Source organism: Pectinophora gossypiella, chromosome 27 (assembly GCF_024362695.1).
Source record: "Pectinophora gossypiella chromosome 27, ilPecGoss1.1, whole genome shotgun sequence".
Taxonomy (NCBI): Eukaryota; Metazoa; Arthropoda; class Insecta; order Lepidoptera; family Gelechiidae; genus Pectinophora; species Pectinophora gossypiella.
Window position 1 is genome coordinate 4,592,738 of NC_065430.1, and position 285,534 is coordinate 4,878,271.

Below are 285,534 nucleotides of genomic sequence, written 5' to 3' on the forward strand. Positions count from 1 at the left end.
CACTCGACCGCAACCTTACGACCCACGGAGCTCCGCGGTAGTATATTAAAAGGTTGTGGTGGACCCAACTAGTTGGCCACCTAGCTCAATACCTAATGCAGTCTTCAAACAGTCGTGAAACGCGATATCGAAGTTTACACAGCAAGACGCATATATACAACTTCCAACCGTTGGATCGTGGATCCCTAGTCACACTACCAACTTGTGGCTAGCGGGGTACTATGCTCTGTTCGGTACCCCGAAAACATCCTTTGGCGGCAGCACACCCGTTGTGAGGTGGAGTACCAACCTCATCAATCTTGGTGTCAGGGTTACTATTGAGCCGCCAAAGGCCCCTGACATGGCTCATGTAACGACTACTTACTTACAGCAGTAAGTAGTAACCGGGACCAACGGCTTAACGTGCTTTCCACCTAGGGTTGCCATCTCTAAAATTTGGAAAACAGGACGAGACGCGTGAAAACCCCGGATTTTGGAGTCCGAAAGCCGGACATATCAACAAGATCTTTTAAACATATTCAATGTAATAAAAACAGTTGAAAATCTCATAAATCACCTTTTTTGTCATTCATTATTTTAACAAAACAGAATCATATTACAATTTGTTACAAATTGTTTATATAAATCACCTTTTTTAATTCTTGAAATAAGAAAATTAAACCTTATTCAAATATTAAACAAAATTATATAAATATACTTGGTTCGTCGGTTGATAGTGGTGTGCGTGTGAGCATAGTGCGTGTTCGCGGGCGGCGCAATTTTTTTTTTAATTTGCTTCTATGCTGTTCTGGGAGCAAATAAAAAACATAGAACACGTTCAGCTGCTTGTCTTCCCGGGCATGTCGTAAAAACCGACAGAGGGATTGTGTCCTCTAACATGATGGACTAATGTTATGGGCGATAGGCTGATCCCTTATCACCATACGGTTCATCATATCCAGCTTACGACATCGTATCAACAGTGGCTGCAAGTTGTCTTTGATTACTTGTGGCTCTGACCACCCCATTAGGGATAACGGGCGTGAGTTTATGTATGTATGTATGTATTTTTTTAAACCCGGTTTACAAATGGAACCTTCCCCGGACTCCCCCCGGATGCCCCTCTAAACTACAAACAACACTACAAATCCGGGGAAACCAGGACGGATGGCAATCCTACTTCCACCTCACAACCCAGACGATAGAAGAAGAAATGTAGTAATAATTAAATCAGGTGCATTAATAAGGATAGATGTAATACCTCTCTAAGAAAACTCCGTAAGTATATACAGGGTGTAACGGAAGGGGGGTATCAAGCCGAAAGGGGACAAAACTATACCTTATGTAGGTCTTCTCTGCAAAATTTCAGTTAAAAAAAAACACTTTTGATATTTTTTTCAATTTCAGTTAAAAAAAATATTTTAATATTTCCAGCATGTAAAAAACGCGGCACAGCACTATTGAGGTCACTGTTCTTAATCCACTCAAATACACTCAAAACTTGCATTGGCACTACACAATCTCCTAGCGCGTCCTGGTCGCCTGGTACTCGTGGCGCTCGCACGGCCGCGATAGGTACGAAATTCGAGCGGGCGCGCGGCGGCTTTGGCGGCATCGTCAAAAGGAGTCGGCGGCCGATTGAAACAATCCGAGCCGGCGGCGCGTCGGCGACTGTAACAAACAATAATGACACTAAAGCATCTAATAATTGGAGTCATTTTGCTTTGACAACTATTCTCACATAATTTTATTAAAATTGAAAATTACCTACTTGTTTAGGTAGGGTATTTAATTTAATAGTAAATAGGTAACAAAAGTGTGAATGTGTGGGTAAGTAGGTAGGTAGGTAATTAATAATTAGACTTACGTTTTACAAGAAAGGTTCGAAATGTCGTCCTCCCCGTTCGATGCACAGACCTGCTCGCCTGTAGGTAGATGCCCTGGTATTGCGCAGCATCTCCGGCGTCACCGTTCGGAATGCTTCAATGATGCGCTGCTGCATCTGCTCCCTTGAGGTGCACTCGACGGCATAGACGATGCTCTTTATGTACCCCCATAAAAAAAAGTCTAAGGGTGTGAGGTCTGGAGATCGCGGAGGCCACGCAACACGGCCTCCTCGCCCTATCCATAGGGGGAAGCGAGCGTCAATGTGTCTTCGGACGTCAATGGCAAAGTGTGCCGGAGCTCCGTCGTGCTGGAAGACCAGTTCGTTGCCCATGACAATGTTGACATAGGTGGTCAATGGCATCGTAGCTTGTAGGAGCTCGTCCAGATCGTTCTCCAGAAACGTCAGATAATTGACGCCGTTCAGGTGTTGATCCAGAAAGTGTGGACCCATAAGCACATCTCCAACAATACCAGCCCAAACATTTATCCTCCATTGGTGTTGGAACGACGACTGGGAGGACAGGTGGGGGTTGGTGTGCGACCAGTAATGTTCATTATGAACATTACTAATCCCCCCTCTTACAAATGATGCTTCATCTGTCCACAACACTTTCGAAGAAAAGTCTGGTGAGCTTTCCACTTGAGCTCGGTACCATTCGCAGAATGCCACACGAGGTAAATAGTCAGCAGGAATTAGCTCCTGCGTACGTTGTATGTGATAAGGATGCTGGCGATCTAGGTTCATCACTCGCCACACTTGCATATGGTTCGCAGCCCCTAATGCCAGGGCAGCGTGACGCGTGCTAGTCCTTGGGTTGGCTGCAAAATGGTCCAGTACGGCTTCTTCAAACTCCGGATCACGGGTCGCCGAGCGGCCAGTGTCTGATGACGCGTGGAAGGAGCCCGTTAAATGCAGGCGGTTAACCATTCGCCTGAAGCAGCGCAATGAAGGCAGTTGCCTGGCTTCATCAGCTGGTCTACCTTCTATGAATCGCTGACGATACAAGTCCCGTGCTTCACTCAAGTTGCCATCGCTGGCACCCACACACATCATCATTTCGTAATAAACTCCATTACTCAAAGACATCTCGAACTATCACTGATCACAGTTATCAAAACAAATCAAAATTTCGAACTTCACTCCGCAGATAGTAAACAAGCACTGGCAAATAATTTGACAGTTTACTTTCGTGTGCATGTTTCTATCTCTTTCGAATCCTAGTATCCTGGTACTTAAGGGTATGTTATTTCTTTGTGCGCAATAAAATATTTTTATGGTACCTATTGTTTGAATGAATGAATGTTTTGTATTTTATGAAAGTAGGTACTTATTTTAAGATTACTTTGAACCTAGAAAAGTAAAAAAGTAGTTTATCTAATAAGAATCACCCGCGCTCACTCTCTGGCACTAACACAGAATTGCCACGTTTCTTCGCAAATATCCCGCGCAATAGCAGAAGGCGATATTAATCTGTCGATAATAAGACATACTATCACTTGTACCTGCCCTTATCCCTAATGGGGTGGGCAGAGTCACAAGAACATCCCATTAGCGGTACGAGCATGATAATTATTTATGTACCTATGTTATGATTACTTGTGGCTCTGTCTGCCCCATAAGAGATAAAGGCGTGATATGTATGGACGTGACGTATGTTCGGTACGGGCATGTAGCGATACATACGAGCGTGTATTGGTAAGTGAAATTCCGCAGTCTCTGCCTACTCCAATGGGAAAAAGGCGTGATGTTATTGTTCACTGTTGGACAATACGACTACAATTTAGAAAGGAAAAAAAATACTTACAAAAAAAAATATTTTTTATCATGGTTAATGATAACTTTCCCTTAACAGCACCGCCATTTTGAATTTTGGGTGCACTAGTGTTTGCCGATCAATGAATGACTATCGATAAAATCTATCCCGACCGAGAGTCGATCGATAGCAAGTCGACTATCGGTCAAAAAGTTAACAGAAACATTATCGATTAAGTGCAATACAATCGATATTATCGTTGCGGATTAATAACAAACTATCGATAATTTTGCCCTCAGTCAATAGTATTGCTACACTCCGATAGTATGGCTATTTTGAGTGGGTTGATTGTCTAAACTGAATTTCAATCACTCAAAAGTTCATAAATTTAGATTTTTTGAAAAGTTACATTTTTTATTTCTACCAATCAAAATCGTAGTTGAAAATGATTGTGATCGATAATCGATACTGAACTATCGATAGTTTGAAACACTAGCGTGCCTTTTTCTATTCGCGAGCCCTGGCCTCCTGGTACAGGGTATAAATCCCATTAACTGTCCCAATGCAATTTGCAATTCCGTGCTTCGGAAGGCACGGTTGGTCCCGGTGACGTTATGTGTTTTTAATTCCTTGTACGCAATAAAGTATTATTGTATTGTACGAAAGTACTTATTTTAAGATTACTTTTACCATGTCATAGTAAAAGTAGTTATGTTAGGTAGGTACTTTACTTGAGAAATTAATTTTGTCTTTACTATGTTGTAAACGTAACATTAATGTCTCGTTAATAAGATACACAATCACTTGCAGCTGCTCGTATCCCTAATGGGGTGGGCAGAGCCATAAGTAATCAGAACATACTAACATAATATCACGCCCGTATCACTAAGGGGTAGGCAGTCACAACGGTACTTGAGAAATTTATTTTGCTTTTACTATGTTATAAATCCCCAAGGAATTCTAACAAGCCTCTGACGTTGCCGGCCGCCTTAGGGAGGCACCCCGTCTGGCCAAGGTGCCGGACTCGGTAGTTGGCGGCTCCTTCACACTCCAGTAGCACATGGGCCGCTGTCTCGTCCATGCAGGTTCTGCACAGGGGCTTGTCGGTGACACCTAGTGTAAACAGATGTTTGTTGATATCACCGTGACCACACAGCTACACCTGCTACCTGCAGCTGTTACCTGTATTAGTGGAGACCTCTTCACATTTAGAATTCTTTTGGAGAGACAACTATTGATGTTGGGTAGTGCCATCTTAGCCTGCCTTCATTTATTTACGGTGGTTCATAGTCTGGTGTGTTTGTTCATTCCCAAATACCCTAATACCGAACTAGCTTTATTTGCGGATGATACAGCCATCTATTCTTCGTGCCGTGGTCGAGTTATGATGACCGGAATTCTCCAACGCGCCAATGCCTTGGGCAAGTAGTTTCGCAAATGGAGAATCAAGGTAAACCCGGAGAAAAGTGCAGCGGTGTACTTTTCAAAGGGCTATTATAATACGTCACGGTCACGCTGTCAACTTAAGTCTCTGAAAGTATTCTAATGAAACTGTCCCGTACCTAGCTAGCCATGAACGCATTCGCCGCTAGCGTGATGCCCATTTGACCTGGATGACGGTGTTAAGGGAGCCTGATATTACGTAATCATAAAATAAAGCATACTACACAAGGAGACGAGATGCATTGTAAAGTACATTTCTTTATCAACTATTAATGTAGGTAATCGACTACATTTTTGGACAAAACTTGTACAACAAAGTGACTCTGCCCACCTCAGTAGCGCAGTAAGTGTGATATTAGATATGTGTAATTACTTGTAGCTCTGTCTGGTCCATTAGGGATAAAGCCGTGATTTATGTATGTTCACATCTTGTTCTATCCTATTGGTTGTGAGGTGGATAACCAACCTCGTCAATCCTGGTGCGAGGGTTATTATTGAGCCGCCAAATGCCCCTGACATGGCTCATGTAACGACTACTTATTACATCAGTAAGCAGTAACCGGGACCAAAGCCCATTGTTTTTTTAACTATTGTGTCTGGAAATCTTGGCCTCACAAGGATGAAACAAAACAATTTAAAAAATATTGATTAATATGGCCATCACTGGCACGTTTACCCTTTACTAGGGCAGGCATAAATAAAAGAGGTGGTAGCTGTTCACTCAAAAGTTAAATACCTTGAACAGCTGATTGCTACGTAGTGTTGTGCAAATTTGAATTTATTACATGAAGACCTGGAATTCAATTGCTCATAACTAATGCAAATATGAATTTAGGCGGCCAATACTCTCGCATGTGATTTGTAGATAGTGACAGAGTAGGCACACTTCGGGTTGATACCCCCGTTCCGTTACACCCTGTATATTGTTTTAAAATATTTATTACTCTAAGTATTTGCTACAAACAGGTTCCCATGTTGTCGCTTGAGATGCCTTCGCAGCGAATCCTTCGATTTGAACCGCCCTTCACAGTAGCTACAAGCAAACAACCTGGAGAAGACATCATTCATTATTCGTAGTCAAATCGAATTACTTAAAAAACTACTACTTACTTTTACTTTTTACCTTTACTTTTTTTTAATAGACATTGATGCTAATTCCTGCAGACGTTATCTAATTTTATTTTAAGTTATACTTGTCATTTTCTTATCCGCCAAAATGGAAAGGGACGGATGATTGACAGCTCTTAATTTTATAAAGAATGAGTAAAGGAATGAATAACCCGGCCGAATCAAAAAGGTCTCGCTGGTATGCAAACCGTTTGATGTGTGCTGTCAACATAATTCTATCGGATTATTAACCAATGAAAAATTTTGAGACGGTTGTTTTAGATTTGTGCCCAAAATTGACGTGTGTTCCACAACTTTTATGCTTGTCGATTACCCGTCCCTTTCCTTTTCGGCGGATAAGAAAATGACGGGTATAACTTAAAATTAAATTAGGAGGTATCTGCAGGAATCGGGGGCAATGTATTATAAATTGGGGTAGTCAGAGGTACTCCAATGAACTAAGTACCCACCTCACCGAGTTTTCTGTTAGTCTGTAATATACAGGGTGTCATAACAAAAACTTGTAAACTAATAAAAAAATAAAGTTTCCGAATTTTACAGGGTGTTAGTAGAAAAAAAAAGTCTACTTGGGCAGTTGTTTTTCTTGGTGCAAATTCTTGTCGGTGCAAATAACAGAAATTTAAAACAAAAATGACAAATAATTAGAAGCCCTCATTGTAAATCGAACAACGCGAAAAGTCGTTAAACTATTACGAAGTTTAACGACTGTTCGCGTTGTTCGATTTACATTGCGGCGCAGCATAAACTCTAAAATCTTATTACACATTTCCGACAAGATAAACCCCCCCAGTAGATTTTTTTTAGTTTCGTTACGATGTCACTTACACCCCGTATAGACAATGTGGTGCCACTAACCTGACGTCCTGATGTGTCCGTTCATGCCTCCTCTGGTCGCAGGAGGTAAAAAAACTCATCCCGCAATAAATACAAGAGTAATTACGTTCCTTTACATGAACACCTCTTATGTGCGTTCTCAAATTGACATCGCTAAGGAAGGATTTCCCGCACTGCGCACAATCACTTAACTGCCTCTTAGCCCCGTGCTCCTTTATCTTATGTTCATTCAACATATACGTGTAACGGAAAGTTTTATTGCAAAGAAGGCAGTAACGCTTGGCCTGGCTGGAATTATGCACTTTTCTCATGTGTTTTACTCTAGAATATGTGTTGGTGAAAGTATCAAGGCATATGGAACATTTTTTCTCTCTGTGTATGGAGTTCACGTGCATTCTGAGGCTCAAACGGTTGATGTAAGAAACGCCGCAGATTTCGCAAACGTGGTTCGTGTAGTGAGTGTTCATGTGAATCGATAATCTGAAGTAAGTGTTGAATTTCTGTTCGCACAACACGCAGTTGAAACCGTTTTCTAACCTGAAATCAATAAAATCACTACATAGTATAAAAGAAAGTCGCTTTTTCTGTCCCTATATCCCTATGTACGCTTAAACCTTTAAAACTACGCAACGGATTTTGATGCGTTTTTTTAATAGATAGAGTGATTTAAGAGGAAGGTTTATATGTATAATAACATCCATTAAATAGTGGAGAAATACTGTCATCTTTGAGGTTTTTAATGTGATGTCCTAAATAATTTAAATTTTTCCTCATCATTGCACCCGAGCGAAGCCGGGGCGGGTCGCTAGTCTCTTAAATAAACTCATCATCATCCTCCTGTGACGGCCTCTGTTGGACAGTTGTTGAGCTATGTGCTCACGATCCGAAGGTCACGGGTTCGATTCCCGGTGGGGACAAAATTAAATCACAAAAATCACTTTGTGATCCCTAGTTTGGTTAGGACATTACAGGCTGATCACCTGATTGTCCAAAAGTAAGATGATCCGTGCTTCGGAAGGCACGTTAAGCCGTTGGTCCCGGTTACTACTTACTGAAACAAATAAAAGTATAAGTAAGTAGTAGTGTAGTATTTGTTATGTTATGTTATGTTATAAAAGAGAAGGTGCAGGTCGTGTCGTATCAGGAGGTAAAAGAAGAAGGGAGGAATGGTGATTACTCCACCGACAAGAGCGCAGCTCTTAAATAAAGAGAGAGAGTGTGTGTGTGTGTAATCTTACCTGTAAGGTATTAACAAATGCTCCGAATCAGAAAACTCAACGTTATGCATTTCCATCAAATGTTTTCTCAACTCTGCCAAATCTTTGAGGGGTTGCGAACAATTCTTGCAAATTAAATTAGATATATCGACATTTTTGTACGACATTCCTTGCAATCTATTAATGCACATCTTCAAATACGAAGGGTTAGAGTGGCTTGTCGAATGCTCGCGTAACTCAGTAATGTTTAAATACGAGTTCTTGCAGTAGAAACAGCGGAATTTGGTCTTTAAAGACTCGAAGAGACATAGGTTAGAGTTGTTTATGAGTTTTAAAGAGTTTTCTTTCAAGTTGAGTTGTGTTAGAGATTTAATTCGCTTTCTTTTCTGCGTCTCTTTTTGCTCATCTGAAAAAGAAAGACTGTTGAAAGTCATTTATTTATTTAATAATTTATTGTACACAGGATTCCACCAACCCGCAGTGGAGCAGCGTGGTGGAGTATGCTCCATACCCCCTCCGGTTGATTGAGGGGAGGCCTCTACCCAGCAGTGGGACGTGTATAAGCTGTTTATGTTTTATGTATATACACAGGATAATTTATTGCACACAGGATTCCACCAACCCGCAGTGGAGCAGCGTGGTGGAGTATGCTCCATACCCCCTCCGGTTGATTGAGGGGAGGCCTGTGCTCAGCAGTGGGACGTGTATAAGCTGTTTATGTTTTATGTATATACACAGGATAATTTATTGCACACAGGATTCCATCAACCCGCAGTGGAGCAGCGTGGTGGAGTATGCTCCATACCCCCTCCGGTTGATTGAGGGGAGGCCTGTGCCCAGCAGTGGGACGTATATAGGCTGTTTATGTTTTATGTATATACACAGGATAACACAGAAACATAATATGACAACATTAGTACAGACAAAACGCACAACTTATTTCTAACAGAAATTTCTTCCTGTAGGCCTGTGAGTGAAAGATTAACGAGGAGATGGCAGATAGTGTGTACAAACATACAATAACACATACATAAAAATAAGCACAAGAAAAAAAAACAGTCAAAAGAAAAAACAGTCTATGGTGATTTAGCCAACGAAATCACCATAGACTGTTTTTTTTTTATGTACCATTGACATAAAAATATACCCGTATAACAGTAAGTATGAAACTGAAAAAAATTTAAATAAACACAAAAATTTTCATGAATCTGAATCATCCCCCTCAGTATTCGTTACGGTGTCACTAACACCCACACCTTCTTGTATAGCTACCTGTACGTACTTGGACGGGGTGTAAGTGACATCTTAACGAATACTGAGAGGGACGATTCAGCTCATTATTCTGAGTTTATTTATGTTAGTGAGATCTGTTTTCCGCATTCAGACTCTAAGATGGCCTATTATGCGTGTAATTGTTGACTACGTAAGCCAACCTATCTCTGTTGTTAACACCAACCAACCAACAACCTATGTCTATTAATAAACTGCCTATACGTCCCACTGCTGGGCACAGGCCTCCCCTCAATCAACCGGAGGGGGTATGGAGCATACTCCACCACGCTGCTCCACTGCGGGTTGGTGGAGGTCTCTATGTCTATTATTCTGAGTTAATATCAAGTGTAATTTTCCATCGCTAAAGAGGCCTGTACCCAGCAGCGGGACATATATACACTTTTTGTTACATAATTAATATTTTACCTTTATTAGCTTTAACAACTCCCTTGCTTTTACTAGTCAATGATATTCCCTTCTGTAGACTCTTTGGTACACTTTTCTTAAACAATTCATTTTCTTGTGATTTTACTATTGTATCATCTTCAGGCTCCATTTTAATTACGAACACATCACCTGAAAATTAATATCACTTAATAGTAATATTTATTGCACATAAATAAATATACAGGGTGTTGGTGACATTGTAATGAATACTTAGGGGGATACTGAGAGGACAAGTGGAATTTTCCGCAAATGTATGGAACAAAATAATTTTATTTCTCTCACTAGCTTGGAACTTAAAATACAATATCCCATAAAAAAACAAAAATTTTTACATATTAGAAGTTGCCTGAACTTAAAAAAAACACAATTACATTGAAATAATCACAGTATTATCATGATGTATTTAAATTACCATCATCATCACCATCTTCCTGCCATCCGATCTCACCACCGCTGTGATCATCAACCACTACGTCAGCTAAATCGTCATCAAAGTCACCAGTGATATGATCAATGAAGTCATCTTTGTAATCTATTAGTTTGGATAGGAGTTCTGTGCCTGAAAGTGGATAAAAAAAATAAAATTCATTATTAAAAATATCTTGTTCCTGGGGCAGTTTGCCTCATTTCTAGGGGCAAAGTTTGGTAATTCGGGCAAGGGTAGGATCGTTCCTGGGGCAAAGATTGCCTCATTTTTGGGGCAAAAATTGCCTAATTTTCGGGGCAAAAATTGTCATTTATGGGGCTAATATTAGGTCATTCATGGGGCAAATTTTGGTCACTCTAGGGGCAAAGGTTGCCTCATTTTTGGGGCAAAGTTTGCCTATTTCTTGGGGCAAAGGTTGGGTCATCCTTGGGGCAAATGTTGGTCATTCTAGTGGCAAAGGTTGCCTCAATTTTGGGGCAAAGGTTGGGTCATTCATAGGGCAAATGTTGGTCTTTTGGGGTTAATCAGAGTACATTTATAGAGAATAAAAAGTCATACCACTACAAACTCCATTACTGATGGTGTTCCTGCTTAAGGCCCGCTCCGCTTGCTCCACCTGTCTCCGGAAGGCAGTGGCATCTCTCAGCCGCACAATGCAGTCCTCGCAGATCAGACGTGAATGGTCTTCTTGGTATGATATCTGAAAAAATCAAGTCTTAAGATTTGTTTTTTCTTAGGTTGTGGCTTTGAACGGCTTGCACATTTGCCACAGACAAAGATGGAAAAATTAAGAGGAATAAAATGGAACGGAATTTAAAAAAGAAATAGGTTTGTATGTTATTCTTTTTTTTTGATATTTTTCTTTACTAGTTAAAGAGACGACCACGATGTACATAACCAAAGAGAATACATACATGGCATATACTTATTTGCGTAGCTTATTTGTATATAATTTTTAACTTTAACAATTTTTTTTTTCGAGACATTTGCTTACTGAAAAATTCTTTTAGAAAGCACGCTTACTACACAGACATCGAATTGATCTTCCAATATTATATTATAGACTTTGTACGGTATTTGTCAGACAACAAAACACTTACATTTAAATTAAAAGTATCCATTAACATTTCACAATATACCTCCTTCCTTCCTTCATATACATATTCGTTAGAAATGTCCTTATAACAAGCCTCTGAAAGGCAACATCGACAAACATTATTAGTTTTCATGTTTTCAGGCATATTTCAAAGCAATTTTACATAAGTTTCTAATTTAAAACTCAAATTATTGCACAAAATCCGATAAACAAAACATTGATTTCACATTCCTTGTCACTTTGGTTTTCTCAAAAGTTTTTGAACGAAATTTCGCTTTTTTAGCGGTTAGTGGAAAAGTAAAAAAAGATAGAATGCTTTTTAAAGTATGAAATATTGTCTTTTCTCTTTAATTCATATTGTCCCTAATTAAATAATAAAAGCGCATTGAGAATAAACGCGTTTCATTAGTAAAAAAAAACTATTAGACGAGGATAGACAAAACAATTTTGCTCGAGATAAAAAGAGATACCTATTACACGACGGTAATAATTTAATCAAGAACAAAGTTGAATTTAATGCCAAAGGAACTGCATTTTTTTTAAATCCTTATTATGGCAGTTTTAGGAAAAGTCTTTGCTTGTAAAACCGGTAAATATAAAAAAGAAAATGTCACAAAGCTCCGATTCTGCTTCGCATCTGCTTATATTTTCTTAATTCGATATAAATATTTGATATACATCAATACTTTAATGTGAAGTCCTAAGCTTATTTTTGTCAAAAACAGCAATGTACATAATTTTATTTGACAATAACGCAGCAACGCAGCATACTGTGTTTTTCTTATAGGAATAATTGTCCAACAATCAAATAATTTTGTTTGTGTTTTATCGTATTTTAAATGATTTTAATTAAAATATTAACAGAAAATAATTTCTAGATCAATACACATTCTTATAAAATGGATTCTACGACTAGAAACAGAATAAATAACAGTCAATTAGCCAATATATGTTGCTGTTGCTTGACCGATGGTTGTTACAAAAATATTTCGACAGATTATTACTTTTCCGGTTTAAAAGAAGTTTACGAGGACATGCTAAAGGATACCTTTAATCTGCAGGTTTGTATTTAAACGTACATCCGGCTTATAATCACGGGCGTGTCATAAAAAATCATCTGGAAGAAATTGCTGTGTACCAATAAGGCAATGGATTGTACTTGTTTTTCCATTTTCTGTTTTTAAAGTATTATTTCTTCTGTATTTTTTCCTAATGAAATAATGTAAATCTGAAAATTGAATACTAAAAAAGAAATTTTTCTTAAAAATACACTTCTCATCAAAAAAATCGAAACACTTCCGTTTTCATTGTTTCTGTCCGAATTTAACACAAAAAAGAATTCATACGATGAAAAAAAATACATAAATGTATAGCTGGCAGTTTGGCCATTACAGTAATAAGCGAAAATTCTAAATTCAAAATTAGAATTTCATTTGTTTATCTTATAAACGAAATGAATCACTGTTTTGAGACAAATGTGTGTTTAGGGTTGGAGTACATATAGCGTTTAAAAACTAAAAATTGGCGCCTATCCTTAAACTTTTTGTTTTTTATTTCAATACTGTGACTTTGGGACGTCTGAAAAAAGGTTTTTTTTCTAAAACGTATGGATACTTCGCCCACAGAAGCCGCCCAAGTTGTGGCATTGCTGGATTCTGGCCTTAGTCAGCGTGTTGTGGCTGCAAGACTGCATCTAAGCCTGTCATCTGTTCATAGAGTCTATAAACGTTATCGGGAGACTGGTTTGTTCACGCGCCGTTCAGGATCTGGCAGGAATCGGGTCACTTCTGAGCAAGATGATCGATTTATTGTAACAACTTCTTTAAGAAATCGACGCCTTAACGCTTTTCAACTGCAGCAGCGGCTTCGTGTTGTACGAAGGGTGGCTGTAAGTGACTCTACAATTAGAAGAAGGTTGAAGGATCGTGGACTGGTACCGCATAAGCCAGCAAATGGGCCGAAATTAACTGCAGACCATCGAAGAGCGCGCCTTAACTTTGCACGTGAGCACCTAAATTGGTCATACCTACAGTGGAGCAAAGTTCTCTTTTCTGATGAGTGTAAAATTATGCTGTATGGTAACGACGGAAGGAACAAGGTCTACAGAAGAGACGGAGAACGCTATGCACAATGCTGCATTGAAGAAAAGGTCAGCTATGGTGGCGGTTCGTGGACGGTTTGGGGAGGAATCAGCGCCGACGGTAAGACAGAGCTTGCTTTCGTGTCTGGGCCACGTCTGCCTGCACTAAACTGTCATCGGTACGTCGAAGAGTGTCTCGAGCCTCATGTGATGCCCTATGCACATTTTATTGGCAACGGCTTCATATTCATGCACGACAATGCTAGGGCTCACACCGCGGGCGTCGTACGAGATTATCTTAACGAAGTCGATATCTCTATTATGGAATGGCCAGCAAGAAGCCCGGACATGAATCCCATTGAACATCTGTGGGATGAATTAAAGAGACGAATTCGAGCAAGAGATCCTGCCCCAGAAACACTTAGCCAGCTGCAAGATGCAATCCAAGAGGAATGGGACAATATACCACAGCATGTGATCGTGACTCTCATCCGATCGATGAAGAACCGTATGGAAGCAGTAATTAGAGCTCGGGGAGGGAATACAAGTTATTAAATAAACGTTTTTTAGCTTTTTTTTTTCATTTACGTGTGTTGTTTTATCCATTTCCTTTATACTCCATACGGAATAAAAGTGACTCATTTAACAAAATACGAAACCTATGAAAAATTCATTTAAATTTAGAACATTAACATTAAGATTTGATAAGCTCATATTACTCACTATTAAACGACATTTAACATTTATTCCTAAATGTACACATTTTTCTGATAATCCTGACAAAACGTAAACTTGCAAGGTGTTTCGATTTTTTTGATGAGAAGTGTATTTTTCTTTCTTTTTTCACAGATAAATATAGAAAACAGAGTAGCAAGTCGGTTGATCTGTGATGATTGCATCAGGAAGCTCCGAGAGGCGAGTGCTTTCAAAGACATGGTGCTGCAGTCCCTCGAGACACTCGGCCAGTACATGGATAGACTGAAAAATGGTAAATAAAAAACCCTGACATCAGGTTGACGAGGTTGGTCATTGATCTCACAACCCACACATTTCTTGAATAAAAATAACAACTTTTGTTGAGTTACGGTTCAGGCTGGTAAGCATTAATTACAAAGTCTGTGGAAAATCTAAAATAATTACAAAAAATAATCAAATAAGATAATAAAAAATAAGAAAGAATAATATTAATTATTAACCTTTGTTATTACTTAAGTACCTACGTAGTTTAATGTGGATCCATAACTAGTTAAATAAATAATATATACCGGGTGTTAGTGATTCAGACCATGATTCTGACTCTCTGAACTCAAAATAATGAGCTGAATCATCCTCTTCAGTAATCGTTAAGCTGTCACTTACACCCCATACAAGTTATTACTTCATCACCAGCCCATTAACGTCCCCATTGCTGGGGCATGGGCCTCTCCTATGGATGGATAGGGAGATCGGGCCTTAAACCACCACACGGGCCCAGTGCGGATTGGTGGTTACTAACGACTGTTAATGCAGCCGGGACCAACGGCTTAACGTGCCTTCCGAAGCACGGAAGAGCTCGAGATGAAAACTTTTTTTTTGTGGTCACCCATCCTATGACGGGCCTTTGCGAAAGTTGCTTAACTTCAACAATCGCAGACCGAGCGCGTTTACCGCTGCGCCACTGAGCTCCTCAAACAAATTATTACTTAACTACAAGTACACCCCATACAAGTTATTACTTAAAATAAAATAAAAACTTACATACCTACTTATTTTCATTTATACAATACCTCTCTTCTTCTAATCCTTTTATCCTCTGTTGGAATGTAGTAGGCGTGATATTTTGTTTTTTCTTTTTTTTTTACTATATTCCGATTTAAAATTGAGTATGTAAGCTAATTAAAGATTTATTCCAAACTTTATGCTGTTAAACAAGAAATAAACATATTTTTTTAATATTTAAAATATAATGAGACTATTTTAAGTTTACGCGGTTATTATCATAATTAAAGCACATAATAACGGGTTCTTACCGCGTTTAAATGTGGATATGAGACTCCCGATATTTCGACACTGTTGCAAGTGCCATGATCACGGGATGACCGATGAGATTGGAGTGGAGTAGGTAGATCCATGTCTCAGTCCTCAGAGTCTCATATCCCCATTGAAACGAGGTAAGAACCCGTTAATGGCCCCGATTCCTGCAGACACCGCCTAATTTTATTTTAAGTTATATCCGTCATTTTCATATCCGTCGAAAAGGAAAGGGACTCTTAATTTTAGGAAGAATGAGTAAATGAATGAATAACCCGGGCGAATCAAAAGGTACCTCGCTGGTATGCAATCCGTTTGACGTGCTGTCTACTTAACTGTGACGGGTTATTAACGGATGTAAAATTTTTAGACGGTTGGTTTAGATTTGTGCTTAAAATTGACGTGTGTTCCATTAATTTTATGCTTGTCGATTACCCGTCCCTTTCCTTTTCGGCGGATAAGAAAATGACAGATATAACTTAAAATAAAATTAGATGGTATTTACAGGAATTAGCACCATTATGTACTTTAATTATAATGAGACTATTTTCTCCTTTCAGAAACAAAAATGGAGGAACTTCCGGAACCCGAAATAAAATCAGAAGAAATAAAAGTAGAAAAGCTTCAAGTTGTGGGGACAGACGTGAGGTGTGATGATCAGAATTATGATAATGATGCAAATGACACCAGTATGGATGATGATGGTGAGTTTAGTTCATCACAGAGCAAATCTTTTATTTTTCTTTTTTTTTATGGTCAGAAACATTAATAGATTTATTTTTGTTTCAAACTAGTCAAATCAGTTACTTTTTACTAAACATCAAAACATAGAATTACTATGGAATTTGTATGAAAAGCAACCTGTGGCGTCATAGAAAAACGCGATAAAATGTCGGACTTATTATTACTTTTTTTTTAATAGAAAAAAGAAAATTTTTTGTTAGTTTTCAGATCTGTCTTTATTTACTATATTACTATGTGTGATGTTATATTATGTTCTCGTTTTAGCGTTTTTTAAATAAGAGTAATTTTTGTATTTTTTTTTTGTTTAGTAAAAAAAGAATTACAAGAAGTTTTTTATATTTACAGAAGCCTTAGCCAATATAAAATCAGAGTTAAACAGAACAGACAAAGTAATTTTGTCAGCCAAAAGACGAAGGAAACAGTTACGAGAGAGAAATGTAAGAAAAAGGGCGAAAATCAAGGAAAATGGCGGACCAGGTAAACATTTTTGTTTTTAAAAGTTTGTTTATTTGGGCTATGCAAATGCCTTCCTTTCATTCATCCTTCCACCCTTCACGGATTTCAGCAAACTGCCACAAACAAATCTGTCCTGTATCCAGATCGTCGCGCCATTTTGTCTTTTTCGTTTTTATGTTTTATTTTTCTCTATCTTTACTTACAGACAATTTTTATTTATTGAATATAAGTGATGCATAAAAAAAGAGTCAAATACACAAAAAAGAGTCTAGTACATATGTGCATAAATAAAGGCATGCTCGTAATCAAAGCCATTTCTTTTTCAGGAGATATAAAAGACAAAAGCAAAACAGAAAAAGACTGGCTAAAAATCGCAGAGCGGCGCGGCAACGGACCTCTTTTGAGAGAAAACTCTCTAAAACTCCTTGCTAACTCCACTATATGTGTATTTCAATGGAACAAGAGCAGATATCGCTGTTTTTGCTGCAAAGAACCATTCTCAGACATGAACCTTCTAAGAGAACACACACACTCGCAACACTCACTCGAAAACATTGAGAAAAAGATCATTGTACAACAAAATCGCTTAGTCAAAGTCGAAATTTCAGTTCTTTATTGCAAAATTTGCGGAAATCAAATGGATAATTTGACTAATTTAAGAAATCATTTACGAAGCCACAATATAAAGTTTGAATTAGACGAAGATTTGCTAGTGCCTTTTAAGATTGGAGTTGGCAACTTGCAGTGTCAGATATGCGCGCAAAACTTCACAATGTTCAGGTTATTAAATATGCACATGAACAAGCACTATCAGAAACAAGTCTGCCATATTTGTGGCGCGGGATTTTCGAATTTAGTTTTTTTAAATTTGCACAAAACAAGATCGCATCGGCCGTTGGCCTGCAAGGAGTGTGACTTAGTTTTTAAAAATAAAATCGACAAAAAAGACCACGACGTGAAAGTTCACAATTTAAAAATAGAAAAGAAATTAAGGTTTCCCTGTCCATACTGCCAAGATAGATTTTCCCAAGAGAATTTTCGCGTTCAACATCTAGTCGAAAAACATGGGATGTTGCGGCCTGAACACAAATGTGGAATGTGTTCAAAAGTGTTCATTACGAAAAGTTTGTGCAATAATCATGTGAAAAATGTGCATTTGAAGGAGAAAAATCACGAATGCGACGTGTGCCATCATTTTTTTTACACAAAATCCGACGTTTCGAGGCACAGAGTCACCCATACTGGCGAAAAATTATCCTGTTCTTTGTGCAATAATCTATTTGCTTCGAAAGACTCTTTGCGGCGACACATGAAACGAACTCACGTTGGGTCTCAATGACTTCACAAAATAACTATTTTTCTAAGGACATACTGTTGTTTTACTTTAATCACGCCTGAAAACGCTGTTTGGGTAGGCAGAGTAGATACCCAATGGCCCCAATTCCTGCAGACACCTCCTAATTTTATTTTAAGTTATACCTGTCATTTTCTTATCCGCCGAAAGGAAAGGGACGGATGATTGTCAACAAGTTAATTTTAAAACGAATGAATAACCCGGGCGAATAAAATAGGTGAGATCGCTGGTATTGTATTTCGTTTGACGTGCTGTCCACTTAACTCTGTCGGGTTATTGGCTGATGTAAAATTTTTAGACGGTTGTTTTAGATTTCTGCTTAAAATCGACGTGTATTCCATTAATTTTATGCCTGTCGATTACCCGTCCCTTTCTTTTCCAATGGATAAGAAAATGACAAGTATCATTTAAAATAAAATTAGATGGCGTCTGCAGGAATTAGCATCATTGTACTACTTATCGATAGTAAAGTTAACCTTGAAAAAAAAACATCTTAAAAGAAATCAAAGACATACAGATACACATCTTAAAAAACAAAATAATATACAATGTGTTAAATAATAATAAAATACCTACTTAACTAATTGTAGGTTGATATTCGGATCAGGGTTAAAATTTGCGCATAAAAAAGTAAGTGCGCAATGCAAACAAATGTCAAATAGCAATATTGCTTTTTTAGATGAAAATTGCTTTGGTGTGGCCATTTTAACCCCTCAGATACGTTAAAATGTTGCTTTTCATTATTTTGATAGTAACTAGTAATTACATTCTTTTTGATTACATTCTCTTTGGCAATCATTGACAAGACAGTTATTTTAAAAATATTGCGGTTGAAATAATAAATATCATAATGTTTAAAGATTCAAAGCATGTAGAGCTACCCCAAGCAAATGCGTGTGACGATAATGATAGTATAAAACGGGTTCGCCCTGCTATGAAACATGTTTCAGGTAAGTTTAGTTTTAAGTAGACAATTCCATAACAAGAAACAAACAACAAGAAACATTAACTTAATGCATCTAAAGATTCGCATGTTGCTCGGAAGCAACACACGTTGCTTGGATGCAACACATATTGCTCGGATGTGTAATATAATATTAATAGTATTTATATTTCTTAGATGAATTGCTTCGATGTGGCCATTTTAACCCCCTTGATTATAAATCATCGACGTTCCAGAATTCGCCGACATATTAAGCAAAGACTTCGACGTTCTGCCTCTGTTTGAACGCACTGTATTTGAGCAAACGTATCTGACGCACTATTCTATGAAGAACAACAAGTATTTAAGATGTCGCTGGCATAAGTTTAGATTCACTTATAATGAAAAGGACACTGTACCATTTGAGTTCCCTACTTCCAGGTAAATCAGCAGCCTGTAGATAGATAGATAAAGTATTTCATCATTCCATTAACGTCCCCACTGCTGGGGCACGGGCCTTCCCTATGGATGGATAGGGAGATCGGGCCTTAAACCATCACGCGGGCCCAGTGCGGATTGATGGTTATTAACGACTGCTAATGCAGCCGGGACCAACGGCTTAACGTGCCTTCCGAAGCACGGAGGAGCTCGAGATGAAAATGATGGAGTGTCAACGCCCGAAGGACGTAGTAAGTAACTCTGACGGGTAATCAGTTCGCGACAAAACACTTCAGAACACCCACACCAACCCCGCAGGCGTGGTCGACGATTACCCTCATTCAGCGCTTATCGCTGTCGGCCCTCTTGGGTCAACTCATTCTTTTAAAAATATGAATCACAATAAGACGATGCCCTGAGCCGAGGTTCGCGCGCAACTGGACACTTCTTCTACCGTGTGGGTTGTGAGTTGAATTACCAACCTCATCAACCCTGGTGTCAGGGTTATAATTGAGCCGCCAAAGGCCCCTGACACGGCTCACATAACGACTACTTACATCAGTAAGTAGTAACTGGGATCACCGACTTAACGTGTCTTCCGAAACGCGAATCATCTTACTTTTTGGACAAACAGGTGATCAGCAATGTCCTAAGGAAACTGGGGATAACAAAGTGATTTTTGTGAAATGTCCCCACCGGGATTCGAACCCGGACCTCCACGGAGGCCGTAAGACAAAATTAAATTGCAGAGACCATCACTTCCACAACTGCAATACGAAGCATTTTCCAAGGGATTCCACGTTTAGGATAACGAATGCTAAGTACAAAATGAGGATTGGACCGGGTATAGACGAGCTGGGACAACTGCCAATACCTAACGATCTGTTCCTGGGTAGAGGACGACCAACTGTAAGGAAGATGCCTAAACAGTACACGGATGAAGAAAGACAAGGGCGAGAAGATTAAGGATTCTACCACATCTGGTGGCTATAGCATGATATTACGCGCGTTTAAACACGCTATGGCATCCTTACGCGCCCTTAAGCATCCTTACGGGCGCTTAAGCATCCTTACGCGCGCTTAAGCATCCTTACGCGCGCTTAAGTACACTATAGTATCCTTACGCGCGCTTAAGTACGCTACAGCATCCCTTACGCGCTCTATAGCATCCTTACGCGCGCTTAAGCATCCTTACGCGCGCTTAAGCATCCTTAGACGCGGTTAAGCATCCTAACGCGCGCTTAAGTACGCTATAGCATCCTTTCGCGCGCTATAGCATCCTTACGCGCGCTATAGCATGCTTACTTGCTTGAGTGATTGTTTGATATTATAGTTCGAAGTGGATTTTAAGTTTCATGTTGCTTTAAGATAGCATAAGTAAGTAATTAATTCTTAAATTATTTAAATAATAAACTTTCACGTTGCCGTAAATAGTCAACTAGTTTTTTTTTTACGAAACACCTACCTGCTACCTACGGAAGCAAGAGAAGTGTGTCAGGATCGAATCGAATATTTAAATAACTAAATGTCCTTACCAGCGATCAAACGTTTTCTGGTTTGAAGACGTTCTGGTTTCTTTTCTTCTTGTGTTTTTTACAAGGAGGTACTTTTCACTAGTCACTAGACCGGGTCGGTCGCGATTGATACAATGTAACTGAGAGAAAGAATAATCGAATAAGACCAAAGTAACTTTATGGAAAACAAGGTAGAAAAAACTTTACGTCAATGCAATCTACCCAATTTTTTTTTAATGAGAATGAGGATAAAAACAGCCTGTTTATCCCACCAGGTGTCACTATTGATTGATTTTGCTATGGAGAACTGTTAAAACTTAGGAACACTCAACATGCTGTGAGCTTAGCACCGTAAGCACGCGACTCTTTCTCGCCACGACAGAGATCATCTGTCTCTTTCTGTGCAGTACTGTGAGAGAGTGACGGGTGACATATGTCGAGGCGAGAAAGAGTCGCGCTCTTACGGTGCTATGCCCGCTGCTGTCTACATTTGAGTTTCTCGTTTTTATCATTTTCACAAAATACCTGGTAGAATACACATCTACCCTAACCACCGCAGATGTAAGCAAGACTCTTTGGCAAAACTAGTCAAATCCAATGTTTACTTTTGATTATTATTGAAGTTTTTTTAATAAAACTATCAATAAATGAATGATTAAACTTTATTATACGAAAAATAAACAAAATTGAACAGCCTACGTCTAAATCTTACATTTTCAAACAATATTGGTAAACTGTTAAACTATTGAGGATTGATAAACCACGGGTTTGAGATTAAACTGTAAAAACAATATGGCGATTATAACAAGTGAGTGTTACCATAAATAAATACGTTTCAAACTGAAAAAAGTAAGTTAAAAAACAGTAATCTAAAGATTTTAAGTTTTTTATTGATATTTAATACAATTCTAATTACATAATTGACTTTTAAAAAGCAATTTTACATGGCATTTAGTGGAGTATAATGATTTTTGATAGACTACACACTTATTCTACTAGTGTCCGTGTACTAACACTTAATATTTGTATTTTTTTACTGAATAAGAAATAAATCCAAAAATCAATTTGTACTGAAATAATCAAAAATTAAATGTTCATTTCAGATAAGTCACGATCGCAATTTTGATTTATATTTTTATAAAGAAAACGATAAAATTATCGTAACGAATTACCGCCAAAACCAAATCAAAATGGCCGACCGCAACTGTCAAATCAAAGTCACAGCGCGGGAATTTTGTACTGGAGTTTTTTAAATGGAATTAACTTTTTAATTTTATGACTACGCGGCAAAGGCGTTTAGATGTCGATGCCCATGAGTTTCTTGTCAAAGATGAACTCGCCAAGAGACGCGTGGCGGTCGAGCATCTTCTTGAGCGTGGAAGCCTTGCCGGCGAGGTCGCGTTGGCCCTTGTATTGCTCTTCCAAGAACTCTCCGGTCAGGTAATCGACAAGCTGTTGAAGAAAGAGTTAAGTATTATTTATAAGCTTTCCTTTAAGGAGGAGTGACAGGTATAACTTAAAATAAAATTAGGAAGTTTGGTGTTTTCAGGAAACATTCACTGCCATTATACAGGGTGTTAGTGACATCGTAACGAAAACTTTGAGGGATGATTGAGACCATGATTATGAGATGATATCAAGTGGAATTTTCCGTCGCAAAAGTATGGAACAGAAAATAACTTAAAAAAAAACAAAAATTTTCATGAATTTTCCGACTGAAAATTCCACTTGATTTCAACTCAGAATCATGGTCTGAATCATCCCCCTCAGTATTCGTTACGGTGTCACTAACACCCATACCTACTTGTATGGCTACAGTATGTACTTGTGCGGGGTGTAAGTGACATCGTAACGAATACTGAGGGGGATGATTCAGCTGATTATTCTGAGTTAATATCAAGTGGAATTTTTCATCACAAAAGTATAGAATTGAAAATAATTAAAAAACACTAAAAAAAAATCATGAATTTTGCGACGGAAAATTCTACTTGATATGAACTCAGAATCATGGTCTGAATCATCCCCCTCAGTATTCGTTACGATGTCACTAACACCCTGTATAAGTGTCCTAGTATGGCTTTGTAATAGACTACTATGGGCGCCATCCCACTTGCGTCAGACAGAGTACTGTGGGACGGAAGGCAAGAGGGAAACCACTGCCCTATTTTTCCCCAAAAAGTGGCCGACAAGAACGTGGCTCTTAAATTGATGATAATGACAAAGAAGGTAGGTTATAATTTAATACTTCGATCTATTATTTGGGCGCCTGGGAAACTTGCCCCTAATTTTTCCGCATTTTAATTTTGAATATGGAAGTATTTATTTTCGCAATATTTTAGCTCGTCAGCCGATTTACTTATGACTGATTTGCGCCCAAATGGGCACCCTCAGGCATGTTGTCTTAAATTGTCAGGCCAAGTAGTTAATGCCATCAAAAACGTGGAGTGATTTGACTACTTAGAAATCTCCGATTGTCTGAAAGCAAGACCATCCATTCTTCGGAAGAATAGGATAGAATAGAAATTGTTTACTATAAAAGGACGCCACACAAAGACAAGACAATAAATTCATTTAAAAAATTTCAAAAAACAATTATAAAAGCATAGAGGATGTTCATTAGAATGATCATAAGGCGGTGGTGGACGTCCTGAGATAAAAGGGCCTGTCAGCACAAGTCGCGGCGTGAACCACGACGCTGATGTTATGTGGACCCTGCTGGGTGAGGCACGAAGACACGTTAATCCGTTGGTCCTGGTTCTTACTCAGTGATTTGTACCAGTCAGGGGACTTTAACGGTTCAATAATAACCCTGACACCAGGGTTGGTGAGGTTGGTAATCCACCTCACAACCCACACGATATAAGTATAAGAATCGTCACTTACGTGGTAATCATTGAACTCAGCATCATCCTCACAGGCCGCGATGACATTGCGGATGCTGTTGGTGACCTCGGTCTCCATCTTCAGAGCGTGCTGCAGGGCATCCACTCCGTTCTCCCAGGCCTTGCGCTGTGGCGGCTGGAAGAAGACGGGAGATGGTCAAGAATCGTTCATTTTCAATGGGGGAGGGGTGCTCATGAGCTGCATAACGACCTCAGTGGTCCAGTGGTTGAGCGTTGGGCTCACGATCCGGAGGTCCCGGGTTGAAATCCCGGTAGGGACATACCACAATCACTTTGTGATCCCTAGTTTGGTTAGGACATTATCACCTGATTGTCCAAAAAGTAAGATGATCCGTGCTACTTACTGATGTAAGTAAGTAGTCCTTATATGAGCCATGTCAGGAGCCTTTGGCGGCTCAATAATACCCCTGACATCAGGGTTAATGAGGATGGTACTCCATACGGTAGAAGAAGAAGATTTATACCCAAAAACAAAGATAAAAGATGCGTAATGTCTGTTAAGGTTAAACGAAGGGAAATTTGTACAGCGCCATCCATATTGCCAACCCATATTATATTATTATGACAACTTACCCTGATAGCAACTAGAGATGAAACATCAGAAGTGAGCTCTCCCCTCATCAGGAGGTATTCGATCAGCTTCATTGCATGCTCCCGTTCCTCAGAGCCGGCTTCAAAGAACATTTTCGCGAATCCTGGTCTGTTCACCTGGAAAGAATGATTAGTTAGTTAAGGCGAGCTGTGAGGCTCTCATACATAGTAGAAGCCGTACACTTGGGGGCCACATAATGGACCCCCAGGAAGTCATGAGCTTTCTCCCAAAAAGACGTTGGATCTATTCGAACGGATCGGTCTAGAGGAGGATATTTAAATGTAGGGATTTAAGGTCACAATAGATCTGTCAAGGTCGCAGTGACCTCGCGGGCTGCATTCGGTCCGGCCCTCACAACTTTCAAATAATAATAATAGTTAAGGCGAAGTCCGTGGATGTCCCGCACCGTAAGCTCGTGACTCTTTCTCGCCGCGACAGAGATCGTCTGTCTCTTTCTGTGCAGTAATGTGAGAGAGTGACGGGTGACGCAAGTCAAGGCGAGAAAGTCGCACGCTTACGGTGCTAAGCCCGTAGGTATGCTCAATCCTATGACAAGCCGCCATTGCTAGCCCATTGATGACGTAAGTGTTACCATTCAATTGGTATCTCCAACATTCCAAGGACGTAAATTTTATTATAGAAAATTAAGTAAATTACTGATTAATGTATTTAATTAGTACCTATTACTTGTCATATATACAAAAATCATTAAAACTGTACGTAAATATTTTACAAAAAGTACAAAATTTCCTTGCATAGTAAATTAAAAACATTGGTTGTGGGTAATTTATTTTATGAGAAATGGCATCGCAGGGTCGGATGAAGTCAGCTGGGCTAACCTTGAAATTATAGCTGTCAGTTTTGAGCATATCTGGAGGGTTAAAATGGCCACATCGAAGCAATTCATCTAAGAAAGCAATATTGCTATTTGACATTTGTTTGCATTGCGCACTTATTTTTGTATGCGCAAATGTCAAATTGAAATATTGCTTTTTTAGATGAATTGCTCCGATGTGGCGTTTTTAACCACCCTGGTTTTCTTATAAGTACAAAAAAAAAACAGGCGTAGCGTAGTGGGGGCGGCAGGGGCGGCCTGCCCCGGGCGACACTTTTTAGGGGGCGGCAAAATTTCACAATCTATAATATATATAAAAATGAAACCCGTTTTCCGTTGTCACGACATAACATAAAAACGGCTTAACCGATTTGGCTGTTTTTTTTTTTTGTAGTTTACTAATAATCTGTACAAGGTTCTTACGGAAAAAAATATTAAGAAAATCTCTCAGAAAGATTGAAAAATATACATTTAATTTTGCATATTTTAAAAAACTCGCGTAACGAATATAAACGTCACTCAATTTAAAATAAAAAAATCGGTGGTAATTTGTAAATAGGCGCGGGAAGCCGCTGGATGCGGTCAGCGCAGGACCGATCGTCGTGGAGATCCTTGGGGGAGGCCTATGCCCAGCAGTGGGCGTCGTACGGCTGATGATGATGATTGTAAATTGAAATATCTAAATGAAAGGGCGGCAAAATTGTCTTCCGCCCCGGGCGGCCGACACCTACGCTACGCCGCTGAAATAAATACTTACTCCATCTCTAGAGAAATGCGCGCCCATAGCCAAGTACTGCAGAGATGCGTTCACTTCCATCTGAATCTGCGACCGCATGGCGCCGCGGCAGCGCCCGTGCATCGTAACCCATTCCTTAGGAATGTTTACTGGATTCACGTGACCTGGAGACACGATATTGCTGGGTTAGTTCCTTTGGTAAAAAACGACCTTCGTGGTCTAGCGGTTGAGCGCTAGGCTGACGATCCGGGGGTCCCGGGTTCGATTCCCGGTGGGGACATATCACAAAAATTACTTTGTGGTCCCTAGTTAGGACATTACTAGCTGATCACATGATTGTCCGAAAGTAAGATGATCCGTGCTTCGGAAGACACGTTAAGCAGTTGTTCCCGGTTACTAATTACAGATGTAAGTGAATAGTCGTTATATGAGCCATGTCAGGGGCCTTTGGCGGCTCAATAGTAACCCTGATACCAGGGTTGATGAGGTTGGTACTTCACCTCACAACCCACACGATAGAAGAAGTTCCTTTGGTTTTACAATGGAAATAAGTGAAGAGTAGGGAAGAAAGAAAACCAAAATTCTTACACTCTTATTCTAAGATGTTAACTCCAACTTTCCTCGACTCCGTCCTTATTTGAGGCGACCTTAAGGAAGACCTCGAACTCAGCTCAAAATCGATATTTTCAGACGGCGCCTAAACCTTAACTCGAGGTTACTCCAGTAAGGCATGACGTCATTATTTTCGTATTATTATGTTGGCAGTATGACATGCTCGACTCCAGTGAGTAAAGTCCTCGAGTCGAGGACGTAAGTCATCATAAAATACCAAAATGCTCAGCTGAAGCCGATTCGAGTGGGGGAAGTTTCGAGTGAACATTTAGAATACGGGTGTTAGTACAGTCACGAGGAATATCATGTACCCACTTTAGAACCCTGTCGGCCTATCACATTTGACATTTAATGAGACTTACGGTTTAATTCGTCAAAAAAGTTAATGTGACATGGTTGCAAAGTGTATACATATTAGTACTCGTGACCGTACTAGATTAGTAGTCTATCTATTAGATCTGGCAAGGTGATGCTAAAAAAACCTTTAAGTACTTAAAGAAGTTGCAATTTCTTAGTAAGAGTACCTAACCCTTCACAAATTAAACCTATAAAAAAAAATTCGCGCCAAGCAAGACACGATGTTGCCATTTTTTTTCCAGTCCAAAGTAGTTAGTTCTCTTTTACTATTATTACATTATTGTTATTAAAGCAATAGTATTAATTACAGGTACTTATTCTTCTTTTTTACTGCTGTGTAGGCCAAAAACGTAGTAAGTATTATATCAAGGCTATGATAAAAAATCAAAGAAGTTACTTTACTACCGGTAGTCTGTTGTATTATTTCTTATTCTATGTTTTTTCCTTTTGCTCATTTAAGGGACAGGCTAAGATCGCAAGACCATGCTGCCTAGTCTTTAGTACATTTTCTTTGCTTTAATAATTTTCTTTCAATATAATATTCTTCCGAAGTAAATTTCGTTTGTCAAATCCATAATCTTATTCTATGCTACCGGTCTCACGTTGTACGATTTGTCACAAAAGAAGTTTTTAAACAATACGCTTTTCCGGTAAATTAAACTATAATAGCTATTCGATCAATGCCATCCATTGTATAAAACATTTGTAGGTGATCAATATTTTTTTTGTGTAAGTACAAGAAAAAACAGTCGGTTAAAAATAGTTCAAGATGTCTCGTGAGAACCTGGGCACTGCCAATACCATTAATTATTTATTACGCGCCTGAATTTACGAGTATGAACTCGGAATAATTAATTAATTTAAAGAGTGTGTACCCATTTTTATAAAATTATAACGAAAGAAAAAAACTTTCGAAGTACAATCGAACGCACAAGTGTTATGGTACGAACTTATTATTATGTAAATAATAAAAATTATTATTTCGATAATCGTAGTAGTAACAGTAAACCAGCTTATTGCATGCAATAAAATTAATTTGGATTATTAATTATCTTGAACATGAATCAGGACAATCGGTTATTAAAATTGATTGATATCTAAAGTACATGTTAACATGTTTTATCTTCTTATTGAGATAAGTACGTAATTATAATGCATGTCTTACGATAGCACGTGGAAAAGTCCATTTACCTATATATTTCTTATTGATCTATTGTATATTGTTAGGACACTTTACGACTCTGTCGCACTAACATATTTGACATTTAGTGAGACTTACAGTTCAATATGTCAAAAAAGTTAATGTGACATGGTACCAAAGTATACATATTAATGCTCGTGACCGTACTTAGTAACGAAACAACTATGTGTGTTATGACGTCATTTTGTGTTCCAAGTTCCGGTATTTCAAAGCCGTTATCAATTTTATGACGCCATATTACACACAAATCAATTACCTATTGTGTTTCTATGCGTCACATATTTTATTTATAATAAATAATAATTACTTTTATTAGACAAAGTCTTTATTGTCAGTATAATTTTCTTGTTTAACGTAAGCATAAATAATAACGTAAGAATGACGTAATGAAGGACTTTTCATTCAATGTTCCACAAACACACGATAGATGGCGTTGTTATTTCTTCGTTTAAACTTCGAATTTCATGGATAACAGACATCATGCATCTTTTGTCTTTGTTTTTGAGTCTAAATGATCATTATATTACATTCTTTTGTTGCTAGATATGAAAGTCGTAATAAATCCTTTTAAAGGTTAATAGGTAGAATGTTTAGTGGTAACTTGCAACACAAAACCTCAACCTCGAAGCAATTAAATGTGTGACGTGCTAGCTTACTGTTGATACACCGTCCGACATATTGTTTCTGGATGTATACTGATAACGACCATCCGGCCCTCAGCGCTCCCCATTTGTCCGGCCAAGTAGGTAATGCCATTTGCGACAAAAACCTACAATAAGGCAAGTCAAAAAAAAAACACTGATATCGACCTCCGCAGTCTAGTGGCCTGTTCCTGGGGTCGATTCCCAGTGGGGACATGATAAACAAAATAAAAACAAATATTCATTCGTGAGATTGCCTCTAGTTTGCTCAAAAATAGACTTATTAACATCCAGTTTTTATTGTTCAAGTTTGCATTTCTCCATAAAATGTGTTCAGGCGTGGCCGGGTCGAGCGGTTATCCATGATTAGTCAGAATAAAGTACCTATATGTCTTTAATTTCGTAGAAACAAGGCAATGGCATTTGTACATCCTGCCAGACATTAACATTCAGTCGTAAATAGACATTATCGCATGTCATATTAGATGATGGATCTCCTACACGCAGCATGATTATTGATTACTTAATCTTTTTCTTTGTTTCAACACATTTTTCATTGTTGCTACTTGGTTTTTTTTTTTTATAACGATAGACAGAAGAATGGAGTCACAAATGCAATACGATACAAAAACTCTTTATTAAATAAAAAAAAAACTAAACTAAAAAAAAAACTTTTAATAAACTTTATTATTATTTGTATGTCGTTTCCATATCTCGGTTCTATGAATTCCCGGACTTTTAGAAGGCGTGCGTGGGGCCGAAGCCAACACCTAAAGGCCCCTTAAAGAGAATTTAATCTAAACTAAATGTGGTGTGACTAAATTATTATTATTATTAAGATATCGATCTTTTCCAGGAAACCTTTAGGTATAGAAAATGAATTTAATACAAGCGTAGAGGTATAAACGATATTAAAAGCAATACATAATCATAACTACAGTAACCAGGGGGGTTATAAAGGCCAAATCGAAGCAACATTGTTTTCTTAGATGAATTGCTTCGATGTGGCCATTTTAACCCCCAGAAGCCAACCTGCAGTCACTTTAGATAGAATGGATATATGATGCATTAGGGCTTCCAACTCCGGAATTTCGGAGTTTCGTACGATGTTTTCCGATATTTCAACTCTGTAGTTTGGAGGAGCTCGGTGGCGCAGCGGTAAACGCGCTCGGTCTGCGATTGTTGAAGTTAAGCAACTTTCGCAAAGGCCGGTCATAGGATGGGTGACCACAAAAAAAAGTTTTCATCTCGAGCTCCTCCGTGCTTCGGAAGGCACGTTAAGCCGTTGGTCCCGGCTGCATTAGCAGTCGTTAATAACCATCAATCCGCACTGGGCCCGCGTGATGGTTTAAGGCCCGATCTCCCTATCCATCCATTGGGAAGGCCCGTGCCTCAGCAGTGGGGACGTTAATGGGCTGATGATGATGAGTTCGGAATTACCTAATCCTAAATTACTGTAACATAACATAACATAACAAATACTTTATTGCACAAACAGGAAAAAACAAAATACAAAACAAAAGAGAAATAGAATTAGTACAATAGGCGGCCTTATTGCTAAGTAGCAATCTCTTCCAGGCAACCTTTAAGTATAGGAGATATTGAATATTAGGTAATATAGCGGGATAGTGCAGCATGGGAATACTTGTGCATATAAAAAATAAATACACTTTTGACTACATAAACTACATAATAATAATACACATAATTATAATTGTTATAATAAATAAATATCACTACTTAAACTACTACATATACTATGGAAGAAAAGGAGTAGATAGATTATGAAGATGAAGAGGAAATAGAGGTAAGGAAATGCGCCTTGACTTGCCGTTTAAAGGACTCCAATGACGAAGCTCTCCTAATGCTTTCAGGCAGAGAATTCCACAATCGGACAGCTTGCACCGTGAAAGACTTGGAGTAGAAAGTTGAGGAATGGGAAGGAATATTTAGAGACAGATTGTTGGATGAACGGAGGTTGCGGGTAAGAGTGGAAGAATGAAAGACGAAGCGATCTTTAAGATAGCAAGGAGATTTAGGGTTAAAAAGGACGGAATATAGAAGGAACAGGATATGGCAGTCTCTCCGACGATAAATCGGTAACCACCCAAGCCTCGCACGGTAGTCGGAAACATGATCAAACTTCCGCAGGCCAAAAATAAATCTTATGCATAGGTTTTGTAATCGTTCAAGTTTTGCAACTAGTTCCACAGAGAGATCCGGGTAACAAACGTCCGCGTAATCTAAAATAGGCAGGACGAGACACTGTGCTAGAGTGATCTTGGTTTTGGTCGGCAAGAGGTTTTTTAGACGCTTTAGCGACCCGTACGCGGCAAACACCTTCCTGCTAACTTCCGTCACCTGAGGTTTCCAGGAGAAACACTCGTCAAAGATAATGCCCAGATTCTTAACAGTATGGCTATACGGAACATGTACACCGTCAAACGTTATAGGGGGCAAAGTATTAAAGTCAATTCTAGACACGAACCAGCGACTTCCAATTATAATGGTCTGAGTCTTGGTAGGATTGACCTTTAGGCCATAAGAGTGGCTCCAGTCTGCGATGCACTTTAGATTTTTGTTGGTCACCTGTATTGCATCAGAGAGATCACACAAAGGAGCCTGAGTATAGATTTGAAGATCGTCTGCATACAAATGATAGGGAGAAGATAGTGGAAGAGTAATTGAATTTATGAAAATAGCAAACAGGAGTGGAGACAACACGCCACCCTGCGGTACACCAGCAGAAGTGTCGCACCACGTAGAGAAGGTGTCTTCAATACGTATGCGCTGCCGGCGCCCATACAGGTAACTACGAAACCAGTCAACAACTGTTGGAGATACGTTAAGTGAAGTCAACATTGCCAACAAGATATCATAATCAACAGTATTGAACGCATTGCTAAACTAACTAATAACTAGTCCCCCGCGCTTAATTTAGCAAAGAATGATTGATCATCATCTCCCTAGCGTTATCCCATTTTGACAGGGTCCGCTTACCTAACCTGAAGATTTGACAGGTCCGGTTTTTTACAAAAGCGACTGCCTGTCTGACCTTCCAACCCGCGAAGGGAAAATCAGCCCACTACAGTTTACGTTAGGTTAGGTTAGCGAAAAATTATTACTAATGATTTTGGATGATTGTTTTAAATGATTATGATTATAATTTCTAATATAATTGTTCTAACACATAGCAACTGTATGTCAATGGTCAATAAAATCAGTCTTATGTTTAGTGTCAGAGTAATATAGAACCAACTGCATTGCTCATGAATAAAGTACATAAGTACAGTCATGAGCAATATCATGTACCCACTTTAGAACCCTGTCGCACTATCATATGTGACATTTAATGAGACTTACAGTTTAATTTGTCAAAAAAGTTAATGTGACATGGTTTCAAAGTGTATATGTCGTGGCCATATCGTAAAATTGATCATTTCATGATGTTATCGACCATTTCATGAAATGGTCATATTTCATGAAATAGCCAACTTAAGTTGACCTGACCATATCGTTGAAACGTCAACGTTTAATGATATATCAATCAACGTTTGGCCATATCGTTAATGTAGGCGGTGTTCATGTTATGTGGTGTAATAAAAATGCAAATAGTCGATAAATTTCTTAGGATGAAAATTATGTACATATTCGATATGGGAAATTGAACAATTACATTGATTCATTGATTATAATATCAATCAAGTTTTAAATATAATCGACACCAGCGCCACTACCGGTGGATAATGTTACTAATTTTACGATATGATTGCCAAAGTTTGGCCATATCATGATGTGGCCAACGAATGATATTCTATTTCATGAAATATGACCATTTCATGAAATGATCGAGCACATCATGAAATGATCAATTCTATGATCTGGCCACGACATACATATTAGTACTCGTGACCGTACAAAGTTGCTCTATAGATAAATTCTGATCTCGAGTCTCGACTATGTTTCAATAACATTATTGCTATCTAAGTGATTTATAGCTAGTTAGGTGACATGCCACGTACATTGTAGTGTTTATCAAAGATTTCTTCGTATATATAGACACATAGGACATGAGTAGGTATGTCATATAAATATGTTATATTAGGCAGACATTTTGTAGTCAGAGACGTTTTATCTATAATATTTGATACGTGTCTGGATAAACGTTCTTTAGATAAGATCTCAAACACTCATGTAAATAAGTTATCAACAGTTCAATAATACACAGAAGCTGTCAAGTCATAGAACTTCAATGACAAGGGCTTCAATGCCTCTTAGTTTTTACTAAATGACCAATTTAACGGACGGTAAAAACAAGTTTCCTCTCTATTTGGTTGTCTTTATGAGCTTCTAATTTCATTGTAAAATCAAAGAACAAAAGTGCAGTCACTGAGCCTAGCGAATTAATTGTAAACAGTGGTGGAATTATGAACCATTAGTTGTCATAATTATAAAATTTATGTTTTTGTAGGTGTTTTTGGTCTATTACAGAAACCACATGTAACCAGGTCTTAAGTGCAACTAGTTCATTTATTACCTACTTTGCAAGAAACTGATTGAACTTTCGCATCTTATCGTACCTAAATATTTAGCGATTCACTAAGCGACACCACTGTTCTCCTGTGGTTCATCGGCTTGTTTCTACGCAGAGCTCCGATTCGAACCGAGGTACTTGACTTATAGCAATGACTTATTAATTTGTCCAATGTGCAGTTTTCACTAACACAGTTGGCTCGACCATTAGACCGCGATACGGCTGACCACCTGATACATTAGTCTAACAGAAAGCTTGGTGAGGTGTGGTACTTAGTTCATCTTACGATGGATGTATGGATGCAACTCTGACTACCCCAATTGGGATATAGTCGTGGGGTTTTGTGATTGTACTAAGCCTTAATCCAGTACGAAAAGAATTTGATTTTTTTTGAATTTGATTTGATTTTTTTTGAATTTGATTTGATTTTTTTTTCATTTCGATTTTTTTGAGTGTGAGTGTTTTGTAGTAGTATGTGTTTGTGAGTTTGTTGTGTGAGTTTTTCCTAGTAACTAACTCATGTTATAATTAGAATAAAAATATATATGAAACAACAAAAAACTCAACAAAGTGCCAGAAATTAAGAGTGACAGATAAATCATGACTCATTCAAATGTTATTGGCAAACAAAGTGAATTTTGTTGTTTGGCCTTGTTGAAGAGTCGAGGCAATATTAGTAGGTAATAAACGACCTGTATTAACCATCAACCAACTATCAGCATGCTCAAGACAGGTCAAGAGTATGCATGCATGAAGAAAAGAACGTCTAGGTCTTTCCCCCGGCTATACAGGTTGTGAGAAAAGAGTACTCTAACCCGACATTCATGAAGAAAAGAACGTCTAGGGCCGTGGGAATACCTATACTATGAATAGTATACCCTCTGCCTACCCGTTCAGGAACACACGCGCGATGTTGTGTGTAACAATTATATATTCAAAAATATATTCAAATTACCACCTTGGTATTGGTTACTAGCAATGTTACAATCATAATTGAAATGAAAATATTATGCATTAGAATTTCAGTATACTCGTATGAAGTACTTACTTATTAAACGAAACAAATGATTGAACATTGTTATTTGAATAATTTTACCACCATTTTGTATTTTATGTGTTCTCGCAAATAAATTGATTTGATTTGATTTGATGACGGAACCGAAAGAACAGGGTGTTAAAAATGCCACATCGAAGCAATTTATGTAAAAAAGCAATATTGCTATTGGACAATTTTATCACGATGCGAATGTTAGCATTCTTATAGTGGGGAGTTCCAGGCTTGACGTTCAAGTCTGCTTGACACTCGAGATCATAGTGTCATTGTGTGTGTTATCATAAATTTAACACACTTATTGTTGACCACTTGTTCATAATTTAACCATTATTATGCGACGTCGGGGACAGCTGACGTACACACGCAGGTCTCGGCTATTGACCCATTGATACACACATATATGAACATAATATAATCCAAATATCAAGCATATTTTTTTTATACATGCTTCTGTCTGCCATTCATCATCATCAGCCCATTAACGTCCCCACTGCTGGGGCACGGGCCTTCCCTACGGATGGATAGGGAGATCGGGCCTTAAACCATCACGCGGGCCCAGTGCGGATTGATGGTTATTAACGACCGCTAATGCAGCCGGGACCAACGGCCTAACGTGCCTTCCGAAGCACGGAGGAGCTCGAGATGAAAACTTTTTGTTGTGGTCACCCATCCTATGACCGGCCTTTGCGAAAGTTGCTTAACTTCAACAATCGAAGACCGAGCGCGTTAACCGCTGCGCCACCGAGCTCCTCCTGCCATTACATTATACTTATTTTGGAATAATTATGTACCCGAGCAATTAGAAAGTAGGTAAATATCGCGTTAAATTCAAATTCAAAATTCAAATTATTTATTTCAGATTAATATCCATAATTATAAGTATAAGTACATCAGATTATATTAGATAAATTAAAATTAAATTATATATAAAGTCAAATAAAATTAATATTATTAATAAAAATGAAATTACACGAAATAAAATAAAAATAAAGCTGTACACCGACTTCAAAAATAAGTGACAATTATAAATATTTAAATAGTAATAATGACTTTCTAAAATTATTAGGTAAGTATTAAGTTGACAATATTTAAATAATTATAGATAGATAAATAAATGTAGATACTGTTTTTTTCGTTTGTTTTTCTTTTTTTGAAGTCTGTTTATTTATTTTTTATTCTTTTTAAATTTGTTTTATTTTTGAACCGTACTTCAGCATAATACTATTCATTTTAATGAATGGATTTTGTCAAACCATTGACAATACTCTTCTTGGTTGATTGTTTTTGAATAGATTTTCAATTATAATAAAAAATTGATTTGTCAACAACAAATATTTTACTTTACCTCGTAAACCTCGTTTTATGTCAATGCTTTACCTATATGCCTGTTTTTTAAGTACCGGACAAGTACCTCTTATACACTTTTTAAATCATCTAGAAAATATATAATAGGCTACTTGACAACCTAGTCAAATGAAATACTTTTTACGAAACTTCAAAACGATAGTTTCCTACGCAGTTTGTATAGAAATACTGTCCTGTGACGTCATCAATAGAAGCGGTCAAACATCGTGCTCATTGTTACTTAATTCATTAATAAAATTCGAAAATAAGTAGAAAAGTAAAATAAGACTAATTTTTAGACAGGCTAATTTATCTTTTACCCAGTCAAATACCCAATTATGAGACCCAATAATGCGGACGTCACAGAATGTTGTCTGCCCGTTTATATTGCAATAAATTCAAACGTAACATCAATGAATCAAATTTTTTTTTTTTATTTATTATCATTATATCCTTAATCTAAATACATGGTTTGAATGATGCCGTAATTAAAGAAATACATTAACCTTTTCCGCAGTAATACTATGTAAATACTATTTAAATATAACGCGAAGACTAAAGAATACCTATTGTTTACGAAGGTTGGATTCTTTTGTTTAACGAAGTAATATTCTAAGGGTAAGCTTCCAATAATGGCCCCGATTCGGATAAGAAAATTACAGGTATAACAAAATAAAATTAGATGGCGTCTGCAGGAATTAGCACCTATGTTTTGTTTAGTTCATCATCATCATCATTATTTGTGTGCAATAATGTGTATTATTATTATTTGTATGTCGTTTCCATATCTCGGGCCTACGGAGTCCCGGACTATTATTATTATTATTATCAATTTAAGAGCCACGGTCTTGTCGGTGCAGCATTTTTCATGGCGACTTTTTTAAGGAAAAATAGGGCAGTGGTTTCCCTCTTGCCTCTTGTTTTGTTTAGTTAACTAAACTAAAAGAAAGTCAAATTAACTGTTCCTATTTTAAGATTTGTATATGTATATTTCCAGTGAACTATTGTATTGGGATGGGATAATCGTGTAAATATAGTTCTAGAACATTGATAAATTATAAATAAATAAATTATAACTTTGACCTTATGTACTGTAACAATTAAGGAAGTAGATAGGTGCATATACTTCCAAATAGTTGCGCGTTTCTTCATAAAATATTATTTCCTATTATTTTTAATGATTAGTAACCCAGATTTATTTCCTAATTTCTAGTACCTTCCCCTACCTACTTACTCTAATGTTAAATTTAAGTTTAACATAAGATATGGGTGAGCTACGGTGATAGGCAGCTGATGTATATAGAGATTTTTATTGTATTTTCACCAACAAGAACAAGACATAAGCAAGAAATAATACCAAGATACCAAAACGTTGTCAAATAAGAAGAAATATAAAAAAAAACCATGTAAAAAGACTATAAAGTCCGCGATGAGTTCGCAACAATATGACTGACCCTAGTTATTATTATCATTAATATAAACGCATTTAACTGTTGTAGAATAAAAAATGAATATAACAAAATAATAGTTTTTATGATTTTGTTTTTGTACAGTCATCGCCATTATTATTTGTGCTTATTATTAAGTGTCTACCTACCACTGCTTATTAAACAATTTCACATCCTTTTAAAAATAGAATGGTATAAAATAGGTAGGTGTTTTATTAAACAACGAAGTTCGAAAATCGAACCGGGTCACAAAAACATAACTAATTAACAACTTCACACCACTTGCAACTCACTTCAGTTTCATGTAAAGCTCATATTAGCATGCACATGAAAAGCTAAGGGATGACAACAAAGAATTTTAAGAACCTTGCAACCTCAGCTAATTGATAACCTATATAATATAATACAAATGAAAATGGTAACAAGATTAGTAAATAATCGAAAAATATACTTACATTGTGTAGCGAATGTCTGGGAACAGACGGCGAGGAGAGTCGCAATGGCGAAAAGGGCGACCTTCATTTTTCTACAATTAAAATCACAGATACTTTGACGAAAAAATTGTTAAGCAAAGATAGCTGTTAGAAACGTTGCGAGGAAGTCAGGCCTTTACACACACTGGTGCAGAAGGCTAAGACTTATCAGTAGGACTTGAACTATTCGCGTCGATCGCTCAAATTATACAAAAATAATGAAATGCGCAGCGATAAACCATCTCGTGTTTAGTTCGAGAATGACAGGCGACGCGCGAGCGGGACGGCCGATGTCACCCACCGGATTCCGTCGAGGTTTCGTGTTGCGAGTGTTTTGTGGAATTTTACTCGTTGAAAACGTTGCTTTTTCGACTTTTCTGATCAATTTTACTGCCTAACAACCATATCTTTACTATACAAAATCAATTAAATAAGCAATGAAACCATAAAAAGCCCAAATAAACTTAGGGTGATGACATAATGAGAAACTTCTCGAAACACAAAACCTCAACGAGCAGCTGATACGTCATACAAGGGTCGAGTGCGCGGGGAAGGGGACGGGTGTGATACCAAAAGGGGCGAGGTAACAGTGATACCAGCTACAGCAATTTACCCACTTATGAGTAATCAATAGAGTACTCAAAACTTTTCCAACAACACTTTTCTCTTAAATGAACGTTTTCAATTTAAAACATAAGATAATAAAAAGTTAATTAAAATTTTTACTTCGAAAATATTTCAACACAAAGGCGACTGTAGTAATTTCAAGGTAATTTTTTACCGTGTGTCTGGTATCCCCAATTTTGTCGCAGCCAACTTCACGTGATGATTAATGTTATTTATCACTGTGCCACCGCGCTATACTAATCGTTGGTAGGAAAAATCGCAAATTATTTGTTTTGTCCCGTTTGTGGACGAGCTCTTATCAAAAGCATCTAGCTCTTTGTGTCGATAGTTCGCCTTCTGCGCCAGTGTGTGTAAAGGCAGCACTTTCGACGAACATATTCGCGTCGTTTCCCTGTTCCATATTTAATACTTCGAGTCGCGTTTTCTTGGTGAGTGGCTTTTATTTTATTTCGTCAAAAATCAAACGTCATTCTTGGGATAGACAACCTCCTTTGTTTTGACATTTTGCTGCGAAATAACCTTACATAGGATAGGACCTTCGCAAGTATTTTTTTAATCTAAAGCGCAATTAAAGCTTTTTTATATTCTATATATTATCCTTCTCAATAATATATTGATAGTGACAATAGTAATAATAATTATTAATAAACAATCCGATATTATAACAATTAATAATTTTAATAATAATTGTGCACTTGATTGTACTTTTGTGTATAGGGTTTATAAGTACTTAGGTAAGTATTTTTTATCAACATTCAAAAATGTTATTTAGATAACATTTTATTAAAAGTTTTGTGATAAATAAGTTGTAATCCTATTGTAATCCAATGTATTAAGTATTTTAATTCAATTGGGTTATAAAATATAATACAATTTGAAAGGTATTAATCTCGGAAATCTATTTTTGTTGATTTATGATTTTACAATTGCATGGAGGTACTATAAAATACCTACTTGATTGATTTTCGCACGTTTTTTTGCCGTTTTTGTTTTCATACTCGTTATTTGCCTACTTATACTGCTTTGGAATTTGACCCTTTTCGTTAAATAGGTACCTAGTTACTCAATTATTATCGTAAACTTTTTTTATATAAGTATCTAGGCACTTAGGTATGTAGGTAGCCTATTACTTACCTACTTTTCTTTATTGATAACAATAGATTTTTTTCGCAGAATATTTTGATTCTCGGAGTTAATTTATTAAGTTTTGGTTTTTTTTTTAAATTGTTTACGTCCTTGGGAAAGGCAAAGGCAAAAAAACATGCAGCAATGGAGTAAATTAACATTTAAGATTTTTTGTGTTCCAAATTAATGTTGCCATTAAACAGTAAAAAAAAAAACTACTAAATTCATAAACACATTTTTGAATTAAATCTCTTTTTATAGAATACGAGAATGAAGCTGTTTATAGCTGTGTCGTGCCTCCTGGCTCTGTCTACTGTGAACGCTGCGGACACTTGCTACAAAGATGTCAACATGGATTGCTCGCAGGCGTCCTCCACTCTAGGTAAGCAAAATAATAATTATTTATTGAAAAAAAAGGCGTCGAGAAGTCAACTGTTAGTAATAATTTACTTACAGCTATATTAGTTACGAAGATATAATTAGAAGAGTGAAATATATAAACGAATAGATTGCAGTTAAAATACGCGAGAAGCCGTCGGCATCTGCAGATCGCGCGCGACGCGATATGCGATAAATACACTAATTTTATTGACGCATCTGCGGGCAGCATACTATGGGTTGTCATAGCAAAGACGGATTGTAGAAAATTACTTAGACGTTGAGGTATCCCATGACGGATATCGGATGTAGTGCGTAAGCGACCTTACAAATAGTTCTACGACCACTTCGGATCAGTCTTTCACTGACTCGGTTCGGATGTACCTTCTCAGAGCAAAAACACCCTAAACGGTGACCGAGTAACTAGATACTGGCTGTCCGGCTAAATCTGAGGATTCCGTTATTCGAAAGTGCACAGAAGCACAGAATCTTGAAAAAAATTACAAGACTCTTAAGTCTTTTTTCCGCAACACGAATGAGATACCAGAATGAAAATTCTTGAAGCTAGAGTGATAAATCTATAAAAATCACGCGTTTCGACAAATCTAGCCAATGAAGCGATATTGCTTGCTGCACGCAGGAAAAGCGGGACATGCAAAGCGGTATTTTTTATCTAAGTTTTTATGACACTACCACCATCGAATGCGTTGTCTCGCTACTAATCCTGTACGCAACAAGCTTACGGTTGCCGCTGAAATTTTCATACCAGCCTTTTTGTCGTAACTTGCATTGGATACCATTGGCTACTTTACCGGAGGACTTCCGTTCCATGACTGCCGCATATATGAGGCAGTACAGGACACGACCTTCAAATACTGAATAAGTTTTATTTCTTTCCATAGCACCATTATCAACTGAAGATGTTCACAACGGTGAGTCGTGTGAAATCTTATGGATTGATCCCTATTGAAGTTTTAATTATTTCTAACCAACTTTTCTATGCCCTGTGTAATGCTCCCTAGTTATTTGATCTAAATCGAATGTTCTTTATAAATGATTTCATCCTTAATAATCATGTATCTAAATAAATGCGTAATTAATTACAACAACATGTAGTTAATAATCGTAATTTTCTTCTGAAATCCCAAATGTGTACTTTAAATTTTTCCGTGGGATCTACGGGTTGGCTATTTTTAGTTAAATCTGGCTCGAAAGCAACCGGGCCCTGTCTTAATTTGGGCGTGCTACCTTATGTACTATTTTTTTATTCTGTTTACAAAAAAAAACCTATTAATGGCCAAATTAGTCATTCAAAGACTACGTCATGAATCCTAAATACCACTTTGTTTATCTAATCGAAAAATGATTTAAAAGTTTGGTAAAAAGTTTTATTTGAATTGAATTACCTTACAATTGGGTAGTTTCCTAGATCAAAGATAAATTATGAAATTCTGATCTGATTTCTATTATTTATTAATTTTAAATTTTAAAAAATAATAATTTATTACCCCCTCCGGTTGATTGAGCAGTGGGACGTATATAGGCAGATTATGTAATAATTTAATAATAAGTGCGACATTTTGTCACGTTTTTCTACGACATCACAAGTTGCATTTTCGTGTTTTGACGTTTAGTAAAAAGTAACTGATTTAACTAGTTGGAAACTACCCTACGCCCCGTAATTACGGCAGCCAAAATTATTAAATTGTATGTTAACAATAATTTATGTCTTTTTAAAGAAAGTTGCCGCGCCGAGAGTTTTTCGCAGCTTTTTCGACTATACCAGGTTGTGAGAAGCTGCAGTAGTTTTAGGCGGATGACACGTCCGTTATGTAAAAACATGAAAGTGTAAATACTTTAACCTAAAGATAAAGGTATTTTTGAATTTGAATTATTAACTAAATGTTTTGCAAAAAGAGTGTCAGGGGATAAAAGCCCGAGTGGGTCGTAACTTCTTGCAATTTCCGATAGAATCGAACGCTTCGTACAAATTTCACTACAGGTAATACAAAATCGTTTCATGCGGAAAGCCACGGGAGCTCCGTGGTTCCTTCGCAATGAAAATCTGCACATTGACCTAGGTCTGCCAACCATTGCCCAATGGCTCAAATTAGCTTCCAAACGTTTTTTCGATTCTGCTCCGCACCACCCAAATCCCCTGGTAGTTGCGGCTTCCGAGTACATTCCGCTTAGGGACGGTACTGAAAAGTATCGGCGTCCGAAGGACGTAATATACGATCCCGACGACCCGATTACTCTAGCCATAGAGGCAGCCAATCAGCTCGCGACACCAAACACTTCAGGTCCCCGATACCGACCCCGCCGGCGTGGTCGACGATTTCCCTCATTCAGCGCTTATCGCTATCGACCCGCTAGGGTCGATTAATTCTTTCAAATATTTTTCCTCTCAGACGACGCCCTGAGCCGAGGTTCGCGCCCAACTGGGCACCCTCAGGCCTGTTGTCTTAAACGTTGTACCGGGTGAGAGCCTTCAGCGCTCCCGTTTTTTGTCCGGCCAAGTAGTTAATGCCATCTGCGGCAAATCTACAATAAGTCACGTCAAAAAAAAAAAAAATTCACTGTTTGTTTTGACACTAAAGTAGGATGCCATTGGAGACCCAAAACTTTAATTTTTTTATCATTCTCCATCTCTGCGAATAGGACGCTGTCGCGTCGCTTACCGTGAGAACAATCAGGCCTAACTGCACCCAGAATGGCCGCGGAATTGCTATGCCATTTATGAAGCTCGAAGCCTGCTGTCCGGCAGATGTCCGGTAGAATTATTGTAGACGGAATTGAATAACCAATCGTCACCCACAGCCTTGCCCCGCTGTAACGCGTTGTACGGTGACTACGGCCGCCCCGGCAGCGTCGCCGGCGAGATGCAGGCCTACGCTAACCTCCACCTGGAGCGCTCGTACCAGTACCTCCTCTCCGCTGCCTACTTCAACAACTACCAGACCAACAGGGCTGGATTCTACAAGCTGTTCAAGAAACTCTCAGACGAGGCCTGGGAGAAGAGCATCGATATCATCAAGCATATCACTATGAGGGGTGAGTTGTGCCGTTTCTCTAGTGTCGCCTGGCACTCTTTAGCTGTAAAGAACGTGATGCAGTTTCTGACGAAAGGACGTTGATGTTGGTGATTACTAATTCTTTTAAGGGGCAATGTATACGTTTTTACAATAAGATTCCCATTGACATTCAGAATTTGCCTTTCAACTGCTTTAAGACAGTAGTTAAACAAAAACTTTACAAAAAAGGTTATTATAAAGTTAGTGATTATTTAGAAGATATGAATGCATGGGATTAACTGTCTGAGAACTGATATTAGGCAGCTAAATTACTCAATTGTATACCAATATTTTATGTTTATTTTTATTTTTTTAAAGAACGTCTAGGGCCCTGTGCCGAGGTTTTTCTTGCAGCTTCTTTTCCCCGGCTATACAGGTTGTGAGAAGCTGCAGTAGTTTTAGGCGGATGAGACGTTCGTTATGTAAAATTGACTATTCAAAGTGTAACTATGTGACCTACTGAATAAAGATATTTTTGAATTTGAATTTGACTCGACTATTCAAGTCATAGACAGTGGCGGCCCTAGCAAAATATTTAGGTGGTGGGGGACCTCACAGTCGCGCCCCAAAAATACAGTTTTTTCGATTAGTTTATGGTGGCCACTAAGACGTCTAATTCACAGGGCAGGTGTGCCCAATCCAGTTACTCCCCTGTAGATCCGGGGCTGGATCCCGTCTTTGTTGATTTTGACCCCCCCCCCTCCCCCCCCACCCCCTAAAACGGCGCCCAGTGCGCACCGCTCTAGGGACGCCACTGGTTATAGAGGCGAGCAATCAGTCGAGTCAAAGAGCCCACATTGAAGCAATGCTATTTGACAATAGCACATTTTTTTATACAGTGTGTAAGTGACATCGTACCGAATACCGAGGGGGATGATTCAGACCACTGTATCGTAATAATCATGTTCAATTTCGCACCACACTTTCAGGTCCTGCGCTAACCAATGCATATAACATAAACAGTCTATATACGTCCTGCTGGGCATAGGCCTCCCCTCAATCCACCGGCGGGGGTATGGAGCATACTCCACCACTCTGCTTCACTGCGGGTGGAGCTGTTTTACGGCTAATAGCCGGGACCAACAGACAACCAATGCAAATGACTAATAAAACAAACCCCGTAGGTGACGTGATGGACTTCGCCCGCCGCTCGGCCCACGACAGCGCGGCTGACCGCAACTTCACCGTAGAGCTGCATGAGCTGGAGTCTCTCGCTAAGGCATTGGACACGCAGAAGGAGATGGCCGAGCGCGCCTTCCACATCCACAAGGAGGCTACTAGGAACAATGAGAAACTGCACGATCCTGAGGTGAGATTACACTTTTTATACAAAATAACGACCCCCGTGGTCCAGTGGTTGAGCGTTGGGCTCACGATCTGGAGGTCTTAGGTTCGATTCCCGGTGGGGACATATAACAAAGATGACTTTGTGGTCCCTAGTTTGGTTAGGACATTACAGGCTGATCACCTGATTGTCCGAAAGTGAGATGATCCGTGTGGAAGGCACGTTAAGCCGTTGGTTCCGGTTACTACTTACAGATGTAAGTACTTAGTCGTTATACGAGCCATGTCAGGGGCCTTTGGCGGCTCAATAGTAACCCTGACACTAGTGTTGATGAGGTTGGTAATCCACCTCACAACCCATACGATAGAAGAAGAATTAAGTAATTAATTGTCAATGAAACAAGAAATACTCACAAAATTTAATTCCGAAAGTTTATCTTTGATAAGTCACATGTACTTAATTATCTTTCGTTGTAAATTATGTAAATCAGTCCATCAATGTATTCTTTAATGAAATAATAACATATATGACAGGTACAAACGGATAAAATAAGCACAATATGCGACCTTATTGCTAGACAGCAGTCCTATTTAGTGAGTCCTAAATACTTACTTGCTTCTATTCGCAGATCACACAATACCTGGAGGAAGAATTCATCGAGAACCAAGCCAAGACCATCCGCAACCTGGCTGGCCACACGACTGACCTCAAGAAGTTCATCACAGCCAACAACGGACAGGACCTGTCCCTTGCTCTGTACTTGTTCGACGAATATCTGCAGAAAACTGTCTAAATTATATTTAAAAAAATAAATATATATAAGTAGTTATTTTTAACTGGGTAACCCTGTGTTGAATGATCAACAATTTATGCGTCACTCGGTTTTGATAATCAGGACGATGAATATTTCGTCATTCAGACAGGGTTGACCAGTTAAAAATACTCTTAAGATAATTATTTAAATAGTTGCCATTTTCATACTATACTCATTAGTGTAACCCTCCACTAAAACTAAAAACTACCAATTTAGTAGCATTTCTTTTTTCTGGCAACACCGCCGGCGCCGCCATCTTGTGCGCTCGAATGAAAACAAGCCGAATTTGGCGCCAATTTACGTTATGTACAAAAAAATAGGCTGTTTACCACAAAATTATTGTGATCCTCTAAGTAAGATTTAAAATTGTATATTATAATGTAAGAAAAGATGTTTCGTATGTAGTAAGTATTGTATTTTCAGTTATTTTCAATAAATATTTTTCATTTACCCATCATTATTTGGTTATTTCAACTTCCTACCTTTCTAAACAAGTAGGTAATATTACTAGGTAGGTAGGTAATATGAATTTTTATTGTTCGTTCTAGAACCAAATAAATTAATATAATCGCCTCTGTCAAATTTTCAGGTTAGGTAAGCGAACCTTGTGAAACTGATAACGGGATAATGCTAGGGAGATGTTTTAGAAACAACGTAAGCCTACATAATTCGGTTTGTAGAATATCGTCGAAGTTCAACAAATTAAACAATAATGATGTGGACATCCACCACAATACCTTTAATCAATTCAAAAGTAAAATGCTGAAACTTATCCCACACCACAAATAATTTTATCTTCTTACCTATTTCTAAGTTTTATTATGCAATAGTTTTATTTTTCTTTCGTATCAAGTATTTAAAGAAAGTTTTCATGATTTATGTAAATATTTAAATTTTATTGCTATTTTTCTACATAACGATCGTCCCATCCGCCTAAAACTACTACAGCTTCTCACTGTACCGGGGAAAAGAAGCTGCAAAAACCTCGGCACAGGGCCTTAGCCTAGACGTAATTTGGCTGCCTAGTGGTGCTAATTCCTGTACACACCGTCTAATTTTATTTTAAGCTATACGGGTGATCGACAAGCATAAAATTTATGGGACACGTCAATTTTAAGCACAAATCTAAACCAACCATCTTAAAAATTTTACATTGGCCAATAACCCGACAGAATTAAGTTGACAGCACACGTTAAACGGGTTGCATACCAGCGAGATGCCCATTTTATTCTCCTGAGTAATTCATTTTAAAATTAACAGTTGTCAATCATCCATTTCCTTTTCGACGGATAAGAGGATGGCGGGTATAACTTAAAATAAAATTAAGAGATGTATGCAGGAATCGGGGCCAATATGAGTTCCCAGACAGTTAAGGAATATGACTACCTAATGCATTTCATCATAGATTGATTGACTTTATCAATTTATCACGTTGTGGGTAGCGATCCTGTTGTAAGTACGTGACCGATACAACGCCGTATCAACAGATAACACATATGCGTCTAGATTTTATCTCATAAATTGCCTACTTGCGTGTTAGAGGGCATTTAAACTGTACTATTTACTATGTAGATATTTTTATCTATGAACTGGGGACTCTGCACAGACGGCTTAAAAATGCAACATTGAAACAATGAGGGGCGCTGGGAACATTTTCAACAAATTCTCTTGGCCGCTTTTTTACAAATTTGACTAGCCAGATCCCTTTTAGCAACAAAATACCGAACAATCAGGCATTTTTCAAGGATGTCGTATCAGCTACGCACCTAGATTCAGTTTAGCGCGCAGGCCGACTGCAACTAGGTTTTATAGAACTATCTGTCCCGGGGGCATACAGGTTCGCAGAGGGGAACGCCTGCAAGCTACACCCCGTGTAGCTTTTTTTTGACGTGACTTATTGTAGATTTGCCGCAGTTGGCATTAACTACTTGGCCGGACAAATGGGGAGCGCTGAAAGCTCTCACCCGGTACAATGTTTAAGACAACAGCCCTGAGGGTGCATAGTTGAGCGCGAGCCTCGGCTTAGGGAAGAACATTTGAAAGACTTAATCGACTCTAGTGGGTCGATAGCGATAAGCGCTGAAAGAGGGAAATCGTCGACCACGCCGGCGGGGTCGGTATCGGGGTTCTGAAGGGTTTGATGTCGCGATGTGATGGCCGCCTCTATGGCTAAGTTGGAAAGGCCCTGACACGCATTTTGTATGAGAACCGCTGTCGCCGGCTCAACCCTACTCTCTTTTACTATTACTCCTGCAAACAGATGACTTCCTATACTTCCTATACTTAAAGGTTGCCTGGAAGAGATTGCTACTTAGCAATAAGGCCGCCTATTGTACTAATACTATTTCTCTTTTGATTTGTATTGTCTTTTTCCTGTTTGTGCAATAAAGTATTTGTTATGTTGTTATGACTACGATAGCTCTACTGCTTCTCAAATTCTAGGCTCGGGTTGTCGGGATCGTATATTACGTCCATCGATTTGTTACCCCCAAACTGCACTCATTCATTCGAATAAAACCCTCTTATTTATAGCGAGATACGTTTATTTCTTAACCTAACATTTTGTCGTAACTTCAGCCACATTTTTTTTACATTAGGGTAGTTTCCAAGTAGACAAACCAGTTTCAATTTTGTATGAAAATGCAACCTGTGACGTCATAGAAAAACGCGACAATATATCGCACTTATTATTACATTTTTCTTTATTAAAATTCTTTTTTTTTCACCTTTCGATTTGTCTTCATTTAGTAATCAAAATAGGCTAGTTTCTAACTAATCAAATCAGCTACTTTTTAAACGTCAAAACACGAAAATACTTTGAAGTTTGTATGAAAATGCTACCTGTGACGTCATAGAAAAACGCGACAAAATATCGCACTTATCTTTATTAAAATTGATAAATAAGTTGAATAGAAAAATTAAAATGTTTTTTGTCACAATTAAAACACATAATAACGGGTTCTTACCGCGTTTAAATCAGGGATATAAGACTCCCGATATTTCGATAGTCATCCCGTGATCATGGCACTTGCAACAGTGTCGAAATATCGGGAGTCTCATATCCCTGATTTAAACGCGGTAAAAACCCGTTATTATGTGTTTTAATTATGATAATCTAATTTTATTTTAAGTTACATCTGTCATTTTCTTATCCGCCGAAAAGGAAAGGGACGGGTAATCGACAAGCATAAAATTTGTGGAACACACGTCAATTTTAAGCACAAATCTAAAACAATCGTCTAAAAATTTTACATTGGGCAATAACCCGACAGAATTATGTTGACAGCACACGTCAAACGGTTTGCATACCAGCGAGATTATCTAGATCCTTTTTGATTCGCTCGGGTTATTCATTAATTAACTCGTTCTTCCTAAAATTAAGAGCTGTTAATCATCCGTCCCTTTCCTTTTCGGCGGATAAGAAAATGACAGGTATAACTTAAAGTAAAATAAGGAGCTGTCTGCAGGAATCGGGGCCAATAACCGCGTAAACTAAAAACAATGTTTTTGTCACTTTTAGATCTGTCTTTATTTAGTAATCAGGATTTCATAATTTATCTTTGACCTAGGAAACTACCCAATTCCTGTTTGTTGCTGGCAACACAAGTATAAAATAATAATATTTTTTTGGCATGGTAATATTGTACGAAATGAATGGCCGACAAGGAAAAATCTGGTGTTTTGCTGCAGACGAAACTAGAACCCTCGACCTCTCACCATCCAGTACACCTACAGTCCACATACACCAAGAGCTGGACACTGTTCACTCGTTGTCACTCGAGTCGGAGGCAGGGTCGGCCACTTCAACATTGAACTTGTACTCCTGGTCGGCGCCGAGATAAGCGTCCGACATGAAGTATAGTGTGTAGGTATGGCGGCCGGGTGCTCCGCAGACGAAGTCCAAGCGAACCTTGGCGCTGCGAGCGAGGGAAACCCGCTTGATCGACAGCAGCGAATTGGTCTTCGGATCCCCAATCACCACCCACCAGCCTTCCTCGCGTTTCTGTGAATGGAGAAAGTGTCATCAGGGGAACCCACATCAATAACGGCCTCCGTGGTCCAGTGGATGAGCGTTGGACTCACGATCCGGAGGTCCCGGGTTCGAATCCCGGTGGGGACAAATCACTTTGTGATCCCTAGTTTGGTTAGGACATTACAGGTTACGATCACCTGATTGTCCGAAAAGTAAAAAGATCCGTGCTTCGGAAGGCACGTTAAGCCGTTAGTCCCGGTTATTACTTACTGATGTAAGTACGTAGTCGATACATGAGTCATGTCAGGGGCCTATGGCGGCTCAGTAATAACCCTGACACCAGGGTTGATGGTGTTGGTAATCCACCTCACAATCCACACGATAGAAGAAGAAGAAGACCAGCCGGGTCTGCATGACAACCGCTCCGCGCGCGGCGCGAATTATATTGAGCGCTTCGACCAATAAACGGTACGAATGCGGCGCTTTCCCTGCAGGCATATTTATGTGTATTTATATATAATAAACAGCCTATATACGTCCCACTGCTGGGCGCAGGCCTCCCCTCAATCAACCGGAGGGGGTATGGAGCATACTCCACCACGCTGCTCCACTGCGGGTTGGTGGAGGTGTTTGGGCTAGTTGCCCGGGACCAACGGCTTAGCGTGCCCACTGCTCAACCATTCATCTTTTATATCTAGATTAATAAAAACCCAAACCCACTACACTGCAATTGTACAACTCTCTCCTCCCTCAGTTGCGTGAAAGAGATCGCAATTAGTCATAAGGCCACCTCTACCCGCCTTCGAATAAGTTTCTCCTGTGAATGTCTCGTAAATTTGGGTGTAATAAAGTGTTTTCGCAAAGGCCGGTCATAGGATGGGTGACCACAAAAAAAAAAAAAGATTTCATCTCGAGCTCCTCCGTGCTTCGGAAGGCACGTTAAGCCGTTGGTCCCGGCTGCATTAGCAGTCGTTAATAACCATCAATCCGCACTGGGCCCGCGTGATGGTTTAAGGCCCGATCTCCCTATCCATCCATAGGGAAGGCCCCAGCAGTGGGGACGTTAATGGGCTGGTGATGATGAAAGTGTTTTTTACCCGACTGCGGCGAAGCAAGAAGGAGGGTTATGTGTTTTTATTTTTATTATACAAACCTGCGGGAAGAACGGCGCGATGACAGGGCCGACGATATCGTCCTCTCTCTCTAGCGACACCTCCACCACTATAGGCTTGCCCGCGCGCAAGCGACGCTCATTCTTCACCTGATAAATACATACAAATAGTCATTACTTTTTACAACACCTACCACTGGATTCCACTATTGAAATATCGGGACACAGGAGGGACAAACAGTGTTGAAATATCGGGAGACTCATATTCTTACTTTAAACGCGGTAAGAACCTGTTATTGGTGCTAATTCCTGTAAATACCATCTAATTTTATTTAAGTTATATCTGTCATTTTCTTATCCGCCGAAAAGGAAAGGGACGGGTAATCGACAAGCATAAAATTTATGGAACACACGTCTATTTTAAGCACAAATCTAAACCAACCGTCTAAAAATTTTACATCACTCAATAACCTGACACGTTCATTTACTCATTCTTCCTAAAATTAAGAGCTGTGAATCATCCGTCCCTTTCCTTTTCGACGGATACGAAAATGACGGATATAACTTAAAATAAAATTAGGCGGTGTTTGCAGGAATCGGGGCCATTATGTGTTTTAATTAGTGAGACTTACAGTTCAATTTGTCAAATTACTGAATGTGACATGGTACCAAAGTGTATACATATAAGTGATGAGCCGGATCGTCAAAAATGTATATCCGCGGATACGGATCTGAATACGGATATTTAGTGTAAAGATCCGCGGATACGGATACGGATCTTTATTTTCTTGTTCGATATTATTCGATTGGTGTCAAAAAAAGATTAAAGTTTTAGATATTTCATTGTTATAAAAGTGATATTTTATCTTGCTTTCATTATAAAGATATATCTATCTAAATGTTTGCAATATAAAGGTGCCAAATATTTGATTTTAAGAAATAAAAGCAATCTGAATGGAATTTTATAGTTTTTAATTTAATAATTCTACTTAATCACCTGAAAAAGATCCGCGTGAAAAGTAACGGACACGGATACGGATACGGATTTTTCTTTTATCTCGGATATCCGCGGATATTCGGAACATCACTAATACATATTAATGCTCGTGACCGTACGATAACGTCAATGTGTAGTGTCTATGTAACGAGGTGTTTTGAAGTGTCCGGGGTGTGGTTATGCTGGATGCTCACCTCGTAAGCCAGCTCCACGTTGGGGTACCGGTTGCAGAAGCGCGCCACGTCGGCCATGTCAGTCGGCGACAGCTGCAGCAGCTTGGCTCGCGCGCTGTCTTCCAATTCCATCACGTCGAACACCGTCTCCACACCCTGAAACATAATATTTACGCTAGAAGCCGCGTGAGAGCCCCCAGCGCTCCCCATTTGTCCGGCCAAGTAGTTAATGCCATTTACGGCAAATCTACAATAAGTCACTTTAGCCCCGTCTTCTTCTTTCATCGTGTGGGTTGTGAGGTGGATTACCAACCTCATCAACCCTGGTGTGAGGGCTACTATTAAGCGGCGGCTCTTGGCGAAAGGCCCCTGACATGACTCATGTAACGATTAAGTACTACAGTGTCCATACATTCTCCATACCGTGCCCATACAATGTCCATACCATGCCTATACATTCACCACACGGTGTCTATACGATGTCCACACCGTGGCCATACACTGTCCATACCATGCTCATACATAGTCCATACTGTGCCCATACAATGTCCATACCGTGCCCATACAATGTCCATACCATGCTCATACATAGTCCATACTGTGCCCATACAATGACCATCCTGTGCTCATACAATGTCCATACTGAGCTCATACAATGTCCATACCATGCTCATACAATATCCATACTGAGCTCATACAATGTCCATACCATGCTCATACAATATCCATACTGTGCCCATACAATGTCCATACCGTGCCCATACAATGTCCATTCCGTGCCCATACATTCTCCATACCGAGCCCATACATTACCTTGTCGGCGCAGCGCTGCACCAGCTCGGGCGTGAAATGCGGCAGCTGGCGCAGATACGAGTCTTTGGCCCACATGGCCTGAGTGACCATCTGCGCGAGCTCCATGGCCGCCACGGCGGGGGACAGCCACCCCGAGGACGACACCACGTCCACACACGCCTGGATCAGCCGTATGGCCTGGGAAACGAAACAAATGAGTTGAAGAACAAGTTAAAGAACTTCTTCAGAGCCCGAGGACGCAGGTACGAAACCCGGCACGGTTTTCAATGGTTTTCTCCAACCCGTCAACGAAGCCTAAGTACATATTAACAAGGTAGATATTAACAAGGTAACAAGGTAGATATTAACAAGGTAACAAGGTAGATATTAACAAGGTAACAAGGTAGATATTAACAAGGTAACAAGGTAGATATTAACAAAGTAACAAGGTAGATATTAACAAGGTAACAAGGTAGATATTAAGAAGGTAACAAGGTAGATATTAACAAGGTAACACAGTTGTTAAGGTGTAAGACCATTGGACCACGGAGGTCGTTTATCGATGACGTCAAATCAAATCTAAGGGAGAAACTGACTGACTGACATATCAACACACAGCCTAAACGGCTAAACGTAGGCACTTGAAATTTGGAAGGGACGTAGCTTAGGTACCGCAGAGGTGCACTAAGAAAGGGATTCCCGAAGTTCCCACGGGAACGGGAATTAGCGGGAAAATCCTATTATATGAAAAATCTAAACCGCTTAAGTTAGACGCTTGAAATTTGACATGCACTCCCACATACACAAAGATCTCTTTTATATAACACGCCACGCGGACGAGGACACGGGCAAAAGCTAGTCAAATATACTTGCAAAAAAATTTCAAATAAAAAAAAACAATCAACTATACTTTTTTTTTCTTCTTTTTTATGACGTCGTGCTGATGTTGTGTTTTGTAATTAACTCCCAACGCAAAAACGACGGGGTGTTATAAGTTTGACGTGTCTGTGTAAATGTGTATGTGTCTGTCTGTGGCATCGTAGCTCCCAAACGGATGATCCGATTTTAATGCGTTTTTTTTGTTTGAAAGGTATATCAGTCGAGTGTTCTTAGCTATGTTTGGTGGAAATCGGTTCAGGTCTTCAAGGTCATCGGGTCGTTTGTTAGGTGTGATAGGAATGTTACACGCTCAGTTTGCTTGCAAGACATTAGTGTTTCAAATGTTAGATCCCACATAATCTGACATTTGAAACACTAATGTCTTCTGGAAGCACTGAGCTGGTCTGCTGTTAGCGTGCTTTCTTTCTGATGGGTGTTTTAAAATTTTTAATTTAATGTTAAAAGTAATGTTGCGTTACCTTAGTGAGCACGATGGCGGTGTCGGCCTGCAGCTCGGCGGGCAGCTGCGTGCGCGAGAGGTGCGCCTGCAGCAGCACGTGCGCCTTCACGTGAGGGTCGTTGTACTTCACCGCGCCCGTCGACGACGTCGGCTTGTGGGGTACCCTGTACGGTCATGAGCAATATAATGTACCCACTTTAGGACCCTGTCGCACTAACATATTGGACATTTAGTAAGACTTACATACATAACATAAACATAAACTGCCCATATACGTCCCACTGCTGGGCACAGGCCTCCCCTCAATCAACCCGAGGGGGTATGGAGCATACTCCACCACGCTGCTCCACTGCGGGTTGGTGGAGGTGTTTTCACGGCTAATAGCCGGGACCAACGGCTTAACGTGCCCTCCGAAGCACGGAATCATCTTACTTTTTCGGACAATCAGGTGACTAAGACTTACAGGGTGGTATTAATAAACTAATGTCAGAAAGAAAGAAAGTATTTATTATTAGAGGACACCACAATAACAATACAAACACAGTAGGGGAAAAAAATAATTACACAAAATCACAATTATTAACAAAAACGTAAAAGAAACAGAAAAATAATAATAAAATACAAAATATTGGTCGTAACAGTCATGTGGCGGTGGTGGACGTCCTCAATAAATGGAGCCATAGAGGCAGCCAATCAGCTCGCGACACCAAACACTTCAGGACCCCGATACCGACCCCGCCGGCGTGGGCGACGATTTCCCTCATTCAGCGCTTATCGCTATCGACCCACTAGGGTCGATTAATTCTTTCAAATATTTTTTTCTCTCAGACGACGCCCTGAGCCGAGGTTCGCGCCCAACTGGTCACCCTCAGGCCTGTTGTCTTAAACGTTGTACCGGGTGAGAGCCTTCAGCGCTCCCCATTTGTCCGGCCAAGTAGTTAATGCCATCTGCGGCAAATCTACAATAAATCACGTCAAAAAAAAAAAATCAATAAATGGACCTCGCTCAGCATAAGCCGCGGCGTGAGCCACGACGCTGGTATTCGCTGGTGGTGGGTTGGTGGTTGGTATTGGTTGGTTTTTGGTGGTTGGTATCTCAGCTGAGACTGCCCTCAAGATCATGCTCAAGTCTCTGTTTTTATATGAGAACTGTCACATTGACATGATCTTGAGAGCAGTCTCGAAGCTGAGATTAGTTTATTAATACCAGCCACAGATCAATTTGTCAAAAAAGTTAATGTGACATGGTACCAAAGTGTATACATATTAATGACCGCACGGTATCACATTAACATGACATGGACATGACAGACATCCGTTTTTCTAATTGTGTTGTGGTTTGCTATGATGTTATTGTCTTTTTCTTTGTGTGGCTCCCTTTTATAATAAACTATTTCTATTCTATTCTACAATAACATCATCATCATCCCTAGCATTATCCTGTTTCTCACAGGGTCCGCTTACCTAACCTGAATATTTGACAGGTCCGGTTTTTTACAGAAACGACTGCCTATCTGACCTTCCAACTCGCGAAGGGAAAACCAGCCCGACACAGAATACCACATAAAAAAATAAAAAAAAAACTGTTTTTTTTTGACGAGACTTATTGTAGATTTTCCGCAGATGGCATTAACTACTTGGCCGGACTAATGGGGAGCGCTGAAGGCTCTCACCCGGAAAGTGTTAAGTGTTAAAATATTCAGAGTGTTAGTGACATAGTAACGAAATCTTTGGGGGATGATTCAGACCATGATATTGAGTTAACATCAAGTGGAATTTCCTGTCGGAAAATTCTGGTTTTTTTTTTAAATGTATTTTCAGTTCCATACTTTTGCGACGGAAAATTCCACTTGATATCAACTCAGAACCATGGCCTGAATCATCCATCAAAGTTTTCGTTACGATGTCACTAACACCTTGTATAAGGATAAGCATACTAACTTGGCAGCCAGTGCCTTGATGATATTCTCCTCGCGATGTCTGATGCTCAGGTCTGAATACTCCGCGGCGCAGGATATGATCTCCAGAAGACCTCGGATCTTTGTCTTGCTGGTCAGCGAGAGGCTGAACAGCTCTGCGGGGTAGAAAGGCGTTTTAAATGTAGGGAAGTCTTCTTCTATCGTGTGGGCTGTGAGGTGGATTACCAACCCCATCAACCATGGTGTCAGAGTTATTACTGAGCCGCCAAAGGCCCCTGACACGACTCGTGTAACGACTACGTACTTACATCAGTAAGTGATAACCGGGACGAACGGCTTAACGTGCCTTCCGAAGCACGGATCATCTTACTTTCGGACAATCAGGTGATCAACCTGTAATGTCCTAACCAAACTAAGGATCACAAAGTGATTTTTTGTGATTTGTCCCCACCGGGATTCCACAACGCTCAACCACTGGACCACGGAGGTCGTTAAATCGAGTAGAATGTAGTAGAAATATTTACTCAGGTCTCACAGAATACCAGCGGCATAAGCTGAGTGAGAACCTTTTATACGGGACACCATCCACGACACATGGGTAAGCCGACATGACGACACATTTTAATTTAGGTATAAGTTTCTGTGTTCGTTTTCCATGTTTCTATATAGAAAATATTTCGCGTGTGCGTTGACTTCTGATGTGATGTCATTGTAATGTATATAGTTTTTTTTTTTATTATTTTATTTTTGTCATGTATGTTAAGTAATTTTAAGAGAAACTTTGTAACAGCTGTGGATTTTTCTGTTAATGTTACAATGTATATTTTTCAAAATAAATAAATTAAATATGTAATCCGTGTCTGTGGTGTCCTGAATAATAAATGTATCTTTCTTTCTTTCTTCTTTCTTTCTTTCAAATAGAAATAGAAGAAGATCTTTGATTTGGCTGTTTTTGTTTTTTTTTTGTGAATGAATAAAAACAGACAAATAATAAATGTTTCTTTCTTTCTTTCAAATAGAAATAGAAGAAGAAGATCTTCTCTAATCTATAAATACAGCCAAATCAAAGATCTTCTTCTTCTATTTCTATTTGAAAGAAAGAAAGAAAGAAAGATACATTTATCTTTGATTTGGCTGTTTTTGTTTTTTTTTGTGAATGAATAAAAACAGACAAATAATAAATGTTTCTTTCTTTCTTTCAAATAGAAATAGAAGAAGAAGATCTTCTCTAATCTATAAATACAGCCAAATCAAAGATCTTCTTCTTCTATTTCTATTTGAAAGAAAGAAAGAAAGAAAGAAACATTTATTATTCAGGACACCACAGACACGGATTACATATTTATTTATTTACTCACCTATGGTAGTGTAATTGATGTAGTAGTAGGAGGCAATAAATGTTTCTTTCTTGTTTCTTTCTTTCAAATAGAAATAGAAGAAGAAGATCTTTTATAATCCACCTTTGGTAACCAAAGGTGGTGGGTCACTGGGTGAAAAAATAAAAACACCCAAACCAAAGATAATAATAATAATAATAAAACACTTTATTGCACACAAATTCACAAAACATTTACACGATAAACTTATTCTAAGGTGGGCAAAGGCGGCCTTATCGCTAAGAGCGATCTCTTCCAGACAACCTTCGACAGAGGATATAGTACACATATAGTGCAAAGATCTTCTTCTTCTATTTCTATTTGAAAGAAAGAAAGAAAGAAAGAAAGAAAGAAAGAAAGAAAGAAACATTTATTATTCAGGACACCACAGACACGGATTACATATTTATTTATTTACTCACCTATGGTAGTGTAATTGATGTAGTAGTAGGACGCGATCATTCCAAGGTTGAGAGGCTGCACGTCCATGTCGTCCTCTATGGCGATACACTTGGACTGCTCCAGCTCCGTCAGCGTGGTCTCCACTAACTCCGAGAGGTGATCCGACAGGTGCCTGCCGGACATGGGTTAGGTTAGGTTAGAAGGTCTAAACCTTCTAGACCTTCAACATACACCGGACACTTCATACAAACCATGGTATAGGAAGACCTGGGGGGTTAAAATGGCCACATCGAAGCAATTTATTCAGTGAAAGAATATTTAAATTTAAAGTCACAACCGTTTATTTAAATTAAGGTTAATTGTTTTTTGTGTATTTAAAATATCTATTGTTAATTAATTTTTTTAAGACAGATTTATTAAAGATTAAATGTTCCTTTAATTATAAATTATTTAATATTAATATTCGCACGCTGTATGGTTGAGTGATGGACTTTTTTGATATAATTTATATTTAATATCTTTTGTACCACTCTAGAGCGAATAAATTTCATTTCATTTCATTTTCATTTCATTCATCTAATAGAGCAATATTGCTATTTGACATTTGCGCATACTGACAGCTAGCATTTTCAAGGTTAGCCCAGCTGACGTCATCTGACCATGCCGTTTTGTAAAAAATAAATTACCCACGTCCAATGTTTTTAATTTACTATGCAAGGAAATTTTTAACTTTTAGCAAAAGATTTACGTACAGTTTTAACGATTTTTGTATACGTGACAAATATTAGTAATTAAATACATTAGTAAAAAATAATCAAATATTCGAATCAGACGAAAGAACGTCGGCGTCCAATTTCAAAAATCGAACATGTAAACTAAAGTGATATAGAATAAAAACAACGGTCCGCGCGTAGCCTTCACGATTCAAATCTAAACTGTGGTCGAGGGGATATGAGGTAAACTTAGGTCAGACACTGCTGCAGGGGGGGGGATGCTTGCCTCTCACTTTGAAGTCACAGGTTCGAATCCAGCACAGGCCTAAACCAATGTATGTCGAATTTGTTTTCGAAATCATGTTTGGATCATAAATGATATCACGTGCTCAGCGGTGAAGGAAAACATCGTGAGGAAACGTGGTTATGGTTACTATTGAGCCGCTAAAGGCCCCTGACATGGCTCATGTAACGACTACTTACTTACAACAGTAAGTAGTAACCGGGACCAACGGCTCAACGTGCTTTTCGAAGCACGGATCATCTTACTTCTGAACAATCAGGTGATCAGCCTGTAATGTCCTAACCAAACTGGGGATCACAAAGTGATTTGTGCCCACCGGGATTCGAACCTGGGACTTCAGGATCGTGAGCCTAACGCTCAAATGACCACGGAAGCCGTTGATGATGTGATGGGAGATGATGGTGTCTCTCTCTCTCTCTCTCTATTTAAGAGCTGCGCTCTTGTCGGTGGAGTAACCGCCATTCCTCTCTTCTTCCCGCCAAAACCTTCACCTCCCAATACGACACGACCTGCACCTTCTCTTTTATTTGTTTCATAAATGTTATCCTAGGTCTACCCCTTCCTCTCTTCCCTTCAGTTTTTCCTTCTATAATGTTTGTTATAAATGAATCGTGTCGTATCAGGTGGCCAATCATATTTCCTCTCCGGTTCTCTATAGTCTTCAATACGGTTCTAAGTAAGTTCAAGATGATGGTGAGGCTAGAGAAAAGAAGAAAAAAATACTCTTGTGTAGGTTACCTGTGCGTGACCCCTTGCAGGTTGTAATAGTTGGGGTTCTGCGTGAGCCGCCGGTAGAGGAACGTCCAGGTGAGATAGTCGACTGCATCCTGCTTATTCTCTATGGTTTTCGTGACGATCTCCGCGTTCATGTGGTCGTGGAGACGGTGGTCGAGGTGGCTCTGTGGGTGACGTCGTAATTTATTATTTTTCATGTCCTGAATGACTGGATACTCGGCCTAGCAAATAGAACAGAGGTCGAGTAGCTATTTCGCCAAATAACTCGGCCGAGCGCTCGGCCGTGCGCTCGTCGTAATGTTCACACACCGAGTCCGTCCACTCGGTGAAAGAGAGAGCGACGAGTGAGCGAGAGAGAAGAGAGGATTGCGGAATGACAGGAAAATGGCGGACGGTTGTTTGAATAAGGGAAAAAGTATTTTTTTCAAAATTGGCTTACATAGTTAGCGCTTTTTGAACGTCAAAAATTAAATTACATATTATGTAACTAGCTGTAAAACTACTACCACATCAGAATCTGTAACGCTGAGGGAAAGACGTGGCCAGAAAACCTCCCAGCACCGGGCCCTACTCCTACTGTTTCATGTTTTCCTTTTTTTTAAATCCAGTTTGTATTACATAATTTATAAACTTAAATACAATGGTATTCCAATTGCAGTCGGTGGAAGGGAAGTGAAAAATAAAGAGTTTATGTGACTTTGCTGACTGTGCTGTTCACCACACCACCATTTCATGAAATGGTCGATCATTTCATGAAATGGTCAATTCTATGATCTGGCCACGACATATACACTTAATTAATGTACTTACCAATGACATGTAGCTTATGTTACCAATAAAGATTTGTATTTGTATAGTGACTGACCTCGAGCGGCAAGCAGTCGTTGAGCAGCTTGGTGAAGAATGTCTTGTGGTGCGCGACGCACATGAGCACGGCGACCGAGTGCTCGTCCTCGAGGGGGCGGCACGCGCGGCCCAGCATCTGCAGCACCGTCGTGATCGGGTACTGCTCGTACGAGTGCAGCTTGCCGTTGTAACTGCCGGACATGGCAAAGGTTGAAGGTTTGGCAAGCATCCAAATATAACTAGACGCTATACAATAGAGGAGCTCGGTGGCGCAGCGGTAAACGCGCTCGGTCTGCGATCGTTGAAGTTAAGGTGATACGTTTCAGTCAGCTAGGTAACGCTGCGTCAGCAGATGGCGTTACTTCTGCAGTTTTCGTATTTTTTTCCATTTATTCGTTTAGTGTTGAGTTCTGACCCAGTGAAATGTTAGGTGGCGAAATCTTACATACATTATCTTTAAGTTAAGCTACAATTTTGAAGTATTTACTGCAGATATCATATTGAAACATTGCATCAAAAGTTGGTGTCATTTCAATTTGTGTACAAACACGAAGCTGTCACACACACATGCGAACTAGGTTAGCTATTAAAAGAGATGCATAATTTGAAGTCTACTTCTAACTTCTAAATGGCGCATTTGGTAAAGCAGTCGCCGCCATTCTTAAGTTTCACGGTTCAAACCCAAGTGCATGTTTTAATTCTTTTTACTTTTTGTATTTTTTTTACAATTGAATTTGGCGAACCCGTCTATTTGTTACGGAATTTTCAAAAAGTATCACTTTTACCAATAATATTATAATTATACAATAATGTACTTTGCACTAAAGTACCTTCCGTAATTTCCGTATTTTTTATTTTGTAAAATTCTAACAGGCATTAATCGCATCAGTGAACATGCGGCTAACTAAAAAACTACTGAACGGATTTTCATACGGTTTTCACCAATGAGTAGAGTGATTCATGGGCGTGCTTTAGGGTATATAATTTATACAAGTATTTTTTTTTTTTATAAATTGGTTCAAAAAATGATGATGAATGTCAAACATAATTATCGTTACAAATATAGCCGACTTGGAGCTTTCGGCGAAAACACTGCCTGAGCCCATTGAGATATAACAAAACAACGTATGGTTGAATTGTTCCTTTTTTGTAGGTCTACCGAAAAGTCCACAATATGTCATAATAATTATATTGTGTATAAAAAATTGTGTATATGTATTGTATGATTTTACAAATAACGATCACAGTACAGTAATAATAAGGTAGATTTTTCCTAAATTGCGTCGGTTCAAACTTTGTCGCATCGCGTTTGAAAGATGTAATAGCGCTACAGGACGTCCCGCAAGCACGGCGCTGGTGTCGCAGTATCCGCATATAATTATTATGACTTGTCATTTAGTTCCAATAAAATCCGCGGGACTTCATACGTATGTCAGTGACAGCTGGTGATAGCATGCGGGACACTTAGCAGCTAATCGAATTCTATGTTGTTTTCGCGCCCAGTCCAGACGACTTGCAGCGCATTTCTGGACTTATATTTACGCGTGGTGTTTGTTGTTAGGTTAGTTAGTTCAGGTTAGGACGTCTTTTTTTAACGAGGACGTTAAAAAAAGACGAGGCTGGGACGTATTGAAGTAGTATTTCCATATATACGCGGCCTGAAATGGGCTGTTTCAGGGACCTGAACTGGTTGCTGTCGAACTTATTATCACGTTTTCTTGATTAAAATTCACAAATAAGTCAAATAGAAAAAAGAAAAAAGATTTTCGTTAGTTTTGGATCTGTCATGATGTCTGTGATGTTTGTTTATTATACATAAGAATTTCAAAATTTATCTTATTTTTTTCCTAAAGGGCAAGGCAAAGAGAACTATGCCTATACAGCCATGTCTTGTGTTTTTTTTCTTGATGATGATTAATGAAATGATGAAACCTAAGCCCCCACCCTCGGAGCAGACTCCTACTCCGAACCCCAAACGAAGTAAGCGGCTTGTTGGCGTAAAGCGAAAATAGATAGGTACACTTTGTTTATTGAATATTCCGATTTAATAATACTATCGGGAATGTTTTTCGACTAACTTAATGTGATCATTAACCACAAAACACCACTTCGTATTGATTATTTAGATTATTCAACGAAGAAATCAACCTTCCCGTTCCCGTTTCCACCAAAAAGTCCGCGGCAAAGAGAATATAAATAAATCTGTATGTTGGATTGAAAAACAATTAATTAAAAATGACTACTATCTAGGCCGGCAAATGCAACAACTTTTTTTTTGATTTGGTTTTCCCCGAAGGGTAAGGCAAAGGGAACTATGCCCATACAGCCATTTCATTTTATGTATTGATTTTTTATTATAATATATGTCCTCTTTTAAAACACGGTACTTACCCATTATTTAAAAATGTTTAAATAATATGCGTTAAAACAGAAATATTTTTCCAATATTCCTTTTCTCAGATTGTAGTATTTTTAGTTTTTTATTTATATTTATTCTCTTCATACAAAATCTCTTTATAAATTGTCACTGACATTCTATTACACTTGTCAAGTAGTCAAAGCCCTTAGAGAAAAAAAAAATATCACGCACACAAACTAACATTGACACCTCTACACGCTCAGCAAATACACTGTAATCTGCACCACTACAAATGTAGAATTGATCAAAATTGAGGGTCTGAAATATGGTACTTCTCGTATTCGGACCCTAAATTTTTGTTAGTTTGCGAAAATAATACACCAAAATATTACTATTTATCGGTTTTATAACAATATTCCTCTATCCGTTTTCCTGTAGCACTGCATCAACTTTTGTATGGAAAACGAATCACCTTAAACAACTTTCGCAAAGGCCGGTCATAGGATGGGTGACCACAAAAAAGCCTTTGCGAAAGTTGCTTAACTTCAGCAATCGCAGACCGAGCGCGTTTACCGCTGCGCCACCGAGCTCCTCCAAAAAGAAAAAAGGAAAAGCTTTATATAATAGAAAAAAAAAAACATATTTTTCTTTTTGAAAACGGTTGGTTACGTGACATTTTGTCAAGTGATGTCACATTTCGATAAACAAAGAATCTGTCAAACTACACATACACGTTAGTGATGTGATGAACTCCTTGCGGTCGAGATTTCCAGGAAATTCAGTCTTACGACTATATTCTGCTGTGAGCTGCATAGAACCCATGTTTTTTTTTTTCAAAAAGATATTGTATAACTATGCATTGTATAATTGTGTATTGTATTGTATAATTGTGTATCATATTGTATAATTGTGTATCATATTGTATAATTGTGTATCATATTGTATAATTGTGTACGGTGGTGCTCACGTGTGCGTGTCGGCGACGATGACGGTGTGCGTGTGCGCGGCGAAGGCCCAGGCGAGCTCGGCAGCCGCCACCACGAGCTGCGCGGCGCCAGACTCCAGCAGCTGCTGCACCACGCGCCGGTCGCCCGCCTCCACGCCCTCGTGTAGGTACGCCACGCCCGCCGCCAGCGTCTCCTTCAGCATCTGGTGGGGGACAAACTTACGTTACTAAACCAATATCGATCATGCGACTAGTGCTGAGTGAGCCCCTTTACCTCAGGACGTCCACCACCACCTTACGATCATTTCGACGAACATCCGTTCTGCTTTATATGTTATTGTTTTGTTGATGAAAAAAATTATATATGTTCTCGAGCGTGGCTCTTAAATTACTGATGTGATCTGCTTCCTTACATGATTCATGGAATTCGTATTTGTTAATATTACTACATTTATTTACTAGTTATACCTACACTAATAACTTTCTTTTTTGTTCTAACCTTAAGTATTTACGTATACATCTTTGCGATAACATTCGTATATGTACACTATTTCTATTAAAATAATTTGGTATTATATTATAATGTATTATATATTATAATGTTTGACAGCCTCCGTGGTCTAGTGGTTAGAGCGTTAGGCTCACAATCTGGAGGTCCGGGTTCAATTCCCGATGGGGACATTGTCGAAATCACTTTGTGAGACTGTCCTTTGTTTGGTAAGGACTTTTCAAGCTTGAATCACCTGATTGTCCGAAAAAGTAAGATGATTCCGTGCTTCGGAGGGCACGTTAAGCCGTTGGTCCCGGCTATTAGCCGTAAAAACACCTCCACCAACCCGCAGTGGAGCAGCGTGGTGGAGTATGCTCTATACCCCCTCCGGTTGATTGAGGGGAGGCCTGGGCCCAGCAGTGGGACGTATATAGGCAGTTTATGTTGTATGTACACCATTAACACATGTTTATGGAACACGATGTTCGTGCGTCACCCAACAGGTTCCACATAATATCAGCGTCGTGGTTCACGCCGCGACTTGTGCTGAGAGGCCCTTTTATCTCAGGACGTCCACCACCACTTTATGATCATTTCGACAAACATCTGTCTTGCTTTTTTGTAATTGTTTTAATGGAAATTTGATGTGAATTTGATGTGTCAATGATGCCCTTGAGCCGCGGCTAAAGCCAACAGGTCAGCGGCCAGCAGGCGGCTGTGTCGCCGCGAGGGCACGAACACAGCTTGCTATCATTCATTGACTCATTCATTCACTGACTTATTTATCCACCGACACACTAATTCCTTGACTCATTCATTCATTACCTCTCATTCATCATAGATTCATTCATTCATTCTCGTTATTCGATCTGCATGCTGGCTTAGGCAAGAGGGAATGCTATCATACATTGATAGATTCATTCATTCGTGTACTCGTCCATTCATTGTCTCACTCATCCATTGTTTCACTCATTCATTGACTCTCATTAACTGACTCATTCATTCTTATTTTTGTTTCTTCCTTGACTTCCTTATAAGACATGACGTTCGTTCGTTCGGCCTTTGATAGACAAGAATGAAGAATGCTACACCGACAAGAGCGTGGCTCTTGAATTAGTGATTCGATCTGCTTTCTAACCTTATCGTGTATCACTTGTTCACTGACTCATTCATCCACCGACACACTAATTCCTTGACTCATTCATCCACCGACACACTAATTCCTTGACTCATTCATTCACCGACACACTAATTCCTTGACTCATTCATTCATTGCCTCACTCATTTGATCTGCTTCCTTACCTTATCATGTATCTTGTCCAGGAAGGGCTGTATGAGGTCCGGCCTCGCGTGCAGGAACCTGGTGGGCCTCCCTTGAGCCGCGGCTAAAGCCAACAGGTCAGCGGCCAGTAGGCGGCTGTGTCGCCGCGAGGGCACGAACACGCAGCACGGCTTGGTGCCCGCGTAACGCACCACAGCGTTGTATATGGGCTTCGTCATCGCCGCCAGGCGGGACGCCGCGTGAGATATGTTGAAGCCCTGTCGAAGAGATCAACATTTCAAACTACCCGCATATACAGGGTGATAGTGACATCGTAACGGCCTCTGTGGTCCAGTGGTTGAGCGTTATATAAAATTGAGTAATTTGACTGCCTAATATCAGTTCTCAGACAGTTAATCCCATGCATTCATATCTTCTAAATAATAACAACTTTATAATAACCTTTTTTGCAAAGTTTCTGTCAATCTGCGGTAGTGGTAAATCAATCTTCTTCTATCGTGTGGATTGTGAGGTGAATTACCAACCCCATCAACCCTGGTGTCAGGGTTATTACTAAGCCGCCATAGGCCCCTGACATGACTCATGTAACGACTACGTACTTACATCAGTAAGTAATAACCGGGACCAACGGCTTAACGTGCCTTCCGTAGCACAGATCTTTTTACTTTTTGGAAAATCAGTTGATCAGCCTGTAATGTCCGAACTTTAAGAACAGAACAAACTAGAGATCACAAAGTGATTTTTGTGATTGGTCCCCACCGGGATTCGAACCCGGGACCTTCGGATCGTGAGCACAACGCTCAATTACTGGACCACGGAGGCCGTCAATGGCTGGTGTTCAATCTACGGTCTTCTTCTTTGCGAGTCGATGGCGATCGATACTAAATTTTTGCTGCCCAATAATTGGCCACGCTTACGGCATTGTCAGTGGCTTCGTAAAGGTCTTTAATAGTGCAGGTGTTAGGGCACTTAGGACAGCACAAAAGGTGAGCCATAGTTTGTGGTGATACTCCACACTCGCAATCAAATAATATCAAGTATTATAAGTAATGCATTATAATCTATGTAAGTATCATAGTGCCCGTGCTAAGCACGTGTCACGGCATTATGCTGAGGGAGATCCTTTTTTTATTTTGGGCGCCTCCATTGTGTATTTAATGTCTGTATTATTTGTCTTCTTGTCTTTGTTTTTTTTTTTATCTCCTGTAATGTAAGTTTGTAAATGTGGCGTCCAATATGGAAATAAATATTTTCTTTCTTTCTTTCAATCATCGCAACCCGGTAGTGGTAATTCTATGGGTATGACAGTCACCTGTATGTGCAGCTCGAGCGGCAGCGGGCGCACGCTGGGGTGGAAGTTGAAGGTGCAGTTGGCGGAGCACCCGAGCCACTGCGCCACGTCGCGGGCGTCCGCCAGCGGGAGCGACAGCGCCACTATGCGGATCTGGCGACCTGAACAACACAGTTTATTACCCATTGTTTTAAGTTTACGCGGTTATTGGTGCTAATTCCTGTAAATACCATCTAATTTTATTTTAAGTTATATCTGTCATTTTCTTATCCGCCGAAAAGGAAAGGGACGGGTAATCGACAAGCATAAAATTTATGGAACACACGTCAATTTTAAGCACAAATCTAAACCAACCGTCTAAAAATTTTACATCCGTCAATAACCCAACACAGTTAAGTCGACAGCACGTCAAACGGATTGCATACCAGTGACATACCTTTTTGATTCGCCCGGGTTATTCATTCATTTACTCATTCTTCCTAAAATTAAGAGCTGTGAATCATCCGTCCCTTTCCTTTTCGACGGATATGAAAATGACGGATATAACTTAAAATAAAATTAGGCGGTGTCTGCAGGAATCGGGGCCATTATCATAATTAAAACACAGTTCAGATGGTTCCGAACATTCCGATATCAAATACATAAACAAGCGGCAAAGAAAGAGGGTAGACAGATGTCTGCCCGTAGAAAATTATGGATCTACCTACTCCACTCCAATCCATAGCAATTTCGTGTTAATTGACGCTTAGTAAAAAGTAACCGATTTGACTAGTTGGAAACAAGGCTATTGGCCTTTGATAGACAAGAATGGAGCATGCTACACCGACGGAACTTAAGAGCACAGTTGGTAGAACACTTGCCTCTCATTTCGAGGTCGCAGCCTCGAATACAGCACAGGCCTAAACTAAAGAGTGTCGAATTTGTGTCGAATCATCATCATCATTATCAGCCGTACGACGCCCACTGCTGGGCATAGGCCTCCCCCAAGGATCTCCACGACGATCGGTCCTGCGCTGCCCGCGTCCAGCGGCTTCCCTCGTCCTTCACCAGATCGTCGGTCCACCTTGTAGCGGGCCTACGGTAACCCACTGAGCGTCGTCCGACACGTGGTCGCCATTCGAGAACCTTTCCGCCCCAGTGTCGAATCAGAATTTCATAATTTATCTTGAACCTAGTCATCATCATCATCAGCCCATTAGCGTCCCCACTGCTGGGGCACGGGCCTTCCCTATGGATGGATAGGGAGATCGGGCCTTAAACAATCACGCGGGCCCAGTGCGGATTAATGGTTATTAACAACTGCTAATGCAGCCGGGACCAACGGCTTAACGTGCCTTCCGAAGCACGGAGGATCTCGAGATGAAAACTACCTTACTTGAACCTAGTACACGACCCAATTAGTGATGATGATCTTCAATTCACTCACCAATCTGCGAGGCTATGTACCGCATCCGTGAGCAGACCACTTCCAGCACGGGTCCCTCCTCGCCGCCGAGCAGCTGCAGAGCGTCCACTATAAACAGGGACACGCTCTGCACAGACTTGCGTACCTTCCATCTGTTTGAAAACAAAACATAACCGGTCAAATAAGGTCTATACGGTCGGTCTATCTTGTTTGTGACAGTATAGATTTATGTTGCAAATGTAATAAATAAATTCAAAAATATTTAATTCATAAATGGCTTACAAAGTTAGCGCTTGTTGAACGTCAAAAATTAAATTACATATTATGTAACTAGCTGTAAAACTACTACCACATCGGAATGTGTAACGCTGAGGGAAAGACGTGGCCAGTAAACCTCCCAGCACAGGGCCCTAGTCCTACTGTTTCATGTTTTCCTTTCTTTTTTAAATCCAGTTTGTATTACATACATACATACATAAACTCACGCCCGTAATCCCTAATGGGGTGGGCAGAGCCACAAGTAATCAAAGACAACTACACACAATTACATAATTACCTAATTTATAAAATTAAATACAATGGTATTCCAATTACAAAAAAATTAAGAGAAGTGACCAGCGTACCTTCTGGAGAGCACGTCCCACTTCTCAGCGGTGGTGATGATGATCTGTCCCTTGTTCAGCAGCTTGTGGTCCGTCGCCGTCTCGCCAGTCAGCTGAACCACCTGCCAGTAACGTAGAACACAGCACACCGGGTGTTAGTGTAACGAAAACTTTAGAGGGATGATTCAGACCATAATTCTGAGATGATATCAACTGGAATTTTCCGTCGCAAAAGTATGGAATTGACAATGATTTAAAAAAAACATTTGCAACGGATAAATCCACTCGATATTAACTGAGAATCGTGGTATTCATATTCAATACTCAATATTCAACATTCATATTCAATATTCATATTCGATATTCATCAATATTCAATATTCATATTCAATATGCAATATTAAATATTCAATATGCAATATTCAATATTCAATATTCAATATTCAATATTCAATATTCAATATTCAATATTCAATATTCAATATTCAATATTCAATATTCAATATTCAATATTCAATATTCAATATTCAATATTCAATATTCAATATTCAATATTCAATATTCAATATTCAATATTCAATATTCAATATTCAATATTCAATATTCAATATTCAATATTCAATATTCAATATTCAATATTCAATATTCAATATTCAATATTCAATATTCAATATTCAATATTCAATATTCAATATTCAATATTCAATATTCAATATTCAATATTCAATATTCAATATTCAATATTCAATATTCAATATTCAATATTCAATATTCAATATTCAGTATTCATATTCAATATTTAATATTCAATGTACCTTCAAGTTGAACCGCGCGCCGAACTTGTGGTAGCAGTCGGCGAAGGCGATGTCGGCGAGCGCGTCCTTGGGCAGCAGGTAGACGGCGCGGCCGCCGCCGGCCGCCAGCAGCCGCAGCAGCGCCAGCTCGGCCAGCACCGACTTGCCCGACCCGCCCGGCGCGCCCACGAACACGTTGTCGTCAGAGTTGTATATCGCGTTGAACACCTGGGGCAAACATCAGATCAAATACTAATATTAATAACTTTCTTTTTTATTCTAACCTTAAGTATTTACGTATACATCTTTGCGATAATATTTGTCTATGTACACTCTAATTCTATTAAAATAAATTGGTATATATTATAATGTATACTTTTGAATTGAATTTGAATATATACACCATTAACACATGTTTATGGAATACGATGTTCGTGCGTCACCCAACAGGGTCCACATAATATCAGCGTCGTGGTTCACGCCGCGACTTGTGGTGAGTGAGGCCCTTTTATCTCAGGACGTCCACCACCACCTTATGGTCATTTCGACAAACATCAGTCTTGCTTTTTTGTAATTCTTTTAGTGGAAATTTGATATGATGTTGTTGTCTTTTTTTTTTGTGTGTGGCGTCCTTTTATAATAAACTTTTTCTATTCTATTCTATTCTAAATCAAATATGTAATAGAATAGAAATAGTTTATTATAAAAGGACGCCACACACAAAGACAAGACAATAACATCAATTAAAAATTTTCACAAACAATTACGTACGGTCTCGAGCATTAATGTGTATACACTTTGGTACCCTGTCAGATTAACTTTTTTGACAAATGAAACTGTAATTATAACTAATTGTCAAATATGTTAGTGCGACACGGTTCTAAAACGGGTACATGTTATGCTCATGACTGTACAAAAAGCATAGCAATATACTTTATTGCACAGAACTAAATTGCAACAATCAGACATACCACATGAATACAGCACAAATTGGGCAGCCTTATTACTCTAGAGCAATTTCTTCCAGGAAACCACTACCAGGAGACAAACATTTACAAACAACTTGGATACGGGATGGTGTAACAAGTAATAAATACTCTATACGTACGGTCACGAGCATTAATATGTATACACTTTGGTACCATGTCACATTAACTTTTTTGACATATTGAACTGTAAGTCTCACTAAATGTCAAATATGTTAGTGCGACAGAGTCCTAAAGTGGGTACATTATATTGCTCATGACTGTACATACTAAGGAGCTCGGTGGCGCAGCGGTAAACGCGCTCGGTCTTCGATTGTTGAAGTTAAGCAACATTCGCAAAGACCGGTCATAGGATGGGTGACCACAAAAAAAAAGTTTTCATCTCGAGCTCCTCCGTGCTTCGGAAGGCACGTTAAGCCGTTGGTCCCGGTTATTACGTACTGATGTAAGTACGTAGTCGTTACGTGAGTCATGTCAGGGGCCTTTGGCGGCTCAGTAATAACCCTGACACCAGGGTTGATGGGGTAGGTAATCCACCTCACAATTCACACGATAGAAGAAGATGTATGTATGTATTGAATTTAACAATAATTGTGCGTGCATACTGCAATGTTGGTACTTTGTTTATAATAATTCATCATCATCATCAGCCCATTAACGTCCCCACTGCTGGGGCACGGGCCTTCCCTATAGATGGATAGGGAGATCGGGCCTTAAACCATCACGCGGGCCCAGTGCGGATTGGTGGTTATTAACGACTGTTAATGCAGCCGGGACCAACGGCTTAACGTGCCTTCCGAAGCACGGAGGAGCCCGAGATGAAAACTTTTTTTTTATAATAATTATTAAATAAAAAACTTCAAAAACATCTCCACCAACCCGCAGTGGAGCAGCGTGGTGGAGTATGCTCCATAGCCCCTCCGGTTGATTGAGGGGAGGCCTGTGCCCAGCAGTGGGACGTATATAGGCAGTTTATGTATGTAATGTTATGTTATGCGTGCATACTGCAATGTAGGTACTTTGTTTATAATAATTATTAAATAAATATGTCGGTAGATATAAGATCACTATGTTGCCCCAGTACGGAATAAGCCATTGAACAATTCAAATTCAAATAATTTATTTTCAGACCATCATAACGTCCATAGAAAAAATAAATAATAATAAACAATAAATAAGTACAAAAATTGTTAAAAAATAAAAACTACAAATACATAAAAATTATAAACTTGAAATTAAAATTAAAAATCAAGATTAAAATTAACGTCACGATCAAAATTAAAATCATAATCAAAAAAAATAAATTAAAAATAAACACAAAATCAATATTAACTTAGATAGGAGAAATGAAAATCAAAATTATGAATAGAAACAAGATTTTTTTTTTCTCTAAGAAAATTGTTCCGTCTAAAACGTGCGCGAAGCCCCAACAACATGGACACCGACCCAGTGTTTAAGCACAGGGCCATCGACCCGATACGGCTGCTTATTATTTTTCTCACATACCTGCGTCTGAACGGGGTTGAACTGCGGGAAGACGTCATTGTAGAGCTCCTCGAACTTGGGGTTCCGCAGAGCGGATATCGGCAGCGGCTGCAGGTCCAGCAGCTCGGTGGGCGGCAGATTCTTCTCCGGCAGGATCAGGTGCCGGAACGACACCGGCAGCTGGGTCTCCGCTGCTATCCACCTGGAGGACGTGACATACAGGGTGTTGACCATGGTATAACTCCCGGCAAACTTCTTGAGCATCGAGTGTCGTAGTGGGGGAAAGTTCGCGCACGTACACTTCCGTACAAAAAAATGAACTTTTGATTATTTTCTTAACTTCATTAAAAATAACAATTATTATTTAATTATGTAAATAAAACTAAACTTATATTATTATAGTTTATTAAAACTTATAATTATATTTATTAAAAAACTAATCGTCAGGTAAGTATAATATTCCTTCCATGAGGTTGAAACCAGCAATACCAGAGCTAGTGCTAGGTTTTGGATCTGTAGACATAGACCTCGTGCTAGTAACTAATTCTTAAACTTAAATGAGCAATAACAAAAACGTGACAGTTTCACTGCACGCAAGTGTATTCGGGAGTCAAAGGGACGAAGACGAGAGTGCGCGGGGGAAGTATCGACTGATCTACCAATAGCAAAAGAGATCTAAAATTCGGTTGTGCGCAGTCAAGGACGATGGTCAAGAAGTTTGCCGGGACCTATATAAGAAGACCAGCGGACTTAGCACCGTAAGGGCTTTCAGTTTCAGATCCTCACCGCGCCCACGCCTTTCAACTACTACTCACTTGATCGTTTGCAAACAAACACGTCACGTTGCGTGTCACAGTAGATAAATAATTGAAAAAGTTTGTTAATTAACGATTGACTGTGTGTAGTACCTGATCAGTGATTGTTGACACATGTGATTGTTGAAATACTTTTTGATTAACAATTGTTTAACAGCCTCGGTGGTCTAGTGGTTAGAGCGTTAGGCTCACGATCTGGAGGTCCGGGTTCGATTCCCGATGGGGACATTGTCGAAATCACTTTGTGAGACTGTCCTTTGTTTGGTAAGGACTTTTCAGGCTTGAATCACCTGATTGTCCAAAAAAGTAAGATGATTCCGTGCTTCGGAGGGCACGTTAAGCCGTTGGTCCCGGGTATTAGCCGTAAAAACACCTCCACCAACCCGCAGTGGAGCACCGTGGTGGAGTATGCTCCATACCCCCTCCGGTTGATTGAGAGGAGGCCTATGCCCAGCAGTGGGACATATATAGGCAGTTTATGTTATGTAACAATTGTTTAAAGTATATCTACCTAAATATATTGCTTAAACAAATTATACTCGTTACTCGTTATCAAATAACAGAGTTATTCGGCCGAGTACGTGTATCAAAAAACCCGCCGAGTACGCAGAGTACCGAGTATCAAACGAGTAATTAAAACACATAATAACGGGTTCTTAACGCGTTTAAATGGCGCGTTTGCTTAAAACAATGTATCAAACGAGTACTCGTCCCTTCTCTATTAATTATGTTTTCTTACCTGTCCGAAACGACTCGCAAGAAGTACTGCGGCGGCAGGGGCTCGAATACAGGGACGAACAGTTTCACCTGAAAGGAAAGATAATTGGGTCGTGTACGGTGACGAGCATTAATATGTACACACTTTGGTACCATGTCACATTAACTTTTTTGACAAATCGAACTGTAAGTCTCACCAAATGTCAAATATGTTAGCGCGACAGAGTCCTAAAGTGGGTACATTATATTGCTCGTGACTGTACTAGGTTCACGATAAACTACAAATCAGTCGCTCATAGACGCTTGACTAATCCTCATAATGTCTTCATATCGTGTGTCAGGGTCATTACTGAGCCGCCAAAGGCCCCTGACATGGCTCATGTAACGATTACTCACTTACATCAGTAAATAGTAACCGGGACCAACGGCTTATCGTGCCTTCCGAAGCACGGATCGTCTTTTCGGACAATCAAGTAATCAGGCTGTAACGTCCTAACCAAACTAGGGATCACAAAGTGATTTTTGTGATTTGTCCCCGTCGGGATTCGAACCCGGCACCTCCGGATCGTGAGCACAACGCTCAACCACTGGACCACGGAAGCCGTTAGGGTGATGATGGTTACCTGATGCTCATCCTTGCAGTACTTCTGCTTGAGCAGGAAGTACTCATGGTGCAGCACCACCTCGGAGTCCACGTCCTCCACGAGGATCCAGAACGCCTCCGATTGTCCGTGTATCTGCAAACAAATGTCACAAAATAAATACAGGGTGTTCATTCATCTCAGGCCTTTACATCTTTATCAGACGATTCAAACCACGTTTCTGTGGCAGATTTTAAAATGGCTGTAAAGTCCGATGCGAGAGCGACAGTAGCGGCCGCACGACTGGCATTGTAGTTGAGGGTTGGCGCTCAATGAATTTGCCTTTCAACTGTTTTAAGACAGTAATTAAACAAAAACTTTACAAAAAAGGTTATTATAAAGTTAGTGATTATTTAGAAGATATGAATGCATGGGATTAACTGTCTGAGAACTGATATTAGGCAGCTAAATTACTCAATTGTATACCAATATTTTATGTTTATTTTTTTAAAGAACGTCTAGGGCCCTGTGCCGAGGTTTTTCTTGCAGTTTCTTTTCCCCGGCTATACAGATTGTGAGAAGCTGCAGTAGTTTTAGGCGGATGAGACGTTCGTTATGTAAAATTGACGATTCAAAGTGTAACTATGTTACCTACTGAATAAAGATATTTTTGAATTTGAATTTGAAGGTTCCTGTACTCACCTTCTCGTCCCAATGGAAGTCTGGCGTGATGGTGAGCTCGACGCGCAGCGTGGCGCGCGTGATGGGCTGGATGTGCGTGGCCAGCTCCAGCTTGGGGAACTGGTGCACGTACTTGTGGATCATCTTGCCCAGCTTGGGCGCGCGGACCAGCTCGCCTATCTCGTTGGGGCCCAGCTCGTACAGCTTCTCCCACGGGAAGTTCTTCTTCTCCAGTTTCTTTATTACCTGTGGCAAAGAACTTGTTATTGTTGCTGGCAACACACGTATAATACTAATAGACTACTTGTGAATGTTGTATGTTCACTGATACTGGGAAATGGGGAAAATTGTCTAGACAAAGGGATCTTGCTTCTGAACGGGTTTATTTCTTCTTATAATATAAGTCTATCGCCCTCTTACAGAATTATGAGGTATTAATATGCTAACAAGTGCGTATGCGCAGCGTTGTTGGTGGTTGCCTTCTCGTCTAGTTGTTAAGCAAGTAATACAGCGCAACGAGACTAGAGGGCGTTAGTAAAGTTCTATTTTTACTCTAAAGATGGCGCTGTCTGTTGACAACTTGACAACGTAGTCGAATAAGATACTTTTTACGAAACGTCAACACGAAGGTTTTCTTTGGAGTTTGTACGGAAATACTGTCCTGTGACGTCATCAATAAAAGCGGTCAAACGTCGTGCTCACGAAAAGTAAATTGAGATAATTAAAACACATAATAACGGGTTCTTACCGCGTTTAAATGGGGATATGAGACTCCCGATATTTCGACACTGTTGCAAGTGCCATGATCACGGGATGACTGATGAGATTGGAGTGGAGTAGGTAGATCCATAATTTTCTACGGGCAGACATATCTGTCTACCTTCTTTCTTTGCCGCTTGTTTATGTTTTTGATATCGGAATGTTCGGAACCATCTGAACTCGCACCAAACTCACTACGACAAACCGCACTCACTGTGTCCTCACGTTTTTTCACCACATTAGGCCGTTTCAAGCTTTTTACAACACCTACTACTGGATTCCACATGGTCGATAATTTGAACCCGTCTTCCCTGTTGAAATTTTATGTTTTCTGATTTCAATAGCCTCTTTTACGAGTCTGGGGATGTAATGACGTTCTGTCGATAATATTTGTGGATTGTTAAACTCGATCCAGTGGTTAGGGCCCGACTCCAGTACATGCTCAGCTATAGCAGATTTCTGCACGTCGTTTTTCTTCATGGCACTAATATGTTCTTTAATACGGCAAGAAATAGACCGTTTTGTTTGTCCGATGTACGAACTACCACAACTACAGTCTATTTTGTATACGCCGGGGCTCTCAAACGGAAAACAGTCTTTCGGGGAACGTAGACTCTGTGCGATTTTCTTTGAAGGGGTAAATATAGTTTTTATTAAATATTTATTCAAAATATTTCCTATCTTATCAGTAACTCCCTTCAGATATGGAAGAAAAGCTGGCTGACATTCAACCCTGGGTACGGTCGTCTTGACCTTTGGTTTTGCTCATATCCCCATTTAAACGCGGTAAGAACCCGTTATTATGTGTTTTAATTTTTATTATTATGATAATAACCGCGTAAACTTAAAACAATGTATAAGTAAATTGAGATTGATTTTTGATCATCTTAGAGTAGTTCCTATTTCTAGATTAACCATCCATAATAAATAAATAAATACATTCATAATTTATCTTTGTGATTACGGAGGAGCTCGGTGGCGCAGCGGTAAACGCGCTCGGTCTGCGATTGTTGAAGTTAAGCAACCTTCGCAAAGGCTGGTCATAGGATGAGTGACCACAAAAAAAAAGTTTTCATCTCGAGCTCCTCCGTGCTTCGGAAGGCACGTTAAGCCGTTGGTCCCGGCTGCATTAGCAGTCGTTAATAACCATCAATCCGCACTGGGCCCGCGTGATGGTTTAGGCCCGATCGCCCTATCCATCCATAGGGAAGGCCCGTGCCCCAGCAGTGGGGACGTTAATGAGCTGATGGTGATGATTACGGCAATGTTCGGGAATCGATCCCGGACCCACAGATCGTGAGCCTAAAGCTCTAACTACTAAATCACGGAGGTTGTTATAAAAAAAAATAACAGCACAGTAGAGAGTCCCACTTGAGTTATAAGTGTAGTGGTAGGAGGGTTAGGGTCGAGTTTTTCGGATCTGGCGTTTGGCGTCAAGATCTTCGAGACGGGTTCGTTCAAAGATTTCTAATCTTGATTCGACAGCAGATCGCCAGTCCGATCTCTGAGTGGCAAGCTTCTCCCACGACCAGACGTGCCAATAGCAGTCAGATGACGTTTCAAGACATCCCTGTAACGCAGGTATTGTCCTCCTGGTTAGGTAGATAGAAGAGTCACTATAGTTACCTCTTCAGGCATCTTCCGGAACTGTCTAAGCGGCGACATAGACTGCCACATGCGGCGATCCACCATCTTGCACAGCGCTAGAGTCTTGTCTACCAACTGCGCCCAACCTGACAACAGTCATCATTCAAAATCAATACAAATTAAAAAAAGTTTAAAAGGTTGTAGACTGGCTTACTAACATTGATCGACTGGTTCACTAACATTGGTCGACTGGCTCACTAACATTGGTTGACTGACTCACTAACATTGGTCGACTGGCTCACTAACATTGGTAGACTGGCTCACTTAACATTGGTCGACTATCTCACTAACATTAGTCGACTGGTTCACTAACATTGGTCGACTGGCTCACAAACATTGGTCGACTGCCTCACTAACATTGATCGACTATCTCACAAATATTGGTGAACTGGCTCACTAACATTGGTCGACTGGCTCACTAACATTGGTCCACTGGATCACTAACATTGTTCGTCTGGCTCACTAACATTGGTCGACTGGTGCACTAACATTGGTCGACTAGCTCATTAACATTGGTCGACTGGCTCACTAACATTGGCCGACTGGCTCGCTAACATTGGTCGACTAACCTCTATGCAGAACAATCTCGAATATGGCCCGCAGCAGTCTGCAGGCCGACTGCGTCACGTACACCATGTCCGCCATCAACGCGAACCCTTCCAGCTTCAGCTGAGATATGTACGCTTGGAGCAGCACGTTGATCTTCGCCGATGGCTCTTCTATGCTCTCCTTTATTGGTATCGGTACCTGACGGACAAAAAACAAACCACCCATGATGGCAGTGCTCGGAAAACGCGTGAGTTACAACGTAGTACCTGTTGGCAACACCAACATAGAACTTACATAACATAAACAGCCTATATACATCTCCTCTCAATCAACCGGAGGGGGTAAGGAGGATACTCCACCACGCTGCTCCACTGCGGGTTGGTGGAGGTGTTTTTACGGCTAATAGCCGGGACCAACGGATTAACATGCCCTCCGAAGCACGGAATCATCTTACTTTTTCGGACAATCAGGTGATTCAAGCCTGAAAAGTCCTTACCAAACAAAGGACAGTCTCACAAAGTGTTTTCGACAATGTCCCCATCGGGAATCGAACCCGGACCTCCAGATCGTGACCCTGCCACTAGTGGTCTAGTGATTAGAGCGGTAGGTATATAGACTGTTTAATATTATGTTTGATTTGTGCTATACGCCCATGCGGGGTGGGCAGCGACTCACCCGCTCCATCAGCTTGTGCAGCTCCAATTTCTCCTCCTCCCTGACGGCGATGTGTTTGAATTCAGCCGACAGAGAGAAGACTCTGAAAAATAAATAATAAATAGAAGAAATATGAAAAATAGTAAAAGCAGAGTGTATTTTTTTATTATTTTCAATTCTATACTTTTGCGATAGAAAATTCCACTTGATATTAACTCAGAATAATTCAAATTGTTGTATTGTTATTGTATGTTGTTGTTGTTTTCAAATTGTACTGTATTCATGTGTTATGACTGATTGTTAAAATTTAGTTCTATGCAATAAAACATATTTGATTTGATTTAATAATGAGCTAAATCATCCCTCTCAGTATTCGTTACGATGTCACTAACACCCTTTATTTTTTAAGTACTTATGTTGTTATGGATGGCGAACGTGCGCGAGGAATGGCGCCTACGAGGTGGTCTGACATCCTGAAGAAGACGGTGGTGGGCGGCGGCATACAGAGAGCGTACCGAGTGGAAAACCATAACCTGTAGTCGCGATCCTCAGCAGTGAGGGAACGACGAAGAGAGATGTTGCCAGCAACATAGTGTTAGTTACCTGAACAGCTCGATCTCCCCGAGGGTGGGCTTCAGCTGCTGGTTGTACGCCTGCATGGTCTCGTGCGTGCAGTAGTAGTGGGAAGCGATGCGGCCGAGTTCCGTCGGCTGGAAGTGCCCCGACTTACGCTCATACTTTATGAGACCAGCTCTGCCAACAGAAGATCGTGTTAGAGCACTGTTGGGACGGCCGGAGGTCCAGCGGTTGAGCGTCGTGCTCACGACCCGGAGGCCCCCGGTGGGGACGTATCACAAAAATCCCCTAGTTTGGTTAGGACATTACAACCACCCGATTATCATAGATAAACTTGTTGAAAGTCAATGTAACATTTTTGAATGTAATCTATGGTCCAGTGGTTGAGCGTTGGGCTCATGTTCCGAGGTCCGAGGTTCGAATCCCGGTGGAGACATATCACAAAAATCCCCTTGTAATCCCTAGTTTGGTTAGGACATTACAGGCTGATCACCTGATTGTCCTAAAGTAAGATGATCCGTGGTTTAGAAGGCACGTTAAGCCTTTAGTCCCGGTTATTACTTACTGATGTACGTTACAGCATATATTACATTGACCAAATTGGAGATGTCCTTAGAAAAGGTTCAGTACGATCTACTCTGACCCGGCGTGCAAGTACGTAGACATCGTAACGAATACTCGGGGGATGATTCAGAACATGACTCTGGGTTAATATCTTGAAAATAATTTAAAAAACCTAAAAAAAATCATGAATTTTGCGACGGAAAATTCGACTTGATATCAAGTCAGAATCATGGCCTGAATCATCCCCCAAAGTTTTCGTTACGATGTCACTTACACCCTGTATTTTTTTTTTTTTTGAAACCAAAAAGTGTCTTACTTGTCCAACAAGCTAGCAGCGGTGTGTACGAGGTCGGCGCGGTGCAACTCGAGCAGCGAGTCCTCTTGTAGCTGCTCAGGGGATATCCCGTACAGGGACGGCTGGCGCAGCATCCGTATATACAGGTACGTGTAGCCTGCAGGCAACAGATGATAATTACTTACCACCTTACACACAAAAAATAAACCAATAAATCTAAACTCTGGATCTGTGGGTATAACTTCTGGAATTTGGATACAGATTCCAAATTCCAGAGCACGATCTCCGAACTTGTGGAATCTGGACCCACGTTTTGGATTCTAGACTGTGAAAACCTGTCAATGACTCACCCAGCCAAGTGACCGCGTCTCTCACGCTCTCCACGCTGCAGAGCACGATCTGCGAACTTGTGGAATCTGGACCCACATTTTGGATTCTAGACTGTGAAAACCTGTCAATGACTCACCCAGCCAAGTGACCGCGTCTCTCACGCTCTGCACGCTGCCCAGCACGATCTCCGCGTTGAGCATGTCCGGCAGCTTGCTGATCAGCTGCGACTCTATTGGCAGCTGCTGGTTCAGGAGCGACAGGTAGTACTGCAGCTCCGAGTGGTTTGTAATCAGAATACCTGCACGAAGAAAATGTATTTTACACATAAAAAAAGCGGTCACTGACTTGCACAGGACCGGAAAGAATGAGAGACGGCAGGGGCATTGTATTACATGTAATGTTCGTCGTTACATGAGGGTCCTTTGCCGGCTCAATAATGACCCTGACACCAGGGTTGATGGGGTTGGTAATCCATCTCAAGACAACATGATAGAAGAACGTATGTACGTGTGTTGGACCCAACTAGTTGGCTAGCTAGTTCCGCCCACATACAACAGATAGCGCTACATTCGATAATGCAGTGTTGAAGCAGTCGTGAAACGCGATATCGAAGTTTACACAGCAAGTCGCATATGTAGTGGATGAATGTATTTACTTACACACTATATCTACTTATACCCGTATATACTTTAACTTATATTGTCAATGTGTCATACCTAATAAACGCAGTTCGTTACCAACCTCCGAGTTTGATTCATCTCCTAAATACCACCTCCACATGTGTGGTGGTATATATGTATATACAACTTCCAACATAAACACGTTTGGATCGTCGATCCCTAGTCACTCTACCGACATGTGGCTAGCGGAGTACTATGCTCAGTTCGGTACCCCGATAACATCCTTTGGCGGCAGCACACCCTCGCCGCCAAATACGTACCCTCTCCCTTAGTGTCGTACTGCGGGCGGCCGGCGCGGCCCAGCATCTGCAGCACGTCGAGCGCGCCCAGCTCGCTCCAGCGGCCCTTCTCCGGCGAGTAGACCTGCGTGCCCTTCACGATCACCGTGTGTGCCGGCAGGTTCACGCCCCAGGCCAATGTCGCCGTCGACACCAGTACCTGACGACAAAGGGGATTGTTAAATCAGCTGTTCCATTCAATATAACGAGAAACAACCTGCCGCCGCGCCGCAGCCGCCGCCCGCGCACACCTGGCGCGCGTCTCCTTCACTTGCCTTGGAGACGGATCGAAGGACGAACGCTACTCAAAATCATCATCATCATCAATTTAAGAGCCACGCTCTTGTCGGTGTAGCATTTTCCATTCCAGTCTATCAAAGGACAATTCCTTGACTTCCCTATAAGACACGACGTTAACCTTTTCTTTAATCTGTCCCATGTAAGCTCTTCTTGGTCTTCCCCTTCCTCTCTTTCCTTCTAGCTTTCCTTCTATGATGTTTTTAATGAATTCGTCGTGTCTTATTATTAGGTGGTACTCAAAATCAATATACCTATATCAAACACTTTATTGTATCTAAGGAACGAATATAAGTTTTAAAAATTAACAAATAAATCCGTCATTGTCTCGGCTACAACCCTTCATCAAGCTCATAGTTTCCCGGGGATATTAGAGATGTGAGCAGCCTCCGTGGTCTAGTAACAGCCTCCGTGGTCTAGTGGTTAGAGCGTTAGGCTCACGATCTGGAGGCTCGGGTTCGATTCCCGATGGGGACATTGTCGAAATCACTTTGTGAGACTGTCCTTTGTTTGGTAAGGACTTTTCAGGCTTGAATCACCTGATTGTCCGAAAAAGTAAGATGATTCCGTGCTTCGGAGGGCACGTTAAGCCGTTGGTCCCGGCTATTAGCCGTAAAAACACCTCCACCAACCCGCAGTAGAGCAGCGTGGTGGAGTATGGAGTATGCTCCATACCCCCTCCGGTTGATTGAGGAGAGGCCTGTGCCCAGCAGTGGGACGTATATAGGCAGTTTATGTTATTAGAGATGTGAATTGATTAGAATATGAAGAGTTAAAAAAAATATGTAAGCTGCTCCTACAAAAACAGAATAACAGCCCATCCTAATGTTCTGGCCGGTCATAGATGAGCACACACAACTAAGACTAAGAAGGAGGCTGCTGCAGGATCCAGCCAACTTAGGCCCAAAATAGGAAGCGACACTGGTCGCTTACCTAAAATGATACCTATACACCACAAGAAGTGCTTATTGTCCAAAGGTATATTGATAGATAGATTACGCGTAAAAGGGAGAAAGAGATGTACGGTCACGAGCATTAATATGTATACACTTTGGTACCATGTCACATTCACTTTTTTGACAAATTGAACTGTAAGTCTCACTAAACGTCAAATATGTTAGTGCGACAGAGTCCTAAAGTGGGTACATTATATTGCTCATGACTGTACTACAGATGTAACGGCCTCCGTGGTCCAGTGGTTGAGCGTTGGACTCACGATCCGGAGTCCCGGTGGGGACATATCACAAAAATCACTTTGTGATCCCTAGTTTGGTTAAAACATTACAGGCTGATCTCCTGAGTCTCCGAAAGTACGATGATCCGTGTTCCGGACGGCACGTTAAGCCGGTGGTCCCGGTTACTACTTACTGATGTAAGTATGTTCGTAACATGACCCATGTCAGGGGCCTTTGGCGGCTCAGTAATAACCCTGACACCAGGGTTAATGAGGTTGGTACTCCACCTCACAACCCACACGATAGAAGAGACCATGGTTGAAGAGATCTTCTCATGGAGTCTTATCGTCTCATGGATATGTTACCTGTATGTGTCTGTCAGCGAACAGGTCTTCGACGAGCGTGCGGTCGACACGAGACATGCCGGCGTGGTGGATGGCAAATCCGTACGGCAGCAGCTCTCGGAGTTCCGGGTTCTTCACCTGCTCGGCCTCTGTACGCAGCACTTCCATACTTGCCGAGCCTTCCCTGTGGATAATAGGTCGTTGAAGACATTTAGTGACACCGTAACGAATACTGTAGACGATTCTGCACATGATTCTGAGTTAGTCATCACTAATTTAAAAGCCACGCTCTTGTCGGTGTAGCATTCTCCATGATACTTTTCAGAGAAAAATAGGGCAGTGGTTTCCCTCTTGCCTTCCGCCCCGCAGTACTCTGTCTGACGCAAGTGGGATGGCGCCCAGATTAGGACTCCTGTCCTCCGCCTCTGAATAGTACTGACAGTTACTGCTGTCCTGTGTCAGGTTCCAGACCTACGGAGTATAACGTAGAACCCTTGCCCAGGGAAGACGGGTGAAGACCTCAACGGTTGCAGAGGTGATGATGGAAGCCATCGGTACAGCAATGCAGGACGGAAGGAGCTAGTCAAGGGGACTGTAACCTGGAACCTGACATCGAAGAAATTCATCTAAAAAGCAATATTGCAAATTGACATTTGCGCATGTAAAAGTAAGTGCGCCGTGCAAACAAATGTCAAATAGCAATATTGCTTTCTTAAATGAATTGCTCCGATGTGACCTTTTTAGACCCCCAAACAGCCGTAACGGTATAATAAATAAAGGCTACCTCAAAAACTGTCCCAGGGTGTCCTTCTCCAAACACATGTCGCGTATAGCACGCGCCGTCTTGCCGGTTTCCTTCCGTGAATGCACGAACACTAGAATCTGAAATTAAACAGCAGAACATACAGTTCAAAATTCTCTTTTTTACAATAAGATTCCCATTGACATTAAAAATTTGCCTTTCAACTGTTTAAAGACAGTAGTTAAACAGAAACTTAGCAATAAAGGTTATTATAAAGTTAGTGATTATTTAGAAGATATGAATGCATGGGATTAACTGTCTGAGAACTGATATTAGGCAGCTAAATTACTCAATTGCATACCAATATTTTATGTTTATTTTTATTTCTTTTAAAGAACGTCTAGGGCCCTGTGCCGAGGTTTTTCTTGCAGCTTCTTTTCCCCGGCTATACAGGTTGTGAGAAGCTGCAGTAGTCTTAGGCGGATGAGACGTTTGTTATGTAAAAAATTGACGATTCAAATTGTAACTACCTACTGTTACCTACTGAATAAAGATATTCTTGAATTTGAATTCAAATTCAACCTTCAAAAATATAGAATAGAGGCCGTCGTTATTATATGACAATGTGTTACCTGGTTCCTGCCAGCGTGTTCCATGGTCTTCTCGTAAACGATGTCGTTCATCACCTGAAATCTCTTGAGCGCCTTCTTCTCCGTCACGCCGATGTACTGCTGTTCCAGCGCTACCGGTCTACGGGCAAACATTTTATGTCATCATCATCATCAGCCCATTAACGTCCCCACTGCTGGGGCACGGGCCTTCCCTATGGATAGATAGGGAGATCGGGCTTTAAACCACGGGCACAGTGCGGATAAAGAAAAATCATGAATATTGCGACGGAAAATTCCTAGCTCAATAGTAACTCTGACACCAAGGTGAAAAGTTGGTACTCCACCTCACAACCCACACGATAGAAGAAGACCACTAGAGCTGTGGTAGCCCAGTCGGTGGAACGCTTGCGACAGAAAATTCCACTTGATATCTCAGAATCATGGTCTGAATCACCGCCCTTAGTATTCGTTACGATGTCACTAACACCCTGTATAGTTACCTGAATGAGTTATCGAAGTAGAAGAGTCCGTGTTCCGGACGTACTCTGAGGAAGGCGGCGACGTCCGTGTAGTTGGGTAGTGTGGCGGACAGACCAACCAGGCGGACCTGCAACAACATATTACACAATCAGAATTCTTCTTCTCTCGTGTGGGTTGTGAGGTGGATTACCAATCCCATCAACCCCGTTGTCAGGGTTATTTATTATTCGGCCGCGAAAGGCCCCTCACAAGACTCATGTAACGACTGAGTACTTACATCAGTAAATAGTAACCGGGACACATGACTTAACGTGCCTTCCGAAGCACGGATTATCTTACTTTCAGAACACACCTTGGGGTTGGTAATCCACCTCACAACCCACATGATAATAGAGAAGATGATAGGTTTTGGGTCTGCTCATAGTTCAGAGAAGACATTTGGTTTAAAGAAAACGATAGAAGAAGAGTTATCATACCTCCTCCTGCGTCTGTTCGACGGTGCGCAGCGTCCTCGCCACAAGCGCCTCCAGCACGGGCCCGCGCTCGTCATGCAGCAGGTGCACCTCGTCGATGATGATCAGACGCACCAGGTTCGTGAACGAACGCTCGCCACCTGGGGACACGAACTCAATGGATTATAAGAATAGAATAGAAATCATTTATTTTAGATATAAGTAGGTATTGGTACACAGTAGGAGTGACAAAGTAATTAAAAACTTATTTCTAAAAAGGGACGCCAGCTCAACAATATGTTGTGACACTCCGACATTGAGGGAGTGCCACAACGCTGATTTTCAGCTGTGCCCCAAAAACACAAAAAAAAATTATAAATGCTTAAATCTAGATAATAATCAGAACAAATTAAAATTAATGAACTGTGTTAATAAAGTGTGCATGTAGAGGGTGTATTTGCGTATGTTCGTTAAGAGATAAAACTTGAATGAATGTATTTCCCTGGCGTCATCCCGTTTCTCACAGGGTCCGCTAACCTGAAGATTCGACAGGACCGGTTTTTCACAGAAGCGACTGCCTCTCTGACCTTCCAACCCGCGAAGGGAAAACCAGCCCAATACAGGTTAAGTCACATACCTCCGAAAATGCATTTCCCACATTTTTCATGTAAATTTCGTAGTAATTTCGTGTTTTGACGTTTGGTAAAACTGATTAGTAGTACTGATTTGACTAGTTGGAAACTGGACTATTAACATATACTTATATCAGGTTAAGTTAGCGGACTCTGTGAGAAACGGTATAACGTTGGGGAGATGATGATGATGATGTCCTCGATGCGGCGCCACATTGCGACGTGTTTGCAAGTACGATTGAGTGTGTGATGCGTGACAGTAGGACAGTATTTGAACCACTTATGCCTGTTAGTTCTGTTATATAATATGTTTTATGTGTTTTATATATTATGTGGAAACTTGTTTGTAACGGTATGGATTTCTGTTATGTTGCAAATGTAATAAATGAATAAATAAATAAATGATGATGTTTTGTCGTTACTATCAACTGTTCTGATTGCAATTTCTCTTCATTGTTGTCATGTACGTGTGCTTTGAATATACGTTGTCCCTTTCTCTCTTATGTAATGTTACCTTTTCTGGTGATGATGTCCCACTTTTCCGGCGTGCACACGATCAGCTGCGTGGCCTCGATCTGCTCCCTCGTCAGCTGGTGGTCGCCCGTCAGCTCGGACACCTTCATGTTGTAACACGCGAGCCGCTTGCTGAAGTTGCCCACCTACGCCGTGCAATGAAAATTAAGTTACATTACAGGTACATTACAAGGTACATTTCAAGGTACCTTACAAGGTACATTAAAAAGTACAATCCAAAGTACATTACATATGCATTACACGTATATTACTAAGTATCTTACAAGGTACATTATAAAGTACATTACAAGTACATTACATGTGCATTACAAGTACATTACAAGGTACCTTACAAGATACATTACAAGGTACATTATAGAGTACATTACAAGGTACATTATAAAGTATATTACAAGTACATTACATGTGCATTACACGTAAATTACAAGGTACCTTACAAGATACATCAAAACAGTAACTCAAGTCAAAACTGACGATTCAATGTGTAACTTTGTTACCAATACCAACTGAATAAAGATATTATTTAAGTTTGAGTTTCGTGTGAAAAATGTATGGAGGAAAAATCTATGTGACATTCTAGAGTATTTTTTCTAGACAATTTTTTTCCTCTCGAGGCTCTCGATGCCCTGTACTGGAACGTGTATATGTAAATTACATTACACAGTACATTACAAAGTACATTACAAGGTACATTACAAGTTACATTACAGGTACATTACAAGTTACATAACAAGGTACAATGCACTCACCATCTCCTGTACCAGCGACCTCATTGGCGCGACGTATATCATCTTGAGGTCGTGCGCGTTCACGGTGCCGTCTTCGTTGACATGCTTGCCAACTTCCCTCAGTATACAGAGCAGCGCCACGTTGGTCTTCCCGGCGCCTGTCGGAGCGCAAACTAGCAGGTTCTCGTCTGTCTCCAAAGCCGCTTTCGATATGCGACTCTGTTGGTGAAACAAGAGAACAGAAATCAGATAATCGTGTGGATTGTGAGGTGAATTACCAACCCCATCAATCCTGCGGTCAGGGTTATTACTGAGCCGCCATACGCCTTTGACATGACTCATGTAACGACTACGTACGAAAGTAAGATGATCCGTGCTTCGGAAGGTACGTTTAGCCATTGGTCCCGATTACTACATACTGGGGGGTTAGGTAAAAAGGACACATCAAAGCAATTCATCTAGAAAAACAATATTGCTTTTTGACAAATGCTTCGGAAGGCACGTTAAGCCGTTGGTCCCGGTTACTTACCGATGTAAGTGTGTAGTCGTTATATGGGTCGTGTCAGGGGCCTTTGGCGGCTCAATAATAACCCTGACACCAGGGTAATCCACCTCACAACCCACACGATAGAAGAAGAACCAGGCTGGAAGCAGCACTATCTTCCATCAATGCCTTCCGTCTCACCTGTATCCGGTTCAGAGTCTTGAACCCCTCGAACGCCGGCTGCACGTACTTCGGCAGCTTCTCGATGGGCACCAGCGTCTCGTCGTCTTCAAACGGCTTCGGCTTCAGCGCCGGCACGTGGACCTCCTCGTAACCTGGCGAGGAAATTCATAATTAAAATTGGAGAATATCTTTATTCAATAGGTAACATAGTTACACGAACGTCACATCCGCCTAAAACTACTGCAGCTTCTCACAACTTGTACAGCCGGGGAAAAGAAGCTGCATGACGTTCGTTAGACGTTTTTTATATATCACATAATGAATCACACACCTTATTGCACACTCAAACACAGAACTGTGCGTGTGTGCGCGTGCGTACGTGTGTGCGTGCGTGAGTGCGTGCATGTGTGCGTGCGTGCGTGCGTGCGTGCGTGCGTGCGTGCGTATGTATGTGTGCGTGTCGTACCCTTCCTCTGCTTGCGGAAGGAGCCGGGCGGCAGCTGGCAGCGCTTGTTGGCCATGAAGTGGCTGCCGGCCGCGAACACCAGGTCACCCAGCTGCACCACGCGCCGCGCGCCGCCCACCTGGCCGCCCGCGGCGCCCACCTCTGCCTCCGACTTGTGGCGCTTGCGCGGCGCCTCCGATTGCGTCGCTGTCTGTACAAAAAAGAAAATAACTTTACTTCACATACATATTAATAGGCTGATTAGTAGTGGGCTGAACTGTAGGCTATCTCCGGGGTCCACAGATATGATGGTTAGCTGCGAATATAAAATTAGGCAGTCCCCGACCAAACAGCGACAGGATTAGCAGAACGTTGTGGGTAGCTCACTGAGACGGGCTAACCTATAAAATGCTACTTAGGTTCTATGACGATCTTGTGACGTAGCGAGTAGGCGCCGCTACTTCAAAAGCGCACCCCTGATGCCGGGCAGCAGCGGTATCAGTACTGGTTGGAGGCCGAGGAAATGGATTCTGGTAGGGCTCTAGCTAGAACATCACCGATTGAGAAATTGGTTGGTGTACCGCAGAACGGAAGGCGATTGGGGCAACCAAATCACTTTGTTAGCCATTCAGGAGTCCCTGCAGGAGTCCTTGCAGGAGTGCACTTACCTCGTCATCTCCCTTGCCGGTCTCCAGCTGCGCCAGTATCTTCTGCAGGTGTGGCTGGCGAGACATCTCATCCCTGATGGACTGCCGCTCACCATCCGACTGCGCTGACGCTAGCTTGATGCAGTACAGTACTGAAATACGAAAAGAAATACATTTTACCTCACGGAACTATGACCAAATAGAGGCTTTTCTAAAAATAGCACAATAAAAGGATAGGATATATACACATACACACGAGTTAGAGCCCCACTATGATGAGCGTCGGGCTCACGATCCGGAGGTCCCGGGTTCGAGTCCCGGTGGGGACATATCACAAAAATAACTTTGTGATCCCTAGAATGTAGGATGATCCGTGCTTCAGAAGGCACGTTAAGCCGTTGGTCCCGGTTACTACTTACTGATGTAAGTACGCAGTCGTTACATGAGCCTTGTCAGGGGCCTTTCGCGGCCGAATTATAAATAACCCTGACACCAGGGTTAATGGGGTTGGTAATCCACCTCACAATCCACACGAGAGAAGAAGAATTCTGATTGTGTAATATGTTGTTGCAGGTCCGCCTGGTTGGTCTGTCCGCCACACTACCCAACTACACGGACGTCGCCGCCTTCCTCAGAGTACGTCCGGAACACGGACTCTTCTACTTCGATAACTCATTCAGGTAACTATACAGGGTGTTAGTGACATCGTAACGAATACTGAGGGGAATGATTCAGACCATGATTCTGAGTTGATTTTGCGATGGAAAATTCCACTTGATATTAACTCAGAAACATGGTCTGAATCATCCCCCTCATAATTCACTCGACCACGGAGGCCTTTAAAGATAAATACTCACTGGTGTATCTGTACTTGTTGAGCACCTTTACGAATTCGAAGCAGTCGTACCCGAGCAGCAGCACCAGTCTGTTCTCCAGGTCCCTGTCGTCGGCCGCGTCTGCTAGCGCTCTGCAGACAAACAAAACAAGTACTCTACTTATATGTACTTTTTACACGATAAAATAATTCTTCTTCTTATCGTGTGGGTTGTGAGGTGGAGTGTAATACCAACGTCATCAAACCTGGTGAAGTTGTATTTACTGATGTAAGTGAGTAATCGTTACGGGCCTTCCTTATGGATGGATAGGGAGTTTGGGCCTTAAACCATCACGCGGGCCCAGTGCGGATTGACGGCCCGTAAATAAATAAATAAATGAGCCATGTCAAGGGCCTTTGGCGGCTCAATAATAACCCTGACACCAGAGTTGATGAGATTGGTAACTCACCTCACAACTCACACGATAGAAGAACAGATCTCCCTAGCGTTATCCTGTTTTACACGGGGTCCGCTTAACTAATCTGAAGATTTTAAAAGACTTAGGGATCAGCGATCTAACGGTGAAGTTGTATATATACGTCGCGCTGTGAAAACTTCGTTAGCGCGTTTCAGGCCTCGATAAGCGCCATCTATGTTGTACGGGCGGAATTAGCTAGTCAACTTGTTGAGTGTATACTTATTTTGTGACATTTGTGAAGTTCCTTATCGAACGCAATAAATTATATAGTAGTTTTCTAGGTCAAAGATAAATTATGAAATTCTGATTACTAAATACAGACAGATCAACAAAAAACGTTTTCTTTGATTTGAAAAATGTAAAGTGCGACATTTTGTCGCGTTTTTCTATGACGTCAAATGTTGCTTTTTCATACAAATTCCGTAGTAATTTCGTGTTTGGACGTTTAGTAAAAAGTAACTGATTTGACTAGTTGGACAACCTGGACACTAGCCTATTATGTGTGAGTACTCACTTGAGCACCTCGCTGGCCTTGGCCTGGCTGAGCATCGCGTCGGGGAAGTGTCGGGAGAGTCGACGCTGCAGCCAGTAAGCGTCGATGTCCATCGGGTGTAGGGTAGCGTCGCGCCGCTTCTGGGACTGTTCCTCTGAGAGCTGTTGGCAGAATACAACAATTTATGTTTATAATAATAATAATAATAATCATTTATTTTCAGATTTACAATCCATAGTTGTTAGTAAAAAATGCATTCTTAACCTATTGTTAGTAGAAGACACAAAATAAATTAACGATATTGATACATTATTTTAACGATTGCTAGATGTGTGCAATCGCATCCACCGCGCGAACATAGGCGCGTCCCACCTGCCGACCAGCACACCCAGGATACTGTTCGAACTCGTACACATTCGATTTAGGGTCGAGGCGCCTCTCTTCCTCATTATTGTATAGAAGCAGTCTATCCTCGCTTCAGCAAACATTAGAGAAGCGCTACAGAATCGCGGAAGTCCAAACAGTATCCTGAGCGCATCATTGTACTGCACACGTAGCGCGCTGAAGAAGAGCTCGGTGCCGCAGCGGTAAACGCGCTCGGTCTGCGATTGTTGAAGTTAAGCAACTTTCGCAAAGACCGGTCATAGGATGGGTGACCACAAAAAAAGTTTTCAAGTCGAGCTCCTTCGTGCTTCGGGGCACGTTAAGCCGTTGGCCCCGGCTGCATTAGCAGTCGTTAATAACCATCAATCCGCACTGGGCCCGCGTGGTGGTTTAAGGCCCGATCTCCCTATCCATCCATAGGGTAGGCCCGTGCCCCAGCAGCGGGGACGTTAATGGGCTGATGATGACGTAATTTCATTTTCGACGTTCAAAAAGCGCTAACTATGTAAGCCAATTTTGAAGCATAAATATTTTTGAATTTTTTTTTTCGTTTTTGAATTTACGAGTGCGTGCGTGTCCACGTGCGTGCGTGCCCGCGTGCGAACGTGCGTGCCAACGTAAGTGGTACCGTACAATGCGTGAATCTTTAACATACATACATACATAAACTCACGCCCGTAATCCCTAATGTGGTGGGCAGAGCCACAAGTAATCAAAGATAACTTGCAGCCACTGTTGATACGAAGTCCAAAGATGAATATGATGTACCTTATGGTGATAAGGGATCAGCCTATCGCCCATAACATTAGTCCATCATGTTAGAGGACACAATCCCTCTGTCGGTCTGTGAATCTTTATAAGTGAGTAAAATAAAAAGTCACCCAAACTGGTATACTCACGTTAGCATGTATGGCCCTCTTGCCCTCCCCGTCGCTGTCCTCATCGCCGCTGCTTTCCTTTTCCTTCTCATTGTCTGTGCCCTCGCCCTCTTCTTTGTCCTCCTCGCGGACCTACAACGACAATACAAAAAGTTTTTTACAATGCAGTCAAGAGCGAGTTGGACCCGTGCTCTCAGCATCTATACTAAAATGTAAATAATAAATAAATAAATTACCTACTTGGTGGGGTTGGGAAACTTTGTGTAACCCAAAACTTATATTTTTTCTATTAATTGGAACTGAATGTATTGAAAATAAAAAATAATAAAAAATAAACTATCATCCGTCCCTTCCCTTTTCGGCGGGAAAGAAAATTACTGATATAACCTAAAATACAACCAGGTGTCTGCAGGAATCAGCGCCAGTCGGCTTTCCCATCTACTCGGCTTTCCCGACCAATCGGCCTTCCCGACTAGTCAGCTTTACCGACTAGTCGGCTTTCCCATCTACTCGGCCTTCCCGACTAATCGGCCTTCCCGACTAGTCGGATTTCCCGACTAGTCGGCTTTCCCACCGACTCGGCTTTCCCGACTAATCGGCTTTCCCGACTAGTCTGCTTTCCTGACTAATCGGCTTTCCCGACTAGTCGGCTTTTCGAATTAGGTAGTCGGTTTACCCGACTAGTCGGTGCATCTAAATAGATTACCTCTCCGTAAGCGTCTTCATCGTCCTCCTCGGAGGACTCCTCAAACTGCACGTTTATGCCGTACGTCTCATCGATCTCGGAGTTTCCGTCCGCTGACGAGCTTATGTTGAAATCCGTTATCTTCTTGCCTGCGAGGTGAATACAATGGCTGGTTAATAATAAACTAGGGACTATTTATCCTGTATAACGGTTCCGAGTACGCGGCGGCTGAGGTGAAGGCGGGAGGGTCCGGCTTAGCAGTGAGCGCAGCCACCACCATTACCGTGTTGCTATGCACATCGGCCAGTAGGCATAAGTTTTATAGGTACAATTGTAACTATGTAGTTATCATATCACTTGCTTGCGCTCTGCGATACGTAGCCGAGACACCAACTGCATAAAATGTTTGTTTACCTATTGCTTACCCACAAGTTTTTGTTACCTACTTATCTATGTATAATGTAAGACGGATATCGTAGATACCTAGCATCGACACAAACCATGGTTTAACGATGCTAGTTAGCATAATCACTGTGTGTACTAAATTTTTGAAATAAATAAATAAATAATTTAGAATTAGATTTGTAGCAGAGTACAAACTCTGTACATACTGGCCTTTTGTTCTCGATTCTCATTCCATTCCATTCGCATTTCCTTTCTTTTTACTCTCTTTTGACTCACTGCATCCCCGACCTTCATAAAAACAACAAGTGTATTATACTGTTTAGGGCCGTGCCCTCTAATTCCTAAGTCTTGATTCTTTTGTGAAGTGTGTATATTGTGAACTATGTATATTCCTATCCTGTTTGTGAAGTGTTTTTAATAAACTGTATATATTCCTGCTTGCTTCTAATTTATCATCGTTATCACCAATCATTCCCTTACTCTGCCGGCACGTCGGGATACCATATCCTCACCACCCAGCGTGCCGCAGATTTATCCGCCGCAACCTACAGGGACAGGATCGAACATCACCAAAACCAACTTGCCCAAGTCTTAAGTGAGCCACTACAAACAAGACGTCTGAAGAGATCCTACACTTGGGATAACCTGTAGCAATCTACAGTAATCTACATGCTGGCATCCCAACAATGGGCGGGCATGCCTTACACGCCAATACTGCTTAGCAAAAAACTGCTTATGGTTGGAAAACCGATCGCAAGTTAGAGAGAAAAAAAATAATTAACAGCTGTCAATCATCCGTCCCTTTCCTTTTAGGCGGATAAGAAAATGACAGGTATAACTTAAATTGAGATGGTGTTTACAGGAATTAGCATCGAATCTTACCCAAATTGACAAGCAGTGCAAATCTCTCGTCGGGGATGGGACCCAACAGCAACTCTATCTCTTTCTTCTTCTCCAAGTCCTTCAGCCTGTCGTTCTTCAGGACTACTAGTACCTGCGGAAACAATGCAATATTGACTTCAAAGACAAATTTAAAATAAATAAATAAATAAATAAATAAAATCTTTATTCGTTTTAGACAATATTTTCTTTTAAATGCTAGTTGACCCAAGCCCCCCTTTAAACTGGGAAAGTCTGTGTTAGGAGGCTTGGCTCTTCCTTATCTTAACTTACTTAATTAGTGACTTATTATACCAAATATGTATGTATTATATCTATGTCTTTCCTTAATGTATATTTTTATCATTGTTTTATATTTTTATTTCTGTACTTAGGAGTGCAGATGGATGTGTGTGTGTGTGTGTGTGTGCATGTAGGCAATGTGTGCAGTGCATGCATACGTGTGCGCGCTTATGTATATTTACAATAAAATTAAATAGAATTCATTAACAAATAATACTAATTATTGACCGACGATCTGGTGAAGGTCGCGGGTAGCCGCTGGATGCGGGCAGCGCAGGACCGATCGTAGTGGAGATCCTTGGGGGAGGCCTATGCCCAACAGTGGGCGTCGTACGGCTGATGATGATGATGTATATATATATATATATGCATGCATGTACATATACACACCCGCACCCATACATATATATACATAAGTACAAGCGCACACATACACACACACACACACCCACACTACTCCAAAACAGAAACTAGTGTAACCAATGTATGACTGAAACATTTTATGCTTGGCATTGTAAAATCTTTTCAGTTTCATCATAGTTTTTCGATTTTAGTAGTTTAGTAGTTAGTATTTTACATTCCCGGTGTATCATTGAGTATATAGGTATGGACGAGTTTATTCCATTGTATATAAAAGCCGATAGCCAGTTGTACTGATGTCTAGCAAAAGTTGTGCGTACAATGGGTACATCTGCTACCAAATTAATTCGCCTCTTCTTTGTTTTATTGGGGTCGTATTCTAAGGTTGAGTGTTTTCTTAGTACAGAATTTAAAATATATAGTTGACGTACAGTAAGTAGGTTACATTCTGAATACAGTTGTTCAGTAGGGTACCTTTTATTTTTAAAATACATGAGCTTTATCAAAGCACGTTGAGTTCGCTCTAGGTGAAGAAACTGGGTTTTAGCAGCCCCACCCCACGCGGGGATGCAATACGTTAGTATGGATTGCGCCAGAGCAAAGTAGATTTCATTAAGAAGATTTCTTGTAGAGTTATGGTCACCCAAGGCCCGTCGTGGCACCACATACCTAAGCGATTTAAAAATGTAAGTTATTTTTCGAAGCCTGTTAATGACATGATCGATATGCGGGTACCAGGACAGACGTTGGTCGACCAGAACTCCCAGGTATTTCATCACACTAACTTTTTGAATCACAGGGCAGTTACAGTTATCAAGTTGACAGAATTTGTGTATTTTAATGTTAAAATCAATTGATGGCTGAGCATTTGCATATGTACTAAAACAGACGTAATTCGATTTAGTGGTATTTAAAGTAAGGAGATTGTAATCTAGCCATTGTGCCACAAGTGATAATCCATGTTCAGTATTTGACTTAACATCGTTCCAGGTTTTACCAGTGAACACTACAGCGGTGTCATCGGCGTACGCAAAGATGTTGGAGTTTGGTATATTGAGATTACACAGGTCGTTGATATATATTAAAAACAGAGTAGGCCCCAACACACTGCCCTGGGGAACTCCGTATGTCACCACTGACTCATCACTAACAATATCCCCAAGTTTCACTCGTTGTTTCCTATGAGATAGGTAATCTGTAAACAAGGATAAAGCCCTTTCCCTTATGCCAATCTTCTCTAATTTACGCACAAGGATAGGAACAGACACAGTGTCAAAAGCTTTTTTAAGGTCAAGGAAAGCTGCCAAACATTTATTAGACTTATCTATTTGGTCCACTACCACAGAAGTTAGAGCTAGTACCGCATCTTCTGTAGACCTACCCTGTCTAAAACCAAATTGTGACTGTGACAATATATTAAACCGAGTCAAGTAATTTAAAAGTCTTTTATTTAGGAGCTTTTCCACAATTTTTGAGATACCAGTTAGTACAGATATAGGTCTGTAGTTGCTGACTTCGTCTCTGTCCCCACCCTTGTGCACTGGTGTTATGATAGCTTGTTTGAGGACAGATGGAAAAACACCTTTCTCAAAACAAAGGTTGGCAAGATGCGTTATGACCGGTATAATTTCGTCTTTTGCATATTTTAGGAATGAGGTAGATACATTGTCCCAACCCGGGGCACTAGTAGATTTTAAATTGCATACAATATGATTTACTTCATCATTGTCGGTTGGTAGTAAAACAAAGGAGTGAGACAAGGCAGGGAGGTTTTGAATATACTTTTTGGATTCACCTGTAACACAGATTTCCTCAGCAAGATTCTTCCCAACATTAGCGAAAAAATTATTAATGAAATTGGCTGAAGCAAAGGGTGAACTTTTAATGTGCATTAAATCAGAATTGCAAGTACTGGTTTTACTGGTATACGTAATATTTTTTATGTTATTCCATAACAATTTTGTATTATTAATAGATTTGGCTAGTAATTCCCGTTCATAATTTCTTTTAAGTTTTTTTATCAAATTGTTACAATAATTTCTGTAGCGACGATAAGTGATTTTGAGTGTCTCATTAAATGGATCTTTACGAAGATTTTTCTGAAGATTATTCCTATTACGTATACAGCGAAGAATGCCATGGGTAATCCAGGGTTTCAAAATTATTTTCTTATTTGGAATCCGGGTGACAACAGTGCTAGCTAATATCGAGTCTAGTATTTGTTGTGTCAGATTTTCGATCACATATGATGGATCGTTATTGAGCAAGAGAGTACCGATATTTTTTGTCATCAAAAGTTGAAGAGCTTCTTCGAAGTTTACGGTCTTTTTGGATTTAATCACTTCTGAGCGGGTTTTGATTTTGGCTAAGGAAAGTAGTATAGTGTTATGGTCAGTAACAGTAGTGGACAAAATTGCAATAGTTGCATTGAATTTCCGTTTGTTAAGGCGAAGCATGAAATGGTCGAGGCAATTTTTATCTCTCGTTGGAATAGTATGACCTGATATAATTCCATGAGCAGAGAGAGCACCCAAGTAGCTAATCCTATTTCTATGTTCATGGTAGGGTTCATTCTGTTTCAGATGAATATTAATGTTGATGTCACCAGTGATGATAATATTATTTTTAGATTTATTCAGTTTGTCTAGATGTTCGCTTAGGCTCTCCACAAAACCGTCAGCATAGGTATGGGAGGGGGATCGGTATATACACAAAATTATGTTGTTCATAACCTCAAGTTGTAAGCAGGATGCCTGTGATAAATTTACTTCAGAAACTTTATGTTTTAAGTTACTTTTAATATATACCACAACTCCATCATTTTGGTTCAGGCAGCGCGTACTACAATATGAAGAGTAGTTATTGAGTTGCGGAATCTGTTTATTTACGTTAAGCCTACACTCACTTAAAACGATTATATCCGTGTCGAAAGTAAAACCAGAAAGGGTGAGCAAGAAGTCATCAAAATTTGCATAAATACTACGAATATTTTGGGATATTATAGTTAAGTCACTCTTGTTTACCTGCAAGTATTGTTTGAGTTCATTGCAGTCAGATTCTAACACACGCGCCACCTCAAAATTATCTATTTCATTTGCTGTGTGCAGGATGTCATCCATAATAATTACGAGTATGTGTTATAAGGGTGGCTATGAACGAGTAGTTGTATGTGAAAGGTAAAACGGATGATCCTAATGTAAAGTTAGTGTTTGTATGAGTGAACGCTTTGTAGTCGAAAACGCGTAACCGACGCGTTTGGCATGGCGGATAGTACCTTTTGGGCGCGGCGTTATACAGTGCGATATCGGAGGCGGCGTAAATTTGAATAATTGGAATTGAAGGTGGCTTAAAATCAACTTCGCAGTAATGTTGATGGATTATTAAGTATGTTGCATATTTGTGAGTATTAAAGTTAGTATGTAAAACAAAGGTGGATAATAAACAAATAATTCGTATATATAGGTAATAGGAGGTGTAAATATTATATTGAGTGTGTGTTGAATTGTGTGTAGAAGCTATATTTGCAAGTATATTGTGTGTCCCGTGTAAAGATATACAATCATCCATTTTAACTTCTTGTTTATACAGCCATAAGTACGCACAAACGAATGAATAACGAACTATTGTGTAATATAAACTCGAGGGAACATATTTTTCTAACATTTTGGTAGCTAAGCGAATACAGAATGCCATAAAATAATAAAGGTTAACAATACATAACGATCCAGGTAGTCAATTTTCCATAAGTAGGTGATGCACCTGATCAGCGTTCTTTATCATAATAATAGGGGTTTGCTCAGTCTTTCTGACATACACCTTTCCATATGCTGTCCAGCAGAAGCGGTAGTTTTTAGACTTAGCCAAATCACGGGCCAAAAAGTGCAAACGGGCTCCTCTTACTGTCAGATTTTCTGACAGAAAAACAGGGGTGTCTTCGTTTGTTTTCATACCCAGATGCTTAGCACATAGTTTGGTCTTGTTTTTTATGTTGTATGATTTGGCCATCCTTAGAAAGTCAGTCTTGAGGAGACCAGAGTTTGTTTCCACAATAATTGGCGTGTTTTTGTGATCAGGTTTTTTCCCTCTAACACGATAAATATCTTTGATATCCTTTATGGACATCTTGCAGTCGATAGTTTCGGAGAGGTGAGTAACCATCTCAATAAGGTCGTTTTTTGTCTCGTTATCTTTTTTAGGAACATTCTTAATCTCAAAGTTTGTCTTGCGGATTCCCAACTGCACATCCTCAAGTTTATCCTCAAGGTACGTTATGTATTCCCGATCTTCCCTAATTTTATTCTCCAGGTCCACTATTCTTTTATTAAATTCTTCATTTTGGGCCGCCAGGTTAGAAATTGAGGCGATTATACTTTGATTGGATTGGACGACATCCTTAAGTGTGGCTTTCAGTTCTTTAAGTTCACTCTTATGCGAATTGGAAATATAGGTCATGTATTTCCTCATTTCTTCCTTGAAGCTTTCGAATTCGCCAGATTGCTGGGTCCCGTTGTCAGGGTTCTCATGCATGCCTCGTCGTCTAGTCGTAACAAAGCTTGGATTTGGAGGCGTATCATCATCACCTGCAGAGAGGCAGATTGACATTTCCGGGTCTGGTGAATTTCCGCCCAACATCGTGTCTCGTAACGTAAGACAGTGGAACCAGTTACACAGCTATACGGAACAAATGTAGGTATGCCTTGTGACTTGCGCGTGCTTACTCAAAGCTACTCGGCGTGCATAAGCGTAGTACCCACCAAAGATTTGAAGTACTTGAGTGTGCGTGAAAACTGCTACACAGGATGTGTACGATGTGCTCACAGTCGAAGATTGAAGACACGCACTTCTTTAACTTATGCACTCCTAATTTTTAAGTTGATTTTTTGACAAATAATTGAATTTAAATGGTTTAAAAATACAGTGACGCGGATTCAGACACGTTTACTCGCAAGCGAGGTCCGAAGCGAAGAGGAAAAAATATCTATAAAAATATCTTTATTCAGTAGGTAACAGTCAATTTTTACATAACGAACGTCTGATCCGCCTAAAACTACTGCAGCTTCTCACAACCTGTATAGCCGGGGAAAAGAAGCTGCAATAAAAACCTCGGCAAAGAGCCCTAGACGTTCTTTAAAAAAAATCGTAGTTATACCCCTTATAATGTATCATGATTAAAATGAAAGCAGGACAGAGATATATCGCATCGCCTAGCGCGAAAGAGACGAGAGATATCTCGTAAAAACTGGGTCTTATACTAGGTTTAAGATAAATTATGAAATTCTGATAACTAAATAAAGACAGATCTAAAACTGTCGAAAAACATTTCCCTTTTTCTATTTAACTTATTTATGAATTTTAATCAAGAAAAACTGTGCTTTTTAATACAAATTCCACAGTAATTTCGTGTATGGATGTTTAGTAAAAGTAACTGATTTGACTAGTTGGAAACTAGCCTATTAGGTATTGAATGCAGTGATGTATGTTACTACAGTAACATTAGATTCGCAATGTGCGGCAAAAAGTGTTACCACTAGTTAGAATCCAGGGTCTTTATTTATGAATCGTTCACCTTCAACTCGCATACGAAAATATACAAGGTGTAAGCGACAATGTAACGAAAAATTTCGAAGGATGATTCAGAACATGATTCTGAGTTGATAACAAGTTTTCCCTCGCAAAAAGATAGAACTGAATAAAAAAAATACTAATATTTTCATGACTTTTCAGACAGGAAATTCCACTTGATATCAACTCAGCATCATCCCTCAGGATTTGTTATGGTATCACTAACACCCATATAAACTTTCGTATGGAGGATAGCTCTCTATGGATGTGAAATGTGGACGCTGACTCAGAAAGACAGAGAGAGACTCGAGGCCTTTGAAATATGGTGTTGGAGGAGGATGGAAAGAATAAGTTGGACTGAAAGAGTTACTCATGAGGAAGTGCTAGTAAGAGTAAGGGAAAAGAGGCAAGATGATTGGACACTTAATAAGACACAACGAATTTATTAAAAACATCATAGAAGGGAAGCTACAAGGAAAGAGAGGAAGGGAAAGACCAAGAAGAGCTTATGGAACAGATTAAAGAGAAGGCAAACTTCGTGTCTTATAAGGAAGTGAAGGAATTGGTCTTTGATAGACAAGAATGGAGAAAGCTACACCGACAAGAGCGAGGCTATTAAATTAGTGATGATGATGAACACCCATATGTACTTGTATGTGGTGTAAGTGACATTGCAACAAATATTGAGAGGGGTGATTCAGCGAATGGAATTTTCTTATTATTTTACCTGTGGAATTTTCTAACAGGAAAATCTACTTGATAACAAATCAGAATCATGATCTGAATCATCTTCCTTAGTACTTGTTATGATGTCACTAACACCCTGTACGTGTTAATAAAATTAAACTATACATATCTATATTTATCTGTTTACAAAACCTGTTTTATTTTTTTATTGTTTTTTTTTAATTCTTCAATTAGTCTATTCTTTAATGTCAATAACTGTTTTGTTTATGGTGTAAATAAATTTGTTATCCAGTACCTCATCACAAGCTCCGCACAGGATATCACGGGGTTGGTCACCGAGCGCACTCTGCATGAAGGACAGCAGCAGCTCGTAAGCGTGCCTGGTGTGCTGGGCTCGTGGCCTGTACAACACACCTGACGTGTCATCTGCCCATGCAGCACGGGAGGACTTCGACTTGGTCAGCTCGTATGTTGCTTCGTCACGCTTCTGTCGCCTGGATTAGGGATATGATTTTTATAAATTGCTACAATACACAGGATATTAATCATCATCATCATCAGCCAGAAATAGACATATGCCTCCTCCAAGGCTCATTACAATCATAGAATAATACTACATGTAGAATAGCATCTCTCTGCTCCCCATCAGCGGCTGTGCTCACCCTCCACGGTCTTACTTTAGTCTTCAATCGTAATCGTATGTCACACAAATGCGCGTGTAAGATAATGTCAATGTGTAGTGTCTGTGTCAAGCGAGATGTGTCGTATCAAGCGTCCGGGGTGTGCTTGTGTTCAAACTTAACACAAAACTAGCGTCCTAACCTCAAACCCAAATAAACAAACAGTTCTTACTTGGCCTTCCGCTCCTCAGCCTTATCAGGCTTGGTCCGCTGCGCGCGGTCACCCATGCGGGTGCCGCCGAGCTTCCCCGACAGCGAGAGCACCTCTCCAGTAGCCTCATCACGTCCACGACGCTCAATCAAGCGCACATCAGCTTGGAGTACGAGGTTAGAATTCTATGGGAAAAATAGGAAAAACAATGTGAACAGTCAATTCCATAAGTAAGTTAAGAAATTTACTGTATTTTTCACAGATTGGAAGTAAATTTTAGATAAAAATAAAAAGAGAATTCGCAATAAACTTTGCACAACATTACGAAATTTGAACTCGAATAAAAACACAAAACTTACAGCTTTATATTCGTACTGCAGCTGCCTAGCAGCAGCATCCGCCATGGTAAACTTTTATTTTATCACTAAACACAAGGATAACTCATTTATTTCCTGAAAATTGTTTTATATTTGTTAATAACAGATGAAAACGCGCAATAATAACATGCGAGGTTATGCCGACGCTGCCATTTTGTTTGAAACGTCAAAGCAAATCGATTTATGCTACAACCATATAACAATCGATTAATAGCAACCAAATAAAACTTTATTTACACCATAAACAAAACAGTTACAGAACAAAAATAAGAAACTAAACAGAAAAAAAAAAAACTAAAACAAATAAACAAAACTCAAAATTCAATAAATTATGTACAATTAACACTCAAACTAAACCTTAATCAAAAAAGCCTGCAACGAATCGATTAATTGATGCGATGCTCAATACAGCTCAACTCAACACAACACTACTCTTTAGGTTTGTTATGTTGGATAACTTGGAAAGTTGTCCAGGTGTTGCTTAACCAAAAAATAAATATATTTTTTTGTAAACTAGCTCTCCGCCCGCGACTCCTTCCGCGTAGTTATTTTAGCTTATTATTCCTACGCGTGCCTACAGATGAGCAATCTACCCGGTATTTAGTGAAAAATCCTAATTAAAAAAAATCCTAAATAAATAAAATCCAGTCTGCCCAAATAAATAGGAGTAAATGGGAATTTACACAAAATACTGGGTAAATTGTCCATATGTACGCGTAGTTTGTTTTAGGCTTCCGAACCACAAAAGAAGAGAACCCTTATAGGATCACTTTGTTTCCTGTGCTTTGCCCTGAGTCTTAAATATCTCCATACCAAATACTATTTAAATCGGTTCAGTAATTTTACTTTCTACAAACTTTACCTCATTTTAATATTAATGTAGATTTGGTTAGTCCTTAGTGCTTCCATGGTATACATTTTATTTTAACATCGGTTTAGCCTCGGATGCTATTACTACTAGGCCGGACAAATGTGGAGTACCCAGAGCTCTCAGCCGGTCCCAAACTGAATTTTATTTTGGCGTAAATCCGTAATCACAAACTAGCATTAAGTATCCCTTTTTTGCACTTATCGCAAGAAAAGGATGACTCTATTTGTTTTAATAAATGTTCAACAAAACTATTTAGACACGTAGTGCTAATTTAGTTACAATCGTGTGGATGAGTTCCAGATAGATAAAATAAATAAATAGACAGGGCCGTTCGTTCATCTTCAGTTGTCAAAATCAGCTGTTTTTTTATATTTGTAACCGGTGAGAAAATAGAATGAAAATCGGGTTAAAAATCATTTATAACCAGTAAAATGTGAAAATGAGTCTTATTAGTTTTTTTAAATAAATAATAAAACAATAGGATTGTTTTTTAATTTCTAAATATGGCCTTTAACTCCATGGCTTCGTCGGTTCATTGTACTTTATATAGGGTTATCACTCAACACATACGATAGGGTGAAAAAATTCAATCAATTTCTTGCAAAGTAATAAAGTAACACTTAAGACCTCCTGGTTACATGTCCTTTCTGTAATAGACCAAAAACACCAACAAAACATAAATTTTATAATTATGACAACTAATTCAAATCATAATTTCACCATTGTTTACAAATAATTTGCTGGGCTCAATGACTGCACTTTTGCTCTGTGATTGTACGTGCGAAAGTAACCCTTGTCACCTTTTCACGGTTAAACCACCGAACCGATTTCGATGAAATATGGTGATAGCCCAAGAAAAACATTGAAGTTTTATCTCGGAAATCACTCAAGGGAGTGGAGAAGAAAATCACTGCACGCGATAACCGAAATCAACGCGAGCGGAAAAATAATAGTTGCTAAGATAAAGTAGGACTACATTATAAATTACTAGCCACTGGACACGACTTCGACGACGATGAATAAAAATCTCAGTGAAAAGCGGGTAGGTGCTTGTTTAATCAAGCAATGATTGTACGTCTGACTGTCCCAACAGGGAAGATAGTCGTAAAGTTATCTTTTTTGATTGAATAAGAGGATCTTCTGTTTAAATATATATGACTGCGTCTACGAGCCGTGTAATGTAATGCAATGTAATGACCCGCCTCAAAAATCTCAGCGAAATGAAAATATTTCGCAAACCTACTAAAATATGTGTGTGACAGCCCTAAAGCGATCGATCACGTTTTGCGAGGGTTGCCGTCCGTCACTCGCTCGCGTGCGTTTCAAATGTTGTTGTTTGTACGCCGCCGCGTCGCGTCCGCGCGTCTTTCCTAGTATAATCGGTGACCATAAAATTATAATCAAGATGGCGGCACCATCCAATGGCAGCGGAAATATTGTAGAAGAATTTGAAGAATCATTTCAGGTAAATAATTAATCATTAGAATTATTGTACAAGCCGGAAAATCTAATAATAATCAAAATATTATTTATAACCTATTCGAAATAAGTATATTTACAGCTGTCAATGTCAAAATAATTACAATGACGACAACATGACGGGAAGAATAGTGTCGTGGACTGTGTTGCCATAACTTTGGAGTTGAAGCTTCCTAAGCTAAATCTTTTATTTACATCGAAAACCCCATACAACATTTGTGTCTACGTGACCTAATTTCGCTTATGAAGCTTCGACTCGCATTGAAAAGATTTTTGTTGCATGCAAGCTTGAAGCAAACGCATCTCATTCACAGAGTCGGCCATTTTACTGATAATGTTTTCACATTATTACGAAAGTATTATCGCGTGTTTTAAAATACTAAATAACTAATTGAACTGTATTGTTTTACGTGAAAAACGAATGGACAAGCATGGCGCAGTGGAAAGTGTCTGAACATTGTTTATAGTGATGCAAAATATGGAATCGTGTTGATAGTGAATTTGACTTTGTGTGATTGACTGAATTGCGTGAAAAATGTCTGGTGAAGAAGCTGGTGGGTCCGGGAGTGGACACTCTATCCAGGTATTCCGTCCTACCTGGGAAGAGTTTAAAGATTTCAACAAATACGTCCAGTATATGGAGTCGAAAGGGGCGCATAAGGCTGGTCTTGCCAAAGTGATTCCTCCGCCGGAATGGGTTCCTCGCAAGAAGGGCTACAGTCTAGAAGAGCTGAACGTCACGATACCGTCGCCTATATGCCAAGTTGTGACCGGAAAACAAGGTTTGTTTCAACAAATAAACATTCAGAAAAAGTCTATGACAGTCAAGCAGTTTGCAGTACTAGCGAACTCTGCTAAGTATTGTACGCCGCGGCACTCGAGTTTTGACGATCTTGAGAGAAAGTATTGGAAAAATGTTACTTATGTAGCTCCAATATATGGTGCTGATGTGAACGGAAGCATCACAGACCCTGATGTGAAGGAATGGAATATAAATCATCTGGGAACAATTCTCGACTTCGTGAACTCTGATTACGGCATAGAAATTGACGGAGTTAATACTGCTTACCTGTATTTCGGTATGTGGAAGACCACGTTTGCCTGGCACACTGAGGATATGGACTTATATTCTATAAACTACTTGCACTTTGGAGAACCAAAGACCTGGTATGCCATCCCACCAGAACATGGAAAAAGATTTGAAAGAATTGCGTCCGGCTTCTTTCCAACTTCAGCTAAAACTTGCCAGGCTTTCCTTCGGCATAAAATGACTCTGATCTCACCTCAGATATTAAAGCAATATTCTGTTCCTGTCAATAAAATAACTCAAGAAGCTGGCGAGATTATGATTACATTCCCTTATGGTTACCATGCTGGGTTTAATCATGGATTTAATTGTGCCGAATCAACAAACTTTGCAGCTCCACGTTGGGTTGAATATGGCAAGCGGGCACTACAATGTACATGCAGCAATGATATGGTCAAGATCTCCATGGATACATTTGTCAAACGGTTCCAACCTGAACGGTATGAACTGTGGCTTAAGGGTCAAGATATTGGTTGCCATCCAGAACAACCAGACAAGATGGTACCAGCACCGCATCCATCTGGCTCAGACATTCTCTGTAACAAAAACAACACAGAGCTGCCTGAATCGTTCATAGAAGCTGAAGAAGAAGGCCTCAGGAAGAAGAAACGCCATCCTCTTCACTTAAAGAGAGCTATGGCTAGTAAGAGCATCTCTGAAGGAGCAATTGCTGTCTCAATACTTGGGCATGACGTCATGGATGATGATGAAATGACTATGGCAGAAGGAGATCTTGACATGATGACATCAATGAAGCGTCAACACATCCCTGATGATACTCAACTTGATGCTCTTGAAGATATTTGGTTGAAAGGAGATGAAATGGATCCATCAGAGGCACAGCTGCCAGATGTTGGCTACATCGATTCAGAGTCGGACTCTGATTACGAGGCACCAAAATCAAGGACAAAAGGGAAAGGAGGTCGTAAGAAGCGGAAAGACAGTGATAAGAAGAGACCCAGAGCAGAAAAGTCCAAAGGAGAGGAGGCTGAAACCAAAAAGAAGCCGGAACAAGAAGGCGTAGAGGATGATTCACAAGATAAGCAAGAGAAAACGGATAAAGCTAAGAAAACCCCAACTAAAGGAAGGGGAGGAAAAAAGGTGAAGTCTAAGAAACTATCTAGTGAACAACTTGTAGACATGGCAGCTGTGGTCTCCAATTGGGACTCGCCTCCACGGAACCTGGCTGAAGGTAGTCCCCCTGACAAGTCTTCTGACCCTACTGACCCACTTCATGTACCTATTGATGGCAAACAAGAGCCAATAACGACACCAGAAACCAAAAAGGAGCCTAAAAAGCGAAAATCTGCGATCAAATCTGAACAAGACGGCGAGAAACAGGACAAACCCAAGAAAGAACGCGTCAAGAAGACACCAGTAAAACGTGAACCGAAAGCTAAGAAACCAGAGGACCCGACCAAGGAGAAAAAACCACGAAAACCTAGAACACCGAAACAAACGCCCAAATTCGCTTACAACTCTCCGATACAGCCTGTTATGGCAAGTCAGCAGAAAATCCGTCCCCAAATACTCCAGAAGTTCAGTAGCCCACCTCAGAAGACATACTCGATGCTAAATATCCCACAGAACCGACAAGTTCACAAATCGTCAACGGAAACTTCAACGTCGACATCAACGGGTACAATAACAAGCTTATTGCCCTCTACAAAGGCCTCTACGAGCCCCCCAAAGCCGTACTCTAGCATACTTTTAGACGGGCACTTACGACTCCCTAACCCCACCAAAATAGCACCTATCAAAAAAGACCCGAGCGCATTCCAAGGAGAGTTCACAAAATTCATGGAATCCGCTAATTCCCGAGCACCACCGACTATCCTTAAGCAGCACTCGTATCCAACCAAGAAAAGTCCACCTAAACCTAAAGTGGAGCCTGCAAAAGCCGAGAGCAGTACGGTGACACAGGACTGGGCCTTGCCAGTTGGTCAGTACAACGATAACATATTCCTAGACACACCTATAGACTACAGAACGTACCAGACTCCCCAAACCCCCCAGACACCGGTAGACAGGCTTCAGCCGGTGCAGCAAACTGACCGGAGTCAATGGAAACCGGACCAGTTCTACCAACCCCAGCAGCTACAAAATGTGCACCAAATGTACGATGCAACTCAAGTGAATTCAAGTCATTACTTTAGAAGTCCGTACCAATCACCATGGTATGGTTACCAGAAATAAAAAACAGTATTGTAGACAACTTTTAGATGTAGATAAACTATGTGTAGTGATCTGTGACTTAAGCTTAATATAAACAGCTATGTTCGTTACTGTAAAACTTATTGTAAGAATGAAGAGTAAAGATTTTATTTTAAAACTTTGTTTCATATTCACGCTATCTACCTTGTGGGGCAGACGCAAGCAAATAAAGTAAACAAGTCTTTACAAAATAGTGAATGAACTATTAAATCTTCACACTTTTTGAAAACTAAAAGATTAAACTGGTTTATATTGATTGATTCTTGATTAAATCTATTTTGTTTTAATAATTGCACCTGCAATACATTATTTTTTTAAAGAATATAATAGATACAATCCGGTATTTTTTAAATAACTTATTCAATCTGTTTTTTTTTTTTACAATAAAATCAAGAGTCACAAACATTTGATAACTAAAGAAAAGTGTAAAATAGTTACACATGAAATAATTTCGAAGATGTGTCATTCTTCTACAACTTTTACTTAACATTTGCAATCTTTTTTGTCTACCCCAAAAGGCATAATTTAGCTTGAAGGTAACAGCAATACGTTTTACAGTTTCCAACATTCATGTACCTTTAAATATAGGTATTTATTTGTTTATATTTAGTATAAATACACTATTTCAAGAGTCTGCGACAATAGTTAATTTAGTTTTTGGCGTGAATACATAGCTGAAAGATTTTTCTCCGATGTTCGCGGGAATCTCAAGAATTATAAAATGAAATTACGTGTTTATGACCTGCAGTTGACCGAGAGGAATGTAAGGTGAAAACCGTAGTCGATTTGGGTAGACAATATCCCAATTCGGGTAGTCAGAGGTAGAATTGCAAGGTGAACTAAGCACCCGCACCTCACCGTGCTTTCCGTTAGACCAACGTGGTGTTGAGCCACTATTCATTGCATAGTAATTTTTGGGTTACGCATAAAAAAAAATTGCTTTCTCGCCATCAAAGAGCATCAGAAATATGCAGAACTGCGAACCTGTGTCTCGGGGACAGATAGTTCTATAAATTAGTTGCAGTCGGCCTGCGCCGCGCAGCTGAAAAGACATCCTTGAAAAATGCCGCGGAAACCCGTGTTGCTCTATGCTCGCCATAGACTCTTTTTAGTTAGCCATTTTTCTTTTCGACTGATTGTAGGTAAGTATAAAAAAGATTTCATAACTGAAATATTATTTCTTGTATAAATAATGCAGTCAGCTGTATAGTTAATTAGTTCTCCTTAGTTGATAAAAAGTGTCATTAAAATAAGATTTTTAGCGCATATTATAATTATTTAAGAAATTACTTGAATTAATTTTTGACTGAATTTATTTTTCGAACTATATAGAGGGGTTAGATATATTTTTTGGTTTATAAAAAAAAATATAAAAGTGCGTTCACACACATTGGTTTTGATTTGATTAGGCGGCAGCTTTCTTACGAATTTCTAAATCGAGTGAGTGTGGATGAACCTTTTGCTTTAAAGTGACACTTGAATTTAAGTTTTAATCTAAAATAATTACAAATTAATTTTCGTAAATGAACATTTTGGATGGAATTTGGAGTATTGTACAAAATAATTTAGGTACATCACAACGTAGTAGTAACCGGGACCAACGACTTAACGTGCATTCCGAAGTACAGATCAAATTACTTTCGGACGATCGGGTGATCAGCCCTTGGTCAAACGCGAGCCGATATTATTAAAAAAATAATGTTCTCGAAGGCCTCGATTTAAATTGGATAGTGTCCTAGGTCAAAGATGAATTATGAAATTCTGATTACTAAATAAAGACAGATCTAAAGGTGATAAAAAGTTTTTTTTCTATTTAATTTATTTCTGAATTTCAATAAAGAAAAATGTAATAATGAGTTCGACATTTTGTCATGTTTTTCTATGACGTCACATTGCGTTTTACATACATATTCCATAGTAATTTCGTGTTTTGACGTTTATTAAAAAGTAACTGATTTGACTAGTTGGAAACTACCATATTCGCGAGGCAAGGGCTTATAAAATGATTTTTGGAAGAAAAAAATACAAAAATAGCGATTCTTAACGCAGTATTTTTGATTTCATCCAATTTATTCATTTGGAAACTGACGGAGTGATAACTAGCGTACCTAAGGAAATATATTTATTTTTAAGTTTAAGCAAAAGAAGCGTTTTCGTACAGTCTCTTGCAAAAAAAAAAATCTCACGACTGTATCCCAATACATCCATCGCAAGCAATGGCGGCCCTAGGGCGGAGCGAGGTGTGCCACCGCACCGGGCGCCGAAATAGGGGGGGTGTCGTCAAAATCAACCAAGACTGGTTCACCCTGGCCGCAAACTAACTTCATCGGCTTAGATTGTTCATACCGGGGTAAACAACATTTTTCATTTTAAGGGACTGAGGGGTGCCACTTGAGGTCCCGCACCACCTTAATATTTTAGCAGGACCCGCAAAGTCTTCACCGACCCGCAGTGGAGCAGCGTGGTGGAGTATGCCCCAGAACCCCTCCGTTTGACGCCCGACACGACGACGTGGGACGAATATAGGCTGCCTAAGTGTGAGCGCCAAAATCAACCAAGACTGGTTCACTCTGGCCGCAAACTTAACTTCATCGGGTTAGATTGCGGCCACATAAAAAACTCATACCGGGTGGCTGTACATACATAAACAGCCTATATACGTCCCACCCTGTGCCCAGCAGGGCACAGGCCTCCCCTCAATCAACCGGAGGGGGTATGGAGCATACTGCACCACGCTGCTCCACTGCGGGTTGGTAGACGTGTTTTTACGGCTAATAGCCGGGACCAACGGCTTAACGTGCCCTCCGAAACACGGATACATCTTACTTTTTCGGACAATCAGGTGATTCAAGCCTGAAAAGTCCTTACCAAACAAAGGGCAGTCTCACAAAGTGATTTCGACGATGTCCCCATCGGGAATCGAACCCGGACCTCCAGATCGTGAGCCTAACGCTCTAACCACTAGACCACAGAGGCTGGTGGCCGTAAACTAATCGAAAAAAAATGTGTTTTGAGGGGTTGAGGGGTGCCACTTTGAGGTGTCGTACTACCTAATTATTTTACTAGGGCCGCTACTGATCGCAAGATGAACTAAGTACCCACAACTCACCCGGCTTTCTGTTACTTTTATATGCGCACATGTCAAGTTGCAATACTGCTTTTTTAGATGAATTGCTTCGATGTCGCCTTTTTAACCCTAGTATCTGAAACTATCTTCTTTCCGGCCAAGTGGTTCAAGCCATGCCGGCAAATCAAATCATCATCATCAATTTAAGAGCCACACTCTTGTCGGTGTAGCATTTTCCATTCCAGTCTATCAAAGGCCAATTCCTTGACTTCCCTATAAAACACGACGTTAACCTTGGAAGACCAAGAAGAGCTTACATGGAACAGATAAAAAAGGCAAATCAAATAAGTCACTTAAAAAAACTCCATCCAAAATTTTATGTAAGTAATCGGTTCAGCGGCGTAAGTGAAAAGTAACAGACACAGTTACCTACGTACTTATAATACGTATTTTGAATATGGTTGCAATTATTTGCAATAGACTGTATTAAAATGTTTATTAAATCTGGCAATACTTGAAGACTCACGCAATAGATGTTTTTTTGTTTTATTTAAAAACATATTAGCCCAGTCATATTAGGTAAAAAAAGGGGTTAACCTCGGAATGAGAGATAATAAGCTATAAATTGGTATGGACCTTTGTTTTGTCGTTTTAAATGTTGTCTCAAAAGTCACAAATGATACCGTGTCCGCGTCTTAAGATATTGAAGGTCAAAGGTCATAAAAATTGGTTTTATGTGAATATCTCGCTTCCTATTGCTTAAATGATATTTTTACCTATAATAAAAGTTGTAGAGTATAAAATTATCTACAATTTTCGTTTCATGTTTTTTTTGATACGATCAACCGTTTTTGAGGTAGAGCGCGAAGAGTGCGCAGCGCACAGTTATAAATGGTCCAATGCAAGGTCAAGCGTGAGTTACGCTTATCAGTACGTGATATAAAGTCTATTATTTATTAATTTATTATAATTATTAAACAATGGCCATTATTTATGTGCTAATTATTAATTGTTGATATTTTATTAAAATCAGTAACTTAATTATTTATATTTAACTATTCAACTATAATATATTATTAATTCTGGAATAGATATTTTCAGTTAAAAAGGCAATAAGGGGATATATTTTATGTATATCTTTATTTATCATTAAATATGCCATACTATACATTTGTTGAAATGTCAGTTTAAATATCATAAGAATTTTTATTGGTTTTAATTATAATAAAATTGTGAATAGAAGCTAGTTATCTTCATCTTCTTCGTCGTCTTCTTCTTGTTGTCGCTCGAAAACGTTCAATTCATTGTCATCATCCTCATTATCGGTCATATTCATCTCCAAACCCTCCAGAATTTTAGGATCGTACGCGTTTTCTTCATCGGGATTACTTGGATATTGTGCAGCGTTCAGGCAAGCTTGTCCATTGCACTGGCCACAAGCTAAAGAACATAGTAGCCCTGATTTTCGACATCCACAGCGGGAACCACAACCATTTTTGCAATTGCAAAATATTGTATTTAGTAGTTGGGTTGGTGCTGGAGGTAATAACGTTCTTATGGGCTCCAGGATTCCATTTTCAAGCATCCAGCCCCATTCTTGAGGTTCTAAGTCATTCCCTAACCACGTTTGAATCTGGTAGTAGACGCGATTTATATGTTGATGAGCTGCTACACTTGTTGGTGGAAGTGTTGACAATTGTACAGGTTTATTTAGTTTCGTTAACTTAATGAATTGCGTGTAGCGAAAATGATCAATGTTGTCCTCAGATTTTCATTATAGAATGATTCAAATAGATTCATTATATAATGCCAACAAGATGCGTACTCCATTTTCAAATAATGTTTGTACCGGGCAGTTTTCTTGTTGAAATACTTCCACCAGTTTATCCAAATTGGGAATTTTCTCCAATGCTCTGGTAACAGTTTTTTTTCCTTTTTTAAACAGCGCAGAAGTCGTGTCACAGCCACTAAATGCGTGTAAAAATGGCCTCTGTGGTCCAGTGGTTGAGCGTTGGACTCACGATCCGGAGGCCCCGGGTTCGAATCCCGGTGGGGACATATCACAAAAATCACTTTGTGATCCCTAGTTTGGTTAGGACATTACAGGCTGATCACCTGATTGTCCGAAAGTAAGATGATCCGTGCTTCGGAAGGCACGTTAAGCCGTTGGTCCCGGTTACTACTTACTGATGTAAGTAAGTAGTCGTTACATGAGTCATGTCAGGGGCCTTTGGCGGCTCAATAGTAACCCTGACACCAGGGTTGATGAGGTTGGTAATTCACCTCACAACCCACACGATAAGAAGAAGAAGAAGAATTAAAATTACGAGCAAATCAATATCTTCTCCTATGATGACGGCAGTCTTTTGATGTTCTGATAATGCAATAGCTGTCTCGATGATGAGAAGGTCAATAGAGAAGGTCATAGGGTAGCGACAAGTATATCCAGGTATATAAGCATTGAAAAATTTACACGTTTTGAAGAAAACGTATGTAATGACGTTTTAACTGAAAATATATATTCCAGAATTAATAATATATTATAGTTGAATAGTTAAATATAAATAATTAAGTTACTGATTTTAATAAAATATCAACAATTAATAATTAGCACATAAATAATGGCCATTGTTTAATAATTATAATAATTTAATAAATAATAGACTTTATATCACGTACTGATAAGCGTAACTCACGCTTGACCTTGCATTGGACCATTTATAACTGTGCGCTGCGCACTCTTCGCGCTCTACCTCAAAAACGGTTGATCGTATCAAAAAAAACATGAAACAAAAATTGTAGAGAATTTTATACTCTACAACTTTTATTATAGGTAAAAATATCATTTAAGGAATAGGAAGCGAGATATTCACAAAAAAACAATTTTTATGACCTTTGACCTTCAATATCTTAAGACGCGGACACGGTATCATTTGTGACTTTTGAGATAACATTTAAAACGACAAAACAAAGGTCCATACCAATTTATAGCTTATTATCTCTCATTCCGAGGTGAAACCCCTAAAATGACTGGGCTATATGCATAATTTATATTTGTGAAAATATATGTAGATATGTATGTATTGTCCGTACAAATAAGTTATTGTAACCAAGGATGTGTCGTTCCCGGGAATATTCTCGCTTTGGGAATATTCCGGGCTATAAAATGGCGCAAAGTTTATGTAAAAAGAGCTTTATTACATAAGCAGATAAGACCAAAGTACGAGAGAGAACAATTTAAAACAAAAAGCAGCCATTATCCTTAGTATTAAAGTTTTTCAACGGGAACATTCCTACTTTGGGAATATTCCCAAGAACGGCACATCACTGTAACAGTTTTACACGTAATGTCTTCGATCATATACAGGGTGCTCGGGCAAGGTGTAGCGAAAACTATGGGGGACGTTTCAGACCATTATTCTGAGTTGATGTCAAGTGCTTTCTCAGTTAATTTCAATTTCATACTTTTGCGATGCAAAATTCCACTTGATATTAACTCAGAGTCAGAATCATCCCTCTCAGTATTGGTTACGATGTCGCTTACACCCTGTACATGTACGAGTATATGTATTTTTTACACTTTGAAACCATGTCACATTAGCTTTTTACAAATAAAACCGTAAGTTTCATTAAATGTCAAATATGACAGTGCGACAGGGTTGTAAAGTGGGTACATGATATTGCTCGACTAACGAAAACTTTGGGGGATGATTCAAACCGTGATTCTGGGTTAGTATCAAGTGAAATTTCCTGTCGGAACATTCATGACAGTTTGTTTTTTTAAATTGTTTTCATGCCCATGTTGCGACGGAAAATTCCACTTGATATTAACTCAGAATCATGAACTGAATCAGCTTTCTAAGTATTCGTTACGGTGTTACTAACGCCATTACCAAGGGTCATAACAAAAATAGAAGCACAGGCATTTTCATTAGTCACATTGCCTATCCCTATTTATATTTTTAATAATTGTATATAAATAATTAATGGCGTTGATTCCTGTAAACACCGTCTAATTTCATTTTAAGTTATACCTGTCATTTTCTTATCCGCACGAAAAGGAAAGGGACGGATAATCGACAGGCATAAAATTTATGGAACACGTCAACATGCAGGAATTTTAAAAACCTCTTTATATATTGGCCAATAACCCGACAGAATTAAGTTGACAGCACACATGAAACGGGTTGCATAACAGCGATATGCCTATATAATTAGCCCGAGTAATTAGTTCATTTTAAAATTAGCAGTTGTCAATCTCCCGTCTCTTTTTTGGTGGATAAGAAAATGTCAGGTATAACAAAATAAAATTAGGAGGTGTCTGCAGGAATCGGGGCCAATGTATTATCTTAATATCCCGTTTTAATAGGGTCTTTCCCAAGTTGCAATCGATTGTGACTATCGACATTGACAGTGGTCAGTGATATAAAAAATATATACAGGTTTGACATGGCATCTTGCGTCACCTTAAAGCCTCGTATCCGCTAGCCAACAATTAACGCTCAACATATACGGCAACGTTGCACAACAGCGCGCGACGTTGCCAGCTGGAGCGCAGCATGTCGCGCGGCTGGTTTGTTTAGAGAGCATCGTTAAGGTGATTCGTTTTCCATACAAAAGTTGATGCAGTGCTACAGGAAAACGGATAGAGGAATATTGTTATAAAACCGATAAATAGTAATATTTTGGTGTATTATTTTCGCAAACTAACAAAAATTTAGGGTCCGAATACGAGAAGTACCATATTTCAGACCCTCAATTTTGATCAATTCTACATTTGTAGTGGTGCAGATTACAGTGTATTTGCTGAGCGTGTAGAGGTGTCAATGTTAGTTTGTGTGCGTGATAGTTTTTTTTTTCTAAAGGCTTTGACTACTTGACAAGTGTAATAGAATGTCAGTGACAATTTATAAAGAGATTTTGTATGAAGAGAATAAATATAAATAAAAAACTAAAAATACTACAATCTGAGAAAAGGAATATTGGAAAAATATTTTTGTAATAACGTATCTTATTTAAACATTTTTAAATAATGGGTAAATACCGTGTTTTAAAAGAGGACATATATTATAATAAAAAATCAATACATAAAATGAAATGGCTGTATGGGCATAGTTCCCTTTGCCTTACCCTTCGGGGAAAACCAAATCAAAAAAGAAGTTGTTGCATTTGCCGGCCTAAATAGTAGTCATTTATAATTAATTGTTTTTCCATCCAACATACAGATTTATTTATATTCTCTTTGCCGCGGACTTTTTGGTGGGACCGGGAACGGGAAGGTTGCTTTCTTCATTGAATAATCTAAATAATCAATACGAAGTGGTGTTTTGTGGTTAATGATCACATTAGTCGGAAAACATTCCCGATAGTATTATTAAATCGGAATATTCAATAAACAAAGTGTACCTATCTATTTTCGCTTTGCGCCAACAAGCCGCTTACTTCGTTTGGGGTTCGGAGTAGGAGTCTGCTCCGAGGGTGGGGGCTTAGGTTTCATCATTTCATTAATCATCATCAAGAAAAAAAAACACAAGACATGGCTGTATGTTCATAGTTCCCTTTGCCTTGCCCTTTGGGAAAAAAAATAAGATAAATTTTGAAATTCTTATGTATAATAAACAAACATCACAGACATCATGACAGATCTAAAACTAAATAAAATCTTTTTTCTTTTTTCTATTTGACTTATTTATGAATTTTAATCAAGAAAACGTGATAATAAGTTCGACAGCAACCAGATTAGGTCCCCGAAACAGCCCATTTCAGGCCGCGTATATATGGAAATACTCGTCTTTTTTTAACGTCCTCGTTATAAAAAGACGTCCTAACCTGAACTAACTAACCTAACAATAAACACCACGCGTAAATATATGTATGTCCAGAAATGCGCTGTGAGTCGTCTGGACTGGGCGCGAAAACAACATAGAATTCGATTAGGTGCTAAGTGTCCCGCATGCTATCACCAGCTGTCACTGACATACGTATGAAGTCCCGCGGATTTTATTGGAACTAAATGACAAGTCATAATAATTATATGCGGATACTGCGACATCAGCGCCGTGCTTGCGGGACGTCCTGAAGCGCTATTACATCTTTCAAACGCGATGCGACAAAGTTTGAACCTACGCAATTTAGGAAAAATCTACCTTATTATTACTGTACTGTGATCGTTATTTGTAAAATCGTACAATACATATACACAATTCTTTATACACAATATAATTATTATGACATATTGTGGACTTTTCGGTATACCTACAAAAAAGGAACAATTCAACCATACGTTGTTTTGTTATATCTCAATGGGCTCAGGCAGCGTTTTCGCCGAAAGCTCCAAGTCGGCTATATTTGTAACGATAATTATGTTTGACATTCATCATCATTTTTGAACCATTTTATACAAAAAAATACTTGTATAAATTATAAACCCTAAAGCACGCCCATGAATCACTCTACTCATTGGTGAAAACCGTATGAAAATCCGTTCAGTAGTTTTTTAGTTAGCCGCATGTTCACTGATGCGATTAATGCCTATTAGAATTTTACAAAATAAAAAATACGGAAATTACGGAAGGTACTTTAGTGCAAAGTAAATTATTGTATACTTAATTATAATATTATTGGTAAAAGTGATACTTTTTGAAAATTCCGTAACAAATAGACGGGTTCGCCAAATTCAATTGTAAAAAAAAAATACAAAAAGTAAAAACAATTAAAACATGCAGTTGGGTTTGAACCGTGAACCTTAAGAATGGCGGCTACTGCTTTACCAAATGCGCCATTTAGAAGTTAGAAGTAGACTTCAAATTATGCATCTCTTTTAATAGCTAACCTAGTTCGCATGTGTGTGTGACAGCTTCGTGTTTGTACACAAATTGAAATGACACCAACTTTTGATGCAATGTTTCAATATGATATCTTCAGTAAATACTTCAAAATTGTAGCTTAACTTAAAGATAATGTATGTAAGATTTCGCCACCTAACATTTCACTGGGTCAGAACTCAACACTAAACGAATAAATGGAAAAAAATACGAAAACTGCAGAAGTAACGCCATCTACTGACGCAGCGTTACCTAGCTGACTGAAACACATCACCTTAATTGACAACATTTCAAATTTTTAAGCCGTGGTATTTTTGTGCTATTTCGAAAGTACTTATTTAAATTGAAGACACGTATTTTTTCTTTTCAAGATTTTTCCACTAGAAGTTACAAAAAATATTTTTTGAAAATTGGATTCTGCCATTGATAGAATGAAGGCAGTATAATGTAATGTACCTTTGCATGCGTATTTAAAACAAGTCGCAAACAAAGTGTCATGTTATGTATGACATTTACTTTTTTTATAATTTTTATGTAAAGGTCTGAACTTATTATGCCTTCCTCTTCTGACCTCGTGGATTTTTCAATATATTTCTATTATTACTGAATTAAAAAATCTGAAAAAATGTGTTTTGTGTAAATCATAGAAATATCTCGAAATGGTTTTCGATTTAAGGCACCTTAGTAAAAATGAAATGTTGTCAATTGAGCTACAATTGTTGTTGGGTGGAGACATGACGCGCAACAACGCTAGTTCCTTTTGACATGTTGTCGATGACGGACGTGTATTAGATGCGTAGACAAACAACGTTGTTAAACAAAAGTTCCGCGCTAACTTTCAACATGTTGGGTACTTTCTATTTATGATGTTGTCTGTAAAAGTTTAATATGTATTGCTGTATGTGTACCTAAATAAATAAATAAACATGTTGCGCGCTAAATGTTGCCGAGTCGAAACGCAGCTTAATCCCAACACTGTCACTGTCGGTTGTCGGAATCGTTTGCAACTTGGCTACAGGGTAAACGAAGGCAAAGTACAGCGCTATCTAATTTTTTTTTGAGGAACGCTGCTGGGAAAAAAGCTCATTGTGCCCATCGATGCAAAAATAAACTCTTAAGGCATCGGAGTAGAGGAAATTTTCATGTTTTGTGAGTTGATAAGTAAATATTTTAATTAAAATGTCGTAAAAGCACGAGCGAGTGAAATGTGAATGTTTTATTTTACCTAAAATGGTTATTTGTATTAAAATCAAATAATTAAGAAACCATTGTTCAATATAGTAATAAGTAATTATAGTAATTTAAAATCTGTTTTTGAATGGAATACTGTCAAATAAAAGAATTAATGAATATTACTTTGTATTATTTTCAATCAATATTTAAATGGAATATTATGCAGGACATTAGACATCGTAACGATTACTGAGGGGGATGATTCAGACCATGATTCTGAGTTAATATCAAGTGAAATTTTCCGTCGCAAAATTCAAGATAGTTTTTGTTTTTTTAATTATTTTTAATCCTATACTTTTGCGATAGAAAATTCCACTTGATATTAACTCAGAATAATGAGTTGAATCATCCCTCTCAGTATTCGTTACGATGTCACTTACACCCCGTACAAGTATATACAGGTAGCCATACCAGTAAGTGTGGACCCATACCGTATGGGTGTTAGTGACACTGTATCGAATACTAAGGGGGATGGTTCAGACCATGATTCTGAGTTGCCCAATCATGAAATCATGGTCTGAATCGAGTACGCCAGAATGGCCGGTGAACAGTCGTATATAGCTCTGAAATAGTGTCGAGTAGTTGCTTCCCACTGCTTCCAAGGACTAAAAGGTTACTTCCATCATATTTTGGAATAGAAACAACATTTAAAGTTCACCGACCTGACGTCAGGACTGCTGGTGAACTTCCGTAGCGTAATAACTATGCAGAATAGCTGAAATCTTCAAATACCAAAGTTTGCTTCTCAGTTGCTTCCTACGTTATTCGTAAACTTAGATCCTACAGACATCAAGGAAACAAAGATACTTACTTTACAAGTTAAATAGAAACTGTTCAAAAATATTACCTTGTTTAATCCGTGATATCACTTCACTTATTAGAAATATGATGTTCTATCCGTCTTTTTTGCTTTGACCTTCTATTTTTGCAAGTTTTTACCAAGCACTTCACCGTGTTGCCAGTTCGGCGCCTAATTGCGCGCTGAGGTAAAGTACTGTCAACGTCGCTATATTAACAATAACTTTGCGTCCTACTTTTTGAGCGCTGATGTTAAATTTACGGTAGTAGTAAATCTTCTTCAGCCAAAAGCTGTACGTCGCTTGTACCGTAGGTAGATAGCATTCACTGCGTATAGGTAAGTAATGTTCAAGTAAATATAATTCGGAAGCCATGCCCCCCGAACTGGTAGGTTTGCCACTTTCCATTTAAGGCTGTAGGGACCCTATTCTAGTTCCTATCCGTTACCTAGATGGCGTACGTGAAGCGCATTGAGTGTAAAACGTAAATAATTTAGTATTTTTCTCATTTACCATTATTTCTGAGGCTTCATTTTATTTGTGCCACAAGAGGTAAAATAATAATGTATTTTCTTTAAATTATTGATTAATTATACATTCCCATACAGAAGTATTTACGAAATTTCTGTACTTTTTGTTACAAATAAACGTAAATAATCCTTTCCAAAATGTTTTTTACATGTAGTTTCTAACAATAAGTATTAAAAAGGACATTTAAATAGGAAATTATCAATAACTTCAGCCCCAGAGCAAACCTGAAGGAAATAGGAAATATTTTGTTTGTTTGTAGGTTCTCGAGACCTTCAAGTAGTGGCAAAAAGGTGTAGAGCTCATTTAGCTGAGTTTATTTAAGACAAAAATAATAATTTCGATCACCGAATAGTGTGGCTACACTTGTAAAATCCCGAAAATCCACGAAATGGGAATTAAATAAAACACCAGAGAACCTTGGTAGTTAGGTACCGATATATTAAAAATATTACATTGCCGTGGGGTCATAAAATCCAACAAGAACATTCATAGCGCGGTCTAATTGACGCGCAGCGCCACCTAGTGGCAACTCGACAGAACTAAAAATATTCGATCGATAAAATTATACAACACTTACGCCATCTATTGTAGCCGAAGTGTAAATTGCGAGGGTCCTAACACTCTTAAATTCATAGGAGTTTACAGACGTATGTAATTTCTGCAGGCGTGCTTGAACGTGCTCACGAAGCAGGAAGCGTCACCATGCGTTGAGAAGGAGGAGGTGAAGGCAGAAGTGGAGCGGTTCATCGACCTCGCGCGTCAAATGGAGGCGTTCTTTTTGCAGAAACGGTGGGTAGTAGTATCCTATCGACTCACCCCGGACACTTCATACAAAACACCTCGTTTTACACAGACACTACACATTGAAGTTATCGTAAACGCGCATCACTGTGTGTGTGACGTCTGACGCCATACTATTCAAGTCTAAAGTAGAGTCTAAAGTATGTTCGAGGTGGTGGTGAGGTAAGCTTAGCTCAGCCACTGGTGGGGAGCGGAGAGTTGTCGTTCCTTATTCTATGCCTAAGGACACACCCAGGACACTTCATACAAAACACCTCATTTTACACAGACACCACACATTGACGTTATCGTATACGCGCATCTTCGTCATATGCGCAAATGTCAAATTGCAATATTGCTTTCTTAGATGAATTGCTTCGATGTGGCCATTTTAACCCCCCAGGTTCCTTCTATCAGCGATGAAGCCGGAGCTTCTGGTGAAGGAAGACAATAATGAGCTTAAATGCGAGCTGCAACGCAAGGATGAGCTGCTGAGACGCCACTACGACAAGATCAGCCAGTGGCAGAACCTACTCGCTGATCTGCAGGTAAGGCCACCCGGGCACACTCCGGACACTTCATGCAAACAACCTCGTTTTACACAGACACCACACATTCTTCTCTCGTATGGGTTGTGAGGTGAATTGAATTGAACCTCATCAACCCTGGTGTCAGGGTTATTACTGAGCCGCCATAGGCCCCTGACATGACTCATGTAAGGACTACGTACAAATAGTAACCGGGACCGGGCTTTACGTGCCTCCCGAAGCACGGATCTTTTTACTTTTTGGACAATCAGGTGATCAGCCCGTGATGTCCTAACCAAACTAGGGATCACAAAGTGATTTTTGTGATTTGTCCCCACCGGGATTCGAAACCGGGACCTCCGGATCGTGAGCCCAACGCTCAACCACTGGACGCACGCAGGATATTTTATATTTGTCTGCCGTACGCAATAATAATAATTATGAATTATTCAGGGCCACACAGTGTACAACAAGTGTCAACAGCAGCCCGCGGCGCCTCCGCCCCTGCCGCAGGCCGCCTCCCCCATGCAGCAGCAGTGTGTCCAACAGAACATGCAGGTACTAATTTTTGATTTTTTTTCTATCGTGTGGGTTGTGACGTGAATAACCAACCTCATCAACCCTGGTGTCAGGGTTATTATTGAGTCGCCAAAGGCCCCTGACATGGCTCATGTAACGACTACTTAATTACGTCAGTAAGTAGTCACCGGGACCAACGGCTTAACGTGCTTTCCGAAACACGGATCATTTTACTTTTGGACAATCATGTGATCAGCCTGTAATGTCCTAACCAAACTAGGGATCACAAAGTGATTTTTGTGATATATCCCCACCGGGATTCGAACCCAGGTCCTCCGGATCGTGAGCCCAACGCTCAACCACTGGACCACGGAGGCCGTTATATTACTAATGTTTGTATTATTCCAGTAACGTAAAGTTTTAAGTTTTTAGTTAAGTATTCTATAAAATTCTTGAAGATCTCCGCGAAGATCTCCCTGTGAAATACACATTGCGTCATGGAAACAGATTAAATTTACCTATATCTAGACTAGTCCTACATTCTTCTAGCCCATATGTGATGTCCATTAAAATTTATAATAAACACTAACATATTAAAAGAAGAAAAGGTGACAAAATCTTTATTAAAAAAATAAAAGAACTTCTCATTAATAAATGTTACTACAGCACTAGTGAATACCTTAATGATACTGATGTTACTATTTGAAAAGTTTCTTCATTGACGCCACATTTTAACATTATCGTACAGGCGCACCTGTGTGTGTGTCGTCTGACGCCATACGATTGAAGACTAAACTATGTTCAAGGGGGGTGAGGTAAACCTGGCTCAGACGCTAGTGGAGAGCGAGTTGCAGTTCTATACGTAGTATTATTCCTTACTCTATGACTGAAGACAAGAAAACAAACAAAAGAAATGGCTTTGGCCTTGAAATCACATGAAGAAAAAACTCATCTGACTAGGCTGCATGACTAACATAGCCTTTGCTTGCCCTACTAACAGAAGCAATGGCTTCGGCCTTGAAATCACATGAAGAAATAAAAACACATCTGACTAGGCTGTATGACTAACATAGCCTTTGCTTGCCCTCGGGGTAAATTGAACAAAAAAAGAACTCTATGGTTTTAACTTTGTGTTGTTGTCTAGGCGCAACAGATGGCGGCGGCGGCGGCGGCGCAGCAGGCGGCGTTGCAGCAACAAGCGTTGCAACAGCAACAGGTACCGCGTCCCCCCCTACCGCCGTACCCTACCAATGTACAGCGGCGGTAATACCCTAGCATAAACATGAATAGGCATTTGCTAGGTAAGCGTGATCCACCCTAGCCAACATCGTCACTTACCATCAGGTATTACGGTCAAACGCGAGCCTATATTAAAAAAAAAACTGTGTCAGTGACATCGGATACTGAAAGGGATGATTCAGACCATGACTCCGAGTTAATATCAAGTGGTATTTTACGTCGCGTAGCCTTCCAACTCATGATATGTTCGTCATACTTAAGTAACTAAGACAATATATGAAACTTTAGGTATTTTGTAATGTGATTGTTAATTAGTATTTTAATAGACACAGTTAACAGTTTGAAAAAATCTTTAAAATACGTTAATATTGTAACGTAAGTAGATTAAAGTGTAGGGACCTTAATAGTTCCTATCCGTTACCTAGATGGCGTACGTGTAGCGGATTCAGTGTAAAACGTAAATAATTTATTGTTTTTCTTCATCAACATCAGCCCATTAACGTCCACACTGCTGGGGCACGGGCCCTATGGATGGATAGGGAGATCGGGCCTTAAACCACCACGCGGGCCCAGTGCGGATTGATGGTTATTAACGACTGCTAATGCAGCCGGGACCAACGGCTTAACGTGCCTTTCGAAGCACGGAGGAGCTCGGGATGAAAACTTTTTTTTGTGGTCACCCATCCTATGACCGGCCTTTGCGAAAGTTGCTTAACTTCAACAATCGCAGACCGAGCGCGTTTACCGCTGCGCCACCGAGCTCCTCAATTATTTTTCTTATTTACCATTATTTCTGAGGCTTCATTTTATTTGTGCCACAAGAGGTAAAATAATAATGTATTTTCTTCAAATTATTGATAAAATATGCATTCCCATACAAAAGTATACTTACTAAACTGTACTTTTTGTTACAAATAAACGTGAATAAACCTTTACAAAACTTTTTTTTATATGTAGTTTCTAACAATAAGTATCAAAAGGAACATTTAAATAGGAAGTTGTCAATAGCTTCAGACCCAGAGTAAACCAGGAGAAAATAGGAAGGGTTTATAATATTTTTTATTGTTTGTAGGTTCTCTAGACCTTCAAATGGTGGCAAAAAGGTGTAGAGCTCATTTAGCTTAGTTTATCTGTGACAAAAATAATAATTTCGATCACAAAAATAATAATTTGGTGTGGCTACACTTACGCCATCTATTGTAGCCGAAGTGTAAATAGCGAGGGTTTCAACACCTTTAAAAGTAAAAAAAACCTACAACAAAAAGAAATCTTAGGCTGATTACGCATAGGATAATCGCTTTTAAAAGTTGATATTTTTGATAGAAAATTAAATGAATATGAATAATACTTTGTTACAATTTAAATTTATTAAAGAATAAAAAGCTATTAGAGTGTAAGTACAAAATAGATTTGTAAGCTTTAAGTTCTTTCACGCCTATTATAATTTTTCTTTTTTTCGTGTACAATGCTTTAGAAAAGAAATATATTTAGATTATATTTATTTTGCCTTTTATTTTTCCTTGGCCCTTAAGCGTTTCCCTGTGTTTTTATTTTGTTTAGAAATATGTGCTATTTTTTTAAATTTAGATTATAATTTAGAAATATGCCCACTTTGGAAATATTCCCGACAGTACAAAAGCACAAAAGTTATGTCAAAACACACAAATATATAGAAAATCATATCAGGCGTCAAAAAGCCCTCCCGAAAGTAAAGCGAGAAAATTTAAAGTAATGTAAAAAGCTTTATTACCTAGCCTTTAGGCAGATAAGATCAGAGTACAAGAAAGAACAATTAAAAAAAACAGTTAATGTCATGCCTCAGCTGAGCATTTTGGTATTTTAAGTCGACAATTACGTCCTCGACTCGAGGACTTTACTCACTGGAGTCGAGTATTACATACTGCCAACATAATAATACGAAAAATGACGTCATGCCATACTAGAGTATACTCGAGTTTAGGTCGAGTTTAAGAATGCCGATTTTGGGCTGAGTTCAAGGAAGGCCTTGAGGTCGCCTCAACTGAGAACGGGGTCGAGGAAAAGTCGAGTGAACATCTTAATAAGAATGTGAATTTATGAATGTTCCTTAAGTGTTTTACGAAATCAATTTATGCTTAACTCCGCACAAGTATTTAGTAAGTACATATTTCGTTTTATTTTGCATGATTTGTTTATTGTATATATTTTTTAAACAATATTTGTTTTTTATTTTATAAGAACAATTAAGTATTATTAAAGAGGCAACTCATTAAGGACAAAAAAGGATTGTCTTATAATTAATTTAAATACCTACTTAAATTAATTTAAAATAAAATATAAACTTAAAAAAGATAGAAGCCAGTCTAAAATGGTGAAAAAATAATTGTTTCTTTTTGACTTTCTTTCCAATGAGCAATTTTCCAGTTAGTTCCATCACTATACAGAGATGGCGTTCACAACGCTTTAGGAAATCTTTGAATCGCATGATATTAACGTTCCCATATACAAGTTATCCGATAATATAGTCTTAAAACTGAATGTCCTTTTAAATTATTTTTTTTGTTTTTTCTGGTGTCCTATATGACAGGTTTTACCTAGTTTAGGCACCAGCCTCTTCTCAAAAATTGTATGCACAAATCAAATGTCTTTTGTTATGGATTCTTTTTTGTAGAGGAAATAAACTTTTTACTTACTTACTTACTTAAAATACAAAACCCATTGCTTAGCTAATGTTTCTGGAAATGTCGGCCGCAAGAAAATTTTAAATTAGTAAATTATTTATAAGTATTATTTTTCTCTTTATTATAAATAACAGACATAGGCTTGTTTCCAACTAATTAAATAAGATACTTTTTACTAAACGTCAAAACACGAAGTTACTATGGAATTTGTATTAAAAACCACACTGTGACGTCATAGAAAAACGTGATAAAATGACGAACTTATTACGTTTTTTATTAAAACTCATAAATAAGTTAAATTGAAAAAACAAAACGTTTTTCGTTACTTTTAAATCTGATTTTATTTATTTATCTGTAGCGAATGATGCAAATAAATGTACTGTTTCATTTTGTTCTCATTTATGTGTTTGAATAAAGTGATTTGACCGCCATCTCTTCTTACTGAAAGAACTAAAATTACTATACCTACTACCTCATTTAAATGAAATCTATTTGATCACAAAAATAGATGGCGCCACCGCTGAAATGATGGTGTTTCTTTAGAAAGGTCAAATCGCAAATCTATCGTCGCCTGGTCCATAAAATATTTATACTTCCTTGTGTGCTGAGCTGAGCTGATACGTACAGGGTGTTAGTAACACCGTACCGAATACTGAGGGGACTGATCAAGCTCATTATTCTGGGTTGATATCAAGTGGAATTCTGTCGGAAAATTGAAGATGTTTTTTGATGTTTGATTTGATGTTTTTAAAATTATTTACAGTTTTATATTTTGCGACGGAAAATTCCACTTGATATCAACTCAGATGGAGAACTCACAGGTTGAATCATCCCTCAAAATTTTCGTTACGTTGTCACTCTATATACATTTTCAGATGCAGAGTAGTCTTGCCCAGGGCATGTACCTGGCGGGAGGGCGCGGCGCGTACGCTGGGGCTGCACTACAGGGGCCTCTTGCCTACTTGGAGAAGACCGCTACCAATATAGGTGAGTCACCGCCAGCGCGTCGAAGTGCCTTATTTTTGAATTGCTCGCGTTCATCTCGCGTTAGAAAGTAGCTATTTGACGTAGCAAATGAGGAAGGCGGTAATTATATTAACTTCCGGTTTTCCGGAGTTCGAAGAACTACCCACCAGCCTTCTGGTGTGTTTCAGATATGGTGGGTTTGGGCGATGGCAGGAGGTGACGCGGTCGCGGGCGCGGCAGGGGTCGCGGCCGCGGCAGAGGCCGAGGTAACTGTTTATTTATTTTTTTATTATGCCGGGCACAAAATAAACACAACGAAGGAAGGAAGGCTACGTTCCCAAAAAAATACAGATGGCGCTGTACAGATTCAACGTGATAATGACCTACTTTCTCATTGCTCGGATACATAACTATTCAAAAATGTAATGACCGAGGCATATATAAAAATAATTGTTCATTTATTTTTTATTTATTTATTTATTTACTTAATTTAGATGACAATTTAAAACCATAGACTTATAATAAAATACAAGTTACAAAAGTATGCAAATATAATGCACAGAAATTACGACAATCGGCTCCAAAACTATATGGTTTGCAGTGACAGTCCTTAAAGGCCTCGGCCTGTGGCAGGACTAGTCACATAGGTGCATCATTGATATTTGGATCAGATACGTATAGAATTATGTTGCTATCTATACAATTGCTTCTCTTTATTTTGATCAGAATAATAATGGGTGGAAGATGTGTTGTGTTGTACAGTTATGAGCGATATAATGTACCCACTTTAGGACTCTGTCGCACTAACATATTTGACATTTAGTGCGACTTACAGTTCAATTTGTCAAAAAAGTTAATGTGACATGATACCAAAGTGTATACATATTAATGCTCGTGACCGTACCTGGGTGTAATAAAAAGTGTCATTTAAACCAAAAACAAAGATAAAAAATTCAGCAGCAGCGCCATCTATATTATTTTTTGAGGAACGTAGCCCAACGAGTCGCTCATTGAAAGAACTAACATCACTATACCTATTGGAAGACCTCTCATTATTTATTTTCGTCAAGAACCACCTATATCATTCTGCCACAGTTCTTGATAGTAACACATGTGACAGGTCGCGGCGCATCCCCTGAGTATGGAGGCAGCATGACGCCTCCATAGCGCGCCGCCCCCTCGGCGCCGCCGGCCTCCGCCCCCGACGACGCCATGGACTTCATACAGACACTTTATTTGTAAATTGTGTGAAACACGTGCAATGAACATTTTTGGGACGCAAACATGGTGACAGTGGCACAGACCGGACAGTCTATACAAAAATCTCGTTCTTACACAGATGCTCCCCGATACCGACCCCGCCGGCGTGGTCGACGATTTCCCTCAATCAGCGCTTACCGCTATCGACCCGCTAGGGTCGATTAATTCTTTTAAATATTTTTCCTCTCAGACGACGCCCTGAGCCGAGGTTCGCGCCCAACTGAGCACCCTCAGGCCTGCTGTCCCTCAAAGTTTTTGTTACGATGTCACTAACACACTATTTTATTCTATGCTAACACCCCACTTCGCGAGTTTCATTATTCGTAGCATTGGAGCGCGCGATCGTCATCATGTTTGCGGTCTCAAGGTCTGTGATGTGTGGTGAAATAATATGACTATTTGGAAGATAGACTATACCCGCGGCGGATTTCTGTGTGAACGTGGACTTTAATATCCGTATTCTAAAGTGTTAACTCCAACCTTCCTCGAATACGTCCTCAAGGCGACCTCAAGGTTTTCCTCGAACTCAGAGGTGTTAAAATGGCCACATCGAAGCAATTCATCTAAGAAAGCAATATTGCAATTTGACATTTAACACACATAAAAGTAAGTGCGCAATGCAAACAACTGTCAAATTGCAATATTGCTTTCTTAGATGAATTGCTTCGATGTGGCCATTTTAACCCCCCAGCTCACAATCGGTATTTTTACAAGCTTCAACCTCAACTCGAGTTTAACCCAGTAAGGCGTGACGTCATTATTTTCGTATTATTATGTTGGCAGTATGACATACTCGACTCCAGTGAGTAAAGTCCTCGGGTCGAGGACGTAAATGTCATCTTAAAATACCAAAATGCTCAGCTGAGGCCGAATCGAGTGGAAGAGTCGAGTGAACATCTCAGAATACGGGTCGAACATTTAAAAAAACCGACTCAAAACGACCTGTTTGACAACTAGTGGTCAACTGGTTACCACCAGCTTAATTTTAACTTAATTTGACAGGGGTAACTAGCTCCATCGCTTTCTTGCACGTACTGTAAATGAAGGACGGAACTAGTTTAAGACCTGTCAAACTAGATTTAGTACTAGTGATCGCCACCAGCGCTCATTTTTGTAGTTGTGTAGGAATCCTACAAAGACCAAGTATAAGAATAGACGGAGTGTATTTAAGACGAAAGTAAAGCATAGGTTTCGTCTTTCGCACTATTATAAGTTAAAAAGAGATAAATATATTATCGTCTTAACGTCTTTTGTGCTCACGTAGCCAGCAAGTTATAGAAACTTACTTATTGTATATATTTTTCTTTCAAGAAGACCATAGAGATGTTCGACGGTGATGTTTGTCTATATCTGTTTCTTTTTTTCACACAGAATGTTGCCATAGGCTAGAAAGAGAGCTGTGGCAGTTGTATCGTCGTTCTAAAATATTATTCGTCCATTCTAATACTTGGTCCTTGGTACCGTAGTATATTATTAATCTATTTCGCCATGGAGTAACTAGATGTCGCTAACTGTATAAGCTCACATATGGCAATAAGCGCCATCTAGTGACGGTGTGTCGTATCATTATGAATACTTTGATAGTACAAACCGGCGTTCCATTAGCGCGCGTTTTAAGGTGACTGACCGGTGTTACGTCGCGTAAGCAGTGGTTTGATATTGGTACTCTGATGTTATCAGCCTAAACATTAGGTAAAGCTCTTTTTACACATAAGCTTTGCGACTTTTTACTGCCGGAACGTTCCCAAAGTGAGAATACGATTCGCAGCGAGCTTGATATGTTATGTGCTGAAATCCGTGTGGATGTTCGCTACGAATGCCTTGTTTCTCTGTACTGACTCCACGAACGTTCGCTGTATAAAACGCCTCGTAACCAGTGATGAGCCGTCACCGGGAACATTTCCACTTTGGGAACGTTCACGACAGTAAAAAGGCACAAAACTTATGTAAAAAGAACCTTAGTATCTGAACTTTTGGAAAATAAAACCAAAGAACAAGAACAAATTGAAAAAAAAAGCAGCCAGTGTCTTTATTATTAAAGAGTTTTTACAACGGTAACATTCCCACTTTGGGGATATTCCCGGGAACGGCACATCACTGCTCCTAACACCAGGGGGGTTAAAATGGCCACATCGAAGCAATTCATCTAAGAAAGCAATATTGCAATTTGACATTTGCGCATATAAAAGTAAGTGCGCAATGCAAACAAATGTCAAATAGCAATGTTGCTTTCTTAGATGAATTGCTTCGATGTGGCCATTTTAACCCCCCAGTACCCACCTCTCAGCGGTAAATTTTCTAGTATGGCGAGGGAGCCTTTATTTTATGTAGGTACTGTATTATAATGCCTCCATGTTATAACTCCATATAATCCACTTTGTAAGTAAGTAAGTAAGAAAAATCTTGATTTCCTCTACAAAACAAAAAAACACACGGATACATACTTAAATAGATACAAGAATACAATATTTGTAGAGGCTGGAGCCTAAACTAGGAAATCCTGTGACCTCCAGAAAGTCATGGTAAGAGAAAATAACAAAATAGAAAAAGAAAGAAAAATAAAAATTTAAAATAGTTAACTTCAATTAAACATAGACTAACACTATCTACTTTTGTATAGTATGTAAGTAGAGACCTGAAAGAATTATGTAAATAAAATAAATATTTATGTGACAATCCAAATCAAACAGCGTAAGTTGTTTTTAAATATTTGTGTATAGACATTGAGTACTAAAGGGCGCGACATAGCGCCTGCCGCGATAAGAGGCATTTAAACTTCAATAGAGTAATTTCCAACTAGTCAAATCAGTTACTTTTTACTAAACGTCAAAACACGAAATTACTATGGAATTTGTATGAAAAAGCAAGATGTGACGTCATAGAAAAACGTGACAAAATGTCGCATTTATTATTGCAGTTTTTTTTATTAAAATTCAAAAATAAGTTAAATAGAAAAAAGAAAACGTTTTGTGTCTCCTTTAGATGTGTCTTTATTTAGTAATCACAATTTCATAATTTATCTTTGACCTAGGAAACTATCCAATTGCCACGTGTTTATTATACTTAAGTAATTTATTTATTTAGATAGAATATGGATAGGCAGATTATATTATGGCCGCTTCGGTCGGTTCCGTCATTTAATGGACCCTGTAAAATATTTGTAGTTTTTAGTTCTATGTAGTCATGGATTTGTAATTAGATAGTATTTACTACGGAATAGTAGAAAGGGTGCTGGAAAGAGTTGAAGAGAACCATAATGAAGACTATAGAGAACCGGAGAGGAAATATGTTTAGCCACCTGATACGACACGATTCATTTATAACAAACATCATAGAAGGAAAAATTGAAGGGAAGAGAGGAAGGGGTAGACCTAGGATAACATTTATGAAACAAATAAAAGAGAAGGTACAGGTCGTGTCGTATCAGGAGGTGAAGGATTTGGCGGGAAGAAGAGAGGAATGGCGATTACTCCACCGACAAGAGCGCCGCTCTTAAATAGAGAGAGAGAGAGAGAATAGAAAGAGGTTGGAAGGGCCAAGGGAGTGCGCCGCGCGCGTTGATAAGTATGAGCAAATAGTTCATAAGTACTTCAACTTACCCGCAAACTTTACGACCTACGGAGCTCCGCGATAGTATATTAAAAGGTCGTCTTATGCATTATAACCTTCAGGACAAAAAAATAAATATATCGACTATGATGCAAGGAGATCCCTCCTTATCACAGAAAAGCTAAAAAACCTTAGTATGATCGGCTATTTATCAAAAAAATACTTTTGTATGCAGTAAGTATTTTATATTTAACATTGCCGGTAAAATGGCTATGGAACAACCGTCACAACCGTTTATTTGAATTAAGGTTAATTGTTTTTTGTGTAAGTATTTAAAATATCTATTGTTACTTATTTAAATTTTTTAAGACAGTTTTATTAAAGATGTTCCTTTAATTATAAATTATTTAATATTAATATTCGCACGCTGTATGGTTGAGTGCTGGACTTTTTTTTGATATAATGTATATTTAAGATCTTTTGTACCACTCTAAGGCGAATAAATATTTCATTTAATTTCATTCGGATTATGAGAAGCAGTAGAGCCATTAGGGTAAGCATGGTTAACTCTTTTTTGGACATTGTATTGCTGGCCGAGGACTTCTAAACTTGGACAACTCATTGTTAAAAATTGCACATGTTTTTATTATGTCCAACTATTGTCATTCTTTTGTTGTAAGTTAGTGCAATAAAGATTATTATTATTACTTAAGTACTAAAATATAGACTTTAACCACATTACAAATAAAAAATAAACCAGGGATGAACGTGGGTTTAAGGATTTGACAGCCATCATCATCAGCCCATTAACGTCCCCACTGCTGGGGCACGGGCCTTTCCTATGGATGGATAGGGAGATCGGGCCTTAAACCACCACGCGGGCCCAGTGTGGATAGGTGGTTATTAACGGATTATTAGCGGATAGGCTGCATTAGCAGCCGGGACCAACGGCTTAACGTGCCTTCCGAAGCACGAAGGAGCTCGATGAAAACTTTTTTTTTGTGCTCACCCATCCTATGACCGGCCTTTGCGAAAGTTGCTTAACTTCAACAATCGCAGACCGAGCGCGTTAAATGAAATGAAATGAAATGAAATTTATTGCAGTAAATGTGGTCATACATAGTGATGGAAGTAAATGTTATGGTTCAGCACATTCAGTCATATTCTGACATACAATAGGTAATTATTATATTAACCTAATCTTACTCTAAATTAACTACTTATATTTACATCACATAACATTATTAGGGTGCAATAACTCGTTCAAAGAATAAAAGACCTTCTCTCTTAGCCACAGCTTTAGCTTTATACGGAAATGTTTTAAAGGAAGTTCTCTTAAATGGCTGGGGAGGGCATTGTACGTCCTCACACATACTGAGTAACAATTTTTATAAAACACAGCTGTTCTAGGCACTATTTCGTAAACAAGTTTGCTAGGATTTCTAAGATTTCGATCATGTGTTTCTCTCGAAGTTTTAAATATTTCTCTATGTGTTTTAACAAAATTGGCAAGTTCATAGATGTACATAGATGGAAGCGTCAGAATGCCCAGTTTTATAAATAAAGGTTTACAAGGTTCGTCGGGAACAGCACCACACATAGCTCTTATACATTTTTTTTGGGCTACGAATGCCTTATTGAAGTCTGTGCTGTTTCCCCAAAGCAATAATCCATACCCGAGAGTGGAGCTAACATAACCATGGTATGCAGTAAGAACTGTTTGAATTGAGGATACTTTACGAAGCCTACTTAACATATATACATAACTATTTACTTTACTACAAACTTTGTTAATATGTGCCTTCCAGTTGCAAGATTCGTCAATCATTAGTCCTAGAAATTTGGTTGTTTTACATTTAACCGCTGCGCCACCGAGCTCCTCATTTGACAGTCAAGCAAAATTGAATTCAATTTTATACAAGTCGATTGAACTTTGTTGGCGTCAAATAGAATAGAATAGAATAACTTTATTCCCAAAACAATGCAGTACAATAGTAGAGAAGATAAAGATAAGTATACAAATCAAAAATACACTGCCAGGGAAAAGGGACTGACTCAGCATGTTGTTGCGAAGAATAGTAGAAATACCACTCTTAGCAACACTGATATTCTGCCAGTACCTAAGTTACGCTTATAAATACTTTGAACTATCGTGCCAACAAAAAGTGTCGGGATTTACATAAACCCACGTTCATCCCTGGTTTATTTTTTATTTGTAAGGAGGAAATGTATGTATACCGGTGATATTTTTTCCACTCCACAAAAAAAAAAAACGGACTACGAGTATTATTTACAGATTCCATTTCTTAAAAAAAATAGCAAAGGAAATCGATCTTAGTTATTTTGTCCACGGAAAAAATACAAATTGTGGTCACCGATTTTTTATTCGCGGTCGACATTATTAATCAAAGGTCAAAGAAGCCGCGTGCGCGCGGTCGCCGACCGCGTCACGGCGTCAGTCGCTCGCGCATCTTTATAGTGAGCTCACGCGCGCAGACGCCGTTTGGCCATGAGGTTGTCCGCGACTCGCGCGCGTTTATTTTGTTGTGCTTATGTAATGACTAGTGAGTGTATATGTGACGCTAATTTAAACCTAGGACCATTTTGTGCGGTGGCCAAAACGTCATCCGGTATGCAGGTTAAGAATAGTGAATAGAGTAGAAAGAAAATGTTGTAAAATATTACCTAGGATAAAGTTTATTAAACAAAATACCTAAGTAAGTATATAAATATAAAAAAGATTTTTGTGAGTAGAATGATAGAAAATTAAAAGTAAGGTTACTTAAATATAAATATAATATTACCTGGCTTGATTGGGAAACTTTTTACTTATTTAAACTTTTAAAACATAATGAGGGAACTTTCAGGATACGTTCCCAAAAAAAAAAAAAAAAAACATGGCGCTGTACACCGCTGCCTTCCTTTAACCTTCTAATTTCATGGACAATAGAATGATGATGGATATCTTTGTTTTTGGGTATAAATGATGACCCTTTTTATTACACCCATTATTATTCTGATCAAAATAAAGAGAAGCAATATTCGTAGCAACATAATAATACACATCTGATCCAAATATTAAGCAACAATATAGGCCTCTGCCATTACGTTTTATTTTTGAATAATTATGTATCCGATCGATGAGATCATCATCAATTTAAGAGCCACGCTCTTGTCGGTGTAGCATTTTCCATTCCAGTATATCAAAGGCCGATTCCTTGACTTCCCTATAAGACACGACGTTAACCTTTTTTGGAGATGTCCTTAGAAAAGGTTCAATACGATCTACTCTGAACCGGCGTGCGTGTATGAAGCGATTGATGAATGTGGAGGAAGCAAGAGAAGTGTGTCAGGATCGAAGCAAATGGAATTCTATAGTCTCTGCTTACCCCGGTGGGAAATAGGCGTGAGTTTATGTATGTATGTATGTTAACCTTTTCTTTAATCTGTTCCATGTAAGCTCTTCTTGGTCTTCCCATTCCTCTCTTTCGTAAATAGGTAATTATCACGTTAAATCTGTACAGTGCCATGTATATTTATTTTTGGGGAACGCCTGGAAAGTGCCTCACTTCGCGGTGTCTACCACGGATTATTCCGAGTAACCCATTTTGATCTCAGTCATCTACCAGTGTCATTCTAATCAAGGATATGGTTTTATACACCCTCAGTGATTGAACCCAGAAGTGGGATGTAATAGGTAGGCTGTTTATTTATTACTTATAAAAGCAAGGCCAGGATGATGATGGAAACGTCCGAGTTCTTTGTTTAATACAATTTATTCTTCAGTGTTCATAACAAATAAACTTATGCATCTATTCTTGTTTTTCTCTTTATCGCCATCTTTTATCTCCTCCCCGCGCCGTCCTCCCGCTCGCTTCCCCCTTCCATCCCCTTCACATATCACTTCCTTTACAATCATTTAGTTATTTTATATAGTTTTATACGTTTTAATAATCTTAAGTTAATTGTATATCAATGCAGTTTTAATTATGAATTTTAGCATGACATTTATATTTATTTATCTTTACGGAATTAAACTTATTAGTATCATATGCAATATACAAGTACCTAATGGTTTGGGTCTGCAAGACAGACAACTTGCAGATACAAACCATCATCACATAATATTATTTACTGTTTTAATCTTATAATTTCTTAAGTTGAATGTTATCAAATTATATTAATATTTATGTATTTAATAATGTCGTATGTTCCATATATCAATACTCGTGAATCAATAATTATTAGTATGTTCTAAAAACAATGCCTGCCAGTTAGACAACATGCAAATACTAACTGTCTGTTTCTATAAACAATCAAAGAACTAATCATGATGTAGTCCAAGCTGTAGGTAATTAATTCTAACACATAAAGCAAAAAAAGAACAAAATAAATGTTTTTTGAATAAGTAGTAGAAACTTGTTTCATTTCTTAAAAAATAATAGGCAGTTTCGTTGTCTTTTATTAAGATCTTTAGTAGTTCAACTTTTAAAATTATAGAATTTGTTGAAGTGCCACCTATTGCCAAGATTTTCGCACGGTACCAGTTATTAAAAATGTAACTTATTAAAAACACTATTCTAAACTTACCTTGTTATTTTTTCGGGTTAAGTAGGTACCTAGATACCCTCGAACACGTCACGTAAGTATGCGACATCCCATCTCCTCTGCGGTAAGTATCACACGCACTCACAAACACAACACCTGCTCTTTAACATCAATAAGATTCTCCATAACACACCATTATAGACGACACTACTCATTTACAAAATAAAACAAACCCAATACACTCACAAACACGAAAAAATGTCCTTGAACAATTTCGCGTGCGATTCTGATCACGGTTAGCATACGACTGAGCGGAAAGGCGGCGTTAGCGCACTAGCGCAGTGTCAAACGCGGTTATTACACCTACCGTCAGGCTTCGCGTCAAGGTCACGAGTGGTTACCATGGTAACTCCCCACCTACTCCCGTTTCCCGATTAGATCGTGTAGTCTAATAGCAAATCGGCGGCTCGTAACCATGGTATTCTTTTCCTATCGTGTGGGTTGTTAGTAAATTATCAACCTCATCAACCCTGGTGTCAGAGTTATTATTGAGCCGCCAAAGACCCCGACATGGCTCACCATGTAACCACCCGTGACCTAGACGTATCTCTAGTCTGACGGACAGGTAGGTGTAATAACCGTTAAAGGCATCGCCGCCGCGCGCCGCCCGCCGCCACCGACCCGACGACTAGAGTGAGAGAGAAGCATTTTATGCTGCAGGCGATAGAGAGAGAAATAGGATCTGTTCATAATGCCTTTGTAGGCGACCCGCGGGACCATTGAACCGTGCGGTCATTGACACGTGCACAGCTGAAAATGCAATTGTTTTACATTGATGGCATTTAATAATTAGTAATTTTTATTTGAGTATTGTAAATATGGATTCTATGCAGCTTAAAACACTAAGGGACTGAAAATAATAAAAAAAATATATAATTTTCAGAAATTTTGCAACAGGGAAGTCTAATTGGGTATTCGACTGGGTCAAAGATAAATTATAAAATGCTAATCTAGAAACAAAAGCCAGTCTAAGATGACACGAAATTACTATGGAATTTGTATGAAAAAGCACACTGTGACGTCATGGAAAAACGTGACAAAATGTCGTAACTTTTTTCTTTATTAAAATTCATAAATAAGTTAAATAGGAAAAAGGAAATGTTTTTTGTTCGTTTTAGATCTTCATTTAGTAATCAGAATTTCATACGGCCTCCGTAGTGGTCCAGTGGTTGAGCGTAGTGCTCACGATCCGGAGGTCCCGGGTTCCCGGTGGGGACAAATCACAAAAATCACTTTGTGATCCCTTGTTTGGTTAGGACATTACAGGCTGATCACCTGATTGTCCAAAAAGTAAAAAGATCCGTGCTTCGGAAGACACGTTAAGCCGTTGGTCCCGGTTATTACTTACTAATGTAAGTACGTAGTCGTCACATAATGTCAGGGGCCTATGGCGGCTCAGTAATAACCTTAACACCAGGGTTGATGGGGTTGGTAATTAATTCATCTCACAATCCACACAATAGAAGATTAGAATTTCATAACTTATCTTGAACCTTGTACACAACCCAATTAGGTGAAATTACCGTGACCACGTGACTTTTTTTTTTTTGACGTGACTTATTGTAGATTTGCCGCAGATGGCATTAACTACTTGGCCGGACAAATGGGGAGCGCTGAAGGCTCTCACCCGGTACAACGTTTAAGTCAACAGGCCTGAGGGTGCCCAGTTGGGCGCGAACCTCGGTTCAGGGCGTCGTCTGAGAGGAAAAATATTTGAAAGAATTAACCGACCCTAGTGGGTCGATAGCGATAAGCGCTGAATGAGGGAAATCGTCGACCACGCCGGCGGGGTCGGTATCGGGGTCCTGAAGTGTTTGGTGTCGCGAGCTGATTGGCTGCCTCTATGGCTGCCACGTGACCCAACCTGCAGCTCAGGGGGATAAAAAAAAGACACAAATAATGATAAAAACATAATACTTATGTAACAATCATTTATTAAATAACATACATTCTTAAGTAACCAATAATTATTATGATTATTATGTACATTCGATTGAATAATTTTGTTCATTTTACATCGTACAGGGCGTTAGGGAGTGACATCGTAACGAAAACTGAGGGATTATTCAGACCAGTAGTTCCATACTTTTCCGACGGGAAATCCCACTTGATATCAACTCAGAATAGTCTGAATCATCCCCCTCAGTGTTCGTTACGGTGTCACTAACACCCACACCTACTTGTATGGCTACCTGTATGTACTTGTACGGTATGTATACACTTTGGTACCATGTCACATTAACTTTTTTGACAAATTGAACTGTGAGTCTCACTAAATGTCAAATATGTTAGTGCGACAGAGTCCTAAAGTGGGTACATTATATTGCTCATGACTGTACGGGGTGTAAGTGACATCCTAACGAATACTGAGAGGTATGATTCAGCTCATTATTCTGAGTTAATATCAAGTGGATTTTTCTGTCGGAAAATCTATGTAATTTTTTGTGTTATTTTTAATTATTTTCAGATCCATACTTTTGCGACGGAAAATTCCACTAGATATCAACTCATAATCATGGTCTGAATCATTTCCCTTCATTATTCGTTACGGTGTTACCAACACTGTGTACGGTCACGAGCAAATATGTATACACTTTGGTACCGTGTCACATTAACTTTTTTGACAAATTGAACTGTAAGTCTCACTAAATGTCAAATATGTTAGTGCGACAGAGTCCTAAAGTGGGTACATTATGTTGCTCATGACTGTATTTAGAGTAACTATTAATAGTAATACATAAGACAGACGTCCCTCGCTGTTCAAACTTTGCTTATTATTTGTAGGTCTCCGTGGTCCATTGGTTGAGCGTTGGGCTTACCTACTGGGTTCGAATCCCGGTGGGGACTAATCACAAAAATCACTGGGACTGTATGGCAAGTCGCATGGTACCTGGGACCTGACAGAGGGCAGCAGTAACTGTCAGTACTATTCAGAGGCGGAGGACAGGAGTCCTAGTACGGCTTTGAAATAGACTACTCTGGGCGCCATCCCACTCGCAAGTGCTTGTTGCAAGTGCCAATCCACTCCAATCTCATCAGTCATCCCGTGATCATGGCACTTGCAAAAATATCGGGAGTCTCATATCCCTGATTTAAACGCGGTAAGAACCCGTTATTATGTGTTTTAATTATAATACTAACCGCGTAAACTTAATACAATCCATGGTATTATTTATAGACTAGTTTAAATTAAGTACTTGCACACTTGTAATTTCATTGATAACAGACATATGCATCTTTGTTTTTGGGTATAAATGATGAATCGTTATTGTCAGAATTTACGCGAAGACTTACGGAAAAGGTTTAAGGATGAATACGCGAGTGAACTTATACAAAAACGTGAGCGGGCAAAAACTGAACCGCTACAAGTTGGCGACATTGTTTTGGTAGAGACTGAAGGCAACCTTTTCATTACACCCACGCACAATTAAATCCACCCGTTATTATTGTGATCAAAATATAGATAAGCAATATAGGTAGCAACATAATTCTATACATAATGTGATCCAAATATCAAGCAACAATTATTTTTATATAATTATGCTTCTGCCATTGTATTATATTTTTGAATTATTATGTAACTAACACGTTAAATCTCGACAAAGCTATCTATATTATTTTTGGGGAACTTAACCTCGAAAGTCCTTCATTAAAAAGAAAAAAACTCAGTCTAATACTAAAGTAAACTAAAAGTAATAATAGGAACTTACTTTTACATAATTGTACTTTTTTTTACTCTGTTTATCAAAACTTACAAGCCCTTGTATTACAAGAAATTTACTTGTAAAAAAATTCATTATTACAAGAATGTTTTTATCAAAATCACAAATTTAAAATACATGTTACAAGTGTCAATATTTATTTTACAAGTTAATTTTATAATCTCTCTACTTTTTTCATAAACGTAATTTACACGTACGGTCACGAGCATTAATATGTATACACTTTGGTACCATGTCACATTAACTTTTTTGGCAAATTGAACTGTAAGTCTTACTAAATGTCAAATATGTCAGTGCGACAGAGTCCTAAAGTGGGTACATTGTATTGCTCATGACTGTACAGTCATGCCAACAACCCTGTCGTACCATCATATTTGATATTTAATGAGACTTACGGTTTAAATTGTCAAAAAAGTTAATGTGACATGGTATCAAAGTGTATACATATTAGTACTCTTGACCGTACTTGTGAGTGACTTGTAGCTTGTAAACGTGTAGACTTGTAACTTTTGATAAACACGGCACTGTTATTGTATCGTAAATCATTTTTAAGCGCGCTATTTTATTTTTCTCTTTTTTGTGTATTATTTTTTTGTAATGTGTATCTAATGACATAGTAATTTATTTTTATTTCATAAATAATGTACCTAATGATTTTTGTCATTATGCGCCTAAACCGAATTATGCTACACACAGAGGCGACGTCGGATCGGCGGGTTACACGTGTGTCGCTTCAAGCCTCGTCTTCACTAGACAAAAATGCCGCAACAGGTGTTGGTAGACGTGTTCGACAACCTCGCACAACACCGCTCGTTGTTGTGCGACGTTGCTATCAACAATAACTGAATTTCTATTAGGGGTTTTCTTAGCTACGTTTCCCGATAAAAATACAGATAGCGTTAAGAGTTGCCTTCGTTTAACTTTCCAATTTCACGGATAATAAAAATCTGCACAGCCTCCGTGGTCTAGTGGTTAGAGCGTCAGGCTCACGATCTGGAGGTCCGCGTTAGATTCCCGATGGGGACTTCGAAATCACTTTGTGAGACTGTCCTTTGTTTGGTAAGGACTTTTCAGGCTTGAATCACCTGATTGTCCGAAAAAGTAAGACGATTCCGTGCTTCGGAGGGCACGTTAAGCCATCCCGTCTATTAGCCGTAAAAACACCTTCACCAACGCATTGGAGCAGCGTGGTGGAGTATGCCCCTTCCGGTTGATTGAGGGGAGGCCTGTGCCCAGCAGTGGGACGTGTATAGGCTGTTTATGTTATAGAAATTTTCATCTTTTATCTTTGTATTTGGGCATAAATAATGACCTTTGTTATTACACCCAGGCACAACACATCTTCCACTCATTATTATACTGATCTATATATCAAGCATCAATATTTTTATAAATACTTCTGCCATTACATTGTATTTTGGAATAATTATGTACCCGAGTAATGAGAAAATAGGTAATTATCATGCTAAAGCTGTACAACGCCATCTGCATTGTTTTTGGGGAACGTAGCCAGAAAACTCCTTCAATTGTACTTTAAATTTAAGTAATTTTTAACTAAAACGACGAAATATATTTACGAAGACATAGTTTGGCTATATTCTTATTAATACTGTTTTTTTTACTCATAATGCACAATTCTCAAAAGCGCCAATTCTCATAATGCACATTTTTCGAAAAAGCCAATTCTCAAAATGCACATTTTTCAAAAAGGCCAATTCTCAAAATGCACATTTTTCAAAAAGGCCAATTCTCATAATGCACATTTTTCAAAAAGGTCAATTCTCATAATGCACATTTTTCAAAAAGGCCAATTCTCAAAATGCACATTTTTCAAAAAGGCCAATTCTCATAATGCACATTTTTCAAAAAGGCCAATTCTCATAATGCACATTTTTCGAAAAGGCCAATTCTCATAATGTACATTTTTCGAAAAGGCCAATTCCCATAACGCTTTTCAAACACGTCACTAAGTGCTCTCTACTTCATTCCAACAGTGCGTACTTATAGTATTATACTACCTTTTCGGAGAAATTATAGACGGGAGCTATCAAGCGCACGCGGTCCCTGCCGAAGTACACGAGCAATCGGTTCGTGCTTTGTTTTTTTATGACAGTTTTATTTTGGTATTCGTTTAAGACGTTCAGAAATCAGAACGATTGATCTGCGCTTCGGAAGGCACGTTAAGCCGTTGGTCCCGGTTACTTACCGATGTGTGTAGTCGTTCCATGAGTAAAAAGCCTTTGGCGGCTCAATAGTAACCTTGACACCAGGGTTGATGGGGTTTGGTAATCCTCGCAACCCACCCGATAGAAGATCAGAATTATTTATTCAATCAATCAATAATTCTTTACTGGGGTGAGGTAAACCTAGCTCAGCCGCTGGTGGGGGGCGGAGTTGCCGTTCTATAAGTAGTATTACTCCTTATGCGCAAAGGCAAGTCCCGTCTATAATTTATCTGAGATATTCCATCTTTTTTTAGGGTATAAATAGATCAATGGGGCACGCAGAGACAATGGAGGAGTATGTCCTTCTCTTGTTTTCTCCACATTCGTCAATCGAGCCTCTGCTTACCCCGGTGGGAAATAGACCCGAGTTTATGTATGTGTGTATGTACTAGATCAAAGTACTTCTATTCTTATCTATAGTTCGCGTCTCTATATATTTATTTATTTATACATTTGAGGTATTTTCGGTAAGTACCTCCACTTAACGATTAAATTTACAATATCCGCTTGATATTTTACTTAAATTTTGACAGTAATCCATTTTGGACAATCGAATAAAATAGATAAAAGCTCAGATTGGATCGCATTTTTTTTAGATTATAGATCTCTACAAAAATATAGAGATATCTTTGCAATTTAGCGCCGTGCGCGACGTACAGTTTGTAACTAGTTAGAAATTACAATTACAAACTAGTTGTCAATTGTAATTGCTAACTAGTTTAGTCATTTATGAGTATTTGAGTGGCGCCGTGTGCGACGCTCAGTTTCTACGTTAGAACTTCTAACGAGTTTGGTACTTGTAATTTACAACTAGTTTGTAATTGTAATTGCAAATTAGTTTAGTAATTTTTTAGTAGCGCCGAATGCAACGTACAGTTTCTAATTATTTTGTAATTGTAATTGTAAATTAGTTAAGTAATTTTTGAGTAACGCCGTGTGCGACGTACAATTTTAAACTATTGTAATTGCAAACTAGTTGTCAATTGTAATTGCTAACTAGTTTAGTTATTTGTGGCTCTGTGTGAGACGGGTGTTAGTAGCACGAGCGGCAAGGTTTCGTGTTAAGGTGATTTGAGTAGCTTCTCGTGTTCGTCGCGCGAGCCGTTGAAAGCGTTCTCGTGTCGCGGGGGCGGAGACGCGCGCGACGTGAGCGACGCACGCGCGACAGGGGACGACATCGCCGCCGGGTTGGGCGACACCTTTGGAACATCACATAGAATACTTTACACATACAGGGTGTTAGTGACATCGTAACGAAAACTTTTAGGGATGATTCAGGCCATGATTCTGAGTTAATATCAAGTGGAATTTTCCGTCGCAAAAGTATGGTATTGAAAATAATTAAAACAAAAAACACAAACATTTTCATGAATTTTCCGACAGGAAATTCCACTTGATAATGATAATAACGTTTATTTTCCACAAAAAAAGTAGTTACAGTGCATTACAAAATTTCTTAGGCTAAATATACATTTATAAGTTCATAAGCCTCTGCAGCCGAACTAGGTGAAACCTGTATCTCAGCATGCAGCGGCTATTCCCAACGGATTAAAAAATACTGTAGCCAACAATAATGTTCTGTCTTTATTTAGTACTCAGTTAACAATAGTAGAGTAGGATAAAAAGTAAATCAAAATAGTGTGTGTGTGTGTGTTGATATCAACTCAGAATCATGGTCTGAATCATCCCCCTTAGTTTTCGACACGATGTATTTGTGAAATAAATATTGACACTTGTAAAATGTAATTTATACGTGTCAATATTATGATAGACACGTTCTTGTAATAATGAAAATTGTGACAAGATTTTTCACAAGGGCACAGTTCCCTACAACCACTTACTTGTCGTGATGGAGTCTTATGTTCCCCACTGATGCTTATGTCCTCATCGACCGACTGCAATAGCTGTGAACAAAACAATATTCGTTAACAGCAATACATACGCCACACACATGCTTCTATGCTATGAAGTCACTGGTACTAATTCCTGTAAACACCATCTAATTTTATTTTAAGTTATACCTGTCATTTTCTTACCCACCCAAAAGGAAAGGGACGGATAATCGACAGGCATAAAATTTATGGAACACACGTCAATTTAAAGCACAAATCTAAAACAACCGTCCAAAAATTTTACATTGGCCAATAACCCGACATAATTATGTTTACGGCACACGTCAAACGGTTTGTATACCAGAGGGGGTGAGGTAACTCTAGCTACGAATTGGTGCGAGGCGGAGAGTTACCATTCTATACGTACTATTATTCACTCCGCGACGACCTCCGTGGTCCAGTGGTTGAGCGTTCTTTTCACGATCCGGTCCCTGGTTCGATTCCCGGTGGGGACATGTCACAGAAATTAGTGGTCCCTAGTTTGGTTAGGACATTACTGGCTGGTCACCAGATTGTCCGAAAGTAAGATGATCCGTGCTTCGGAAGGCACGTTAAGCCGTTGGTCCCGGTTACAACTTACTGATGTAAGTGAGTAGTCGTTACATGAGGCATGTCAGGGGCCTTTGGCTCAATAGTAACCCTGACGCCAGGGTTGATGAGGTTGGGAATCCACCTCACAACCCAAACGATAGAAGAAAAAGAAGAGAAGATTTACTCAACGGGTCAGGTCTGATCCTTAACTTCCAGAATCCTTAGTATCCTCGACAGTTGCGTCAGAACTTTAGCTTCCATCTCTATTCTTTGCTTCTCCAACGCAATCTTCTCTTCCCTCCAATCCACAGAGTAATCTATCGAGTCGTGTTCAAACTCCTTATCTGTGGAACTCTGCGGCTCGTAGATTCGAGTGTCATTCGCGTATAGAGTGGGACTCTTCGAGTTCGCTTCGCTACTTTTCGCGCTTAATTTCACATCTAGGGAAGTGTTCGTCATCGTGTTAAGGTCTGGAGTGCTCCTTTTAATGGTTAGCTGTGAAATTTTCGAGCGATTCGCGGGCCTGGAGCATAGTTTATAAGCGTCAGATTTGCTGTGAACCGGGTCAATTTTGAAGCGAGGTTCTAAGGAGATTTTCGCGTCGGAACTGCACGATTTGGCCTCGAGGCGTTTCTCGAAGTTTGTCATGTCTACATCGTGGGTCGGAGGGGAGACAGGGTGGAAGGTGAGGAGGGAAGAGTCCGTATGGAAAGTGGTCTTTTTTTTCTTGTATCCATGATCCGTATCTGTCGTCAAAAATCAAAGAATCAGAATCATCCAGCGTAATTATCATAGATACGACCTTTGTGGTCCAGTGGTTGAGCGTTGGGCTCACGATCCCGGGTTCGAAATGGGTACATATCCCAAAAATCACTTTGCAATCCCTAGTTCGGTTAGGACATTACACGCTGATCACCTGATTGTCCAAAAAGTAAGATGATCCGTGCGGATGGCACGTTAAGCCGTTGGTCCCGGTTATTACTTACGGTGATGTAAGTAAGTAGTCGTTACATGAGCCATGTCAGGGGCGTTTGGCGGGTCAATAGTAACCCTGACACCAGAAGAATTCACACGATAGAAGAAGATCCCTATTGATTTGACAAGTTAGGAGCTACCCTCAAACGACAGTATGGCGATCCGACTAACCATTCTTGATGTCATCAACACTCTTATCCAACACGGTGTTATTACTCCAGAAGTTGTTCCTGACGCACTCGGCGCAGTTCAGCGCGTCCACGTCTGATTTATCTGTGCGTTTGGACACTTGGAGGGGTTTGGACAACTCCTGCGGCCGACAGGACCGCGTCGGATCTGTTGGTGCATTTATTTGCTTAACACAGAATGTCAGAATGACCCTACTGTCAGAATGGCTCTATTGTAAGAATGACCTTACTGTCAGAATGACCCTATTGTAAGAATGACCCTATTGTCAGAATGATATTGTCAGAATGACCCTATTGTAAGAATGAACCTATTGTAAGAATGACTCTACTGTCAGAATGATATTGTCAGAATGACCCTATTGTCAGAATGACCCTATTGTCAGAATGACCCTATTGTAAGAATGACCTATTGTAAGAATGAACCTATTGACAGAATACCCCTTTCTCACGTGGTGTTTAAATACTTCGAGTACTGGGGGGGTCAAAAAGGCCACATCAAAGCAATTCATCTAAAACTACCCCTAAGATCCCAAATTCCTGTTATCACAGTTACCTATTTAGTGTATAAATAGAATGAGATGGGATCGCTGGATGGGTTACTAAGACAGAAAATGTTTCAAAAGTGGATAACTATTGTGACTATTGTGTGTGTGTGTTTATAACTTAAAATCTTTATGTAAAACTAGCTGTTGTTATTTCGAATAAAATAAATTAAAAGCAATTTTGCTATTGTTTAATAAAATACATCATTAAATCCACCACAGGCTTCGTCAAAGACGAACTAAAAACAAGAATAAACCATAAAGCAATATTGCTTTTCAGATGAATTGCTTATGATTGGCTTTTTAGCACCCCTGTTTTAACCTTGCAGGTTACACCAGCGCGCCGTCTCCCAGGAGCTGGCGTACGACTTGCTGGACATGTTGCCGTTGTACGAGTTGTGCGTGTCAGGCCAACTGCTGGGCAGGCGGTCGGGCCGACCGGCGCGGTCGGGCAGTCGGGCGGCCGACGCCGAGTGCCCGCCAGACACTTGCAGCAACTCGATTATGTTAAAGCGCCCTGATAACTGGATAAGGGTCATCGTTTAGCATAACCTCATCAGGATAGGCGTTTAATCATCATCAGCCGTACGACGCCAACTACTGGTCATAGGCCTCCCCCAAGGATCTCCACGACGATCGGTCCTGCGCTGCCCGCATCCAGCGGCGGCGTTTACATCTAATCTAGCCTTCAAGATCCCACTGCTTGGCTTCTTCTATCGTGTGGGTTGCGTTAGAGTACGAACCTCATCAACCCTGGTGTCAGGGTTACTATTGAGCCGCCAAAGGCCCCTGACATGGCTCTAGTTAGGTTAGGAAATGACCTGATTGCCCGAAAGTAAGATGATCTGTGCATTCGGAAGGCACGTTATGTCGTTGGTCGCGGTTACTACTGATGTAAGTGAGTAGTCGTTACATGAGCCATGTCTGGGGCCTTTGGCGGCTCAATAATAACCCTGACACCAGAAGAATTCACACGATAGAAGAAGAATTCGTTTGACACCTAACTCACTACGCTCAATCGCTCTTTGGCAGATCTTGAGTTTGGACTTTTGACGTTCAGTCAGTTCAGTTTAGGCGTTAAATATAATTCGATAATATTTATACAGGGTGTTAGTGACATCGTAACGAAACCCTTGAGGGATGATTCAGACGAAAAGCCCAAAATATATATTCGTGGAGCCCAACGCCGGCTATGCCAATCGATCAGTTGTAATAAGTTATCAAATCAGTGAAAGTAACACTGATTGGATCCATGGGGTTTAGAAGTTATGTAACAAAATGTAAAAATGTAAAAACACCCATCACAGCAGTAACACTGCCAATGAGGGAAAAATATAAATCCCCCTAGCATTATCCCGTTTCTCACAGGGTCCGCTCGCCTAACCTGAAGATTTGACGGGACCGGTTTTTTACAGAAGCGACTGCCTGTCTGACCTTCCAACCCGCGAAGGGAAAACCAGCCCAATACAGGTCAGGTCACATTCCTCCGAAAATGCATTTCTCGGGAATGTGGGTTTCCTAACGATGTTTTCCTTCACCGCTGAGCACGTGATAATCATTTACGATCCAATCATGAATTTGGAAACAAATTCGACAATCGTTGATTTAGGCCTGTGCTGATTCGAACTTGCGACCACAAAGTGAGAGGCAAGCGTTCTACCAACTGGGTTACCACGGCTCTGATATATTAACACATTTAGCCTCATTATTGGCACTACTTTCAGGTTGATCGATTTACAATTCGTTTCTCGGATCGCTTTTTTTTAGCATTGTCCATTCATTCTTGCCAGAACCGGTATGATTTTCTACCATAATATATATTATATATTTTTTTTTTGACTTGACTTATTGTAGATTTGCCGCAGATGGCATTAAGTACTTGGCTGGACAAATGGGGAGCGCTGAAGGCTCTCACCCGGTAACCATAATATATACTAAAGACTAGAGACAAAGAAAATTGAACCTTATAACCAGTGGATGTAGATCCCAAATCGTCCTTAGTGGAAGCGGTACTAGTTGATTTCCCAAGTAACTTCTTAGATATCATAGAAATTGGTATGTTAGCACTTGAAGAGTTGCAAAGGTGCTGGAAAGAGATAGGTAGATGTAAACAGGATACGAGGGAAAGAGACGGGAATAGGCTGGAGTGACGGAATCACTTGATTTGTTTAGTGATTATTTTTTGATAGTTGAGTTGGGTTTATAAGCCCTTCATTCTTCTGACTACAAAAATGTGTCAACTCGCCCACGGGCCAGATGTTGTATCATGAATTCAAGTCTAAACTATGTTCGAGGGGGACGGGGGTGAGGTAAACCTACCTCAGCCGCTGGTGGGGAGCGGAGAGTTGCCGTTCTATACGTAATATTATTCCTTGTTCTATGGTTATGGAACAGCCTCCGTGGTCTAGTGGTTAGAGCGTTAGGCTCACGATCTGGAGGTCCGGGTTCGATTCCCGATGGGGACATTGTCGAAATCACTTTGTGAGACTGCCCTTTGTTTGGTAAGGACTTTTCAGGCTTGAATCACCTGATTGTCCGAAAAAGTAAGATGATTCCGTGCTTCGGAGGGCACGTTAAGCCGTTGGTCCCGGCTATTAGCCGTAAAAACACCTCCACCAGCCCGCAGTGGAGCAGCGTGGTGGAGTATGCTCCATACCCCCTCCGGTTGATTGAGGGGAGGCCTGTGCCCAGCAGTGGGACGTATATAGGCAGTTTATGTTATGTTATGGTTAACACGCTCGTCTTGCTTGACAAGAGCTGCGGGTTCAAGTCCCGCCCGAGTCAGTTTTTTTTTACCATCGATGGGTTTGCTCTTGGCTTCAGACTTGCCCGAAGGCATTGACGAGGCCTAAAGCCTAGGTTACACACTACGAGCTAACATGCGAGTTGACCGAGTCAGTTATTGAGGTGCAGCTACTACGCACGTGTGACCGTATCATACGAGTTACTGTCATGTGCGAGTGGGACAGTTGCTCGCGTTCGAGTTACTTCAACATTTTTTGTTTTTACTCGCTACTTGCCTTTCCCCACCACACCACTCGCACGCGGCTCGGTCGTCAACTCGCACGATTTTGCGAAATGACAGTAGCTGGTACGCTCGGGCCCACGCCGGGTACAGTGTTTCTTGTTTGGGCGACACGATACAAACGAATTATACCAGTAAACTGGTATAGTAGCTGTCTTCTGCGACGCCAGCAGTTTGCATAGTGTGACCGTGCGAGGCGAGTCGAGCTACTGTCATACGAGTACACAGGCACAGTAGCTGTTTATTGTCACATCAGCTGCTCGCACTGTGTAACCTAACAGAAGGTGCCTGTTCACTCTGGCCTTGAAAGCACCCGGGTTATATGCATTCGGAAATACAGAAGACGGCAGAGAATTCCACTCCCTAGCAGTGCGCACTTCGTCATTTTTTGATTTGATTTTAATCAATAAAGTCACATAAACTCTTTATGTTTCACTTTCCTTCCACCGACTGTAATTGGAATACGTATTTATTTATTGTATTTAAGTCTATAAATTATGTAATACAAACTGGTTTAAAAGAAAAGAAAGGAAAACATGAAACAGTAGGACTAGGGCCCTGTGCTGGGAGGTTTTCTGGCCACGTCTTTCCCTCAGCGTTACAGATTCCGATGTGGTAGTAGTTTTACAGCTAGTTACATAATATGTAATTTAATTATGTTTGACGTTCAAAAAGCGCTAACTTTGTAAGCCAATTTTGAAAAATAAATATTTTTGAATTTTTATTTTTTTTAATGTCTCCCTTACCTTGTCAACTTCTGTGTCGAACTGTTCGTTGGTAGCACCCTTGGACAGCGCACCCTTTTCCATCAACGTGGCGCGTTTGGCAGCCAGGTAGAGAGATCTGAAGGACAATAAACAATTATTATACAGGGTGTTAGTGACATCGTTACGAATACTGAGGGGGATGATTCAGACCATGTTTCTGAGTTGAAATCCCCTACCCTGACACCAGAGTTGATGAGGCTGGTATTCCACCTCACAACCCACATGATAAAAAGAAGAGTAACTGCCTCCGTGGTCCAGTGGTTGAGCGTTGGGCTCACGATCCGGAGGTCCCGGGTTCGAATCCCGGTGGGGACATATGACAAAAAGTCACTTTGGGATCCCTAGTTTGGTTAAGACATTACAGGTTGATCACCTGATTGTCCGAAAGTAAAATGATCCGTGCTTCGGAAGGCACGTTATGCCGTTGGTCCCGGTTACTAGTTACTGATGTAAGTAAGTAGTCGTTACATGAGTCATGTCAGGGGCCTATGATGACTCGGTAATAACCCTGACACCAGGGTTGATGAGGTTGGTAATCCACCGCACAACCCACACGATAGAAGAGATTTAGTACTTAAAGGGGAGATTTCTGGAACTATCCCTGGCTTTCAAACTATCCCCATATAAAATTTCATCAAAATCAGTTCAATGGTTTAAGCATGAAAATGTAACAGATAGGTTACTTGCGCATTTATAATAATTAGTATGAATAGTCCGGTACGAACGTGTGACGTAACATGGAATCCACGTTGGTGTTATGACGTCAGTGTCTGTCCCTAGTATATAATATATACAGACCGTTTGACAGTAAGGTAGTGTTGCTCGGGGATGGCTCGCACGGAGTAGTCCGGCACGAACGTGTGACGTAACATGGAGTCCACGTTGGTGTTATGACGTCAGTGTCTGTCCCTAGTATATAATATATACAGACCGTTTGACAGTAAGGTAGTGTTGCTCGGGGATGGCTCGCACGGAGTAGTCCGGCACGAACGTGTGACGTAACATGGAGTCCACGTTGGTGTTATGACGTCAGTGGCTGTCCCTATTATTTTTATTTATTTTCACAATTCTTAAACAATATCTTTACAGGTATACCCAATTACATTTCGCGACTTTACAGTGCAGAAGCGCCTATGCGCCGTGAAACTTTAAATATAAACATTATAATAAAAAACATATGAAACTTAAGTATACCCAATGCGACATCGATACATAAATGCGATTAAATATTTTATAAAACAAAGTATGAATCGAATAGTATGAATAGCGTCTAGTACCCACTGAAATAATTTAGAGACCGTTTTGTGAATTTCGCCACCGAACAAGTAAATAAGTCAACCTCGTAGTTACGTTCCGCTATATCATTAATATAGCGCAAGGCCCTAGTGATAGGAGCACAGTCCCCCATGTTCGTTCTCGGAGGGCTGCACCCGGAACATTTGCGGTCTCCGCCTTGGTATATAATATATACAGACCGTTTGACAGTAAGGTAGTGTAGCTCGGTGATGGCTCGCACGGAGTAATCCGGGACGAACGTGTGACGTAACATGGAGTCCATATTGATGTTTTGGAGGGAGCCCATCGCCGAAGGCGTTGGGGATTCCGCTGGAATAGAAATAAAATAATTATTATCAAATAAAACACGAGGAGCTCGGTGGCGCAGCGGTTAATGCGTTCGGTCTGCGATTGTTGAAGTTAAGCAACTTCGGCAAAGGCCGGTCATAGGATGGGTGACCACAAAAAAAAAAAGTTTTCATCTCGAGCTCCTCCGTGCTTCAGAAGGCACGTTAAGCCGTTGGTCCCAGCTGCATTAGCAGTCGTTAATAAACATCAATCCGCACTGGGCCCGCATGATGGTTTAAGGCCCGATCTCCCTATCCATCCATAGGGAAGGCCCGTGCCCCAGCAGTGGGGACGTTAACGGGCTGATGATGATGAAAACTCGAGGTCGGGAAACGTCAGGGAAAGAGTTGAAGAAAAGAGAACCATATGGAAGACTATAGAGAACCGGAGAGGAAATATGTTTGGCCACCTGATACGACACGATTCATTTATGACAAACATTATAGAAGGAAAAATTGAAGGAAAGAGAGGAAGGGGTAGATCTAGGATAACATTTATGAAACAAATAAAAGAGAAGGTGCAGGTCGTGTCGTATCGGGAGGTGAAGGTTTTGGCGGGAAGAAGAGAGGAATGGCGGTTACTCCACCGACAAGAGCGCAGCTCTTAAATAGAGAGAGAGAAAACACGAGGTATTTGCGCTGCAGAGTGATGTAAGGTAGTAATATTAATTCTATCTACTCAGCATGTGTCCACCCACAGCTGGTATAGGCCTCCTCTCTTTCACGCCATCCATTGCTTTCCGACATAATATTGACGTAATATGCTGTATTATAGACTGCTCTATTCCGGTAGAAAAGGCCGTGTTAACAGCCTCGTTACTCACCCTGGACTTTTCCACTACTGATGACTTCGTAAAATAATATTTCTACTTACCTCTTCCTCAATTTATACCTATGCTACAGTTTATTTTGTAATGCTTATTTTTGTTTTCTTTTTATGTTATACTATATTAAGGCTAGTTTTTAATAAAAAAAATAAAAAATCCTGTTATGATTCAGACCATGATTCTGAGTTGATATCAAGTGGTGTTTGAGGCAGATGGGTACGGCCACGAGCATTAATATGTGTACACTTTGGTACCATGTCACATTAACTTTTTTGACAAATTGAACTGTAAGTCCCAACTAAATGTCAAATATGTTAGTGCGACAGAGTCCTAGAGTGGGTACATTATATTGCTCATGACTGTACAAAGATAACGTGGCGTCACGCCTGCTATATAGATGTTGGTGCTAATTCCTGTAAATACCATCTAATTTTATTTTAAGTTATATCTGTCATTTTCTTATCCGCCGAAAAGGAAAGGGACGGGTAATCGACAGGCACAAATCTAAACCAACCGTCTAAAAATTTTACACCCGTCAATAACCCGACATAGTTAAGTAGACAGCACGTCAAACGGATTGCATACCAGCGACGTACCTTTTGATTCGCCCGGGTTATTCATTCATTTACTCATTCTTCCTAAAATTAAGAGCTGTGAATCATCCGTCCCTTTCCTTTTCGACGGATATGAAAATGACGGATATAACTTAAAATAAAATTAGGCGGTGTCTGCAGGAATCGGGGCCGTTGACTCACCAACGCCCACGTTCTGCGTGAGAGCCTGCACGCCGAAGTACGTGAAGGGCCCGGCCTCGAACACCAAGTTCTCCCTGCCCACCGTCACCTCCACGCGGCCCTCCAGGATCAGCACGAAGTAGTCCACCTGGGCAGTAATATTTTTTTTTACTTTTGATGGGTTCGCTCTTGGTCCCAGACTTGCCCAGGCATTGACGAGGCCTAAGATGGAGCGAACTCGTCGTGTTAGATGGCATCATGAGTGGGCGTGTGCATGTGTGTGTGTGTGTGTGTGTGTGTGTGGGTGTGCGTGTGTGTATGTATGTGTGTGTGTGTGTGGGAGAGAGAGAGAGGGTAAGTAATATAGGAGTTTCCTAGATCAACGATAAATTATAAAATTCTGATCACTAAATAAAGACAGACCTAAATGTGTCAAAAAACATTTTTCCATTTGACTTATTTATGAATTTTAATAATGAAAAGTGTAATAATAAGTGCGACATTCTGTCACGTTTTTCTATGACGTCAGTGTGCTTTTTCATACGAATTCCATATTCATTTTGTATTTTGACGTTTAGTAAAAAGTAACTGATTTGACTAGTTGGAATCTAGCCTATTGTGTGTGTGTGTGTGTGTGTCTGTGTCTGTGTGCGTGCGTGCGTGTGTGTGTGTGTGTGTGTGCGCGCGTGTGTTTCTCACCGGCTTGCCCTGATGGTAGACGAATGTGCTGGGGTCCTTCTTGGTCTTCCCCTTCAGCTTGATGTACTGGATGACGTCCTGCTTAAGCAGCCGACGGAGCACCGTCTCCGACACAGTGTCTGGCCGGAAAGCATCAACACCTGGGAACAGATTGGTATTTGTTATATCTTCAATAAAACGCCGGAATTAATTAATCCGATTTTATCACGCACACATACACACACAGCTTTCGTGGTCTAGTGGTTAGAGCGTTAGGCTAACGATTACACACACAGCTTCCGTGGTCTAGTGATTAGAGCGTAGAGGCTCACGATCGGGCGGTCCGGGTTCGATTCCCGATGGGGACTGTCCTTTGTTTGGTAAGGACTTTTCCGGCGTGAATCACCTGAGTGTCCGAAAAAGTAAGATGATTCCGTGCTTTGGAGGGCACGTTGAGCCGTTGGTCCCGGCTATTAGCCCCTCCGGTTGATTGAGGGGAGGCCTGTGCCCAGCAGTGGGACGTATATAGGCTGTTTATGTTATGTATACACACACACACACACACACGCACGCACGCAAGCACGCACGCACGCGGAGTAAACCTAGCTCAGCCGCTGGAGTAGGGCGGAGATTTGCCGTTGTATACGTAGTATTATTCCTTATTCTATGCTCGCTAAGGTCCGTGATACCCCATCTGGATCGATTGTCCTTGCTTGTCTGTACGGTCACGAGCATTAATATGTATACACTTTGGTACCATGTCACAATAACTTTTTTGACAAATTGAACTGTAAGTCTCACTAAATGTCAAATATGTTAGTCCTAAAGTGGATACATTATATTGCTCATGACTGTTCAGAGTCTGAATACTCACTTCTTCTTCTTATCGTGTGGGTTGTGAGGTAGAATACCAACCTCATCAACCCTGGTGTCATTGTTACAATTGACCCGCCAACGGCCCCTGACATGGCTCATGTAACGATTACTCACATCAGTAAATAGTAACCGGTACCAACGGCTTAACGTGCCTTCCGAAGCACGGATCATCTTACTTTCGGACAATCAGGTGATCAGCCTGTAATGTTCTAACCAAACTAGGGATCACAAAGTGATTTTTGTGACCGGGATTCGAACCCGGGGCCTCTGGATCGTGAGTCCAACGCTCAACCACTGGACCACAGAGGCCGGACACTCACTGGTGCTAAGGAACTGGAAGGTGGCGAGCGTAAGTTGCGGCGATATGTGTATGCGTTGGTTCTCGTGTCTCTCGGCGAAAGCTGTGAAGTCTTGCAGCTTGTTCGCGGGCCGGTTGCGGCGCCGCTTAGTGCGGTTGTCCACTGTTGAAATAAAATAAATTTTAGATAATGAAGATAAAAACTTAGAAGGGTGTGACTGTGAAAGCGTGATTGATAAAGAGTGACAAAATGTGGTTGTGGTAGTGTGACTATGGTGACGTATGATAAAGGGTGATTTTGATAAAGTGTGATAGTGGAACATGTGATAAAGAGTGACAAAAGTAGTTGTGACTATAGTGACGTGTGATAAAGGGTGATTGTGGTAAACTATGACAGTGGAACGTGTGATAAAGAGTGACAAAAGTAGTTGGGACTATGATGACGTGTGATAAAGGGTGATTGTGGTAAACTATGACAGTGGAACGTATGATAAAGAGTGACAAAAGTAGTTGTGGAAGCGTGATTGTGATGGCAATCCGCGTTGTAACTAGACGTGTGATAAAGCGTGATTGTGATAAACTATGATAGTGGAACGTGTGATAGAGAGTGACAAAAGTAGTTGTGGAAGCGTGACTATGGTGGCGAGTGATAAAGCGTAATTGTGGTAAAGTATGATAGTGGAACGTGTGATAGTCAAAAATAGTTGTGGCAGTGTGACTATGGAAGCGAGTGATAAAGCGTGATTGTGATAAAATGTGATAGTGGAACATATGGTAAAGATTCACAAATGTCGTTGCGGCAGAGTGATTATGACGACGAGTGTTAAAACGAGATTGTGGTAAACTATGATAGTGGAACGTGTGATAAAGCAAGATAACTCACTAAAGACATCAGTCTCGTCGACAATCTCCGCCTGGATCATCTCTTCGATGACGTCCTCAAGGGTCACCAGCCCTATGGTCTCGTAGAATGGGTCGCCTTCACCCTCGTTGTTGATGCGGTGGACAAACGCCATGTGCCCTTTGTGGCCTGCGGAAAATTAGCACAATTGGGTATTTTCTAGGTCAAAGAAAATATATGTCGACCTTAACCCAAAGGTCCTTTGGTGCTTAGATCTAGTCAAAAAGACCGCTCCGAATGGCACCCGGTGGGAAAGTGTTCATTGCTGTGCTGCATTAGTTACGATTCAGCGCGGAGGTCAAAGATAAATTATGAAATTCTTATTACCTACTAAAGACAGATCTAAAGGTAACAAAAATGTTTTCTTTTTTCTATTAAATATATAATAAAGAAAAGTTTAATAATAAGTGCGACATATTATCACGTTTTTCTATGACGTCACAGGTTGCTTTGTCATACAAATTCCGTAGTAATTTCGTGTTTTGCTTAACTGCTGCTCAACTGCTGGGCATAGGCCTCCCCTTAATCAACCAAGGAGATCTTGAGCATACTCCACCACGCTGCTCCACTGCTCGGTTGGTAGAGGTGGTGATTGGGCTAACCAATCTCTAAATATATAAAAGGAGAAACTGACTGACTGACATATCAACGCACAGCCTAAACGGCTAAACGTGGGCACTTGAAATTTAGAAGGGATGTAGATTAAGTCCCGTAGAGGTGCACTAAGAAAGGAATTCCGGAAATTCCCACGGGAACGGGAATTGGCGGGAAAATCCTTCCACGCGGACGAAGTCGCGGGCAAAAGCTAGTTATTTACATGCTTCAGAAGGGACGACGCGCAGATCCTCTCACTACGTAATCAATCGTAAGTCATCTCACGCGCCCTCTAGTGGGCACGGGGTATCTTCCGGGTTCTTGGAGCTCCTGCAGAGGTTGCTGGCGCGGCTGGTTACTACCAGCCGGGGTTGGGGTGCCTTGTTGGCGTGGCTTTGTGCACCGTCATGGTGCTGGGTGGCCATTCTGCGGCTTAGTTGCTGCGGTGGCCTGTCTGTGGCATTGAGGTAGGGACCTCACTGGACGAGCTCTCTAGGTACGGCTCGTCCACGTCTATCCGGGGGGCGCGCGTGAAGCGGCGCAAAGCCCTGGAGAAACGGATGGCTCTCACTACGTCAAAACAACAGTCCTACTTTATAGCTGCACCATCAGAAAACTTCGATACCGCGTTTCAGATCTCCCCCTCTCCAACGCCCATTCCCCCCCCCCCCCCAAAAAAAAACACCTCCACCAACCCGCATTGGAGCAGCGTGGTGGAGTATGGTCCATACCCCCTCCGGTTGATTGAGGGGAGGCCTGTGCCCGGCAGTGGGACGTATATAGGCTGTTTATGTATGTTTATTTTCCACTATATACTTTTGCGAAGGAAAATTCCACTTGATATCTCAGAATCATGGTCTGAATCGTCCCTCGAAGTATTCGTTACGGTGTTACTAGCACTCTGTATTCACCTCTGCCTACCACTTTGGGGATAATGGCGTGATGCCATGTTGTTATGTATTGATAACTGGCAATAGCTGCGCCACTCCAGCTTACAAACGCGGCAAGTTTATATTTGGACTGCACTTACCATCTTTGAACTGGCGAAACATGACGTCAAGCGTGACGTCCTCAAAGACGAAGTTGCACGGGTTCTGGTAGTACTGGCAGAGCGTGCGCAGCGGGGTGTTGTCGTCGGGGTCGACGAACGCGAGGTCCTTGATGAACAGCACCGTGATGATGTTGCCGCGGTGGCCCTCGTACACCGGGATGCGGGAGTAGCCTGCGCAACGAGGTTTTAATGTAAAAAGCTACGTCACAGCCGTTCCCAGGAACTTCCACTTGATATCAACTCAGGTGCTAATTCCTGTAAACACCATCTAATTTTATTTTAAGTTATATCTGTCACTTTCTTATCCGCCGAAAAGGAAAGGGACGGGTAATCGACAAGCATAAAATTTATGGAACACACGTCAATTTTAAACACAAATCTAAAACAACCGTCTAAAAATTCGCCCGGGTTATTCATTTATTTACTCATTCTTCCTAAAATTAAGAGCTGTCAATCATCCGTCCCTTTCCTTTTCGGCGGATAAGAAAATGACAGGTATAACTTAAAGTAAAATTAAGAGATGTCTGCAGGAATCGGGGCCTCAGATTCGTGGTCTGAATCATCCCCGTCAGTATTTATTACGGTCAGGTTGTCGTCTCGGGGGGACACTTCCGAGGCAGTGCCTCTCTAGTGTGGCGGCTCTCGCCGCCCGCAAATACGGGCGGGCTACGGCGGGCGAGGTTCGCCCCTCCGTAAGCCCTGTCGAGTCCGGTGGTGCCGCCGGCGAGTCAGCCCACTGGGTGAGACCCTGTTGAGGGAGGCCCGGTGAGCGACTTCCAGCCAGGCGGCACATGTCTTGTCTTGTCCGAGGTGTGAGCCGGCGAGCTCGGGTCCGAGTGTTCGGACCGGCTCAAGCCGGCGGGTGTCCCAGTATTTATTACGATGTCACTAACACCCTGTATACGTCCCACTGCTGGGCACAGGCCTCCCCTCAATCAACCGGAGGGGGTATGGAGCTCCACCACGCTGCTCCACTGCGGGTAAGTGGAGGTTATTGTTTCAATTCGGGTAAAAATTGAGATCGCTCTTTTTTACCTGGTTTGAAATTTAATTACCTCGTCTATTGTGAGGTTTTGTTAACAGAAACCACATCTGAATATGACTTTTCAAAAAGGCGTTTGCTTACTTTTGCTTACGTGGCTTTTACTATAAGGTACGACGATAAGAAAATATATCATTTAAAGTACAGTGATGAGCAATATAATGTACCCACTTTAGGACTCTGTCGCACTAACATATTTGACATTTAGTGAAACTTACAGTTCAATTTGTCAAAAAAGTTAATGTGACATGGTACCAAAGTGTATACATATTAATGCTCGTGACCGTACCCAAGGTGAGAATGTCCCTGTTATTAAAACTCTTAAGAGTCTCAACGAACTCCGTGGTCAAGTGTTTGAGCATTGGGCTTACGATCCGAAGGTCCTGGATTCGAATCCCGGTGGGGACATATCACAAAAATCACTTTGTGATCCCTAGTTTGGTTTAGGACATTACAGGCTGATCACCTGATTGTCTGAAAGTAAGATGATCCGTGCTTAGGAAGGCACGTTAAGCCGTTGGTCCCGGTTACTAAAATCAAATCAATTTATTTGCGAGAACACATAGAATACAAAAAAAAGGTAAAATAATTCAAATAACAATGTTGTGATGACAATGACAAAACAAAACAAATAACGATGAAAAAACAATGTATGTTACTATTTACTGATGTAAGTGTGTAGTCGTTACATGAGTCGAAGGAAGCGGCGGAGAGGGAACGGGAAGACTGTCGACTCGCTCCCGATTCGCCGCAGGCGACCAGGAAGCCGGCGGCGGGCGCACTTGGTCGCGATCGACCGAGCGCCGGGACCGCCGGTCGGGGGACCGCCGTCCACAACATAGGTCTCGTGCTGTAGGGCTCCCCAAGTGTTCCGGGCAGCCCTCGGTGGAGGGGGAGGCGCTTGACGCGCTCCCATGGGCGCTGGGCCCTAAAGGGCATCCGCCGGCGGGGACGCGGTTGTGTGCAATTGCGTTCCCGTATCCCCGCCACACGGCGGCAAGGAGGAACACCGTTGGGTTTTAGTGGGTATACCGGGTGGCGACACCCGGGGAGTCCCACATAACCACGTCGTCCCCCCGGGCGGCGCCTGGGGGCCTGTGGCGGCTCAATAATGACCCTGACACCGGGATTGATGAGGGTGGTATTTCACCTCACAACCCACACGATAAGAAGAAGCCGTTTCCAGGAATGTACCCAAGGTGAGAATGTCCCTGTCGTTAAAACGAGACATTTACTTAGCACAGCTCTGGTGGAAAAGCAGCCTAAGAGGCAGAATGTAATGAGCAAACTCCTTTGATATTAAAAAAATAGTTCGACGCAATATTAGGGACAATTGGCCATGCTCGGTTTTTGTAAAAGTACAGAAAGATGAAAACCATTTCGAGATAAATGAATTTGAAACAACTCCCTATATTTACTTTTCTTTATTTTTCAGTATTTTTGAAGATATTTTATTAAAACGATTGACCTTTATTTGACCTTTGTAGCAAGATGTATAAAAATATGCCTTTGCCTGCTTACAAAAAGTTCATTTATGACAAGTGGTATTGATAGTTGACACAAGTTGTTGATGAGGTTATATTTAAACGAATAACAAATTCGGATTATCACTGCTGTTATTCGTGCATGATGGAACAAAGCATTCTCTTCCTCCCATTTTGAAAAAATAAATATGTAATTAGGTACACATAAAGTAACGTTTCAACAAGTTTCATCTGAGTTTGGCGAGATGGACTGAATTGGACTGACACTCACTGACAGTTCAGTATTGAACTGCCAGTATTGATATTGACGCATTTTTTTTGTAGGCAAAGGCATTTTTTAATTCTTGCTTTAATGACGTCACCAAGGGTGAAATTTTAAGTGTTTCTAAAAAATAGATAGGATTGATAAAACACAAAAATATCGAAATTGGTTCCTTAAAATGGACTATATTTTCAAAACAAATTATAAAACAAATACATAAAAAATCCTGGTCGGTATGTCCCGGAAATTGATGCAAACTGTCAAAAAACGGAAAGTAGCGTATTTGGGGCATATTCTTAGGAATGAAAGATACCAGCTGCTTCAATTAATTATGATGGGCAAAATTGAAGGGAAAAGACGTCGAGGGAGGAGGAAGAAGTCATGGCTGCGGAACATCCGCGAATGGACCGGCGTTACAACTGTAGAACAGCTGTTTCGTCTTGCTTCTGACAGAGAAGAGTTCTCAAAGCTGACGGCCAACGTCCAGTAATGGACAGGCACTAGAAGAAGAAGACATAAAAAAATCGTAGCATGGCCAATTTCGCTAAATGTCTTACCCCATTATGTCTAATGGACAGCCACCGAGAACTTTGAAGGTCAAGGTGTTGTGCTATACAAAAATTACTCAGGTGTGGTCGGATCATTAGCGCGAGGTATACATAGATTAGAATAGAAATCAGTAATTTTAGATATAAGCAGGTATAGCTACACAGTGGTGCTAATTCCTGTAAACACCATTGTTAATGATTTCGATAGCTCACGACTGTAAATCCAAAAGGGTTGCCTTGTCGGGTTGTGAGCACTTTAAAAGATGGAAAAGGGAAACGGACTCACGTGTGATGAGGCTCTGAACTTGTCTTGGCTGGAATGCTGTTCCTGAGGGGCGCCCCTTATTACTTGTTCACGGTGAAGTTTAGAAGCTGGAGATGGTCACTTGGGTAGTTTTTATGATTTTTTAACACAATATGTTATGATGTCCGTACACACACTTGACGACCGCTTCGGAAGAGAGCGAAATGGGTCGTTGGGACGAATGAATGGATGTATGGGAATGGATATAGGAAGAGCGAGAGATTTAAAGTGCTAACTGATAATTGATTACTTTAACAACCAAAAGTTATATCTGTCATTTTCTTATCTGCCGAAAAGGAAGGAGACGGGTAATCGACAAGCATAAAATTTATGGAACACACGTCTAAATGTACCGAATACTGATGGGGATGATTCCGCACATGATCCTGAGTTAATATCAAGTGGAAATTTCTGCGCAAAAAAGTAATTTCTTTCAATTATTTTTCACTACACACAGCCTCCGTGGTCTAGTGGTTAGAGCGTTAGGCTCACGATCTGGAGGTCGGCGATTCCCGACGGGGACATTGTCGGAATCACTTTGTGAGACTGTCCTATGTTTCGTAAGGACTTTACAGGCTTGAATCACCCGATTGTCTGAAAAAATAAGTTGATTCCGTGCTTCGGAGGGCACGTTAAGCCGTGGGTCCCGGCTATTAGCCGTAAAAACACCTCCACCAACCCGCATTGGAGCAGCGTGGTGGAGTATGGTCCATACCCCCTCCGGTTGATTGAGGGGAGGCCTGTGCCCAGCAGTGGGACGTATATAGGCTATTTATATATGTATATTTTCCACTATATACTTTTGCGAAGGAAAATTCCACTTGATATCTCAGAATCATGGTCTGAATCGTCCCTTGAAGTATTCGTTACGGTGTCATTAGCACTCTGTATATATCTCTGCCGACCACTTTGGGCACACAGACGTGATGCCATGTTGTTACGTATTGATAACTGGCAATAACTGCGCCACTCCAGCATACAAACGCGGCAAGTTTATATTTGGACGTCACCATAATACTGGTTATTGGAATAGTTCCAATGTTTATGAAACTGGTTTAGTTTATTTACGACACTCTGATCCTGTAGCTCGGTGGCGCAGCGGTAAACGCGCTCGGTCTGCGATTGTTGAAGTTAAGCAACTTTCGCAAAGGCCGGTCATACGTCACAGGTCGTGTCTTATAAGGAGGTGAAGGAATTGGTCTTTGATAGACAAGAATGGAGAATGCTACACCGACAAGAGCGTGGCTCATAATTTAGTGATGATGATGAATTGATGAGTTGAGGAGCTCGGTGGCGCAGCGGTAAACGCGCTCGGTCTGCTATTGTTGAAGTTAAGCAACTTTCGCAAAGGCCGGTCATACGTCACAAGCCGTGTCTTATAAGGAGGTGAAGGAATTGGTCTTTGATAGACAAGAATGGAGAATGCTACACCGACATAATTTAGTGATGATGATGAATTGATGAGTTGAGGAGCTCGGTGGCGCAGCTGTAAACGCGCTCGGTCCGCTATTGTTGATGTTAAGCAACTTTCGCAAAGGCCGGTCATACGTCACACGTCGTGTCTTAAGGAGGTGAAGGAATTGGTCTTTGATAGACAAGAATGGAGAATGCTACACCGACATAATTTAGTGATGATGATGAATTGATGAGTTGAGGAGCTCGGTGGCGCAGCGGTAAACGCGCTTGGCCTGCGATTGTTGAAGTTAAGCAACTTTCGCAAAGGCCGGATACGATAGGTGACCACAAAAAAAAAGTTCATCTCGAGCTCCTCCGTGCTTCGGAAGGCACGTTAAGCCGTTGGTCCCGGCTGCATTAGCAGTCGTTAATAACCATCAATCCGCACTGGGCCCGCGTGATGGTTTAAGGTCCGATCTCCCTATCCATCCATAGGGAAGGCCCGTGCCCCAGCAGTGGGGACGTTAACGGGCTGATGAGGATGATGACTCTGATCCTGTGTATCACTGGATTGCTTCTCCAACGGGGGGCGCCGGTTCGATACCTGGTACCGGACTTGCACCAACTCATTTTCTTCTATCGTGAGTTGTGATGTGGAGAACCTCATCAACCCTGGTGTCAGGGTTACTATTAACCCGCCAAAGGCCCCTGACATGGCTCATGTAACGACTACTTACTTACATCAGTAAGCAGTAACCGGGACCAACGGCTTGAAGCACGGATCATTTTACTTTCGGACAATCATATGATCAGCCTGTAATGTCCTAACCAAACTAGGGATCACAAAGTGATTTTTGTGGTATGTCCCCACCGGGATTCGAACCCGGGACCTCTGGATCTGGATTATTGTATTATTTCTATGTTAGTAGAGTTGTGGTTAGTCAGGGGTATCTCTGCCCTGCTCTGACTTGTAATAGTGGTAAAGTGTGACAAAGTCCGTTGTGATAACATGTGTCAAAGTGTAATATGGCGACGTGTGATTTACCTGACTTGACGATCTCGCTCATAGTCTCGAAATCCAGCACGGAGCTGATGGGCAACATGAAGACATCTTCCAATTTGGTCATGACGTCAGACACCGCCTTCTGGTCAAGTTCTAAAGCTCCCGATATGATGCTCACCTCGTCTTAATACAGGGACTACTCAAACAGTTCATAACCGCCCGCCCTGCTATGACTTGTAATAGTGGTAAAGTGTGACAAAGTCTGTTGTGTTAACGTGTGTCAAAGTGTGACAAAGTGACATGTGTCAAAGTGTAATATGGCGATGTGTGATTTACCTGACTTGACGATCTCGCTCATAGTCTCGAAATCCAGCACGGAGCTGATGGGCAACATGAAGACATCTTCCAATTTGGTCATGACGTCAGACACCGTTTTCTTGCGAAGTTCTAAGGCTCCCGATATGATGTTCACCTCGTCCTTGTCAAGGTCATTAACGTCTGTCGTTACCTGTTGAATAGATACGACTTTAGAGTCAAGGTCATAGTTGAAGCCCAATACAGCAACGCTGATGCAGCACCGCGAGTGTTACAGAACCTTGCCAAGTCGCGACGAACGAACTCCGTGGTCCAGTGGTTGAGCGTTGGGCTCCCGATCCCGAGGTCCCGGGTTCGAATCCCGGCGGGGACATACTACAAACATTACTCTGTGATCCCTAGTTTGGTTAGGACATTACAGGCTGATCACCGATTGTCCGAAAATAAGATACACCGTTAAGCCGTTGGTCCCACTTACTACTTACTGATGTAAGTAAGTAGTCGTTACATGAGCCATGTCAGCGGCTTTTGGCGGCACAATACTAACCCTGACACCAGGGTTGGTGAGGCTGGTAATTAGCTAGGTAATTAGCAAAGTTTCGATCGAACGGATCATTTTATAAGTCGACACGAAACTAGTGTTGCATATCGCTATCGATAATAGTACCATATATTTTAGCGACGAGGTTGTACTACCTCCAAAGGATGGTTTCGGGATACCGAACAGAGCACAGTACCCCGTTAGTCACAAGTTGGTAGCGTGAATTAAGGATCGACGATCCAACGGTGTCATGTCGGGAGTTGTATATATACGTCGCGCTGTGTAAACTTCGATAGCGCGTTTCACGCCTGCATTATTGAATGGTGGCGCCATCTGTTGCGTGTGGGCGGAACTAGCTGTTTAACTAGTTGGGTCCGCCACATTTAGATCAATACTATAGTCACACAGCGACACTGTTCCTGATTACGCTCAGCCACCAGACCACAAGGGCTGTCTTTGTAATCAAGCAAGATATAGAAAGGTGTTTAGTCAATTCGCAAAGGATATGGGTCATATATGAGTCATGAGCGATATCATGTGCCCACTTTAGAACCCTGTCGCACTATCATATTTGACATTTAATGAGACTTACGGTTCAATTTGTCAAAAAAGTTAATGTGACATGGTTTCAAAGTGTATATTTATGAGTGCCCGTGACCGTACATGGTATACATCAAAGAATAGTAGAAAGAGGTTGGAAGAGACAAGGGAGCGCGCCGTGCACGCCATATTCAAATTCAAAATTCAAAAATATATTTATTCAGTAGGTAACATAGTTACACTTTGAATAGTCATTTTTTACATAACGAACGTCACATCCGCCTAAAACTACTGCAGCTTCTCACAACCTGTATAGCCGGGAAAAAGAAGTTGCAGGAAATACCTCGGCACAGGGCCCTAGACGTTCCTTAAAAAAATAAATAAACATTATGTGCCGGACGACGCCCAGAACGATCTCATAGTTTAACAAATTATTGTAAATAACTTAGATTTTGAAATAAAGATATAGATAGTTAAATAAGTATAGTTAAGAAAATATTGTGATAACGATTGTATGTGATATTATTATTTTTGTTCCAATAAATTACACTCACCTCATTCGCGGCGCCGTCTCGTCTTAATGCGCGCAAGGCCCACTAGTTGCGAACCGTAAAATCGTATATGACTAGGGCGAGACGGCGTCGAAAACACACACAATTCGCACACCTCGCAACTCGAGGTTTATTTTTAGGAAGGTCGCAATAGGACCTTACACAACATAGCTTAGGTACAGACACAACTGTACAGAAATGAATCTTAAATAGTTGTTTTTATTTAGAACCAGCATCCCATAGAACATAGCGTGCGGTTTACAGTCCCGTACATTGGTCCTTCGAGCCGGATTACAGCCGGATAGAACATAGAAGATTCCGAATAACAGTCGGATATCGAAAACATAGTTCCGAACAACAGTCGGAAAACCTATAGTACAACTCGGATAACAGCCGGGTATAGTTAAATCCCGGGTAACAGCCGGGATACAGGAGTGTCTGGACAACAGCCAGACACGACACAGTATGAAAACCAGGAGTATGAAGTCGACAGAGATGGAACGGCCATCAACAGAAGACCCACCGGTCACCAACACAGCAACTCCCGCAGTCGCGGCCGCCGCCGTCACAGATAGAATAGATACAGCAGCCCCGCTGGTTACAGAACAGCCTGGTGGTGGTAGTACCGAAACATCTACTACCACTGGGACCAGCTCGGGCACCACAACGACGACGACGGGCACAACAGACGATACAGATAGGACTACGGGGGAATCCAACACAGAAGATAGCGTACAGAACGAGACGTTACGACCTGGATCGGTGGTCAGAGCCCCATCAGCGCCACACTCTACAGCTTCAAAGAAACGACGCCTAGCCTTACTTAAAGCAAAAGAGGAACTCCTGAAAAAAGAAGTCGAACTGGCAGCAGCACGCATCGCTACGTTAGCCGAAGAATCCGACGACGACACAGACATAGAGATAGCAAGTGTGAGCGACGTACGCACACGCACAAAGACGTGGGTGGACCAGCACTCAACGCTGGCCCCCCCGCTGCCCACCAACATAGCACCCTTAACTATAACGGGTGAATACAGAACCACAGTAGAAGAAAAACCGTCGCAAACTCAACACAGTCACGCGACACCTATAAACAAGGGGGCAAAACACAGCATAGCGGCACCCACTACACAAGGTGGATGCATCTCAACTCCCGTCACGGCGGGAGAACATGTGATCGCCAAACAACCATCGATAGAAATTACACAGTTAGCACAAGCGATCACGTTAGCTGCGCGATCAGCGTGTCCCACACCGCGCAGCACCTTCGAGCTTCCAACATACAGTGGATCTCACACAGAATGGCTGTCTTTCTACGCAGCCTACACAGCGACAGCTCCATCCTACTCCGACCAGGAGAACTTAGTACGCCTGCGGAAGAGCCTGAAGGGAATGGCGAAAGAAACGGTTGAAAGTCTTCTCATGTACAACGCGAACCCCACCGACGTAATGAAGACACTACAGCTTCGATTCGGCCGCCCCGACGCTATAGCTCACACCGAGCTCGACCGCCTCCGAGCTCTACCGCGCCTCAGCGACTCAGCCAAAGAAGTATGCGTATTTGCGACGAGGGTAAACAACATTGTGGCCACACTACGCGCCCTCCGAAAACAACAGTACCTGTATAACCCCGAGATAACTAAGCTCACTATAGACAAACTGACACCGACAATACGCTATAGATGGTACGACTTCGCGGCTGAGCAATCAGAAGACGACGCCGACCTACTGAAACTCGCAAGGTTCCTCGAACGCGAGGCTGAACGCTGTGGACCGTACGCGCAACCAGAGCGCGACACAGCTTCATCACAAACACAGCGGACAGCACCCGGCGCCGTCCAAATTCGAAAACAGACACAACAGCGTACTTACTCCACGACGGAAAAGGATAAGACAGCGTGCCCCGTATGCGACAAGACGGGACACACGGCGGTAAAATGTCAACAATTCACCGACGCGAACACAGACAAACGATGGGAAATGGCAAAAAACAAGTCACTATGTTTTCGATGCCTCACTCGACGCACTCTCAAACATGAGTGCAAAGCCCGAACATGCAACACCAACCAGTGCAACCGCACTCATCACCCTATGCTACATTTCCTGAAAAGAGAGGTCCCCGAAGAGAAAACAGAAACAGTCAGCACGGCATGGACGACGAGAAGAACTCACACCTTCTTAAAAATCCTCCCTGTCAAAGTCTCCGGTCCACAAGGCGATGTCGACACCTTCGCCTTACTCGACGACGGGTCCACAGTCACCCTAGTCGACGCCGACATCACCAACCAAGTCGGCATAAAGGGACCGAGCGACCCGCTACGCATAGAAGCCCTCTCAACCGACATAGGAGTCAGGAAATCACAGCGTGTAACACTCACGCTACACGGGGCGACTAACACCTTCGACACGCATGCCCGGACGATAGAAAACCTACAGCTCTCACCGCAACGCATCGAAAACGACGACCTCACCGAGTGCCACCACTTGTCCGACATCGCTCTACAACTAGTCTACGAGGCGACACCGAAGATACTAATAGGACAGGACAACTGGGAGCTACTCCTCGCCACCGAAACAAGAAGAGGGGCGCGGCATCAACCGGTCGCCTCCCTCACCCCTCTCGGCTGGGTGCTACACGGCGCACACACGCGCACTATAGGACATCGAATCAACTACATTACCGCACCCACACCCGAAGATAGTATGGACGAACAACTTCGTCAGTACTTCGCCATCGAGTCTCTCGCTATAGAACAGAAAAGGCCACAAAGCGACCCCGAACAGCGTGCGCTCAACATACTCGCCGAACGCACTACACGTAGCGACGACGGTCGTTACATAACGTCGCTACTGTGGCACACAGACAACGCGTCTATGCCCGACAACTACAATAACGCGTACAACCGCCTACTGTCTACAGAAAAAAAGATAGATAAAGATCCACTACTTAAACAGAAATACAACGAACAGATGGAAGCGCTTATAGAAAAGGGCTATGCCGAGCCCGCTCCGAGTACCAAAACAGCCAATAGAACTTGGTACTTACCTCATTTCCCCGTTCTCAACGCAATGAAACCGGGAAAAGTACGCGTCGTACACGATGCCGCAGCTAAAACGCAAGGTGTATCACTCAACGACTACCTGCTCACCGGTCCCGACTTACTACAGTCTCTACCGGGGGTACTCATGCGCCTCCACCAGCACAAGTACGCCGTGTCCGCCGACATCAAGGAAATGTTCATGCAAGTCAAGATACGTGAACAAGATCGGGACGCCCTCCGCTACCTCTGGCGAGGCGACAATAGAGGCGACACGACTCCCCGAGAGTATCGCATGACATCACTCATCTTCGGAGCAAAGTCATCACCTGCGACAGCAATCTACATAAAGAATAGCAACGCCGAGCGGTACAAAGTCACAGACCCGGACGCGTACGACGCAATAGTCCGCAATCACTACGTCGATGACTATCTACAGAGCTTCGAGACAATAGAACAGGCCGTAGCTACGTCGAACAGAGTACGCGAGATACACAGCGAAGCACACTACGAGCTACGACAATGGACCTCAAACTCGCAGGAGGTTCTCACAGCACTCTCGGAGCCATCGACGACAACTCAGTCAGTCTCACTCGACGAAAACACGAAGACCGAACGGATACTAGGTCTCATCTGGAAGCCGTACAGCGACGAGTTAGCCTTCAACCTCGACCTAGCACGTCTGCCACAAGACGTGCTAAACAGAAAACAACCCACCAAGCGTGAGGCGCTCAAAATAGTCATGTCATTGTTCGACCCTCTCGGTCTCGCTTCGCCTGTCACATCTAAGGCGAAACAACTCCTTCAAGAAGTATGGAGAAGAAACATCGAATGGGACCAGCCGATCGACACTGACCTCGCCGCACAATGGACGGAGTGGATAGAACATCTCAAGAAGCTAACCCACGTCGCGATACCCAGATGTCACTTACATTACAGCGACGCTAGTAACATGCAACTACATGTTTTCGTCGACGCTAGTGAAACAGCCTTCGCCGCCGCGTTATACTGGCGCATACAGTCGCCGGAGGGACACGTGACTACATCACTGGTCTTGGGGAAGGCCAAAGTCGCACCGCTCAAAGTCACGTCAATCCCACGCCTCGAACTACAAGCGGCCGTCATGGGCAGTCGTATGGCCGCGACTGTAATAGAAGAACACGATCGAAAACCATCGTCAGTCACGTATTGGTCCGATAGCCGCACAGTACTCACCTGGCTAAAAACGGGCGCTCGCTCGTACAAACCGTATGTCGCACATCGAATCGCGGCAATAGAGGAGGTCAGCAAGCTAAACGAGTGGCGTTGGGTTCCAACTAAACTCAACGTCGCCGACGACGCGACCCGCGATGTACCAAGTGACTTCGATGTACAACACAGATGGTTCAGAGGCCCGGAATTCTTACGTGACGACCCAACTACGTGGCCTGCGGAGAAGCCACCACATATAGAAAACACCGGCGAAGAGAGACTGCACTATACAACACACAGAAGTGTCACCACAACGACACTAACAACAGCGCTCCCGGACAGTAATAGATTTTCGAAATGGGAACGCCTACTGCGAGCCACCGCTCGCGTCCTTCAGTTTATAGCTCTATGCCGCCGCAGCGCTGACGAGAAAGTCAACTACAAACGTACGGCGAAAGTCAGAGAAACAGACAGCACATGGGGGCGAAAATATAGAACCGCCACGCCCCGGCCTACAAAACAGAGGGACGACAGCTACAGAAAATTCATCCCACTAGATGCCCGATATAGCAAGGAGGCCGAAGCCCTCCTAGTGCGCGCCAGTCAACAACAGTCGTTCAAGAGCGAAATAGACACTCTGCAGAAAGGGGGCAACATACCCCATTCGAGCCGACTACGTCCTATCGCGGTCGAACTAGTCAACGGCGTGATTCAACTTAAATCACGTATAAACGCGGCGACGGACATAACACCACAGACACGAGCGCCGGCGGTCATCGACGGCGACAACCACGTAACAAAACTATACGTGGAGTACATACATCGACGCCTACATCACGCGAGCGTCGAAGCTACGATCAACGAATGCCGCCAGTACTATTGGATCCTACGCTTGCGTCCAATCGCACGTATGCTCATACATAGATGTCTGCCCTGCCGCATACGACGGTCGACACCACCGCGACCACCGACGGGTAACCACCCGCCGACCCGACTAGCGCACCATCAACGCCCTTTCACATACACTGGGCTTGATTACTTCGGCCCCCTCACGGTCACAGTGGGCAGAGGGACACAGAAGAGGTACGTCGCACTGTTCACGTGCCTCACAACACGCGCCGTACACCTAGAAATCGCCGCCTCACTAACGACAGATTCGGCGATTATGGCACTACGACGCATGATCGCGCGCCGTGGGTGCCCTACAGAAATTTGGTCCGACAATGGGACGAATCTACAAGGCGCCGACAAGGAGCTTCGCAAAACTATAGACAGAGCGACAGAAGAAGAAGCCACACACAGAAAAATCAGCTGGCGTTTCATACCCCCCGCCGCCCCCTTCATGGGCGGAGCATGGGAACGTCTCGTGCGGAGTGTGAAAACGGCTCTATACACCGTACTAGAACGAACGAGCCCGTCCGAAGAGGTCCTACACACCTTACTCGCCGAAGTGGAATACACGGTCAACAGCCGTCCACTCACACACGTCTCCGTGGACCCCGCGGACCCAGAAGCACTCACTCCGAACCATTTTTTGCTCGGCGGCACTGCCCGCGAGGGCCCGCCGGGCACTTTCGATGACAGCGACTTATCCAACAGAACCCAGTGGAGAGCCTCTCAACGACTCGCCGACCTATTCTGGACTCGTTGGATGCGAGAGTACCTCCCCGAGCTCCAAAACCGGCGGGAGCCACACGGCGAAGGAACAGTAAAAATGGGTGACGTCGTGCTCATTACCGACAACACGCTACCACGAAACGTATGGCCCCGCGGAATAATCACCGCTACCTACCCTGGAACGGACAACATAGTACGAGTCGTCGATGTCAAGACGAAGGGGGGGACACTTAGAAGACCCGTCAAGAAATTATTGGTTCTCTACTCCCCGCAACCCCCACCAATCGCGAACCAATAATTCTCTATATAAGAAAAAAATGGCGCCGAGCCGCCACACAACTCGCTCAGCCACGGCACGAGTAACATCTCCGCTCAACAAGTAACCGCTTCAACCAATCACAGCATGGAGCCTGATACAACCTTCGAAGAGGCGGCGCGAGTGGTGGAGCAAAACATGAAGACGCTGGGGAAAACAATCGAAGCGGCCAAGAAAACAACAGAAGAGGCCGTCCGAATTCGCTCCGCCCCCCCGCCGCCGCGCCGCTACCTCGGCCCTCGCGTCCGCTCCCGCGCGACGCAAACAGAATCGACGAATTTTCTACGCGATCTCCAACGGAAAATAGAACAATTGGAGAGGGAGATCATCTACCTGAGAGCGAGCCAACTTCGAGGCTCTCCATATTCTCGGGACTACTTCACTTCCGACGCGACAATCTGCTACTACCACAAGAAATTCGGAGCAGAGGCTCGCAAATGCCACCCTCCATGCACATGGGAGCTTGAAGAAGGAGTAGAGGGACGCCGCCCGCACAACAGAAGAAGGAGTATGTCGACGTAGACTCCAGCGCCGTCAACATACGGCGGGAGGAATGTGCCGGACGACGCCCAGAACGATCTCATAGTTTAACAAATTATTGTAAATAACTTAGATTTTGAAATAAAGATATAGATAGTTAAATAAGTATAGTTAAGAAAATATTGTGATAACGATTGTATGTGATATTATTATTTTTGTTCCAATAAATTACACTCACCTCATTCGCGGCGCCGTCTCGTCTTAATGCGCGCAAGGCCCACTAGTTGCGAACCGTAAAATCGTATATGACTAGGGCGAGACGGCGTCGAAAACACACACAATTCGCACACCTCGCAACTCGAGGTTTATTTTTAGGAAGGTCGCAATAGGACCTTACACAACATAGCTTAGGTACAGACACAACTGTACAGAAATGAATCTTAAATAGTTGTTTTTATTTAGAACCAGCATCCCATAGAACATAGCGTGCGGTTTACAGTCCCGTACACATTAAATATTGTTATACAATTGAGTAATTTAGCTGCATAATGGTGCTAATTCCTGTAAATACCATCTAATTTTATTTTAAGTTATATCTGTCATTTTCTTATCCGCCGAAAAGGAAAGGGACGGGTAATCGACAAGCATAAAATTTATGGAACACACGTCAATTTTAAGCACAAATCTAAACCGTCTAAAAATTTTACGTCCGTCAATAACCCGACACAGTTAAGTAGACAGCACGTCAAACGGATTGCATACCAGCGACGTACCTTTTGATTCGCCCGGGTTATTCATTCATTTACTCATTCTTCCTAAAATTAAGAGCTGTGAATCATCCGTCCCTTTCCTTTTCGACGGATACGAAAATGACGGATATAACCTAAAATAAAATTAAGCGGTGTCTGCAGGAATCGGGGCCATTATCAGTTCTTAGACAGTTAATCCCATGCATTCATATAAGTATGAGCAAATAGTTCATACATCAACTTTGCACTCCACTCGTCCGCAAACATTACGACGCACGGAGCTCCGCGATTGTATATTAGAAGCACGTATTGTGCATTATAAACTACAGGACAAAAAACTAAATATCGACTATCACGCAAGGCACCTCCTTATCACAGGAAAGCTAAAAACCTTAGTATGATCGGCTATTTATCGAAAAAATATCGAAGAGAACCGGCGACAGCGGTTCCCATACAAAATGCTTTCCAACCTCTTTCTTCTATTCCGTGGTAGATATACAATGTATACATACATGCTTGAGGCGATGTGCTGTCATGTTTTTTGGGATATTTGTGACATGCATTCAATATAAATATTGGTGCTGATTTCTGCAGACACCTTCTAATTAAATATATAATTATACAAACACCCTGTCATTTTAAAATGAATCATTGAATGAAACAATAACCCGACCGAATCAAATAGGCATTTCGCTGTCTGCCGGAATCAGCACTATTACTACTCCTAATTATTTAAAGTCCCCGTAGCACGGTACGCACATGTCGCGCGACGCGATAAGGGTGAACATCAAAATGTCAAGTTTGGTGGCGAACTTTCATATTATTTTTTCGTGAAAAATTCCTTCCTCCTTCGGATCCTTTTAAGAAGAATAAGAATAAAATAAATTTATTGCCAGTAACAATTTGGATCCTTTTTCATGTCGGAACCCAATTTTTCACGAAAAAATAATTTGAATGTTCGCCACCAAACTTGACACATTTTGATATTCACCCATAAACGAACCAACTCCATCGTTCTATCGACGCGCGTTGGTCCCGGTTACAAGTTACTGATTTAAATAAGTAATTGTTACATGAGCCATGTCATGTTTGGTGGCTCAATAATAACTCTGACTCTAAGGTTGATGAGGTCGGTAATCCACCTCACAACCTACACGACAGAAGAAAATCGACGTGCGCGTACCGTGATAGATAAGACTTCATTTTTATTTATCACTGTTTATGTTTTTTTAGGCTCGCGGTTGACTACAATCTCACCTGTGGTAATTTTTTTAATTAAAAAAAAATACACTGCATTTTTTTACCAAACATAATATGTTTCGCCAAACTGCAAAACAGTTTGTTGGCGAGCTTAAACTTAAGTGACGATGTGGTCTAGGGTGGATCATGATAACTTAGAAATTTTGCCAATTATAAAAGTGCAAATATTTATGAAAAGAAGTTTTTTTTACTAATATTTTACAAACATTTTCACCAATAACACGTTTGGTAGAACTGTAGCAGAGAAAATACATTTTTATTTTCTTATTAATTACATTTAAAGCTTGATTTTTAAGCGATGAATTGTTTAATTTCTTTTAATGACTGGCTTACTATAGACGTGCCGTCATAGGCATTCACTAATAGGCCAATAAAATGAGGGCTGTGCTCCCATCAGGTAGAACATATTTTTATTACCAGTAGAACAGACCCCGCGGCACGGTGCACGCTATCGACGTAAACGCGACATATTTATCGTTGGCATAAGAGAAAAGTCGGTGAAGCGTAAGTACTTAGTTCATCTTGCGACGGATGGACGTCTAATAAACCCAATTGGAATGTAGTTTTGAACTTATATTTTGTTATGCGACATATATCGCGCTTCGACTAATAGACGCTGCATGTTTAATCTATATTTTTATACTTGTTTTTTTTACAACTATAAAAGTACTTTATGTAGATTTTCATGAGAGTGGTAGAAGCGAAAGTGGTGTGTTAGGATCCGATATCTCTGCCTCCCGCAAAAAGTGGCAGAAAAAATGCCTTTCGTCGCATAATGTCCCTTTCGCAAAACGTTCCTTTCGCAGAACGTCCCTTTCGCAAAACGTCTCTTTCGGAAAATGTCCGTTTCGCAATACATCCCTTTACATACCTAATCACGAATCAATAAATAATAATCACACTTACCATACGGGTTGAGCAGACCCATTGCATACGAGTACACCACACCGCGCACTTGAGATTATATATTCGTATCTAGGGACATTTTGAGAAAGGGACCTATTGCTACCCGGGGACATTGTGCGAAAGGGACATTTTGCGACAAAGCCAAAAAATGTAGTGTAAAAACCCAAAGGCAACTCCGGTCTATACTTTCTCTGAGAATTGCACCTATCGGTAGAAATCGCGGGTTTCTTTTACTACACTTGTCACGTCTACGTCGATAGCGTCACCGTGCCGCGGGGTCTGTTACAGCACGAAATAGAAGGGAGGTAACAAAGATTATTAAAAAAAAGTTCTTACCCATATCTGAGCCGTTATGAAGAAAGAAAAATATGGGTTTTATTTATCTTTTATACACATAGACCAGCAAGCAACTAGACATTGGCCCCGAATCCTGCAGACACCTCCTAATTTTACTTTAAGTTATACCTGTCATTTTCTCATCCGCCGAAAAGGAAAGGGACAGATGATTGTTGAAGCATTTCTTATTGGCTATATGCGTCAAACAATGGTGCTTCTTATCGTGTGGACTGTGTGGTGGAATACCAACCTCATCAACCCTGGTGTCACGGTTATTATTGAGCCGCCAGAGGCCCCTGACATGGCTCATGTAACGACTACTTACTTACATCAGTAAGTAATAACCGGGACCAACGGCTTAACGTGCCTTCCGAAGCACGGATCATCTTACTTTCGGACAATCAGGTGATCAGCCTGTAATGTAAACCAAACTAGGGATCACAATGTGATTTTTGTGATATGTCCCCACCGGGATTCGACCTAGGGGCCTCCGGATCATGAGTCCAACGCTCAACCACTGGACCACGGAGGCCGTCATGGTGCTGATATCAGTACACACTATCTAAGGAAATGACTGAAAACTAGCGCTGGATGGCGCCATAGCATGGCTCCATCACAGCATAAGCTAAGCCTTTTATTTTCTGTTTATTTCTTTTTGCCACTATTCGTAATATTCATAATTACCTAGTTCTTATATAGCAAACGTAAATTTTTACTGGCAATAAATTTATTTTATTCTTATTCTAAGTTTATTTTAAGTTATACCTGTCATTTTCTTTACCGCCGAAAAGGAAAGTCTACCTTGCTTGCTAGTCTCTGCCATTAACACATGTTATTAAAAAGTAAATTTATGATAAATACATGCACAGTGTATGTTTTATTGCAATATTTTAAAACATTGTATTGCAGTTACATTAGCACCTGTATTTTACAACTTAATTCTATCAAGTAGAATCTATTTGCGGACATGGGAGCTTTCCGGGAAGCGGGAATTTTTGTGATATGAAACCAGCGATATACCATATACGAACATAAAAAAATATTTATAAGTAATAATTAAATTAGAAACGAAACTCTTTAGAATTTCAATTAAAAAAAACACGTGTTGAGTTAAATTATAAAGATTTTGGAACATTTACTTTATTTATAGGGTAGTTTGCAACTAGTCAAATCAGTTACTTTTTACTAAACGTCAAAACACTATCAGTGTTACTACAAAACACAAACTAAAAATAAACTAGGTTTGAAATAGTATTTCGCACCACGAAAGAAGTCGGCGGATTTTAATGAAACTAACTTGACAAGTCATAATAGTTCTATGCAGAATCTGCGACTTTAGCGCCGCGGCCTTCTGGACTTCTTTCGTATACGGATTATATTTTAAACATAGTTTATCTTTTAGTCTTTGTTTTGTAGTAACACTGTATGGGTTTTGTATGAAACAGCAACTTGTGACATCATACAAAATGTCGCACTTACTATTATATTTTTCTTTATTAAAATTCATAAATAAGTTAAATATTAAAAAGGATACGCTTTTTTATCACCTTTAGAGCTGTCTTTATTTAGTAATCATAATTTCTTATTTTATCTTTGACCTACAAAACTACCCAATTAAAACTCATGGAACACCCACTGTTTTCTTAATTCTTATTCCTAAAATTCGAACGAATAGGTATTTATTTATTTTTTTATATTCGTTATGATACAATCTTAATTTTTCGAATATATAGATTTTTTTAAGTATATTAATAATAAAAAAAAAATAACTCGCCTCCTAGAAAGCTCCAAGTGCCGCCTCTGTGCATTGAGCCTTTAACTATTGAATTTTTAACGAATTAAAATTGAATTATTTATTAATTTATTATATAAATTAAACAAATAAAAATAAAATATAAAAGCGGTGAAAATGTGTTTAAGTATTTCGTGGCTAATTTTGCTAACTGACGTCTCTATATCTTTCGCTAAAGTAATTTGTAAGACACAATTCGAAAAGGTGCAAATCAGTTTCTAGAATAATTGCAAATACGTCATGTCGCAACATCACCGACAATTTGACAGCCAAGCAAAATTCAATCGAATTTATTGATTTTGATTTTGACGTGAACAAAAATACGTTAAGGAATAAATTCATAAAGAGTTCTTATCATCAAATAATTCGATTGAAATTTAGAATAAATTCATAAAGAGTTCTTATTATCAAATAATTCGATTGAAATTTAGAATAAATTCATAAAGAGTTCGATTGAAATTTGCTTGACCATCATATATTTAAACACATGTTAAACGCTTATTTCTTATTGGTAAGACTTAAGGGTCGGTATACTGGGTGTTAGTGACACAGCCCTCGGCGGAGGGGGAGGCGCTTGGCGCGCTCCCATGGGCGCTGGGCCCCAAAGGGCATCCGCCGGCGGGGACGCGGTATTCAAATTCAAAAATATCTTTATTCAGTAGGTAACATAGTTACACTTTGAATCGTCAATTTTACATAAGGAACGTCTCATCCGCCTAAAACTACTGCAGCTTCTCACAACCTGTATAGCCGGGGAAAAGAAGCTGCAAGAAAAACCTCGGCACAGGGCCCTATACCTTCTTTAAAAAAATAAAAATAAACATAAAATATTGGTATACAATTGAGTAATTTAGCTGCCTAATATCAGTTCTCAGACAGTTAATCCCATGCATTCATATCTTCTAAATAATCACTAACTTTATAATAACCTTTTTTGGAAAGTTTTTGTTTAACTACTGTCATAAAACAGTTGAAAGGCAAATTCTGAATGTCAATGGGAATCTTATTGTAAAAACGTATACATTATCCCCGCCGCAGGGCGGCAAGGAGGAACACCGTTGGGTTTTAGTGGGTATACCGGGTGGCGACACCCGGGGAGTCCCACATAATGATATGCGTAATGCATTTCCCAACGTTAAAAAAAAGAGGTGTTAGTGACACAACACAAATTCCACTTGATCAACTCAGAATCATGGTCTGAATCCTCAAAGTTTTCGTTACGATGTCACTAGCACCCTGTATATCGCGCCGCGCGCGTCACGGTTGTCGTGCAGACCGCAGATGTAGACAATTCTACACACAACTACATATTACCTTGACAAGCTCCTTGAGTCTCTCCCTGTTATACACACTGCCTATTTCTTCACCTAAGAAATAGTCCAATAGCTTGCTAACAGGAAACGCTAGAGGCGCTGTGATTGCCATTACCGCCTGTGGATATGAGAACATCGAATTATTATTATTATTTGAGAATTGTGAGGGCCGAACTTCACTTCAGGGCCCCGATACCGACCCCGCCGGCGTGGTCGACGATTTCCCTCATTCAGCGCTTATCGCTATCGACCCGCTAGGGTCGATTAATTCTTTCAAATATTTTTCCTCTCAGACGACGCCCTGAGCCGAGGTTCGCGCCCAACTGGGCACCCTCAGGCCTGTTGTCTTAAACGTTGTACCGTTGAGAGCCTTCAGCGCTCCCCATTTGTCCGGCCAAGTAATTAATGCCATCTGCGGCAAATCACTGATTGTACTGTATCTATCTTCATCTGTGTGAATCTGTTTTGTATGTTGTGTGCAATAAAGTATATTTGATTGATTGATTGATTGATTGATGTAATAAAAAATCCAAACTCACCTTGGTAACCATGATACTCTTCGCCCCTACCATAAGTCCGTGTCTCGAGCATATCGCTTGAGGGGTAATCTCGCCCAAAAGCACGATCGACAAAGTCGAAAATATAACCGCGAACAAACCCGACGTCAATTCATCCAACAATATCGTGAACGTCGAATTAACAGCAACATTCCCAAGCAGGATACTACACAGCAAGTAATTCCCGTGGTCTCGAACTGGCATTATCGCTCGAGCGTATTTTCTTTCCTGCTCTGTGCCAGTGTTGGAGATAATTTTCAGCTCGGTCCTGTCTAAAGACATCAGGCCTAGATTTAGCCCGGAGAAAAGCGCTGAGAACATTAGGCATACTAAAATCAGTATCAGAGACACCCATAATGGAAGAAGCTTGTTGTGTGTTGCCAACATTTTGAAGGGCTCTGTCCCCTGGTGCATGTATTTATCTTCGTCCTTGAAAGGGTCGACCACGCCCGCCTTCAGGTTTTTAGCGCAGATGTACAGTTTGGAGCCCAGCATCGGGTGGGGGGCGACGATGTCGAAAAGAGCGCTTTTCGGTGTGATCGAGTCGGGTTTCACCTGTGGGAGAGTTTTGAGTGAGTTCGAGAAATCATTGTAAGGGCATAACCCTTAAAAGAGGCTGATCCTCATTACGAGCACACCAGGACGCTTTATACTAAAATCTCACTGTAACGGCCTCTGTGGTCCAGTGGTTGAGCGTTCGACTCACGATCCGAAGGCACCGGGTTCGAATCCCGGTGGGGGATATTACAAAAATCACTTTGTGATCCCTAGTTTGGTTAGGACATTACAGGCTGATCACCTGATTGTCCGAAAGTTAGATGATCCGTACTTTGAAAGGCACGTTAAGCCGTTGGTCCCGGTTACTATTTACTGATGTAAGTGAGTAATCGTTACATGAGCCATGTGAGGAGCCTTTGGCGGCTCAATCATAACCCTCACACCAGGGTTGATGAGGCTGGTAATCCACCTCACAACCCACACGATAAGAAGAAGATTCTTACCGTGTAAAGGCGAGTCATCATCATCATCAGCCCATTAACGTCCCCACTGCTGGGGCACGGGCCTTCCCTATGGATGAATAGGGAGATCGGGCCTTAAACCATCACGCGGGCTCAGTGCGGATTGATGGTTATTAACGACTGCTGATGCAGCCGGGACCAACGGCTTTACGTGCCTTCCGAAGCACGGAGGAGCTCGAGATGAAAACTTTTTTTTTGTGGTCACCCATCCTATGACCGAGGCGATCCGTAAGGGCGAGTGTTGGTGGTTAATACGTCCTTCTCGGTTCGACAAGAGCTGCGGGTACAAGTCGCGTCCGAGTCAAAAATGTCTTCATTTTCTCTTTGTAAGAATGAGATATTTGTATAAAATATCGGAGTGTGGAGTGAGCTAAAATACTTACTAAGTACTCCCCTTTGATTAGAAACTTGCACGGTTCGCCATACTTCTGCGCGTCGTATGTGAACGCGATCATGGTTCGCGTCGTGAGTCCCTCGCCGAACAATCTAGAACAAATAAAGATACATAATACTTCTCGCATATTCATTCATTCAAACACAAACACGCAAACCCTACAAACACGCTCGCTCACACACACACACACGCACGCACGCACGCACGCACGCACGCACGCACGCACGCACGCACGCACGCACGCATTCACGCAAGCACGCACGCACGCACGCACGCACGCACGAACACACGCGTACACATATACACACACACTCAAGAGTTGTTTTTTACCTAAAGCTGTTGTATATTTCTATTTAATGTCCTCTAGCCCTCGTTGACAATTACTTCCGCACAATATCCCAGGAAGAGGAAATGACTGGAAACCAGCGCTGGATGGCGCCATAGCATGGCTCCGTCACAGCACAAGCTGAGCCATTTCCTTTTGCCCGTTCGTAATTACCTAGTTCTTATAGAAAAATGTAAACTGTTACTGGCAATAAATTTATTTTATTCTTATTCATAACGTCGCTCTGTAAAAAAATCCCCTAATAGTTGCGGCTTTCGAATACATCCCGCTTAGGGACGGCACTGAAAAGTATCAGCGTCGGAAGGACGTAATATACGTTCCCGACGACCCGATTACTCTTTGCTAAGGGAAGAAAGAGATAGAAAAGAATCCTCACCTCAGAGTAACTCCGGAGTCCGCCAAAACACTGGGTATGCTGTCTTCAACGATTTTGGGTTCTTTCTCTGAGTCCTCTACTCTTAAGCCTTCGATTCTAACGAAAAACGGATCACCCTTCACACTGGTGAAATCATCTGCAACCGCTTGCCTTTGTTTCCGAATCTTAATCAACGCGTCTTCATGATTTTCAGCGACATTTATAGGTTTTATAGCATTTACTAGATGTTCTCTAGCTTTTACTATATCTTGACTAGTTATTAATACATCTGTTGTATTTTGTTTGCGTTCCATTCTTGGCATATCTTCAATATCTATGTTACTTTTCAGTACAACATCCTTAACTACTTGACGTTTTTCAATAGATTTTTCTATAAAATCTACACTTTTAACATTATAATTGTCTACAGTATCCCTATTGGGATACTTTCCAGAATATTCTTTGACATTTTCTATACCATCCACATTGGTATCATCAAGAAATTCTACATTAACAATGCTACGTTTTCTTCTGTTTAAAACATTCGCTTTAACATTCCAACTTTCGAAGGCCTCTTTGCCGTCTATATTAAAACTATCATCTTTAACTTTCCCTTTATAATTTTGCTTATTAACATCAACAGCTTTCACATCTTTATTGCTATCAACATGATTTGCTTCAAATATATTGTTTCTCTGGACGTTATCATCAGTTATATCGTTAAGGGGTACATATTTATCTTTTATAAGTACTTCTATGTCGCTTCGCTCGTGTCTGGAAGGTCTAGCGACACCGGGGAGCTGGTTAACATCGATGTCGTGAGAGAGATCTGCCCATTGAGGAGTGAGTGTCTGAGTGTCTTGGCTGGCTTGCCTGTAGACAAAAGGTTCTGTGTACTATTTAGAAGATAGAGAATACAACAATACAGTGTAGACATCGTAACGAAGACTGAGGAGGATGATTCCAGTGTATTTTATTACATTTTTATTAATAATATTTATTTTATTTTATTTATTAGGACATTGATAATTTAAATTTTATTTGATTTTATATAATTTAATTTAATTTTAATAATGGAATCTAATTTACTTATAATTATGGATATTATACTGAAATAAATAATTTGAATTCTGTTGATACCAAGTCGTATTCTGTTGGTATCAATTAATCTGAGTTGATATCAAGCAGAATTTCCTGTCTGAAAATTCATGAAATTTTAGTGTTCATTTTAATTATTTTCAGTACCAAACTTTCGCTACGTTAAATTCCACTTGATATTAACTCAGAATAATGAGCCAAATCATCCCCCTCAGTATTTGTTATGATGTCACTTACACCCAGTACAATACATGCAAGTAGCCATACAAGTAGATAGGGTGTTAGTGACATCGTAACGAATACTGAGGGGGATGATTAGACCATGATTCCTGTCGGAAAAATCATGAAAATATTAGTGTTTTTTAAATAATTTACTGGTCCAAATTTTTGAGACGGACCTTTACATACATTATAGACATTTCTACGGACATTTGCGCATATAAAAGTAAGTGCGCAATGCAAACAAATGTCAAATTGCTTTCTTAGATGAATTGCTTCTATGTGGCCATTTTAATGCCCCAGATCTAAAACAAAATAAATAAAACTAAAGGAAAACCATTTTATTTTTCTTATTTGACTTATTTATTTTTAATAAATAAAAACGTAATAATAAAGTTGTTTTTAGTGTTGTGTCAGGGGCCTATGGCGGCTCAATAATAACCCTGACACCAGGGTTGATGGGGTTGGTATTCCACCTCACAACCCACACGACAGAAGAAGTGTTGTATTTATCATAAACTGCCTATATACGTCCCACTGCTGGGCACAGGCCTCCCCTCAATCAACCGGAGGGGTATGGAGCATACTCCACCACGCTGCTCCACTGCGGGTTGGTGGTGTTTTTTTTTTTTTTACGGCTAATAGCCGGGACCGACGGCTTAACGTGCCCTCCGAAGCGCGGAATCATCTTACTTTTTCGGACAATCAGGTGATTCAAGCCTGAAAAGTCCTTACCAAACAAAGGACAGTCTCACAAAGTGATTTCGACAATGTCCCCATCGGAATCGAACCCGGACCTCCAGATCGTGAGCCTAACGCTCTTACCACTAGACCACGGAGGATGTACATACAAATTCCATGATAATTTCGTGTTTTGACGTTAAGTAAAAAGTAACTGGTTTGACTAGTTGGAAACTATCTTATTATTCCTTCATCATCATCAGCCGTACGACGCCCACTGCTGGGCATAGGCCTCCCCCAAGGATCTCCAGGACGATCGGTCCTGCGCTGCCCGCATCCAGCGGCTTCCCGCGACCTTCACCAGATCGTCGGTCCACCTTGTAGCGGGCCTACCCACTGAGCGTCGTCCGACAGGTGGTCGCCATTCCAGAACTCTTCCGCCCCAGCGGCCATCCATATTATTCCTTATTCTATGCCAATGGTCATAAATCCGCTGACGTGGAATGATATAAAATTTTTATAGTAATCGTATGTGAAGGATGTTTGGAAGTACAAAAGTTGATTTATTATAGCAATGTGGAGTATACACAATAACATACCGTAACGACCTCCGTGGTCCAGTGGTGGGTTCGATTCCCAGTGGGGACATATCACAAAAATCACTTTATGATCAACATAACATAACATAACAAATACTTTATTGCACAAACAGGAAAAAACAAAATACAAAACAAAAGAGAAATAGAATGAGTACAATAGGCGGCCTTATTGCTAAGTAGCAATCTCTTCCAGGCAACCTTCTCTAGTTTGGTTAGGACATTACAGGCTGATCACCACACCGTGCTTCGGAAGGCACGTTAAGCCGTTGGTCCCGGCTATTAGCCGTAAAAACACCTCCACTTATATAAAGAAGCTCAGAATCGTCTGCCTGGATAAAATTTGTTATTGTCGTATCATGGGTGTAGTACGAACCTTACGCGAGCATCTCGTGCACGATCATTACGTCATCCGTGAAACAGTTGGACTGGGGCCAAATGGTCTCTCGTAAACACCGTCTTTGAATTTACTATCTCGCATCTCTTAGAGACTTAGAGCCATGGTAGCCCAGTTGGTACAACGCTTGCCTCTCACTTTGAAGTCGTCCGTTCGAATCCAACACAGGCGTAAACCAATGATAGCCGAATTCGTTTTCGAATTCATGTTTGGTTCATAAATGATTATCAAGTGCTCAACGGTGAAGGAAAACATCGTGAGGAAACCCACATTTCCGAAAAAAAGATATTATAATTTCATTTTTTCCTCAGCATTGCACCCGAGCGAAACCGGCGCGGGTCGCTAGTGTATTATAATATCCCCGTTTCCCCGTGTTCTACGTTCAGAGGGGCGCGTTACACGTATCCAGGTCAAGGTTCACTTCCGGTTGTACATCCGGTATCCGGTTCTGTATTGTGAATGTTTTAACTGTCCTGTACTTGTTTTTTTATAGAACCGATCCGGAGATCCCGGGTTCGAATCTCCGTGAGGACATATCACAAAAATCAAAATGTATGATCTTTACAATACAATACAAATACGCTTTATTGCACCAAAATAACAAGAAATAATTACAAAAAGACTCTTAACTAAGTAAATGGCAAATGGCGGCCTTAACGCTTAAAGCGATTTGTTCCAGACAACCATAAGGTGAGGATTGCGGGTACAAATAGGAATCTATCTGGGATAGGGAGGGATCTTTAGTTTGATTAGGACATTAAAGGCTGGTCACGATTGTCTGAAAGTAAGATGATCCGTGCTTCGGAAGGCACGTTAAGTTGCGAATATTATTTATGTGCGTATGTGTGTTATGTTCGTCAAAATGATCATAAGGTGGTGGCGGACGTTCTGAAGTAAAAGGGTTTCACTGAGGACAAGTCGCGGCGTGAACCACGACCCTGGTGTTAGGTTAAGTATTATGACGCTTTCGTAATACAGATATAATACAGCGCCATAACGGAAGACTCGGCCGAAACCCTCCTATAACTACACACAAAATTCGTTAGGCCAGCTTTATTGTGTGCCGTGTGACCGGACCTTCAAGTCGAAGTTCGGTTTCGCCAGCCACATCAGAGCCCACCACAACAACGAGCCGGGATAGATATTTAGGAGTCACCGTCGCCGGATACGGTTTGGACGACATGACGGAATACAGATATTGGCCCCGATACCTGCAGACACCGCCTAATTTTATTAAGTTATACCCGTAATTTTCTTATCCACCGAAAAGGAAAGCTAAGCAAAATTTGTGATGATGATCGAGCTCCGTACCATCTTTGGTTTCTAAACAATTCTAATTTGTTTTATTTGTTTCCATAGCTACAGAGAAGTGTAATATGTATCTGTAATATGATACGTGAGTTATTGATCTATTGTTTTTGTTTGAACATTTTAGCTATGCTTATCTGTTTAGTTGTTGAGCATATTAAAAAAAACTGATTCGCCATCTTTAAACCGGACCCGTTTCCACAGGGCCCGCTTCATCATCACTAATAGGGTATTTGACTGGGTCATAGATAAATTATAAAACGCTAACCTAGAAATAGAAGCCAGTCTAAGATGATCACATTTTACTTTTCGAATTAGTTTCTGAACTGCCTATATACGTCCCACTGCTGGGCACAGGCCTCCCCTCAATCAACCGGAGGGGGTATGGAGCATACTCCACCACGCTGCTCCACTGCGGGTTAGTGGAGGTGTTTTTACGGCTAATAGCCGGGACCAACGGCTTAACGTGCCCTCCGAAGCACGGAATCATCTTACATTTTCGGACAATCAGGTGATTCAAGCCTGAAAAGTCCTTACCAAACAAAGGACAGTCTCACAAAGTGATTTCGACAATGTCCCCATCGGGAATCGAACCCGGACTTCCAGATCGTGAGCCTAACGCTCTAACCACTAGACCACGGAGGCTGTTCACAGGACAGGACAGGACAGTATTTCCATACAAATTCCAAAGTAAACTTTCGTTTTGACGTTTTGTAAAAAGTATCTTATTTGACTAGGTTGTCAAATAGCCTATTTAAGAGCCACGCTCTTGTCGGTGCAGCATTCTCCATGCTACTTTTTTAGGGAAAAACAGGACTGTAGTTTCCCTCTTGCCTTCCGTAGTACTCTGTCTGACGCGAGTGGGATGGCGCCAAGAGTAGTCTATTACAAAGCCGTACTAGCACTCCTGTCCTCCGCCTGTGAATAATACTGACAGTGATTGCTGCCCTGTCAGTTTCCAGGTTACAGTCCCTGAGACTCGCCTGTTCCGTCCTGCATAGCCGTACCGATGGCTCCTATCTCCGCCTCTGCAACCGTTGAGGTCTTCACCCTTGCTCAGGGAGCAAAGGTTCTACGTTATACCTCGTACGTATGGGAACTCAGCCACCATCTCATTTCGGCCTGAAGTAAGAGGCGCCCACCCCTGCGGCAAGAACGCGCCGAACAGAAATTGCCCCAATGAAGGGCAGAGAAGATGACTCTCCGGTCAGTCCCTCCAGCAAGCATCCAAGTCGGCACGCCATCTCTTTCGAGATCTACCACGACGCCTGTACCCAAATTCAGTAAAAAGTAACTGATTTGACTATTTGAGAACTATCCTATTATTGAATGATTGATAGAAAACTAAAGAGAGAACAGGAGAACTAAAGTCACCGACATAGCTTCGAGAATTGCAAAGCTGAAGTGGCAGTGGGCAGGACAAATAGCGAGGAGAACCGATGTCCGCTGGGGCGGAAAGGTTCTAGAATGGCGACCACGTGTCGGACGACGCTCAGTGGGCAGGCCCGCTACAAGGTGGACCGACGATCTGGTAAAGGTCGCGGGAAGCCGCTGGATGCGGGCAGCGCAGGGGCGATCGTCGTGGAGATCCTTGGGGGAGGTCTATGCCCTATATATTAACGTGAATTCATGACGTATTGTTTTCGTAAAATATAGCTATGTTACGATATGTTATTACCTTGTTCAGTGTCTAACTAATAAAATCAGATTTATATTATGTATGGCAATTCTACTCTTTTATTATAAAGTGGTACAGTTTGTCAGTTTGTTTGTGGGAAGTAATCTCTGAAACTATTGAACATTCTTTCACCAGTAGAAAGTTACATTTGTCCTGAGATACCCCTACTTATAATATAAACCCTTATTTCTGATGTTTTTACATAAATAAAAAAGTCTTTAAAAGGCTATATTGGCTAGTTTTTATATAAAGGCTTATATTATTATTATTATCCCTACTTATAATATAAACCTTTATGTCTGATGATTTTACATAAAGGCTTATATTACATTATTATTATCCCTATAATAATACTTATAATTGCATTCACAGCTAAGATCTGTTACATCAGCCATATAAGAGTGCATCATAGGCGTTCCTAATTTGGAGACTTGTCACCATGGCCGAATACGGTTGAAATGATATAAAGCTATATACCTATAGTATAATTGCGAAAGTAACTCAAGTCTGTCTGTTATGCTTTCAAGCAAAAACTACCATATCAATTTTGATCTTTTTCTTCTTATATCCTGACACCAGGGTTGCTGAGGTAGGTAATCCACTTCACAACCCATACGATAGAAGACCGATTTAGATGATGAGTTAGGTGAGTGAAATGTAGCCAGATTGCCCTATTTGGAGGCACTGGAATGCAATCCATTAGGCCTTTTAAATTTTCTTGTAGTGTGTTTCTATGTGTCTGTGTGTAATGTGTGTTGTCTGTGTGAAAAGTGTGTATCTTTTTATAGGCATTGCCTGAAATAAATGCTTATTTTTTGATAATTTTTTTTTTAGAGAAGAAGGTATATTGCATTTCAGGTCACCAACTGAGTAGTTTTATTCAATTTGCGCATTATATATATTTTTAAAACAAATAACTAAAATATTTGTTATGTAATTAAAACAGAGCTTTGAGAAATATAAAGATGACAGAAAAAAATATTAATATTAAAACAATAATATTACACTTTTCATGTAACATAAAAAACGTGAAGTAATACAATACAAATCTTCAATAATTAAATAAAAACGGAGAATTAATTATAGTTTGGGTACTTACATTTGCTGCTTGCCGCGTGTTTGGGAAACGACATCATTTTTGGGGTCCAAAAACAGGTCTTCGCCTTGGTGCACCCACTTGCCACCGAACGGAGCATTCTTCTTCTCAGAATAATGTAGACAGAAGAATATCTTCCCCTCTTTATTAGGAACAACCACCTCAATTTTCGTCACCCATTGATCCGTATATATTTCCTTTAACTCATAATTAGGACTTATCACATCACAGTTACCACCTCTAAAAGCTTCCACGGGACTTAATCTCCAAGAATAATGCCCGAGAAACTCACCACCGCGCACGTTCAGTAAATATTTACAATTTTTTTCAACACAATTTTTATCCTCCACTTTCGTAGACACTATCCAGGGAGCAGGGCCATGGTCCTCCACTGCGTATGTTTGTAAAATTAAATGAACAATTAAACCACAAGTCCGCAACACACTAAACACTGATGCCATTTTTTCAAAGACGTAGAAGCGAAAATAAAACAAGAAAATCGTATTCTATAGCTATAACGACATGTTTTCACCGATTGACAGTTCGGCGGCAATTGTTGCCGGAACTGCGGCAGATGTGAAACAAAAAATGTTGGCTATATCCGGTGTGGCGTATTTGAAAACTTTTTAAGAATGAATAATTCATTGCAAGCAAAACAATCTTATTTGTTCTATGATCACTCGTTTCGTTAGGTAAGTTGCACATAATAATAATATAAATTATAGTCATATCCAAGTCATATCGATCAAAATCATAAGCAAGGTTTTGGATTTTACTATACGAAATTCTATTGCTGTATTTTTGTTCAACAGTTAAGAAATTTACTTTAGTTAGACCAAAAATAAAATAATACATCTGAATAATAACACATATTCTCGATTCGAGTATATTCCCAAATATTTGAGAGTATTTGATATTTCGAACGCAACTAAACTTGTCAAATGTTTACAATGTTGGTAGCTATGATAATATTCGGATACACTGATTCATGAAGTCCAATAAAAATTCAATCTGTAACGATACCTTTCACAACCATTTAATTTATTAAAACCATCAGTCTTGTTATCTTTAATAAATCCAGATTATAAATATCTTATTTCAGGAAAATAATTATAAAATAAATGAGGCAATTCATTAAAATCAAGATTGAGATAATACTAACCTACATCATATCTACACAATATCCGAACATACGGATCAGCAGCGAGCGGTCATCGAACATTTGGGTTTTTTCGGCGGGAAACGGGAACGGGACAGTTGCTTTCTTCATTGAGTAATCTAAATAATTAATACGAAGTGGTGTTTTGTGGTTAATGATCGCATTAAGTTAGTCAGAAGACATTCGCGAGTGTTATTATACTGGAGTATTCAATAAACAAAGTGTATCTGCCTATTTTCGCTTCGTGTCGGGAAGCCGCTTCATAACTCAAAAGTTTATGCGGACTTTTGAGTTAATTCGTTTGGGGTTCGGAGTAGGAGTCTACTCCGAGGGTGGGGGCTTAGGTTTCATCATCATCATTCATCACCTTTCATGATTTCATTAATCATCAAGAAAAAAAAAAATACGTAAGACATGGCTGTATGGGCATAGTTCCCTTTGCCTTACCCTTCGGGGAAAACCAAAACAAAAAAAAAAAAAAAAATCGAACATTTGGCAAGAAAAGTCAAAAAACTGTGTGTTGGCTATTCATTTCTTAGTCAAATATTCATTAATTACACTAAACAATGATTATTTAATTATAATTACTCATTACCATTAGTTAAAATATACTAGATATCCGATAAAAACGGGTGGAACGGGTCTTTGTCCGCGCTTTTTATAGCACAATGAGAACGGTTTCTCGAGGATAAGTGGATTTTTGTGAGAATTCAGTGGAGATGGAGATTAGGGAGGCTGGAGATGGGGCTGCGGCGGGGGAGTACGCCAGGGTGCCTCCTAAGAGGTACACCTGGGCGGAAGTCAGGCAAGCAGTGCACGATTTGCGGAAAGAACTGTCCTCCTTATCGACAATGGTTCCTATGGCTATATCGTTCAGAAGACTGTCTAATGGGAAGACGAGGATATACTTCCTGAGGACCCCTCACAACGGCTGGGAGATCACGCTGCTGTATACTGATGTGACTCCATCTTCTCAACCTAATAATACGAGGTTAGTATGCACAGAACGTCCTCTGTGGTCCAGTGGTTGAGCGTTGGACTCACGATCCGGAGGCACCAGGTTCGAATCCCGGTGAGGAGATATCACAAAAATCACTTTGTGATCCCTAGTTTGGTTAGGACATTACAGGGTGATCACCTGATTGTCCGAAAGTAAGATGATCTGTGCAGGTAAGCCGTCGGTCCCAGTTACTATTTACTGATGTAAGTGAGTAATTGTTACATGGGTCATGACAGGGGCCTATGATGGGTCAATCTTAACCCTGACACTAGGGTTGATGAGGCTGGTATTCCACCTCACAACCCACACAATGAGGAATAAGAAGAGTATAACACATCTTATTCAAAAGTATTATATTACACAACTTGAATTAACTGGATAACCAGTTATTGCATAACCATGCTGAATTTGTCGGTTTAAAACGTTGATATGAATATGTAGAACTATGAGACACTTGTTTTGAATTACCTAGGCATGTCACTTTTGCTTTAGAATCACAATCTGGAAGTCCATGGTTGATTCCCGATGAGGACATTATCGAACTCACTTTGTGAGACTGTCCTTTGTTTGGTAAGGACTTTACAGACTTGAATCACCTAATTGTCCGAAACAGTAAGATGATTCCGTGCTTCAGAGGTTTTTTATGTCTTCAACACAGTTGGCACTTTGAGAGTGGTAAAACGGAGAGAGAGAGACAGACAAACGTGGAGTAACCAAACATATAGTATATAATTCGGATACACTACAACATTAAGTCGTTGGTCTCAGCTATTACGCATAAAACACATCAACCAACCTACAGTGGAGCAGCATGGTGGAGTATACTCCTTATCCCCTTTGGTTGATTGTAGGGAGGCCTGTGCCCGGCAGTGGGACGTATATAGGCTGTTTATGTATGTAGAATGTATGGACGGCTCGCTAGACTGATCTACTATGTCAATGACTTGCAAAGTTAATTAGCAAATTCCAAACGTGTTTGTAAACATATTGTTATCTCTTTTACTTATAATATTGTTTTACAAGTGGCCTTTGACCTGTTCAAATTATTTGTTAAGTAAGAGTATTTCTTTATAAAGGGTTTAACAGCTCTTTCCTAGTAGTCTTTTAAGCCTGTCATAAATTTATCTTTATTGTCATTACTTTATTGTTTGACTTTCTGTGGAGTGTAATATTTGCATTCTTGTATTTGTATGTGTAATGTATGTGAGTACCTTTCTGTGGGCTTAGCACCGTTAGCACGCGACTCTTTCTCGCCGCGACAGAGATCATCTGTCTCTTTCTGTGCAGTTCTGTGAGAGAGTGACAGGTGACGTATGTCGAGGCGAGAAAGAGTCGCACGCTTACGGTGCTAAGTTAGCTGTTGTTCATTATTTTGTTTGTTATGAGGGTAGTTGCTTCACTGTATCTCCGAATATATATGTCCTATTGAACGGATGTGTTTCATTGTGTTCTCCTGCAGCCCGAACTTACAAACTTTACAGTATGTTCTGACTACCCCAATTGGGATATAGTCGTGAGCTTATGCTGTGTATTTCTTCTTCCAGGCTAGAGTGGAAGCCACTAATAGAGTCGAATGTGGCTCTTGGTGTGACATCGGGCAAGTGGTCTCGCGAGGAACAGTTACTATGGGAGCGGCAGAGAGTGGCAGCGTGGGGCATAGCCTCGTACGAGCTGCACCAGCCCACCGGCAGAGTGCTGTTCCCATGCGCCTCCTCCTTGTTCGTGGCCGAGGAGTCGCCGGCGCAGGTTCGTACTACATAGTATTATCATTCATCTTACCAATGATGGCGCAATATAAACCAATATGGCGCCTTATATAACAAATATGGCGCCCTATAAACCAACATGGTGCGTTATAAAACAAACATGGCGCCCTATAAACCAACATGGCGCGTTATAAAACAAACATGGCGCCCTATAAACCAACATGGCGCGTTATAAAACAAACATGACGCCCTATAAACCAACATGGCGCGTTATAAAACAAACATGGCGCCCTATAAACAAACATGGCGCCCTATAAACCAACATGGCGCGTTATAAAACAAACATGGCGCCATATAAACCAACATGGCGCGTTATAAAACAAACATGGCGCCATATAAACCAACATGGCGCGTTATAAAACAAACATGGCGCCCTATAAACCAACATGGCGCATTATAAAACAAATATGGCGCCCTATAAACCAACTTGGCGCGTTATAAAACAAACATGGCTCCCTATAAACCAACATGGCGCTTTATAAAACAAACATGGCATAAAATAATGAAAAATCACATGTGATTTTCTTCTACACAACCTCAATTTTATTCAATTAATTTCAATCCGGGATAATATCTATATTATCTTCTCTAGAAAACAAGTTTTTGCCTGAAGGAAAGTAAGATGATCTGTGCTTCGGATTGGAACGCCTACGGCTTAACCGTTGGTCCCGGTTACTTCTTACTGATGTAAGTAAGTACTAAATAGATGCGCCATGTCAGGGGCCTTTGGCGGCTCAACAGTAACCCTGTTAGGGTGGATGAGGCTGGTACTCCACCTCACAACCCACACGATTGAAGAAGACTTACGCAACGATTCTTCCTTACGTTACAATGTCACTAACACCCTGTATAACAGGTGTGGACTTTCTGTTCCAGGCTCCGCCCCTGATCCCCCGCTCGCTCACGACGGGCGGGGGCGCTCCGCTGACGCCGGCCATGTGTCCGCGGGCGCCCGAGCTGGTGGCGCACGCGGCGCGCGGCGACATCTGGCTCGCGGGCGGAGGCCTACGGCGCCCCACGCGGCTCACTTACGCTTGTAAAGGACACGAGCCCGATCGGTAAGTGATAAATATCGACATTATTTTAAGAGCCACGCTCTTGTCGGTGTAGCATTCTCCATTCTTGTCTATCAAGGGCCAATTCTTTAACAACTATTCTCAGTAGTTCCTTTAGCAGTTCCTCTGAAGGAACTACTGAGCATTTTTTGTCCTTGTAGTTCCCTCAAAGGAACTAAAGGAACTACTGAGACTACCAAGTTCCTTTATTTCTGTATCAAGTGTCAGGAAAGAGATTATATGCGGTTTATGCACACAAACTCATTGGACAGACTCCAGAAGACAATTTGCTTGCAAGAATCATATTTCTCTCCTTATAAGACACGACGTTCGCCTTTTCTTTAATTTGTTCCATGTACCTAAGCTCTTCTTGCTCAGAATCAGAATCAGGATCATTTATTAAATAGAATAGAATAGAAATAGTTTATTATGAAAGGACGCCACACACAAAAAAAGACAAAAACATCATATCTAATTTCCACTAAACAATTACAAAAAAAGCAAGATAGATAACGCACCGCTAACGTATTATTCAACGTAATTATCATGGATAAAATTGTTGAAGTTCAATGTTACATTTTCGAATCTACGTCATTTCGCAAGGTGTTATGGCTGAGATGAAATGACAAGAAACTGCAACAGCAACACATCTTTTCATTCAATGTAGGTGTACATTACAAGTTATTTAATAACTAGACAAAGACAAATACATTTAATACCAGGAATTTTTATATCTTATAATAAGCTTTAATAACATAAATTAAGCTTCACGTGAGCTTTAAATTTATTTTCTGACAAATTCAAAACTCTCTCTTCCTCTCTTTTCTTATATCTTCTCTTCCTTTTTTACCGACTACAAAAAAGAAGGAGATTCTCAATTCGACCGTATATATTTTTTTTATACATTATCATTTCATTTCATTTTATTTCATTTATTGATAGAGATATGGAGAGGTATAGGGAAGTCATGGAATTGGCCTTTGATAGACTGGAATGGAAAATGCTACACCGACAAGAGCATGGCTCTTAAATTGATGATGTTGATGGAGAAGTAAAAACATGAAAGTGCTTAGCAGTATGCAGGGTGTTACATCGTTCCGTATACTGAGGGGGATGATTCAGACCATGATTCTGAGTTAATATCAAGCATAGTACCCCGCTAGCCACAAGTTGGTAGTGTGACTAAGGATCGACGATCCAACGGTGTTATGTTGGATGTTGTATAATTATCATGTTCATGTTTATTTTTTAATTGTAATTATTGACTAAGTTGTTTTTAATTTAATGTTTCGTTGATATTAATTAGCAATATATGTACTATTTTTAAATTCGTCGAAATATTGATAAATGTTGATTTTCACTTTAAGTTGTTTGCTTTTAGATGTTCAATTGTTATATTTTTGGATTGTTTAAATTCATAGGCACAGTCATGAGCAATATAATGTACCCACTTTAGGACTCTGTCGCACTAACATATTTGACATTTAGTGAGACTTATAGTTCAATTTGTCAAAAAAGTTAATGTGACATGGTACCAAAGTGTATACATATTAATGCTCGTGACCGTACACATGTAAAATTTCAAATACAATTTATATTGTTAATGAATAAATACATTGAAACATTGAAACATATATATGCATCACGCTGTGTAAACTTCGTTAGCGCGTTCTAGGCCTGCATTGAATGATCAGCGCCATCTGTTGTATATGGGCGGAACTAGCTGGTCAACTAGTTGAGTCCGCGGGTATTTCTGATTATAAAGGTCGTTGGTTGTACAATGAAAGGGGTATAATTTCAGGTTAGCGGACGACCCGCGCCAGGCCGGGGTGCCATGCTACGTGACGCAAGAGGAGTTCTCCCGGTACACTGGATTCTGGTGGCAACCCAAATCTGAAGGTACGGTGAATTTAACACATAAGCAAAACAAATCATACGCTCACGACAATACCCCAAGTGGGGTAGTCAGAAGTACATCCATCGCGAGATGAACTAAGTATCCACACCTCACCGAGCTTTCTGTTAGACCAACGTGATAGGTGAGCCGTATCGCCGTCTATAACGATCTTAGATACCAATTTATATCAATGTTTTATGGATAAGCTTAATATATTGGTCATATATGACGTATAGCAGTATCCTTGTACTGAAACACATTAGTCAGAGGTACAGTCATGAGGAATATCATGTACCCACTTTAGAACCCTGTCTCACTAACATATTTGACATTTAGGCCCTGCGCAGACGACAGACTATCCGTGACGCACTTTTTAGTCTGTGAAAATATAACCTATGCAATTATATGCAGTAACGCGCCGGACTTTTTGCGCGTCGTGTGCGTTACTGCATATAATTGCATAGGTTATATTTTCACAGACTAAAAAGTGCGTCACGGATAGTCTGTCGTCTGCGCAGGGCCTTAGTGAGACTTACAGTTCAATTTGTCAAAAAAGTTAATGTGACATGGTACCAAAGTGTATACATATTAATGCTCGTGAATAAAATTAGGAGGTGTCTGCAGGAATGTATGTTTGTACGGGGACAATGTAAATAAAAATAATAATAGATAAATAAAAATAAGTTTATTCAACCACAAATATTTTATATGACAATTTTTTTTTATTATGTATATTTCAGATGACGTATACCGGATAGTGTATGAAGAGGTGGATGAGAGCGAGGTGAAGATCTTCAGCTTCCCCTCCTCGCAGACCAGCAGCGGGGAGGTCGAGGAGTTCAGGTAACACCACGTCTTTTATATTGAAAACCAAATTCAAAAAATATCTTTATTCAGTAGGTAAAATGGTTACACCACACACACACATAAACAGCCTACATACGTCCCACTGCTGGGCACAGGCGTCCCCTCAATCAACCGGAGGGAGTATGGAGCATACTCTACCACGCTGCTCCAATGCGGGTTGGTGGATGTGTTTCTACGGCTAATAGCCGGGACCAACGGCTTAACGTGCCCTCCGAAGCACGGAATCATCTTACTTTTTCGGACAATCAGGTGATTCAAGCCTGAAAAGTCTTACCAAACAAAGGACAGTCTCACAAAGTGATATCGACAATGTCCACATCGGGAATCGAACCCGGACCTCCAGATCGTGAGCCAAATGGTGAGCATCAGAATGACTGCCCAAAGCGACAGATCAGTTTTAAAATATTACTAAAATTCAATACCTATTAGCTACTATTTAATACATTTGTATAGATATTTTCTACCTACCGTATTGTAAGTATGCCTTTCACAGTTTCTCGGAAGGAGAGATACATTTTTACGCACATACATAATGTTTTCATAAATATATTGACTTGCGACCGTCAGTATATTTATTTCTTTAAACAGCTCCCTTAAAGAGTCCCGACAACGCAGATTATAAATAAATACAAATCAATTGCGGTCTACCCTCAGATACCACAATGGTGAGGTTCAAGAATACACCCCCCCCCTGTCCCATATTCAATTCAATTCAAAACAATTTATTTCGGATAATACGTATACATCCATAATTTGTTAGTAACAATGCACTTACTTACTAGGTTAGTTAACAATCAAATTAAATATTAAAGTGTTAGTAACAATGACACTTAATTCTATGTTAGTAGTACAACACCTATATATAAAATAAAATAAATAAATAATAAAATCATTTTATTTCAGGCATGTAACCCATATTTACATTAGAAATTAAATTAAATTAAAATTACAATTCAAAAATTAAAATTCCAAAATCAACAAAATACAATGGTAAAATTAAATTAAGTTAAAACTAAATCAAATTAGAAAAATACTCAAATAAATACAATACAATACAATAATTTTATTTCAGACCATGTGTCCAATATACTTAATAATATAACACACTATCGTTATTTATCATAGGCACCCGAATCAGGCATTATTAGTGCCTTCATCCAGTGCCTAACCATAGGGCAGTCAACCCTATCCGTAATGCTATTCAGGAGGACGCTGCCGCTGCCCCGCACCCGCCGCACCAGTGAGGCTATTCGCTTTCGCACGATGGCATCGCGTGTATATCACGTGTATTTTTTATAGTTGTCTTTGATTACTTGTGGCTCTGCCCACCCCATTAGGGATTACGGGCGTTAGTTTATGTATGTATGTATGTTTTTTGTAAAAGATCATTCGCCCACTTCATAAATTCTTTGACAATATATTTTTGTACGCGTTTGACGAAAAAATAATTGCACGAAACGCCGCTTTTCGGTTCAGTATCGCGCGTTTGCCGAAAAAATAAATACTCGTGATATATTACTACACCCCCCTTATGATATTTCGTGATTTTTTCATGGACCCATCCCCCCTCCTCGAGCCTCGCATGATTAATGGACAGCCCCCTAGGTTAAAGTTTATTGCAAATTATATTAGCATGTTTTGATAAACAATCACTATCACAGTAACAATTTACATTTGCTATATGAACTAGGCAATTATGAATATTACGAACGGGCAAAAGGAAATGGCTCAGCTTGTGCTGTGACGGAGCCATGCTATGGCGCCATCCAGCGCTGGTTTTCAGTCATTTCCTCTACCTGGGATATTGTGCGGAAGTAATTATATTATACGGAAGTAAAATACTGGTGCTAATTCCTGTAAATACCATCTAATTTTATTTTAAGTTATATCTGTCATTTTCTTATCCGCCGAAAAGGAAAGGGACGGGTAATCGACAAGCATAAAATTTATGGAACACACGTCAATTTTAAGCACAAATCTAAACCAACCGTCTAAAAATTTTACATCCGTCAATAACCCGACACAGTTAAGTAGACAGCACGTCAAACGGATTGCATACCAGCGACGTACCTTTTGATTCGCCCGGGTTATTCATTCATTTACTCATTCTTCCTAAAATTAAGAGCTGTGAATCATCCGTCCCTTTCCTTTTCGACGGATATGAAAATGACGGATATAACTTAAAATAAAATTAGGCGGTGTCTGCAGGAATCGGGGCCACTGTTGAAATAAAACACATCACTGTTTAAAAAAAGTAAGTAAAACAATTTCTAAAACAATATATAATGAAGCGATGGCATGCCAGGACAAACCCAAGACGGAAGCAACTTTCGCAAAGGCCGGTTATGATGGGTGACCACAAAAAAAAAGTTTTCATTTCGAGCTCCTCCGTGCTTCGGAAGGCACGTTAAGCCGTTGGTCCCGTCTGCATAAGCAGTTGTTAATAACCATCAATCCGCATTGGGCCCGCGTGATGGTTTAAGGCCCGATCTCCCTATCCATCCATAGGGAAGGCCCGTGCCCCAGCAGTGGGGACGTTAATGGGCAACTGTTTTAAGACAGTAGTTAAACAAAAACTTTACAAAAAAGGTTATTATAAAGTTAGTGATTATTTAGAAGATATGAATGCATGGGATTAACTGTCTGAGAACTGATATTAGGCAGCTAAATTACTCAATTGTATACCAATATATTATGTTTATTTATTAACGTCTAGGGCCCTGTGCCGAGGTTTTTCCTGCAGATTCTTTTCCCCGGCTATACAGGTTGTGAGAAGCTGCAGTAGTTTTATGCGGATGAGACGTTCGTTATGTAAAAATTGACGATTCAAAGTGTAACTATGTTACCTACTGAATAAAGATATTTTTGAATTTTGGCTGATGATGAAATAAAAAAAATTTACTTACTGCTTGTGGTACAGGTTCCCGCGGGCGGGGACACCAAACGCGAAGTCCATCCTTCGCCTCGTGACCTTCAAGCTGCGTAAAGCATCGCCTACAGTGCTCGACTACTACCACGAAGGGTCGACTACAGTGCACAGTAAGTACATACGGTCACGAGCATTAATATGTATACACTTTGGTACCATGCCACATTAACTTTTTTGACAAATTGAACTGTAAGTCTTTCTAAATGTCAAATATGTTAGTGCGACAGAGTCCTAAAGTGGGTACATTATATTGCTCATGACTGTACATGGTGTTAGTGACATCGTAACGAAAACTTTGAAGGATTATTCAGACCATGATTCTGAGTTAAAATCAAGTGGAATTTTCCGTCGCAAAATTATGGAATGGAAAATAATTAAAAAAACAACAAAAACAATCATGATTTTGGTCTAAATCATCCCCCTCAGTATTCGTTACGGTGTCTGTTTGTGACACCGTAACGAATACTGAGGGGGATGATTTAGCTCATTATTCTGAGTTAATATCAAGCGAAATTTTCGATCGCAAAACTACCATGTCACTAACAACCAGTATATAAATACAAACAAAAATGATATAAAAAATAATAATATTAATATTATATATATTTACAAACACAAACTATAAACTAACACCCACATCCACAACCCAATAACAACTAACAACACCACAACAACAACACCACAATAACTATGTATATTAGTACGTGTAATGTGTATAATGCGTTTGATAAAAATGTTGACGTAGTAAGCCCGCTAACGGTAGTTTTTTTTTTTTACTCCGGCCAAACCAGTTTGGGTTGCAACGTATACTACGGTCTTTCGTTTAAATCCGCACGCACACTAACTTGAAACACATTCTAACATTTCTAACTTTATTTATTTGTTTATTTTATCGTTTTATATGTATTGTTTTGTAAGTATTATTGTATTTCTTTCATGTATTTGTAGATACACTGCACACACACACGCTTTTAATATATGTTTTTGTAAACTACTTTGTTTTCATAGTATAAGTAAATATTATTATGTATTCATTCAAGTATTTGTGGGAGACACGGCTTCCGTGCCTCACTTAGCAGGGTCCACAGAATACCAGCGTCGTGGCTCGCGCCGCGGCTTATGCTGAGTGAGGCCCTTTTATAAAGGACACCACCACCATCGTTGACCAGTCCATACACTCAATTATTTGTATTTCTCGTGTATGTTGTTTTTATTATGTGCTTTGTTTGATTGTAAGTTGTGTGTAACTCTGTGTTTTATATTATATATTTGTTATTTGTTTTGTATTTGTTACTGTGGTGTCCCTTTATAATAAACGTTTCTTTCTTTCTTTCTTTCTTTCTATAATAATTATGAATACTTATGTTTTCCCGCCAGTTTCTGACAGCAACAACGATTCAATGGAGGTGACGGACATCCGGTGGTACGACCTGCGACAGCCGTTGAAGGAGACGTTCCCCTGGTTCGAGTACCTCGCGAGGGTCGGGTGGACTCCCTGCGGGAATTAGTGAGTATATACAACCTCCTTCTTCCTTCTTCTTCTTCCGTCTTCTTCCTCCTTCATCCTCCTTCTCCCTTCTTCTTCTTCCTTGCTCTTCCTTCTTCCTTCTTCTTCTTTCTTCTTCCTTATGCTTCCTTCTTCTTCCTTCTTCTTTCTGCTAATGGGGTACAAAACTGCTTACAAGCTTAATACTGATACTCGCTTTGACCTATTTTCCAGTAGCGTTCAAAGTGTAAAAACCTTGCTGACCAACAGACCTAATTTAATTTCGGGCTGTATCTGAGTCTGTATGGACTTTTAAAATGTTTTACGTTCACTTGTGGTAGCTTTTCATTGGCATTTGTTTGTATTTACAAGTATTCATTTTGTAAAAAAGGCTGTAAGCTACCCGAATAAAATAAAATAAATAAATCATCATCAACCCATTAACGTCCCCACTGCTGGGGCACGGGCCTTCCCTATGGATGGATAGGGAGATCGGGTCTTAAACCATCACGCGGGCCCAGTGCGGATTGATGGTTATTAACGACTGCTAATGCAGCCGGGACCAACGGCTTAACGTGCCTTCCGAAGCACGGAGGAGCTCGAGATGAAAACTTTTTTTTTTGTGGTCACCCATCCTATGACCGGCTTTTGCGAAAGTTGCTTAACTTCAACAATCGCAGACCGAGCGCGTTTACCGCTGCGCCACCGACCTCCTCTCTTCTTCCTGCTAATGTAATATTATTTTACGTATCATTGGTTATAGAACATGCTTCTATGCTGTTCTGGGAGCAAATAAAAAACATAGAAAACGTTCAGCTGCTTGTCTTCCCGGGCATGTCGTAAAAACCGACAGAGGGATTGTGTCCTCTAACATGATGGACTAATGTTATGGGCGATAGGCTGATCCCTTATCACCATAAGGTTCATCATATCCAGCTTACGACATCGTATCAACAGAGGCTGCAAGTTGTCTTTGATTACTTGTGGCTCTGCCCACCCCATTAGGGATTACGGGCGTGAGTTTATGTATGTATGTAAGTATGTATGGTTATAGAACAGGCTAGTTTCCAACTAGTCAAATCAGTTACTTTTTACTGAACGTCAATACACGAAATGACTATGGAATTTGTATGAAAAGCACACAGTGACGCCATAGAAAAACGTGATAAAATGTTATTGGGTTGTTTTACATTTGTGCTTAAAATTGACGTGTGTTCCATAAATTTTATGCTTGTCGATTACCCGTCCCTTTCGTTTTAGGCGGATAAGAAAATGACAGATATAACTTAAAATAAAATTAGATGGTGTTTACAGAGATCTCGGTGCTCCGTGGCGCAGCGGTAAACGCGCTCGGTCTGCGATTGTTGAAGTTAAGCAACTTTCGCAAAGGCCGGTCATAGAATGGGTGACCACAAAAAAAAAAAGATTTCATTCGAGCTCCTCCGTGCTTCCGAGGGCACGTTAAGCCGTTGGTCCCGGCTGCATTAGCAGTCGTTAATAACCACCAATCCGCACTGGGCCCGCGTGATGGTTTAAGGCCCGATCTCCCTATCCATCTATAGGGAAGGCCCGTGCCCCAGCAGTGGGGACGTTAATGGGCTGGTGATGTGATGTGATGTGTGTTTACAGGAATTAGCACCATTGGTTATGGAATTAACATGATTTCTTCTCAACAGCGTGTGGGTCCAAATAGTGGAAAGAGCTCAGCAGAGGCTAGAGTTGGCACTGATCCCGCTAGCTGAGTTCAGCAACCCGACCGGCTACTCGCTGCACATACAGCAGCCGTCTGAAGTACACCATCCTACCACTAACAACTACGAGGTAATTAATATGTCGTATTGTATGGTCAATGACCTACTTCACCAACGTATAATGTGGTATATCAGCTTGCTTCACAAGCTCATGTGAAGCTTACTTTATGTAAAAAAGCTTGAAAAAGCTTAAATGATAAAAATGTCTGGTATGAAGTGTGTTCCTCTAGTTATTAAATAACTTGTTATGTGTACCCTCAACGGCTTAACGTGCCCTCCGAAGCACGGAATAAACTTATTTTTTCAGACAATCAGGTGATTCAAGCCTGTATTTCTCGTGTATGTTGTTTTTATTATGTGTTTTGTTTGATTGTAAGTTGTGTGTTACTCCGTGTTTTAAATTATGTATTTGTTTTGTATTTGTTACTGTGGTGTCCCTTTATAATAAACGTTTCTTTCTTTCTTTCTTTAATGTCCTTACCAAACGAAGGACAGTCTCACAAAGTTAAGCCGTTGGTCCCGGCTATTAGCCGTAAAAATACCTCCACCAACCCGATGTGGAGCAGCGTGGTGGAGTATGCTCCATACCCCCTCCGGTTGATTGAGGGGAGGCCTGTGCCCAGCAGTGGGACGTATATAGGCTGTTTATGTTTGTTTTTATGTTATTTATACCCTCAATGATTTAAAAGATGTGTTGCTGTTGCAGTGATTATGATTTGTATTGATGGACGTTTTTTTTTGTAATTCTCAGCCAATCCAAGTGCTGGTGTCGGAAACAGCTCCGGAAGCGTGGGTGAACGTCCACGACATACTCCACTTCTTGCCAGCTCCACCGCAGCACGTCAGCTTCGTGTGGGCTTCAGAGGAGAGCGGACACCTGCATCTTTACCTCACCACTTGCGCCCTGGCCAAGAGCCACCCTCGCACATGTGAGTCACACAGAGTATTAGTAACATCGTAACGAATACTAAGGGGGATGATTCAGACCATGATTCTGTGTTGATAACAAGCGGAATCTACTGTCGCAAAAGTATGGAAATGAAAATAATTAAAAAAAAAAACAAAAAAAATCATGAGTTTTCCGACAGCAAATTCCACTTGATAGCAACTCAGAATCATGGTCTGAACCATCCCCCTCAGTATTCGTTACGGTGTCACTAACACCCATACCTACTTGTACTCGTATGGCTATATGTATGTACTTGGACGGGGTGTTAATGACATCGTAACGAATACTGAGGCGGATGGTTCAAACCATGATTCTGAGTTGATAACAAGCGCAATCTGCTGTCGCAAAAGTATGGAAATGAAAATAATTAAGAAACGGTCCGCTTCCGAAGCACGGATCGTCTTACTTTCGGACAATCAGGTGATCAGCGTGTAATGTCCTAACCAAACTAGGGATCACAGTTATAAATGCTTGTTTCCTTTTGTTGGTTGCCTGGAAGAAATTGCTCTAGAGCAATAAGGCCGCCCAAATTGTACTGTATTCATGTGTTTTGTCTGATTGTTGAATTTTTAGTTCTGTGCAATAAAGTATATTTGATTTGATTTGATTTGATCACAAAGTGATTTTTGTGATATGTCCCCGCCGGGATTCGAACCGAGGACCACCGGGTCGTGAGCTGAACGCTCAACCACTGCCTAAAGGTTAGGTAATAAAACTCTGTTTTGGGTACATTAACACTAACATACATACATACATACATAAACTCACGCCTATTTCCCACCGGGGTAAGCAGAGACTATAGAATTCCATTTGCTTCGATCCTGACACACTTCTCAAACACTGGGTCACTAACACCCTGTATGATGTTATGTTTTTTGTTTCCAGCGGTGATAGACATGATCACGGAGGATGAGAGCCCAGCGGTGGGCCCCACCGTGGTCAGCAGGGAGCCCATCACGGCCGGGGAGTGGGAGGTTATGGGCAGGAAGATATGGGTGAGATGATATGACACATGTTTATGGAACACGATGTCGGGATGGTGCAATAAAAAATAAATAACTAAAAGTAAAACTAAAGTACAAGTAATATTCATATTCATATTCATTTATTGCATGTCACAAACATAAATTAAGGTGGAACATAGTAAAAAGGTATATGCGACGCCTTGCAAAGGCACGGCAATATAAAAAAGGCGACACTAGGTGCCTTATTATAATAATATTATAATGGCCCCGATTCCTGCAGACACCGCCTAATTTTATTTTAAGTTATATCCGTCATTTTCATATCCTTCGAAAAGGAAAGGGACGGATGATTCACAGCTCTTAATTTTAGGAAGAATGAGTAAATGAATGAATAACCCGGGCGAATCAAAAGGTACGTCGCTGGTATGTAATCCGTTTGACGTGCTGTCTACTTAACTGTGTCGGGTTATTGACGGATGTATAATTTTTAGACGGTTGGTTTAGATTTGTGCTTAAAATTGACGTGTGTTCCATAAATTTTATGCTTGTCGATTACCCGTCCCTTTCCTTTTCGGCGGATAAGAAAATGACAGATATAACTTAAAATAAAATTAGATGGTATTTACAGGAATTAGCACCATTATCTAACTAAATATTATTATAAAGTAATTAGGTAGGTACAAAATTATATAATACAGTTGTTTAGTGCGTGTACCGCACCACACGTGTAAAACTTAATAACAAGATTAGAAAAAGAAAAAAAAAACAACTTAAGAAAAAAGAGATATCGAAGCATTTAAGTATTTCTTTTGTCTGCAAAAAAATCTTTTACATTTGCCTACAAGGAACTTTTATGAACTGTGAAAGAGTGTAGGTTTGTCTATACTCCTAATATGGTTAGGGATATGATTATATATCTTGATGACCATGTGGTGGGGGCTGGAGGACACTAATTTTAATAGTAGTACTACTATTCATATTCTATGAATTTAATGATTTTCTTTAATAATTAATGTAGTTACCATCGTCTGTACCATTGACATGTAGCTTTTGTTACCAATAAAGATTTGTATTTGTAACCGGGAGCAACGGCTCAAAGTGCCTCTGTTATGCCAACAGGTGGACTCGGCGAGACAGCTGGTGTACTTCGTAGGGCTCCGCGAGACGCCGCTGGAGCGCCACCTCTACGTGGCGCCGCTCGCGCCGCCGCGCCCGCACCAGATCACGCTGCTCACCGACGTTGGCAGCTCCTGTACTGTCGACATCGACCCTGTTAGTATTTAAAAAAAACCCTTCATCATCATCATCACCAGCCCATTAACGTCCCCACTTCTGGGGCACGGGCCTTCCCTATGGATGGATGGATAGGGAGATCGGGCCTTAAACCACCACGCAGGCCCAGTGCGGATTGAAAAAAATACCCTTAATTAAACATAAAAAAAGCTAAAAGGAAAGCTAGAAGGAAAGTGAGGAAGGGGAAGACCAAGAAGAGCTTACATGGAACAGATTAAAGAAAAGGTTAACGTCGTGTCTTATAGGGAAGTCAAGGGCCTTTGATAGATTGGAATGGAAAATGCTACACCGACAAGAGCGTGGCTCTTAAATTAGTTTATTAGTTTAGAGAATTCAAATTCAAAAATATCTTTATTCAGTAGGTAACATAGTTACACTTTGAATCGTCAATTTTTACATAACGAACGTCTCATCCGCCTAAAACTACTGAGTGAGAGGCGTTCTACAACTGGGCTCCACGACACTTACCATTTCACCGTATCCAATTATTAATTGAAATGTCATTCCAGGAGTGCACTACAGCGGTGATAACAAGCAGCAACATCAGCTGCGTGCCATCCACGCGCGTGTACCGCATCACCCACTCACCTGCGCCCGCGCTGCTGGCGCAGGGCACGCTCATGGAGCGGTGCGCCTCTGGTGAGTTCACCACCCACCGTCACTTGGGAGTAATTAGTACGTCGCCTGGGGGGTGTAGTGCATCACTTGGGGAGTATAGTGCGTCAATCGGGGGTAAAGTGCGTCACTTGGGGGTATAGTGCGTCACTTGGGGGGATATAATGCATCACTTGGGGGGTGTAGTGCGTCACTCGGGGGTATAGTGCATCATTCGGGGGTGTAGTGCGTCACTCGGGGGTACAGTGCGTCACTTGGGGGGATATAATGCATCACTTGGGGGGTGTAGTGCGTCACTCGGGGGTACAGTGCGTCACTTGGGGGGATATAATGCATCACTTGGGGGGTGTAGTGCGTCACTCGGGGGTGTAGTGCATCACTCGGGGGATACTAATACCACTAATAAACCATTATTTAATTGCAGAATCCTCGGAAACGCGAAGTTTTAACGGGTCCTGGGATAGTAGGTCCGGTGATGGTGACGACGAGTGCAGTGAGACCAACATGTTGATTAGAGGTAAACAACACTTAGCACACCGCAATGTTAATTCAATGAGGGACTTCCCAGGTGAAGTTCTTTGAAAAACACATAGATGGCGTTGTAGAGTTTAGAATGTTGACAGTAAAAAAAACTATGAAGTGTTGACATTGTCTTTGGCCGTAAAGTATTTGCTTTTTTTAAGTTTTGAACTCTGTTTTTCGCTTTAAATGAAGATCTATTAATGAGTTATTAATTTATCTTAAGTGCAGTTTTCACTAGTGATGTTCCGTATCCGTATCCGCGGATATCCGAGGTAAAAGAAAAATCCGTATCCGTATCCGTGTCCGTTACTTTTCACGCGGATCTTTTACGGATCTTTTTCAGGTGATTAAGTAGAATTATTAAATAAAAAACTACAAAATTCCATTCAGATTGTTTTACCATAACCAAAACAAAAGTACTACCCGCGAAATGCAAGTTAAAACGTATCCTGCCTGACGTTCCGGCGAGCGAAGACGTCAACTATCGTTTCAAGGTCGCGGGCGCCGACACCAATCGAATAATATCGAATAAGAAAATAAAAATCCGTATCCGTATAATCGGATCTTTACACTAAATATCCGTATTCAGATCCGTATCCGCGGATATACATTTTTAACGATCTGGCACATCACTAGTTTTCACTAACGCAGTTGGCTCGACCGTTATAGACGACGATACGGCTCGGCTAACCTATTACACACGTCACCCGTCACTGTCTCACAGTAGTGCACAGAAAGAGACAGATGATCTCTTTCGCGGCGAGAAAGAGTCGCGTGCTTACGGTGCTAAGCCCGCTGGTGTGGGTACTTCGTTCATCTTCCGATGGAAGTACCTCTGCCTGTCACAATTGGGATACAGTGAGGTTATGTTGACTCCAGAGAGCTCGCTGAGCGCGCTGGACATCCCGGCGCCGGCCATCTACTCGACGCGGCTGTCGTGCGGCGCGGCGGCCTACTGCACGCTGTGGCGCTGCGCCGGCGCCGCGCGCCGCGCGCCCACCGTGCTGCACGTCTACGGCGGGCCCGAGGTGCAGACCGTCACCAACAGCTACAAGGTGACACGCTTATATTATATTTATTATACGAATGGCACCACATTTTGACATTTCCGAATATTGGCACCACATCTTCCCAATACTGGCACCACGTCTTCCCAATATTGGCACCACGTCTTCCCAATATTGGCACCACATCTTCCCGATACTGGCACCACATCTTCCCAATACTGGCACCACATCTTCCCAATACTGGCACCACATCTTCCCAATATTGGCACTGTTTGCAACAACCATTGAGCCAAACCATTCTTAATTAAAAAAGAAAAATATTATTTATATGGTAACATTCGTTCCAACCATTCACTCTCTCTTCATTTTAAAATTATATCGAATCAACACGTTCTCTGTAATATCTCTTTTGAAAAAAAATTAATAAACCGTGAAATTGCCGTCACAAACTCTTTTATTTATGTCTTTCCTAGACATAAATTGGTGCCGAAACAAAAGTAAAGTGATTGCGCATCGTAAAAACTGTTTTTTCGTCGCGAGTGCACATTGCCGATCTCGTGGGCGCGTGAGTGCGAGTCGCCATTTGCAAGGATTTTGCGCATATTTCATCATCAAGGGGCGTGCTAGAAGTGAAATAAGAGGCCTGGACCAACATTCGTCAAGGAATATACCACGGATCGTCACAGAAGCCTCAACATATTTCACGCATTTCTCCGGTGAAAATCTACTTGTTGTAAAGAGAGGCCGCCATTATTCGAACTTCAACGATAACCAAACGTGAATCAACGAGTCGGTCAATGCAGTCATTCAGCCGTTCAACTCTTGACAGATACTGTTCGTTCGTTCATCTGTCAATGTCAAGCATCATTCATTCGTTCGCCCCGTGTTTTGATAAACAAATACGTCTGCATTTCTGCGAAAAATATTAATTATTTACGGAATTTTCTGCGATTTTCAACATGGGACGCAGAAAAAGCATTGCGGATGAAGAAGACAGGGCGTCTCAGGACAAACGGCTGAAAGTTCAATTGGCACAATGCAAATCGAAATTGACGAAAGCAGAAAACTTTTTGCGTGAACAGAAAGGACCTCTAGATACGGATGCTATTACCCTCCGGCTGCAGCTATTGGAGAAAGTTTTACTGACCGTGAACGATCTTTTGCTAGAAAAGCAAGTTTTAACTTGGAGCGACGACGACGAGTTCGACGATGATGGACTAGAAGAGAGATGTCTTAGCGTGATAATAAGCTACAAGAAGGCGCTCGCGCAGGCAAGTTCGTCGAAGCAAAATACATCAGCTAGTGATAGTGCCAGTGACAGATATTCATCAATGAAACTTCCTGAAATTGACATTCCAGTGTATGAAGGAAAGGACTACACCAAGTACCAATCGTTTATCGAACTATTCACGGCTATTATTCATAGAAATGGTAAACTAGAACCTATCCAAAAGTTATTCTATTTAAGAAAATATTTGAAAGGGGAGCCGTTGTCACTTATTGAAGGGCTACCCTTAACGGGTGATTCTTATGAGAAGGCATTGGCTTTACTCAAAGCTAGATATGATAATAAGTTTCTCGTTGTTACAAACCATGTACAGGCAATCTTGGATTTTTCGCCGATTGTGAAGGGTGCTGCCAGCAATTTACGAGAGTTAATAGCTCATGCTCGTCAACATTTAGGAGCCTTGAAGACCCTTGGACAGCCCACTGAACATTGGGATATGATAATTTTACCCATTTTGTTGCGAAAAATAGATCAGTTTTCTTGCAGAGCATACCATAGTGAGCGTGTTGATAACAAGCTGCCAAATCTGGATGACTTCTTTGCATTCATTGAAAGAAGGGCCAGCAGCTTCGAGGAGAGCCAAAGGAGCGAAGGTAAGAACTCCACACAATTATTTAATAAAAAAGTTACTAACCTCGCAAGCAGAGAGTTACCATCTTGCAGGTTTTGTAAAGATCCTTCTCACAAATTATTCAAATGTCAAAAATTCCAAACATTGTGCCCAAAGGATAGGATTGAATTTGTTTTGAACAATAATTTGTGTAAAGTTTGTTTAGGATACCACAATAAAAAATGTCATTTTCATTTCAAATGCTCTTTGTGCAATAGCAAAGATCATAATACTCTATTGCACCTGGACGCAAGTGAATCAAAAGCTTCATTGCACAGCAACATCAGCAACAGCACTGTACTGCTGCCCACCATTAAAGCAAAGCTCTTCAGCCAAGACGGAAAATCACATATTATTGCTAGAGGGCTAGTGGACAGCGGCAGTCAAGTTTCATTTATAAAATCTGATCTTGCCAAAATGTTAAATTTAAAGCCATTCAATAGTAATTTAAATATTACAGCTCTAGGTCAACAAAACAGAACTACCTCAAAAGCTGTCAATGTGCGTTTCATGTCACTTCAAAACAATTTTAATTGTCAAGTGACTTGTTCCATTGTGAACCAAATAACTTCAACGTTACCTCAGCATGCAATTGATATGAAAAATATCCCCATGCCAAAATCTGCAGTGCTTGCAGACGATGAATATGATACTCCAGGTGACATCTCATTTTTGCTGTCAGCTGACATGTTTTTCAGAATTATGCGGCCTAACAAAATTCAATTAGGAAGCAATCTCTACCTAATAGACACCGAATTTGGCTCAATTGTGTCAGGAGAGATCAAAGAGAATGCATCATCTTTAAATAAAAATCTAGTAACACTGCATGCAATGACTACTTACAATGATGAACAGCTTGATCACCTCCTTACAAAGTTTTGGAATACTGAACTAGTACCTGAAACGAAGCCGGAGGTTACAGTAAAGCAGGATCCCTGCGAAGCCGCTTTTAAACAGTCGGTACAGTTAATTGATGGCAATTTTCAGGTTTCACTTCCACTTCAAAGGCCTCTAGATCAGCTTGACTTAGGTAACACGTTTCCCATTGCAGCCAAAACATTAAATTACATCGAAAAGAGACTAGATAAAGATGAGCAGCTTAAAGAAAAATACCATGCATTTATCAACGAATATGTTGAGTTAGGACATGCCAAAATCTTGCCCTTCAGCCATGCTGAAGCGAATAAAAGGTATTTCATGCAGCACTTACCCGTAATAAGGAATGACAAAAAAACCAATAAAGTCCGTGTTGTGTTCAATGGCAATACTCGAGCAAGGGCGCACCCCAGCTTAAACGAAATGCTTATGAACGGTCCTAAGGTGCAAAAAGACCTCTTTGATATTTTGCTGTCATTCAGAGCTCACGAGTATGTTCTTTTGGCCGACATTAGGCATATGTATAGAGCCATTTTTCTACACCCAGAGCACAGAGTGCTCCAGAATATTCTGTGGAGAAATAAAAATAATAACCTAATTATTATTGAATTGCAGACCGTCACATATGGGTTGAAGTCCTCCAGTTATCTGGCCACAAGGTGCCTGGAAGAACTAGCACGCCAGTACGAGGCTGAGTTCCCTAGGGCGGCAGCTGTGATCCGGAATTCCATGTATGTAGATGATGCGCTGTTTGGAGGTCAGTCAATAAAAGAGGCATTGGAGGTAAGAGATCAGCTTATTTCATTACTTCAGCGAGCCGGCTTTAGCTTACATAAATGGGCCGCCAGTGATCCTCGTCTTCTTGTTGACATTCCAATCAGTAAGCAGCATTTTGATGAACATGAGCTCTGCAAAGAAAACTTATCTATAAAAGCACTCGGCGTAACGTACGATGTCAAAAGCGATACGTTAAAAGTGGGTTGTCCTATCAAAAATATGCATGGAGACTGGAGCAAGCGTTCCGTGCTTAGTGTCATAGGGTCCTTCTTTGACCCTCTCGGGCTGGTAGGGCCAATCACAGTCCGAGCTAAAGAATTTTTACAAAAATTGTGGATTGAAAACTTAAAATGGGACTCTCCCTTACCTGATAAAATATTAAAACAGTGGAAACAATTTTACTGTCAACTTACAACTATGTCAGCTATTTGTGTAAATCGTAACATAATGTGTTCTAATGCACAGCGTGTTGAGCTGTATTGTTATTGTGATGCGTCACAAACAGCATATGGATGTTGCATTTATGTAAAAGTAATACATAACAATAGTGCAACCACTACTCTACTTCGTGCTAGATCGCTAATTATTAGGTGGTCGGAGTTGTAGTTTTTCAGTTGTAAGTTTAGCACCCGGCCCTCGGGAATATGTTTGCAACAACCATTGAGCCAAACCATTCTTAATTAAAAAAGAAAAATATTATTTATATGGTAACATTCGTTCCAACCATTCACTCTCTCTTCATTTTAAAATTATATCGAATCAACACGTTCTCTGTAATATCTCTTTTGAAAAAAAATTAATAAACCGTGAAATTGCCGTCACAAACTCTTTTATTTATGTCTTTCCTAGACAGGCACCACATCTTCCCAATACTGGCACCACATCTTCCCAATATTGGCACCACATCTTCCCATTACTGGCACCACATCTTCCCAATATTGGCACCACATCTTCCCAATATTGGCACCACATCTTCCCAATATTGGCACCACATCTTCCCAATACTGGCACCACATCTTCCCAATACTGGCACCACATCTTCCCAATACTGGCACCACATCTTCCCAATACTGGCACCACATCTTCCCAATACTGGCACCACATCTTCCCAATACTGGCACCACATCTTCCCAATACTGGCACCACATCTTCCCAATACTGGCACCACATCTTCCCAATATTGGCACCACATCTTCCCGATATTGGCACCAAATCTTCCAATACTATATGTTCCAAATGTGACGTTTTTTTTGCGTTCCAGGGTATCCGTCAACTGCGGATGCACATGCTCGCTGCGCGGGGCTTCAATGTGGTGGCTGTGGACTCGCGAGGGTCGAAGCACCGCGGCCGCAGCTGGGAGGCCGCCATCAAGGGGAAACTCGGTCAGGTGGAATTGGACGACCAGGTAATCATCGCCTTTTACAGGAAAGAAAAGAAAAATGAGTTTCACGAACTCTCAACTCACAAATTTAGAAAAACTTATTTTCAATTAAAACTGCCTATTTCGAAGTGATGGTTTTTGTTTTTCGTAACTCATCCTTTAGACGGGATACGGTCACGAGCATTAATATGTATACACTTTGGTACCATGTCACATTAACTTTTTTGACAAATTGAACTGTAAGTCTCACTAAATGTCAAATATGTTAGTGCGACAGAGTCCTAAAGTGGGTACATTATATTGATCAAGACTGTACACTCCACGTTGCTCCACATTCATAGCAATTTATTACGAATTTTAGCTGGACAGTGGCCTCGATTCCTGCAGACCCGTCATTTTCTTATCCGCCGAAAAGGAGAGGGACGGATGAATATCAACAATTTAATTTTAAAACGAATGAATAACCCGGACGAATTAAACAGGTATCTCGCTGGTATGCAATCCGTTTGACGTGCTGCCTACTTAATTCTGTCGGGTTATTGGCCGATGTAAAAATTTTAGACGGTTGTTTTAGATTTCTGCTTAAAATTGACGTGTGCTCCATAAATTTTATGTCTGTCGATTACTCGTCCCTTTCTTTTTCAGCGGATAAGAAAATTACAGGTATAACTTAAAATAAAATTAGATGGCGTCTGCAGGAATTAGCACTTTACACATTAGATATAAGTACGTAGTCGTTACACGAGTCATGTCAAGGGCCTTTGGCGGCTCAATAGTAACCCTGACACCAGGGTGATGAGAATTCTACCAATTCTTCAGATTTTTTTTTATATATTTTTTGTACTATGTATTTGTAAATATTTTCAGGTTGAAGTGCTCCAGTGGCTAGCGAAAGAGACAGGATGTATAGATATGGAACGAATTGCCATCCACGGGTGGAGTTATGGTGAGTTTTGTTTGCGTTTTCATCTGTCATTTATTTATTTATTTATTATTTGGAAAACCAACACCTTACGTTTCAGTCTGAGGACAGACTGAGAGCAGGATGGCCGAGTGTAGGAATAGGCTAGATTCCAACTAGTCAAATCAGTTACTTTTTACTAAACGTCAAAACACGAAATTTCTATGGAATTTGTATGAAAAAGCACACTATGACATCATAGAAAAACATGATAATATGTCGGACTTATTATTACGTTTTTCTTGATTAAAATTCATAAATAAGTAAAATAGAAAAAAGAAAATGTTTGTCGTTCGTTTTAGATATGTCTTTATTTAGTAATCAGAATTTTATAATTTATCTTGAACCTAGTACACGACCCAATTGTAGGCTGAATGAAACGTAACGCAAAGGTGTGTGAAAGAGAGAGCGACGAGTGAGCGAGAGAGGATTGCGGAATGACAGGGAAATGGCGGACGGTTGTTTTTAAAGAGGAAATCGTAGAAGACTATAAAAGGTTAAAAATAAACAAAGGTGAAGAAAGAATAATAGTTTCCTTCATGCCCTATTCCACAATTAACAAAACAATGGCCCCGATTCCTGCAGAGACCTCCTAATTTTACTTAAAATTATACCTGTCATTTTCTTACCCGCCGAAAAGGAAAGGGACGGATGATTGACAGCTCTTAATTTTAGGAAGGATGAGTAAATGAATGAATCACCCGAGCGAATCAAAAAGGTATGCAAACCGTTTGATGTGTGCTATCAACATAATTCTGTCGGGTTATTGACCAATGTAAAATTTTTAGACGGTTGTTTTAGATTTGTGCTTAAAATTGACGTGTGTTCCATAAATTTTATGCTTGTCGATTACCCGTCCCTTTCCTTTTCGGCGGATAAGAAAATGATAGATATAACTTAAAATAGAATTAAATGGTGTTTACAGGAATTAGCACCAATATAGGTTTAAAAATAGAAACAAAAAAGCCAATTACAGGTTTTCACCAGAAAAAAAAAAAGAATAGGTAAAGTCACCCACTAGATCATTATGCTCGCTCAAATCGTCACGCACGCGCCACGTTCCCAAACATAATAAAACACAATATGACAAGATCATAAAATAATAGTAACGGTAAATAAAAAAGTCGTACCTACTAAAAATGATGAATCTATATTGGCGATAGGCTGATCTCCTATCACCATACGGTTCATCATTATCCATTTTAGGACTATGTATCAAAAGTGGCTCCAAATAGTCTTCTGGTTTGGGGGAACATGGGCGTGAGTTTATGTATGTATGTATGTCCAGGCGGCTACCTGTCCCTGCTGGGGCTGGCGACGCGGCCCAACATCTTCAAGGTGTGCGTGGCGGGCGCGCCCGTGACCTGCTGGCGGCTGTACGACACGGCCTACACCGAGCGCTACATGGGCGCGCCGGCGCGGGCGCCGCACGCCTACACGCGCGCCTCCGTGCTCGCGCACGCGCCCTTCTTCCCCGACCAGTGAGTGCACACAGACACACACACACACACACACAGAGAGCTATCGATTCAATTCGGCGCTAGCTAATTAACAAAGCAATTATAACACGCATGTTGTTTATTTATTGTATTTGTTCGAGCATGATATTGTGTTGCAAATTGGAAGCAACGATGGTGAATGTCAGTGTACGGACAAACCAAAGTTGGTTTTTGTTGCATCGTCAATTGTAAAAAATTGTATTAAGTACTATACTTATTTTTAATAAATAATAATAAGAACCAATAGTGCATACAGGGATAATCGCCGGTTGGTGTCACACCACATTTAGATTAAACTGTCTTAAGGGGCCTCTACGTGTTGGCTTCGGCCCCACGCACGCCTTCCAAAAGTCCGGGCCTCCATAGGCCTGAGATGGATAGTTCTAGCTACGAAGTAACTTCTTCCTCTAAACAACTAGAACTTTTTCATGTCGGAACCCAATTTTTCACGAAGAAATAACATGAAAGTTCGCCACCAAACTTGACATTTTGATATTCACCCAGATATGGAAATGACAAACATAATAATAATAACCTATCCCCCCTCCGGTTGATTGAGGGGAGGCCTGTGCCCAGCAGTGGGACGTATATAGGCAGTTTATGTTATGTTTTATCCTCAGGGAAGGCCGGCTCCTGATCATCCATGGGCTGGCAGACGAGAATGTGCACTTCTGCCACACCGCGGCGCTGTTGGCCGAGCTGGTCAGACTCGGCAAGCCACATCGCGTGCAGGTATATTTCAATTTCATTTATTCCATAAACAAATATATCAGAATCAGAAATCATTTATTCGCTTAGGATAGGTAGGTATAGAGTCACAATACATTGTTTTAGGTTTACGCGGTTATTATCATGATTAAAACTATGATATTTTTAAGTTGGAGGTGTTTTTACGGCTAATGGCCGGGACCAACGGCTTAACGTGCCCTCCGAAGCACGGAATCATCTTACTATTTTGGACAATCAGGTGATTCAAGCCTGACAAGTCCTTACAAAAGACAGTCTCACAAAGTGATTTCCGACAATGTCCCCATCGGGAATCGAACCCGGGCCTCCACCAACCCGCATTGGAGCAGCGTGGTGGAGTATGCTCCATACCCCCTCCGGTTGATTGAGGGGAGGCCTGTGCCCAGCAGTGGGACGTATATAGGCTGTTTATGTTATGTTATGATTTATATTATGTTATGTTATGTAATGTTATGAATTGTTATGAATTGTTATGAATTGTTCACAGGTGTACCCAGGCGAGCGGCATTCGCTACGCGCCATGCACGCGGCTAAGCATTACGAAGCGACATTACTACACTTTCTACACGAAAACTTGTAGATAATTATACAATCTACATAAACTCACGACTATATCCCAATTGGGGTAGACAGAGGTCTCGGTCGCTAGATGAACTAAGTACGGTCACGAGTATTAATATGTATACACTTTGGTACCATGTCACATTAACTTTTTTGACAAATTGAACTGTAAGTCTCACTAAATGTCAAATGTGCTAGTGCGACAGAGTCCTAAAGTGGGTACATTATATTGCTCATGACTGTACCAATACGCGGGTTTTCTGTTAGACCAACTTGATAGGTGAGCCGTATCGCCGTCGTGGTCGAGCCAACTGTGTTAGTGAAAACTGCACTTGAGATAAATTAATAACTCATTGGTGCAAGCCCAGATCTGGGTTCGACAAATTCCAAATTTTATTTTAATTCATGTTTAAAAAGGCAAATATTGAGAGTTATTGAGGACAGAAGAGGCAAGATGATTGGACACCTAATAAGCCATAACATACATAACATAAACTGCCTATATACGTCCCACTGCTGGGCACAGGCCTCCCCTCAATCAACCGGAGGGGTTGTGGAGCATACTCCACCACGCTGCTCCACTGCGGGTTGGTGGAGGTGTTTTTACGGCTAATAGCCGGGACCAACGGCTTAACGTGCCCTCCGCAGCACGGAATCATCTTACTTTTTCGGACAATCAGGTGATTCAAGCCTGAAAAGTCCTTACCAAACAAAGGACAGTCTCACAAAGTGAATTCGACAATGTCCCCATCGGGAATCGAACCCGGACCACCAGATCGTGAGCCTAACGCTCTAAGCACTAGACCACGGAGGCTGTAACCTAATAAGACAGAAGGTACAAGGAAAGAGGAAGGGAAAGACCAAGAAGAGCTTACGGAACAGATTAAAGAGAAGGCGAACGTCGTGTCTTACAGGGAAGTGAAGGAATTGGCCTTTGATAGACAAGAATGGAGAATGCTACACCGACAAGAGCGTGGATCATAATTTAGTGATGATGATGATGAATTCATGTTTGGGTGATTAATGTTTGATGTCACCTGGGGGGTTAAAATGGCCTTATTCATCTCTCTCTCTTTATTTAAGAGCTGCGCTCTTGTCGGTGGAGTAACCGCCATTCCTCTCTTCTTCCCGCCAAAACCTTCACCTCCCGATACGACACGACCTGCACCTTCTCTTTTATTTGTTTCGTAAATGTTCTCCTAGTAAATGTTTCTCTCTTCCCTTCATTTTTTCCTTCTATGATGTTTGTTATAAATGAATCAATTCATCTAAGAAAGCTACATTGCTATTTGATATTTGTTTGCATTGCGCACTTGCTTTTATATGCGCAAATGTCAAATTGCAATATTGCTTTCTTAGATGAATTGCTTCGATGTCGCCATTTTAAGCCCCCTGGTTTCCAGAATCTGTGCCCGGTTTGCGCTCGTCCACTAGTAAATGGGACTTGAATGTACCTCTGTCTACCCTTCAGGGATTCAGGCGTTATGTTATGTTAATGATTATGATTAAAGCGCGTTACACACGAGAAAGAGTGAGATAGAATTATACTGCTCTCTTGCTCAAACTTGTGGGAAGCTTTTACAATGGTGCTAATTCCTGCAGACTCCATCTAATTTTAAGTTATACCTGTCTTTTTCTTATCCGCTAAAAAGAAAGGGACGGGTAATCGACAGACATAAAATTTATGGAACACACGTCGATTTTAAACAGAAATCTAAAACACATACACATACATAAATAGCCTATATACGTCCCACTGCTGGGCACATGCCTCCTCTCAATCAAGCGAAGAGGGCATGGAACATACTCCACCACGCTGCTCCACTGCGGGTTGGTGAATCTAAAACAACCGTCTGAAAATTTTACATCGGCCAATAACCCGACAAAGTTAAGTAGACAGCACGTCAAACGGATTGCATACCAGCGAGATGCCTATTTTATTCGCACTGGTTATTCTTTCATTTTAAAATTAACTAGTTGACAATCATCCGTCCCTTTCCTTTTCGGCGGATAAGAAAATGACGGGTGTAACTTAAAATAAAATTAGGAGGTGTCTGCAGGAATCGGGGCCAATTTGTGTTTTAACATGGTGCGTAGGTGAGCTATCAAAATAAACCATTGTTTTTTTTTCTGTCCTGGGAGTTAAAAAGGCCACATTATGAGCCGTGGTAGCTCGTGGAAGAACGCTCGAGTCACAGTCGCATGTTTGAATCCCAACACAGGCCCAAACCAATGATTTTCAAATGTGAGGAAACTCACATTCCCGAGAAATGCATTGTTATCTGAATTAACCTGTATTGGGCTGGTCGTAGAGGCAGCCAATCAGCTCGCGACACCAAACACTTGAGGACCCCGATACCGACCCCGCCGGCGTGGTCGACGATTTCCCTCAATCAGCGCTTATCGCTATCGACCCACTAGGGTTGATAAATTCATTCAAATATGTCGATAGCGATAAGCGCTGAATGAGGGAAATCGTCGACCACGCTGGCAGGGTCGGTATCGGGGTCCTCAAGTGTTTGGTGTCGCGAGCTGATTGGCTGCCTCTATGGCTAAGTCGCACTAACATATTTGACATTTAGTGAGACTTACAGTTGAATTTGTCAAAAAAGATAATGTGACATGGTACCAAAGTGTATACATTAATGCTCGCGACCGTACTACGGAATTTTAGAGCATGCGTCGCTATTTCTGCTCTATAAGAAATAATACAACGTACAGAACGGCAACTCCCCGCTCCGCGACCTCAGTGAGAGGCAAGCGTTTTGCCAACTGGGCTACCATGGCTCGGAAAGAAGAAAGAAGGAAATGGATGAATATCAAAATGTGTCAAGTTTGGTGGCGAACTGTCATATAATTTTTTCGTGAAAATTTTGGGGAAATTGGGATAATTGGGAATTGAAAACCGGAACCGAGGATCCTTTTGGATCTTTTTCATGTCGGAACCCAATTTTTCACCAAAAAAATAATATGAAATTTCGCCACCAAACTTGAAATTTTGAGATTCACCCATATACAAGTTTACGTCCCACTTTTCGAGCGCTCGTGTTCGATCTACGTTACTTATACAGGGTTAGTGACACCGTACCGAATACTGAGGGGCAAACAGCTCTTGATTCTGAGTCAATATCAAGTTGAATTTTCCATCGCAAAATTCCACTTGATATCAACTCAGAATCATGGTCTGAATCATCCCTCAAAGTTTTCGTTACGGTGTCCCTAATAACATATATCAATGATTGAAAAAAATAAACTTAACATTTTGTAACTTGAAAACTGTGTTTAGCGCAAAATATATTAGCTAAATATGTTTTACTTTTGTAAATACTATGTTCTTTGTTATATTATAAATGTAAAATAGTCAATAAATTAAATGTACACCTATGTATTGGTAAACGCTCCGACACCAATTTGAGTTCAGTTTGACAGATCTGCACTTGTAGTCGACGGTAAAAATAGAGCTGTTTCGGTAGCTGTCAAACTGAAATTGAATTTTGTCCGTTAATCGGCACTAGTGTTGCTCGATCATCGACTGTATATCGATTAATAATCGATTATTGTTTAAAGCCCTTAATATTCTAAATATCGATGCTATCGATGTTGAAAATTCTACAGTTACATCGATTATTCGATATACTGGGTGTTAGTGACATCGTAACGAATACTGAGGGGGTTGATTCAGACCATGATTCTGAGTTAAAATCAAGTGGAATTTTCCGTCGAAAAATTCATGATTTTTTTTTTAGTTTTTTTAAATTATTTTCGATTCTATACTTTTGCGATGGAAAATTCCACTTGATATTAACTCAGAATAATCAGATGAATCATCCCTCTCAGTATGGGTGTTAGTGACACCGTAACGAATACTGAGGGGGATGGTTCAGACCATGATTCTGAGTTGATATCAAGTGGAATTTCGTGTCAAAGAATTAATGAAAATTTTTCTTTACTTTTCAATTATTTTCCAATCCATACTTTTGCGACGGAAATTTCTACTTGTTAACAACTCAGAATCATGGCCTGAACCACCCGTCAAAGTTTTCGTTACGATGTCACTAACACCCTGTATATAATAATCGATTATTCGGCTACACTATTCGACACCATTGTTAAGATTACGTATTTATCCTTAATGAAGAACTTTACAGGCTACGTTCACCAAAAACAACACAGATGGCGCTGTTCAGTTTAAACGTGATAATTACCTATTTTCTCCTTACTCGGGTACATCATCATCACCAGCCCATTAACGTCCCCACTGCTGGGACACGGGCCTTCCCTATGGATGGATAGGGAGATCGGCCTTTAAACCACCACGCGGGCCCAGTGCGGATTGATGGTTATTAACGACTGCTAATGCAGCCGGGACCAACGGCTTAACGTGCCTTCCGAAGCACGGACGAGCTCGAGATGAAAACTTTTTTTTTTGTGGTCACCCATCCTATGACCGGCCTTTGCGAAAGTTGCTTAACTTCAACAATCGCAGACCGAGCGCGTTTATCGCTGCGCCACCGAGCTCCTGACTCGTGTACATAATTATACCAAAAATACAATGTAATGGCAGAAGCATGTATAAAAATAATTGTTGCTTGATATTTGGATCACATTATGTATAGAATTATGTTGCTACCTATATTGCTTCTCTTTATTTTGATCAGAATAATAATGGGTGGAAGATATAATTGTGCCTGGGTGTAATAAAAAGGGTCATAATTTTACACCCAAAAACAAAGATAAAAGATGCATATGTCTGTTTATGGAATACGATGTTCGTGCGTCACCTAACAGGGTCCACATAATACCAGCGTCGTGGTTCACGCCGCGACTTGTGCTGAGTGAGGCCCTTTTATCTCAGGACGTCCACCACCACCTTATGGTCATTTCGACAAACATCCGTCTTGCTTTTTTGTAATTGTTTTAGTGGAAATTTGATATGATGTTGTTGACTTTTTTGTGTGTGGCGTCCTTTTATAATAAACTTTTTCTATTCTATTCTCATTCATGAAATTAGAAGGTTAAACGAAGAAAAACTGTACAGCGCCATCTGTATTGATTTTGAGGAACTAACCCTGGAAAGTTGACTCATTGACTCTTAAAATAATGAATTTGTAAATGATATTAGCATTTTTTGTATTTCTGTAATGAGCAGTTTTCCAGTTAGTTCCGTCATTATACAGAGATGGCGTTCACAACGCTTTTGGAAAACTTTGTTGTTTAACGTTCCCGTGTACAAGGGAAGTAATTCGCTAATACAGGGTGTTAGTGACATCGTAACGAATAATCAGGGGGATGATTCAGACCATGATTCTGAGTTAATATCAGGTGGAATTTTTCGTCGCAAAATACATAACTTTTTTTAGTTCTTTTAAATTATTTTAAATTCTATACTTTTGCGATGGAAAATTCCACTTGATATTAACTCAGAATAATCATCTGAATCATCCCCCTCAGTATTCGTTACGATGTCACTTACACTCCGCACAAATACATACAGGTAGCCATACAAGTAGGTGTGGGTGTTAGTGACACCGTAACGAATACTGAGGGGGATGGTTCAGACCATGATTCTGAGTTGATATCAAGTGGAATTTTCAGTCTGAATATTCATGAAAATTTTTGTGTTTCTTTTTAATTATTTTCAGTTCCATACTTTTGCGACGGAAAATTCCACTTGATATCATCTCAGAATCATGGCCTCAATCACCCCTCAAAGTTTTTGTTACGATGTCACTAACACCCTGTATAGTCGTAAGACTGAATGTCCTTTTCAAAACCAAACACCATTCTTTAACTAATTTGTCTGGAAATCACGGCCCCAAGAGGATATAGTCCATGGTATTAGAAGACCAGCGAGCTTAGCACCGTAAGCGCGCGACTCGCGTCGTAGTCGTCACTAATTCAAGGGTGTTGGGATCCTTGCTCGCCGACAATAGATGGCATAAGTGTAGCCACACCATTCGGTGATCGAAATTATTATTTTTGTCATAGATAAACTAAGTTAGTAGTAAATTAAAACATAATAACGGGTTCTTACCGCGTTTAGATGGGGATATGAGACTCCCGATATTTCGACACTGTTGCAAGTGCCATGATCACGGGATGACCCCATTTAAACGCGGTAAGAACCCGTTATTATGTGTTTTAATTATGATTATAATGTATAAGTTAGTAGTAAAGTTTGTAGGTTTTCGAGACCTTCAACTGGTGGCAAAAAAGGTGTAGAGCTCATTTAGTTCAGTTTATACATACATACACATACATAAACTCACGCCCGTAATCCCTAATGGGGTGGGCAGAGCCACAAGTAATCAAAGACAACTTGCAGCCACTGTTGATACGATGTCGTAAGCTGGATATGATGAACCTTATGGTGATAAGGGATCAGCCTATCGCCCATAACATTAGTCCATCATGTTAGAGGACACAATCCCTCTGTCGGTTTTTACGACATGCCCGGGAAGACAAGCAGCTGAACGTTCAGTTCAGTTTATCTATGACAAAAATAATAATTTCGATCACCGCTACACTTACGCCATCTGTTGTCCCAACACCCTTATGAGCCACGCTCTTGTCAGTGTAGCATCCATGCTTTTTTTTAGCGACAAATAGGGCAGTGGTTTCCCTCTTTGCCTTCCGCTCCGCAGACGCCTGACGCGAGAGTAACTACAGTAGAGCCCTTGTTCATGCGGCACCACCTACAATCCGACATACAAGTATTCGCTAATTCACGATTGAACAAGTTACAACTTGTACGCACCATCACTATTGTGCTCGATGCGTATTGTTTTTATTCTGATTGCTTAGTTTGACTCCATACATACATGCGAGAGGATAGCGTTGGGGCCTAGCGTGTGTTGATTGTTTACTGTTTATTCGTCGTGTATTACGTACCTAGTAATGGACTATATGGACTTGGGCAGTACTCTATAATCCGACAAATTCGATAGTTCGACACTGCCCTGCAAAATGTTTGTCGGACTACCAGGGATCCACTGTATCTACAAAATTATATATAAGTAGTGTTTTTGACTTCATATTAATAAATAACAAATTATAACGAATGATGCAAATAAATGGACTGTTCAATCTTGTTTTCATTTATTTGTGAATAAAATAGGCTATTTGTATGTTGTGTGAAGATATGGGTGTGTGTGAAAGGTGTGAGTACCGAAATGACGAATTTTTTTTGACGTGACTTATTGTAATTAGGACATTACAGGCTGATCACCTGATTGTCCGAAAGTAAGATGATCCGTGCTTCGGAAGCCGTTGGTCCCGGTTACTACTTACTGATGTAAGTAAGTAGTCGTTACATGAACCATGTCAGGGGCTTTGGCGGCTCAATAGTAACCCTGACACCAGGGTTGATGAGGTTGGTACTCCACCTCACAACCCACACGATAGAAGAAGATTGTAGATTTGCCGCAGATGGCATTAACTACTTGGCCGGACAGAGTGATGACTGACAGAGGTGAATGGAAGAGGTATACAATACATGTTGTGCTGACCGCACCTAAATAAATAAATAATAATAAAAATCTTTATTTACTCTCACAAAAAGTACCTAGAGCGGGATAAGGGCAGGAGAATGACACATCCAAAAGTGATTGGAGCGCCACCTCTTTCTTGTTGAAAGAACCAAAATTGTAAAGTCCGTTCAAGAACGATCTTCATAAAAGGTAAACAAATATGGCTGCCGATATTTTTTATCTGTGTCAAACTGCATACTAGTGAAGTGCTGAGTTGATTTTAGCTCAAGTTATTTAAGTTATTTTATCAAAATGAACTGACTCTCTTGGGTTGTTTGAATATTTTGTATGATAATATTAAAATATATATTGTATGTTTGTTTGTGGTTACGCTAACTCATTTGAAAGTCATTTAACTCATTACAGTAAACTCACTTAAGTTATTCACTGAACTGACTCGTATTTCTGACCTGAATGAAATGTCTCATCACTAATCGTCAAATTGACAGCTAGCCACAGATTAACAATAATTTATGAGGTCAACTTTTTTTGTGTCAGGTTTTGTTTGATTTTTGTTTTTACGTGAAAAAATGTGTTTTTAATTATTATTTTACGTTAATTTCACATTGAGGTAAGAAATCATACAACTATTGAGTGCTACAGATGTTATTAGAAGAATACTTTGCGTAGTTTAGGTGAAATTCGAACATTCTTTGTAGTAACCATGTAGTAACAGGTTTGTTTACCTTTTATGAAGATCAATTTTGAACGGACTATAGGTACAATCATGAGCAATATAATGTACCCACTTTAGGACTCTGTCGCACTAACATATTTGACATTTAGTGAGACTTACAGTTCAATTTGTCAAAAAAGTTAATGTGACATGGTACCAAAGTGTATACATATTAATGCTCGTGACCGTACCTACTGGAAAACTCATTGTATTTGTGTGATTTGAATACATCGGCGGATATATCAAGCGGTTGCCAGGATCTGTGCTCGGTTAATTGCAATAGCAATTAACAAATAGCCTGCGCGAACGTTCCTAAAGTGGGAATGGCACATCACTGCTTACACGATACGCCATATTGCATTTTTTTTTCAAAGCTTAGTGTATAGTGAGGCAGCGGCGGCAGCGTTTCAGGGACAGAAAACTTTGTAATTTTGTATTTTTTTTAGACATACAATGGTGCTAATTCCTGTAAATACCATCTAATTTTATTTTAAGTTATATCTGTCATTTTCTTATCCGCCGAAAAGGAAAGGGACGGGTAATTGACAAGCATAAAATTTATGAAACATACGTCAATTTTAAGCACAAATCTAAACCAACCGTCTAAAAATTTTACATCAGTCAATAACCCGACACATTCATTTACTCATTCTTCCTAAAATTAAGAGCTGTGAATCATCCGTCCCTTTCCTTTTCGACGGGTATGAAAATGACGGATATAACTTAAAATAAAATTAGGCGGTGTTTGCAGGAATCGGGGCCATTGGCCCCGATTCCTGCAGACATCTCTTAATTTTACTCTTAATTTTAGGAAGAATGAGTAAATAAATGAATAACCCGGGCGAATTTTTAGACGGTTGTTTTAGATTTGTGCTTAAAATTGACGTGTGTTCCATAAATTTTATGCTTGTCGATTACCCGTCCCTTTCCTTTTCGGCGGATAAGAAAATGACAGATATAACTTAAAATAAAATTAGATGGTGTTTACAGGAATTAGCACCATTAACTCATAAATCCAGTTTTATTTTTGACGTGACTAATTGTAGATTTGCCGCAAATGGCATTAACTATTTGGCCGGACTAATGGGGGGCGCTGAAGGCTCTCACCCGGTACGACGTTTAAGACAACAGGTCTGAGGGTGCCCAGTTGGGCGCGATCCTCGGCTCGGGGCGTCGTCTGAGAGGAAAAATATTTGAAGGAATTAATAGACCCTAGTGGGTTGATAGCGATAAGTGTTGATTGAGGGAAATCGTCGATCACGCCGGCGGGGTCGGTATCCGGGTCCTGAAGAAGCGGGACACTACAAATGAGATTTTTGTATGTAATAGAAATAGAAATGATTTATTGCGATTGTAGTGTCCGAGATGTGTATCCGCTTTCCGGACTGGAACGCTACATCCTACGCGGCAGCGCCTCTGTGTACATTGAGGTTAAGAATAACGAGCTTGATATTTTTTACGAGCTCTAGTGTTGTATTTCGCTTTTTTTTAAAATAGATGATTGTAAAAAAATATACTTATGATGAAACTTATTTTTGTGTTTTATTTCTTTCCTGAAATAGGTATTAAGAGTATAAAGTTCTAACTCATAGAGCAATACGGACCGCCGTCCTAACTGGATATTAAAAAAAAAACAGCAAGATTTTAGGATATTTTTGCATTTATGGTAATGATATTGATTTCCGCTTGTCGAAGAACCACCCTTTTATGACAAAACAAAAATATGGAATAAATGCACAAACAGAAATCTATGAAAATTAAATTAACGAATTGACATAAATATATTAGAAAAAGACGGTACAGAAATAAAAACAGGAAGGAACGTCAATAAACATTGGACCATTTGTGTCTTTTCGATTGTCAAATTAATGTATACGAAATTTTGGATTAATATAATACACCCAAAGTTCCTGAAATACCTGAAAGTTTCAGTTTCTACACATTCCTGCCCTGTTTGGGATTTTCGTCTATTATGGCAACAATTTGTCAATTTAGTTCACATAATTTTGGAGTCCCAAATGCTCTAACCACTAGACCACGGAGGTTGCTATTGCATATTCCATTAAATTTAGGATGTTAATTTGAGAACAGGACAGAAAGATAGTGTACAGACTAATCCGAGAGAGAAAACTATACTTATTGTTACCAAGGCCCAACATTAATTTACTCCAAACCAAATTTTGAACTGCCTGCCATTATCAAATAATTTTCAGATATTTATAATAGTGTGTTTGGCTCATATGGGACGGAAATATAGTACCTATACAGCCTAGTGCGAAAGGGAGATAGGAAAATGCATTGCATTACTCTCGTATGTTTATCTCTTCTTTTAAATGGATGGATGTAATGTGTCAGAAAGAAACAGAGATATTTTTGTCGGAAACAGAGAAACTATAGCGCCCGGCTGTATGTTGACGAAATACTACTAAAATTTCGAAATACCCTCAACATGCATCATACGATGATTAACTTTACAACAGGACAGAAATATATTATACAGGCAAGTGGGAAAGAGACATCTATTGTTCTGAGAGCTGGTCTCTCAAGCAATAGTGGCTGTGTGAAAGCGAACTTCTATAAACTCATGTTATCCTGGTACATTCATCTGAAATTCACAGCAAAATTACCGAATTAGCCCACGAATTTGAAACTAACTGATTTTTATTTTTCTGCTATTGCATATTCCATTAAATTTAGGATTTTTATTTGAGAACAGGACAGAAAGATAGTGTACAAACTAATCCGAAACAGGAAACTATACTTATTGTTACCAAGGCCCAACATTAATTTACTCCAAACCAAATTTTGAACTGCCTGCCATTATCAAATAATTTTCGGATATTTATAATAGTGTGTTTGGCTCATATGCGACGGAAATATAGTGCGAGAGGAGATAGGAAAATGTATTGTTATAACAGCTGTTAAATCATAACCAGCATTACTCTCATATATTTTTAACTCCTTTTTTAAATAGATTGTATGTGTTGTGTCAGAAAGAAACAGATATATGTTTCCCAGAAACAGACAAACTATAGCGCCCGGCTATATGCTGACGAAATACTACTAAAATTTCGAACTACCCTCAACATACATCATACGATGATTGATTTTACAACAGGACAGAAATATATTATACAGGCAAGTGGGAAAGAGACATCTATTGTTCTGAGAGCTGGTCTCTCAAGCAATAGTGGCTGTGTGAAACTGAACTTCTATAAACTCATGTTATCCTGGTACATTCATCTGAAATTCACAGCAAAATTACCGAATTAGCCACCAATTTGTTTTTCTCCTAATGCATTATTTATTCCGTTAAGTTTAGGATGTTTATTTGAGAACAGGACAGAAATATAGTGTACAAACTAATCCGAAAGAGGGAACTATACTTATTGTTACCAAGGCCCGACATTCATTTACTCCAAACCAAAATTTGAACTGCCCGCCATCATCAAATAATTTTCAGATATTTATGACAGGGTGTTTGGCTCATATAGGACGGAAATATAGTATACAGCCTAGTGCGAAAGGGAGATAGGAAAATGTATTGCATTACTCTCGTATGTTTATCTCCTTTTTTTAATGGATGTATGTAATGTGTCAGAAAGAAACAGAGATATTTTTGTCGGAAACAGACAAACAATAGCGCCCGGCTGTATGTTGACGAAATACTACTAAAATTTCGAAATACCCTCAACATGCACCATACGATGATTAACTATACAACAGGACAGAAATATATTATACAGGCAAGTGGGAAAGAGACATCTATTGTTCTGAGAGCTGGTCTCTCAAGCAATAGTGGCTGTGTGAAACTGAACTTCTATAAACTCATGTTATCCTGGTACATTCATCTGAGATTCATAGCAAAATTACCGAATTAGCCCACCAATTTGAAACTAACTGATTTTTATTTTTCTGCTATTGCATACATAAATTGCCTATATAGGTCACACTATTGGGCACGCATACTCCACCACGCTGCTCCAATGCGGGTTGGTGGAGGTGTTTTTACGGCTAATAGCCGGGACCAACGGCTTAACGTGCCCTCCGAAGCACGGAATCATCTTACTTTTTCGGACAATCAGGTGATTCAAGCCTGACAAGTCCTTACCAAACAAAGGACAGTCTCACAAAGTGATTCCGACAATGTCCCCATTGGGAATCGAACCCGGACCTCCAGATCGTGAGCCAAATGGTGAGCATCAGAATGACTGCCCAAAGCGACAGATCAGTTTTAAAATATTACTAAAATTCAATACCTATTAGCTACTATTTAATACATTTGTATAGATATTTTCTACCTAATTAATAAATAAGAAAATTAATTTAAAAAATGGCCAGTCATTCTGATGTCTGAATGACCACCCACATTTAGAATCTCCACAAAAAGGCTCCGAAACGTAATTTCGCCTACACACAAATTTAGTACCTATTCAATACCTAAACAAATACTTTTTTTAGATTTTTAAAACAACAATAAAAAAAATATGAGCAAAAAATGTTTTAACGAAAATGTTAATTGTTTATTGTTTACAACTCAATTATGCACATAATACAATTTATAAAAAAGGAACATATTTAATCTTTTCTTGAATATAAAATGCAATGTGCGTAGAAGCTTTTACAGCTTTTTGTTATTCTGGTGGACAAATCGTCAAAACATTGCCAATTAACATTTTCGTTAAAACATTTTTTGCTCATATTTTTTTTATTGTTGTTTTAAAAATCTAAAAAAAGTATTTGTTTAGGTATTGAATAGGTACTAAATTTGTGTGTAGGCGAAATTACGTTTCGGAGCCTTTTTGTGGAGATTCTAAATGTGGGTGGTCATTCAGACATCAGAATGACTGGCCATTTTTTAAATTAATTTTCTTATTTATTAATTAGGTAGAAAATATCTATACAAATGTATTAAATAGTAGCTAATAGGTATTGAATTTTAGTAATATTTTAAAACTGATCTGTCGCTTTGGGCAGTCATTCTGATGCTCACCATTTGGCTCACGATCTGGAGGTCCGGGTTCGATTCCCAATGGGGACATTGTCGGAATCACTTTGTGAGACTGTCCTTTGTTTGGTAAGGACTTGTCAGGCTTGAATCACCTGATTGTCCGAAAAAGTAAGATGATTCCGTGCTTCGGAGGGCACGTTAAGCCGTTGGTCCCGGCTATTAGCCGTAAAAACACCTCCACCAACCCGCATTGGAGCAGCGTGGTGGAGTATGCGTGCCCAATAGTGTGACCTATATAGGCAATTTATGTATGCAATAGCAGAAAAATAAAAATCAGTTTCAAATTGGTGGCTGTGAATCTCAGATGAATGTACCAGGACAACATAGGTTTGTAGGAGTTCGCTTTCACACAGCCAATATTGCGTGACAGACCAGCTCTCAGAACAATAGATGTCTCTTTCTCACTTGCCTGTATAATATATTTCTGTCCTGTTGTAAAATCAATCATCGTATGAAGCATGTTGAGGGTAGTTCGAAATTTTAGTAGTATTTCGTCAACATACAGCCGGGCGCTATTGTTTGTCTGTTTCCGACAAAAATATCTCTGTTTCTTTCTGACACATTACATACATCCATTAAAAAAAAGGAGATAAACATACGAGAGTAATGCAATACATTTTCCTATCTCCCTTTCGCACTAGGCTGTATACTATATTTCCGTCCTATATGAGCCAAACACCCTGTCATAAATATCTGAAAATTATTTGATGATGGCGGGCAGTTCAAATTTTGGTTTGGAGTAAATGAATGTCGGGCCTTGGTAACAATAAGTATAGTTTCCTCTTTCGGATTAGTTTGTACACTATATTTCTGTCCTGTTCTCAAATAAACATCCTAAACTTAACGGAATAAATAATGCATTAGGAGAAAAACAAATTGGTGGCTAATTCGGTAATTTTGCTGTGAATTTCAGATGAATGTACCAGGATAACATGAGTTTATAGAAGTTCGCTTTCACACAGCCACTATTGCTTGAGAGACCAGCTCTCAGAACAATAGATGTCTCTTTCCCACTTGCCTGTATAATATATTTCTGTCCTGTTGTAAAATCAATCATCGTATGATGTATGTTGAGGGTAGTTCGAAATTTTAGTAGTATTTCGTCAGCATATAGCCGGGCGCTATTGTTTGTCTGTTTCTGGGAAACATATATCTGTTTCTTTCTGACACAACACATACAATCTATTTAAAAAAGGAGTTAAAAATATATGAGAGTAATGCTGGTTATGATTTAACAGCTGTTATAACAATACATTTTCCTATCTCCTCTCGCACTATATTTCCGTCGCATATGAGCCAAACACACTATTATAAATATCCGAAAATTATTTGATAATGGCAGGCAGTTCAAAATTTGGTTTGGAGTAAATTAATGTTGGGCCTTGGTAACAATAAGTATAGTTTCCTGTTTCGGATTAGTTTGTACACTATCTTTCTGTCCTGTTCTCAAATAAAAATCCTAAATTTAATGGAATATGCAATAGCAGAAAAATAAAAATCAGTTAGTTTCAAATTCGTGGGCTAATTCGGTAATTTTGCTGTGAATTTCAGATGAATGTACCAGGATAACATGAGTTTATAGAAGTTCGCTTTCACACAGCCACTATTGCTTGAGAGACCAGCTCTCAGAACAATAGATGTCTCTTTCCCACTTGCCTGTATAATATATTTCTGTCCTGTTGTAAAGTTAATCATCGTATGATGCATGTTGAGGGTATTTCGAAATTTTAGTAGTATTTCGTCAACATACAGCCGGGCGCTATAGTTTCTCTGTTTCCGACAAAAATATCTCTGTTTCTTTCTGACACATTACATCCATCCATTTAAAAGAAGAGATAAACATACGAGAGTAATGCAATGCATTTTCCTATCTCCCTTTCGCACTAGGCTGTATACTATATTTCCGTCCCATATGAGCCAAACACACTATTATAAATATCTGAAAATTATTTGATAATGGCAGGCAGTTCAAAATTTGGTTTGGAGTAAATTAATGTTGGGCCTTGGTAACAATAAGTATAGTTTTCTCTCTCGGATTAGTCTGTACACTATCTTTCTGTCCTGTTCTCAAATTAACATCCTAAATTTAATGGAATATGCAATAGCAACCTCCGTGGTCTAGTGGTTAGAGCATTTTGGCTCACGATCTGGAAGGTCCGGGTTCGATTCCCAATGGGGACATTGTCGGAATCACTTTGTGAGACTGTCCTTTGTTTGGTAAGGACTTGTCAGGCTTGAATCACCTGATTGTCCGAAAAAGTAAGATGATTCCGTGCTTCGGAGGGCACGTTAAGCCGTTGGTCCCGGCTATTAGCCGTAAAAACACCTCCACCAACCCGCATTGGAGCAGCGTGGTGGAGTATGCGTGCCCAATAGTGTGACCTATATAGGCAATTTATGTATGCAATAGCAGAAAAATAAAAATCAGTTTCAAATTGGTGGGCTAATTCGGTAATTTTGCTGTGAATCTCAGATGAATGTACCAGGACAACATAGGTTTGTAGAAGTTCGCTTTCACACAGCCAATATTGCGTGACAGACCAGCTCTCAGAACAATAGATGTCTCTTTCTCACTTGCCTGTATAATTATATTTCTGTCCTGTTGTAAAATCAATCATCGTATGAAGCATGTTGAGGGTAGTTCGAAATTTTAGTAGTATTTCGTCAACATACAGCCGGGCGCTATTGTTTGTCTGTTTCCGACAAAAATATCTCTGTTTCTTTCTGACACATTACATACATCCATTAAAAAAAGGAGATAAACATACGAGAGTAATGCAATACATTTTCCTATCTACCTTTCGCACTAGGCTGTATACTATATTTCCGTCCGAGCCAAACACCCTGTCATAAATATCTGAAAATTATTTGATGATGGCAGGCAGTTCAAAATTTGGTTTGGAGTAAATGAATGTCGGGCCTTGGTAACAATAAGTTTAGTTTCCTCTTTCGGATTAGTTTGTACACTATATTTCTGTCCTGTTCTCAAATAAACATCCTAAACTTAACGGAATAAATAATGCATTAGGAGAAAAACAAATTGGTGGCTAATTCGGTAATTTTGCTGTGAATTTCAGATGAATGTACCAGGATAACATGAGTTTATAGAAGTTCAGTTTCACACAGCCACTATTGCTTGAGAGACCAGCTCTCAGAACAATAGATGTCTCTTTCCCACTTGCCTGTATAATATATTTCTGTCCTGTTGTATAGTTAATCATCGTATGGTGCATGTTGAGGGTATTTCGAAATTTTAGTAGTATTTCGTCAACATACAGCCGGGCGCTATAGTTTCTCTGTTTCCGACAAAAATATCTCTGTTTCTTTCTGACATATCACATACATCCATTTAAAAAAGGAGATAAACATACGAGAGTAATGCAATACATTTTCCTATCTCCCTTTCGCACTAGGCTGTATACAATATTTCCGTCCTATATGAGCCAAACACCCTGTCATAAATATCTGAAAATTATTTGATGATGGCGGGCAGTTCAAAATTTGGTTTGGAGTAAATTAATGTTGGGCCTTGGTAACAATAAGTATAGTTTCCTGTTTCGGATTAGTTTGTACACTATCTTTCTGTCCTGTTCTCAAATAAACATCCTAAATTTAATTTTACGACTTTCCATAGATAATGTCAAATTGGGCAATTCATATTATGAATCGTAATATGAATTGAAATATGAAAATCTATAAGTGGCCATTTTACGATTTGCAATTCAATTCCTAATAGGAACATATTATGATTCATCAAAAGTGGCCTTTTTAGCCCCCCTGTACATAATTAATATCCTAAATGCATTTTTCGCTAGTCACAGTCCGTCAGAAAAAAAAAACAAATTGTATTCGATTTTATTTTTTTACTTTAAAAAGCATCAATTTTACAGTAAATAAAGTTAAAAAAAGAATTTACATAAATAAAAGTTTATAAATAAATTAAATATAAATTAAACAAACACAAAAAAATAAATAACTACAAAAATAAACAATGAGAATAATAAAATTAGAGTTATTTACCGGGCTACTTTTTGCGTTTCAAAATGACTGTTATTTTGGCGCCTTTGTGTCATTAGGTCATTTACTTGGGTGATTTTTTTAAAGTTGGTACTCATGTAATTTCGTTGGCGCCATCTTGTATGTTTTTTAAAGTGTTGTCGACTCTATTTGATTCGATCAAGAAAGAGGCCGTATGGCGAAATTTCTGACGCTTTGTCGTTAAAAAATATGCGCCAAGAAAATTACGTACAAATAGATTTATTTTCGTTCGAATTAATTTCGCGCGAACACGTACTTACGAACAATAAAGAGTATAAAAAGAAAAAACAATAAAAAAAACAATGGTCCATGACAACCAACTCGTGCGCACTATCCCAAAGTCCCATAGCACTTGAGAGGACGAGAATGTTCCTTTCTTACATATTCTTGACGTATACGACGAGTTGAATTCGCACGAAAAGGTAGAACTTTGAACACCAGTCAATATCGTTGCGTCGTACCAGTCATTACCGTTAATGCAAAAGTATCCTAGAATATTTGTAGTTTTCGCAAATATCCAGTTAGGACTTACATAAGTTGACGACATACATAAAATGTTATTTTTTTATATGTTTTTGAAGTGACTTAAGTATTATATTTTTGCCGCAGATGGCATTAACTACTTGGCCGGACAAATGGGGAGCACTGAGGGTCTCACCCAGTACAAAATTTAAGACAACCGGCCTTAGGGTGCCCTATTGGGCGCGCACCTCGGCTCAGGGCGTCGTCTGAGAGGAACAATAAGTATTTGAAAGAATTAATCGACCCTGGTGGGTCGATAGCGATAAGCGCTGAATGAGGGAAATCGTCGACCACATAAAGTCCTAAATATTTGCAAAAAGACAAAAGATTCTACGAAATATTTGCTTTCACGGTAATGGCATTGACTTCCGGTGTTCGGAGAACTATCCAAGCGCGCCGTTCTAGAGGCAAGTCCAAAAATTCACCCAAAAAATACCAAACACAAAAATTTAAAAAACAAACTTTTTCTTGTGCTGAACTCTATGTTTCATGGTGTCTTTTCCCGCCTTCGGTCGTAGTGATGTGTCGTTAGGGATGGGCAGTTGACGCAAATGATCGAGTCCGGGGCCCGCTCGCATGTGAAATCGATAATTTGGTCGATAATCGATCGAGCTCGTCGGGTCGTAAATCACGTGGCCGTTGTAGACATGGAAATCTCTGTAAAAAAAAATAACGTAAACAGCCTATTACATAAGTAAAGGGTGTTAGTGACATCGTAACGAATACTGGGGGGGAGGGATGATTCAGACCATGATTCTAAGTTAAAATCAAGTGGAATTTTCCGTCGCAAAATTAATGATTTTTTTAAAATTATTTTCAATTCTATACTTTTGCGATCGAAAATTCCACTTGATATTAACTCAGAATAATGATTTTAATGAGCCCCCTCAGTATTCGTAACGATGTCACTTACACCCCGTACCAGTACAAACAGGTAACTATAGAAGTAGGTATGGGTGTTAGTGACGCCGTAACGAATACTGAGGGGGATGGTTCAACTCAAGGTGCTGAGTTAATATCAAGTGGAATTTTCCGTCGTCGAGTGTTTGCTAACAAACACCGGAATTCGAACCCGGGGTCTCCGGATGGGGAGTACACAATCAACCACTGGACCATGGACGTCGTTGGTTTGGTACTTACATATATACATACATACATAAACAGCCTATATACGTCCCACTGCTGGGCACAGGCCTCCCCTCAATCAACCGGAGGGGGTATGGAGCATACTCCACCACGCTGCTCCAATGTTTGGTACTTACTGAAATAAAAAGAGAAGATAAGTCCCACGGGCCTAAACCAATTATAATCGAATTTATTTTCGAATTCATGTTTGGATCATAAATGATTACTTAGGTATCACGTGCCCGGTGAAGGAAAACATCGCGAGGAAACCCACATTCCTGAGAAATGCGCTTTTGCGAAGATATGTGACCTAAGCACATCGGGCTAGTTTTCCCTTCGCGGGTTGGAAGGTCAGACAGGCAGTCGCTTCTGTGAAAAACCGGGCCTGTCAAATCTTCAGGTTAGGCAAGCGGACTCCGTGAAAAACGGGATAACAGGAGATGATGATACTAGAATTAAGTTCAAAATATCTGATTCCAGGATCTTTGGCTTTAAATCTAGAATCTCTGAATCTGGGGATCTGAGATTCTTCCAAGATGCTATGCTCTGTTCGGTACCCCGCTAGCCACAAGTTGATAGAATGACTAGGGATCGACGGTCCAACGGTGTCATGTAAGAAGGTGTATATATGCGTCGCGCCGTGTAAACTTCGATAGCGCGTTTCAGGCCATCTGCGTAGAATGACTTTTTTTTTGACGTGACTTGTTGTAGATTTGCCGCAGATGGCATTAACTACTTGGCCGGACAAATGGGGAGCGCTGAAGGCTCTCACCCGGTACAACGTTTAAGACAACAAGCCTGAGGGTGCCCAGTTGGGCGCGAACCTCGGCTCAGGGCGTCGTCTGAGAGGAAGAATATTGAAAGGATTAATCGACCCTAGTGGGTCGATAGCGATAAGCGCTGAATGAGGGAAATCGTCGACCACGCCGGCGGGGTCGGTATCGGGGTTCTGAAGTGTTTGGTGTCGCGAGCTGATTGGCTGCCTCTATGGCTAGAGTAATCGGGTCGTCGGGAACGTAGAATGACAACGCCATCTAAGTATTAGGTATGTTCGGAACTAGCTGGTCAACTAGTTGGGTCCTCTCAACTCACTGCGCTCTAGGAAACTCGAAAGGCATCTTCTTGCGGCCGAAGAAGGTATCCTTGTATGCCCTCCATCCACAAGCCAGGGCTTCAAAATTCTTCAAAGAGTATTTCTTCAAGCCAATGTAATCTACTCTCCTGGGCTGGTAGAGAGGCAGGCATCCGGGATAGTCTTTAAGTAGACTATCTTTTACTTCTAGATATAAGAAAAAAAGAGAAAAAAAAAACATTAATAAGTACAGGGATGCAAGTTACAGCCAATCTAAACATACCAGGGCTTAGACCAAGAGGACGACCAAAACAAGATAGGCGGATGTGGTCAAAAATGACTTATGCATGTGCAATGTCTCCGAGAGCGACACGTCTGATAGAGCGAAGTGGAAGAGAAGTACGAAGAAGGCAGACCCCACCATCAGATCAAAAGTTATAAAGGCAGTTCTTTAATCCCGCTGGCTTGACGTTTTGAAAATACCTATTATCTGGGGAACGCTTGCATACTTCAGTATGTAACTAATGTCAATAAACTCGTATGAAATAGTACTCCCTACCATCATAATTTGGACCTGATTCTCTTTGTAGAAATATGTCAAAAAGTCATTATAAGTAACCTATGTGAACTGCCTTTATAACTTTGGAACCGTTGAAGTACTAATTTCGGTATTTTGCAGGGGGTGAGTACTATTTCGGTACTAATTTTTGGCGTTTAAATCAAAGCGAAAGACCTTGTCGTTAACTCTCGCCAAATTTCGCTCACCGTCAAGCTAGCAAGTGCAATAAAACATGGCTATAAATCCAGAACCGTGATGGTACTATTTTTTTTACAACAGGTACTATTTTTTTTAATAAGAGTACTAATTTTTGGTATGGTCAAATTATTTTTTCGTGCCCATTTTTTTTGAGGCCGCTAGCTTGACGCACAAATTTTAACCCCCCAGTACGGCGCGAACTTTGACTCAGGGCGTCGTCTGAGGAGATTAAATATTTGAAAGAATTAATCGGACCTATATGGGTGTCCACGGCTAGATAGAGGGTCGATAGCGATAAGCGCTGAATGGCGGAAATCGTCGACTACGCCGGCGGGGTCGGCATGAGGTATTGGACCCTAGCGTAGGGGACTGTTTGCTTACCATCAGTGATTTCTACGTTAGGCGCTTGGTGTTTGAGATGAGCACACTCGATATATTGCGCCTTTCTGAACATTGTGCGAATGCGAACTCACCGCTATAGGAAAATACAACTTAGTAAAAAATACATAACATGTAAAATACAAATAACGTGGTAAATAACTCATTTTTATGCCCTCATATTTATTTTTTAATGGTTTTTCGGAAATGTCACGGTTATGGTATTTCTTGAAGATTTAAAAGAAGATTTTATTCCGAACTACACATGTCCTCCGGTCTGCGATTGTTGAAGTTAACCAACTTTCGCAAAGGCCGGTCATAGGATGGGTGACCACAAAAAATAAAGTTTTCATCTCGAGCTCCTCCGTGCTTCGGAAGGCACGTAAAGCCGTTGGTCCCGGCTGCATTAGCAGTCGTTAATAACCATCAATCCGCACTGGGCCCGCGTGATGGTTTAAGGCCCGATCTCCCTATCCATCCATAGGGAAGGCCCCTGCCCCAGCAGTGGGGACGTTAATGGGCTGATGATGATGATGACACATGGTCCGGTCAACTTCGTGTCACCCTCACCCTTGTGCGCCGGAAATTCCACTTGATATCAACTCAGAATCATGGTCTGAATCATCCCTCAAAGTTTTCGTTACGATGTCACTAACGCCCTATATTATACACCCACCAATTCCTCGCCAGTTATCTTTAAGTCCCATGTGATAGGGGGCGAGACGGATCGCGGAGGTCCATGTTGATGTAAGTCCATAGAGCAACATGGACCTCCGTTGAGGTCACGTAAAAACTCCTAGCATAAAAAAAAAACAAACATGTCACGTAAAAAAAAAAAACAAAATATCCAACGCATTTTAAAAATAATAAAAATTCTCTATGCTTGTTGTTTATTTATATTTTTGAAGTGGACGCATTTAAAAGTCGTATTTTCTAATTTTAATTTTCTATGTTTATTTGTTAGTTTTCTACGCATTTTTTTAATTGTACGCTTGCATTATATTTACTTTTATATAAATATAATTGTTATAATATTAAATAATCAAGATGAGTCGACTGCAAGAAGTAATCAAACGTTGTGAACACATTAAGAGGACACCACCAGATAGAACCATTACTGAAGGTAGGCATAACAGCATCGCGCCTATATACTCAAAAGGTTAGGCAGAGGTGTATAGTAAAATGTACGTCCACTCGTCGCCAGCTATATTTAACACGTTGACAGTCCAGTCACTGGACCAGTCAAAGGGTCACTGGACTCCAGTGACCCTTTGATTTTTTAGAGGGTGTAAAGAAATGTAAGTAGTAAGTATAAGCATCACGGCCTCCAGTAGTTACGCCTTGTGTGTGCCCACGATCCGGAGGTCCCGGGTACGAATCCCGTTGGGGACAAATTACAAAAAATCATTTTGTGATCCCTAGTTTGGTTAGGACATTACAGGCTGATCACCTGATTGTCCGAATGTAAGATGATCCGTGCTTCGGAAGGCACGTTAAGCCGTTGGTCTCATTTCATTTCATAAAATTAGACGGCGTCTGCAGGAATTAGCACCATTTTCTTTTTCCTCACAGACATGACGAAGCAGATAGCACAGAACTACCGCACCCTCCCTTCTTTCGAGCAGACGTGTTTCGACCTGTCCTGCATCAAGCAGTACTCCATGGAACGCAACCAGCTGATGAGGTGTCGTTGGAAAGAATACAAACACATCGAGAAGAAAGAGTTCCAACCATTCTTCTTTCCTGATCACCGGTTGGTGTATTCTTTTTTATTTCAAGATGCATAAGTCGCGAGTTGGTGAGGCGGGTAAACCGCCTCGCAGAAAGCGTTGTTTTGTGTTCTATTGTAAATATTTCCCTCTGTTCCAGCGATCTTCACTTCCACCAAAGCATGGTGCGTTTCAACCCGTCGTTGTCGAAATTCCGCCAGACAGATCACCGTAAGAAGCTGAAGCCTGGCCCTGGAGTAGACAGATTGGGTCAGATGCCTATCCCCGTTGAGTTACAGATGAAGAGAGGCATCGAACGCGACGAAGATAAGAAGGAGAAAGTACCTAAAATAAAGTACATGGGAAAGAAAAAAAATAAGAGATAATTTTTCTAAGCTTTAATAAGCTTGATTTGTTATTCTTCTTCTTCTATCGTGTGGATTGTGAGGTGAATTACCAACCCCATCAACCCTGGTGTCAGGGATTTGTTATTCATTTTAGGATTTATATTTGTGGTCATTCTCGCGTCAGACAGAGTACTGCGGGGCGGAAGGCAAGAGGGAAATCACTGCCCTATATTTCCCTAAAAAAGTAGCATGGAGAATGCTACACCGACAACTGTGTGTGTGCATGAGTACCTACTAACGCTATCGCGCGCGACGCGACGCTAAGTAGGCAGAATAATTGCGGGCTTTGATAAAACAATTATAAGTAGATGTATTTACGAGCGTATATTTTGTATAAGTTTGTACTTATTTAAAGGTTTAATATTTGTTATATTTATTTCTATGTACTTATTCGTTTTAATGTTACATTTGTATTAATTTAATTTGTATTAATTTCATTATACTGATTATAAGAAATTTTGACGTTGGTTTTTATTTTGTTATCGTGTGGGTTATTGTCAGGTGGAATACCAGCCTTGTCAACCCTGGTGTCAGGGTTATGATTGAGCCGCTAAAGGCCCCTGACATGGCTCATGTAACGATTACTCACTTATATTATTAAATAGTAACCAGGACAAACGGCTTAACGTGCCTTCTGAAGCACGGATCATTGGATATAAATGATGACCCTTTTTATTACACCAAGGTACAATTACAACTTCCACGTTATTATTCTGATCAAAATAAAGAGAAGAAATATAAGTAGGTAACAACATCATTCTATACATAATGTGATCCCAATATCAAGCAACAATTGGTTTTATATATGCTTCTGCCATTACATTACATTTTTGAATAATTTATGTACCCCAGCAATGAGAAAATAATAGGTAATTATCCCGTTAAAAGAGAACAACGCCATCTATCGTGTGTTTGGGTAACGTCGATTGGAAAGTTTCTCATTAAAACAGTTTTTACTACGGGAACATTCCCACTTTGGAAACATTCTTGGAAATGGCACATCACTTTAAATGTTTTTTTTTTCTTGAATGTTATAAATACTTATCTAGATACACATTAGACGACGGCTGCACGGCTTTGCCTTTGCCTTTCCCCAAAGGGATAAAAAAGTTAAAAAAAAAAAAAAATATATCTAGATACTTATTTGTCACCTAATTTGTGACATTGAATGTCACATCTTTCATCATTGTTTACTTATTTGCTATTTTATCTATTTATTCGAGTGTTCTTGTATTTAGTACATTATTTGTTATTTTGATATAGGTTTACTGCAAAATGAGTCGCAACATGGATTTGTATAAAGACTGCGCACATATAAAAAGGTCGCGTCCAAAAGAAGTGATTGATGAAGGTGGGCTAATGAAATAATCGACATCATACCTAGTCAGCGGCGTAGTGGCGGCAGGGGCGGCCCGCCCTGGGCGGCACTTTTTAGGGGGCGGCAAAATTTCACAATCTATCTATAATATAATTATATAAAAATGAAACCCGTTTTCCGTTTAATGCAAAGCAAAATAGTTATGACTGTTCTAGCCGAAAACTTCTCTAGAATTAATGTATGTAATACATTAAATTGAAATATCTAAATAAAAGGGCGGCAAAATTGTCTTCAGCCCCGGGCGGCCGACACCCACGCTACGCCGCTGAACCTACTCTCGCATTTAGGACTAAAGTAAGTCCCAGAGGGGGTGGGGTACCCCCCGGACATTCCATGTGCTTCGTGCTTCATCACCAATTAAAGCCACGATCTTGTCAAGTCAATTCTTTCACTTCCTAAAGACACAACGTTCACCTTCTCTTTAATCTGTTCCATGTAAGTTCTTCTTGGTCTTCCCCTTTCTCTCTTTCCTTCTATCTTCCCGTCTAAGTTTATGTTTTTAATAAATTCGTCGTGTCTTATTAAGTGTCCAATCTTGCCTCTTCTGTCCTCAATAACTCTCAATATTTGCCTTTTTAAACATGAATTAAATACATATAATTTGAAATTTTTCGAACCTCATTAGTGGACTTGTTCTAATGAGTTATATTAATGTATCGAGCAGTTTTCACTAACACAGTCGACTCGACCACGACGGCGATACGGCTCACTTATCTTCCTTTTTCATTAAATCATCATCTCTTGTCGGTGTAGCATTTTCCATTCCAGTCTATCAAAGGCCAATTCCTTGTCTTCCCTATAAACCACGACGACCTTTTCTTTAATCTGTTCCATGTAAGCTCTTCTATCTTCCTTTTTATGATGTTTTTAATAAATTGGTCGTATCTTTAAGTAGGTAAGTGTCCAATCATTTTGCCTGTTCTCTCCTTAATTACTCTCAATATTGGTGCATTAGAGACTCTTTCAGTCCAACTTATTCTTTACATCCTCCTCCAACACCACATTCCAAAGGCCTGGGAGTCTCTCTTGTCTTTCTGTGTCAGTGTCCAAGTTTCACATCCATAGAGGGCTATACTACATGTGAAAGTTTTAATACATCGTTTTCGGATTTGCTTGGGCTAGGTAATCTTAAATGCCTTGAATTGGAAACCTCTTTGTTAAAGAATGCTTTACCATTGCAATTCTAGTGCTAAAGCGTAAGAACTTTGAGCGGCGAGTGTGTGCTGCCGCCAAAGAATGTTATCAGAGTACCGAACTGAGCATAGTACCCCGCTAGCCACAAGTTGGTAGTGTGACTAGGGATCGACGATCCAACGGTGTTATGTTGGAAGTTGTATATATGCGTCGCGCTGTGTAAACTTCGATAGCGCGTTTCAGGACTGCTTTATTGAATGGTGGCGCCATCTGTTGCATGTGGGCGGAACTAGCTGGTCAACTAGTTAGGTCCGCCACAGACTATAATCGACCTTTCCTCACCAGCTCTCAACAAGAAAATAGCAGAAGATTACAGGACGCTGCCCACTTTCGAGAAGACATCTTTCGAGATCATGCACATCAAACATTATTCTCTCGAGAACAATGAGCTGTTGAGGTGCCGGTGGATACAGTACAAGAGGCATATTGAAGAGAGGGTCTTTGCGCCATTTGCTTTTTACGATATTCGGTAAGTAGGCAGTTTTTTTTCTTAGGTTTTGGCTTCGCGCTGTTTGCGCATTTGCCACATAGGGTAACGAATAGGAAAAAGGAAAAAGCAAGAAACGGAAAAATCGGAATTCAGAGATATTCTAAAATCAATAAAAAGGTGAAGGAAAGTAAAGGTGCCTACTTGGTTAATACTTACTTAATTGGCTATTTGACATTTGTAACAAGAAAATATATTTTTTTATCATTTAAACGATAATCCAGTAGGTTTTTTTTTATCATGACCATTTCTAAATGTTAACGCCTGACAAAATATAAAGAGCAAGCAGCGCGCGGCAAGAAATTGATGTTGCTTTCAATATTCGAGTAGGCGCAACTAAACTTCATACAATCGACGTCATACCCGGTACAGCCAATAAAAATGCTCCAACGCAATGCTCCATGGACCAATCGTGGAGATCAACGTCAGACCAAGTTCGTTACACGATAATATATCGAATCGACTGTTGTACAAGCTTTATGTCTTCACATTTTTTTTTATTCGCGAAATTTGTAAAAATCATCTAGAACTTTAATTCTATTTTTCATTATCATTATTATAATCACGTATTTTAAATTTGCGTGGTTTAATTTGATGACTCCTACGATTCCTGCTAAATTCACCGGAGGAAGCTGATCGCCGCAGCTGGATGCGAGTCTTCGAGTCTTCAACTACACATCAGTCGCTACACTAAATATTTTATTTTTACAAAATAAGAAGGGTTTTTTTTGTATGTATTACAAAATCCGAAACACGAGCGGCCATGATTGAGCTGGATTAAGCTTCGAGTGACGTCACATTTCACAAAATAAACAAAAAATATCTGTCAGGTTTCAAGCTATACTATGTTGAAAAAATGTCACGTAACCAACCAACCGTTTTGGCGCGAAATTTAAAATAATTGAAGAAAAATGTGTTTTTTTTTTCTATTAAATAAGTAATAAAGCTTTTTTGAGAAAGTTAAAATTATTTTAAGAGGTATAAAATAAGCAATTATTGTAATTTTTTTTTATATATTTTTTTTTCCGAAAACTGTCAAGTAGACAAATCTTTTTAATTTCAGAGACCTGCACTTCTACAATGCGGCGATACGATTCATGCCTTCAGTGTCGACGTTTCGCTTAGAACACCGCATGAAGTTAAAACCAGGCCCTGGAGTAGACCAGAAGGGACAAATGCCGATTCCTCAGGAACTCCTCATGAAGCGAGGAATAAGTCAGAAGGACCAACCAAAAAATAAGATCAACAAATTAACTGCGAAGAAAGGAATGGCAGATTTGAGAAGACGCAAATAAGGAATTAAAGTAACACGAATTATGGCTATTTATTGACGTCAAGTTTAATTTTCATTTTAAGTAGTTTTTATATTTATTTAATTTAGTAATAAATATTTAATTCATCGCCCCTAGCTTACGTTTCAGGGTCCGTTTACCTAACATAAAGATTTGACAGGTCCAGTTTTTTACAGTTCGAAGCGACGTTTATACGAAACGCTGTCTCCCGGTAGTATTTATGATCTGTGCCCAGTACAAAATTTAAGACAACAGGCCTGAGAGATGAAATCGTTAATATTACTTATCAGATTTCTATGTTTTATTTAAATTATTTAATGTTTTCCTCCACCTCCACCAACCCGCATTGGAGCAGCGTGGTGGAGTATGCTCCATACCCCCTCCGGTTGATTGAGGGGAGGCCTGTGCCCAAATATGGTCTGTGCAGCAGTGGGACGTATATAGGCTGGTTATGTATGTTATGTATGTATTTTGAGCCGTAGTAGCTCAGTTGGTAGAACGGTTGCCTCTCACTTTGAGGTTGCAGGTTCGAATCCAGCACTGGCCTAAATCAATGATTGTCGAATGTGTTTTCGAATTCATGTTTCATAATAAATGATTATATATCGTGAGGATATGTGACCTAACTTGTATTGGACTGGTTTTCCCTTCGCGGGTTGGAAGGTCAGACAGGCAGTCGCTTCTGTAAAAACCGGACCTGTCAAATCTTCAGGTTAGGTAAGCGGACCCTGTGAAAAACGAAACAATGCTATGGAGATGATAATGATTTGGATTGTTTATTTTAGGTAAATATATACCAAAATAAGTTAAGGTTTTGTTAAATTTAACATTTATTAATAATATTGAGCGTTAGTACTATTTTAGTTGATAGCAACTAAAAAATTAAATAAGTAGATATAGATCTACTTATTTAATTTTTAATTTAATCATATTTTGGAATAATTTAATGAATACGTCTTTAATGAACAATTAATTTAATTTTATACTTAATGTTAATTGCTATGTTATTTTATTATACTACTTTATATGCGATGTGTATTTTTATTGATTTTTTTTAAACAGTAAGTACTACCTACTTAATTATTGTTTAATGTTAGAATTGACAATTACACGTTATTGCACATAAACACAGAACATGGAAAAACCAAAAATACTTAAAAATAATTTCTTTTTGACCTTTAAAATATATAAAGAAAGAAAGACAGAGAGAGAGAGAGAGAAAGAAATAGGTACATTACATTCAACACAGGACAGAAATCACACGGAAATAAAAAAAGAACACCAAGATCAAAACTCGTTAACAAAAAAAGAAAAAACAAACCAAAATCATAAAAAATAAATAAAAGTAAGTTGTCCTAAATGCAACGCACTGAGACGGCCCGATCATCAGCGGTGGCGTCCGGGATAAATGGACCTCGCTCAGCATAAGTCGCGACGTGGATGGGTCGTGCACCAAGTTCAAAATAAATTATAAAATTCTGATTACTTACTACATAAAGACAGATCTAAAACTAACGAAAAACATTTTATTTTTTTCTATTCAACTTATTTATGAATTTTAGCCAAGAAAAACGTAATAACAAGGCCGACATTTTATCACGTTTTTCTGTGACGTCACAGTGTGCTTTTTCGTACAAATTCCATAGTAATTTCGTGTTTTGACGTTTAGTAAAAAGTAACTGATTTGACTAGTTCGAAACTAGCCCATCCTGCGGGTCCTGCCGAGTGAGGCCATATATTTGTTAATAAGTACCTACTTAATTACCTACTGTAGGGAAAACTATACTTCAAATGGGCACAACAATAATTTCCGTTACACAAAGCACTTAGCACGTAATAATTCGAATGAGTAACTGAACCCGTTTTACCGCCTTCGCCCCTTTTTATCATACGTCGTTTGATACGTCGTAAACAACATTGACGGGTGAGAAGGTGGGGATATTTTCTGGCTTGATACCTTGTTATTTTGCGCCAACTATCGATTATCGACGATGTTGCCAACACTACTTACCCAATTTTATTTGCCTCGATGGTCCAGTGGTTAAGCGTTGGGCTCCCGGTCCGGAGTGCCGAAAGTCCCGGATTCGAATCCCGATGGGGGCATATCACTAAAATCAAGCCATCTGCGGCGAATCTGCAATAAGTCACGTCAAAAAAGGTCCACACCTCACCGAACTTTCTTTTAAGAGTTCTACCTAGCTATTTTATTTTTTTAAATTTGTCTACATCTGTCATAGTTTGTCATTCATTGTCATGCTCTTTTTCGTACAAAGCAGTAAAATAGTTAACAAATAACAAGTCTCAAGTACCAAAACTACGAAATGAGCCGGAACACAGATATATATAAAAAGTGCGATAATATTAAAAGACCCATCCCGGATTCAACGATTGATGATGGTATGTACTTCCTACCACACCCTGAACCGCACACACCGTCCCGTATCCAAGTTTTTTACGCCTGATTCCTGGTAGTGGTTGTCTGGAAGAAATTGCGTCAGAGCAATCATCATCATCATCATCCCCACTGCTGGGGCACGGGCCTTCCCTATGGATGAATAGGGAGATCGGGCCTTAAACCATCACGAGGGCCCAGTGCGGCGTCAGAGCAATAAGGCCGCCCATTTTTACTGTTGCTATATGTTTTATAAAAAATGTTTGTATGTTTCGTTTGTGTGCAATAAAGGGGGTGAGGTCGGCGCCCGATAGGAATTGGTGCGGGGCGGAAACTTAACCTTACCCACCTGTACCTTATCCACCTGTACTTTACCTACCTATAACTTACCCACCTATAAACCTTACCTACCTACACCTTGCCTACCAATATCTTACCTACATATACACTTAACTACCTATCTCACACCTACCCATAGTTTACCTACCCATAGTTTACCTAGCTATAGTTTACCTAGCTAAACCTTACCCACCTATAAACCTTACTTACATACATCTTGGCTACCTACCTATATCCTATCCACCTATCTCACACCTGCCTGCACCTTACCCAGCTATACCTTACCCACCTATAAACCTTACTTAGCTATATCTTGGCTACTTATACCTTACCTACCTATATCCCACCCACCTACCTCACACCTACCTATACCTTGCCTCTATACCTTACCTACATATAAACTTACCTACTTATATCCTACCCATCTATCTCACACCTACCTATACCTTACCCACCTATAACCTTACCTACTTACCTATAACTTTACCTACCTAAGTATATCTAACCTACATTCACAGATCTCAAACGGGAAATAGCGCAGAACTACAGGACAATACCGACGTTCGAAAAGACAACTTTTGAGCATAAGTATATTAACTACTACTCGTTGGAACGCAACGAGCTGCTCAAGTGTCGCTGGTATCAGTACAAGCAACACATTGAGGAGAGGGTGTTCGCCCCCTTCCACTTCCCTGAAGTTCGGTGAGAACCAATCTCATTTTATTTTATAACTGCCTCCGTGGTCCGTAGAGTCGATTAAATCTTTCAAATATTTTTCCTCTCAGACGACGCCCTGAGCCGAGGTTCGCTCCCAACTATTAGGCACCCTCAGGCCTGTGTTGTCTTAAACGTTGTACCGGGTGAGAGCCTTCAGCGCTCCAAGTAATTAATGCCATCTGCGGCAAATCTACAATAAGTCAAGTAAAAAAAAAATGGTCCAGGGTCCAGTGGTTGAGCGTTGGGCTTAATTATAGATGTAAAACAACCGATTTAAAACGTTTTAAACCAATGTTGCTGTTTTAAACCCCAAAATAAATCATTTTAAACCGTTGAAAACTCGTCTAGAACAATAACTGTGTTTTAAACTTCATTATGGGCAATTTTTGGTCACTTGACGTCATGTTTCGTATTATTAGTTTAATACAATATCAATAAAATGAACCTATAGAACTAAACACGCTATTGTTAGCAAACTCTACAATAAAACGTAAATATTAGTAACATACCCAGTTTTAATCAGTAAACGTTAAGTAAGTAGCTCAAATATCACTCTTATTACGGAAACCAAATATTATTACTACAAATTATATTAAGAAATATTAATACAAAAGAATACAACAAAAAGTCTTTCAGTTTTCGCTTCTCTCGACAATAATCGTCTTCACTTGTTTTTCTTTCCTCGAAGTCGCAGACGGAACACCCGCCAAAACGTTTTTCTCTTAAAAAGTGACGTGACGTTCCTTTTTTGAAATTGCCAACACGGCCATTCTGCAAAGCGCATGCCCTCAGGCGCTGCTCAAATAACTGTAACATAAAATCATTCAAAGATTAATTAATTATCATTCCGTTCGGCCAATCGTGACATAATTTTCCGATCATATTTAAGATTCTATCTGATCTACGTCCCTGTAGTTTTAAGCGTCTTTACATTTTCTTCACTCCTTTCTGTTCCTTTTGGCATAGGTAACATTCTGAATGATTGGTTTAGGCAATTTACCTTTAGACTTAGGTAAACCCGTACCAATTATTTTTTGTTTGGTAACCATGAGTGGAGTGTTGGTGTTTGTGTGAGTGTGAGTGTGATATATACAATTCTCTACTCATGCAATACCAAATCAGTCTTGTTCCTTTAGACTTAGGCAACAAACTGATTGATTGGTTTTGGCAATTTACCTTTAGGCTTAGGTAAACCCGTACCAATTTTTGTTTGGTAACCATGAGTGGAGTGTTAGTGTTTGTGTGAGTGTGAGTGTGATATTTACAATTCTCTACTCATGCAATACCAAATCAGTCTTGTTCCTTTAGTCTTAGGCAACATACTGATTGATTGGTTTAGGCAATTTACCTTTAGGCTTAGGTAACCCTGTACCATTCTCCAGTTTGGTAAACATGAGTGGAATGTTGGTGTACGTGTGAATGTTAACTCATGCACTACCAAATCAGTCTTGTTCCTTTAGATTTAGGCAACATCCCGATTGATTGGTTTAGGCAATTTACCTTTAGACTTAGGTAACCCTGTACCAATCTCCAGTTTGGTAAACATGAGTGTGTGTGTGTGTGTGTGTGTGTGTGTGTGTGTGTGTGTGTGTGTGTGTGAGTGTTAACTCATGCACTACCAAATCAGTTTTGTTCCTTTAGACTTAGGCAACATCCCGATTGATTGGTTTAGGCAATTTACCTTTAGACTTAGGTAACCCTGTACCAATCTCCAGTTTGGTAAACATGAGAGTGTGTTGGTGTTTGTGTGAGTGTGAGTGTGATATTTACAATTCTCCACTCATGCAATACCAAATCAGTCTTGTTCCTTTAGACTTAGGCAACATACTGATTGATTGGTTTAGGCAATTTACCTTTAGGCTTAGGTAAACCTGTACCAATCTCGAGTTTGGTAAACATGAGTGCGGATTGCAAACATGTGTATGTATGTGTGTGTGTGTGTGTGTGTGTGTGTGTGTGTGTGTGCGCGCGCGCGTGTGTTTGTGTGTGTGAGATAGCGAGAGAGAGAGGTGCGTGTGCGTGCGTTAAGGTACATATAAATATATAGATGAATAATAAAATAAATAAATATTATTAGTAAACAATCACCTATAATTATTATTGCCAACATGAGCTTACAATTGACTCCAGTTGTCTAACCGAAACCAGGGCGTCATGTTTTCCACGACAACTGTTCCTGTGTAGCGTTTGTCTGGACGTTCACAAGTATGTGTCATGGCCCAGGACTTGTATACCCTTATAAGGGCCCTTATATGTAGGCAACAAGTTTTACTCCGGCCGTCATTTGATTGATTTATAATTATTACAAGTACCAAATCACCAATTATGTAAAGTAACCGTACTCGTAGACGTACTCACTGGTTCACGTTTCTATTTTCGGCTGCTCTTCAACTTCCTCTTCTTAATGAGTTCATACCTAGCAGGTGAACGCGCTTTCGTTTCGATCGTGATCTGCAATCGATGGTAAACACATCACCATACCTGGTGCTTCCCGCTACCGGCGATTTTCTTCGCGGCAAAGGTAGCAGCGTCCCTCACCTGCTCAGCCCCCTACTTAGAGCGTGAACGGGAAGGCCTCCGCTTCGATCTGGACTTTCGCTCGTCCATTACGGCGATGGATCCGAAACACTTCTGATGTTAGCAAACTCTACAATAAAACGTAAATATTAGTAACATACCCAGTTTTAATCAGTAAACGTTAAGTAAGTAGCTCAAATATCACTCTTATTACGGAAACCAAATATTATTACTACAAATTATATTAAGAAATATTAATACAAAAGAATACAACAAAAAGTCTTTCAGTTTTCGCTTCTCTCGACAATAATCGTCTTCACTTGTTTTTCTTTCCTCGAAGTCGCAGACGGAACACCCGCCAAAACGTTTTTCTCTTAAAAAGTGACGTGACGTTCCTTTTTTGAAATTGCCAACACTATAGTATTTTATGCAACAGTTGTATAAGAAGGGTCAAAAAATGCGAGTGGCGTGAGTTGCGATGTGAGCCTTGGCGAACATCGCAATAAGAGACGCCACGAGCATTTTTTGACCTAGTTATACAACGTTGCATACAATACTTTTTCTACGACGACGTCATTTTTCCTTTTTATTTTATACTTTTTAGTGTTTTGAAACGAAACACAAAAATTTTCCAATTTATTTTCCAACGCGCGGGAAAATGGCGGCAAATGTATACTTTTTTTTTATAGTATATCTATGGCACCAAACAAAGTAAAGGTGCCAGTTTCCAGGTCAAAAAAAAAAAACAACAACAATGCTTTTTTGGCGACATTATAGTACAGTTACACTTTGTAAACAATGCTTTTATAGGCCATAGAGCGTACACTTTTTCAAAGAGTTTAATTATGTATGTACTTATATTAGACTTTTTGGTTATTTAAATGCCAGATTAAAGTAGAGGAGTAGAAAAAGTAAATTATTTTTAATAACAGTATACTTATTACACATTCAAAAATTCTTTACACAATTTGTAAGTAGGTACTCCGTTATATCCCTACCTCGGTAAAATCAAGAAAATGTAGTTACAATACAATACAATACAAATACACTTTATTGCACCAAAATAAAAAGAAATAATTACAAAAAGTCTCTTAACTAAGTACTTGGCAAATGGCGGGCTTATCGGTCTTATGGTGTTGTAGTTATAATTAACAAAAACATAGTCATCAACAGCAGCCGTTTAAAACCGAAATAAATGGTTGATTTCGGTTTTAAACCGATTGGTTTAAATGGTTTTAAACAGCCTTACATTCTATAGTTGGGCTCACGATTCGGAGGTCCCGGTTTCGAATCCCGGTAGGGACATATCACAAAAATCACTCTGTGATCCCTAGTTCGGTTAGGACATTACAGGCTGATCACCTGATTGTCCAAAAAGTAAAATAATTCGAGTTTCGGAAGGCACGTTAAGCCGTTGGTGCCGGCTACTACTGATATCAGTATGTAGGCGTTACATGAGCCATATCAGGGGCCTTTGGCGGCTCAATAACAACCCTGACACCAGGGTTGATAAGGTTGGTGTTCCACCTCACAACTCACACGATAAGAAGAAGATCTTTAGCAATAAGGCCGCCTATTGTGCTTATGTTTTATTCGTATGTTTATGTCCTTTATATAATTATGTTGTTGTGCAATAAAGTATTATTGATTGATTGATTGTACTTTTTACATTTATTTCGTGTAATTTAAAGCAAATGTCGACAAGTAAATGTCTGTCTTTATGTTTTGTGTTCTATTGTAAACCTAAAAAAACAAATATACTAGTCGAATGTTTTTTAATTTGAAAAATGAGTTATTTTAAGAATGGGTCCTTTTAAGAATAAGTCATTTTGCGAATAGGTCTTTACAAGAATAAGCCATTTTGAGAATAGGTCGTTTTAAGAATAAGTCATTATATAAATAGGTCCTTTTTTTAGGGGTATGGCGTTTTGCGAATAAGCCCTTTGTCTACTAAACCGTAACAAAAATCCTCTGTTCCAGCGTGTATCTTATAGAATCAGCACCAATATTTAACTTAATATGTTACAGAGACTTACATTTCTACAACCACACGATAAGATTCATGCCGTCTGTATCAATATTCCGTTTTCCTGAATACCGAATGAAATTACGACCAGGGCCTGGAGTCGATATGAAAGGACAACTGCCAATACCTTACGAAATGTATATGAAACGATTGTAAATACGATTTTACTCTGTTAAATTACGGTAATGATTCCTAGCTACTTAAATTTAATTTAAGGTCGTATGGATTTTAATCCCTTGCCCTTCCCAGATGGGATGAAACGAAAAAATAAAAATAGGTTGTTTATTAGTTTTAAAACGTTTTCGGTGGGAAACGGGAACGGGACAGTTGCTTTCTTCATTGAGTAATCTAAATAATTAATACGAAGTGGTGTTTTGTGGTTAATGATCGCATTAAGTTAGTCGGAAGACATTCGCGAGTGTTATTATATTGGAGTATTCAATGAACAAAGTGTATCTGCCTATTTTCGCTTCGTGCCGGGAAGCCACTTCATAACTCAAAAGTTTATGCGGACTTTTGAGTTAATTCGTTTGGGGTTCGGAGTAGGAGTCTACTCCGAGGGTGGGGGCTTAGGTTTCATCATCATCACCTTTCATCATTTCATTAATCATCAAGAAAAAAAAATACGTCAGACATGGCTGTATGGGCATAGTTCCCTTTGCCTTACCCTTCGGGGAAAACAAAAAAAAAATAGTTTTAAAACTAGCTTTTTCAAATACTTTCAATACAGTAAGTACCCAAAAACAAACGGAAACTAGAAAGACAGAAACTAAATGGATGAAAACAGGAGGAAGATAAATAATATTTGTATGTTAAATAATTTATTATGTTTACCTAGTTAAAACGTAATTTTATGCGTAATTTACTTAATTTTTGTTATGGTTTAAGAATTGTTTTAGGATTAATATTGCCATTTGTTGTTTCTACATATTGTTTAGTGTTACGTTACGTTTTAATAACTAATTATACGTACAATCTATATTTGTAGTTTTATTTTTAAATTTAAAGTGCAGAATTCAGTAGACATACCTGTAATTTTCTTATTGGCGGTAAAGGAAAGGGACGAATAAGAATAACTGACAGCTATGTATCATTTTTATAATGAAAAAAAAAAAAACAGCTACAGACAAAGAAAATAGAATAATGAAAAAAAAAAGTGGAATAGGAAACAATAGGAAAGGAGTCTTATGTTTTCGTGTATCTTTACAGGAACTTTATTCTCGAAAACGATTTAAGGTTTTTCTTGGAACTTGCGGCTCTAAACAAACCCTCTTGTTAGAATTTAGGACAAACTAATTTACTTATGTATGACTATTCGACTCTATTCTAATAAGATCCACTTTTCCATTCACGATTTGGCCAGGCAAATGTGGCAAAACAAGATAAAATTTTAAAGAAATGTTGAAACACATTTTTTTCGTTTCGTTCGAATCTCAAGCATACAAAGCAAAAAGCATTAACCAAACGCCGTAGAACTGTCTTGACTGTCACAGACGGAAACGTCAAGCAAATTTTTCTTGACAAGTTGTCAAAAATTCCAACAAGCTTGGTATATTTAGCAGTTTCTCTTGTTTTTAATCGTTAAATATGATATTAGACTTGTATTATTCGGTTATTTAGTTTTACAAGACCCTAAACATGGATTCTCAAATAATGGTAGAGCCATTGCCTCTACTGGGGATCTGTAATTTATGTTTGAACGAAGGTGCTGTAAAAAGTATGTTGCTTGCATATAAATACGGTGAAAACAGTGTAACTTACGCGGACTTGCTGCTAAAATGCTTTTCTATCGATGTAAGTATTTAGAACGTCATTTATTTGTCTATTCCCATTGATTTTAGAAACAACTCTAGCAAAGTTTTGGTGATAAAATCTTTCATCTTTAGTTTTTTTCTTTGAATTTGTTGTTCTTTAGATCATGGATTCTGCAGTAAAATGCCATAGAGTATTCATCACCATCCTGTTAATATACGAGAACCAGTACATAAGCTTACAACACCTGAATTGGAATAGTTTGAGTTACATCCATCACAAGATGAACTATGTTATATTTAAAATCCTTTTAATCTAAAAGTTATAAAGATTAAATAGCAGCATTATTTTTTTAGTGATCACACAAAAGCTATTAATCAAGAGTGAGGGATGTCAGTGGCAAATACGCAAACAGCATCATGCCAAAAAAAAAAAAATAGAGTAAGGGACTTTCCAGGCTTTGTTCACCAAAAACAATATAGATGGAGTTGTACAGCTTTAACGTGATATATACCTATTTTCCCATCACTCAAGTACATAATTATTCCAAAATATGTGTAATGGCAGAAGCATATATAAAAATAAGATATTTGGATCACATTAACTATGTGTAGAATTATTTTGCTACCTATATTACTATTTTGATCGGAATAATAATGGGTGGAAGTTGTAATTCGTTGACCAGTTCATATACTCAATTATTTGTATCATATACTCAATTATTTGTATCATATACTCAATTATTTGTATTTCTCGTGTATGTTGTTTTTATTATGTGTTTTGATTGTAAGTTATGTGTTACTCCGTGTTTTATATTATATATTTGTTATTTGTTTTATATTTGTTACTGTGGTGTCCCTTTATAATAAATGTTTCTTTCTTTCTTTCTAATTGACAGTAATTGTGCCCAAGTGTAATAAAAAGAGTCACATTTATACCCAAAAACAAACGTAAAAGTATTTTTAATATCCTGTTGGAAAATTCATGCAACTTTTAGTGATTTCAAAATTTTTTCAGTTCCATACTTTTGCGACGAAAATTTCCATTTGATATCAACTCAGAATCAAGGTTTGAATCATCCCTCAAAGTTTTTGTTACGATGTCACTAACACCCTGTATACCTGTCTCATCTTGCAAATGACAAGTTATAATGTGCTTCGTGAGGAGCTCGGTGGCGCAGCGGTAAACGCGGTCTGCGATTATTGAAGTTAAGCAACTTTCGCAAAGGCCGGTCATAGGATGGGTGACCACAAAAAAGTTTTCATCTTGAGCTCCTCCGTGCTTCGGAAGGCGCGTTAAGCCATTGGTCCCGGCTGCATTAGCAGTCGTTAATAACCATCAATCCGCAGTGAGCCCGCGTGATGGTTTAAGGCCCGATCTCCCTATCCATTCATAGGGAAGGCCCATGGCCCAGCAGCGGGGATGTTAATGGGCTGATAATGAATGTGCTACGTGAAATGGGTATATATTTTCGAACGTGACTTGAAGGCGAGCGATTCAAAATTAAGGCCCAATCCCTCGCGGCACGACAACCGCGCCGCGCGCATCGCGATATATATCGAGGGCTTTGACCAAAAGCCGATCGACGTCTATTTACGTATGTTATGCCATGCCACCGCCAACCCTACAGCGCCACCTGAGCCAGCCAATCAGAGCGTACCAGCCAAAGCCTAGCCAAGCCCTGCCACTTCACCTCGCCGGCCAAGAGGAGAGGATAAACCTTTATAAGCCCTCGGAGCTCATTTTCTTGTATGACGTGAAGAAATCCGACGTTTCTTGTATTATTGTTACGGTACACTTGATAAGGGGAACCTCTGCCCAATTTGCGATTTCACCATCACTAATTTAAGAGCCACGCTCTTGTCGGTGTAGCATTCTCCATTCTTGTCATTGAAATCTAAAAGAACCCTTTAAAAAAATTGCAATGGTCAATAACCCGACCGAATTAGAGAGGTTGCATATCACCGAGATGCCTATTTTATTCGCCCGGGTTATTCATTCATTTTAAAATTAACAGTTGCCGATCATCCGTCCCTTTTCTTTTCGGCTGATAAGAAGATGACAGGTATAACTTAAAATAAAATTAGAGGTGTCTGCAGGCTTGGTATAAGAAAACCAAATATGCTCAATCCTATGACAAGTTGCCATTGCTAGCTCATTGATGACGTAAGTGTTACCATTAAATTGGTATCTCCAACATTCCAAGGAAGTCAATTGTATTATTGAAAATTAAGTGAATTATTGACTAATGTATTTAATTACTATTACTTGTCACATATATAAAAATCATTAAACCATCACCATCATCATCAATTTAAGAGCCACGCTCTTGTCGGTGTAGCATTAATGCTAGTTTTTTAGGGAAAAATAGGGCAGTGGTTTCCCTCTTGCCTTCCGCCCCGCAGTACTCTGTCTGACGCAAGATATTTTACTAAAAGGTCAAAATTCCCTTGCAAAGTAAATCAAAAACATTGATTGTGGGTAATTTATTTTTTATGAAATGGCAATGCAGGGTGGGATGACGTCAGCTGGGCTAACCTTGAAGTTAGCTGTCACTTTTGAGCTTTTTTTTTTGACGTGACTTATTGTAAATTTGCCGCAGATGGCATTAACTACTTGGCCGGACAAATGGGGAGCGCTGAAGGCTCTCACCCTGTACAATGTTTAAGACAACAGGCCTGAGGGTGCCCAGTTGGGCGCGAACCTCGGCTCAGGGCGTCGTCTGAGGAAAAATATTTAAAAGAATTTATCGACCCTAGTGGGTCGATAGCGATAAGCGCTGAATGAGGGAAATCGTCGACCACGCCGGCGGGGTCGGTATCGGGGCCCTGAAGTGTTTGGTGTCGCGAGCTGATTGGCTGCCTCTATGGCTAGAGTAATCGGGTCGTCGGGATCACTTTTGAGCATACCAGGTTTTCTTATACCATATCTGCAAGCATCTGGACCATATACTTCCATGTTTCTGAGACGTTTGATAAAAATAATTTCCAGTTAACACTGCTAGAGCTGGGAGACACGAAGCGGCTGATCTGCGAGCCGTGTGTCTCGAGACTGCAGGACTCCGCTGCCTTCCGTGAAGAAGTGGAGGCCTCGCTGCGGACATTGGAGGCAACCGTCAAACTGCACAGTGAGTTTGGGGAACATTTCAATCTCATTTTATTAGCGAGCGAAATCAAAGATGACCAACTCAGTATTAATAAACACATACATACATAAACTCACGCCCGTAATCCCAAATGGGGTGGGCAGAGCCACAAGTAATCAAAGACAACTTGCAGCCACTGTTGATACGAAGTATTCGAAGTAGTCAGTATTAATAAAGAGTAAAATATAATAAAGAGTAAAAGATCCCAAAATTATAATAATGTAAACAACCTTACTTTACATCCCCGTTGCTATGCGCCATAACCTGAAAGAGACAAAAGATTTATTTGGTAATATAAGAGGATTGGAACATTTAATTAAAAAAAATATTACGAAAAGAAAACAGGAGGTTTTGAAACTAAAAATAAAGAAAAGGATGGAAAAGAACAGCCGTGCAAAATATGCGAAAAAGAAAACAAAGGAATACGTTATCATCCAGAATCGTATCATCCGGCTATACAGGTTGTGAGCTGCAGTAGTTTTAGGTCTCAGACGACGCCCTGAGCCGAGGTTCGCGCCCAACTGGGCACCCTCAGGCCTGTTGTCTTAAACGTTGTACCGGGTGAGAGCCTTCAGCGCTCCCCATTTGTCCGGCCAAGTAGTTAATGCCATCTGCGACAAATCCACAATAAGTCACGTCAAAAAAAAAAAAAGTAGTTTTAGGCGGATGAGACGTTCGTTATGTAAAAATTGACGATTCAAAGTGTAACTATGTTACCTACTGAATAAAGATATTTTTGAATTTGAATTGAATCATTGTGTTGGTTCAAAAATAAAAATAATGACAAATAAAACAATCAAAAATACCTAGGCAACGGGGGTTGCCAGATCTGACGCCAACACATTTTATTCATCATCACTAGTTTAAGAGCCACGCTCTTGTCGGTGTATCTCTCTCCATGCTACTTTTTAGGGAAAAACAGGGCAGTGCTTTCCATCTTGCCTTCTGCCCAATTATTACGTATTAATTTATTGAGTACTGCTCATTTTATTACGTAAACACTATATCTTACAGCATCACCCTAGCATTATCCCGTTTTTCACAGGGTCCGCTTACCTAACCTTAAGATTTGACAGGTTTTTTACAGAAGCGACTGCTTATCTGACCTTCCAAACGCAAAGGGAAAACCAACCCAATACAGGTTAAGTCATATACCTCCGAAAATGCATTTCTCAGGAATGTGGGTTTCCTCACGATGTTCTCCTTCACCGCTGAGCACGTGATAATCATTTATGGTCCAAATATGAATTCGAAAACAAATTCGACAATCATTGGTTTAGGTCTGTGCAGGATTCGAATCTGCGACCTCAAAGTGAGAGGCAAGCGTTCTACCAACTGGGCTACCACTGCTCCAAAATTTGCATAACATACACTACTAGATACAGGCCTCCCCTCAATCAACCGGAGAGGGTATGGAGCATACTCCACCACGCTGCTTCACTGCGGGTTGGTAGAGCCGTTTTACAGCTAATAGCTGGACCAACAGCTTAATGTGCCTTCTGAAGCACGGAATCATCTTAGGTTTTAAACTAGGGAGCACAAAGTGCTTTTTGTCATATGTTCCCACCGGGATTCGAACCCGGCGCCTCCGGATCGTGAGCCCAACGCTCAACCACTACCCTACCCTATTATATCTTACCCTATTATATCTTTTCAGAAGAGGAACAAATGGCTGATGTGAAACCAGAACTTCCTCATGATGACTTTGACGACAGCTATGATGGAGGACTGGACGATGATGAGGAGGATAACATGGGTTTGTAACATTGAACATCATTAAAACACATAGTATTGGGTTCTTACCGCGTTTAAATCTGGGAGACTCCCGATATTTGGACACTGTTGCAAGTGCTATGATCACGGGATGACTGATGAGATTGGAGTGGAGTAGGTAGATCCATAATTTTCTACGAGCAGACATATCTGTCTACCCTCTTTCTTTGCCGCTTGTTTATGTATGCCGAATGTTCGGAACCATCTGAACTCGCACCAAACTCACTACGACAAACCGCACTCACTGTGTCCTCACCACATTAGGCAGTTTTAAGCTTTTTGCAATCTATAAGAAGCTATAAGAAGACCAGGGGGTTTAAAAGGCCACAACGAATAAATTCATCTAAAAAAGCAATATTGCAATTTGACATTTGCGCATATAAAAGTAAATGCAAACGAATGTCAAATAGCAATATTGCTTTTTCAGATGAATTGCTTCGCTGTGGCCATTTTAACCCCCCCATGTATGCTCAAAAGTGACAGCTTAACTTTCAAGGTTAGCCCATCTGACCAACCAATGTTTTTATGTTTACTTTGCAAGGAAATTTTGAAAAGATTTACGTACAGTTTTAGTGATTTTTATATATGTGACAAGTAATAGTAATTAAATACATCATCATCACCAGCCCATTAACGTCCCCACTGCTGGGGCACGGGCCTTCCCTATGGATGGATAGGGAGATCGGGCCTTAAACCACCACGCGGGCCCAGTGCGGATTGGTGGTAATTAACGACTGCTAATGCAGCCGGGACCAACGGCTTAACGTGCCTTCCGAAGCACGGAGGAGCTCGAGATGAAAACTTTTTTTTTTGTGGTCACCCATCCTATGACCGGCCTTTGCGAAAGTTGCTTAACTTCAACAATCGCAGACCGAGCGCGTTTACCGCTGCGCCACCGAGCTCCTTAGTAATTAAATACATGAGTCAGTAATTCATTAAATTTTCAATAATAAAATTTACGTCTTGGGAATGTTGGAGATACTAGTTTAATGGTAGCACTTACGTCACAAGGGCTAGCAATGGCAACTTGTAATAGGATTCAGACAGAGTACTGCGGGGCGGAAGGCAAGAGGGAAACCACTGCCCTATTTTTCCCTAGAAAAGTAGCATTAATGCTACACCGACAAGAGCGTGGCTCTTAAATTGATGATGATGGTGATGGTTTAATGATTTTTATACATGTGACAAGTAATAGTAATTAAATACATTAGTCAATAATTCACTTAATTTTCAATAATACAATTGACTTCCTTGGAATGTTGGAGATACCATTTTAATGGTAACACTTACGTCATCAATGGGCTAGCAATGGCGGCTTGTCATAGGATTGAGCATACCTGATTTTCTTATACCATGCCTGTAGACACCTCTAATTTTATTTTAAGGTATACCTGTCAGTTTCCTAACCGCCGAAAAAGAAAGGGACGGATGACTGACAACTGTTAATTTTAAAATCAATGAATAACCCGGCGAATAAAATAGGCATCTCGCTGATATGCTCTCTAATTCTGTCGGGTAATTGAATGGTAACTCGTCATTAATGGGCTAGCAATGGCGGCTTGTTATAGGTTTGAGCATACTTGGTAATCTAACCCGATGAAGTCTTGGTTGATTTTGGAATTTGGGTTTCCTCACGATGGCAAGGCATACTTACAATACAAGGAATAAAAATAAAATTGTTGTTCAAAATTCTAGATTAAGTAAATTAAATTCATCTTTTTTGGGGTTATGTATACGTTTTTACAATAAAATACCAGATAATATTTTAAATTTGTCAGAGAACAAATTTAAAGCTCACGTGAAGCTTACTTTATGTAAAAAAGCCTATTATAAGATTAATGATTACCTAAATGATAAAAATGTCTGGTATTGAATGTGTTCCTCTAGTTATTAAATAACTTGTAATGTACCCTCATTGATTTAAAAGATGTGTTGCTGTTGCAGTTTCTTGTCATTTCTTCTCCTCAGCCATAACACCTTGCGAAATGACGTAAATTCAAAAATGTTACATTGACCTTCAACAAGTTTATCCATGATAATTACGTTGAATAAATGATTCTGATTCTGATTGATTCTGATGTTTTCCTTGACCGCTGAGCACGTGATACATTTATGGTCCAAACATGAATTTGAAAACAAATTGGACAATCGTTGGTTTACGCCTGTGCTGGATTCGAACCTGCGACCTCAAAGTGAGAGGCAAGCGTTCTACCAACTGGTCTACCATTGCTCCAAAATTTTTCTTACATAACATACATAAACAGCCTATATACGTCCCACTACTAGACGCAGGTCTCCCCTTAATCAACCGGAGAGGGTATGGAGCATACTCCACCACGCTGTTTCACTGCGGGTTGGTAGAGCCGTTTTGCAGCTAATAGCTGGACCTACAACTTAATGTGCCTTCCGAAGCACGGAATCATCTGGTAATCTAACCCGATGAAGCTTTAGTTTGCAGTCAGGGTGAACCAGTCTTGGTTGATTTTGTCTCCCCCCCAATTTCAAAGCCCGGTGCGTTGGCACACTTCGCACCGCCTTAGGGCCCTAGTTGAATAAAGAATAACCCTTTTCACCCAACAATCTGTACTAACTTGTCAACAATTCTTTACAGTGCTAAAAGACATCGCGATTAAGAAGGAGCCTAAACAAGAGTTCCATCCAAAGAAGCCTTGGAAGAAGGCCAGCAAACCCAAAATAACGCTTGTGAAAACTAACAACTTGTGCGAGATTGAAAAATTACTGGAGTCCGGTCTCTTCCCGTTCAAGATGCGCAAAAACCGCACGTTTTCCTGCTCAATATGTCCGGAGAGTTCGACAAATTTAGACGACATTAGGAACCATATCAAAGACCACAGCAAATCGAACTTGAACGTAGCATTTAAGAAAATGATGTATTCAAACTCCCAAAGGTTTTACAAGAACTCAACGTCTTTGCGCTGCAAAATTTGCACGACTGATATCACCAACTACGCCGAACTTAAGGAACATTTGGAAAACTGCAATCGATTGAAAACGCCTTACAAGTGGAATAATTTGCCTTTTAAATTGGAGAAGGATCAGCTGGACTGTCCGGTTTGCAAGAAAACATTTTTGAACTTCGTTAGTTTGAACACGCATATGAATTTGCACTATCCGAATTTTATTTGCGAAAACTGCGGTAAAGCGTTCGCTTCCAAAGCCAGGCTGCGCGGACATATGCGGACTCACGAAGTAGGTAGCTTTCCTTGTAGATATTGCAGTGCTGTCTTCGATCGAGTCACTAAAAGGGAGAATCACGTGTCCAAAGAACACAAAGCCGGAGTGAGATATGCTTGCAAACGGTGTAATATATCTTTAACTTCCTTCTACGCGCGGCAGAAACATTTAGCAGAAGTCCACAACGAGGAATTGAAAAGGTACAAATGTAAAGCGTGTCCGCAAAGCTATATAACTCCTGGACACCTGTCGAGTCATGTCCGAAGAGACCATTTGAACGAGAGGAATCACAAATGTGATAAATGTGACTTGGCTTTTTATACTAAGAACGCGCTAAAAATGCACATGATAAAGCACGATGGGGAAAGAATACACGTTTGTACTATATGTCAAAAGTCCTATCAAAGGAAGAAGACTTTGAGAGAACATATGAGAATCCATACTAATGATAAGAGGTTCGTTTGCCCCGTCTGTGGGCGGGCGTTTACACAGAAATGTACGTTAAAGGGACATCTAAAAGTACACGAAAGGAAAGTTGAAGTCGATGATAGAATCATGCAGCCGTTACATTCTATTTAAAACATCACGCTGTCCTTACAGGCAAGCTCGAAATATATCACATAGTATTTTGTTTCCTTAAAAAAAGATTAAAACCCGTATTCTGTTCGCAATTTTTATTCTATTAGTCTATATAAATGTTATATTTGAAATTGATATTGTTATACAGGATGTGACATCGTAACGAATACTGAGCGGGATGATTCAGACCATGATTCTGAGTTAATATCAAGTGGAATTTTCCGTCGCAAAATTCATGGTTTTTTTTTAATTATTTTCAATTCTATACTTTGGCGTTGGTAAATTTCACTTGATATTAACTCAGAATAATTATCTGAATCATCCCTCTCAGTATTCGTTACGATGTCACTTACACACCATACAAGTGCGTATGGGTGTTAGTGACACCGTAACGAATACTAAGGGGGATGATTCAGGACATGATTACGAGTTGATATCAAGTGGAATTTCTTGTCATTTTCAATGTTAATGTTTTTTATTATTTTCAGTTACATAAAGTTAAGTGTGCCAGGATCGAAGCAAATGGAATTCCATAGTCTCTGCTTACCCCCGTGGGAAATGGGCGTGAGTTTATGCGTGTATGTATGTTCAGTTCTATACTTTTGCGATGGAAAATTCCACTTGATATCAAACTACTCGGAATCATGGTCTGAATCATCCCTCAAAGTTTTCGTTACGATGTCACTTACACCCTATAATACAGTTGTGTTAAATTATCTGTAATTTAACTGTGCAATACTCTTAAGTATTAAAATTATATTTATTTATACTTTTGTTATTATTTTGTGTTTAAAACGACATTAATATCATTGACTAGAGAAATTATAGATGAGAGTTGTCTTTGGGCCAGCTTTATGCTAGTTTTCTGACAGTTTTTGCAGGGGGTGAGGTATACACAGCACTATCTACTCACTGCCGCATGTCTACAAACTTGTATGCTCAAAGTGACAGCTAACATTTCAAGGTTAGCCCAGCTGCCTTCATCCCACCCTGCGCTGCCATTTCGTAAAAAATAAATTTCCCACAACCAATGTTTTTATATTTACTTTGCAAGGAAATTTTGAACTTTTAGTAAAAGATTTGCTTACAGTTTTAATGATTTTTATTTATGTGACAGTAATTCACTTAAAATTCAATAATAAAATTCGCGTCCTTGGAATGTTGGAGATACCATTCGAATGGTAACACTTATGTCATCATATGGCTAGCAATTAATGACAGGCTTAAAAGGCTACTAGGCCAAAGCCGTTAAACCCTTTCCAAAAAAAAACATGGCTAGCTATGGCGGCTTGTCATAGGATTGAGCATACCATGGTTTATACATACTAATGTGAGGAGGTATTTTTTATTTTATTTTTTTCTTAAGGGTCTAGTTTATTACTTTGCAATAAACTGATTGGACTTTTGCAGAACAGAATGTGTGATATTGATAACACCCGTCTATATTATTTCTAAGATCACGGATAAAGTTTGATTAGGTATTATTATTTGATTATTCACAACTCAATTGAAATTGCTAAACTGTTAACTGCCTATGAAAATAAGATTTTAAACTTGTAAAGATTCTCATTATTAATATTGTAAATATTTACTAAGGAATTGACATGTACAGTAGTACATTATATTATGAGTCTGCAATAAACATTTAATTGATTTAACTGTTGTGTTTATTACAACCCTAATTTATTTATTTAATCTTCTTCTATCGTGTGGGTTGCGAAGTGGATTACCAACCTCATCTACCCTGGTGTCAAAGTTACTATTGAGCCGCCAAAGGCCCCCGACATGGCTCATGTAACGACTACTTACATCAGTAAGTAGTAACCGGGACCAACGGCTTAACGTGCCTTCTGAAGCACGGATCATTTTACTTTCGGACAATCAGGTGATCAGCCTGTAATGTTCTAACCAAACTAGGGATCACAAAGTGATTTTTGTGATATGTCCCCACCTGGATTCGAACCCGAACATATCAACTAAACTGATAAAAACGGTCCGCGCGCATGAAGTCTAAACTATGTTCGCGGGGGTGAGGTAAACCTAGCTCAGACGCTGGTGGGGAGCGGAGAGTTGCCGTTCTATACATAAAACACATAAACAGCCTATACACGTCCCACTGCTGGGTACAGACCTCCCCTCAAGCAACCGGAGGATGTATGGAGTTGCCGTTTTATACGTAGTATTATTCCTTAGTCTGTTTCGGTAGCTTTGTTTGCCGATTACATTGCCGACAGCCACGGTTCGCCGAAAACATGATTGATAGCACTATACATTTTCAATTAGGTAAACTATTTTATGGTTTTTCAGTAAGTAGATTGGGCTAAATCAACCAAAAAAACAATGAAGCTACCCACAGAAGAAGAGGCTATTGTAAAATGTTATCGTATTGAAATAATTATAATCACTTATTGTACGGTCACGAGCATCAATATGTATACACTTTGGTACCATGTCACATTAACTTTTTTGACAAATTGAACTGTAAGTCTCACTAAATGTCAAATATGTTAGTGCGACAGTGTCCTAAAGTGGATACGTTATATTGCTCATGACTATTTATAGTTGGTATGTATTTAAAAAAATATATTTTGTTAACTTACCGGTACTACCGTCTTTGTGTCTGGATTCTTCACAATTCACTCTCAAAAATTATTAGTCGATAGATACTTTAGCGAAAAAATAGATGGATAACCGGACCAACCGACGGTTGACATCGGAGCTAGCCGTAGCGACAAGCGACGTCTGCTCCGCGCGGCGTACCTTGACGAACTGACGCGACGCAGTCTGTCATTTCTTTTGCATACTACCCTTCGTTTAGAATTTTCGTAAGGGTATATTTATTTATTTATTTTTTTTTGTTTTGGTTTTCCCCGAAGGGTAAGGCAAAGGGAACTATGCCCATACAGCCATGTCTGACGTATTTTTTTTTCTTGATGATTAATGAAATGATGAAAGGTGATGATGATGAAACCTAAGCCCCCACCCTCGGAGTAGACTCCTACTCCGAACCCCAAACGAATTAACTCAAAAGTCCGCATAAACTTTTGAGTTATGAAGCGGCTTCCCGGCACGAAGCGAAAATAGGCAGATACACTTTGTTTATTGAATACTCCAATATAATAACACTCGCGAATGTCTTCCACAAAACACCACTTCGTATTAATTATTTAGATTACTCAATGAAGAAAGCAACTGTCCCGTTCCCGTTTCCCGCCGAAAAGCCGGGTATATGTATTTATTTAAGTAAGTACCCTTAATCGATAGTACCTACGTAGTTTTTTGTTGAAGCTTAGAATGCCAATGGCCCCGATTCCTGCAGTCACCTAATTTTTATTTTTTAAGTTATACCCGTCATCTGCGGAAAAGGAATGGGACGGATGATTGACAACTGTTTTGGATTTTGAATTGAATGGGTGAATGAATGAATTACCCGAGCGAATTAAATAGTTATCTCGCTGGTATGCAACCCCTTTAATGTGTGCTGTCAATTTAATTCTGTCGGGCTATTGGCCAATGTACATTTTTTAGAGGGTTGTTGTTTTAAATTTCTGCGTAAAAGTGACGTGTGCTCCATAAATTTTATTCTTGTCGATTACAATAAGAAAATGACAGGTATAACTACGTACCTAACTTAAAATAACGAAAAAAGAAAACGTTTTTGTCACCTTTACATCTGTCTTTATTTAGTACTTTAAACTAAATTTCATAATTTATCTTTGACCTACGAAACTACGCAATTGACGACGAAAGTAAGACCTAGGGCTGAGGTAAACCTAGCTCAGCCGATGGTGGGGAGCGGAAAGTTGCCGTTCTAAACGACGTATATTTTAAACGAAAATAATATTTTTTGTGGGGTTTACTGTAAAAAATAAAATGTTTATACTATGATAACATGCACAATGTCATTACTTATTAGAATTATGATGTTCCATCCTTCTTATTTCGCTGTGAGTTTATATTTTTGCAAGTTTTTACCACACACTTCCGTGTTGCCAGTTCGGCGCCTAATCGCACATTTGTTTGCATTGCGCAGGTAAAGTACTGTCAACGTCGCTATATTAACAGTAACTGTGCGTCCCACTTTTTGAGCACTGGGGGGGTTAAAATGGCCACATCGAAGCAATTCATCTTAGAAAGCAATATTGCTATTTGACATTTGTTTGCATTGCGCACTTACTTTTACATGCGCGAATGTCAAATTGCAATATTGCTTTTTTAGATGAATTGCTTCGATGTGGCCATTTTACCCTCTGATGTTCAATCCACGGTAGTAGTAAATTTATGATGTTAGACGTCATTCAACACAAAACTAGGATGCCATTGCTTTGTATGCTTAACAAATTCAACTTTCCTATGAAATCCAGCGCCACATTCCGAGCATATAAACTTAAACATCACGTTATGACTACGCATATGTTTCCGCAAAGTCATTTTATGCATATACGCATTTTTGCATATCGGGCATATAAAGTTACGTTCACCAGAATGGCCGCGCATATGTTGTTTTAACTTTGACTCTATGCTAAAGCATTTTGAGCATACTTCGCATTTATATTTCTCCGTATGATACCTTGTTATGTGCTCAGTTAGCGCCCTTCGCGTGTTAAAGTTACATTTGCACAGGTGGCATGAAAAATTCTTCAGGATGCCATGCACTTCTTTCATGTGAACCATTTTTGTGTAATGTTCTTTAAATGTTTCACTGCACAAGGAACACTTCTTCGGCCTAACCCTATCTTTGCCTTTATGCACTATTTCCGTATGATATTTCAACTGGCTTCTTTTCTGAAATACTTTATCGCAAAATTTGCAAGCAAAACGCTTGTTTAGATGCACCTCTTTGTGTTTCATCAATATGTATTGATTCAGAAACCCCGCGCCACAGTTTTCGCAAACAACTTTTCCTACATGCGAGTTCATGTGCGAATTTAATAGTTTGAAGCTGTGAAATTCATCTGTGCACACGTGGCATATAAAAAGTCCATTTTTTAGTTCCATAACGTACTCAGTCATTCCATTTCCAGCTTCACTAAAATCTACATTATGTTCCCTTACTAAATGCTCGCGAATTTCAACTAAATCTCCAAATTTCTCTTCGCAACTCCTACATTTTAGGTTAGAAATGTCTACTTGAAGTGTCCGTTTGCTTTTTGGTATGTCACCATCATCATCAGCCGTATGACGCCCACTGCTGGGCATAGGCCTCCCCCAAGGATCTCCACGACGATCGGTCCTGCGCTGCCCGCATCCAGCGGCTTCCCGCGACCTTCACCAGATCGTCGGTCCACCTTGTAGCGGGCCTACCCACTGAGCGTCGTCCGACACGTGGTCGCCACTCCAGAACCTTTCCGCCCCATCGGCCATCGGTTCTCCTCGCTATGTGTCCTGCCCACTGCCACTTCAGCTTTGCAATTCTCCGAGCTATGTCGGTGGCTTTAGTTCTCCTGCGGATCTCCTCATTTCTGATTCGATCCAGCAGGGAAATACCGAGCATAGCTCTCTCCATTGCCCGCTGAGCGACACCGAGCCTCCTCACGAGACCCATAGTAAGCGGCCACGTCTCACTGCCGTAGGTCATCACTGGCAACACGCACTGGTCAAAGACTTTCGTCTTGAGACACTGAGGTATTCTGGACGAGAAGATATTCCGCAGCTTCCCGAACGCTGCCCATCCGAGTTGGATCCGACGAGAGATCTCTTTCTCGAAGTTGGACTTACCTAACTGGATTATTTGTCCTAGGTAAATGTACTGGTCTACAACTTCGAGTGTAACGTTCCCAACCTGAACTGGAGTGGGTGCGACATGGTCGTTGGACATAATTTTTGGTATGTATTTGTCGAAAATTACGTCTCTGTCTGTGAATTCGTGAGTTGCAGTGTGTTCAAGGAGAGAGTTGACTTCAGAATGGTACTGCAGACAGTAGAAACATTTGAAACTCGATCCCATGAAGATGAAAGGTCGCACAGTTGTGTGTTGTATGAATGTTGCAGCGTTTTTTCTCTCCGGAATTGTCATCTGCCATATGCTCGTTTTTGTGCCTGTGAAAAAATAAAAGCAATTTAGTGCACTTGCGTTTTGGCATTGAATAAAGAATACGTATAGAACGGTAACTCTCTGCCCCGCGCCAATTCGTATCGGGCGCCGACCTCACCCCCTGTCTCTTACTTTAGTTTTAAATGGCCGTAAGCTATTTAACAGCCTCTGTGGTCCACTGGTTGAGCGTTGGACTCACGATCCGGAGGCCCCGGGTTCGGATCCCGGTGGGGGCATGTCACAAAAATCGCTTTGTGATCTCTAGTTTGGTTAGGATATTACAGGCTGACCACCTGATTGTCCGAAAGTAAGATGATCCGTGCTTCGGAAGGCACGTTAAGCCGTTGGTCCCGGTTACTATTAACTGATGTAAGTGAGTAATCGTTACATGAGCCATGTCAGGGGCCTGTGGCGGTTCAATTATAACCCTGACACCAGGGTTGATGAGGTTGGTATTCTACCTGACAACCCACACGATAAGAAATGGCCGTAAGCTAAGGAGGAGTAAAAGAGAGAGCGCTACACTGTGTCTCCCTCACACTTACGTATTAAGCGGCTCACGGTAAGAATTAGATTTTTATATTGAGTGTTCAGTAGGGCTAAAATACGCAACGTGATAAAATTTTGTCTGTCATTTTATCGATTCTGACGATATAATTGTCGTTTTGTCGATTGGTGCTAATATTAAACTTTTAGTAAAAGATTTACTTACAGTGAATTAAGCTGTAAGCTCCCCAAACAATTTTTTTTTTTAATTTTTGGCCTGGTTACATAGACCTTTAGGCCACGTCTTCATTTTGGAGCTGGCTCCAGCAGACACATGGAAATATGCACTTAATTTTTTTTGTGAAATGTTTTCTTAATGTAATTATAAATGGGTTGGAAACACTTGTGAACCCAAATAGATAAGGTCGTTCTGTCGAACTACGAACAAAATGTTAGGAAAAAAACAACATTATTTATTGCGAAAAAACTTATTGAATCGATCGAAAATTTTATCACGTTGCGTACCTATGTTAGCCTTGCACGCGTGGTTTTTCTATGAAAACGCGTGTTAACTAACTCAATTATTATTACTACGATATATAATAAGTAATTTTAATAAAATTCAATACAGAAACTAGTTTTTCAGTTTACGCTTCTGACAACGACTCAATCTGTCTGTCTTCACTGAAGATCCAGACGGAAACCCGCCAAAACGTTTTTTTTTTTAAAAGTGACGTGACGTTCCTTTTTTAAATTGCCAACACGCGTAAGTTAGGAACTACGCAGAAGATATATATACTTACGTACTTGTTTGCCTTAAATAAATACGTCAGTAATTATTTGTAAATATACGGAAAATAGTAGCAGATAGCATTTATAACAAAACCAGGTACTTATGCTCAATCCTACGACGAGCCGCCATTGCTAGCCCGTTGATGACGTAAGTGTTACCACTGTGTTACCATTAAATTGGTATCTCCAACATTCCAAGGACGTAAATTTTATTAAGTATTGAAAATTAAGGAATTACCGACTAATTTTGATTTTATTTAAATGTTCTTTTTGTTACTTATTATTAGAAACTACATATAAAAAAGTTTTCTAAAGGATTCTTTACGTTTATTTGTAACATAAAATACAGAAACTTAGTAAACGGAAAGTTGCTTTCTGCGATGAACTATGATTGGCTTTCTGTGTTTACCATAAGATGCTACTATGTTAATTATAGCTGTTGTTTCTTCGAACATTAAATAAATAAATAAATAAACATTTTCGTATGAGAAGGTACATATTTTAGTTAATCAATAATTTAAAGAAAATACATAATTATTTACCTCTTATGACACAAATAAAATGAAACCTCAGAAATAATGATAAATCAGAAAAACACTAATTTATTTACGTTTTACACTGAATCTGCTATACGTACGCCATCTAGGTAACGAGGAACTACTTAGACTAGGGTCCTATATCCTTAAGTAAGTTAAAACGCGCCTTCCCTTCCCTTCTCGACTTTTAAAACATGCATGCGATGGTAATTATATTCGTCCCTAACCAATCATAACTTTGCTTAACTAACAGTAGCTTCTTACACCTGTTTTCTAAGACCTATATTCCCAGTCGCCACCGTATGGATTGTCCCCAGGTGGCAATCGGGAATAAAATTTGCACCAATTCCCAGTTGCCACCTGGCGGTGACTGGGAACCTATTGCCCCCCATCTAAGTCGCTGTACATTGCGGCGTGGATCGCCAACCCCACCTCATCTCTCGCTCTGTATGTCTTGTTGGCGGTGAGGCTTTTCCAATGTGGTATCGCCGGCCAAAGAGCTCAAGATCACGACGCGGCTCTCCTCAATATTCCGGAATCGTGCCCTAAGCTTCTTCGGACTTACTATGCGGTCTCCGAAGCACAGTCTGGAGAAGCAGATCATCGTTGGGCAAATGGATGGCAAACGTGCGCGAGGAAGGGCGCCTACGAGGTGGTCTGACATCGTGAAGAAGACGGTGGGCGGCAGCATACAGAGGGCGGTCCACGCAGCATATAGCCGTACCGAGTGGAAAACCATAACCCGCGCGATCCTCAGCAGTGAGGGAATGACGACGAAGAAGAAGAGATCGCCGGCCCATCTCAGACACAAATGCCTTCGCCTCTGCACACCTTCGCCCGCAGCGTCCACCGCGAACGGCAGGAAATATATTGCTGGGCGAGGGCTGAGTATTTTTCGCGCTTTTTCACCGCTGCGCATTTCGCTGCAGCCCCGGGTTTTCTAACCGTCCGACTTGGGTGACTAGCGGCAAAGGTGCTGACGCAAGTAGCGTCCCAGATCAAGCACCTACCATTCTTCCAAGGCACCAAAGTCAGTCCATCTGGCCTCTTTCCATCTGAGCGGCTAAGCCCAGGAGGCTCGAGGACACACAGTATTTGGGCGGACACTAGGACACGCCGGAGTAAATCGTTCAGGGCGTGGTGATGCGGGAACCTTCCCGAGCAGCGACAATAACTTAAGGCGTGATGTCCATTGGCTTCCACCATAGAGCCACTAACCATCTTGGAATACAAGTGTATTACTGAATTTCAATTCAAAGCAAAATTAAAGTAACTTCTCGGATGCCAGTCCTTGACGTGTTTATTGAACTCATTCCTATTCGAAAAGTTGTGCCCACAATCAGAACAACTGATACAGTCCGAGATTATACCACTTGTATGCGTGTTCATATGTTGTTTCAGACTTTTCTGATGCCTATAGGACTTCTGGCAAAGGCTACACACGTAATTCCTCTCACCAGTGTGACAAACCATATGTTTCTTCAATGTTGTTATGCAACTGAAACTTTTGCGGCAGATTTCGCATTGAGTCTTCTGAGAGTGGAATTTATTTGTGTGCATGGTTAAAGATCTTCGACTCGGGAATGTAGACTTGCAGAATTCGCACTGGAAAGTAAAGGTTATCCCGTGAACCTCTTTCAAATGTTTCAATTTACGGAAATGCTCCGAGAACCTTTCCAAACATTGAGGGCATCGCAATGTTCGACTCTTTGTCGAACCCTCGTGTACTTTCTCTATGTGGTATTTGAGGTTAGAACTAGTTGTGTAAACTTTATCGCATCTTTTACAAGGATAACCTCCTGGTAAGTGTATTTCTTTATGCTGTAAAAGTCTTTGGTAAGTCATGAACCCCGCGCCGCAAGTTTCGCAGACCGCATTGCTAAAATGGACGTTCATATGTCGATTCAAAAGTATGAAAGTTTGAAATATCTTATTACACAAATGACACTCGTACTGGCCATCTTTCAAAGACAAATTGTACGCGATAATACCGTTCCCCGATTCGGTGAACTCCACCGAATGGTCTTTAATTAAATGCTGTCGAATTTCGTCTAAACTAACAAAATTTTCTTTGCAAATTTTACATTTGAGGTTAGAAATGTCAACTTTGACAGTTCGTTTCCCTTTCGGGAGTAAACTTTTCAAAATGGCGTCGTATTCGGGCATGGCGTGGTTAAGAGTGTGTTGCAGAAGCACAGTTAAATCCGTGAATTGTTCGCCACAGAAGAAGCATTTGTAGAAGTATCGGCAGTATATGAATGGTCGGGCGGTGGTGTGCCGTAGTATGTGGGCTGCGTTTTTTCTCTCCGACAATGTCATCTCCCAGATGCTTGACAGAGCGCCCTGACGCCTTTTCGTCTCCTCCATTTGAGGCCCTGAGGATACAAAATTGTTTTTAGAATTAGTTTTCGTTTTGGTTTTCCCCGAAGGGCAAGGCAAAGGGTACTATGCCCATACAGCCATGTCTTATGTATTTTTTTTCTTGATCATGATTAATGGAATGATGAAAGGTGATGACGATGAATGATGAAACCTAAGCCCCCACCCTCGGAACAGACTCCTACTCCGAACCCCAAACGAATTAACTCAAAACCGCATAAATTTTCAAGTTATAAAGCGGCTTGTTGATACGAAGCGAAAATAGATAGGTAAGTACACTTTGTTTATTGAATATTCCGATATAATAACACTATCGCGAATGTTTTCCGACTAACTTAATGCGAACATTAACCACAAAACACCACTTCGTATTAATTATTTAGATTATTCAATGAAGAAAGCAACGGTCCCGTTCCCGCCAAAAAGTCCTTTTTAGTATTAGGTATTGACGAGGAATTTACCTACTTACTGCTTTATTTACTTATTTTTCTGTTTTACATAGAATAAGAGCTTTAACAGTGGCGGCCCTAGGACGGTGCGATCGCAAAATCAACCAAGACGGGATGACCTTGGCTGGCAGCCCCGGATATACAGGAGAGTAACTAAATTGGCCACACCTGCCCTGTGAATGTGACCTCTTAGAGGCCACATAAAACTCATTATTTTTTGGGTTATATGCAAACGACATTTTTAAATATTTCGATATTTTTAAGAGGTATATTTCGGTGGCCGTAAACTAACCGAAAAAGGCTGTATTTTGAGGGGCTTCTTTCATCTTTAACTTTGTGTTCTTTCAAATACCTAAATGATTTGATTATGTGGTAGAAGCGAAAGTGGTGTGTTGGGACTTGGGACCATAGAAAGTGGAATTCCGCGGAGTCTGCCATGTTATGTTTTTAGGGTTAATAGATATAAAAATAAAATTGCTATTCAAAATTCTAGATTAAGTAAATTAAATTCATCTTTTTTGGGGTTATGTTACCAGATAATAAGTCAGAAAATAAATTTAAAGCTCATGTGAAGCTTACTTTACGTAAAAAAGCTTATTATAAGATTAATGACTACCTAAATGATAAAAATGTCTGGTATTGAATGTGTTCCTCTAGTTATTAAATAACTTGTAATGTACCCTGATTGATTTAAAAGATTTGTTGCTGCACTGTTGTAGTTTCTTGTCATCACCTTGCTAAATGACGTAAATTCAAGAATAAGAATAAAATAAATTTAATGCCAGTAATTCAAAAGTGTTACATTGACCGATATTTCGGCATTGGCATCGTGTACACCAGAACGCGAACAAAAAGTAACGTGCATTGACTAAACCTTATAATTATGTAGGTTGATTTTTTACTAAAGTATAAATTTAAGTATTGTAAATATTAATATAACAATAAGTACGTCACAAATACAAACTAAGGTAGGTAGGTTGGTAGGTTATGTAGGTTAATATTTTATTTTATTGTATATTTAATTTTTTACTTTTTATTTTAATTTATTCTGTATAATTATATTTTTTTTTGTATTTTTTCTAGAACTATGGCTTTATTGGCTGAAATAAATGAGTATTATTATTATTTGTATGTCATTGGTGGAGGAACCCCACCTCCACCAACCCGCAGTGGAGCAGCGTGGTGGAGTATGCTCTGTGCCCAGCAGTGGGACGTATATATAGGCTGTTTATGTATGTATGTTGTATGTCGTTTCCATATCTCGGGCCTACGGAGTCCCGGACTTTTGGAAGGCGTGTGTGGGGCCGAAGCCAACACGTAGAGGCCCCTTAAGACAGTTGAATCTAAATGTGGTGTGACACCAACCGGCGATTGCAGATTATGGGAGCAAAGGGAACTGGGCTATTGGGTTGGGGGTTAGTGGACTGGGATACTGGAGCTATGGAGACTATGGCACCTGCTCGACCAATGTTGGTAAACATGGAAAAAATGAGCAGGCGGTGACTCGCCACTCACTGGATGGGCCACCTATCTAGCCGACCCACGTTACTTTTTGTACGCGTTCTGGTGTATACGATGCCAATGCCGAAATATCGGCTAATGTAACATTTTTGAATTACTGGCAATAAATTTATTTTATTCTTATTCTTTCATTATTATTATTTGTATGTCGTTTCCATATCTCGGGACTATGGAGTTTTGGAAGGCGTGCGTGGGGCCGTATTATTGAAAAAATAGTAGTGTAGTGTAGGTTTTTCTCATTATAGATACCTGGATAAATAGCGATTCGAGAACTGAAAGAAGTTTAAATAAAGAAAAGTTTTAAATTCGATATACATGTACTTAAGTATATTTATTTTTCATCGATTTACATTACTTAGTATAAATACTGTCATTTTGATAATTAAGTTTTGGTACCCATGCAGTTATTTCTTTAATATAATCGTCTCCGATCTTCTTCTATCGTGTGGGTTGTGATTTACATATGTATACAAACCTTCCTCTTGAGGTAGGAGGCTGCAATTGTGCTCTGGCAGATCCGCTTAGCGAGGACGCCAGATCACTTTACAAATTAGTAAAATTAGGTATTGGAAGTAGAATAGCTACTGAATAAATTGTCAATTATATTAATAAGCTTCTATCATGTAAAATAATTCCTATTTACTGTTTAATGGGTTTAATGGGAGGACGACATGGTCGTTATTCTTGTACCAAGTCCTTTATTAAATAAAAGATATAAAAAAACCTTCCTCTTGAATCACTCTATCTATTAAAAAAAACCGCATCAAAATCCGTTGCGTAGTTTTAAAGATTTAAGCGTACATAGGGATATAGGGACAGAAAAAGCGACTTTGTTTTATACTATGTAGTGATACACTTCTGCCTACCTCTGTATGATACAGGAGTGATGATATGTTATTGACGCAGACGCTACTTAAAAATAATAATTATTAATATACAATTTTATTTTAATTAATTAGGCGGTTTGTATATTAATAACTAAATGACACACTTAAGTAGGTAAGTATATTATTATAAAAAAGTATAAAATATTCACAACCAAAATGCATGACTTACTTATAAATAATTATAATTACTACCTATAAGTAGTATACAGGGTGTTAGTGACATCGTAACGAAAACTTGGATGGGTGATTCAGACACCATGATTCTGTGTTGATATCAAGCGGAATTTGTTAAACTGAAAATATAAAAAGCATTAAAATTTTCATGAATTTCCCGAGAGGAATTTCCACTTGTTATCAACTCAGATTGTACATCTCATCTCTCTATCATCATTATTCCATTATAATATGGTTACATCCTCAATCCGGTCACATTCCAGACAATTAGGTGAATCAGATATCTGCATCAAATGAACGAATTTCAATCAGATCAAAGAAGGTGAACGTCGTGTCTTACAAGGAAGTGAAGGAATTGGCCTTTGATAGACAAGAATGGAGCTCGGTGGCGCAGCGGTAAACGCGCACGGTCTGCGATTGTTGAAGTTAAGCAACTTCCGCAAAGGCCGGTCATAGGATGGGTGACCACAAAAAAAAAGTTTTCATCTCGAGCTCCTCCGTGCTTCGGAAGGCACGTTAAGCCGTTGGTCCCGGCTGCATTAGCAGTCGTTAATAACCATCAATCCGCACTGGGTCCGCGTGATGGTTAAGGCCCGATCTCCCTATCCATCCATAGGGAAGGCCCGTACCCCAGCAGTGGGGACGTTAATGGGCTGATGATGATGAGACAAGAATGGTGAATGCTACACCGACAAGAGCGTGGCTCTTAAATTAACGCTACTAAACGTTAACGCTACTAAACATCGCAAATGTGACTAAAACTTCAATTCATAATATCGGCGCCAAAATTCTTCACAATCGTCTTGAATTGCCACTGGGGGTGCCACTGTTTTACATGTTTATTATATTCATTTCTATTTTGAAACCCGTTTCCACACTCCGAGCATGTAAACTTCCACACAGGTCCGTGAACACGCATATGTTGTCTCAAAGTCCGTTCGTGCATATACGCTTTCTGGCATATATTGCAGAAAAAGTTTCTCTCCCCTGTATGTCCTCTCATATGCATCTTTAACAGCGATTTCGTTCCGAAACACTTGCTACAAACTTTGCATTGAATCTTTTGCGTGTGTAGCTTCGTCGTGTGTTCAGTCAGAGCCCTCCTAGTCGGAAACACTGATTTGCAAACCTGACATTCAAAGGTAAAGGTGATCCCATGCGCTTCTTTCAAATGCGTCATCTTTCTGTAATGTTCCGCGAATCTTTCCAGACAATGAGGACATTTTAGAGGCTTTATTTTCTTGGCATTCGTTACTTCGTGTTTCTTGAAGATGTGGTAGCGAAGCTTCAGTTTCGTTTGGAAGATTTCCTGACATTTCTCGCAGCGATGGATCCCGTTCTGATGCACAATCCTGTGGTTGATCAGCCTTTGGTGCGACATGAACCCTAACCCACAGGTTTCGCAGACAACGCTGAAATGCACGTTCATATGCCTGTTTAAAAGGAAGAATGAGTTGAAGGTTTTCTCACACTTGTGGCAGGAGAGTAGACCATTGTTCACGCTCAAATTGTAGGCCATCAGACCGTTGCCCGCTGAATTAAAGTCCTTCTTATGAGCTGCTGCTAAGTGCTTCCGAATGTCATCGAGATCTGAATATTTCTGCTCACAAATCTTGCATTTTAAGCCAGATATGTCTACTTTGATAACTCTTTTCCCTTTACGCAAATGCTGCTTCAAAAGCGCGGATCTATCGGGGGTGGCATGGAACGCCGTGTGTTGTAGAACGGAATGGATTTCCGGGAAGACCTCATTGCAGTAGAAGCACTTGAAATTGGCTTGTTGGTAAAAGAAGGGCTTGACGGTTGTGTATTCGAAGAACGTCGCGGCGTTTTGCCGTTCCGATATGGTCATTTGCCAAATACTGCTCCTTGGGCCCGGCCGCTGGTTTGGCAAACTCTGCAGTCCTGGGGAAGAAAATCACTGTTTATTGCTTTGCCTCTCTGGTTCTTCTAGAAATGCGTGCATTTTTTGCATTTTTAAAGCCGTAAATGACATTCACTACTTGGCCGGACAGAGTTTACACTTACTTACACTTTTTATTTTGCACTGTTCATCCCGCTACGTTTTTTATTAAATTCATTTCCTATGACTTACAGGTTGCCTCGAAGAGATTTCTACCTTAGCAATAAGGCCGCCTGCTGTACTTACTATATATCTAATTATAACCATGTATTTTTAATATGTTTTAAGTGCAATAAAGTGTTTTTGTATTGTATTGTAATTTAAGACAACAGGCCTGAACGAACCTTGGCTCAGGGCGTCATCTGAGATGATTAAAGACAGAATTCATCACTAATTTAAGAGTCAAGCTCTTGTCGGTGTAGCATTCTCCATGCTACTTTTTAGGGACAAATAAGGCAGTGGTTTCCCTCTTGCCTTCCGCCCCCGCTAAAGAAAGAATTAATCGATCATATTGAGCTTATAGCGATGACTTAGAATGAGGGAAATCGTCGACCACGCCCGCGGCGTCGGTATCAGGGCCTTTTTGTTTCCGAGCTGATTGGCCGCCTCCATGGCTGGAGTAATCGGGTCGTTGGAATCGTATATTACGTTCTTATATTAAGTTCGTATTTCTTCGTATCGTATCTAAGCGCAAAATACGTAGTAATCTGCTATATCTACGTATTATATTTTTGTGGTTTTAGTTGTTTGTGAAGTAATGATGTAGGAAAAGTAAAGTACTTACTTATTTATATTCCAATTCGTTCTTAATATAAGTAGTGATATAGGCACCTAATAAAACAATTTTCCAGATGAAAATGATGTGATATTCAATCTAAATCAAAGTTTATGACATCATGGTGTCATTTTTGAATCACTGTTTAGAAATAGTACTTAATAAGAACTATTAGGTTAATATTAAGTACTTATGTACTTAGAAGTGCGTATTAAGTACGTAGTTCTGGTTCCCAGGTGGCATACATTGTGTGACTGATGCGGCAGAGACTTGGTTAGGGGAGCTTAAGCTGGATATATGATCCACGCAGGATATTTTATTTTTGTCTGCCATACGCAATAATAATTAACTGTAGTATCCATCCATGTTTTTATAGCTAGTCCCTGCTAGTGGTTGCCTGGAAGGAATTGCATTAGAACAATAAGGCCCCCAATTCTACTGTAGCTGTAGCTGATGTTTTAAACATGTTTGTATGTTTTGTTTTTGTGCAAAAAAAAATATTTGATTTGATTGAGGAACATTCAGACAATCATTAAAACTATTTTTACAACGTTTACAACACAGTGTAAGTAAGTGCATTAGGACTTAGGTATACTTAATAATATTATCTTATCGTCACCTCACATTCATATGTGATTTTTGTAAACATAACATATCAAGCCAGGTAAAAAATAGTGGTCTCAATTTTTACTCGGATTGAAATTAATTAAAACAAACACCTCCACCAACTCGCAGTGGAGCAGCGTGGTGGTTTTTTTTTTGACGTGACTTATTGTAGATTTGCCGCAGATGGCATTAACTACTTGGCCAGACAGCGTGGTGGAGTGCCATACCCCTTTGAGGGAAGGCCTGTACCTAGGAGTGTGACGTGTACAGGGTGTTAGTAACATCGTAACGAATACTGAGGGGGATGATTCAGACCATCATTCTGAGTTGATATCAAATGGAATTTCCTGTCGGAAAATTCATGACATTATTTGTACTTTTTTTTTCAATTCTATACTTTCATCTCAGATCATGGTTGGAACCATCTCTCAAATTTTCCGTTACGTTTTCACTAACACCCTGTATGCTTCTACCATTACATTGTATTTTGGAATAATTATCTATGTACATAACCGTGTAATGAAAAAATGGCCCCGATTCCTGCAGACACCTAAATTTATTTTAAGTTATACCCGTCATTTTCTTATCCGCCGAAAAGGAAAGGGACGGTCAACAAGTTAATTTTAAAACGAATGAATAAACCGGACGAATAAAATAGGCATCTCGCCGGTATGTAATTCGTTTGACGTGCTGTCTACTTAACTCTGTCGGGTTATGGGCCGATGTAAAATTTTTAAACGGTTGTTTTAGATTTCTGCTTAAAATACAAATACAAATTGATTTATTTGTAAAACACAGGTAGAGTAGGTTGTTATACATATATATAGGTTAGAGCGCTGTGATCTGCCAGTCGGCGTACAAATATAAATTAATTTAACATTAGAATTCTCTACTAATTATGCATGCCCTATTAAAGATATAAATGAATTTATTTTTTATTTATATTTATATTATTATTTATTTAAATGTCAAATCACATGTTATGTCTCTAATTGATTTTGGAACCTGATTATAAATTCTAGGAGCCATGGAGAAAATTGACGTGTATTCCATAAATTTTATGCCTGTCGATTACCCGTCCCTTTCTTTTTCAACGGATAAGAAAGTGACAGGTATAACTTAAATAAAATTAGATGGCGTCAATAACCCGACAGCACGTCAAACGGATTGCATACCAGCGAGATTCCCATTTTATTCACCCGGGTTATTCATTTGTTCGTTGACAATCATCCGTCCCTTTCCTTGATAAGAAAATGACGGGTATAACTTAAAATAAAATTAGGAGGCGTCTGCAGAATCGGGACCAATTTCTATGTAAGTGCGTACTTAATATTAAAATCTATATCTACGAGAAACGTATTACATCTACTACGCGGTCTATCTCCGTGGGCTATCACGAATTTGTTACCAGTGTTTATTTCTTTACTTATTCCCCAAATAGCACACCCCAGCACCATGCGATTCATTAACATGAGCCACCACACCCGCCTGGTCACCACAATGCTTCCCACACACACCACAAGTGACCGCTCCAACTTCATGCATTCTACAATGTTCTCGAAGGTTCTTCTTCCTTGCATACGCTTTCCCACAGACTTCGCACTTGAAGTTCTTGTCCCCTGTGTGAATCACCATGTGTCTCGACAGGCAATACTTCGAGAAGAATCGAGAATGACATACGGGACACTCTTGGTTGCGCTCTTGAAGGTGAACCGACCTGATGTGAACAAGCAGGTGATACTTCAGATCATACTCTCGTCCACAGGTCTCGCAACGATACAAACCGGTGCTCTGGTTATGGACAATTCGTAGATGCTTCGTCCGTTGATAGTTGGAGTTAAACCTCTCAGGGCAAATGGGACAGCGTCTTGGAAACTGCTTCAGATGAACCCCTCTCATATGGATGGACCGTTTCGCCGTGCTACTGAAGACTTTGTCACATTTATCACAGGGGAAACTCCCAGACTCGTGGGTTTGGTGGTGCCGCTTAAGATGCTTCAAAGATATGAACACCGAACCGCAGATTTCACAACTGTAGTTGTTGAAATGTCTACTCATGTGGATCACTAGCAGTCTCAGTTTCAGGAAAGCTTCTCCGCATATCTGACAGTCGAAAGTATCCCCTGCTAACTTAAAAGGGATTATATTATCCTGGAAATATGGGTCTATTTCTTTTCCATGGTCTTTGAGATGGAGCTTCATCGATTGTAAATTCGGGAGCGTTTGTAAACAACTCTTGCACTGTAAATATGTGACATCTACCTTAAGATTCTTGTCTCTGACTCTATTTGTTAGTTCATGTTTTATATCTTCTATGCTATGCTCGCTTAGCGTGTGGTCTTTTAGGACATTTGCATTCAAAAACGGGTTGGAACATGCAAAGCATTTGTACTTATTATTGGCGTAAACGAAAGGATAGACGTATGAGTTTTCAAATATAGTTAAAGCGTTTTGTTTCCAAGTTTCGAATTCTGCTGAGTTTTCCTTCTTTTTCTTCTGAGTTCGTGTGAAAGTTCCTTGGATTGTTTTTACGTTGAATGTTACCGCTTTTTCGCTTCCCAGTGCGTTCTCTTCTGTTTCGTCACCCCAGTCTATGTCATCTAAAGATATTGGCTCTTTTAGTAAACTGATATTCATTCTGTAATGTTTAGCTTCATCTACGTCTTTTCCTTTCTTTACTTTTAAAGTTTTAACTTCTTTTTTCTTTCGATAAACATCTCTTGTTATCTTTTCTTTTCTTACTTTCTTCTGGTTTAATTTACGATCTCTTTTGATGATGTCTTTCTTGGTTTTAACCTCGTATTCAACATCAAGATTTTCGAGGCAAATGGGAGTTTTTAGTACTGTTAATTTTATTTCTGCTCCATCGTCATCTGTCATGATAATCGATGCTTCACTCTCTTCGATGAGCCCTAGAAAATAAAATAACACTTTCATTTTTTAGTTTATTTAATATGTTTAGATCAAGCTACTTACAGTTATGTTAGTGGTGCTGTATTTAAGTGACCTATCAAGAATTGCGTGTGTATTTGTGTGTGGCTGTTAGATTCATCTAAAAAGCAATATTACAATTTGTTATTTTCGCATATAAAATTAGGTAAGTGCGCAACGCACACAAATTACAAATTGTAATATTGCTTTTTTAGATGATTTCCTTCGTTGTGGTCTTTTTAACCCTGTGTTTACAATAGGTGTCACAGACAGCCCTTGTGCAGAGCCTGCATGGAGGTGGAGGAGACAGCGGCTCACGCGCTACTGGAGTGTGGAAGAGTCACCAACCGGGCCAGGCAAATTAGGCTGGCTGGAGTGGTCCAGCCCTTTCAGGTATCACGCAACATAGGCGTTCAGACTTCCAGTTGCGGAAAACGGTCCGTGAATCATCTTTCTAGCATTATGCCGTTTTTCACAGGGTCCGCTTACCTAACCTGAAGATTTGTCAGTCTGGATTTTTACAGAAGCAACTGCTGACCTTACAACCCGCGAAGGGAAAACTAGCCCAATACAGGTTCTTCCACATACCTCCGAAAATGCATTTCTCGAGAATGTGGGTTTCCTCACGATGTTTTCCTTCACCACCCTACTTGAAAACACACACACAGACACATACATATCTACATGAACTATTTGAAATGTGTCGTGTGTGTGGTGGTCATTATTTATTTTATTTATCACCAAACTTCTCGATCGAGTTAATTTAGAAAAGTTCGTTTTCTTTATGTACTTAAATGAATAGTAGTTAATAAAACCAAGAACAATAAAATGGATAACATACGTACTATGATTAGAGTGGCTGTGTGCATATTTCTTGTCTCTATCTTTCTAACCTGTGTACCGTTAGTACGAAAGAGACATATCTATCGTCTCATTCGCGCTGGGCGATTTACATCTCTATGTTGTACTTACCTATTAAGTACATTTAAATAGTTACGCAAATAAAGTAAATAAGTAGTTTTATTATTTATTATATGTATGTATATTTTTTAATTGCTTGTAGGTAAGACTTTCGAAGAAATATTTTGTTTCACACTTTTTAGAGCGCGATTTTTCCGTAGTCGGGTTTTTGTTTTTAAATTTATTTTTAAATTAAGTACTTACTCCCTTTTCTTGGCGTGACTTATTGTGGATTTGCCGCAGATAGCATTAACTACTTGGCTGTACTTCTATCCGGTATAAAAATATAAAACATTAGGCCTGTGGGTGCCCAGTTGGGCGCGAACCCCGGCTCAGGGCGACGGATTTAGGTAGGGGTTTCCGCCGATGTTTTCCTTCACCGCTGAACATGTGATAATCATTTATGATCCAAACAAAAAACGATTTCGAAAATCATAGGTTTAGGTCCGTGCTGGATTCGAACCTGCGACCTTATAATGAGAGTCAAAAGTTCTTCCAACTGAGCTACTACGGCTTGAGACAAAAAAAAAGACAAGAACGATTATCATTTTAACATATTTATTTATAAAGTTTATTCTTACAAATGTGCTGTGTGACCTTTCCACGTCTCTTGTCAACTTATAAAACCAATTTAGGGTGGTATTAATAAACTAATCTCAGCTTCGAGACTGCCCTCAGGATCATGTCAATGTGACAGTTCTTATATAAAAACAGAGACTTGAGCATGATGTTGAGGGCAGTCTCAGCTGTGATTCGTTTAATACCACCCTTAAAGTCGCGAAAACCTGACTTAAGACTCTACGCCGCGCAAGAAGTCCCGCGGCGCTACTACCGCAGTATCTGCTGCATAGAAGCATTGTCAGTTCTACTATCTACTCAGCCTGTATCCACCCACTTCTGAGTATAGACCTCCTCTCTTTCACGCCATCCCTGACTTTTTTTTAGAAATAGAAATGTTGCGACCATGTGTTCGTACAAATTGTGGTATTGTCAATTAGTTCCACTAAAATCCGCGGGACTTGCCCCGTGGCGCGTGCACTAACCCGTTAAATAACTAGAGATGTGCTGTTTGTTCCTGGGAATATTTCTGATGCAGACTCATCACTAGTCCTTACTAGTGATGAGTCTGCATCAGAAATATTAAAGACACAGGACATAGGCTGCCTTTTTTTGTTCAAATTGTCTACTTGACAAACTAGTTTTTTTTTTTTTTATGACGTGACTTATTGTAGATTTGCCGCAGATGGCATTAAATACTTGGCCGGAAAAAAAAGCATAGGCGAGCTTATCCCTAATTGGGATTTCTTCCAGCTAACCTTGGACAGCCTGAAAGACAGTGGGCCGGTGTTAACACCACACACACTCATTGTTACATAATTCGTTAATAAAAATCGAAAATAAATAGAAAAATCCAACCACCTCGACTCCTATTGCAAATATTGCAAGTTCATTAAGGTTGCCTGGAAGAAATTGCTATTTAGCAATAAGGCCGCCGATTGTGCTGCTCCTTTCACATTTGTAATTGTTTTTAGTGTTGTGTTTATATTGTAATGTACTTAAATAAAATGAGATTGATTTATGGTCGCCTTAGACTGGCTTATATTTGTAGATTAGCATTTTATAATTTGTCTTTGACCCAATCAAGTATCCAATTGTTATTTCTTGTACTCTGATCCTATCCGCCTTAAGGCTAGGTAATAAAGCTCCTTTAACACAACATTTGCACCTGTTTTGCTCCCTTGAACAGCAAATCACTGTTAATAACCTATCCGATGTCATGTAACCGCAAATGATCTTTGAGGTTTTTCCTTCTCAAGAACGCCATACCACATGAAACAAAAGATTTTTGACTACCTATATAAAAGGTAGGTAAATAGGAAAATGGTGTTATGATAATACTGATATGTTTCAGAAATTTATAAAGTGGTGTTTACCTGAAGGGCACAGCTAGATGTTATAGACCGGCGAGCATGAGACAAAGAAAACTCCCTTTGAATTTGTACAATGTATATTTTACAGTTATAATTATTACAGTACAACCATGGGCAGGTAAAAACCCTATGGAGGGAGACAGGTCGCGCTTTGGTCCGTCAGGTTAATTGTCACTCCGTAACAACCATGGGATAACACTATGTTTAAAAACACTGTCCGTACACCTGTAGGCACCTCACTTACTCGAGGACCTCCGACTATCAGGCCTACCTGAGGCGTTCTGGAATACCGTACAGGTGATGAGTTGAGGCCGGCTCAGGCCAGGGCGTGCTGGACGATGGCGGCGCAGCGGGCCTACTGTTCCGCAGCTGGCGGGCTGCACGTCCACCGGTCAACCTCGCAGTCCTTCACCGAGCCTTATCCGGAGTGTTGGCAAAAGGAGAGGCGCGGCACATCCACATGCGCGCCGCACAAAGGAAAGCTTCGACGTGCAAACAACCAAGGCAAGCTCCGCCGAAATGAAGCTTGAAATAACTCTCAAATGCAGAAGAAAACAGTAGGAATCTTCATTCACAAAACATCTGATCCAATTATAAACTTCTTCTTACATTAAGACTAGCAAAACGTTAGACGTTAAAAACTTGCAAAACGTTAAAATGTTAAAAACTTAAAGGGAACAAAAACCCCATCTGCAACAAGGAATGGCAATGATTAGCATGTGGTTCAGCTGACAGCGTGGCAAGGCAACTCACGAGTGCAAAACAAAGAAAATAACTTACAGGTTCATCCGGGATAGTTGGGCATCGCTCGGATGAAACCTAAACCCACCCACTGGACCTTAGGCGATGGGATTTCAGTGATGTTGCTGAAAACAAGGACCTCGAGGTTATCACAAAGTTGGTGCAAAAATATGCACGAAGAATTGCGAGGACTTACCATCTCAGTTAAGTTATTTATATAAATGGAGACATCGGCTCTTGATGTCGCCGATAAATCGTGGCTTTTAATTTGCCCACATTATTGTTACGGCAGTGGAGTCTCCGGCGCTCTCGCGACGTCCCCACTTTCCATAACCTGTCTCTCAGCTCAGCCAGCTGTCAGTCTGACACAAGAACCACGAACAAAGTTGCCAAACTAGAAAAAATCTACCAAACCATAAATTCGCCGAATCAACGACAATAATCGATCGACTTGTTTGATCCGAAACCTAAATAAAATATAATATAATTTCAATAAATGTTGCATATAATTAAATATACCAAATTTTGAAGAAAATAAAATAATCAAAAATATTCGGGCCCATCGATAACCCTGCAGCGCCATCTGTGTTCTGTGAAACAACATTATATCTCCAGAAACCACAAGATGTCGCTACAAGGCTCGTTGGTCCGAAATGCTTCGTTACAATACCCCCCTACCCACGAGAGGTTTCGAACTGGG

General features: G+C 40.2%; 14 protein-coding genes across 20 annotated transcripts; 8 read left to right on the forward strand and 6 right to left on the reverse strand.

Annotated features, from left to right (window-relative positions):
* Positions 1 to 5,982: 5,982 nt before the first annotated feature.
* LOC126378963 (zinc finger protein 14-like) lies at positions 5,983 to 11,445 on the reverse strand. Its single transcript, XM_050027516.1, has 7 exons — positions 11,412 to 11,445; positions 10,947 to 11,088; positions 10,374 to 10,520; positions 9,941 to 10,090; positions 8,264 to 8,648; positions 7,047 to 7,562; positions 5,983 to 6,111 (listed from the first exon to the last, which is right to left on the reverse strand). Exons 4-7 carry the CDS (start codon positions 10,068 to 10,070, stop codon positions 6,009 to 6,011), a joined length of 1,134 nt encoding a protein of 377 aa, XP_049883473.1. The 5' UTR covers positions 10,071 to 10,090; positions 10,374 to 10,520; positions 10,947 to 11,088; positions 11,412 to 11,445; the 3' UTR covers positions 5,983 to 6,008.
* An 835-nt stretch (positions 11,446 to 12,280) lies between these two features.
* Positions 12,281 to 18,143, forward strand: LOC126378884 (zinc finger protein 41-like). The gene is made up of 5 exons (XM_050027376.1): positions 12,281 to 12,545; positions 14,414 to 14,552; positions 16,135 to 16,278; positions 16,664 to 16,795; positions 17,101 to 18,143. Exons 1-5 carry the CDS (start codon positions 12,384 to 12,386, stop codon positions 18,111 to 18,113), a joined length of 1,590 nt encoding a protein of 529 aa, XP_049883333.1. The 5' UTR covers positions 12,281 to 12,383; the 3' UTR covers positions 18,114 to 18,143.
* Positions 18,144 to 21,646: 3,503 nt separating this feature from the next.
* Positions 21,647 to 38,001, reverse strand: LOC126378982 (ferritin subunit). The gene is made up of 5 exons (XM_050027555.1): positions 37,715 to 38,001; positions 26,090 to 26,232; positions 24,479 to 24,613; positions 23,886 to 24,020; positions 21,647 to 22,454 (listed from the first exon to the last, which is right to left on the reverse strand). The coding sequence occupies exons 1-5, from the start codon at positions 37,779 to 37,781 to the stop codon at positions 22,299 to 22,301; spliced, it is 636 nt and encodes a 211-aa protein (XP_049883512.1). The 5' UTR covers positions 37,782 to 38,001; the 3' UTR covers positions 21,647 to 22,298.
* A 558-nt stretch (positions 38,002 to 38,559) lies between these two features.
* LOC126378978 (ferritin heavy polypeptide-like 17) lies at positions 38,560 to 45,492 on the forward strand. 2 transcript variants are annotated; one of them, XM_050027544.1, is made up of 5 exons: positions 38,560 to 38,787; positions 39,746 to 39,866; positions 42,683 to 42,916; positions 44,061 to 44,245; positions 44,850 to 45,492. In XM_050027544.1, the coding sequence occupies exons 2-5, from the start codon at positions 39,755 to 39,757 to the stop codon at positions 45,012 to 45,014; spliced, it is 696 nt and encodes a 231-aa protein (XP_049883501.1). In that variant the 5' UTR covers positions 38,560 to 38,787; positions 39,746 to 39,754; the 3' UTR covers positions 45,015 to 45,492. The 2 variants fall into 2 exon arrangements, with proteins under 2 accessions (XP_049883501.1, XP_049883502.1); XM_050027545.1 differs by lacking the exon at positions 38,560 to 38,787 and adding an exon at positions 39,066 to 39,085.
* A 2,987-nt stretch (positions 45,493 to 48,479) lies between these two features.
* Positions 48,480 to 101,516, reverse strand: LOC126378801 (putative U5 small nuclear ribonucleoprotein 200 kDa helicase). Its single transcript, XM_050027199.1, has 44 exons — positions 101,355 to 101,516; positions 101,017 to 101,180; positions 100,460 to 100,658; positions 93,256 to 93,367; positions 91,990 to 92,117; positions 91,305 to 91,415; positions 90,043 to 90,182; positions 89,093 to 89,202; positions 88,257 to 88,387; positions 87,610 to 87,799; positions 87,162 to 87,295; positions 86,498 to 86,695; positions 85,729 to 85,873; positions 84,607 to 84,743; positions 84,151 to 84,257; positions 83,672 to 83,789; positions 83,082 to 83,179; positions 82,319 to 82,481; positions 80,464 to 80,641; positions 79,660 to 79,821; positions 79,215 to 79,350; positions 78,362 to 78,511; positions 77,780 to 77,861; positions 77,125 to 77,302; positions 76,535 to 76,641; positions 74,171 to 74,395; positions 73,511 to 73,624; positions 72,910 to 72,977; positions 71,377 to 71,557; positions 68,906 to 69,112; positions 68,112 to 68,212; positions 67,510 to 67,640; positions 66,105 to 66,244; positions 64,813 to 65,049; positions 63,042 to 63,223; positions 59,735 to 59,906; positions 58,873 to 59,033; positions 57,138 to 57,289; positions 55,362 to 55,494; positions 53,440 to 53,584; positions 52,103 to 52,279; positions 51,311 to 51,445; positions 50,162 to 50,269; positions 48,480 to 49,038 (listed from the first exon to the last, which is right to left on the reverse strand). Exons 1-44 carry the CDS (start codon positions 101,397 to 101,399, stop codon positions 48,799 to 48,801), a joined length of 6,432 nt encoding a protein of 2,143 aa, XP_049883156.1. The 5' UTR covers positions 101,400 to 101,516; the 3' UTR covers positions 48,480 to 48,798.
* Positions 101,517 to 104,000: 2,484 nt separating this feature from the next.
* Positions 104,001 to 124,041, forward strand: LOC126378742 (uncharacterized). Its single transcript, XM_050027122.1, has 5 exons — positions 104,001 to 107,002; positions 120,140 to 120,264; positions 120,659 to 120,803; positions 121,236 to 121,340; positions 122,446 to 124,041. The coding sequence occupies exons 1-5, from the start codon at positions 104,258 to 104,260 to the stop codon at positions 122,566 to 122,568; spliced, it is 3,243 nt and encodes a 1,080-aa protein (XP_049883079.1). The 5' UTR covers positions 104,001 to 104,257; the 3' UTR covers positions 122,569 to 124,041.
* Positions 124,042 to 137,497: 13,456 nt separating this feature from the next.
* LOC126378815 (unextended protein-like) lies at positions 137,498 to 188,311 on the reverse strand. The gene is made up of 15 exons (XM_050027232.1): positions 187,762 to 188,311; positions 180,707 to 181,558; positions 179,974 to 180,076; positions 178,554 to 179,126; positions 178,016 to 178,132; positions 163,406 to 163,577; positions 157,011 to 157,202; positions 155,369 to 155,515; positions 154,508 to 154,648; positions 153,333 to 153,472; positions 152,655 to 152,781; positions 150,926 to 151,055; positions 149,430 to 149,526; positions 143,372 to 143,434; positions 137,498 to 142,729 (listed from the first exon to the last, which is right to left on the reverse strand). The coding sequence occupies exons 1-15, from the start codon at positions 188,217 to 188,219 to the stop codon at positions 142,592 to 142,594; spliced, it is 3,450 nt and encodes a 1,149-aa protein (XP_049883189.1). The 5' UTR covers positions 188,220 to 188,311; the 3' UTR covers positions 137,498 to 142,591.
* A 1,084-nt stretch (positions 188,312 to 189,395) lies between these two features.
* On the forward strand, positions 189,396 to 216,769 carry LOC126378828 (dipeptidyl peptidase 9). Its single transcript, XM_050027256.1, has 19 exons — positions 189,396 to 189,908; positions 191,462 to 191,663; positions 192,560 to 192,741; positions 194,540 to 194,637; positions 195,376 to 195,478; positions 198,423 to 198,541; positions 199,809 to 199,938; positions 201,594 to 201,738; positions 202,420 to 202,597; positions 203,503 to 203,612; positions 204,702 to 204,854; positions 205,385 to 205,514; positions 205,915 to 206,007; positions 206,892 to 207,067; positions 211,832 to 211,975; positions 212,819 to 212,897; positions 214,201 to 214,393; positions 215,032 to 215,143; positions 215,646 to 216,769. The coding sequence occupies exons 1-19, from the start codon at positions 189,637 to 189,639 to the stop codon at positions 215,736 to 215,738; spliced, it is 2,712 nt and encodes a 903-aa protein (XP_049883213.1). The 5' UTR covers positions 189,396 to 189,636; the 3' UTR covers positions 215,739 to 216,769.
* Positions 207,295 to 210,578, forward strand: LOC126378949 (uncharacterized). Its single transcript, XM_050027497.1, has 2 exons — positions 207,295 to 208,900; positions 210,409 to 210,578. The coding sequence occupies exons 1-2, from the start codon at positions 207,979 to 207,981 to the stop codon at positions 210,486 to 210,488; spliced, it is 1,002 nt and encodes a 333-aa protein (XP_049883454.1). The 5' UTR covers positions 207,295 to 207,978; the 3' UTR covers positions 210,489 to 210,578.
* Positions 216,770 to 232,902: 16,133 nt separating the features above from the next.
* On the reverse strand, positions 232,903 to 266,014 carry LOC126379006 (uncharacterized). 5 transcript variants are annotated; one of them, XM_050027583.1, is made up of 5 exons: positions 252,315 to 252,338; positions 245,306 to 245,428; positions 236,831 to 236,924; positions 235,713 to 235,899; positions 232,903 to 234,152 (listed from the first exon to the last, which is right to left on the reverse strand). In XM_050027583.1, the coding sequence occupies exons 3-5, from the start codon at positions 236,901 to 236,903 to the stop codon at positions 233,945 to 233,947; spliced, it is 468 nt and encodes a 155-aa protein (XP_049883540.1). In that variant the 5' UTR covers positions 236,904 to 236,924; positions 245,306 to 245,428; positions 252,315 to 252,338; the 3' UTR covers positions 232,903 to 233,944. The 5 variants fall into 5 exon arrangements, 3 of the variants coding, with proteins under 3 accessions (XP_049883540.1, XP_049883541.1, XP_049883538.1); XR_007568210.1 differs by lacking the exons at positions 236,831 to 236,924; positions 245,306 to 245,428; positions 252,315 to 252,338 and adding exons at positions 256,413 to 256,446; positions 264,330 to 266,014; XM_050027584.1 differs by lacking the exons at positions 245,306 to 245,428; positions 252,315 to 252,338 and adding an exon at positions 264,330 to 266,014.
* Positions 237,727 to 239,399, forward strand: LOC126379003 (uncharacterized). Its single transcript, XM_050027578.1, has 3 exons — positions 237,727 to 237,950; positions 238,400 to 238,580; positions 238,697 to 239,399. Exons 1-3 carry the CDS (start codon positions 237,875 to 237,877, stop codon positions 238,920 to 238,922), a joined length of 483 nt encoding a protein of 160 aa, XP_049883535.1. The 5' UTR covers positions 237,727 to 237,874; the 3' UTR covers positions 238,923 to 239,399.
* On the forward strand, positions 240,104 to 244,324 carry LOC126378999 (uncharacterized). Its single transcript, XM_050027573.1, has 3 exons — positions 240,104 to 240,294; positions 241,801 to 241,984; positions 243,066 to 244,324. Exons 1-3 carry the CDS (start codon positions 240,219 to 240,221, stop codon positions 243,295 to 243,297), a joined length of 492 nt encoding a protein of 163 aa, XP_049883530.1. The 5' UTR covers positions 240,104 to 240,218; the 3' UTR covers positions 243,298 to 244,324.
* Positions 252,797 to 263,387, forward strand: LOC126378886 (zinc finger protein 354B-like). Of its 2 annotated transcripts, none has more exons than XM_050027379.1 (4): positions 252,797 to 253,079; positions 256,029 to 256,164; positions 257,840 to 257,938; positions 260,567 to 263,387. In XM_050027379.1, the coding sequence occupies exons 1-4, from the start codon at positions 252,924 to 252,926 to the stop codon at positions 261,727 to 261,729; spliced, it is 1,554 nt and encodes a 517-aa protein (XP_049883336.1). In that variant the 5' UTR covers positions 252,797 to 252,923; the 3' UTR covers positions 261,730 to 263,387. The 2 variants fall into 2 exon arrangements, with proteins under 2 accessions (XP_049883336.1, XP_049883337.1); XM_050027380.1 differs by lacking the exon at positions 252,797 to 253,079 and adding an exon at positions 254,058 to 254,105.
* Positions 266,015 to 275,211: 9,197 nt separating the features above from the next.
* LOC126378743 (zinc finger protein 43-like) lies at positions 275,212 to 281,151 on the reverse strand. Its single transcript, XM_050027123.1, has 3 exons — positions 279,789 to 281,151; positions 276,117 to 276,892; positions 275,212 to 275,271 (listed from the first exon to the last, which is right to left on the reverse strand). Exons 1-3 carry the CDS (start codon positions 281,149 to 281,151, stop codon positions 275,212 to 275,214), a joined length of 2,199 nt encoding a protein of 732 aa, XP_049883080.1.
* Positions 281,152 to 285,534: the final 4,383 nt, after the last annotated feature.

Coding starts and splice junctions, on each gene's coding strand:
- LOC126378999 (XM_050027573.1), top strand. CDS start 240,219: ATGAGTCGCAACATGGATTTGTATAAAGACTGCGCACATATAAAAAGG. Junction 240,295..241,800: donor AAAAGAAGTGATTGATGAAG/GTGGGCTAATGA, acceptor TTTCCTCACCAG/CTCTCAACAAGAAAATAGCA. Junction 241,985..243,065: donor TTTGCTTTTTACGATATTCG/GTAAGTAGGCAG, acceptor TTTTAATTTCAG/AGACCTGCACTTCTACAATG.
- LOC126379003 (XM_050027578.1), top strand. CDS start 237,875: ATGAGTCGACTGCAAGAAGTAATCAAACGTTGTGAACACATTAAGAGG. Junction 237,951..238,399: donor AGATAGAACCATTACTGAAG/GTAGGCATAACA, acceptor TTTTCCTCACAG/ACATGACGAAGCAGATAGCA. Junction 238,581..238,696: donor TTCTTCTTTCCTGATCACCG/GTTGGTGTATTC, acceptor CCTCTGTTCCAG/CGATCTTCACTTCCACCAAA.
- LOC126378886 (XM_050027379.1), top strand. CDS start 252,924: ATGGATTCTCAAATAATGGTAGAGCCATTGCCTCTACTGGGGATCTGT. Junction 253,080..256,028: donor TAAAATGCTTTTCTATCGAT/GTAAGTATTTAG, acceptor AATAATTTCCAG/TTAACACTGCTAGAGCTGGG. Junction 257,939..260,566: donor TGATGAGGAGGATAACATGG/GTTTGTAACATT, acceptor AATTCTTTACAG/TGCTAAAAGACATCGCGATT.
- LOC126378815 (XM_050027232.1), bottom strand. CDS start 188,219: ATGGCATCAGTGTTTAGTGTGTTGCGGACTTGTGGTTTAATTGTTCAT. Junction 163,578..178,015: donor GACTCAAGGAGCTTGTCAAG/GTAATATGTAGT, acceptor TCTATTCAACAG/GTAACGACAGACGTTAATGA. Junction 142,730..143,371: donor ATAAGACTCCATCACGACAA/GTAAGTGGTTGT, acceptor GATGTTCCAAAG/GTGTCGCCCAACCCGGCGGC.
- LOC126378742 (XM_050027122.1), top strand. CDS start 104,258: ATGTCTGGTGAAGAAGCTGGTGGGTCCGGGAGTGGACACTCTATCCAG. Junction 107,003..120,139: donor CATGGTATGGTTACCAGAAA/TAAAAAACAGTA, acceptor TAATTTCTGCAG/GCGTGCTTGAACGTGCTCAC. Junction 120,265..120,658: donor GCGTTCTTTTTGCAGAAACG/GTGGGTAGTAGT, acceptor TTAACCCCCCAG/GTTCCTTCTATCAGCGATGA.
- LOC126378978 (XM_050027544.1), top strand. CDS start 39,755: ATGAAGCTGTTTATAGCTGTGTCGTGCCTCCTGGCTCTGTCTACTGTG. Junction 39,867..42,682: donor GCAGGCGTCCTCCACTCTAG/GTAAGCAAAATA, acceptor CGTCACCCACAG/CCTTGCCCCGCTGTAACGCG. Junction 42,917..44,060: donor CAAGCATATCACTATGAGGG/GTGAGTTGTGCC, acceptor CAAACCCCGTAG/GTGACGTGATGGACTTCGCC.
- LOC126378949 (XM_050027497.1), top strand. CDS start 207,979: ATGGGACGCAGAAAAAGCATTGCGGATGAAGAAGACAGGGCGTCTCAG. Junction 208,901..210,408: donor GGAGAGCCAAAGGAGCGAAG/GTAAGAACTCCA, acceptor ATTGAATTGCAG/ACCGTCACATATGGGTTGAA.
- LOC126378884 (XM_050027376.1), top strand. CDS start 12,384: ATGGATTCTACGACTAGAAACAGAATAAATAACAGTCAATTAGCCAAT. Junction 12,546..14,413: donor AGGATACCTTTAATCTGCAG/GTTTGTATTTAA, acceptor CTTTTTTCACAG/ATAAATATAGAAAACAGAGT. Junction 16,796..17,100: donor CAAGGAAAATGGCGGACCAG/GTAAACATTTTT, acceptor TTTCTTTTTCAG/GAGATATAAAAGACAAAAGC.
- LOC126378801 (XM_050027199.1), bottom strand. CDS start 101,399: ATGGCGGATGCTGCTGCTAGGCAGCTGCAGTACGAATATAAAGCT. Junction 92,118..93,255: donor TGCACTGCTTGTCAATTTGG/GTAAGATTCGAT, acceptor TTCACCTCGCAG/GCAAGAAGATAACGGATTTC. Junction 66,245..67,509: donor GTACATAGCCTCGCAGATTG/GTGAGTGAATTG, acceptor TGTGTTGTTCAG/GTCGCCAGATCCGCATAGTG.
- LOC126378963 (XM_050027516.1), bottom strand. CDS start 10,070: ATGGAGCCTGAAGATGATACAATAGTAAAATCACAAGAAAATGAATTG. Junction 8,649..9,940: donor AGTTGTTAAAGCTAATAAAG/GTAAAATATTAA, acceptor TTTCTTTTTCAG/ATGAGCAAAAAGAGACGCAG. Junction 7,563..8,263: donor CATTTGTTAATACCTTACAG/GTAAGATTACAC, acceptor TATTGATTTCAG/GTTAGAAAACGGTTTCAACT.
- LOC126379006 (XM_050027584.1), bottom strand. CDS start 236,903: ATGTTCAGAAAGGCGCAATATATCGAGTGTGCTCATCTCAAACACCAA. Junction 235,900..236,830: donor TAACGTAGAAATCACTGATG/GTAAGCAAACAG, acceptor TCTTATATCTAG/AAGTAAAAGATAGTCTACTT. Junction 234,153..235,712: donor TTCGAGTTTCCTAGAGCGCA/GTGAGTTGAGAG, acceptor TTTTTTTTACAG/AGATTTCCATGTCTACAACG.
- LOC126378743 (XM_050027123.1), bottom strand. CDS start 281,151: ATGACAGATGACGATGGAGCAGAAATAAAATTAACAGTACTAAAAACT. Junction 276,893..279,788: donor AGTTGGAGCGGTCACTTGTG/GTGTGTGTGGGA, acceptor TTTCTTCCCCAG/GACTGCAGAGTTTGCCAAAC. Junction 275,272..276,116: donor CCTTTACCTTTGAATGTCAG/GTTTGCAAATCA, acceptor CATTTGATGCAG/ATATCTGATTCACCTAATTG.
- LOC126378982 (XM_050027555.1), bottom strand. CDS start 37,781: ATGAAGGTCGCCCTTTTCGCCATTGCGACTCTCCTCGCCGTCTGTTCC. Junction 24,021..24,478: donor CATCTCTAGTTGCTATCAGG/GTAAGTTGTCAT, acceptor GTCTTCTTCCAG/CCGCCACAGCGCAAGGCCTG. Junction 22,455..23,885: donor CTGAGTTCAATGATTACCAC/GTAAGTGACGAT, acceptor TTTCTTCAACAG/CTTGTCGATTACCTGACCGG.
- LOC126378828 (XM_050027256.1), top strand. CDS start 189,637: ATGGAGATTAGGGAGGCTGGAGATGGGGCTGCGGCGGGGGAGTACGCC. Junction 206,008..206,891: donor GACCAACATGTTGATTAGAG/GTAAACAACACT, acceptor TGTTGACTCCAG/AGAGCTCGCTGAGCGCGCTG. Junction 207,068..211,831: donor CCGTCACCAACAGCTACAAG/GTGACACGCTTA, acceptor TTTGCGTTCCAG/GGTATCCGTCAACTGCGGAT.